This window comes from Thunnus maccoyii, chromosome 15 (assembly GCF_910596095.1).
Source record: "Thunnus maccoyii chromosome 15, fThuMac1.1, whole genome shotgun sequence".
Taxonomy (NCBI): domain Eukaryota; kingdom Metazoa; phylum Chordata; class Actinopteri; order Scombriformes; family Scombridae; genus Thunnus; species Thunnus maccoyii.
In genome coordinates, this window is record NC_056547.1 from 30,734,295 (window position 1) to 31,022,652 (window position 288,358).

Sequence of the window (288,358 nt, forward strand, 5' to 3'; positions counted from 1 at the left end):
CTCTCTGTCCACATCCCCTGTAGCCTGCACAGCCCTTGTAAAGAGAACTGCACTGAATGCAACAGGAGATTAGATACGGAGTTCTGTAGGTCCTTCTATATTCCTCTGAAAATGCATTCCAGTTCACCATGCCTGATGACGAAAGAACAGTTCATGTTCACATGAGTTCATGTGTAAAACGTAGGTTCAGATTTTACAGATTTACACTGTAAGTGCATTATGACGGGATCTTCTAATGGCCAGTATGAACAGGAGGAATAACTGTAGCAAGAAAACTTGTTTCAATGCTAATTTGGGCACCTGACAATTCTTTAAAACAGACTTGAAAAATTGCAGTGAACAGCACCAACCACATGCCGGACAGCTCCTCCAGGAGTGACAGTAAACACATCACCAGGTCCGAGTGGACGGCGCAGAGCAGTAAGTGAGCTGCCCTCAGGTCCAGCTGAAGTCCTCCCCTGCTGCTCTCACTGTCCCCCGCGTCTGTATCATTATAAACATCCGTCTAGGATGTCGATATCTCTGGTAAATATTCTTACCGTTGTTTCTACTATGGATGTATCATGGAAAGAGAAAGGTTTTTTACTTCTGCCATCTAGCCAACGATATCTCGCTTTGACATCTCGTGTGCTTCTGTGTGATTTGGACAACTACAAGTCACGCCCCCTGCTACAACTTACGCCCACTACAAGTCACGCCCGCTTGCAGTCCGCAGACAAATCCCTCTCGCTTGTTACCGTCAGTGTCTGTATAAGCGTGGCGGTTGATGTTGCTAGGGAGTGACTCACAAAGAGACACAATGGAGCGACAATGACGTTGTAAATAGCAGATGCCTGTTCTTGCAGCTCACACAGAGTATTATTTAATGTCACTCAAATTTTGCCAGTGCAATGTCAAAGTGTTGTCTTCTTCCGGTTCCTAGCAGCTAACGGTTATTTTTGTCCGAACGAATCAGCTTGAAATAGCCAGTAGCCACATTAGCAAGCAAGGCACCTGCTGGAGCTCTGCAATTGGGATTGGCTGTATTTGCATTGCTAGGTATTATAGCTACGCAGCTACTGTGGCTAAGAGATATTATGGAGTTTCCATTTGATATTAACCAGTTATTCCCAGAGAGGGTCTCCGTCTTGGACCAGGCCCTTGTTGCTGGTCGTAAATCTGCAGGAAGGTAAGTTAGAACGCAACTACTCTGATTTTGCTTTTCTCTTTGTTGTAAACTAGCACGTTACAGTGGAACTACAAACATACAATAACGTTACCTTCTCTCCTCTATAAAGAAAATGCTGCACAAAACTGGAAAATGACAATCTATGCCATATTTGCATACAAAACGTTAGAATGTTGTCCAAATGTTTTGATGAAACATTTGTTTTGTGTCTTTGTCTTTCGCTATTGTCTGTGTTGTAGAGCTTCAACGATTCATTGATTCGTTTTAAATTAATCGCCAGCTATTTCGATAATCAATTAATCATTTTGGGTCATTTTTTAAGAAAGCAAATGTCAAAATCTCTGGTTCTAGCCTCTCAAATGTGAATATTTTCTGGTTTTCTTTAGTCCTTTATGACAGTAAACTGAATATTTTTGGGTTGTTGACAAAACTTGACATTTCAAGATGTCATATTGGGCTTTGGGAAACAGTGAGCAACATTTTTCACCATTTTCTGACATTTTATAGACCAAACAATTGATCAATTGAGAGAATAATCAACAGATTAATCAATAATGAAAATACTTGTTATTTGCAGCCCTACTTGATTGTTTAAAAGTACCATGACATAATTGAATAAAAATATGGTCTGTGTCATACTAACACACTAATTAACTATTAACTTACACAGATAATCACCTTCATGCCCATGGGCCATCCTACATGTGTACTGTGTTTGTCTTCATAGGCCAGATCTTCAAGCCCACATAGCCACAGTTATCGATGAACTTGGGAGAGCCTCCGCAAAGGTGAGTTTCTGCAGGTGTTGGAGTATGTTTGATTTTTTTTTTTTTTTTTTTTTTTTTTCAAACTTTGTGTGAACATGTACATTTATGTTTAAGTTATGTGGGGACTATTGTGGACATACAGATGGGTGACAAATTAAAGGAAAAAAGGTACAGGTCTGAATGCTCGACCCCTTCAGTGGGGGGATCTGGTGGCTCTGTTATGTTGTGGGCGGCATTTTGCTGGCATGGTTTGGGTCCACTTGTTCTCTTAAAGGGAAGGGTCACTGCAAATCAATACAACATTGTTCTGAGTTATCACTTTTATTCTATGATGAAACATTTCTATCCTGATGGGAGCGGTCTCTTCATGGATGACAGTGTCCCCATCCATAGGGCACAAGGGGTCACTGAATGGTTTGATGAGTATGAAAATGATGTCAATCATATGCTATGGCGTTGGCAGTCACCAGATCTCAACCCAATTGAACACCTATGAGAGATTTTGGACCGACGTGTTAGACAGTGCTCTCCACCACCATCATCATAACACCAAATGAGGAAATATCTTTTGGAAGAATGGTGTTCATCCCTCCAGTAGAGTTCCAGAGACTAGTAGAATCAATGCCAAGGTGCCCCAAAGCTGTTCTGGTGGCATCTGATGGCCCAACACCTTAAGAAGGCACTTTATGTTGGTTTTTCCTTCAATTTGTAACCTGTCTGTACAGTACACTCAGTCAGCCATGCTGGTGATGCCATTGGAACTGGGGATTGCTCTGCATGGGTATCTGCTGTTATAACATGCAGTCAAAAATTCTCAGGCATCACATTGTGTCTCCTGACACTGCTGTTCTTTAGCAAAATTGTACTGGGATTGTGGTAACAAATTCTACAATTCATTAAAAGTCTGGTCAAATATAAAACACCAAGCACTATCAACAGACTTCAATTTGAATTACACATTGATAATGGTGATAATGTAGATCAACTGACGACCACTGAGACAGTGATGATTTCATAAGACAAATGTAAAAGTTCAAATTAGAGCTGCAACTTACTCAACATTTTCATTATCGATTATCCTGTTGATTTTTTATGATTAATGGATTAATTTTCACAGTGAGAAATGTTCATTTAATTTTACCATAGCTTCAGGTGACTTCAGTATATTCAAATCATACTGATATAAACTATAGGGAAACAGCAAATCTTTACATTTGAGAAGCTGGAAACAGCAAATATTTACATTGTATTGATTAATACCTTAAATGATTACTTAGTCATCAAAATCATTGTCAAACTACTTTGTCAAACTACATTTTTCACATGAATTAATCACGTTCAATGAGCATCCACCTCTCCTATTGCAGTGTCTCAGACAGGGTAACCTTAATAGGTTGGCAGTTGGCCACTAGAGGATAATGTTTATTTAACTTTTCTATGTTCCTTGTGAGATTGTCCTGTTCCTTGTGAGATTGCCAATTTCAGAAACGTAAATGCTATGTTGCATCAGCCGCAGGGATGAACGTAAGGGTTATGCACACAGTGAAGACACACAACACATACAAATCTTGCAAGAGTTTCAAAGGCACATTTGAGCCCATTCACAGCCCATCCTCCCCTACTCACCTGAACTTTCCTTACTTTTCCTCCATAGAGTCTATGCTTAAGCTACCTCATTAAGCAGATCATCTGATTATAAAAAATATTTCATATACTAGTCAAAGTGATGTAACTGAAGATTATACCTAGGGCTGTGCGATATGACGATATGTATTGTGTGACGAGAAAAAAATGTCTATCTTTTCATATTATGGTTCTATTGTTTATATTGTTGTGACGCAAATCACACTCTTTACGGCAATATTTATGTACCAACTATTTATTCATTGAATTAAAATGTGCTATATCAGGATAGGTACAGTTATCAGGATATGAAATGACCTATATCAGGATATGATATTTTGGTCATATTGCCCAGCTCTTATTATACCAGTGAATTTAAAAAAAAAAAAAAAGAAAATCGGCAGTCAGCCCAGTGGATGTGAGCAGATATTGATCAGTGACGGTGGCAAATTACCATGCATTATGGCGGCCACAAACCTGGTTGCTAAAAAAGATGTGTTGTGGAGAATGGCTCGATCACTCAATAAAGAGAGCATTGTTAGGTTACGAAATAAGGTAATCAAATAATACAATCAGAAGTAAAATGCATCACATTTCTGAGAGAGAGAGCGTATATCACCTAGCAATTTCCTTTTTTCTTGCTGGTGAGTTGGCACTCAGCCAGTTCTTAAATGCTCTTGTACAGGATCAAAATACCTATAGCTAATCCTAACAGTCAGTTGACAACCCTCAGATAGAAACAAGGGTCAAGAGTTCAACTGGGAGCCTAGGACGAGTATTTCTCCTCAACCATATATGCCAGAATGATAACGCACAGGTGTTGACCAAAGCGGCATTGGATAACAAAGTGACATTGTTATCACAGTGAATTGAAGAGCAAACAACACTATCCTCTCCTCTCAAATCAACAAATTAAAGAGACATAGAAATCTACATAACTATAATTTGTCCCACCACTGGCTAAGACAAAAGTACAACAACATAAACTGTTAAACAAAGCTAAATAACTTGCATACAGTCAACTATCTCATTTTACACAGCAAGGAGCTAAGTTTAAAATAGACACAACGTGAAGGTGTTTGGAACAGGTGTGGAATAACAAACTTACACTGAGCACTTAGTATAAGAACATTTGTAACATGTATAATATGAACAAGAAATACATAAATTTATAACCACTGTTTAAATCTCTCTCACAGGTGCCACTTCGCTCATTTGGCTTTTTTGGCTTTTTGTAATTCCAATGTCTGTGGCTATTGTCAATCTTGAAGAAGCTCGATGTAGTTTACAGTGTGGCATGCAGATTTTGTCCAGCCTGGCCATCCCAAATTGGTGTGTGTGGTAGTCTCAGGGTTTCCATTATTGGTGCTGGTCCATGTGTCCTACATATTATCTGTATTTATTGAGGTTAAAAACAATTGATTTGCAGGCTGTATAAAGAATGGCATCATCATGGCATGTAGATTCATAATGTCTTTTACTGAAAAGTAGGGTACTTTTGCTGATACATTATATTCCAAAGAAAACAAGTTGCGTCAATAGACTCACGTGCATAATGCTATTTTAAAATTAAATAAATAAATATTACGCTAGCCTACATTCGTAAACAACACATGAATACAAAGAATTTCCTTCAGCGTTAGGCCTATATATTCTCGGATAAAATAAAAGAGAATTAAAACTATTTGCAAACAAACAAACATCGTGAATCATGATGTTGCGTTGGTCGAGGCCTCAGTGGTCAATGACTGTCAGTCGTCGGCAATGGACGATGCCCAACTCTAGCCTGCTTGTGTTCAGACAACATTTAACATTTGACAAGTTTGGCTTTTATTAAATGAAAAAGCATTTTTAAAGGAAAACATGTCCCATATTTGAACAAAAACATCTTAAAGATGTGTTTTAAGACTTAAAAATACTCTGCTTTTTTATAACTATTTGTGCCTGATATTGTGTTTCCACAAACTTATTTCTTTCTGTAGATATTTTCAAATACATCCACATCTACATCTTTCAAATACAAATTACATCTATGACCCTATACCATCTTCCTCATTGAAAAATCCGGAATCTAGGAATATGCAAATATTGTTCATTTCAAAAGTTTAACTACTGGACACAAGCTGTCTCCAACTTCACTGTAAAGTCTATTCTCAATGTACGTGCACTGGAGGCTTCAGGTTTCCACATCACACTTGTATAAGCTGCATACTGGACCATGATTGGCTTTAAACTAGGTGTGATGTCACAAATCCTGTTCATATGTAAACATGTTTAACTGAGATTTAAGGTGAACTTGGGAGAAACTTTCCTCCTTTAGTGGATGAATGTGAAAACAAACTCTGCAGATACAGTACCTACAACAACTGAGCAACCCCCATCCACTCATGAAGACTATATTATGTGTTTAAAGACTTAGAGAAAAAAACGTGTAAGTGGACTTTGAATTGGGATTGTTTTTTTAAACTACTGTTCTAAGATCAAGGATGAATGCAAGTTATTGAAAAAAAAATATTATTTTGTGTTGATATTATATTAGCATCAGTATGAAAACATTTCAAACCACGTCATAGGACTGTTTCTATACATGTGTGACAGTGTGCATACTGGCTCTCCACAGGCCCAGCAGCTGACAGCATCCATAACAAGTGCTTCCAAGCTGCAGTCCCAGAGGCATGAGGTCTACCTGCTGAAGGACGGAGAGAGAAATGGGTACATCTCATATCCTGTCTTCAGCTTTCACTCACTATACACACATACATTTTCCACTGTTTGTCTCTGAACTGACAGAGCTGGTACTCTTCAGCTGGACCTGCTCACCTCATCACTGAGTCATACTGTGGTCACATTGCATGCACTGTGGTGTTGAGACATATGAGACACTGTCTTTTATGGTCATGGCAGCAGCTCACCTCAAATCAGCCAAATGGAAAAGTAGATTAATACTTTTGATGTGAAAAGTTACTCAGAGCACAGTCTTACTCATTGCATTTCAAACCCCCCACCCCCCCACCCCCTGCCCAACTAAACTGCTGTCTCTCCTTTCTCCTACATACAGAGGACGTGGTGTAGTTGTGGGATTTCTCAAGGTCGGTTACAAGAAGTTATTTCTGCTTGTGAGTTACCTATTTTCTTTAATTCTCTTAATTTCTTTTTCTAATGTCTGTTTTCTGAGCTCAGCGGCTATTCCAGACACCTCACTATCTGTGTATTTGAACTTCCTTTATCAGCTGTTGAGGCATGCTTTTTGGGTTTTTTCTGCAGGACAGACAAGGTGTGCACATAGAGGCAGAGCCGCTGTGTGTTTTGGATTTTTACATAGCAGAGAACTTGCAGCGACATGGCTACGGGCTGGAGCTGTTTGATTTCATGTTGCAGGTGAAGCATTCCTCTCTCTGGACCAAATTACTAGAAACCAGACTCAGTGTTGTGGAGGGTGTAATCAGTCACCTTTCCAGTCTGTGTGTGAGAAGTTTGTGGGCTTGAATGCTTTCAGAGACAAATCTTATGATGAAACAAAGTTATGAAGCATATTGCTGTGACTTCACAGACGTTTTGCCTCAGTGAGTTGCAGAGTGAATCTGGTATTTCCCTACTGTACATTCCCACATGAAAGTTTTCTTTTAACGATATCTTTATTTATGGCCTGACTAATACTGGATTTTTTGAGGCCAATACTTATATCAATATTTGAGTTTAAAAAATGTGATTACAACATATGAGCCAGTATTCTCACTTTTTTTGAACATACCATACATAATACAATACATACCATAAACTTAAATCTTTTATATCTACTTTTTAAAGAATTATGACCCAGATATGTACAGTACTGAGTGGGACACTTTACTGTTGAAAAATAAACTCAGTGCCCCTGGGTGGACAGAATATGTAATGTTTCAAAATTACTGCAAAACGTAACTTTGGCATTTCCGTACTGCTTATCAGCCAACATACTATATACACTAATTCTGATACATCTGTAGGAAGCTATTTTTAATTATTTCTACTTATTTTCTGACAAATTCAGATTTTAATTATATAGAAACTTCATCAATTTGGCATAGCAGTTGGCTCTAAATAATAATTTCCCTAAAGGGCTCAGTATACTTTACCACTGCAAAGTGTTGTTCGACCACCTCAAAACACCAAAGTGTTAGTACATGTTCTGAATGGCTATACTTGAAGGCAGGTTGAAAAGCCTGCCATCATAGAGAGGAATGAGATACTGAATTGCTCAAATGGGGATAACACCATAAATTTTACACAGTTTCTACCTGAAGATATTCATAGTGTTGCACTCGTTTGTACATATAAAAACTGACAGAAGTAGTTGTGTGAAGAAGAAAAAACCTGCCAACTTTCACACCTCAACACATCTGGCTGATCACTGCCTGAAGACAGCAGGACTGATGGAAAGTTGTTTACATCGGGGTTTGGGTGTGTAGTGGCGGTCCATTTCATGCAGTGATTGTCCAGGTGGAGGTGTGAAAGTTGGTGGGAACTTCTCGGTCAAGCTCTCTTTTTCATTTTTCATATTAGTGCTTCTGTCACTTTTGTGTATACAAAAGAAGTTTAATGAATGCCTTCTTGGAGAGACTGCCTGAAACTGTGCACTTGTATAATGCATTGCGTTGTGACTACAGATACTCAAAAGAGACAGAGGGTAGTTTATCCACCAAATAGTGTCCTCATGAATTTGTCAATGGAACAAAAGCAGTAGTGTCCATGGCACATGCTACTTTCTGCTAACAATTCCACATTGTAATGTGTGCATATGAAATAGAGACGGGTGACAAAATAAAGGAAAAACTGGTACAGGTCTGAAAGCTTGACCCCTACAGTGAGGGGATCTGGTGGATCTTTTATGCTTTGGGGAGCATTTTGCTGGCATGGTTTGGGTCCACTTGTCCCCTTAGAGGGAAGGGTCCCTGCAAATCAATACAAAGTTGTTCTGAGTCATCACCTTTATCCTTTGATGAAACATTTCTATCCTGATAAGAGTGGTCTCCAGAATGACAATGCCCTGATTCATAGGGTACGAGAGGTCACTGAATGGTTTGATGAGTATGAAGATGATGTGAATTATATGCTATTGCCTTCGCTGTCACCAGATCTCCACCCAATTGAACACCTATGGGAGTTTTTGGACTGATGTGTTAGACAGCACTCTCCACCACCATCATCAAAACACCAAATGAGGGAATATCTTTTTGAAGAATGGTGTTCCTCAGCCTTGGCATTGATTCTACTAGTCTCTGGAACTCTTCTGGAGGGATGAAGACAGTTCTTCAAAAAGATATTCCCTCATTTGGTGTTTTAATGATGGAACAGAACAAATTTGTATTGATTTGCAGTGACCCTTACCCTTAAGGGGACAAGTGGACCCAAACCACGCCAGCAAAATGTCCCCCAAAGCAGAACAGAGCCACCAGATCCCCTCACTGTGGAGGTCAAGCATTCAGGCCTGTACCAGTTTTTCCTTAAATTTGTCACCTGTATATGAAAATGACATTGTGTGACTCTACTCCTGTTAGTGAAGATGCAAAATGATAAGCATCCAAAATCTCAATTTACTGCTCAATATTGAGTAAACTGCTTATATAGAGAGTAGTGAACAGTGAATGAGAAAGTATTTTCAGACACAGATTCGGCATTGGGATGCATCTGGGGTCTGTCCTGCCTTCAAATGTGGCCATTCAGAAAAGGTAGAAACATCTTTTCTTTTAAAGGTGATTGGACATGTTGTATGAACTACTTCATCTGGAGCATGCTGAGGCCTTGAAACTTCTTAGTTGACCTTTCTCCTCAGTTCATGTCCATGCTCTTGTCTTTTTTATCAAATAACTCGATATATGTAACACTGGTGTTCATTTTTTGTTCTGATGATTTAACAGGGATAGTTTCATGTCCATCAAAGTCTTGAAAGTGCACCAAAAGCTGAAATTGTCAGAACTTATACTTGTGAAAGCCTGAGCACCCAAAATAACTATCAAAAACTGGAATGATGTAATACCAGCAAACTGCCAATCAGTGCTGATGGTGGCAGTTCATTGCTATGGTTATCAGTGACTACTTGTTTTCTCTTTCTCTTCTGTAGCACAAGAATTTAAAGCCGGTGCTGATGGCTTATGACAGGCCCTCGCCCAAATTCCTGTCTTTCCTGGCAAAGCAATACTGCCTGACACAAAGTGTTCCTCAGGTACAGTATGCACTTTACTATCACAGTATCAGTGTATTATGAAGTGTTAGTTCTCTCCTATCTACTGCACGCTGTACTAAAACAAACCGGTCAGACTTCCAGTTCAACAAATGATATCTCTAAATTATTAGCTTTCCACAGGGTACCCAAAGAAAATGACATCTACTTTAATCGGACAGTGTGAAAATATTTTCTTTCATTTGATTTTCAGTATGATTGCTCCACTTTTTATGGTTATATTTAGACACTGCCTCCTTCCACTGTCAATTTTTGAAGTTTTTTAAGGCTTTGGTTTCATTATTCGGTATTATGCATGAAGAATCACTTTTAGTGCAGGGTTGGAGAATTTCTCCATTCCTTCTCTTTGAATTCTGAGTAGTAAGACCTTCAGTTGAGCTCATGTGTCCACAATATTACTTCCATATTATACACATGTAGTTGAGAATTTTCTCTTGGCATTAAATCTGATGTCAAAGTCATTCTGAACTACTGCTTATGAACAGCATTGCACAGAGGAAATATATCCAAATCATCTAAATAAATACAATGATTGACTCTTATTTACAATTTTTAAACAAGGATGAAAGTAGCATACCACCCTGCTTAAACCAATACTGACATGAAAAGATTAAATTACTGAACTACCCTCTCTAACCTGAATGCTGTGATAGGCATACAAGTACACAAGGATCCTTAGATACTCCTTTAAAACTTATTTTATGAAAACGTTTTCATAATTGGTTTGATCAAAAGCCTTAGAGGCATCTAAGAAACACATGAACTTGATGGAATTGTGATATAACTGGCAATGGTTTGCTTTAGCAAACAATTCTAACTTGTCTATCAGAATCTCTGAATCACCTAGGAAGGGATACTATCTATGGCATTATACCTATGATTACCACTACTAATCTTTAATCATTCTATGACAGGATAACAGGACTAACGATTCAAGTAGAAGGCCATGAAGTAGAAAGCCAGTAAAACAAGTGGCGGGAAGATAGAGGTGTTGACAGGTCACATCATTTCTAGATAAGCTGAACTCCTCATACTTGCTCGTCTAGGTTGCTGTAGGCGGTTAAAGCTACAATAGACATGTTTTTTCATGAGGTGGCAAAGTCTCACCCTTCTCCTTACATGGTCAACACTGGCTGCCAGCACTTGTTGCGTTATTGTGAATACAAAGCAGTACCACTAAAACAGAAAAATTACATCACAACCTAGTGGTGAAAATGTGGGTTTTTTGTGGGCTATGGTGTCATCCCTTTGCATCACGAATAGTTGTTAAATAGAGCATCAACACAAACATAAGACCATAAGACACGACGGTATTAGCGATCCTGTGGATGAGGATCAAAGTTCATTCTTGACCTTGAAAATAGCAGTTGATTGGAGTTTTTTACCACTACTGTAGTGGTGCTAAGTACCAATGTTTTATGAGGGGCTCCTCATTTTGTTTGTATCTTGTGCTTTACAAGGAACATGTGGCGATGCGATACATATTCCTCCCCAAAGTTTCATGCTATTAAGTTGTGAAGTTGCTTATTATTTCTTGAGAACAGCATATATATCTATCTATTGACAGACATATAAATTAATAAATTAAATGGTTTAAATCCAGACAGAAACTTCACTAGTGAGACTAAACTGAAGTTGAACCCTAGAGGCAGTATACAGTCTTCCATTGGTTGATTCTGCTGCTTATCAAATGTGTCTGCACTCCTGTTGGCTAGTTTTACTACTCCCGACTCTGTTTTTCTTTCGCTGTACACCCTCGATCGTCTCTCTCGGGCAGTGTAACTGAGCAAGGTGCGTGCCTTTGTCCCATTCAGCCAGTCAGAGCCCAGAAGCCCCACCCCGCTATGATGTGAGGGTCTTTAAATCAAATAGCCCCCATTTCACTCAGACATGGAGTTGATATGCTCACTGTTCTCTTCTCTATTAAAAGTTTATTAATATTAAACGTTGCATGTCCACATTGCAACAAATTTGACACTGCACGTCCTTGGGTCCCCAGCAGTACAGCTGCCGAGTGTGAAGTTGATCAGAAGAATGGTTCTTAAGATATGCAAAGGAAACACATACAGACAAACAGACAGACAGGTTGCCTACTTTTTAGTTAGTCATATTTAGCTTCTACCCCAAAGTTTTTATGTACATAGTCTTGTACCTTGGACTTTTCATCAAAGGTCCAGATATTTTTTAACACTGTTGATCTTTTCCACTGATAGTTTAACTGGAAGAGTTTAATGTTGATCAAGCAGTAGAAGTGCTCCAACTGTGAGTCACATAATGTTGTTGATGGGGGGAAAATGAATGGGATTTTTACTTCTAGAACCAGGAGTGCCTGAAATAGCTCCTCCCACTTTGCAACTGTAATCCATTGATCGAAGGATGGCGTCACTAACATGCCAAAAAACATAGCAGGCAGAAGAAGAAGATGACTAGCTAGCCAGCATGTAGTAAACAATGGAGGTTTCAGGGGTAGGATATCCTAAATGCAGAGTTGAGCTGAGGGTAGAGCAAGAGGAAGGTTTTTTTCATCATGAGAGGAATTTTCATCATGCACTCCTTGTATCCATCTGACCAGAGTGCTAACAAGTGCTTGAAAGCTTTGACAGCTAGTAAGTGAACCTTTTGAGCTTAAACAATTTAGGTTAAATATACTGTTACCAAAGGTCAACAATGGACTTCCATCCTCGGGTGGACCAGATTGACTTGTGGGTCACATGAGAATGAGGAACACTCAAGTAAGGGAACTGGCATGTACCCAGTGTCTCTGCATGATAGAGTGTAATTTTTCTGTTGTGGTTCCTTGCACAAGGAAGCTCACTACTACCCACACCTGTATAAAAAGCCCAGTGAACTGTAAACTCTGCAAAACACCCTCACTTCACTAAAAAGCCAGGGGGAGATAGGAATGAACACAGACACAAACTGATTATCTAATCTAATAATCTAGTAGGTTTTTATGTCTATGAATATCTTTATTCAAGCTTTACATTTTGTCACATCTGTCAAGTTTTATCATACAGTAAGTATCAGTAATTGTAGTTATCTTTTTATTCTTCCAGGTCAATAACTTTGTGGTGTTTGAGGGCTTCTTCCTCAACAGATCAGGTAACATTTTCACTCTGATCCCATTGCTTTGTCTTTACTTATCTTAGTTTCGGAAAAGAATGCTGCAGAACAGAACAACCACATACTTTTGTGAATATGTTATCAAGTTCAGTTACGTAATATTTTGCATGCCACAGCTTTAAAGTGAACTTTTGCTTTTGGCATCACAACAAACTCATCTTCATCTTTGTTGAATATGTATATGTGGAAGAAAAAACACACCATCATTAGCGAGATGTAAGTTTGAAAAACAGGCACTCGACCCAAGAGTGCTGATCTGCTTTTATTCCAGTTCCAAAATCTTTTGTTTCACCAAACTCTCCCAGGCTCGCCTCCCTCCCCTCTGATGGATCAGGGGATGTACAGCTTTTTGTAAGGACTTTTCAATCTCTTTTCTTTTCTCATATGTCCCCAGCATCGTATCCCCCTTCCTTTGTCCCTTTTATTAGGTTCATATTATATTTATAATGCTCTTTGTCTCACTTCTTGTACCTTACTTTCTCACAGTTTTTTGCCAGTTTCAGTTCCTCTTTGCCATCAATTGTATTTATTTACCTATCAAAGTATAATATATGGCATGTATTGTATCATGTCATATATTGGACACTTTGTCCCAGTCAGAATATTATGATATCCACAGATAGCCACAACCTGTAGAACACCACAGACCCCTACAGACAACCTGACTGAGGAATATCTGCCTGATTCCTGACCCTCTGATGTCTCTCAATGTCTGTCAGTTGTATAAAGCCAATTAAAGGTGCCTTGTGTGACATTCTTCCTTCAATTAACCACATTAATGTATTACTGTGAACAATAAGACCATTGTTAAAAAGATTGGTGCCTCATATCCATACCAGCCTCTACACTGCATTTTTACAGAATGAAAAAGAAAGGGATGCCATTCTTCCAGCAAAGAGCAGAGAGGTATAGCACCTGCCCGACAGGTATAAGTCACACCCCTCCAGCAGTCCACACCATTAAACTTCTTTGTGTGGAAAAGAATGAAAGAACAAGTTTTATTCTTGCAGCGATTGTTTGCCCATTAGCCAGCTAGCTTGAGTTTTAGCTACATTAGCCAGTGCAAGACTGGTAATCTGGTACTTTTAGTTTTATCTTATATGTGGAAAGGACCAGTGTTGGGCAGGTTCCTTGAAAAATGTAATTAATTACTCATTAGTTAGTACTCACACTGTACTTACTTAACTATTACTATTACTTAACTATCCATCCATTCATCCATCCATCCATTTTCTTTACCGCTTATCCTCTAGAGGGTCACGGGGGAGCTGGAGCCAATCTCAGCTGACATTGGGTGAGGGTGGGGTACACCCTGGACAGGTCGCCACTCAATCATAGGACTAACATATAGTATAGAGTATTACTAAACTACTACTTACTAATTATTTGATGGAGGATTTGATGGTTTATGACTCAAGAAACTAGATCTGACATGACAAAAAACTCTCATTTACTCTTTATATTGACACTTTTCTGTCACCATAGGCTAAATGAAGATGTCTTATACCTGGTGGGCATCTTTTATACTTCTACAATGCTCCTTAGTTATGATGGATGGGTTTTGTAGTGATTCTACAAGAAAAATTCAGAAAAAAATGAGCCAAAGCATTTTGAGATCTGGCAATGAGAGGTGGTGGAGAGCATGAAAAGCTAACAAGTTTATCTTCAACATATGGATGGTAGGGACAGGGCAATTGTGGACACTGAGGCTACCAATAATCTTAACCAGGGTTTCATGTAAGTAAAGGCATATCAGTAAACTTTAAAAAAAAAAAAAATGCTTAAACACGGCGACTTTAAACTAAAAATCTACTTCAGAACTAAATCTGAAGATTTAATTATGGTTATCTTAGATTGCTCAAGTAATTGTGAACATGAACAACTTTTTCCATGGTTGAATATTAAAAGACACTTTTAGACACTTTGGTTTGGGGAGATACTTGCTCCAGCTTAGTGCAAATCTACAAGCTGTTGAAGATCTCAGGACCAATTTGTGAATTCTGTTTTACAGTGGATCCTCCCTTTTAGCTTTCATTACCAGTATTCTGGCCTTCACCACAAGATCATATATTACTGGCAGAGTAAATTTAACTTATAAAGGACATGCATGAGTATGTAGGGCTGCATTGTAGGGGAGGGAGGGAGGGATGACTTTTAGCCTTACAAGAGATCATGTTCTCTTTTTGGTCTGGCTTTGAGTGTGTTCTCCTTCACAGTGGCCCAATTGAGAAAGGTTCCCCTAAGAAAGCCGGACGGAGAGATCAAACCCTACTCTTTAATGGAGAGAGAAGGTAAACATTCCTTTTACTTTGCCATACACATAAAAAATATGTAATATCTTAAGAAGTACACGTTGAAGTCATTCTTGTAAGTTAGCTGTTCAGTTTTACCCATTTATCTGGAGTGTTTGAGTATTTGATGCAATGTTTGAATAATGAGGAAATGGTGACGAGGAATAATGAGGAAACATTGCTGAAATAGTGTTTCAACAATGTTAACTATCAAGGACAATGTGCAAGAAATGGATGGATTCACATTAGTTAATGATATATAATCGGTAAAAGCATATAGTATGAATCAATTAAAATAAAGAAATATAGCCACAAGTGGCAATGATCAGGGTCCAAGCAGATTGTTTCTTTAATTTTTTAATATTTTTCTTTAATATTTAATTGACAAGAAGCAAAACTCTTGATTTTGTGGTCATCACTATATGCTGATGCTCTGTTGAAACATTTGATTTAACTTTTGACCTTCAGTGAAGACATGTTTGTACTACATTTGTATCGAATTTTTATTTCATTCAAGATCAAGTCCAGTAATTTATACATAAATACTATGTGAGAAAAGTCAAAACTTATCCTGGAAAATGCAAAGATTCAGACCATGTGCAGGATGGCAAAAGTGTGATTTGAACTCTTAACCTTTTCATCGAAAGACAACCATCTTACCACTCAACTACTGAGCAAATCAGATCACCATTGTGTGTGTACAAGCATGAAAAATACCTCGGGAGATGCCTAGGAGTTTTTGATGGGATGAATTATGAATTTAATGAAGTTCTGTTTACTTGAGTTGAATATATACTTTTTGTAGCATTTTACACATATTGGATATTTGTCACGGGAGAATGGGAATTTGAGTTTGGAAATTGCAAAAGTAGCACAGGATGTGGCATGGCAACTTTTGAACCACAAGAGTCCACAATAGATGGACAGAAACAGGAGTATGCATACACCTTGGTGCCAGGCTGGAACAGGTGACCTTACTGTCCCAGGCATGTGTTTAGACCACTAGACCATCAGGATAACACAGCTGTCAATGACAGCAGTTGACACTAAACATCAACTTATTTCTGCATACAATCAGTAAAGTACTACATTGAAGTCAATGAGAGTGAATAACTTAATGACTCTATAACACTTAACCATAATGAAATATTTTGCTGGTGAGCAGTATGTCATAGTGATTTTGTAAAATGGTGAGTTATTATAGCGTCTTATGCCTTTAAGTGCCCAGTGTACAGCAGAGGGTCTCCCCAAGCATTGAACCTTAATCCCTGGACTATCAGTTCTGCTGGTGATTGTGCTGTCTTTTGTTTTCACAACCTCAAAGTTTAATACAATGGTGCTCTATAGGAATTGATGCAGCTGAAGTTAAAATATTCACCAAAAATTACACATTCACAGATAAATAGCTGAAAGTCTAATCACATGATTATCAAATTTCTAAAATGACATTTGTTGTGAACTCAAGAAAAAAAATATAATAATCATGTTAGTCAGCTAGGTCAGTAATGAGTACAATGTGTGGATGAATGAAGTGTGTGTGATATGTGCAAACAAAACACAAAACCCTAACCCATCTAGCTGGTGGAGGCCTTGGAGGAAGAAAAGAGAAAGAGGTTAATAAGGAGGCCACCCAAATAGGCTGAGGCCTAAATTAACCAGATCCAGGTAGTTTCCTGACGCCCTCTCCAACCTCATCCACTGGCTCCTGAACCAGGAATCTGAACCAACCTCACAAGCAGAAGAAAGAGAGGGACCTCACAAAACTTAAAAAATTCACAACAATTTAACTGTTGGGGATACAGTTCTGAAAGCTTTTCAAGAGTGTACTGTCAAATATTTTGGTGAAATTTGTTTAAAAATTAGATGAAATAGAAAAAAGATCGAAAAATGTTTCACCTATCTGAACATCATTTGAAACACTTGATATCTAGCATCCAAAGAATGCCTGTGTCAATTTTAGTAGCATATGAATGAAGACTTATATAGATGTTAATATGTAGATGTACATATAGATGTTAATTGATTTTACATAAATCTGAAAAATATAGACAGACTTCTAAATTGACCCTAGGTTCGAGTGAGGCAAATGTTTGGTCTTACGGTTTTTATTTCACAAGCACTTAATGGAGAAAAATAATGAGAGAAGAATGAGAAAAATGAGAACAAAAACATGGGGCCTCCCTAACAAATAGATATCTAAAGCCCTAAAGTATACAGTACCAGTCAAACATTTGGATACACTTTCTCATTCAAGGAATGGTAAGGTGTGTCCAAACTTTAATATATAATATGTTCTGTCATATTTGTGTTTTGATTAGGTGATTCATAAGTCTTCTACCAGGTGATAGCAACAGCACTGTGTTATATTTAGGCGTCCTCTGCTTACATAGAGACTAGAAAGGTGCTATACAAGTACAGTCCATTTACCCTTTACCATTTGCCTCTTTTACTATTGACAGTATAAATGAAAGAGGTTGTCAGTTACATTACAATAACTGCATAGAGCCTTGCATCACAAAAACATCTCTGCAGCATCTTATGAGATTTTTCAGGGTATAGAGGTCAGCCTAGATCTAACTAAACAAAGGTCTGTCTCAAAACAAAATTGCATATGTAGGAAAAAAATAAATCAGTAATTACAGACAGACGTATTACAAACCCAAACTCCTATAAATGTTCAAATTAAATACAGTGATTACTGGTGAAGGTATTAACTGGGTACAGCAATAATTTAAAAAAACAGAGTGAACTTTTTTTTTCTCCACCTGTTTGTATGACATATTCTCCATAGTAAGGCCTAGATCTTAGTGAAAGATGCAGTGCTTTACCACACATGGCTTCAGCCACAATCACAGCAACAGCAGCAGCCACTCATAACACAAGTATAGAGAACTACGTTACCTACCCTCCACAAGTCATCTTAACATTAGCTGCAATGATACAGACTTGCGGTTGAGCAGCCACAGCAAAGGGAGTATCCACTCACACCATGTTGATAATATTATATCATACATCCACAACATTGTATTTTATTTATTTATCAGGACAGTGTACAGTTTTTAACATAAATGACTGCACCAGAGTTAGCTCAAGGCTAATTTACATCTGCAGTCCCCCACAATCAAAACATACAACAGCACAACAACAAACAGTACAAAGCAAAAAAACACACAGAACACATTATACAAAACACAAAATACAAAGCTACACACAATAGCACATCACATACACCCACAATGTCAACTACAAATTAATAATGTAAACTTGTCAAATTAAAAGGAAGACTACATGCACTAATGAGAAGACCATAGATGAAATTTAGATTCACTGGTTACAGAGCTGAGTGGTTTTTAGCACATTTTTTAATTTGGTTTTGAATGTATTGATAGAACTGCAGCTCTTCATATTATCCGGTAGGGCATTCCACTGAGTTGTGGCTTTCACACAGAAAGCTGACTGCCCAAATGCAGTGCAACAAAATGGTATGGTACAATCTTGTATAGAGGATATTCTGGAGGATCTAATAGAACTTACTGAATGAGTGTACACAAAGTCATATAGTGGAGGAGGGGCCAAACCATTTAAAATTTTATAAACTAGACACAAATTTGAGAATAATCTAATATTCTCAAAGCTCAGTAAATTGTATTTCCTAAGTACCCTACAGTGATGGAAATTCATTGGCTTTTTGTCCAGATTTTTTAGAGTTAGCTTGTATAAGGACTCAAGAGGTTTTATGGCTGTTCCTCCAGCCTGCCCCCAACATGTGATGCAATAAGACATATGAGAAAGAATCATAGCATGCATAAATATCTTGGCTGCGTCCAAAGAGAGACAGTTTCTATTATGTCTAAAATTTGCTAAGTTGTACTAAATTTTAACCGTTTTTTCAACATGTTTCTTAAAGTTCAAATTTGGATCCAGTGTCACATCAAGATATTTAAAATCAGTAACTATATCAATCTTTTCACCTTGATGAGAATATCAGTGTTAGGAGGTTGTACCATGGTTTTAGAGAAAAACATACCTTTTGTCTTATTTACATTTAGACTCAGACATGATTGATCAACCCAATTTGTGATCCTTTCCAATGCAATTGTTTGCTTAGCAGCAACTAACTCAGCTGTTTTTGCATGTGTGTACACAATGGTGTCATCTGCATACATTTGTAGTTCTACATCATGACACTGTTAAGGGAGATCATTAATATATGGGCTAAACAATAGGGGACCTAACACTGACCCTTGTGGAACACCCATTGTGCACTTCATGTGACTGGACAGTGCGTCACAAACTTAAACACATTGTATCCTATCAGATGAATATGAAGACATCCATGCCAGTGCTCTAGATGAGAAGTTAAATTTAGAGAGTCATCTGTCATTTGTGCTATGTGATAATTATCCTTGATTGTGTTGCATTATGGGAAGTGTTGGATCCACTCATACTAGAACTAGTATGATTGATTTGATGGTAGTCACTGCTCAGTTCAAGTCTCAATTTAGTGAACTATTTTTCCACTACAGTGGTACGTCAGGAGCAGATGGTTCCTCCCTGGCCGTTTGCCCCTCCTCACTCCCCCCAGCGGTCGGTATTCTCCCAGTACTCCCACTCTCTCAGCGTGGGATCCTCCCCCACCAGAGCACCCCTTCAAGCCGCCCCAGCATCTGCCCCTGGGGGCAACAGGGACCAGAGCCCACAGTCCCCTCTCATCGAGCGCTGCAGGGCAAGACGCAGCAGGTAAGAAACAACACGCATGTAGGCTGTCGTACCTCATTTAAACGTGATCTGTGACTGGACAAGTCATCTTTGAAAAGAATTCTCATGGAACTGCTGGATGTAAATGCACATTTTACACAACTGTTGTCTCTCCAGTTACAAAGGATGTCACTACAGGGTGGATACCATATGCATTCACAGTTGGCTGAGGCAGTGTCACCCATAATAGACAGTGTGTGAGCTTAAATCAGTGTAATTGTCCCACAGCATTCCTACTTCCATATAATTATTGTATTGTTTTAATGACCCTGCACATCCCCACAGGTGTTTTACATTATTTTGGCTGATTAGACCTCTGCTCAGGTTGAAGTTGGATGGAGCTATGCTTGGATGTACTGTATGTGAGATCGCCAGGTTTGTTTGACTAATAAAAATGATAAAGGTGTTATTTGTCCCACCCTAACAGGTGGCACAGAGCTAGCCAGAGAGATTTAAATCAAGCACAGTTTGAACCCACCCACACAGACCTGAGAAGAGGTCTAATGACTCAGAATATGTGAAATAACTTGTGCAGGTGGACCATGAACGTGCAAAACAGCCAAAACTTTTTACTTTCAATCAAGTGTGTCAGCCACTGAGAAATCTTGTTATGAGTGCATTACATCACCATTGGTGTCAGGTGGTCTGGGAAGCATTTAAACTAACCTTGCAGGGCCAGGCTATTCTAAACTAACAGCCCTGTGAGGCTGTACATAGACATGGTGGTGCTTTAAGCTAAATCTTAGTTTCGAGTATTAGCATGCTAACACTTGCTAATAAGAACTGAACACAAAGTACAGGTAAGGCAAATGGGATTGTCAGTAATTTTGTAGGTATATCATAAACCATATTGGACCCAATTCATCCTGCTGGGAAAATGAATGATGACATTTGTAGTTGTTGAGACACTTCACTCTGAACCAAACAGTTTCAACCTACTGTTAGATGAATAGTCAGGGGCTCATCAAATTCATTAGATTTCATACTCAAAATTTCATGGCAAACCATCCTTTGGTTGTTGAGATATTTCAGTTTGGCCAAAAATGGTGATCCAACTAACCGGCAGTACCATCCAAATGTTGGCTAGGTGGCCACATGGGAGGTTAGTATTTGTCAACCATAGTTTTCCATGGGTGTAACCAGTGTTTAGTCATTAGGGTGGAACCAATGTGATTTCCATCATTTTATGGATGAATAATTTTGTTTGAGCTGCTCACTGCATGTAAAAATGACATTTAAAAAATTCATTAGCAGCATCTCCTCCCAGAAAACTGCGCCTGCTGTAGAGATTTTTTTTTGGGGACTATTTCTTTGGAAGACAGTAGATCTCAGTATAACAGCTGGTAGAGGCTGCTAGTCTTCGATGTCTTCTTCTCTATGTTTGTTTATACTGTATCTAACAATATCTCAAATGTATTTTCTTATTAGTTTTTATGTGATCTATTGATTCAAATCACATAATCTGCAACTGCTGACAGCCTCTATGTTTTTTAGAAATTGATATCAATGCCTTTCAGTTTCATTAAAGTTCCTTAATTTTCTTGAGTACGTTACATTACATTCTGACTCTTGTATAATTTCTGGCTATATTAGCCAAAATCCCATTTCATTGTGCACATGTATTTTTAATTTGTAGATGATAGATACACTCAAATAAATATTACTAGATATATTACTAGGTAAACCAAAGAATAATGTATAGTTGGTTCAGGTGTTACTGTCTATAGTGAATAACAAATCAGTAAACAGGGAAAAAATCCTACTATATTCATCATTATTTTTGCCTTAAGGTTTTAAGTGTAGATAGGTGTAGATGTAGTGCACAGACCAGTTTCTAAACCAGGAGATACTTAAAGGTCCCCACCAGACATGTTTTAAGATATATAAAAAAAACTCTGCTTTGAATAATAATTTGTGTCTGATATGGTTTTCCCACAAAGAAGTTCAGTTAACTTGTCAAAAATTATTAAAATTACATGAACACTTTCCTACTCATTAAAAAATCCAGAATCTATGAATATGCAAATATTGTTTATGTCAAATGTTTAACTGCTGGACACTAGATGTCTCCTACTTCATTGTAAAGTTCATTGGCGTATGTGCACTGGCTTCATGTTTACACATCACACTTGTGTAGGTTGCATACTGGACCACAATTGGCTCCAAACTTGTTGTGATGTCACAAATCATGCTGTAGGTACAAGCCTTAAACTCAGATTTAAGGTGAGCACAGAGAAACGTTCCACTTTCGGCAGATTATAACAGCTTTCTAATGTCAAACTCTGCACATACATCACTGCACAGTTAAGCTCAAACATCACAGTCAGGTGACTGTAAGAAAAACACATTTTAGACTTTGAGGGGGACTTTAACATTTGTGAACAAGGCACAAAATGATATATTGGCCATGGTCCCAGGCTGGATCAGAGTCTGTCTGAGCCTGCCAAGCGTATAAACAAACATATTAAACCACCAAGGAATGATATATAGGCCTCTTTGTCATCCCAAGTCAGTGTGCCTCAGTTTCTCAGTTGAGCTGTAAGCTTTGGACCCCTAGACATGCTTGCATGTCCAGTTATTAATTGATGTTTAACTGCTAAATGTCACACTTTTATTACCAGTTGTAAATGAGGTGTTGCAGTGACAAAGTGTTTTGTGTAAGCATTGTGCATAGACATCTCCATATCTGTCCGAAACCTTACAGCGTGCAGAAAGGCCTGTGTCAGTGCCAGGTTTACTCAGCTTGGCGGTGGGATGCTACATTCCTCTCATTAGTCACTTATTGTGTCCAGCACAAAGAGGCAGCCCTCACCCACTCCTCCTTATTTGTTCTGCTCCAGCACTGCTTTCTAAACACTGTCTCTTTCTCTCTCTTTTCCTCCCCTCCATTTATCTTTTCACCCATTCATCTACCTTGTTTGTCTCCTTTGGTCCCCTTTGATTAATTCTGTGTACTCTGTTTCTTCTTTTTACTGTCATCATCATCTGGTAATACATCAATAGTTCCCTTAATAGATCTCAGCTGGGCTTCCATTGACTACCCTCTGACTGGCACTGTTGCCTTTTCCTTTAAAGGAATGGCTGTGGTGTCTTTGCTTGATAGATAGCCTGTTTCTGTAGAAGAATGGGAGTGTGCTGTTGTTAGAATGATTATTTGACTCATATATGGAGAGAACAACAGGCTCCCTCAGCCCTTTTTAAAACTTAGTCGTTATACCCAGCAGAGGGGAACATGATGGCTCTGGCTTATCTGCTTGCCTTTTTTACAATCCATTAAACTATCTGCCACAAAACTGTACATGTGAGATTGCCTTTTGTCATACCACTATCACACACATGAATTTGCATTAGCCAAACCATAATAATAAGCTAAGGCTGCACCTTCTATTTCAAAGTCCTGATTTCATCCCGTAGCCTTTTATTTTTTTATGCATTTGATTTCGTTGATACACCATGTTTGTGTTTTTGTCCTTACTTCTGACATGTTATATTTTCTCTTTACTCAGTTTTGTAACTTTGTTTTCTTTGTTCCCCTTTTTTTCTTTCTGTTGTCTTTGGTAACTGTCTTTCGGCTTGCACTTTCATTCCCCCTTGTACTCCTGTCCTCTCTCTTCTTTACCCTGCTCTTTATGTTTTCGGTTTTCTTCTCATCTCCCTCGCTGGCTGTTGCCATTTCTCTGGTAGCCAACAGGGTCTAGTTGCAAGATGCAGCCTCTACAGTCACCACATGGACAGCAAAGCTGTAGGACTGCTGGACAGACACTTGCCAGGTAAAGTTTAGTGAGGATGTTAAGTATGTATTAAGATACTTTTTTTTTTTTTAGTGTCACATGGTTAAAATGTTTTTTCAAACTTCATTTCCATTGTGGAGAATCACTGAGTCAATGTGAATCAATCAATCAAGATTGTATATGTTTGTGTGAAGAAACCAAAGAATCACGCAATCCTGCTCAATCAACTGGACTCTATTAACAACATTACTGTCCTCAGACCGTCATCAGACTTGTGTAAGAAAACTTAACATGAATTTTATCTGATGAAAATCTGAGGAGCCAAACGTTGTTAATAAAGTGAATACAAGTGATTGAGAGTGTGCATGATTCTTTGGTTTCTTCAGTCAATATGTATTTTTTGGTGTGAAAGAACTATGTCGTAATTGTTACCTATCGGGATATACTGTATTGGTGTGACAAAATAACCTCAACTCAAGGTTCACCTATTAGCTTTGTAGGAGCATTCAGCTGCATCTTACAGTCTTCATCGGCAAATGGAGCTGGCTCAGATGTCATAGTGTCACTTAAGTGTGGAGTGTTGATCACATGGTAACAAGTAGTCGTATTGATCTTATGCTGATTTTTACTGTTGGCCTAGAAGCTGATTTATCAACATGAATTCAAACATTACCTTTTACCAAACTATATATCATGTATATTTTATTAATAATCTAATTTCAAATAATTAGCTTGTTACCCAATAGTAAGCTCATATCATGGGAAAATGGACTTTGCAGTGTAATACTCTGTTTAATCTAATGAGTCTCCACAGTGACTCTATGTTTTGGATTAAATATTGTATTAGCATATGTTTTGAACAGACGGCTTCTTTTATGATATCATATTATTACATAGACTTTAGAAAAACATAAATACCAACACATTCTCTGACGGTCATAACAGTAACATGTAGCGGTTGATGTTTGTCAGACTGCTGTAGAAAAAAGTATCTAATTTTCTTCTAGCTCTAGCGGTCCTTCATGATGTACGTTATGTTGTGAAACTGGTCACATACAAACAGGTGACAAATTAAAGGAAAAACTGGTACAGGTCTGAATGCTTGACCCCTACAGTGGGGGGATTTGGTGGCTCTGTTATGCTTTGGGGAGCATTTTGCTGGCATGGTTTGGGTTCACTTGTCCCCTTAGAGGGAAGGGTCACTGCAAATCAATACAAAGTTGTTCTGAGTGATCATCTTTATACTATGATGAAACATTTCTATCCTGATGGGAGTGGGCTCTTCCTGGATAACAATGCCCCAATTCATAGGGAAAGAGGGGTCACTGAATGGTTTGATGAGTATGAAAATGATGTCAATCATATGCTATGGCCTTCACAGTCACCACATCTCAACCCAATTGAACAACTATGGGAGATTTTGGACCGACCTGTCAGACAGCACTCTCCATCACCATCATCAAAACACCAAATGAGGAAATATCTTTTGGAGGAATGATGTTCATCCCTCCAGAAGAGTTCCAGAGACTAGTAGAATCAATGCCAAGGCACATTGAAACTGTTCCAGGGGAACATGGTGGCCCTTACTAAGACACTTTATGTTGGTTTTTCCTTTTATTTGTCACCCATCTGTATTTGCTGAATGCAGGTAAAGGTGATCACAAGCAGCTGACCTCCACCTACACAACGCAATATATTCCCACTTCCATTGTAGACAGGAGGTTAGAAGACAAAACAACAGAATTGGAGCACTTCCATAACTTTCCATAAGCATCAGCTGCCGGCCAAATAGCTGACTACTCATTTGAGTCCAGCCAGCTACCTTAATATCTTATTTTTTGATTCTAATAAAATAGTTTTGATTAACAAGTTGCGATTTGCTATGCGTGTACATTTATGACCACTATCCTCCTGTGAGCATGATTTCAGAGAAACATGCCTATCTGTCTGTATCACTCCCGCCCCCACATGCTCTATTTGAATGTGTGTGTGTGTGTGTGTGTGTGTGTGTGTGTGTGCACGTTCAGCTGAGAGGTTGTGTCCTGCGAATATAGATGGGAGAGTCGTCTTCAGTGTTTGACAAATATTAATGAAATGATTGATGACAAAACACATTAAGAATTGCATTGATTACATACACAGGGGACGGGAGAACACTGGTGGCAGCAACTTGACGATTGCGCAGTAATTATTATAAAGTCCACTGAAAGCACTGCATTTCCCATATAAGCCACACAGACGTTTATGGGCTTAATGAATGAATGAACGAACAAATGAATGAATTTTATTTACATTGCGCTTTTTTACAGCAGAGCCATCTCTAAGACACATTCCAAACACGTGTAAAACAGGCAATGTTGTCAAAGTAACATGCCTGTGTCATATGAGGAAAATGTAGGCTATGCCTCAGCCTCCCACTCAGGATGATGGTGAAGTTATTTTCTTCACCTCAGAGTTGTTTAAAGTTGTTTAATGCTGCAGTGTTTGTTGGTCAGCCAGTCTTGTTTGTTACTGCTGAAGTTTACTACTCCACTCCGCTAACATGAGTCTCTGAGTGACAGCTTAGAAAGTTCACAATATACTTCATTTTGTTCTTGCAAAGGTAATTATTTAGTCATTAACTCAAAACGTGCTTGCAACCGCTGCCTTTTGTGAAGATGAACTACAAGATGAAGTTCATAGCAAGATGAAGATAACTCTAGCATGTGTGCACTGTAGACTGTCTGGGTGCTGCACTGCATGCAGTTAAGCTCCACCTTTTTTGTTCCATCAACATCACATGCGGGAATTTTCAGGCCCGCCTTTGAGTTAGATGGACAGGGAAAACCCTGCCCTTAAAATAATCTTGTTTATTTTCGTTGAATAAGAGTGTATTATGCTTCTAGTTTTGTAGTAAAACAATACATTAACCATCATTGTGGCATGTCTTAATAAAGCAGTTAAAGTTCTGATCAGTCAGAAATAGGCGCGGTTTTAAATATTAATAGTTATTTACAGACTGTGTTGGCTAAAAGCCTAATTCTTCCTTACGATAATTCACTGCATGTTTACAGTTGGGTAGGTGAACTCTTTTAAATATGCAATAATCATGGCTGCCAACTTTTGACCTCAGCTTGAAGTGAGATTTCCGACACTCCCCACTTTAGTCTCTCAGGTCTATCCAAATAGAAGTAAATGCCTATGCATGGGCGCCTGGTTATTTCTCTCCATAGCTTTCTATCTCTCTATATAAGGCAAGGAATCTCTCTGTCTGTATGTATGTTTGTCCTTCGCTTATCTCAAGAACCATTCATGTGATCTACTTCATACTTGGCAAGTGGACTGCTGGGGAATCAAGGAAGTGCAATGTCGATGTGTGAGGTTGTTTGGATGTGCAGTTCTTGAGAAATATATAAAAATACCTCACAAACAACATTGATTTGCTTCTTCTGTCCGTGGAGTTGACAAGCGGAAATATGGACAGCGCCACTCTGCCATCGCAACCCACATTGTGCTCTGAGGTGTGATTACACCTGTAGTGTTATTGACTTGAAGACGTTTCAGAGACTTAAGCTCTACTATTGAACTGTGTATTTATTGTGTATTTACTGTGATTTAAGAGAGATCAGAATGTGTTGACAACTGTAAAATAAACTGTAAAATGTTAAATTATGTTATATTACTAGATTTCACCATTGAGGTACTTGCATTCATGATTTTGCATAGGCATACTAACCTAACCTATTATTGGGAATCACACTAGTGCCAGTTTAAAACTTGCTTGTTGCAAGTTTTAAATTTCCATTGGTTAATTCTACTGCCAATCAAATATGCCTGCGCTCCTATTGGCTAGTTTAACTACCTCTGTCACTGTTTTTTTTCCCCTCCTGTATGCGTTTGTTCGTCTCTCTTGGGCGGACTTTCCAGCTTGTCTCTCTGTCACTCGCTTGTGCGCTCAGTTTGCTTGCCCTCTCTCCCTCTTTTTCTCTTTGTCTTTTTTGAAATGGGGAAACCCACAACAAAGTCTAACTTTTAACATTATCAAATGAAGAGCGATGTCATCTCCTCGACTCTCATTGGCAGGGTTGTACAGCTCTGATCATGACATGCTGTCACAGAGCCCAGAAGCCCTGCACCACAGCTGCAGAGCGGAGTGGCTGATCACTTGTTTATTCAGTTTGTTTATTAATATTAATCTGTTGTTTGGACGGTTAGTCGATTGGTTCAAGAGATATGCGAAGGACATACAGAAATACAGACAGATATCCCCTCCTGTATTAGATAGAACATTTCAGAACGAAAGACATACAGAGCATCCCCGTAACCATAGTAACTCACTCTCACTACTTCCTACGTGCACATGATGCATGATGGAGCCTGATAGCTGAAGGCTTTGCCTCCTATTCTACTTTTGGAGACTGTCGGAACCACAAGTAAGCCTGCATTCTGGTAGTGCAGTGTTCTAGTGGGGTAATAGGGTACTATGAGCTCATTAAGATATGATAGTGCCTGACCATTAAGAGCTTTGTAGGTTAGGAGAAGGATTTTAAATTCTATTCTGAATTTACTGGAAGCCAATGCAGTGAGGCTAAGATGGAAGAAATATGACCTCTTCTTCTAGTTTTTGTCAGTACACATGCAGCTGCATTCTGGACCAGCTGGAGAGTCTTTAGAGAATTGTTTGGACAGCCTGATAATAAGGAATTGCAATAATCCAGCCTGGAAGTAACAAATGTGTGGACTATTTTTTCTGTATCTTTTTGAGAAAGGATGTGCCTGATTTTTGCAAAACTACGTAAGTGAAAAAAGACAGTCCTTGAAATTTGTTTTATGTGGGAGTTAAAGGACATATCCTGATCAAAGATAACTCCCAGATTCCTTACAGTGGTGCTGGAGGCCAGGGTAATGCCATCCAGAGTAGCTATATCATTAGATAATGTGTTTCTAAGGTGCTTAGGGCCAAGCACAATAACTTCAGTTTTGTTTGAGTTTAGTAGCAAAAAATTGCAGGTCATCCAGGCCTTTATGTCCTTAAGGCATGCTTGGAGTTTAGTTAACTGATTGGTGTCATTTGGCTTCATTGATAAATATAATTGGGTATCATCTGTATAGCAATGAAAATTCATGGAGTGTTTCCTAATATTACCTAAAGGAAGCATATACAAGGTGAATAGTAATGGTCCAAGTACAGAACCCTGTGGAACTCTGTGTCTAATTTTTGCGTGCATGGAGGATTCATCAATAACATGTACAAACTGAAATCGATCTGATAAATAGGATTCAAACCAGCTTAATGAGGTTCATTTAATGCCAATTAGATGTTCCAGTCTCTGTAATACGATGTGATGATCAATTGTGCTAAATGCGACACTAAGATCTAAGTAAAGTACCAAGAGAAGTCCTTTGTCCGATGCAGTCAGGAGACCATTTGTGACCTTCACCAGTGCTGTCTCTGTTCTATGATGTGCTCTAAATCCTGACTGAAAATCCTCAAATAAACTATTATGTAGAAAGTCACGTAACTGACTAGCAACTGCTCTCTCAAGGATCTTAGAGAGAAATGGAAGATTAGATATAGGTCTATAGTTGGCTAAGATGCCTAAATCAAGAGCAGGATTCTTAAGAAGAGGTTTAATTACAGCTATTTTAAAGGACTGTGGTACATAGCCTGTTACTAAAGACAGATTGATCATATCTAGTAAAGAAGTGCTAATTAAGACTTCCTTTAGCAGCCTAGTTGGGATGGGGTCTAAGAGACAGGTATATGGTTTGGATGAAGAAATCGTTGAAGTTAATTCAGAAAGGTTAAATGGAGAAAAACAGTCCAAATATGTGTCAGGTTTCACAGCTGCTTCTAAGGTTCCTGTGTTTGTGGATAAATCGGTGCCTGTTGAGGGCAGAGGGTGTTGAATTTTGTCTCTAATAGTTAGAATTTTATCATTCAAGAAGCTCATGAAGTCATTACTACCGAGAACCATTGAAATCCACGGATCAATAGAGTTATGACTCTTTGTCAGCCTGGCCAAAGTGCTGAAAAGAAACCTAGGGCTGTTTTTATTCTCCTCTGGCAGCTCTGGTATGACAGAGGGCCGTCTTATATATTTTAAGACTATCCTGCCAGACTAAGCGAGATTCTTCTAGTTTGGTGGAATGTCAAATCCTTTCCAATTTCCGCGATGTTTGCTTTAATTTGTGGGTTTGAGAGTTAAAGCATGGAGCTAACCTCTTATGTTTTATTATTTTCCTTTTGAAGGGGGCAATGGAGTCAAGTGTTATTTGCAGTGAGCCTGTGGAACTATCAACAAGATTATTTGGGAGGGACTAAAATTAGCATAGTCCTCTGTAGTATTGACACATAGCACTGAATTCAATGCTGATGGAATTGCTTCCTTAAATTTAGCTACAGCACTATCAGATAGACATCTAGTGAAGACATTTTTGTCTAATCGCGTGTAATCCAGTAATAGGAATTCAAAAGTTATCAAGTAATGGTCTGATAAGATAGGATTTTGTGGAAAAACTATCTAATGTTCAATTTCGATGCCATAAGTCAGCACAAGATTGAGGGTGTGGTTAAGACAGTGAGTGGGTTTATTTACACTCTGAGAGAAGCCAGTTGGGTCTAATAATGTGATAAATGCAGTGCTAAGACTATCATTATCGACATCCACATGAATATTGACACCGTCTACTATAATTACTTTATCTGTACTAAGGACTAAGTTTAATAAGAACTCTGAGTCTCAGATAAGAAATCAGCAAATATAAATATATAACAAATAGAATTAGCTATAAAGTTTTCCAGGTTGGGTGAGAGATATTAAGAACAAGGCTTTCGAATGAGTTATAATTAAATTTAGGTCTAGGGTTGATAATTAGGCTTGAGTTGATGATGGCTGCAACTCCACCTCCTCGGCCAGTGTCTCGAGGAATATGAGTATTAACATGACTGGGGGGAGTGGATTCATTTAGGCTAACATATTCTTCATGACACAGCCAGGTTTCACTAAGACAAAATAAATCAATACGATGATCTGAGATTAGATCGTTTACTAATATGGCTTTAGATGATAGTGATCTAATGTTTAAGAGTCCACTTTTAATTCTCCTATTTTGTTGTACAATTGCAGACATGGTGTTAATTTGTTTTAGATTTTTATGAATGACTCCTCTTTTGTTTATTTTAGATTTAATTGATTTAAGAAGTCGGGGGACAGACACAGTTTCTATGTCGTTTTGGGTGGGTAACTGCTCTAATGGAAGCACAGAGAAGCGTGTAAGACTGCAACTCTGCCTCCTGGTCTCAACTCTGGGTTGTTATGGCTTTGGTCTACTAATAAACTCAACCATATTTATAGATATGCGAGCAGCTCCATTCAAAGTGTGATGTATGCCGTCTCTCCTAATCAGACCAGGTCTTCCCAAGAAAGTCTGCCAATTACCTATGAAGCCCACATCTTTAGCTGGACACCACCTCGACAGCTAGCAGTTGAATTGTGACATGCAGCTATACATGTCATCACTGGTCAGATTTGGCAGGGGCCCAGAGAAAACTACAGAGTCTGACATCGTCTTTGCATGTCAGCTCCATGGGAAGAAATCGACAGTGTGTTTTTACAAATACATGATGATGATGCATATGATGCATCTGCATAATTTTCGCGTTCTGTGTGAAAGTACTTATGACAAAAACAACAGTTTGAAAAAATATATTGACATGTAAATTAATTGCACGAAAAAAAGCCCATGGTGTGTAAAGGCCTTTAGAGTGAATGGACCTCCCTCAAATGTACTTATATGGTTCTAATTTATAAACACACATCTATTTAAAATGGATATCTTAAAGTAATGGTGATCAAATAATCATAAATCATCTTCAGCATATAAAATAGCTGTCAGCAAATAAATCCCATTTAAAGTCTGAGTAAAGCAGTAATAAATATGTGTTCTGAAAAATGTGCTAATAACCACCCAGTCAAATTGGAGTATATAAAGTAGTATGTAAAATTAGGTTTCAAAATTGTGAAAAAAAATAAGCAGTAATCTCTGCTCTGAAGACGCTGAAAGCATGCCCCAACTGAACAGCCTCTGAGCTGCTGAATTTAACAATGCTCAAGCGGAACTCCCTGAAAAAATATATACAATTTAAAATAGGCCTTGTTTGTTAGTGTAGGACAAGCAACATGGGTGATATTTAAAAAAATAAAGCAAGGTTACGAGCCACTGTTTAATTTGGTAGCCTACATATTTTGTCAGTAAATGGGGACTTATTTCAGTAAAAATGTAATTTATATGATTAGTTAACAAACATTCCGTCACCAATCATCATTTTGTTAAATTGTTGTTTTTTTCAATGGAGTTTGGTGTTAATGTTACTTTTCTGCTGAAAAATCGTAAGTTAAGACACAGGGTAGTTTTAAAAATTTTCATTGGAGACATCTGGGATTCACGGATAATCATCTTCGGTCAACATTGGTGTTCAAGGAGCTATTCCAAACCCAACTGAAGCGTCCGTTTTCAGGTAGAGTCAGAAAGTGGTGCTGGCCGCCACCTCCGGCTTCAGCACCAGCTGTTTGGTTGGGAGGTCTCTGGGCACTTCACTAAAAAGCACAGCGTGAAAGGCTTTTGCTCCAAAGATGATGGCCACAATGAAGCTGCAAAGGACTCTTCAGCAGAGAAATGTTAACACCAAACTCCACTGAAAAAAACAACCATTTAACATAATGATGATTGTTGATGGATCACTTGTTAACTAGTCATTTGAGTTACATTTTTACTGAAATAAGTCCAAATTTACCCACAGAATAGGTGCCAGATTTAACAGTGTTGCTTGTCCTATACATACAAATAAGGCCTATTTTAAATTGTATATTTTCATAGTAAGTGGCATGAGTGTTGTTAACCACTGATGCTAATGCACTAGAGCTAGTTTTTGTAGTGTTAGGGGAGGGGTCATGCTAAGTATGGCCCCAGTGCATCATCGAGCCACCATTTTTCACCATGGTGAAAAACAGGTCTAACTCCACAGGTCTAACTTCAGTACTACATACTGTAGTTCACAGTCTTGTCACATGTTTTCAGCAATTATTTTCTAACATGTTTAATTTGTTTTAAAAAATCTCTGATTTTCCTTTACATGGACTTTAACTTCTGCCCACTTTTGGGGACGGCTATGGCTCAGGAGGTAGTCGTCCACTAATCGGAAGATTGGCAGTTCGATCCCTAGCTCCTCCAGTCTACATGTCGAAGTGTCATTGGGCAAGATACTGAACCCCAAATAGCTCCTGGTGGCTCTGCCATCGGAGTGTGAGTGTGTGTAAATGTGTTGTGTGAATGTGTATGAATGTGTGTGTGAATGGGTTAATGTTGGTATGCAGTGTAAAGTGCTTTGAGTGGTCGGAAGACTGGAAAGGTGCAATATAAGTGCAGTCCATTTACCATTTACTCTAAGACACAATGTACAACAACAGACCCACAGGATTCTCAATCCAGTGTGAGCCTCTAGTTTTGACCAATAATCACAGATCTGATCTGTAGATATATAGTCTACATATCTACAATATAATTTCATGGCATCCTAAAATATTGAAGAAAGTATTGAATAAATTTGACCTGTTTGTGTTCATAGCCAAACTGTATTGTTGGTCCACTTTACAAGTCCAATATGTCCATATTATCTCTAAGAGTTTCCTCGATGGTGACATGTTTTCACTTGCGTGTAAATTACAGGACGCATTCACTTTAGGGTGAATTATCTATTTATGTGCCATCTTGATCAGATGCAGCTTAAAGGACCAGCGCGTAGGATTTAGTGGTGTCTAGTTGTGAGGTTGCAGATTGCAACCAAATGAATACACCTCCCCTCACCCTTTCTTTCCAAGTGTGTAGGAGAACTTATGGTGGCTGCGAAACTCGCGAAAAACACAGAAGCTCATCCCTAGAGCCAGCGTTTGGTTTGTCCATACTGGGCTACTGTAGAAACATGGCAGTGCAACGTGGAAGAAGGCCTGCTCCGTATGTAGCTATAAAAGGCTCCTTATAAGGTAACAAAAACACAATGATTCTTATTTTCAGGTGATTATACACTAATTAAAACATACTTATGACTGTTATATTCCATTTCTGCCAAGTTAATTCTGCTAGATGCCACTAAATCTTACACACTGGTCCTTTAATACTAACCTGGGTCTCAGTAATCAAAATTTTATCATTTATTATTTATCATATTATCACTTTTTCATGTAAAAGTCCAAATTTAGGATGCTGGATGTTGCTCTTAGTGGCTTCTGTAGTAAGAATATAAAACCATTAGTGAACTGCACATAACTAGAGTCAGGTGCAGCACATTCAGGCAGCTCTGCTCTCTCTCCTCATGTGTTAGTACCTTGTGCCTCCTCAGGTCCGAGACCAGTGGGGGATCAGTCATACGCACTTGGATATACAGACAAACACAGGTTGGCCAGTATTCACATACCACAAAGCAGGTATTTAAACTACTCCACTAGTCGTTTGGACATTGATCTGTTCCTTATCAGGAAGGTTGACGAGCATGTAAGAATAAAAGCAGAAGGAGTGAGTGACTTACCCATCATGCAGACATTTGTGGCTAAAACACACATTTTTAATTTTAGGGAAGCTGTAACCATTTGACCTTTGACTGTTGGGTCATAAATCAAATCAATCACTCTTTAATCACAAACACCTTCAGCATCTTTCTAATGACTGGGAAGAAAAATACAGCTGATTCACTGCACAGTGACCATGAATGTTTCCTGCTTCACTTTTATTTATAAAAGCCTGATAACATATAAACATTTTTTGCACAGTGCTGTCAGGTGGAAGAGTAAAGTTGATCCCGAACACCTTACCCACTATGTACATCATGCAAGTCATAAAACTGCAAGCTATGATTGGTTGTGGTCCAAAATGTACTCTGCCATGTCTCCCGGCAAGTCCCAGCAAGAATCTATGAGTCTAAGATCAACTACTGTGACAGAATGACCATCTCCAAACATCATGTAGTTCCTTCCTGGCATTAGGGGGGGATGTTGAAGGGTGGTTGGACATATAAAGTGTCTTACTTTGACCTCTGTTCACATCCTGTCTTCTAACAAAAGTTAATGTTGGTTTCTTTTAATCAGGATCGCAATCTTTCTCTCACCATAACCAAGTAGTTTTGGTTGTGTACACTTAACCAAATGTTAATCGTAGAGATTCCAGATCAGAGAACAATCATATCACTTGTTTTTGCAATGGTCATTTTGCACAGCAACAACATGTGACCCTACAGTTTTTCATTAAAAATCCCCTAGATATGTTTTAAGATACACAAAAACACTCTGCTTTGAATAATAATTTTTTTGCTATATTTTTTCTATAAAAAAGTCACTGGTTAGAAATTCTAATAATGACATCTTGTCCTTCTCCGTCAGTGAAAAATATAAACTAAATATTTTTAATTTCAAAAGTTTTCCTGCTTGACACAGGATGTCTCCTACTTCATTGTAGTCCATTATCAGTGTGTGCACTGAAGGCTTCAAGTTTCCACATCATACTTGTGTAAGTGCTATAATGGACCATAAATCATGCATGCCTTGAGGTACAAGCCTTAAACTTAATTGAAAGTGAGAACAAAGAAACTTCCTTCCTTCAGCTGAATGTGAAAACAAACTGCACATATATCTTTCTGCATAGAGAAGAAGCTCAGATGTCTGCATTCTCTCGAATACAATGGTACTGGATGGCACTTGTCAACGCACCAAAAAAATACATTTGAAAAACTCAATAGCAATGTCTCTTTCCAGACATCATGACCTGGTTACTAAATCCACAGACCTTGTTGTGAACAGTTTCATGTAGGAACTATTTTCTTTCTTCCAAACTACACCCGCCAACCATCTCACTGCACAGAAGGAAATGTGCATCTATTCACAGTTGGCAGTTGTAGTTTGGTAGAAAGTAATATGTAAATATGTAATATGAAAAATATGTATTTTTAATTTTGGAGTGAACTGTCCCTTTAAGGCATGAGTACCGGTTGGGTTGAAGCATTTGGCTGTTCAATTTGTGTTCTGCTGTGCGTTTCACCCACAAATGTCTGCACATTTTATCTCAGTTTTTAGGCAACATGTTTGCTCTTTACCATCATCTTTATTCTTCCTGCCACTGACCTTGTCCCGTCCTACAAACCTCCTCACCCAGATGCCAGCCTGTCTCACTTCCACCACTGTCTGCATCCAAGAACAATGCCATCTGCAGCCAGACCTCCATAGGCAACAGAGAGACACAGCTGGATACAGATGCTGAAGTCTGTGATGTTGAGGAGGAGATCAGAACATTGAGCAGTCCACAGCGTCCAGCGGGAGGCCTGGTGGTCAGTCAGAGACATCTGTTGGAGAAAGAGAGCGACAGAAGCAGAAGAGGCTGGTCCTGGACTGTGGGAGAGAACTGCTACACTGCCCAGTGGGTGAAGCACAAGCAGGAATACAGGAGCACCCGTCCCTGGTGATGGCTGGTGGGGTTCTAGTTCTGTTATGATTACCAAATTAAACATTATTTCTGTGTCAGTGCAGAAAATTTAATTCAGTATTGAAACTTAGAGCCATTCAATGCTTTCTGACAAATGTTTTCTGAAATGATATGCAGTGATTCGCTCAGTGGTGTTCAGTATAATTGGGCCTCATTCACAAACTGTGTGTACACACAAATCTGTGCTTAAACCGTTTATGCAAACGTTTTAAGCACAAATCCGGGATTCATCAATATATTCTTACCTGAATTTGTTCTTAGTCTGTGAACAAATTTAGAACTGCCTTAGACCATGCATATGCACAAATCATAAACATCCCATGGTCTTAAAAAATGATATGGTCAATATTTATTAAATCCAAACAGTATATTAGAACCACAACTAAAAAATGATTGGATACAACACTTAAAAGTGTGAAATTGCGAATAATACACAATGTATTTACTTATTATAAAATAAATAAAATTAAAAGATGATGTAATCCATAAATCATCATCATAAATGTAATGGAATTACAACAGACATTCCTTATATAGAGAAATGGGGGCATAGTAGTATGCTAATTACTGATAGTGGGCATACACCTGTCAATTTAGAATGATTCCTATTCACTACATATGCACAGTGGTAAGATCATAATTCGCCAGTGCGCACGTGTCATGAATCTGATGGTAATTTTGCATGTGCACTTATTTTGTGCGAAAAGTAATAACATTTCTACGCACATATTAGTGAATGGGGCCCATTGATCCTTCTTGGACAAATGCTTTCAAACCTCACATCAGGGCCCAAACTCTTCAGTAGAAAATAAGTCCCTGCAGTCATTGTTGGAAGGCACTGCTGATCTGTCTGGTTTAAAAGGAGAAATGTAATGTCTGTCTAGGTTGGTGTCCAAGATGAGGTATTGATCAGTCCAACTTAACTGGTTGAGCAAATCACTTAGAAAGAACTCAAAAACTCAGACACCAGCCAATGTGTAAAGCCATTGTGGGAACATACTGACTAGATGGTTTTAGATCTTTGCCATGGTATCACAGCAGGATTGAAGTGGAAGAACATATTCATGGTTGCTGCTAAAGGCCTCAGTAAGCTTCAAACAAGTAAGCACTTGCGTCTGAAATCCCCTTTCCAACGGTAGAATTGGAGGTCTGTGTCTGACAGTTTTTGTCACTTTCTGAAACACCTTAAGAGCCTAAGCCACTGTTGCTATGGAGAAGAAGCCAGTCAGAGGTTTGAATCAGTGCTGTAGTGATTTCAGAAAGCTTCATCATGGCATTTGGGAAGAAAATACTGCACAATAGTTGCAGAATTCCTCCAAAATTGAATCCAAAATTGAATACATTTAGAACTCTGTCTGCTCCAAACAAAGTGCTTATTGGATCATTTAACAGCGTCTGCAACCTCATTTCCAACAGAAGATTTTCAGGAAGGGTTCTGTCCAACAATATTTGTAACTTTCTGATATAGGGCTGCAACTAACGATTATTGTCATTATTGGTTTTTGCATCAGTTAGGAGCATATGAGAATGAGTATGCTTCAGACCACTTAGTAGTTCACAAAAATGACAAAAAGACAGGTTTTCCATTTAGTGCTAGTAGTTCATAGTCATGAAACTACTTTATACCCAAAAATAGTCCTAATGAAAGCTGCTGAATATGAGGAGAAATCCCATGCATTTCCATTCTATTTGGGTGGAGACACAAGTTTCCGAGGCAGATATCCAAAACCTCATCTCCATGGCAATACACCACTTGGGATGAGTGAGAAATATTTTTCTTTGTATGCTGGGTAAATTGACCCTTTAACTTGACTTCCCAAACATGAGGAACTGCTGCTTATCATATGTCAACATCTTTGTGCTTATACCCATAATCCTATTTTGAGTCATTTCCTTGGGTTGTCTGTAATCAGTTCAAACTGCTGAGCTGTTCTGCTCAAACTGCTTCTGGTGCTGTTTTAGACACAAGTTTATCCAGGATATTTTGATTACACTAAGTGTTCACTCTGATCCTGGAATTCCTGCTTTGTTTTGGAGGTTTTCAGAGGAAAAATGAGGATCACTTCAGAGAGACCACCTTCAGAAACCAGACCGAAAAACAACATTAACAAACATTAACTCAAGTTCCGGAAGTCCTGAGGTGCATACTGTGATGTTTTATATTACATTTCTATCAGTAATAAATCCTGAGGTGCATACTGTGATGTTTTATATTACATTTCTATCAGTAATAAACTACAAAAGCTGTCTTGTCCTGGGAATGATTTAAACACAAACTAACATTTCTGCGTTTATTCAGTCAACTGTAGCAATGGCAGTGATCCAAATTACTGTTGGCAGGCAACAACTATCTGCTCTCTGCTCAAATGTCACTGAACAGATAAACATCTTCACCACGCTGTTGTATGAACACATGTAAATACTTCTCTGGGGTTCAGAATCATTCTGATCAGTGACTTTTTCCTCTAGATGGGCTGTCTTTGGATAGGGCTGAGAAGAAACTCAAGGTCCACTTACTTGCTTTTTGTGAAGCTTTCAGCTGCATTTCATTGTCTTTATCAGCAAACTTTACTCAAATAGTCAAAGTTCTCTTCTTAGTATATGTGATGACAACCGAGCAAACTTCATCCACTGATGAAGACCATGATGAACAGCAGTTAAAAGCTTCAGATAAAATTTTGAATGAACTTTCAAAGACTTTTTTTTATACCTTTCTTTGAGAAATAAAAACAAAAGAAGCCAAAGTTCATTATGGACTGCAGAGATGAGGAAGGATCTGAGTCTGAAGGCAAAGCTCTCCATTTACCAGTCGATCTACTATTCAACTCTCACATTTAGTCATGAATTTTCACTAATTAGTGAAAGAATGAGATTGTGGATATAAGCAAGCAAGCAAAATGAGTTTCCTTCAGAGTTTCTGGGCCAGGTGAGGAGTCTGGACATTCAGGAGTTAGAACTGCTTCTATTGCACATTGAAAAGAGTGAGCTGAAGTGATTGGGGACTTCAATCAAGATGCCTCCTTGGATGACCCACTGTGGAGGTGTTCCAGTCACGTCCAACCAGCAGGAGACCACAGGTTAGGGCATGCTGGAAGGATTACATCTTCGATCTGGCCTGCCTTGGGATCTTAAGGAGGAAGTAGTGAAAGGAAAGGGCACCCAGCCTGTATTTATCCACCTCCTAAAAGTAAAAGTTTGTACTTAAGTGAAAAATAAGACTTACTCCTACTCACAAATTTAAGAACTATTTAACTTCTTTTGACTTTAAAATTTCAGGGCCATTTAATTTAGAATGGAGTTGTTTTAACTGATTATTTGTCTTTGTACATTTGATAGGATGCTACATGACTATTATTTTTTTTTTATTTAAGCAGGGTGCAAATGAACAAGAATAAATTTGCATTGATTTAATTTATAATCATTTTCTGATCATCTTCATTGTCTGCACAGTCAGTGCTGAATTCCCTTTATTACATGATTTCTCTGACATACTTTGTCTACCAACAGCAGAATGTCTCACAGCACAATTTAGATTCAATTTCAGACAATTTCATCTTATTTCATCCCTTACATATATTTATTTATTATAAATACATTAGATCATTGTTTATTTCACGTTAATTATTCCCAGAGATAAATACAGGCCCTGAGCTAATTTGCTTAGCCTGCTGCCAGCGTCAGTCAGACCTGAGTAATGGGCAGAAAATGGACTGATGAATGGGAAAAATTAAACTAAAAGGGATCACTTTTAAATTAGGATGGTGCAGCCCACCTGACGATTATTTCATAATCCCTTATGTTTTAAGAATCATGAATAATACATTTCTGGTTGAGAAAACATTCTGGAGACTGAGAACAGCAAAAACCATATGAGCTGTCGATGTGGTTTAAATAAGTGGATTGGTTAAAGACTTGTGGTACAGAACATGTCTTTTCCATCTGGCTCAGTATCCCAGCAACATCTGCATGAGCAGGGGTCAGTCTGCCTCCACACACACACACACACACACACACACCAGCTGCAGCCCTGAATCCACTGCTGAGCACTGGGAACTCCAGCTCTACATGACGACTAGAGAATCAACAGACACGTCAGATACAAAAAACAGGATTTTATTTCTTTGTCTTTAAAACTCTGAAACCTGACAAACAATTAGGGAACATTCTTAGTTTCTTTTAAAATATTCCTCCCCATTATATGAGGCTATTTAAATTTGTACAGGACCAACATTTAAGGAAATGCTACTCAACATTCTCATTACAAATAACCGACTTAAATTACTAAGTGTTTTCTGAGGCATACACAGTTTGTCTTTGTTTGAACAGTGGAGCAGAGTATTTACAGGCAGACTAAACACAACTTCCCTGAAGCCATTTTACCAGTCAGAGTCAATTTGCTCTAGTTTCCCACCTTTGCCAAATAAGTAACTTGCATAGTACTTTGACCTTTTCAGAAAAGATCTCATTCTTACTGAACTTGTTTTCCCTTCTGTGAGCAGACGAAATCTCAGCCCAGGTTCATTGGACCATGGGGACATTAACTGCTTTGTGGGAGAATGTTTAATGATTAAAACAACATAGTTGCACGGGTCATGTAAAGTGAGGGGAAGAAAACTGCCTCATCTATGTTTTTCAAATACACATGGCTAACTGTAGCTACTGCTGCAACTCAAACCCCAACAAGAAACAACTTCAACATGTTGGGTAATACACTCACTTGCTTTCTTGTGAGATGTTCAGATGGATTGCAATCTCATGTCTGTTTGTCAAGTATGGAGCTGGACTCAGTTGGTTAGCCTAGCTTAGCATTAAGAGTGTATGCTTTCCAGAAAATTCCAAACTACACCTACCAACACCTCTCAAGCTCATAAATTCACATGTTGAATCACCTTTGTTTAATTTATACACAAATAAAAATGTGAAAGTGACAATAGTGGTTTAAGAGGGAGTTACATGTTAGAACTATTTCTTGACAAACAGTTAATCCATCCACCCACTACTTCTGCAAGCTGATAAGTGGTGTACTATCAAGCGACAATGCCATCACTTTTGCTAATCGCCCTCAACAATAGATAAAATTAGCTTATGTAAATGTGGAAGTTATTCAGTGTCAGATACTAGTTTTCAAATTAGTTCTGACAAGCTTTGAAAAAAACTAACATGAATGTACTGTCTGGCATTACTAGGTAGTTAATTATATGAAACAAAATTGCAATCCATGATTTTTTTTAACAAAAATCTGCAACACATGTAATTGTTAAAGTGAAATTTCAACTGGGCTCTGTGAAGGTCAGCTGCTCATATTTAAGTGAGAATGATTTCACGAAGCATTTTGCTTTCTGCTTTTTTCAAAAATGGTTCTTGTTGGAGCAGCTGATAAAAGCTATGTAAGTATGTGTGGTTTTGGTGATTTGCAGATAATTATAATAATAATGATAAGAAATAGTGTCTAACCATCTTCACACTATTAAAAATAGTAAAAATTGTTGACAGGGTTAGGTGTTTGACTGCTACCAATAGCTGGTTAAAAGCAGTGAAGGTGAGATTGCATTGCAGTGATGGTGGCTTCTTTACTTCTACAACCTGCATTAGTTTATAGCGCAGGTTGCTACACACATTTGATGAGCGCAGATTTTGGTAGGTTATACGTAGGAGCAGATTTTGGTAGGTTATATGTAGGAGCTAAAACGTATACTTGATTCAGCTTTAGAGGTGTTATTAGGAGTATTTTTGAACTAGACAGAGCCAAGTCAGCTGTTTCCATCTGCTTCCAGTCTTTATGCTAAGCTACGCTAACTACATCCTGACTCAAGCTCTATACTGAACACACAGACATGAGATTGATATCCATGTGTACATCTCACTCTCAGAGAGAAATAGAATAATTGTATTTCCCAAACTCATTTACTTGACTTTTCTCTAAATTCTTGCGTACAGTGTCCAACGTGTGCATCAACAATTGAGATTTTTTTTTTTTTTTTTTTTTTTACACACACTTTTTACACAGCAGCTGTATCTTTTTAAGACATTTTTAGCTTCATAGTCTACAATGTTTAGGAAATCCTGGAAGTCCTAGAAACCATTGAGCCACTATACCTTCTCCTGAGTCCATGTGTGTGGTCAGCATGCGGCTGCTAGTCAGCCGCTTGGAATAAGGAGAGGTAGATGTTGGACTGGAGGAAGCGGGGATAACAGTCTGTGTCCAGGAGCGAGTAGATGCGTTTCTGTGCATGGGACAGAGAGGTGTGAGAGGGAGCCTGCAGCAGCTGGATGGTCAGATCTCTGGTCTTACTGTCCAGGTTCACCTAGACCAAGACAACACATTGATTACTCTACACTCATACTTCTATACTGTTCAGGTCAAATTTGACCCATTTTGACATTTGAAAGCAGTAAAAACACCCTAAATTACATTCTATAAGCCTGAAATGTTATGATTTTTTTTTCCTTATGTGGCCCAGAATATACAAAAATGGAAGTATTTCAAAATTATTTATTTTTGTGCAGCTGGTATAAATATTTGTACATAGAGGATGTTCTGGGTCAAATTTGACCCATATTTATTCAAAGGGATTTTAAAGTCACTAATCAAGGTAAAGAGTGGTCATGTGAGGTCGTGAAACAGTGAAACTATAAATTGGCATGTGTGTGTATTTCTGTCATTGGGACAGTGGGGACAGAGTTCAACCTTGATCCTGTCACAAGAACTACCCGTGTTCCCACACTTGCCAGGGTTCACACCCAGATGGGCATCTGCACCTGCAAACAAGCCTATACAAAGTAACAAATAAAACCCATCAATTACCAGGCAACCAACGTAGTGGTTGCCCAACATATCCTCCCGGTGGAGGGCAGCTTTCATAGGACTATAAAAAGTGCCTGAGCCCCTCTTTCACCGAGTTGGTGGAGTGGAGGGAGTATGTTGAAGAAAAGTATTAAAAGAGGATGACAACATGGAGGAAAGGCCCTTGTGACTTCTGTCATGCAAAGGTGACACCACCTTCCCCAATGCCAGCCACTGCAGCACAGTAGTCCACATCTTGCCCTGATCAATCTGCAGTCCCAGTTTATTGTCACAATGGGACAAAAGAGAGGGAGATGCAACAACAACAAAAAGATTGTACAAGTAATGTTTTCTGCAGTTTTGTTTGTTTCAAATTTGCTAATCAGTTTGTTTTGTTTTATGACTAATATACTCAATGCAGAGTTGATTGCGTACTTGTTGAGCTGGTAGTTGAGCCGGTAGTTAACCGCAAAAATGACTACGAAGGGTCAGGATATGAACAGTATGTAAGAGTTATAAGACTGAACTGAGTATGGGCTGGAAGTCCCGAGGTCAGAGTGGAAGACACCTCCTGAGGTAGTTGAGAATGTCCAGATCCAGACTGACAAACTGGTGATGGCTAATCAACCGGACATTGTGTTGATCAACAAACAACAGAAGAAGGCAGTAGTGATAGATGTAGCAATCCCAAGCGACAGCAAAATCAGGAAAAAGGAACATGAGAAGCTTGAAAAATACCAAGGGCTGAAAGAGGAGCTAGAAAAGATGTGGGGAGTAAAGGTAACAGTACATAGCTGTTTGTGTTTTGTTTGGTAGGATTAGATTTTAGAATAGTTGTTTATTGAATGAAGCATTTGTTAACTTTGTTAATTTTGCTAAGTTTAATAAGCACTGTTACATCTTTAAAGAGAAGTCCTCCTGTCATTATTGTGTGTAATATTGTGAAAAGTGGCTGATTGAAGGAGTCAGAGCTCGAATTCACCCTTCTTTGTTCACCCTTGAATGTTGATATCTCTCAGATATTAACATTCAAGGTGAAGTCCCATTTATGAGACTACCTTGTTTGGTTATTGGTCCCGGTTTCCGGGTGGTGCCCCGTATTTGTTAATTCATATTAATGATTCTATTAATTGTCATAATTATTATCCTTAATAAATGATAATTATTGCAAATAATCAACTGTGTTCCTCACAGATCCAACAGTTGGTGCCCGAATTATTGATTAAGGTTAACAATATCTTATTTTCATAATTCATAATTATCGTAGATAATTATGAATTATTGCTAATAACCAAACGCACTACTGCCCGTCCCAACAGCAAGAATGTTTAACTCAAACAATGTACTGTATGTGTATTGATTTGGTTAAGGTTATACATTAAACTGTTGTTGTGATGTCCTTGTTGTTTATAGTCAGGTTACTGCATAGCCACACCGCTAGGTTAATGTTAGCATGCATGTTACATCCAGTAACTAGGCCTTGCATGCAACTAACCTCATTTTAACCTGGCACCTTTAGCATACACCAATCGGCCTTGAACAGAGAACCACACAGTTAAGAGGTTAAAACCTAGTTTGGCGAACTTTGGTTCAGGCAGCACATGTGGTTCAAGACACCACATGGTCTGGTCTTTTATCTCTGTAGTTCCCTTAATCAGCCAAATTGTCAGCATGCCAAGTGCTTAGTCACCAGGTGACTGCAGCCATCTTGCTATTGTCTTCCCCACACACACACACACACACACACACACACACACACACACACACACACACACACACACACACACACACACACACACACACACACACACACACTTGTATATAGGTACACTTAGCTAGATTAGTATTGTTTGTTGCTTTTACCCTTTTGTTAAATAAATGCTTTTGGATATACCTGTTGTCTGTTTTAATGTTGCACAAGAATGAGTTTTGCCAACCCCTGCTCTGTAAAGAACTCCAAATCCTTCAACCTTAACTAGCTATTGATATGGTGATTTTGTTTATGGTTATTAAATTAATTATTAATCAAAGTCCCAAATTCATGGATTAGTACACTTTGAGACTGAATTGGCTGAATCTTTTTCCCTGAGTCCAGGGTGGTGCCCCGTTATTATTAATTCTTATTAATAATTTTATTGATTTTAATAATTAACGATTATCGTTAATCGTTAATTATAGCTGATAGCCAAACTTGTAGCCACGGCCCAATACTATTGTACCTTGAACTTAAAGATCAGCTTGGATCTGTATTGAAGTTTTCCTTGGTTCTTTCTCGACCATTCGAGCAATCCTTCAGTTCAATCTCAGGCCAACTTTCCTCTTGCTTCCACATCCAGAGATGTTGGCTAATAATGTAAATCAAGCACTCTTCCATGAGCAAACTGTACTTGTATAGCGCCTTTGTAGTCTTCCGACCGCTCAAAGCGTTGTTTACACTACAAATCACATTCACCCATTCACACGCTGAATGGGTACAGGGGCTACCATACAAGGTCCCTGTCCATCAAAGGAAATCTAGTCATCACACACATTCTCACACTGATGGCACAGCCATCAGGAGCAATTAGGGGTTAAGTATCTTGCCCAAGGACACATCGACATGCGGACTGGAGGAGCCGGGAATCGAACCGCTGATTTTCCGATTAGTGGACGACCCACTCTACCTCCTGAGCCACAGCGGCCCGATGTGTGATGTGTTTATCTCTTGTAAATGTCACCTATTAAAAGGTGGTTCTCCTGAGAAAGATGTCACAGTCAGAAAAGCAGTAGAGAGGAAATGTAAATGACAAACAGTGAAAGAGTCTTCAAGGGAAACAACTTTGTGTACAGAAAGAGTATACACAACGACAGAGAGAGGCAAGAACAGAAAGCTGAGGGAGTGTCTTCATGACAAATTTACATCTGCTGACTGGATTGTGAAATGTTTAAAGTGAGATTATGTCACTTTTGGAAGAGGAAATTACACGATTCCTCTTACAATAAAATAATAAACAATAAAAAGTTGAATTCATGACTGACTGTTATAGTCAGTCAGCCTTTTAAAACAGAATGAAATATGTTTTATATCAGATTGGTATTATTTTATGGCCCTTAAAGAGACAGGAGCTAAAACGGCCTGATTCAGACACAGATTGAACTGAGGGGCTGCATAAGGGGTCGCTATAAGATAAATGAGGAGTTTTTTAAACTGTAAGTCATGCAAAGATATTCCAGTAAAGCCCCAGATTAAAAATATAGACCTGGAAATGTGCAGAGTATGTCCCCTTTAAATAATAAAAAAAAATCTTGTAATTGCCGTTTACACCAGAGATTTTTATTCTGGTTGGACTCTTGTTCTAATAGTGGAAAAGGCTCCACATGAATGCAGCTATTGATATAATGCTGTGACATTAAACTTGGTCCATGCACACAAGCTTCCGATAACACAAGGAGACATCCAAAACACATGCAGCACATTGTTTGGAGGAGACACATACTTCCAGACACAGCACTTGAAAGTGCATTGAGGAAAAAAATGAAGAATTCAAAAGCAGGCCCATACCTCCCGGGGGGCACCTGGTTGGATGTAGGTGGCGCAGATGTCCTTGGCCCTCCTCTGCAGGCTGAAGTTGTTGGATGAGTGTCTGTACTGCTCACAGGCCAGATAGAACTGCAGATTCTCCTCACTGAACTCAGAGCGCAGGAATGCTCCAAACACTGAAACACCAGCTGAGAGGAGGAGAAGGAGGAAGATAAGTAGGGCTTACCTCAAAATGCAACGTCACATTACGCATGTTACAAGAGGAGGACTCCCATACACAGAGCACTGACACAACAATCCCTCAGGCCCTAATAAGGACATGACAAACACAAAAGTATTGCTAGAAGCAAAGTTTCAGTTTGTTGTAAAACCCTGACCCACACCCATAGTCTCTACTTGAGCTCTCGTGCTGTTAGGCTTTGAGTCATACCTTGGTTTTAGTCTGAGGTATCAAGCATGACAGTCCACTTTGTACCGAGAGGGTGGAGAACAGCTTTAAACGGCAGCTTTAAACCATATGAACAACATGTCATAGGAAGCTTTTACACAGACTCTGTTATAGCAGGGATTTATAACAGTCCTGGTGTTTACTTTGTGTTCTATTCATAGAAGCAGCTGGGTCAGGGGAAGTGCTGCTCTTTTAGCTTTATTGCACAGCACACAGTAACCAGTGACGTCAGTTCAGATGTTGACATCACTGCAGCAACACATGAGTTCAGATAAAACGGGGGAACTTGACAGATTTGAATTTTAGCTGTCGAAATATTCTCCAAAGCAGAAGTGGTCCATCAGTTAAAGCTACAATATGTAACTATTCCACATTAAAATGTGTAAAAACAACCTACGTTATATATTTTGTTGAGTTGTGTACTTACATTTTCCCAAATATTTCCAACAATTTTCAAACCCATAGAAATCCGTAATTTTAATCAAGGTAATGGTCCATTTCATTTGGTCACCTGTCAATGGCGTCATACCTCCTCTACCAGAGTAAGTGATCCTAACCCAGAGAAACTGGTTGTTTAACAATCAAGACAACAACTCCCATGATCCCACACAACGTCATCAAACTCCGCCTTTTGTTATTGTTTTGATTGAGAGACCCCATAGCAGCAGAAATTACATATTGTGTGTTTAAATTTCAGGGTGCAGGAGCACACAACCACAGTGTTTCTGGGTAGGTCTGCTCACACTGGTCCTCAGTGAAAAGTGCAAGAGGTAGAAGAAGTAATCGTTAGAGGTATCCTGTGCAGTTTTCATTGTTAGAATGCATTATGTGCATCTTTAAAGCCTTATAAAGACATATTGACACAACCATTTAGAACAGCCATATTTTTCTGTGATACATACATTGCAAGTTGACCAATAACAAACCATCCTGACAGTGCTGAAATCTTATCACAGGGACACTGAGTGTCTAAAACTGAAGAAATGATCATATTAACTAAGTTGGACCATATACTTTTCTGAAGCCCTGCTCTGCTGGAGTATAAGCTGCCTCACAAAGGAGATGCAGCAGTTTGGCAGTCAGTCATGAGACAGGATTGGATGGTGAAAGTCATTGCTCGAATGTACAATGTGTATTTATGTAAAGTTAGCAACTATGAGTGCTAGAAGTCATTACATTACCAAGCTTTTTAGTTTTCCTAGATGTACAAATTAATTTTGTTGGGCCACTTTTCTAGCCTGATCGGGCAATAAGGACGTTCCTATACTAACTACTTAGACCTGTCAAAGCCAGGCAGACACTGTACAAATTAAGCATAATTTTAACCCCAAATTGGTCATCCCTGCCTAATTTTAGAATTGGGATGAATTTCTGCAAGATCAGTTGTTGTTTGACGCACAGTTTGAGGTCACAATGTTTAATTAATCACCTGATCGATCAACTATCTGGTTGTCTGACGATCAGTTGGATTTCCAGGAGGTCAGGAATTTTGGTCAGCTGTCTGCAGTTTGAGCAGTTCTAAGATCAGGTTTCCCACATAGCCGTTTAAAATGATGCATTATAAACTGTGGAGTATATTTGACATGTTGTGGTTAAATTGTAGTCTGACTGAGACGCTGTGATATAAAACAAATTCACATCAGATTGTCTTCAACTTTAAGGTATCTTTGGCTCCAGATTTTTCTTTGTTTGTTCTTATTTTCCATTCGCAGTAAAACTGGGCAAAGTAATGCTGACTTTCTATCTTTTTGTCAACATAGTTGAGAACACGGTCGTCTTGTCTGAATTAACTTTGTTGAAATTGTCACTTGACAAAACCAATCGGGGGTTCTGTGCTGATGTTTGATGTGACCTCCATGTTGTGGTTGGTAAGTTGATCCATACAGTGTGAGCATAGAAGTCGAACGTTCCAGCCGTGCTCAAACGAAGACTAAAAAATGTAGTGTAAGTTCACACAATGTACAAGATGGATAAAAATGCACAGTGAATGCCCAGATTAAGCCTTACTTAACGAAAAATTTAAAGGTTGTCCTTATGGTGAAGCTACTGGAAAGGTCATGGTATATCCAAAAATGCGAAGGGTTCACCCTTTGTGGGGAGCATGAATGTGCTCAGTAAATTTTATGTCAATCTTTTCGTTTGACTGCAATGTTTCTTTGCTACAAGTGTAAACATTTGGCCTGATGGTGGTGCTAGAAGACAGGTCTGAGGGTCTGGAGGAGTCATCCTCTGGGGACAATAAATGTCCAAAGAAAATTTAATGGACTGAAAGATCAACCAAACCATCAACCAAAATTGCAACCTCATGCAACACGTCTAACAGGGCAAACATACAATTGAGATAAAGTTATCTATGTTCACAAATTAGCCTGCTAACCTTTAAGGTTATCCTGGTTCCAGACCTCTGTGTTGTCACTCACATCTCTGCTTCATTCAGAGTTGTGCAAGTTGGCTAATCAAGTTAGTTAATAGGACAATTTCTGCCTTCAAGAAATGTTTCATCAAGTAAAACTCACTTTGGCTGGCCAGCAGGGTGTTGAGGGACTCGGCCCATTTTTCCAGCTCTTCTCGACTGATCTTCCTCCTCTTATTGTGGCCCACCTGACTCCACTGATGCATGAAGAGCAGACGAGACCTCCTCTCTGTAGGACTGTGGACCAAGACCACATAAGGACACATCAGCAAGAGGAGCTTGTACAAGAAGATACTGTTATCATCACATCTCAAAACAAACTTCAAGACAATGTGTTGCTTCACAGAAATATTTTAAAAAGGTGCGATGAAAAGAATACTTCTTTCCAACCATCATCAGCAAAGGACAGTAACTAAATGTGCCGGTGTGGAAGACTATTCTTTGTGACTGAGATTATATCACCCATCTATAGCAACAAGTAACAACAGAAAGTATATGTGATGCTCACCTGTCTTTGTGTTCAGTGTTGGACAGGTTCGAGTTGGAAGAATGGGGACTCTGAAATGGAAACCACAAAGTTAACTTAAGTCTCTGTACAACAGCTCTTATTGAGATTCTTTCCAGGTTTCACTGTGCGACAAAACCTCTACACTACACTTCCACAATGACAGATGAGAGTCTGTTAACATGCAGGATAAGAATAAGCAGATCAAGAAAATTTAGAAATCTATATCGATTATATTTGTCATATTGTGAACAAATTACTAGCATCTGTTGTTTTTTTGTCTTTCTTTTCAACTCTTAATGAGTAACTTAACACTAATCTGTGACATTGCCTTGTACTTCACACCCTTCAGCCAGGAAAAGTATTGCATACAGAATTTACTTTTCATCAACATTAAAACATGTCACATTGATTAAGTTAAGATAGCTGAAAAATGTCAACCTTTATGCCAACACTACTAGTCCTGAGGTACCATGGATGAGATCATAACTACTACTGAGCTTGCATTAACAAATCCCTCTACATTACAACAGAACAAACTTTATTTGGTAATGACGACCATTTGATACGGTTAAAAGCTCAGGAAAAGGCTAGTAAATACATTTCAGTTGGGATTGTTTTGTCAAACTACTGTTTCCAAAGTCAAGCACTTTGATGCTTAAATCACACATTTAAAAAGCATAGATGTGTGATTTACATTTCAGGTAAACCTGCAGAGGTCATGTTAGCTTTACTTTTATTCAATTTTTATAGCATACTGAAACAGTAAGAAACCAACAGCTGTCTGGGAAGTGGAATAAAATAATTTTCACAAACCTAAAATCCTACAGAAGATTTAAAGAAATGTCCAGCAGTAAAGTAAAGTATGATTTGTACTAAGTGGACTACAATGTGCAGACTGCTCCTGTCCTTTTTCAGTGTCTTGAATATGGATCATCTAAATTAGTTCTAGCTAGATTTCAAGAGCATGCATATATGCTGCTCTACTGTGTAGACTGAAATCTTAATTGGTATCCCACCTGCCCAAACAGACTCTTGAGGTGCAGTTTAGCGGCTGACAGCTTGGGTTTATGCTGGTGCCTATGCTGGGATTTAAAAGAGAAGGGGTTTGAGGAGGACGAAGGAGACGGAGAAGGCAGGTTGTCTCTCTCCATGCTCTCAGTGCTGCCCTGGGGGCCCGGGGACAGCTGGCTGTCACTATAGGCCCTGCAGCCTTCACTGATGGCAGACACTCCAAGGTGGCTCTTGTCCAGTTTCCCCAGCTCTCTCAGATTCTCCACACTGACGCTGTGCTCCTTAGTCAGCTCTTTCTTCCCCGCTTCACTGGGACTGGCTTTGGGCTCCTGGATGGTGGGGGGCAGGCCAGCTGACCTCCCGTCCAGTTCATCTTGATCCATATAAGGTGTGTAGGTACCAGACTCTCGATTCTTCTCATTTTGTGGGTTCTTCAGCGCCACACGCCTCCACGGGAGGAAGTCCAGATCCAGGAGGGATCCCTCGGAGCTGAATCTACGCATGGTGGCTGTATGACAAGTGATGGAGAAGAGTAGGAAAAGGAAGTACTGCAAAGAAGTGAAAAAGATGAGTAAAGGCAAGAGGTGAGTACAGAACAGAGGTGCAGTGAAGCACCGCCTGATGAATAAGGCAGAGAAGATGGGGTTGGGGAGGTGACAAAATTGGACAATTGTAAAAATGAGTCACAAAAACAGTAAATTGCTCCACGTTACTGTTTCTATTCACTGAACAGCAACCCACCGGGGGACCAAGTTATTTTAAAAAAGGTTTCATTTTATTTAATGCAATGATTCATTAACCATTCATGTATCATTAATGTAAGACTCAACTGTTTTGGATCAAATGTATTTGTCTTGCACCAGAAAGTTACTGTGCTTACGAGTTCTTCAAACATTTATCAATACATGCAACACCCAGTTTCAGTGTTTCTACTCTCAATTCAGCACAAGTAGCACCTTAACTCTTAATTTTCTCCCAATGGATCCCCATTAGTAGTAGTTCTCTCTATTTACACATAAACCGCAGCAAATGAGAAACAAGATTGCACTTTTTCCTTGTGACACCACACTACAAAATAAATATATTCCTAAGAATTGAATTATATTTTATTCGAGAATCATTTTCAGTAATTAAGCCATCTGATGTAAATTACAATCATAAACTTTCCAACCTGTTTGTATCCAGTAATTGTGGAGCCCATTTCCGCCAAATAAAGAAAAAATAGATGAGATTTTAGAAATGACAGAAATGAAATAATTAAATTAAGTCAAAATTATGAGATACTAGGTCAGATTTCTTACTTTTCAAATCAGAATTGTAACAGGGCAAAAAATTATGAAATGGCACATATATGTCTCAAATAAGTCAAAATTGTAAGATCGTAAATAAAAAGTTTGTCTTACTAATAATTGTAATTTTGGTTTAGCGAATTAGCTAAATTTTAGTTCAATCACTTATTATGGGCTTTATACCATGGTCTGGGTGAATATTCTTTTCTGATTGGTCAGCAGGTGTGCGTTAAAACCGTTAATGCACACATAGTTCAGCTCGAGTTTAATCACCATTCGAAATTCATTCCCTACCCAACATGTAACCATAGCAACATTAAAGAGTGCAGCTTACTCGTTATGAAGTTTTGAAGAATGGGACGCAGTAGAGCAAAAAGAGATGGAGAAGAAAAGAAAGAAACCAAAAAACAAGGAAATGACACCTGAAGAGCTTAAAATGATAGAGGAAGAGAAGGATGAAATTAATACAAAAAGGGGAAAAAATGGGCAGTTAATATACTGAGAGACTTTCTCTACCAAAAATAAAGGAACACTGATTTGGAGACATAATCACTTATTTTGGGCTTTAGTATCTCCTAATTTTAATGTAGGAATTAAGAATTGTGACAGAATACTCATGGTAAGTCAAAATTTTGAAACGGTAAGTCCAAATTTGCCTTAACATGAGTATTTTTATTTTCATCATTTCAACTTTTCATCAATTTTTTTTTCCTTTTTTGTGGTGGAACCGGGCTTCCATAAACAAATCAAAATGATGATATACTGAGTAAAATTAGTAAATAATTAGTAAAAAATTATGAGAACTCTGTGTATGTCTTTTTTTTGATTTAGTATCTTATCTCTTATGCATTTGAGGTACAATGAGAGTTTCAATATTTAGCAGTTTTAACTTCATTTTTTCTCCTCTTGACAGAAGTGGGCTTCCATAAATACTGACTGAAGATGAGAAAATAAACATGGTGATTGTTATCACTGTCAGCTTATAGGGAAGTGGTCCTGAATGCCACTGTACCTTTTTTTATAATGCTTGATGGTAGTTTTCAGTTTATTTTATGACACCAAGCCCTTATAGATCTTTGCTCACCATTACAATGAGAAAAACACTGGATCATATTTAGAGTGCCAATGCTCTGCTATGCTTAATTAACGCCAATATATGTTTACCTCTTCGTCTAGGAGTTATTAAGCTTTCCCCATGGTAGATCTTCGGGTTTCTTCAGATCTCATGAGCAACATGTGCATGAATTCAAGGTTTAGGATCCAGCAATGCCGATTTCTTGTCGCCAAAGAAAGCGAAATCCAACCTGTGACGCTCCTGCTGCTGCTGTCTACAGATTTGTTTTCGGCTCAGTCAACCTCCCTCCTCCTAAAACACTATCATATGCCAACGGACGTTAATTGAAAAGTCTCGCGAAATGGAGAAAGACACCAGGAAAAGTTCCACAAAGTTTCCTCCGTGACACTCATATGTGCCTATCCTTCATGACTGCCGCCACACCTTCACTTCTGTCTGAACTTGTCCGTCAGAGACTTCTTGAGAAGAGCGGCCACACAGACGCGTGCACACACACACACACACACACACACACACACACGCATGCACACACGCGCGCGCGCTCCTTCACTAGCGTAATTTGAGGTGTGTCCTGGAGGACATACAACACACTAAAGGAGACTACATTTATCTGGACACGGGAATGCTCACATGTGCGTAAAAGTAAACACAAAAGTCTGATGAATAGAAAAGAATAGAAAATACCTTGAATGCTACCAAAGTACCACAACAACCAATACTACTGCAACTTGTATCGCTATTAGACTACTACTATTACTGCTACTCCTAGTACTTCACCTAATAATAATAATAATAGGCTAATAATGATAATGATGAATAGTTCGTTTATTTGTTACCGTTTTTAGATATATCATCAGATATTGTGGTAAAATGTTCAACACTTCGAACAGCTTTTTTAACGAACAAAGTGACATCTATCAAAACACAAAAGCGCTCAGGCATGTAACAGACGCTTCTCTTACGTCATTGGGGTCCTTTGACGTTGCACTCAGTATTCGTGTTTTACAGTCAGTGGTTTCTATTTGGGAAAATGAAGCTAGTTAGCTAGCGGATCAACCTGAATGCGGTGACAATCTAAACAAGAGTTTCCTCTAAATAAAAGTGCGCGGGCGGTGACACAGTTTATCAGAGTGTACATAAAAAGCAGGACCTCTACACCGTTTTCCGTTGAACGTGGACAACGCTCTCCCCAGGGGAAATAAGCTGGTTGGCACTGTTAGCTTCCCGGTAACTGTAATTAGCTAACGTTAGCTAGCTGGCTGACAAGCTAATAACAACAACAAGAACAACACGGCTCTGGAGCTGTCTGCAACCAGGTGCTACCTAATTATTTTACTGAATGTATTCATTTGATGGCAGATAAAGGTTACTAGCTTTATGAAGTAGCTGCTGTTTAATTCCTCTTCCCCCCACTCCCGATTTCAATACTCCCTAATGAACAATAGTAAACATTAGCTATGTAACGCTTCATTTACAGCTCTGACTTCATATTTTAGACATTCATGAACATGGCGGAGTCAAGTGACATAACTGAAGTCACGGTGAAGACTCTGGACTCTCAGAGCAGGAGCTTCAAAGTCAGAGGCGAGGTAATACCCCTGATTTAAATACTGCCCCTCCCTCCTCTCTTAATATGCCAGTAGTTTGATTGGTTGTGGTCTGTGTTCTGTGTGTTGTCCTCCAGCTGACAGTGAAGCAGTTTAAGGAGCACATAGCATCATCAGTGGAGATCCCAGTGGACAAGCAGAGGCTCATCTACCAGGGCAGAGTGCTGCAGGATGACAGAACACTGACTGAGTACAGTGAGTAAAATAAACTTGCTAACCTAAAGTATTATTATGAAGTAAAGTCTTATGAACAGAAACCAACATGGAATCTTACAACAAACCACATCATCCTATGTCATTGTCCCCCACCCGATGAAATTGGAGGGGTGGGGGCGATTTTATATGCCAATAAAACAATTTGCTTTCAAAAACAAAAAATCCTGAGTGGTGAAAAGGCTGCTTCTTTAAAGATATTTATACATATTGTTTCTAAACAAAGAAGAGCTCATTTTAGCCGTGGAGTGGTTCAGAATGTGTCCTTTTACCAACAAAGTGAAATTTAAATTTATAGTATTCTATTGTGACAACAGATTTATGTTCTCATCCACAACAGACATCATATCACATGATGTACCACAAAGCTTCAGATCAGTGCTGAACACTAGAAAGACTGAACACTAAAAACACTCACAGATCTAAAAGTGTAGGTTCATATCAGAAAGTATTAATGCATGTATCAAATACATGACTTACACATAATCTATATGCATGACATACAAAATATAGTCTCCAAAGCTGACATGTTAACACTTGTTATTCTAGTTACTTTAAGCTTATTACTCAGTATATGGCTCAGCTTAAAAACAAACTGAAGAAAATGCCACAACAAGCAGCCAGACCTTCTGCACACTCATTCACTAATCACAAACATCAACAGGTGACTGAACAGCCACTCAATTAAAGACAGCTCACCGTAACTTCAACAAGCAAACTACCCACAACACACAATATGATCTCTGCTGCATTCTTGTTAAGGAGATAAATTCACACAACAGCCACAGAGACATTTAAGCATCAGAGATGAAATTAGCAGACAGAGAGAGAGAAGCTGTATCTGACTCACATTATCTGATGTCCTCTTCTTTCTATCATGGAAATGAAGCATCCATGTCATAACGTCCATTTGTGGCTGTTGGTCATCTTGTTTGTTAGTTAACAGAACTTTGTGGCTGCTGGTTAACCAGTCTGATACCATTAGCAACAATGACAAAAAGCTAACCCTCCTGGTTATTTCTCCGGTTGCTTTTCTCTCCAGCCGCTCTCCAGTGGCGTCCTGCCGCTGCTGCGCTGCCCAGTCCAGATCCATTTTCCTGTCAGCTTAACAACAGTCCTTAGCAGTCCTTCAGGGTTGCTACAACAAACCAACTGTTGCGTTGGCTAACGCAAGCAGCTGTCTACTGCTCGATAAAAGAAGTGAAACGTAATTTATCTATATTTTACTGGTCCTCTTCTCTTACCAGTTCGTCACACTCACATACATTACAGTGGTAGAGAATTGACGATGAAATCTGGAAAGTGTCATTGGACCAATGCAATGTCAATATTGCATTCAGGTTGTTGATTGGTTAGGGAGGACGTCCTCCCTTGTTGCGTCATTTTATGTGTCTTGGCCAATCATAGATTAGCATGAAAAAAATGAAGTACATTAAATTGATGTAAGAGAGCCTGCCCTGAGGAGGACAGCAGGTAGCCGTCCTCCTCTGCCCCCCCCCCCCCCCCCCCCCACTGCCCCCCACCACCACTTCACACAGGCAGCCCTTTCTCCTCCTACCCTGCAGGTGTCACTGTTGAAGCATTTTAATCAGAATTTCAATTACAATGGATTTTTTCCATTACATCTTGCTATTTTTAATATGTCCTCCAGACTGGTGTCTTTCCCGTTGCATGAAAACTGCTGCTATTAAACCCAGTCTAAAAAAGAAGAACCTGGACCCAAAAGCACTTAGCAACTATAGGACAATCTCCAACCTCACCTTCCTGAGTAAGATCATTGAGAAGGTTGTATATAAGCAATTAAACTGCTGTCTTACAGATAATGATATTTATGATAAATTCCAATCTGGCTTCTGCACGTCTCATAGTGCAGAATCTGCTCTTTTAAAAATTGTTAATGACATGAGGATCAACATTGACATAAAAAACCTCATACTAATACTCCTAATACTCCTAGACCTAAGCTCTGCACTGGAAACAGTGGATCACGGGATTCTACTGGAAAGGCTAAGAAACTGGGTGGGTCTGTCTGGTAAGGTTCTCGGGTGGTTTGAATCCTACCTGCATAATAGAAATTTCATTGTCACACTTGGGAACTTCCACTCCAACAGACACAAATAGTGTGGGGGGTCCCACAAGGCTCCATCCTGGGTCCTCCTCTGTCCAACCCTTGGTCATATTATCAGCAAACATAACATCAGCTACTATAATCACGCCGATGACACGCAGCTTCTCATATCACTATCCAGATAGTCAGCTGCTAGGAAGAAATCAACCACTGGGTGGCAGCAAACTTCCTTCAGCTGAACAGATAGAAAACAGATTTTGGTTGTAGGTGCTAAAGCTTAGAGACAGCGGATCTGCAAGTACCTGGAGTCCAGATCACTAAAGACAAGTGACCAGATTAAAAACCTAGGTTTAAGGACCATATCAATGGAATCAACAGGGTTGCCTTTTTCAAACTCAACTAAACCAAAGACTTAAGAAATCCCTCATCACTTGAGCATTTTCTTAAATGAACACACCATATCTGTACAGTATGTTTGTTTGTATGTGTCTATGTACATGTGTTTTTAAACCCATATACATGCACATGGATCTTTCTGTTTATCTGCACATTTTTTCTGTTTATTTATTGTTTGTCGTTTTTATTCAAAGCACTTTGAACTGCTTTTGTATGAGATGGTGCTATACAAATAAATTTGAATTTAATTGAGTTGAATTATGGTGATTTTATGCCTCCACGCCAGCGACAGCCGTGGCTAGAGGCATTATGTTTTCGGGGTATCCGTCTGCCTTCCGTCCCATTCTCGTGAACGTGATATCTCAGGAACACCTTGAGGGAATTTCTTCAAATTTGGCACAAACGTCTACTTGGACTCAAGGATGAACCGATTAGATTTTGGTGATCAAAGTTCAGGGTCACTCGTGAACGCAATATCTCAGGAATGCCTGGAGGGAATTTGACTACATCTGGCACAAACATCCACTTGGCTTTAAAGATGAATTGATTAGAATTTTGTGGTCAAAAGTCAAGGTCACTGTGACCTCACAAAAATGTTTTTGGCCATGACTCAAGAATTCATACCCTAATTATGACAAAGTTTCGCACAAATGTCTAATAAGATAAAATGATGAAGTGATGACATTTTATATTCAAAGGGTCAAAGATCAAAGTCCCTTTGACATCATAATGTTCTCCTACTTTTCTTGCCATTATTAAGTGCCATAACTCTGGAGGGGGAGATTGTGACCATATTTCACTTTTGGTCAGATACTGAATTGATGACACTAATCATGGGTGCCCACCTTGAAACTGTGGTGATTGTGTAGATCCTCTGTGCTGCCTGATTGAAGATGTGTGTGAAGCATCAATGTTTTAGAATTTGTAGCTTCTTTGCAGCAAGATCCATATCTGAAGCATTGTCTACTGTCATGGCAATGTTCTATCAGAATCAGCTTTATTGGCCAAACATGTGAACACATACAAGGAATTTGACTTTTTTTTTTTGTTTCTCTCAATGAACTTATACACTAATAGACATATAGCAGAACAAGAACAACAATGCTGAAGCAAGGGAACAGATGATGAATAACAAGCTAGACAACAACAAAAGGAATAGTTTTCCAAATACACTTGACTAGGAAAGGTTTGCTTATCACTGTAGCTGTGAAAACAATCTTGTAATGAATGGGTGATGAGCCAGGGCTGAATTATTCACTGGAATTATTCATGTCAATATAGTGATAACTTAATACCTTTTATTAATACCTTGTATTAAATTCTTTCAAAGTCTTCACCATAAATATTATATGGGTCTGGACAGACATGGATGTAAACTGGTTGGTGGAGGCATTCAATGGCAAGGTGGTATTTCTAGTTATTTAATAAAGTCCAACCCTTTATTTTAGATGTAGATGGGAAGGTGATCCACCTGGTGGAGCGTGCCCCCCCTCAAACCACCACATCCTGCTCTGGGGGTGCAGGAGTGTCCACTGAAGGGGCAGAGGGTGGAAGCAGCACCAGCCATGCCTCCACCTCCTCCCAGGGTGCACCACATGACCGCAATGGCAACAGTTACGTCATGCTGGGAACCTTCAACCTCCCTGTCAACATCATGGATCCTCAGCAGATACAGGTGGGGGTGACCCTGCCTCTTGCAAACCTACACTTCACTGTGTTTTTCTGTGTTATGTTTTGTGACAGCTAGGATTTGTTTTGTAGATGTCCATCCAACAGATGATGGCTGGAGTTGGTGAAGCCGGAAGGAATGCCAGGGTCAGCACCAGCTCTGGGGTAAAGGCTCATCATCATCAGTACTCATCATTTCATAGCTTCTGTGTCAGTCTTTCTGTAAAGCTGACAGATGTTTGTATGCATAGAGCAATAGCTCAGTGGATGTGCAGATTAATTTGGACCATCCGGTGCAGAGTGAGCCCAGGATGAGGCTGCAGCTGGCTGACAACCTGCTCAGAGATGCTTGCTCTCTGATCCACAGGCTGGAGGTACACTTTCTGTTTGCTTCTCACCCCCTTCAGCATTGTCACTACATATCTCAGCAAGGCAAGTCATTAATAATTTTCAGGAGAAGTAAAGCTATTCAGAAATGCCATCAGCATCAAATTAATTTTCATGGATTTTGTTACTCCTGTGTATTTTTTTTTCTTCATTTGGTATGTCCCATTTATGTATCTGTTACTATTGATACTCAAGAAAACATCTAAACTTGATGATTGAGGAAAGATCAGAAATTTTAAAAGGCACCCTTTTAACATGATTTCTAATTAGATTTTTGGATGTTTATTGTCTACTTTATGAATATGGGAGAAATATCACTGATAAACCGATATTTCATGCTGATTCTAGCAGTATCTAGCAGTTATGACTGAGAAAAAGATGAGTGGTTTTAGACGCAAACTGCATGCTAAGGGTTATATGAATACACCAAGTTTTTCCCCATAAAGAAATTACTCAGACCCCATAGCTGTGAATGTTTCCGCAGAAGTTCATAGTCCCATCAAATGGATGCGCTCAGTGTCCATGTTGAACCAACAGGTGTGCAGGTATATGTGTTTGTGAAGTCATGTGTTCTTGTGTTGTAGGATGTGTCCAGTGACAGCAGCTCCCACTCAGAGTCAGATATACCTCAGTCCTCTTCTTCCCTGCCTTCCTCCTCTGCAAGAGGGGCTACAGGATCACAGCCCATGGACACCACCCCTCCTCCTGCTCCATCATCCTCCACCTCCACACAGACTGAGAGACCACCCAACACTGGACCCAAGTAAGTCAGTCACTTCAAACAGTCAATTTACACCAGAAGGGTGACTATTCTTACTCTCAGTTTTACCTGGGAGCTCTTTGTTTATTTGTTAAATCGATTCATTACTTTCTTTTCCATACATTTCAAGGGACATGAGAAAACTGACTTTTTAAAAGCAAAGTTAACATTAACTGATTACAGCAAGTCCCAGGCTATTGCATTTAGATTTCTCTTGAGAATTCTTAAGACGATGAAGTTTTTATAATATTACAGCAAACATAAGAAGTAGCAAGGACATCCAAGCAGATCTAGAATATGTCTCAAAACAGTGGCAGCATAAACAGTGTGAACGTTTACAACACAGAATTCTCCAGCAGAGCCTCTGTAACTCTTACCCATTCTGTCCTCTGTGTTTGTCATCAGCCACCCGAGTCCAGCAGAGTTTGTGGAGGTGCTCTCTGAGGTCAGGAGGGTGGAGGAGAGGTTACGACCCTTCATAGAGAGGACCCACTCAATCCTCGGGGCAGCAACCTCAGCAGACTACAACAACAACGTAAGGAGTGTCGCTGCATGAATAACAAAAAAATCATATCACAATATGACTTCTCAAAAAAGTGAGGTAGTACATCCAAAACTGTACCTTGTTTACTGATGCTTGCAAACATTTATGCAATTCAACAGGAATAACCTTTATCGCACTTTATCTGTATACTGAAATGCATTGCCCTAAAAAAGACCTTACTTGGTTACTTGGGCTGCAACTAACAAATATTTTCATTATTGATTAATCTTTATATTATTTTCTTGATTAATCGGTTAGTTATTTTGTCTGTAAAATGTCAGAAAATGGTGTGCTGTGCTGTGTAACTACTCCTGGAGCGGAGCAGTGAACTTGCACGCTGTGCACGTGCAGATGTCCATATAAAGAAATCCGTCACAAACTGACGCCAGCTCGGGCTGAAAGTAGAAAAACCATTGGACACCGAGCGTTCAGAACAGTCTGAAGCCAGGGCTTTCTGCTCACAGGGATTACTGCTACATACGTTTACCTTGTTATTTGACACGTTAGCCACTTTTAACATGAATATCCAACATTGTGACATTATAAACATGTCTGAAAATAAGGAAAAGCATAATATGTCCCCTTTAAGCGCTGTCTCTATGGCAACAATCATAACGCCAGGTTGGCTCAACTGGGAAGAAGACAGCTGTCTGTCCCTCACTGTCTGCTTATATAAGGAGCATTTCATAGATGGCACATATATGAAAATAGGAGCATTTTTATATATGACACATATATATATAAAAATTCCTTCACAGGAGAGATTACAACTCAAGGAAATCTGACCTTTTGTACAAAGGAAGTACGTTGGTCAATGCCACAAATTTGCTTAAATTTGATTGCTGACCTAGAAATAGTGAAGAATCTTAAATATTTCTTCTTCAGTTTACATGTCATAACTTCTTGTGTTTTAAAATGTTTCTGAATCCTAAAACTTTGTGATTATTTCCAGGCTCATGTGAGAATATTAGAGATTTTCAATGTGGTCTCAGACTTTTGGACCCCACTGTAAATAAAATATTAATAGATTATCAAAATAGTTGGTGATTAATTTAATAGTTGGCAAGTAATCGATTAATCACTTAATCGTTGCAGCTCTAGACCTGACCAATCTATGGTGTTAAATCATGGTTTTCCCAGATTTAGGACATTTTAGGGGCATTGATTAGTTGATTACTCTTCACCATGAACACCTGATATTCATGAGGCTGAAAAAAGCAATTCAAGTTTGTGCAGTTAATAGAGTTTGGTGAATCTGACTTCACACTCACAGAAAAAAGTCAGAGAGATTTAGGAGAAGTTTACAAAAATGTTCTTGCATGAGACCCATTGTCATAAACATATGACTGTATTACACTAACTTTTGATATCCGTAAGTAAGGTAAGTGTAAAATCTAAACACACCCTATTTAACACCACCCTACTTTAAACATGTAGTGTATAAATGCAGTGCAAGATACGCTTTTTATTATCAATTAAAAGTAAACTATTGAACAGGCTGTATATATCATTCTTTCTACTAACATTTAATGTAAGCCATATCCCATCCGACAAAGTAATTTTTGTACCACTAGGATTGGGAGTAGGGTGGAGGTATCAGATATTTCTGCAGCTACTGGCCAGATTGCCATGGAATTTACTTTGGAAATTCATGGTCCTTAGAAGATGAGGCCTAATTATTTTGAAGAACTCTTGATCTTTTCTCTAATATTATTATTATACCAAAGCCCACTTGTACGCATGACACACTGTAATCTATTAGGCTAAATGTCTAAAATGACTCCATGACCATTCCTCTAATATCACCCTCTGGACAAACTTTACATTTTTAGAGCCAGTGATGATGAGGCTCAAAGAAAAGGTATGTTAAAAGTACGTTCTTTGTTATGTCCTCTGTTCTGTTTCATGTTGACAGGTACTAACAAAGCCATGAATTTTATTGTCACAATTGTCTAAAGCTGTTTCATAAATGAATGCGTCTTCATTCACAGACGCAGGAACGAGAAGAGGACCAGCGCGTTCTCAACCTGGTCGGAGATGCTCTGCGTCTCCTTGGCAACACCTTGGTTGTCCTCGGTGACCTGCGCTGCAACCTGGCCACCTCTCCTCCACGTCACCTTTATGTGGTCCGCCCCATGGCCCACTACACCCATCCGGTCCTGCTCCAGGCTGGTCTACCACACATGCCCATTCCAGTAAGTCCACAGCAGTGAGTTTCATGCAATAAGTGAACTACCACACATGTCCATTTCATTAAGTCCACAGCAGTGATTTTCATGCAATTATCTCATTTCTGTGAGCTGTGTGGAAATACGAAACAAGTCAGAGGTCCAGATTTACTTAGAAAACAACCTTCTCTTAAATTGCAAAGTGATTTGGCTCACAAAGCATTTACTTTGGCTTCTGTTCAGCTCTGCCTGAGAAAACTGTTACTATTAGTCAATATACACTACATATTATAATATTGTAATGATCCACGTATAAATAATATTATTATATCTACCGTGTAACTAATTATTAATACAGTTGAAGGCAATAAACACATTCATGGGAATGAAATTAGATAATATAATCACATGTGCGCAAATATACACAAGGCACTGCAACTGGTGAAGGGATGGAGATAGGGAAAGAAAGCAGGTGGAGGTGATGTGTTGATATTATTGTCAGTAGGTGCTATTATGACTATGACTCATTATTGACATGTGGATGTGTTCAGGCTTGGACTCTTATCAAGCATGAGAAATTTGGGGCAGATTGGACAATGTAAAGCTGAGTTACAACAACTTCCTGTTTAATGCCCCAAACATGTTTTGGGCAAAATTCACCAGCACGCTATGCCAAGGGCGTTCCATGGAAACTAAAAAGCTTCGCAATTTAGCATCACAAAGGCGTTTAGATGTAATCAAATTTGTACCAAATTTGAAGTCGGGTGAAATTTCTAGGAGAAGTTTGTTAAAATACAATGCCTGTCAATGGCTTCACTTTGTGAAAAAACTGCAAAGTAGATTAAAAATGGCTGACTTCCTGTTGGACTTAGGCTATGGCTCCAAGAGGCTTTTTTTTAAGTCTTGGGACAGTACATCTGCCTACCAAATTTGGTAAATATTCTTCAAATTTAAAGGTGGGGGCTTTGGCTTTTAATTTTCTAGGAGGCACCTTTGAGCCATTTTACCACTCTTATGCCCAAGACCCACATCAGATATCAAGGTACTTGATGCATGTGCAAAGTTTTGTGAGTTTTCGAGCACCCCAGCACCTCAAAAATGTTAAAAGTAAGTAGGGTCGCTATAGAGCCGATGTCCCACACCCAAGCCCTATTGTGATACTAATCGCAAGACTTATTAGTTCAAACATAGGTGCAAACTTTCATGAGTTTTCACGCATCCTAAAGGCATCAAACATGTTTGTAAAATGAAAATTGACACATGAAATCCAAAATGGCTGACTTCCTGTTGGGCTAATAAATTTGAATACATATGTATCATGTTGAGCTAGATGAGAGCAATGAACCAAATTTCATGAACATCAAAGAAACTTTGTTCCAAAATGGCCCTGCGTTTGGGGGCGCTATAGAGCTTGCCGGCCATGCCCGAGCCCAATCACTACAGAACTTTGCAATTTTTGGCAATTCTGACATGTGTGCCAATTTTCCTGAGTTTTTCAGCATCCTAAGCCCCTCAAAAATGCAATGGCATTGGGGAATAATAATAATAATAATAATGATAATTATAATGATAATAATAATAATAATAATAATAATAATAATAATAATAATAATAATTTATACAAAAACAATAGGTTCCTGGCATCAGGGAACGTTGGGCCCCTGGCACTTTTGTGCTCGGACCCTAATAACAATCCTTTCAAGAAAATAGATTCCTTGCACTTTCAGTGCCAGGGACCGTAGGGCTCCTTGTACTTTTGTGCTGGAGCCCTAATAATAATAATAATAATAATAATAACAATAATAATAATAATAATAATAATAATAATAATAATAATAATAATAATAATAATAATAATCCCTTCAAAAACAGTAGGTTCCTCGCACTTTCAGTGCTGGGGACCATTGGGCCCCTGGCACTTTCGTGCTCTAAATATCGGTGCATTGGACTACATATACGATATTGATATATCTGTGATAGTCCAATACCGGCCGATAATATCGGCTGACTGATATATTGGTCGGGCTGTAGAGCGAACCAACCTCAAGGTGAAAGGTATGGTGTTGGAAATGAGAGACTTATACCTGACATGTCAACATTCATTTGTAAAGCAGAGGGAGCTTCTCAGAAGGCCTTAAACAATTTTCTACTTCACTGATAGTTATATTTTCCAGCTTGATATCACAGTGTTGTGTTAATATGGGATCTAGTTGAAGTAAATGTGATTTTTTTCCCTCAGATAAATCTGGGGACAACAGTGACCATGACATCCAATGGGAGACCTACAGCTGAAGGACAACGCCAGCCCTCTCAGGCCACTGGACAACCAGATCAGCAGGCTCCAGGCCAGGCTCCACCTCTTCAGTCCAATGGGACCACTCATCATCAAGGACAGGGAGGACCTCGAGTTATCCGGATCACCCACCAGACCATGGAGCCTGTAGTCATGATGCAGATGAACATTGATGGTACTGTATATGTGCTGCTAGGTCATCGTAGAATTTGATTATACATGTTAGTAATGCTATGGACGCATGAGTGTAATGTGTCTGAAAACCACAATATCTAATGTATTTCAATGGGAACTCTGGGTTACATGGATTGATGGAGCACAGTGTGAAAGCACTGTATGTCAGTTAGTGAGACAGATAAAACAAAGTGAACTTCTTACTGAGCTCAGATCATCTGCAATTGCAGCGATAGATTGATGTGGAAGTTAATACAGAAATTAAAACATAGAGAAAACAATATATTGGTATTTAATATGTAGGGGTGAATAAATAGAGAAATAGATTCATGTGGAAATAAAAAATAATAAGAAAATAGGGAAGTAAAAACTAAAGAAATAAATACAGAGATAAAGAAACAAATAAAAACAGAAAAATATAATATTCTTTCCATTTTTATTGCCCACTTCATCCTTATTCATCAGTTTATTTTTTGTTTATTCTGCACTTATTTATTAAGATTCAGTTTATTTGCACAGGCAACAGAAAAATAAGTGATATGCAGGGAACCATTGTTGAAGCTTCCACTGAAGAGCTGAAAACATCAGATCTGTGTGGAGCAATGATGAGACATTCCACAAATTAACACATGAAACAAACAAATGTCATATTTCTGTCATGTTTTCAACATGGTTTTCCATTGTTTTAGCTTCGACTGCTGCTCTTTTAATGACATTATCACGTTGTGTCCTCTTCTGCAATGGTTTTATGACGCCAACTGGAAAATTGGCACATAATAGTGAATGGAAATAAGCATTCATTCACATTTTCTTTGCTGATTTTCTTTAAATTTGGTTAAAATATGAGCTACAGTTGGACTGCTTAGCTCTGGAGATTATCCACACAATTACAATCATTGTAAGAGTGAAGTGGTATTAGTGTATTCTGGTCTGTGAATTCATTGGATGCTAAAAGCCAAATGTCCCATGTAAATATGTAAATGCCACATAAGATACATATCTGGTCCAGGTCACATGTTGTTTCTCTGTCTCTGTCACTCTCACTGCTGTCAGATACAGGATTCACTAATCAAACCCACCAACATATCACTTCATCTGACAAGTTGAGATGACACAACATGATTGATGATTTATACAAGGCACACATGATTTAATGAGCTACAACTGAACTTGATCTGAACCCTGTAGGGAAAGTGGGTCACTGCATTATAAAAGGAGATATGTGATATATTATAATATATGTAATGCATCTCATGTTTGTTTTCGTTGAATAGGTGATTCAGCTGCTGGCTCTCAGGTTCCAGGACAGGCAAATGCTCCAGGTCAAGGTCAGCCTGGTGAGTGATGCTCTGTGGTTGGATAGTTTGTTGCTATGGTAATAGATGCTTCTTCCTGCATTAAGTATTTTTTTGGCCACTTGGGTGCAGAATAAGTTAGAGTGGACACAGTCAAAAATGTGTTTATCATGAGAAACCTCTCACTGTATGCAGGAGTGACACCTGTCCACTTCCCTGGACTGCCCCCTGAGTTCATGCAGGCCATCGTGCACCAGATCTCCCACCAAGCTGCTGCCATGGCTGCTGCAGCCTCAGCAGGCCACCCAGCACAGACAGTGTCCGGCCCTAGCTCCATACCTATTGCTGAGGGAACTGCTTCCCCACAACCCCCCCACCCTGCTCAGGCCAGAGTGGTCATCACCAGACCATCCTTCTCCCCCCGTATCCCTCAGCCTGTAGGAACCAGAGGAACCACCATCAACCTGAGGGCTACAGTACCAACAGCAGGCCAGCAGCCACGACAGGTGAAGTAGACTTCACACATTAATGAACTGTTCTGCCATAAATATGTAAGTGCTTGTTTAACTCACCCTCCTTTTACCTCTCCGTTAGCAGGGCACACCACTGGCTCCATCCTCCCTCACCCAGATGATCAGTGGTCTGGTCGGTCAGCTCCTGATGCCTGGGCAGACCGGTCAGTATGAACCCATTTACCCTGTATTCCTGTCACAGCAGCTAACAAAACAAATGTTCAGGTTAGTCAGTACTGCTATAAAATATGAACTAACTTGCAGACAGATGTAAAGTACTTATAGTGCATGTTTGTGAAGCAGCTCTTCTTCTTGTCTCCTTCTTTAATGATAGTGAAGTGAGTTTCAAAAATATTTGAATATGTTTTTCTACTTTTCAAGTAGCCTATGGTTTCTCTTTATTTCCATCCGGTGAAATAGTCAACTTGCAGAGATTTGAAACAAAAGCAGGGGATACACTTTAAAACTTTAAAGACATCTCAGACATAATGACTTCCATCAACATGCACTAATTTCTTTTACTCCTGACAGTTTGAAAGGAGCACATATTGAAAGACTGAGTAGATACAGATAACAGTGTGTTGCTGTGGGTATGTAGTTTGCTATTTGTGACTACACCTGGAAAACTCACAAGCAGCAAAGTGTGCTGCGTTACAATAACAACCACCCAAACCTTGAGCTGTCATGTCATTAGCTGCAGCTTAATTACAAATTTAACATTTTTAACTTGATTTGTATATTTTATTGTGTATATATTTTTTAATCATTTTGTTATGCTTCATTTTTATATGTTTTGGGTTTCTTTATTGTGTTAAAATATTATTGAAATGCACAATAAATAAATATATCTTATGGGGTCCTTAGCCCCGTCCGGTTGGTTAGCCATCACCAGTTTGTCAGTCTGGATCTGGAAGTCCCACAGGATCTTGGCTTGGTCATTCTCAACCACCTTAGGAGGTGTCTTCCATTGTGACCTTGGGACTTCCAGCCCATGCTCAGTGCAGATGTTCCTGTACACTATGCCAGCCACTTGGTTATGGCGTTCCATGTACGCTGTTCCTGCCTACATCTTACACCCTGCTATTATGTGCTGAACTGTCTCAGGAGCATCTTTGCACAGCCTGCACCTGGGGTCCTGTCTGGTGTGGTAGATCCCCGCCTCTATTGATCTTGTACTGTGTGCCTGTTCTTGTGCTGCCATGATTAGTGCTTCTGTGCTGTCCTTCAGTTCTGCCTTTTCCAGCCACTGGTAGGATTTCTTGATATCAGCCACTTCTTCTATCTGTCGGTGGTACATACCATGTAGGGACTTGTCACTCCATGATGGTACCTCCTCCTCTGCATCATCGAGTTTCTGCTGCCTGAGGTATTCACTTAGCAGTTCATCTTTGGGGGCCATCTTCCTGATGTATTCCTGGATGTTGGTTGTTTCGTCCTGGACAATTGCTCTGATGCTCACCAGTCCTCGGCCTCCCTCGTTCCCCTTAGTGTACAGTCTCACCCTCACCCTCCATGCATTGTGAGGAGCTTTCTTGTCTTGATATCAGTGGCCTCTATCTCCTCCTTTGGCCAGTTTATTATACCAGTGGGGTATCTGATGACTGGCAGGGCGTACGTGTTGATGGCCCGTATCTTGTTCTTCCCATGCAGCCGACTTTTCAGGACCTGCCTTACTCTGTGTAGGTATTTGGCTGTGGCTGACTTCCCTGCAGCCTCCTAAAGGTTCCCATTTGCCTCCGGGATCCCAAAGTATTTGTAGCTGTCCTGAACATCTGCAATGCTGCCTTCTGGCAGTTCAACCCCCTCGGTTCTGATCATCTTCCCTCTCTTCGATAGCATCCGACCACACTTATCTAGTCCGAATGACATTCCGATGTTGTTGCTGTGGATCCTGGTGAGGTCGATCAGTGAGTTGATGTCTCGCTCGTTCCTGGCATACAGCCTGATGTCATCCATGTAGAGGAGGTGACTGATGGTTGTTCCACTTCGGAACCGGTACCCGTAGCCACTCTTTGAGATGAGCTGGCTGAGGGGGTTTAGGCCTATGCAGAACAGCAGCGGGGATAGTGCATCGCCTTGGTATATGCTGTTGGTGAAATTTTCTCTCGAGAAAGAAGGCACATGGAGACATAAAGAAAGCATTAAACATTGTTACTTGTTGAAGCAGTTGTAAACACTGTACAATCCATCACATCATCAGTAACAATTATACAAATGTCCAAACACAAACAAAAATACAATCTTCTTGTATTTTTGGAGAGAAAGCATGTTGTTCAGCTGGCCCTTTCCCTAAAGCCAGCCCTTTCTCTAAAGATTGTGAACTCAAACTAGACAGCTTTATACCTCTCCAGAAGCAAAGCTAAAAACAGTCTGGTCCCTAAATGGACACTTCCACAAACCATTACACCTTCTTACAAACAAGTATGGTCTCTAAAACAGTAGGCTTAAGACAAAGATATCTCTAGCTAACCCCAGAGGTCAGCAAGCAACCCTCAGATAGAAACAGGTTCAAGAGTTCAACTAGCCTAGGAGTAGGATTTCTTCACCAACATGTGTCCCCAAAATGACGATGACATTACATCACATTCAGTTGATGACAAACATTGACTCCTTAGTTTGAAAACATTTGTAACATATATACAAAAGATTTATAAAATGATAACCTACTATTCAATTTTCTTTCACATTCCCTCCTTTTATCATTTGATAATCCTTTGTGCACATCAGAACTCAAGAGATCCCAAACTCAATACATTTTCCTTGAAACCTAAACACCTAAACACGTAATCATCATTACATTGCAACAAAAACACTACATCTGACGTAAAATTAAACCTCTTGCAACACATTCCAAAAAGGTAAACATGAGATCCCCTTTTGACAACCCACAAATCCTTGACTCTTCTTACATTAAGACATTTTCAAACATGAAACTGCATGTATTATACAACACTCAGTGTACAATAACTAGATGAAAAGTGTCCCATGATGATGAACAATGTCCCTTGCTCTGATGTTTCTCCTTGTCCCAGAGTCATATACCTGGGTTCGATAGTGACGATCTTACCAAACCTCTAAACAGTGTCCCAGAAACTTGATTTTGCTCGTCCCAGCCTTGTGAGAACAACTCTTGCAGTCAGAGTTCAAGCAGGCTCTTCTCAGAACCAGTCTTGCTCAGACCCTTGCAGCCACTAGCTTATAGCAAGTGTTGAATCGAGTCCTTTTGTCCTTGTATTACACCAGGCTTATCCACATGACCCTCCTGGTCCTTCCTGTGGCTTTCTCACAGCCCTGGTGCCCCGAAGCAGCTTCAGTTTTGCTGTCCAAACTCAGTTCAGTGTCGTTCATGACCATATGCCTTCATGTGAAGGAGTTGGGGGAACTGCTGCACAGGGTTATTTTAGACCCTGCCTGTGTGTAGGCCTCTCTGCTTACTCTGTCCCACAAAACCTTTCAAAATGACTTGACACTCGATGACATCTTCAACCGTCCCATTTCGTCCAACCAAACTGTCCAAAGCTCAAACACAGTCAATTAATAACAACATCACAGTTGAAACACGACTTAAAGACAGTTGAAACGGGTGTGGGCCGAAGCTACAGCATGTAATGTCTACCCTTTTAACACACATCATGTTTAACCGTGCAATGCAACAACAAAACAGTCATACACAAATTCTATATCAGAGTTGTAGGTCTCTTCAGTTCCTCACTGATTCCCTCCTGTGTTCCATATTCTAAGCACATCTCCATCATCAGAAAGAGCCTAATCATGTGATGCATCAATAAAACAAACCCTTGTACAACCACTTAAACACAAACAATATTCAATAACTTTGGTTTCTTACTTAAGACCTATTTTTTATCTCAGATTCCTAAGAGAAGCATGTTGTAGACTCCCATATTGAGGAAATCCTGAATTCTTATGCCACTTTGGCAACAGAGCCATCATAACTCACTTTTCTTTTCTTTTTTTCTTTTTTTTAAAATGTTTTTTCCACTTTTCCTTTACTCTCCCGAGTTTAACAAAATCTTGCTAACATTTGCTTTGGAAAGTTAAATCTTTTCTGAACTCTCCTCTCATTAACTTCTTTGCAGGTAGGAGCTGCAGACACATACCCGCACAGCAAAATGCAGTAACTCAAACAAAGAAAAACAGTACTGTACAGCACGGACTCGAACCGTACTAAGCGCTTCTTAACAATTTACGCAGGCTCACATATTGATAGAACTCTGATCTCACCTCGTATTTTAGGCCTTTTTGGGGACTCTAACCCCTTTTATTTATATGGCTTTTAGTTACGCAGGCTCACATATTGATGGAACTCTGATCTCACCTCGTATTGTACGCAGGCTCACGTTTGTTGTTCCCGATCTTACCTCGCACTTTTAGCCCAGGGGACTCTAACCCCTATTAGCTTTTATCAAGGACTCTAACCTTGAAAGGGACCCTGGCAGCGGACTCTAACCCTGCCTCTTTTCTGTGCACTTTTTAGGCAAGAGAACACTTTTCTCTCACTTTAGGCAAATTCCCTAGGAATTCCCTCTCTAAGCTTAGAGTATCTATGACGCCATTAAAACTTCAACAACCACCAATGCATGCCTTCGAACTAAACTCCCTTCCTTTCCTAAAAATTTTGGAGGCAAATAACAAATGCAATTTCCACAGAATTAATCACAATTACCAACAAACCAAAGATTGCTCACCACTGTCCCCATTTCCTGGAAGGTGACCCCAGCCTTCTCGCAAAAAGACCCTAACTTACATAGGTCCCCGAGGTTTCTGCAATCTCCTAGGATCGGTCCTGGCCACTGGACAGGTCAACTCTTCCAGGAAAAAGGCCAGTGGGTTAGCATCCCGGACGAGCCCCCAAATGTTGGTGAAATTTTCTCTCGAGAAAGAAGGCACATGGAGACATAAAGAAAGCATTAAACATTGTTACTTGTTGAAGCAGTTGTAAACACTGTACAATCCATCACATCATCAGTAACAATTATACAAATGTCCAAACACAAACAAAAATACAATCTTCTTGTATTTTTGGAGAGAAAGCATGTTGTTCAGCTGGCCCTTTCCCTAAAGCCAGCCCTTTCTCTAAAGATTGTGAACTCAAACTAGACAGCTTTATACCTCTCCAGAAGCAAAGCTAAAAACAGTCTGGTCCCTAAATGGACACTTCCACAAACCATTACACCTTCTTACAAACAAGTATGGTCTCTAAAACAGTAGGCTTAAGACAAAGATATCTCTAGCTAACCCCAGAGGTCAGCAAGCAACCCTCAGATAGAAACAGGTTCAAGAGTTCAACTAGCCTAGGAGTAGGATTTCTTCACCAACATGTGTCCCCAAAATGACGATGACATTACATCACATTCAGTTGATGACAAACATTGACTCCTTAGTTTGAAAACATTTGTAACATATATACAAAAGATTTATAAAATGATAACCTACTATTCAATTTTCTTTCACAATGCCGCATTTGATGGTAACTTGTGCAATTGGCTTTTAGTTGGCCCCCAGAGGTGTTTTCCACAGCCCCATTGAGTTCTTGATGAAGGCTCTTAGTGTCCTGTTGATGTTGTACATTTTCCAGCCAATCAGCTGATATATATATAAATATATATATATATATATATATATACAATCCTGTATATATATATATATATATATATATATATATATATATATATATATATATACAGGATTGTTGGAACTATCGGTTTGTATGGGTTAGCAGTTAGTTTTATTTCCAATTTTTATTAAAAAAAAGAAAAGAAAAGAAAACATTCTGGGATTTGATCGGTGTTTACTTGGCTTATCAATTATAAAACTGGATTTAAAAATGCCATTAACAGTGCAAACACTCTAGTTTAACTTCCTTCACTTAATTAGAAGGACATTTGCACATAATCAACAGCTCATTTGCATTTTGTCTCCATTATTTTGTTTACTCTCTATTACATTTTCTGAGCCAAATACTACTTGGGACCTACAAAAACACTGGTTTATCTTTATGAATGGTATGATAGGTATCAAGTGTTAAACAGCTTTTAAAAGTTGTGTTTTTCTTCCAGGTGATTCCATGTCCATGTCCTCTTCAACCAGTTCTCAGACCTCCTTCTCTACCTCTTATTCATCTGATTCCTCCACCACGTCTCCTCCTCCCCCCTCTGCCAACACCTCTGGACAGACATCTACCCACACCACCAGTACTACCTCTATGGGCCAGCCAGGAGAGGGCAGTCCTGAGAGAAATTTGGCCCAGCTCCTGGGCTCTCTGTTGGGAGGAGCAGCTGGGCCAGGAGGTCCTGGCTCTGGACCAGCACCCTCCATCACTGTGACTCTGCCAGGGGTGCCCGGCCTCTTCCAGGGCGTGTCTGACTTCACACCAGTAGGTTCATAGAAAATTTCTTGGTGGCTCCCCTGTCTTTAGGGCCACACATTTCTGACGCCAATTAGAATGAAATATATAATATGTGAAAAGTGCCCTGAGATGACTTTTGTTGTGATTTGGCGCTATATAAATAAAAATTGATTGATTAATTGATTAAATATGTGTTGCCACTGAAATGAATGTGAAAATGAAGAACTATCTAATAGAACTACCTTAATAGAACAGACTTGAGTTGAGGATCAAAAATACAGGGTTACAACTACTGCAATTTCTAGGCTTAAGATTTACAGTAGCTAATCAAACTGAGAAAAACTGACAAAATGATTTAGATGAAGTAGGCACATTATCCTTTTTCTCAGTGAAAAGTGTTAGCTGAACAGAACCATGAACATGTTTGAATTTGTTGATTAAATGTGTTTTTTTTTTTTTTTTTAAATGTGTGTTTTTCCTGTGCAGCCACCTCCCAGCGGCCCTGGCACCCCAGCGCCCCCTCAGCCCACTGGCCCTGCCCCGCCTCAGGCCAGCAGCGGGGCAGCTGGAGACTCTCTGAGCCCGGAGCTGTTCACCGGCATCGTGCAGGGAGTGCTGTCCACAATGATGAGCTCTCTGGGGGCACAACAGGGCAATGAAGAGAGCATTGCCCAGTTCATCCAGAGGCTTTCTCAGACTAGCAACCTGTTCACTCCCGGCTCTGGAGATGCTGTGGGTAAGTCTGAAAACCGAAGAATCAAAGTTGCTGCTTACATTAGCCTCATTGTAATGTTCCACCAAGCCAAAACAACAAAGAAAAATCACTGTCCAAACGCTTTCTTTGAATTCATTCTAGATGTTCTTTTCTAGTTTACCATCATTTTTATTGATGTACTAGTAAACTGGCTCTCATCATGGCAGGGTTCTTTGGTGACCTGCTGTCCCTGGTGTGTCAGAGCTTCTCCATGGTGGACATGGTGCTGTTGCTTCATGGGAATGCCCAGCCTCTAAATCGCATCCAGCCCCGGCTCACTGACTTCTTCACTGAACACTACCTCCAGGGAAGACAGCCCACTGATGCTAACATAGCTGTAAGTACTGTGGAGAATTTGTTCACACTGTGAGCTGCTTAATGCATTGGTTAACAGAGACCAGTATACATGTGTCTATATATTCTGTATTTACACTTTCTGTTGCTTTGGTATTTCCTTTCCTAATGTTCCATCAGCCTTGTGTACTCAATACCTGGAAAGTGAAGGGTAACGTGTTGTAGTGGTGTGGAGCACAGAGAGGATAGTGGAGCAAAAACATGCAGTAGTTTTGCTGAATTAAGATAACCACCTAACTAGGTAGCAGATTTTCCACATCAGGTGTTGGGGAACACAAAAAAAGTTTTAAAAAGTTACACATGTAAAGCCTTTTCTGTCTCCAGAGGGAGCTGCGTGAAATCTGATGCTCTGCCTCAAGGGATGTCACTCAAGTCAGCATCTATTGGGGCTGAAGATTACAAGTTTGAAAATGAAGAAAATCTGGGGTGTGGAGTTAGAAAGAAGTGAGGTTACCAGACCTCTGTAACCCGCTCTTCATCTCTGCTGGAGGCTAGCAGCTCCAGGCTACATTAGTCACTACTAGCATAACACACCTAAATCTCCCACCCAAATGTTGGCAGTCAAGTTGCTTTTGAAGGTGAAGTTCTATTTTAATTGATAATAAACAAAACTCATTTAAATTCAGTCAAATCAAGTCAATTTTATTTGTACAGCCCAATATCACAAATCACAAATTTGTCTCAGCGGACTTTACAGTCTGTACAGCAATACAACATCCTCTGTCCTTAGACCCTCGATTCGAATAAGGAAAAACTCCCTAAATAGCCCCTTTAATGGGAAAAAATGGAAGAAACCTCAGGAAAAGCAACAGAGGAGCGATCTCTCTCCCAGGATGGACAGACATGCAATAGATGTTGTGTGTACAGAATAGAACACAAATTACAGAATACGGCATTGAACAGGATAACAACATTTTAATGGATTTAAGGTAATTGGTAAATGGACTGTATTTGTATAGCGCCTTTCTAGTCTTCCGACCACTCAAAGGGCTTTTGCATTACGAGTCACATTCATCCATTCACACATATTCATACGCTGAATGGGTACAGAGGCTACCATACAAGGTCCCAACCTGCCCATCAGAGGGAACTGACCATTCACACACATTCATACATTGATGGCACAGCCATCAGGAGCAATTTGGGGTTCAGTATCTTGACCAAGGAAACTTCTACATCTGGAGGAGCCGGGAATCGAGTGGACGACCTGCTCTACCTCCTGAGCCACAGCCACCCCAATCATTAGCTAATGTAGTTAGCCAGTCCTTAGTAGCCAGTGGCCAATGTAGCATAGCTCCTACACCCCTTGTAGTTCCTGAGTGGCCAGGAAGCCAGGGTGGCTAGGTGACTGTCCGAAGGAAACATAGCCCTAAGCAGAAGCCCACGTTTCACCACCAACCAGTTCACGTGTCTAACAGGTTCTCCCCACTCAGTGACACACCCGCTGAGCAACCAACTCTGATTATTGGCAGCTCCATAGTGAGAAATGTGAAGTTAATGACACCAGTCAGCCATAGTCAAATGCATTCCTGGGGCCAGAGTAGGTGACATTGAATCAAATTTAAAACTGCTAGCTAAGGATAAGCATAAATATGGTACAATTGTTATTCATGTTGGCAGGGATGACTCCCAATTATGCCAATCAGAGGTCACAAAAATTAATGTTGAGTCGGTGTGTACATATGCAAAGACAGTGTTGGACTCTGTAGTTTTCTCTGGGCCCCTGCCAAATCTGACCAGTGATGACATGTATAGCTGCATGTCATCATTCAACCGCTGGCTGTTGAAGTGGCGTCCAGCAAACGATGTGGGCTTCATAGACAATTGGCAGACTTTCTGGGGAAGACTTGGTCTGATTAGGAGAGACGGCATACATCCCACTTTGGATGGAACTGCTCTCATATCTATAAATATGGTTGAGTTTATTAGTAGACCAAAGCCATGACAACCCAGAGTTGAGACCAGGAGGCAGAGCTGCAGTCCTACGCACTTCTCTGCGCTTCCATTAGAGCAGTTACCCACTCAAAACCACATAGAGACTGTGTCTGTCCCCCGACCACTTAAATCAATTAAATCTAAAGTAAACAGAAGAGGATTCATTCATAAAAATGTAATAAAAATTTACCTCAACACTGCAATAGTACCACATAGTAGGAGAATTAAATGTGGACTCTTAAACATTAGATCACTATCATCTAAAGCCATATTAGTAAACGATCTAATCTCAGATTATGATTTATTTTGTCTTCTGAAACCTGGCTTTGTCATGAAGAATATGTTAGCCTAAATAATGAATCCACTCCCCCCAGTCATATTAATACTCATATTCCTTGAGACACAGGCCGAGGAGGTGGAGTTGCAGCCATCTTCAACTCAAGCCTAATTATCAACCCTAGACCTAAATTTAATTATAACTCATTTGAAAACCTTGTTATTAGTCTCTCTGACCCAACCTGGAAAACTTTACAGCCAATTCTATTTGTTATAGTGTACCGTCCTCAAGAGCCAGAGTTTTTATCAAAATTAGTTCTTAGTACAGATAAAGTAATTATAGTAGGTGACTCTAATATTCATGTGGACGTTGATATTGGTGGCCTTAGCACTGCGTTTATCTCATTATTAGACTCAATTGGCTTCTGTGCGAGTGTAAATAAACCCACTCACTGTCTTAACCACACCCCCCACCTTGTTCTGACTTATGGCATCGAAATTGAACATTTAATAGTTTTTCCACAAAATCCTATTTTATCAGACAATTACTTCATAATTTTTTAATTCCTATTACTAGACTACACGCCATTAGACAAAAATGTCTTCACTAGATGTCTATCTGATAGCGCTGTAGCTAAATATAAGGAAGCAATTCCATCAGTATTGAATTCAGTGCCATGTTTCAATACTACAGAGGACTCTTATGCTAATGTTAGTCCCTCCCAAATCAATCATCTTGTTGATAGTGGCGCAGGATCATTGCGAATAACACTTGATTCATTGCCCCTTTAAAAAGGAAGATAATAAATCATAAGAGGTTAGCTCCATGGTATAACTCTAAAATCTGCAAATTAAAGCAAACCACGAAAATTTGAAAGGATATGGCATTCCACCAAACTAGAAGAATCTCTCTTAGTAATGTAATGTAATGCCAGAGCTGCCTATGGGGCGGCTGTGGCTCAGGAGGTAGAGCGGGTCGTCCACTAATCGGAAGATCGGCGGTTCGATTCCCGGCTCCTCCAGTCCACATGCCGATGTGTCCTTGGGCAAGATACTTAACCCCAAAATTGCTCCTGATGGCTGTGCCATCAGTGTATGAATGTGTGTGAATGCTTAGCTTCCTCTGATGGGCAGGTTGGGACCTTGCATGGTAGCCCCTGTACCCATTCAGCGTATGAATGTGTGTGAATGGGTGAATGTGATTCGTAGTGTAAAAAGCGCTTTGAGTGGTTGGAAGACTAGAAAGGCGCTATACAAGTACAGTCCATTTACCATTTTACCTATTACTCATCATTAATAGAGGAGCATAAAAACAGCCCTAGGTTCCTTTTCAGCACTTTAGCCAGGCTGACAAAGAGTCATAACTCTATTGATCCATGTATTCCTATAGCTCTCAGTAGTAGCTAAAATGGCTAACAACTGTGGGATTAGCGCAAAAGTCGCAAAAGAAGGAGAGAGCTAAGAGTGCTTGAACAGAACTAGAGCAAGTTTAAACATACAGTGGATATTTATCCACGGTAATGAGGAATATACCTTTAATTAACTGAGTTAAGAGGAGCAAAAATGCTATCAGTAAACACAGTCGGCAACCAATTCATTTTCAAATGTTAGGTGACTGTTAAATATAATGTACTCAGCTAAAAGACCTAACTCTGCTGTCGTCTCTTATGATGCTCAGCAAGCTTTCGACCATGTTGAATGGAATTATATGTTTACTGTTCTTAAACACTTTGGAATTGGTGAGAAATTCATAGGTCTGCTGAAAATTCTTAATGCATGTCCAAAATCTGCTCTCTGAACTAATTATGGTAAATCCACTCGCTGATCGCTGATAGCGATGCTGTCTTTCACCAATGCTCTTCAACTTAGCGCATGAGCCTTTGGCTATTTCTATTAGGGCGGATCTCTCCCCTCTCACTTACATATGATCAAAAAAGGCAAACTATCAGGTTTCTCTTTTAATTGGTGCAAAAGTCTTTTGATGCCCCTTAAAGATGACTTCAGCTCAAGCTATCTTGACACTCTGCCCTTTAAAACCTGTACTGATCAGTTTGTTTATCTGAAGCTAAAATTTCAAGGAATCCATAGAATTTATTTTGAATAGAATTTTATTTCAACTACCTTGAAATGGTTGCAAAGCTCAAAAAATACTTTTGGAGACTGTAGGAACCACAAGTAAGCCTGCATTCTGGGAGCACAGTGTTCTAGTGGGATAATAGGGTACTATGAGCTCTGTAGGTGAGGAGAAGGATTTTAAATTCTATTCTGGATTTTATAAGAAGCCAATGCAGCGAAGCTAAAATGGGAGAAAGATGATGTCTTTTTCTAGTTTTTGTCAGTACATGTGCAGCAGTATTCTGGGCCCAGAAATACTATAGTCTTTAGAAATTTGTTAGGGCAGCCTGATAATAAGGAATTGCAATAATCCAGCCTAGAAGTAACAAATGCATGGACTATTTTTTCTGCATCTTGTTGGGACAGGATGTGCCTGATTTTTGCAATATTATGTAAGTGAAAAAAGGCAGTCCTTAAAATTTTATGTTATATTATAATTTTCATGTTTTATGTGGGAGTTAAAGGACATATCTTGATCAAAGATAACTCCCAGATTCCTTACAGTGGAGCTGGAGGCTAGGGTAATGCCATCTAGAGTAGCTATATCATTAGATAATGTGTTTCTAAGGTGCTTAGGGCCAAGCACAATAACTTCAGTTTTGTCTGAGTTTAGTAGCAGAAAATTGCAGGTCATCCAGGTCTTTATGTCCTTAAGGCATGCTCTGAGTTTCTTTAACTGATTCGTTTCATCTGGCTTCATTGATAATGAGTATCATCTGCATAGCAATGAAAATTTATGGAGTGTTTGTGAATAATATTACCTAAAGGAAGCATATATAAGGTGAATAGTATTGGTCCAAGCACAGAACCTTGTGGAACTCTGTGTCTAACTTTTGCGTGCATGGAGGATTCATCATTAACATGTATAAACTGAAATCAATCTGATAAATAGGATGTAAACCAACTTAATGCAGTTCCTTTAATGCCAATTAAATGTTCCGGCCTCTATAATAAGATGTGATGGTCAATTGTGTCAAATGCGGCACTAAGGTCTAACGAGACAAGTCCTTTGACTGATGCAGTTAGGAGATCATTTGTAACTTTCACCAGTGCTGTCATTGTGCTATGATGCACTCTAAATCCTGACTAAAAATCCTCAAATAAAGTATTGTTATGTAGAAAGTCACATAACTGATTAACAACTGCTCTCTCAGGGATCTTTGAGAATTACAATGTCAATGGTAAGGACACAAGAAAGCAAAGCACAAGTATCAGTTTAGTCCTGGGCACATTTTCTTGTCTATTATCACATGGTTGTTGAGTGTTAACAAATCAGTGTCTGAGGTCTGATGCTCTTGTTCACGGTATGTGTTGATTTGATTTGATTTGATTTGTTGTGTGTGCAGACAGCAGCTGAGGACCTCATCAATGGTCTGGAGGAGTACATAGCTGAGAGCTTTGTAAGAACAGCCCCTCTCACATACAACCCTTGCCCAGAGTACTACAGTGTTTTAGATAGGCAGTGATAGACATAACTGAGTTGTGTGTTGTGTCTAGGCCACAGTGACGGTGCGAGAGGGAGTGGACATCATTCAGACCAACCTTTCTTTCCTCAGACAGCAGTTCACACAGATGGCCTCACATATCCTGCGCTGCAGTGGTAAGTTCAGTTACAGTTCATGTCCAGTGCCAAAATAAACTGCTCAATAATCATGGTGAGCCTGAAGGAAACAGTATTCATATGCAGGGCTGAATTATGTTTCAATTAAATTGTTAACAATCGGATGTGTTGTTACAGTTTATGCAACAGTTTCTCTCATGATGTGAGGAACTGTTGCACCAGTTGGTGAGTTTTGACTTAAAGGAATAGTTCAACATTTAGGGGAACACACTTACCTCATGTCTGTGTGTTAATACAGAGTTTGAGTCAGGCTACCAACACCTCTAAAGCTCACTAATGAACATGTTGTATCTAGGCTTGCCGTGGCGGTCGATGTTACCGGTGTTACACGGTGTTGGGATATACACCAATTAAATTACTTGCCCACCACCCATACCATAGTTTGCTTTTTTCTTTAGAAACAAACCTATTTATTTCATTTTCGCGTATCACGCCCACGTTCATCAAATAAAAAAACTCCAATTTGTAAAGTATCAAGTGTGTTATTAATACTTAGTTGGACGATGGACGCTACAATTATAAACTGACAGTGTCTGCTCCAGGAGCGTCTCCAGCAGCAGCAGAGTCGCAGCAAAAAGTAGCAGAGTGAGATGTCTGTTCTCCGTTCTGCTGCTATAAACAAATGTAACACTAGCTGTTTGCGAGCGACTGCTCTCATGTCTCCCCGGGTCTCGGTGCTTGCTTTCGGCAGCAACTCTCCCACCCTCTGCCTGCTCAGCCTGCTCTCGGTGTGTCTCTCTCTGGATGGCAGGCGAGTTGCTCTGGTTCTGGTTCTAAGCAGTGGTCGTCTGGCTCATCCCTGTCTGTGTGTGGTGCAGCCCAGCTGTACCCGCTGGCAGCAGCCTGAAGACCGCCGTCACTAACTCTTAAATAAGGGGAGGATCTAAACTAAATATCTAATGTTAAAGATCAAAGTAAGCGCTCTATGGATGAGTGTCATTGACGAATATCTTTTTGCGTAAAATGTCTGGTGTAACTGGTAACACCGGTGTTGTTTATTAATTGGTGGGAAAATTTCCTCACCTTTGGCATCCCTAGTTGTATCTGGTTTGTTTAATCCGTACACAAAGAGGAATATAAAATACTGCTTTTGTGTCATGCTCTGACCTTTTTGAAGTTGAGGTATGGACTGAGAGAGAAATGCACATCTTGTTCCGCCTTCTAACATTACTGTTATAAAGATTATTTTGGTCTTTATCTTTTTTCTTTTTTTTTAAATAAACTATGAAACAATGTGAAAAAAACAATTCTAAGTTGTTGAGGTCATTCTTCTTGTATCAGATCAGTCTATCAAAACCTTAGAACCACGATAATAATCTGAGTGGCACTCTCTCCCTACATTTTCATTCCTGCCAATTGCGTGTATAAATAAATAAATGTCTAGCAAAATGCTTGTAACAGCATGTTAGCTAAACTGAATTACACCGGAGTCACACATAGCATCTTGTCATTCAATGACTTTATAAAACAGACAGCAGAATTGGATCTCTAATAACCTTAAATTATGAAAGTGATATGAAAATGTATCAGTGGAATCACTGTGAGGAGTGAGGGAGAGTTCCTCACTGTTGTTGAAGTCTTTTAATTGATGACCACACTCACAATGTCATTAATTAAGACTTCAACAGCAGTTTTTCAAAATCAAGTTTTTAAAGTTAGTGAAAGAACAAAACATTTTTAACTTATCGCTGCTCTCTCTATGCCAAATATCACATACATATTTCCATGAATGTCTGAATAAAGGTGTAAGGAACATTAATGTAAAAGTCACCTGGGTCTGAATGACAGAAAGCCATCACTTTAACAAATAGATGAAGTATTCCATTTCTGAAAGGGGCTGTATTTTTCATGGTCAGAGTATTGTCTTACTCATACCCAACCACTACTGGCCTCAGAACATTTACTAAAAAAGCTGAATAACAATAATACAACTTTATAAATGGTAAATGCACTGCATTTATATTGTGCCTTTCTAGTCTTCCAACCAGTCAAAGCACTTTACACTGCATGTCAACATTCACCTATTCACACATACATTCATACACTGATGGCAAAGTCTGCCATGCAAGGTGCCAACCTGCTCATCAGGATGTCTAATCTTTCACACAGACTCACACACAGATGGCACAGCCATCTGGAGCAACTTGGGGTTCAGTATCTTGGCCAAGGACACTTCGACATGTGGACTGGAGGAGCTAGGGATTGAACTGCCAATCTTCCAATTAGTGGACAACCTGCTCTACCTCGTGAGCCACAGCTGCCCCAATAATTCTAGACTATCAGCAATTTTTGCAGTAATTACCTTTTCCTCGTCACTCCTTATCATGCCTCCAACAACATACTGATTTCTAATTAAAGTAGGTCATGAATGGAGAAGGTACCCAGTCCATCATTACCTTTAAGCAACCAACAGTACATGATGACTGTGTGAGGACACTGAGAAATACAGAGGTCTATAGTTTAAATGTAGTAATTAAACACAGACCAAATAAAGTTCAGTGTTTAGTTTCCGTGCTTGGCTGGTCTGAGACAAAATAGTCAATACAAAACAGTCCGCACTGCAAAAAGGTTAGTAACCTCTGGCGAAGAGAATTCTATAAGCATGTACACATTTGGAGCCATATTGCTGCTGTGTTTTGAGACCACACTGATAAGAAGACAAGGTGTAAGTCAGTAGTTTTGTGTCTTGTGTTTTTCTTACTGCAGATCACACATTTGGCCCCCGCTTGCTGTTGCTGTGCACTCAGGGCCTTTTTGAGTGTCTGGCTCTCAACCTGTACTGTCTCAGAGGAGAGCAGAGAGCTCTGACTTCAGTCATCAACCACCGCATTGTTAGTATACTTTACTTAGTATCTTTTATAACCATACAGTCATGTTGTACGCATGTGGTAACTGTGGTGTCATGGATAAAGGTTTTGAACCATTATAAACATTTGATCATTAGAAATATCCAGACAGTATATAATTTGTGTGTGTGTGTGTTTGTGTGTTTGTGTGTGTCTGTGTGCAGAGGAGGATGTCTGCAGAAGTCAATCCTAGTCTGGTGAACTGGTTGACCAGTATGATGTTTATGAGACTACGTGTTATACTGGAACACAACCCAGTCACTGAGGACCAAATCCAGCACTATGTCATCTATGCACAGGTAAGAACCTCTGCTGTTACTAAGCAGGCCTGGCACCTGCTGGAACTAGAGACAGAAAATAAAACTTTATTTATAAATAAGTAAGTCCAGTCTTGGTACAAAACTAGTCATTGATTCTCTATAAGATGGCAACAAGAAGGTTAGCTTGTTAATTTACAAGAGAATATATTATGCACAAATATAAAAGAGTGCACAAGTTATTGCAATATGAAGCAGAAAGAGGTATGACCATAAATATTGTTTGAAACTGAGGATCTAATTTTGATTAACATGACCAAGTTATGATAAAATGTATCAAAAGTGATGTAGATAATTCAATTGCTTATAAAAAAGTATTCAGCTGCCTTAGAAGTTTCCATGTTTCCATAGATTTAATGTGGATTTTTTTGACAGTGATCAACAGAAAAAGATCCCTTTACTGTATGTCAAAGTGAAAACAGATCAAAGCGATCAAAATTAATCACAAATATAAAAGAAAAACATGAAAACTTACAAAGAGTGGTGAATAGGCACCATAAATACAGTATCTTTTAACAACAAGCTTTGAATATTTAGGTTGTTTTTTAGTGAAGACCTCCACATTAATGTTGCAGTGATGCTATTTCAGGCTGAGTTGAACCAGAGGACGGAGGCTGACATTGAACAGCCATCAGAGAGTCAGCATGTGGAGGTGAGTTTTTTCATGTCATGCCAACATAATGGTAAAACCCGAGTACATCTTAGAATGAGCATGAATGTGTTAAAGGAAGGCTACAATTTGTAAAGTTTCATATGTGATCAATTTATGGATCATTTCAATGAACCAATTCATTATTCAGGTTGATTAGATCAGTCGAGTGTTATTGATAAATTGACTGATGTAGCACTTGTGTCTAGCTTTACATGAATACTCCTATGTGTTGTGTTTATGCTCACATTAGTAGCTGTCTGTCATACAGATTATGAGAGATAAAGCTCAGAGTTGGAACAGAAAACTGCTTTAGTATCTCAATATTCTCAACATGAGATGCATTCCTCATTTTCAGCATTAGAGATCTTTAATTTATGGTGCATATCAGTGATTGATGATTTGAGGTTTTAGAATCTGTAATCATTTAATTATTTCACTTAAAAAAACAAGTGTAGTTGGAAATTGTCAAAATTTTGGCAAGCATACTGAATCATTGTAACCATTTCAGTACCAGACCAAAAACTGTGTTTTGTCTTTAATTAGCTTCATATATGGGTCTGGTTATTATTGTTAAGAATAACAGTAACACAACTGATGACTGAAATCTGTCAAGTTTGTGGTGAAACTAACAGCAATACTGGGATTTAACATTTACTCAGAGTACATTTTACTCATGTTTTACTCAAGTCAAACCTGCCACTGAGCTGTTTGGCTTAAGAGGTCAAGAGTGGACACCTAGAATGTTAATCATTTGCTAAAGCACCAAGGGCAATTAAATAACGCTTTATAGCCTATTTCTCCAATGAAAAGAATGGGGAAACAACCAAACTTTAAAGGACATGTAGCTTGGATTGACATAACTACTTACAAGGAAGGGTTAAAAGATTAGGCTGAATATTTTTGTATATTTTTCTTACTGTCAACAAATAACTGTAACTCTCGCAACCAAGGAACATGTCACCCTGTTATAGCCATTTTTTAGTTTAAAGTAAATGTAATTGTGTAGCTGATGAATTGTCATATATATATGAGTTAGAATTGCTATATTAATTACATGTAGAATTTTGAATATAATTTGATATAATTATCTTCGATTGCCTATGGCCAAGAGACATAATTGTTTGGTCAGGTGACTGAATAACAATCATATATTCACATAGTCATGGCTGTGGAGGAGTCAGTCTAGCAGTGTAGGACAGGTTGAGGCTGTGGTTCAATGCCAATTTTGACCACTTTACAGGTACTCAGTATAACTTTTAGTTGTTTTTTTGATATCTTTTGAGTTAAATAGGTATTATGGAACAGTTTTGTCTACAACTCCTTTTTTAGTGCAATAAATTATTCAAAGTTTCAACAAGTTTCGTTTGGAGTGCATCTTGAAAAGCACTATGGACTCAGACTGCTACCCGTTCAAGGCCTCACTACCCTCAGATGCCGGGACATTAAGTCAAAATTGTTTTGATACTGGACTGGACAAGACTACAACGCAAAAGGATAATGCACTTTTGTTTTATGGAAATGGACTATGTTTGCAAGTAGTGATGTGGGTTAAAACCAGGTTGCCATGCTCGCACTCTGGCTTTTGTTTGCTGAACCTCTCATTTGAAACTGGCCCTGCTCACTGTTTTTTTGTTATAAGAACATTTGTAAAAAAAAAAAAAAAAAAAAAAGTTAAGAAGAATATTTGCATTGGAAAATGGAAATCTTTTCTGATCAAGCTATCGAGGAAGAAGGGAAATTGTTGCAAGCGATTAAAATGCACTGAGGAAAGCTCAGTGCATTGACAAGAAAAAAGAATTAATTAATTGATATGATTAAAAGAAATGAAGATAAAGAACTTGGTTAATGAATTGTTGTCTAACTTTGTGGAGCTGCAAGTGACTGTGCAATCCCTGTTAGATTCAGAGGAGAAAGAAGCCGACCATGCTTACTGGTATGAGCCAAAGTTAATTGACTTCAGAGAATTCCTGAACACTGAAGAATAATGGATGTGTGAAGATGATGAGAATGAGGAAGATGTCAAGGATGATGATGGTGAGGATGATGATGAAGAAATGGCAGAGCCAGGCCCTAGTATATCTCAAGTGTCCAAGCAGGCATCACACAGCAGTAAGAGCTTGAGATCGACCAGAGTATCAGCTGCTTGCTTAGAGGCTGAAAATGAGCGTGCTGTTGTGAGTGCAAATTTCAAACATTGGAATCAGAAGCATGCTTTGGACATGGAGGAGGCCCATTTAAGGGCCAAGCAGAAAAAGCTTGCATTAGCAGCTGAATTTGCTGCAGCAGAAGCCAAAGCAAAAGTATTGAGACAATCTGAAACACGCTCAGTAGATATGAAGTCAAACATAAATAATCAAACACAAAAAACATCAGTACTAAAGAAGGCTCAAATATCCTTAGAAGGCATCTGGCAAGAGTAAGCAGCATTCATTAAAAACAGAACCAAGCTGTGTCTGGCCACATAAAACCACTAGTAATGACTACTCCAATGTCTCTGGGTCATTTTGAGTCGATTACTGTGATTCTGTATTCACTTTCACGGCATGGAGGACACATTGAAGTTGGGCCATCTACAAGCCTTCTATGCGAACACATGGTCTATGTCTCCATGTAGTAGTTGAATCGTAGTACTGACATAGATTTACCCAAATGCACATGCACTGCTTTCATTTCTCCATCAGAGCATTTGAGCAAGGCATAGAAAGCAAAACAGATGGTATGCAACAGAGGCTTTACTATCTGGAGCAGTACACAATGGGGCAACCTAGACAACTTGTACACAGCTGTCTTCATATGGAACCAAGCAAAGGATATAACGAGGCAATGGAGCAACTTGAGTGGCATTTTGGAAACGAGATGAAAATCACTTCAGCTTTCCTGAATAAGGCATTAAACTGGTCAGCTATAAAGGCAGAAGATGGCGCTGCATTGAGATCATACTCACTTTTTCTCCAAAGCTGCCACAACACCATGTTTGAGACTGACTTTGTGGATGAACTGGAAAATGCAGCAAACTTGAGGATAGTTGTGTTACCATTTAAGCTGCGCGAAAACTGGAGAACAATCATCTGTGACATTCAGGAAACTCAGGGCAGATGAGGAAAGTTTAAAGATCTTCACTTCATTGAGAAGAAAACTCGTGCTGTACTTGATCCCATCTTTGTTTAAATTAATATTCCAGTGGCAGTCGACAATAAAGCCAAACTGAAAACACAGCAAAAGACACAAAGATTAAGCAATGCATTTAAAAAGCCCTGTATGTTTTGTGGCATGGACCACACAATGGAAATGTGTGGAGTCTAACAAAGAAAAGGTGGAATTAATGAAAGCCAATGGATTGTGCTTTTGATGCCTGGAAAAGGGGCACATGACCAAGGCCTGTAAAAAGCACATCATGTCAAATCTCCCACAAGTCATCCAGCCATGATTTTCTTTTGTCTCTAAAACAAAAGAAAATCAAAGAGAACATATAGCTAAATATAACTTACAGAAGCATTCATGCACAATGCTTTGGTCTCCTTGAATGCTGATAGCCACACTGGGGCTGGCACAAAAGAGTATACACTTCCAATGGTCCCAGTGAAGGTGAAATTGGACAAGGAAACCAAAACTGTGCAGTCATATGCATTCCTTGATGGAGGAAGCACAGCCACATTCTGCACAGAGGCATTGATGCATCAACTAAATGCTAGTGGAAAGAAGCTGAACATATTGCTGAAAACCATGGGTCAAGAGAAACCAGTGTATAGCTACAAATTTCTGGATTGGAAGTTGCTGCTTTGAGCAACTGCCTGATGTTTATATGCACAGATCCATCACAGTTACCAAAGAAAACATTCCTAAAGAGGAGGACATCAGAAAATGGCCTTATCTTGAGGATGTTGACTTGACATCCATCAATGCCAACATTGAGCTTATAGGTGTCAATGCCCTAAAGCCCATGGAACCACTGACAATGATTAACAGCAAGGTTAGCGGGCCCTATGCTGTGAAGACTACTTGGGTGGGTTATCAGCAGTCTACTCAGCATGAATGGTGATTGAAGTGCTGCTGCAGTGCAGGTTAATCGAGTATCCATATAATATCTGTTAGTCCATGTGTTTTGATACACACACAATACTTGAAAGTAGATCAGTTCATTGTTGGTTTGGCTCTGTATATGAGATTTGTTGACAATAAGAAAAATATATAAATCGCCATAGTGATAGCTCCCTTTGCTCATAAGGACATGGCCTATTTATATGTTGATTGATCTTGAGATAGTCCTGTCAGTTCATGTGCAAGCCTCACTTAAAGCCAACGTTCATCCTCTGCAGTACAAATGTAAATCAGAATGATAGTACTGAAACGCTCATGTGATCACTCATTGTCTCTGTCTATCAGATGGATGAGGGTTTGTCTCCTGCTGCAGCCACCACAGCAGAGGAGGCCATGGCATCATCAGGTGACAGTGGAGAGAGGGGAGTGTCTCCTGGAGAGACCACACCCTCATCAGGGGACACTCAGCGTCCTGCTGGGGCCCTGTCAGGACGGGAAGAGGTGGCCCTTGAGGTGGAGCCGTGGGCAGCAGCTGTTCCACCTGTAATGAATCTGTTTGTTTTTTTAGGGTTAGATTTCCCTTTCATATTCTTCACCTAAATCTCTTGATTTTTTTCTGAGGTTTGCTCATACGAGTGTTCCAAGTTTAAGTCTCAATTGCACAAAGTTTTAAATCTCTGGTTTCAGCCTGATGACTGTCACCTCACGAGGAAGTATACATATATAAGTATACGTATACAAGATGAACTGTTCCACTCCAGTTGTGGACAAGTTTCATTAATAAAAATGTTCCCAAAGACTAAAAAGAAGAATTTCACACAGAACTTCACGTGCTGCTGTCAGAAATCAGCAGATAAACGCATAACACATTTATAAGCATTAATTAAAAAATATGAATCCATCAGAGCAGCACTGTACTGTTACAGAAATAAAGAGGGAATGTTTTGACATGAAGTTAGATGCCAAAAAACGTCTTTATAAAGCAAAGCGCTCATTACTAATATGAGAAGTGGTCATGACAGACACAGAGATATTAAAGCCGAGAATATTACAGCTTACAGTAGGTGATGTTACACTGTCAGCTGCAACACAACATGACAGACAACTGGACAGAGACAAAACTCTCAGTGAACTGGCAGCCATGATGATGATATGAACAGAATATTAAGTTTTTTTTAAATTTTATTTTAGTTTGGTATTTAAACTCCAAATTCATTCAGATGATTTCAGGTCAAATGGGTGTTTTTCTTCTGAAGGAAGGCAGACTGTTGATGACTCGTACAACAGCTCTAAACTTAAGAAGTTCCTTCATACCTCATAACTTAGTGCGAGATAATTGTTGTATGCCACAATTAATCTTAAAGTCACTTGTACATCCCACTTGAGAACAAATCTGTTCATTCAGGTTGTTCTTGCATGGGGCCCAATGTGTTTTTAACCAGTTGCATAAACAATCAGAATGACCATCAGTTTGCTGGATTATGACTGGATTAATGTTTCTGTCAGGAATGGGTTCCTATCATCAGGCATGACATGTTGTCTCAGAGGAAGATCAAAGCCCAGCCACCGCTGTCTGATGCCTACCTGCACGGGATGCCTGCCAAAAGGAGAAAAGTGAGCAGTGTAATTTTAGTGTTTCATTAACACAAGAGAGGGGGAAACTACCTGCCTTACTCTGTCTAAAGTCCTGTCCTCAGAGTGGGCTTTTCAGGTTTGAGCTCTGTCCTAATCCGGAAAAAAGTTCAGTAGGATTATTTTCATTATCTGTTAATCTGCAGACTATTTCCTTGATTCATTGTACGGTCTATAAAACACCAAACAATAGTGAAAAATGTATCATAATTTCCTAGAGCCCAAGTTGATATCACCTGACCAACCATCCAAAACCCAATTATATTCTATTTGCTACAATGTAAGACAAGAAAAGGCAACAAATTCTCACATGTAAGAACCTAAAACCATCAAATTTTTGGCATTTTTGCTTGAAAAGGGACATAAACAATTGACTATTGAAATACTGACCAATTAACTTTTTTTCAATTGACTAATTGTTGCAGTTCTAAAAAAATGGATTGATTGTTGACAATAGCTTAAAAGCAAAAATGGAACCGAGTTGTTAGAAGGAGGAGCAAGGCTAGTAGTTTTTCCCTGCTTCCACTCTTTGTGCAAAACTAGGCTGAACAGATCTAGGTCTTATCTCTGTACTGGACACACAGAGATGAAACTAATACCCATCTGAAGCATGTTCTGTAAGAAGACAAATATGCATACAATCTGAAATGTTCCCTTTAAAGCCCTTGAAGACTCATATTTTTCTATGACAGGAAATAGTCATGACTAAATGAGCAAAAACATTTTTAAGTTTATAAGAGTTTATAAGGCACAAACTCAGCTAATCAGCTTCACCAGGATTATGTGGGTATAATTTAATCAGATTTGATTGGCAACATAAACCAACAACCCACAACTGTCATCAGATTTTGATTTAAATGTTGCTAAATCTCAGTTGGTGCATTGAAGTACCTGACATTACATTTTTCCTGTCTACTTCAAACAATGAGTTGAATATAGCCCAAAGAAATTGAAATTGATGAAATAACCACAACTGTTGTCATTTTGGTAGAAACTAGTGTGGTCATGTAGGAATCATTCATAGGAAGAAGATTTGAGGTTTTCAGGGCCTTTAGGGATGTTGACATTCATTCAGTGTTGTCCATGAGAAGGGTGACAGTATGTTTCTATCTTTAGATGACACAGTGTGAAGGACCACACCTTTCCCTGTCAGACGCAGTGAGTCGAGCTGCTCGCTCTGCAGGTGTCCTGCCAGTCACTGCTCCAAACAGCCTGCAGGGGGAGCTGGAGAGGCCGGAGCTGCAGGAAGCATACACTAACCAGGTAGAGCATGTTCCCCTTCTTTATACATTACTTACACATAAAGACACTGAAGACAGGTGACATTTTATTAACAATTTTCATGACACTCAAATGATTAATATAGTTTTTATCATTTCATCACAATGAAAGGAGCAGCTTTACATGTTAAATTTTATTTACTAGTCATAGGGGGTACTAAGCTTGTGAAAAGTGTCATCTGGGAAAATAACCCTGATGATGTCACCATTATGTCGCTCGGGCTTGAAGACTACAAATTAAGAACAGGAAACCTGTGTTACAAACTAGGTATGAGGAGTTTGAAAGGTGTGGGCATTTACCAGGGAGGTAGGTCTAAATAAAGATTTTATCCAGCTGCATTGTGGGAAATTATGGATTAAGCGTATTTTCTTAAGCGTATCTTTTATTTCTTGCATTCTTTTTTCAATCTGTCACCCTCAACATTATGAAAGTTCAAAACTAAATCACCAGAAAGAACCTTTAAATTGACTAAATTGAATAAATCTGTTTATGCAGTGTTTATTTATGTAATTATGTTTCATACATTTTAGTGCCTAAATGCCAAACTACCCTCAAATGTAATGATCAAATGTTATGTTTTTCTGGTTCTACTACTGCACATATTTAGTGGGCCGCACAGCGCGGAAGCAAACCCAGAAGCGAGAAAACTTTTTTGGCTTATACATCAGGCAAGCAATTTTCATTTGACTGAATAGGCACTGTCTTTAAGTCCAGTTTCCTGTTCCTATAGTACATCCATGAGCATGATGAGCTGCAACATAACTTCCAGTTAACTTAACTGCCAATCCTTTGTGAATATAGCTGTGTCTTTGTTTTATTTCTATCTGCATACCAGGAGAAATCTGTGTTTTAGAATTAGTAGTATTGGTGCAGTTTACAGTGAGAGGGAAATATCTGATTATGATAAGCCAACAATGTTATTTGGTCGTTTAGTCTAATGTTATTGGTTTAGTAATTTGAGGTTTAGTGTATTTTTTCTGTAGAGATGAGAACTCCAGCAACACTTGCCTTCATCAGGGTGTATTTTTCTGTGAAATGTAAAGTGTTAGGTCAGATATGTTGACCATATTCCATATTACCTTCTTTTATTCTTCTAAATGGCTCAGTTATTGGCACACTAAGGTTAGCTTTGTTAGGTTCATTCAGCTAGCTTACACAACAGTTCCACCTGCAGTTATTAGCTTTAAATATTTAGTAACAATTCATCTCTATGTTAGAGCTAGTCTTCTGTGGTTCAACCGGTTTTAATTTAGTTATGTGTAAATCTGAACTGATGTTATTCCTGTGCTAAGTTTGAAATAATGGAAAGTATTTTACTTAGGTCTTGTGTTTGTTCTCTCTCTCTCTCTCCTCCTGCCAGGTAAAGAGTGACATCAAAGAGCGTGTGAGAGACGATCCAGACTACAACTCCCAGCGATTCCCCAACACACACCGAGCTTTCTCCATAGAAGACTCCTAATCCTCTACAACTGCATGTCACAGAGGAGCAAGATCCAGAAGAGGATCTGCACACACTACATGTAGCATGGAACCATGGAACCATGGATCATGTAGTGTGGTAACATCCTATTCCAAACATGACCTGGAGGGAGTACAGCCAGTGGTTTCACTGAATCATTCCTCCTCTGACATCACCTGGTGTAGTTTGGTAAAAATGGAAAAACCTGCAGACTGTCGACCTTCCATGGAACATGGTTTAAAGATTGTGAGCTACTTGAGCTTCCTCATGCATACAAATTCCCTCTGCATTCTGAGAAACTAATGAAATCAGTTAGTGACGCACTGAATATAAGAGATGATCTGACACAAGCAGGTCATTACAGAAGAGGACTGGGGCCACATGGAAGAATAAGATCTGGATCAATCTCAAAATTCTGAGAATGATGTCAGAACTCTTGGAAGTAAAATCAGAATTGTAAAACTGTCAAAATTCTCCAAAAGTCCAAATTATGAGAATAACGACACACACTGTTGAGAAAAAACTCAAAATACTGGAGAAAAATGTCCAAGTCAGATATTCTTCTTTGATACAATTTTAATCCTCTTGTGTAGGTCTGCAGCACTCTGAGCATTGTAGCTTAAAATATGACATAATATAGAGTATTAAGGCCACTGTTAGGAAAAAAATTTGAGATCTTGAAAATAATGTAATGTTTTGAGAAAAAAGCAACAAATACAAAATACAAATATTGTTTGGATAGTTCTCACAGTTCGTGAGTTATTGGCCAAAACGTATAATAATTGACCACATAGTGGCGCTGTTGCTCCCGTTTTTTTTTTTTAATATGTTAAGCATTTCCACATGGGACACCTGTCCATGAAGTTCGAACACTTCAGCACTTTTAGTTTTTGAGATATGAACTTTCAAACATTGCTCCCATAGACTTTCCATTATAAATTTTAATACTTTAAAAAATTATATAAAATCACTTAAACATGTTACAATAAGAAGAGTAATAGCATACATCTCCTCATGGAGATGTACGTTTTGACGTATAAACAAAGTTTGTATGACAAATTGTACAGAAGTAGTTAGATTCCAAAAAATGGCAAAATAATAAATAGGCCTAAATAATAAAGAGCGAAGATAACATTCACAGCTCTCACACAGTAAAGAGCAAAGATAACAAAGTAATTTTCTAACAAATATTTACTATTTCAACAAAAAAGTCATAATATGAGAAAAAATATTTAGTTTCATCAAAGTGAGAGCAGCAGCATACATGGACAGTCAGGAAAAGATCAAACATGCACATGAAATGTAATCTACCCAATTTAATCACAACACATGACATCTGGTGTGTTCAGCAATATAACAACTTTTTTCTTGAAATACTGTGACTATATTCTCATGACTTTTTTGCGTAAATATGAATTTATTATTGCAACAACTTTTTTCTTAAAATACTATAACTTCATCCTCAAAATCTGATTTTTTCCCAGCAGTGGTCCTGATACTCTGACATTGAGCAGTTATATCATATGTTGCAAATTTAGTTGCATTATATATCTGTATACAGCTAAACTGTATATGTGCTAATTGTACATAGTAAATAATGTGACAGTGTCATAAGGTTTTGTCAGTGTCAGTCTGGTGACTAGTGTTGCTTGTCATGTCAGATTTTTATTTTTAGCATCATTCCTTTAGATATCACAATGAATCAAAGATGATTAGTTCATTTGTATTTTAGGGCATTATCTGTCTAAACATGATATTTCAGTGATGTGGTCTTTAACTATGTTCAACTGCAGTATAATATTCTGTCACTGTCTGGATGAGGCTGTGCTGATGGTAGAAGTGTGTTATGTTTGTCGGCGAGCACAGCTGTAGTTAGTGGAGGTTTGTCAAACTGTGAATGGTCAGTCTGTGAGCATCACTGAAATAAATGAACTTCTAAATCAACGTTTCTGAGCTCCTTTATTTACAAAACATCTTTGGTTTACACTTACACTTTACACATTGGTTCCCAACATAAAAATCATAACATATATTAGCAATAATGAAGCCAGCAAGCCAAAATATTCAAGTGTGAGAACAGATCAAGTTTCAGACTGAGCTTTGCAAAATGAACATTTTACATCAATATCAAATATAACTTCGGTCATGTAATACTTAACTGGATAGCATTTGTGAATAATCTTATGTCCCCCTTTGCTCCTCAGTCACTAATATGGGTATTAGTTTGACCCTCACCTGACTTTTGATGACTATATAAGACATCTGTGTAAAACCTCTTTCTACCATCTCAAAAACATCTGTAAACTCTCTAAACCTTTCAGATGCATAGGAACTTTCCCATGCCCTTATCCCTGGCAGGAGAATCTAGAAGTTCCAGTACATTCAGTACAGTTCTGCCAGGATCCTGATGAAAGTGCAAAAACACCAACACATAACACCAATTCTGTTTCCATTGCACTGGTTCCCTGTCTGCTTCAGGGTTGACTACTAAGTCCCACTACTCACATAAAAATCCATCAACGGACATGCACCTCCCTACCTAAAGGAAATGATGATACCCAGACCTCCACCCACACCCTCAGATCTGCCAGCAGCTTGGTCCTCCGGGCCCCCACTACTAAGCTGTACATCATGGGGCCCCCAGTACTAAGCCATGGGGGATAGAGCCTTCTCTTCTGCTGCACCATGCTTTTGGAAGAGCCTTTCTAACCATCAGAGGGCAGAATATACCCTAGACTCCTTTAAAACAGGCTTAAAAACCTTTCTATTCAGAAGACTCTTATTGCTATTTTCTTTATGTTCTGTGTTCTACATTATTAATACTGTAGAAATGCAAGGAAATGGTACAGCAGACAGAAGACACATCACGCTGACTTCCTTTTGAATCAAAAGATGTTTTTTTTTCTTCATGAGCCAAAAGGCTTCTCCTTTCTTCTTCTGTGTTTCAGTGCGTCTCAGCTCCTTCGGGAAAATATGACGCTGCACAGCTGCGTCTCCTATAAAATCATCACGTCAGATTTTCACAAACTAAATAAGCAACATTTTATTTAGACATATTCTGCAGGCTAAAGCTGTTTTTATTGTTCCTTTATGTCGGTTCTGTTCGTTCAGTAATTAACGTGTTTAAATTGTCTATTTGGGTCTTATTCTGTGACAGCCAGACGCTGCTATAGATCTATAATCAAATGATACACATTGGAGCAGTTATCAGCTGTTTTCCTTCCAGCTATCAATATGTATAAATTATTAAGTAACAGTGTAAAGTATTAATTAATTGTATGAATGAATTTTAAGTTTAAACTTTAGAATTTAAACTGTTACTTAATAAGTTCTACACATTTAGAGCTGACTTCTACATATTTGACATTTAGGGTGAAGTGCGTCATGAATAGTTGTGTCTCCTCAAAATGATGCTGGAGTGAGCAAGGACCATAGACTGTAGGGCGAGGACGTCCCGTTTGGTGAATTAAGTTCCTCCGTCCTCGTGAAGAGATGGGAGTGAGGGAAGCGAGGTGATGTTGGCGTAATGAAAAGCACCCTATGACCTCCCCAGCAACCTCCTCAACAGCAACTGTACTATGTGCCCCATCAGGTAGAACATGTGTGCCTTAGGTCACACTGGTGATGCTCAACATACTATGAAGTGATGATTATGAGGTAGAAATGTATCACTATTGTTTTTAGTACTATGGCTGATCTGCATAACAGCTACAGTTCATGTGGCTATAAGAAGTGACAGAGGTAAATAACACTGACAGCTCTGTTTGCTGTACAGTTTGATGTGTCGTCACATTCAGTTTATGAATGTTTCTGCCCTTGTTTTTGTCTTGAAATTATGTAAACTTTTTTGTGAGAGATGTACACGGATAAGTGAATGTTTAAATGTTTTAATGTTTTGTGAATGTGAATTATTGCTGTTATAATGACAGGTAATAATTTCAAATATTTTCATGTTGGAGTTACACAGTCAGGAACATTTGAGATGCTATTTGATAGTTGAGATGAGACAGTTGAGTGTGATTTTTGCGCTGCTGAATAAGACTGCTGAGACTTTAAATTGATTCTAAAATTAAGTCTGGCTTGTTTACTTAAAGAACATATTTCTGCCAACAGAACACACATGGACACAATAGAGAGAGAATCATAGTCATAATCACTGTCATTGTCCCCCACTCCCATTACATCAGGTGGGGAACAATGATATAATATGATGCGATTTGTTGTAAGATTCCATGTTATATTCTGTTTGAATAAGGGTTGCTATAATTCAACAGGTTATGCTGTAAGTGATGTCGGTGTATGGTTTTTAAAAGTCTTGCTCCATGTGCCCCTTTTTAATTTTGAGCACCTGCCCCTCTAAAGGTGTCTGCACAGCCCTGGCAAGGAGGATTTCTGTTGTTTTTGTGCCTGCCAGCAGCTCTTTCTCCTGCGGACAGTTGCAGATGGACAGATTTCCTCCAGCAGGCCAGTGCTGCTGTTAGCTGCTGTTCGCTGCTGGGGGGGGGGCACAGAGAAGCAGAACAGCAACAACAACAACAACAACAACAACAGATACAAGACTAGCAGCAACAAACAGCAACCACAGCAGGAACAACTGGTGACGGACAGAAGAAGGACGTCAACATGTCAGCATGGCCTATTGGGTTTCCTGCAGATGAGAAAGCACAAAGAACTCAGAGGAAGAAGTCAAGTTAGTGACATGCATTAATGGTAAAAGAAAACATACAGACGGAGAAGAGGAGAGGAGTTCAGTGCATCGATGGATGTCCCCCGGCAGTCTAGTCTTATAGCAGCACAACTAAGGGCTGGTCCAAGGCGAGCTTGGTCGGCCCTAACTATAAGCTTTATCAAAAAGGAAAGTTTTAAGCCTACTCTTAAACATAGAGACGGTGTCTGCCCCCCAGACCAAATCTGGAAGATGGTTCCTCAAGAGAGGAGCCTGATAGCTGAAGGCTCTGCCTCCCATTCTACTTTTGGCGACTGTAGGAACCACCAGTAACCCTGCATTCTGGGAGCACAGTGCTCTAGTGGGGAAATAGGGTACTATGAGCTCTTGTAAGATATAATAGTGCCTGACCGTTAAGGGCTTTGTATGTGAGGAGAAGGATTTTAAATTCAATTCTTGATTTTACTGGAAGCCAATGCAGCAAAGCTAAGATGGGGGAATGTGATCTCTTTTTCTAGTTTTAATCAGTACATGTGCAGCTGCATTCTGGATCAGCTGGAGAGTCTTTAGAGACTTGTTAGGGCAGCCTGATAATAAGGAATTGCAATAATCCAACCTAGAAGTAACAAATGCATGGACTATTTTTTCTGCATCTTGTTGAGACAGGATGTGCCTGATTTTTGCAATATTATGTAAGTGAAAAAAGGCAGTCCTTGAAACTTGTTTTATGTGGGAGTTAAAGGACATATCCTGATCAAAAAGAACCCCCAGATTCCTTACGGTGGTGCTGGAGGCCAGGGTAATGCCATCTAGATTAGCTAAATCATTAGATAATGTGTTTCTAAGGTGTTTAGGGCCAAACACAATAACTTCAGTTTTGTCTGAGTTTAGTAGCAGAAAATTGCAGGTCATCCAGGTCTTTATGTCCTTAAGGCATGCTTGGAGTCTAGTTAGCTGATTGGTTTCATCAGGCTTCATTGATAAATATATTTGGGTATCATCTGCATAGCAATGAAAATTTATGGAGTGTTTCCAAATAATATTAACTAAAGGAAGCATATACAAGGTGAATAGTATTGGTCCAAGAGCAGAACCTTGTGGAACTCCGTGTCTAACTTTTGCTTTCATGGAGGATTCATCATTAACATGTACAAACTGAAATCGATCTGATAAATAGGACTTAAACCAGCTTAATGCAGTTCCTTTAATGCTAATTAAATGTTCTAGTCTCTGTAATAGGATTTGATGATCAATTGTGTCAAATGCGGCACTAAGATCTAACAAGACAAGTACAGAGACAAGTCCTTTGTCTGATGCAGTCAGGGGGTCATTTGTGACCAGAGGTCGCCTTTACCGAATATTTTCCGTCATTGACTGAATTTTTTTTAACAATGACGGAAAAATCTGAATGTCGTCCGTCATTTTGACAGATTACACTGAGATAAACCATAACTTTAAGTAATTCACACCCCTGTCCAGTTGGTGGCGAGTGTGCATATTAATTAGCTATTATCTAGTCTTGTCTCGTCTTTGGCCTTACGTGCACGACCTCGTTGTCTCGCTGGCTTTAGCCATTGCTAGGAACTAATGTTAATATGTCCTCCATCCAACCTCTTGTGAACTTGACCCTAGCTAGCCAAGAGGACTTGATGAATGGGCCAGGTGAGGTGGAGACGAAATTCAATGAGGCTTTACAAGACGGAAGATTCAGTGGCATCACACTCACACAGGCAGGCGCGCAGACCCTTTCAATTTTGCGCACAGAGTACATCGCGGAAGTAACTAAATCGATCAAAAAAAGATTCCCTTCAGAGCATCTTGGCATCACCGCTGACCCCGACACCATACTCAACGCTTCTCGTTATCCGGGTGCTGACAGCGCGTTGAAGAGCCAAAGACTGGATGCTTTGGAGCGCGTCTGTGACCACTACGGGTCACAAAGAGGTGCAGCTGCACCACTGGTGCACAAAGAGCGCATGCTGCAGGATTTCCTCCCGGTGAAGCGAGTGCTAGCTGGATCGGGAAGTCCCACATTCATAGAGTCTTGCCAACTTCTGATCACTTCCCTGGGAGAAATTAAAAATTTGGTTGAAGTGGTGCTGGTAATTCCAGTCTCCAGTGTCGCAGCAAACGCAAAATCTAATGACAATCGCCGCTGCAGCGATGTCCCTTGATGTGTTTGATTACGCACGAGCGAGGACCCAGTTTAAGTCCATGTGGACCAGGAGGAAGGTTTGAGTTCAGGCTAGTCTACAGCAGGTCAATTTAGTTTAAGTCAGTTAAATTCTTGTAAGTCGTTTGTTCATATTTTAATAGCAAGGGTCTAACGTTGTAAATTTGCATTGTTCATATTTGCCTTTTAAGGCTCAATGGCCACTGTGTTTTTAGCGGCCCCGCTGTCACTGCGGGAAAAAAATGTGGTGTTAACATGAGAAGTGACCGCACTTCAGTGTCTGTTCATCTTTGCTCTCCATAAATAAATAAATGCATACTGTGTAAGCTTGTTCTATATATTAATGATTAAAAATGAAAATGAATGAGTGAAAACAAAAGCTATTAAATAGGCCTATGTGTTATTATCATAGAAAATTAAAATTAAAATGACGGGTAATAATAGATGATGACGGAATTTTTACGACCCTGTCCGTCAAAATGACGGACAATGAGAAACTCTAATGCGACCACTGTTTGTGACCTTCACCAGTGCTGTCTCTGTGCTATGATGCACTCTAAATCCTGCCTGAAAATATTCAAATCTTCATATATTTGAATATTTTCAGTCAGGATTTAGACATTTAGGGCATTAGATTTACGGCACAGTGCTGGTGGAGGTGGGTGTTATCGTTCAACCATATAAATTTAATGACGTAGAGAACTCGGTGAACTCTACATCAGCATTGGTCGTGCCTTTTCCGGGCTGATTTTAAACCCATGAAATGCTAATTTTTATAAATTTGGTGTCAATGTAACTGTTGTTAATTAACACCAGCAATGATGTTTCATCACAGTACAGTCATATAATTTAGTTTACAGCTCAAATAACACAGAATTTATCCATAAGGCTGCTTCATTAAAAACAATTCCACTGTATAAAGCTAGAATCTGTGTCTAACAACAGCCCTGTATAGATGTGTAGCAGAACACAGAACATTAATTACCATCAGAACCTGACCGATCTGGTGTTGATGAAGTTGTCACTGTTGTGCATTGTGCGTAAATGTGCACATCATTCCCAATTTATAGTTGCTCCACTCACTATAAAAATAATTTTACAGATCTTATAATACATCCACGGCCTGTATGCGTTGTTATGGGCAGCGTTACCTCCACTGCTCCACATTACGTTCTGTTACATTAAAATACCAGTTTTGAGGAACAGAAATATGCTGGGCTATGCTCAAAACATTCAGGCTGAAGCAGTGGCAGCCCACAGGACCTACAGGACGGCTGCTTTTCACTGTTGCTGAACATGAACACAAACAAGACACAACAGGTTTTCTGTGAATGATAGACATCCAGTGCCTTTTGGAGTCAGTTTAATTCTGAATATTTAGGAGAACAAATCAACTTTCTTTCAGCTTCTGGGGGAATCAGATGTCCAGTCAATTACAAATATTGGGGGGGGGGGGGGGGGGGGGGGGGGGGGGGGGGGCATTTCCATGTTTCATATGAGGTCTAAACTGTGTTCAATTCAATTCAGTTTTACTTATATAGTGTTGAGGGATGGTTGGTTTATATATCATAACACAAATGTTAATTAAAGACTGGACTCAGGCTAGTTTTGTATCAAGACAAAGGCTGCATAATGAGAAATTGCTGGCAAATCGGCAACTCCCTGTGTAGGAATGTTTTTAGAGCCTATCCCTCTGCTGACAGTCATACTCAAGATTTACTGGCTAGGGATAAATACTCATTTTACAACTAATGATTTTCGCATTAACCTCCGTAGTGCAAAACCCCTCACGCTAGAGGCCTCTATAAATCTTGCCTCTGGGATAGGGTTGCTTAGAATGTTGGAACAAAGTTATACCTGACACTAAAGTTAGAGGAGTCTCAGAAAAGTGATGAATGCATTGAGCATTTGTTTGGACAATGGAAAACAGTATGCCAGTTTGATCAATTAGCCCTAGTGGCAGAGTTCCTTGACACTGATATACCCTCCCAAGAGATATGGTTTGCTGAGATATGCTATGCTTTGATTTTCTCTTGAAATATGGCACAGTCATTAACTTTGGGGACAGAATCTGTAGAGTATTGAGGACAGTATTGCTGTTGGTAGTCCCTTGAAGATTCTGATATTGCCCCAAACTGTTGCTATGCAGTCTGACACAGTGATTCCTCCCACATAGTGAGGCCATTATTTCAGGGCTGGTTCAGAATGGGTTTTGTGAACATGCTGAGGGTTTTCTGGAGCCAGCTACATCCTAATCCAGCCACTGTGATGTTTTGGTGGCCCACGTTGTTTGCAAGGTGGAAAATGAGGCAGTATCCATACAGGTAATCAATGTTACAAAGGCCAGTTTCTTTAAAGAAAGGGATGAGGGTGGGGACCCTATTTACTGATATTGAAGTGGAAAGGGCAGGCCTGAATTGGAGGGGGATGGTGAGGGGAAACTAGTATCATCTTGGTCTGTAGATGCCCTTTTGGCACAGTTTGGGCTTAAGGAAAAAGGGATGGGGTCCTCAGAATTTTTTGCAGCGAAATCTCCCTGTTGAGTACAGGTGATACAGATTTAGGCAGGACTCACTTGACTTGCATCAGATAAATACTAGTGATGCAAGGCCAGTTAAACTGCCTCCCCGTCATATTCTTATCCATCTGCAAAAAGGTAGCAGACCACATCAAGCAAATTCAGGAAAACGACATTACCCAGCCCTCATGTAGTCCTTCGGCAGCTCCTGTAGTCCTTGTTAGAAAACAGGATGGTAGCCTTTGGTTTTGTGTGGATTACCACAAAGTTAATGATCTGACTCAGAAAGATGCATATCCTCTACCTTGAATAGATGATGCCCTTGACAGTTTGAATAATGCTTGTTGGTTCTCCACTCTTTATCAAGCCAGTGGGTTTTGGCAAGTTGAAGGTGACCCAAAAAATTGGCATAAGACTTCCTTTATCACCTGTCAAGCCCTGTTTTTATTCAGTGTTCTCAGTTTTGGATTATATAATTCCCTCAGTAGTACAGATTGATGGACCTTGTCCTTGCTAATTTACAGTCGACCACATGCCTTTTTTTATTTAGACGATATTGTGTTTGAGTGCACTTTTCAAGAGCATTTGCTTTGGTTGGATGAGGTTCTTTCCAAGGTGTGCCATGCAAATCTCAAAATTAAACCCTCTAAGTGCAACCTGTTTGCAAGCCAAGTTCAATATCTGGGCCATGTAATCTCAGCAGAAGGGGTTGGTGTAGACCCCACTAAAAAACAGTGTATTCAGGAATTGCTAGTCCCTAAAACCCAGACAGAGGTAAAAAGTTTTGTGGGGCCAGTATCCTATTATAGATGTTTTGTGGAGGGATTTGCTGAAATTGCATGGCCCTTACACCAACTAACCGAGAAAGGGAGTTGCTTTAAATGGACAGTCTTGTCAGCAGGCCTTCAACCAGCTTATTCCAGATGAAACGGCGTTTCAAGAGTATCTAATCTCCAAGTGAAACAGGATAGACAGGCAGGATGTAACGTTGGGGGTAATTTGATTTAAACGTTGAAAAGTGAGCGTGTCATAATGAATCTTAGCTCTGTGCTGCTAAAAGTTCAAGATTAATTGATAGGTGGATGTCATGATATAATTGGTTGAAATTGGTTGGTTCTATGTAAGCGCATGTCATATTTTGTTTTACAGGACGAAAACATGATTGGATTTTAATACAAAAATACAAAGAAATGGATTTTTTTGGCATATGTTGTTAATAGGCGCACAATATGAACAGGGATGTAATCTAAAATGGTTTAAAGGCATTTCTCAGTTCATCTCAACTCCAAGACTAAGTTAATGACAGCTCCAGTCTTACACCATGTCCTAACAGCAAGCGAGTGTCAGACTATTACGTCGCATGACAAAACATCAAGGTCCCTGGTGATCTTCCTCCAGCCAGCTGCTACCTTATTTAGGTTTTTGTAGTGAAATGAGGAGATATCATCCATTACGCGCTTTCAATGCAAGCGACAGAGGATTCTCTGAACATAATCAGTACATTTCAAGCCAAATCTGTGCATTAGTTTTTGATATTTCTTGTGCTCAAGTGGAACATAAGATCTGATGGTGGTATGGCAAGAAGGGTCAGGAGGTAATCAAAAACATTAGGGGTCAATGGGGAAAATGAAAGCAGCAAATATTATGTCAACATGGCTTCTAGTTGGTGATACATCTTCCTCTGGACCAAACTGGATGGACAAGTAAACATCACCACTTTAGCGCACACAATGTGACAAAACAATAGATTTAATCATCATGTGTTTATTTTATTTTATTCACATAACCAGGATTCACAGGAGTTATTGCAGTAGTACATGTGGAAGTTAAGCAACACAGAATCTGACAAGTCATGTTTCTATACAGATATGACTGATAAATACACACCAGAGGATATTCATTCTGTGATGTACCACAGCTACTGTTACAGCATGCTTTATTGGCCGGTTTGAACAAGCACTAACTATTGTCAAGCAGGCAAGCTGCTGTGTGAAATCTTACTGTGAAATTACAACAAACGCTTCAGCATCCAGACTGAGTATATACAGCTACTCATTTAGGTACATCTTCACAACCAAAGCAAATGTTCAATGGAAACTGCTTCTACACAGAGATTCTTTTGCATTCAGCGTTAAATGACTAACAGGGATGTATTTCTCTAGTCATACATTTACTTCTGGTCAGGTCTTTTCTAAGGGGCATTAGAAAAGGCCTGACCTGAAGTAAATATGTACACACCGTATAGTCTATAACCATGTATTCACACTGAGTAACTCAGTCAGCAAGACTCCATCCATTCATGTTCCAAACATCTGAGTGAGTAGCCAGTGTGTCATCTGTCTTTGCTGGCAATACAATAATCCAGAGAATAATCCAGGGAGAGAGAGAGAGAGAGAGTGTGTGTTGGGCAGTGAGGCTGCAGCTACCGTAGTAACCTGCCTACCATCAGAGTAGGCTGAGCAGGCGAGAGCAGGAGAGTTTCTGCTGAAAACAAGTACCAAGACCCAGGGAGCCATAAGAGCAGCTACTCACTAACAGCTGCAGACACTTTCAGTTTATAATTGTAGCGTCCGTCGTCCGACTAAGTATTGATAATAGGCTTAGTATTTTACAAATTAGAGTCTTTTATTTGACACCGTGTATCACCGGTAACACCTTTACATACAGCAACACCTTTCGTTTTTCTCAGAGCCCCCCCCACCCCCCACCATTTTTTTGTGTTGTTAATAAGGAACAAAACAAACACTGTGTGCATTTAGGTTGATCTCCCACAGTATCAAATTCTCCCAAACTGACCATGGTAGCCTCTATGCATAGTTTATGGTGTTTACAGTACTTGCCAGGACAATTGTTCATTTAACTACACTGGTGGGAAACAAGATGATTGATGTGAAGTGCAAGTTTTCTCAAAAGACAAGCCTGTTGGTCTATTTGTTCAGCTCTATTGGAAATGAATGGACGGCCAGTGTTTTGTTGACTGTTACTTTCAGTCTGCAGCACAGGTCTGTGGTTGGCCCCAATGTGGCCAAGGTGCTTTATCATGTCTTAAAAATGATCATTTGAAAAAATAATTTTCAACAGTCACAGCACACATCTCTAATGGTTTGCAATGGCTTTTTTTTTTTTTTTTTTTTAAGCGGGCAATTCAGTTGCTTTCACCTCTCCAAACACAGCTCACACACATATATACGCACGCACACACACACACACACACACACAAAGCTGTGTCAGACCATACAGCTGACCTCCACACAGTCACCATAGCTTCCATTCAGAACTACTACCACTGTATGCTGGGCTCAGATTAGAAGATATTCAGGCTGATTAACCCTAACTTTTCCTCTATAAAGATACGCAGGAAAGCTCTGATGTTCAGTTCAGAATTTCTGATCACATTTTAACATCCAGAAAGTCTATCAGACACAATCAGGGCCACAGCAATTAAATCTGTTTGATATTTGCAAGAATGAATATCTCTTCTTTGGATAAAAGAGACAATGAGAGGCTACAGAGAGGAGGAGAAAGGACCTTTGAGGGACAGACAGAGGTGGAAATCAAACACAATCAAACAATCACTCCCACTCCACGCAGTGATTGGTCAGTACGTGGTCGTGGTTGGTTTGTGGAGCACAGATGTATCAAGAAAAACTTCACCATGTTCCAAAATGGCAGCCCATTCATTCCTATGAAAGATGCTCATTGGACACGCACACAGAAAAACATTTTCACACTTCCACATTTTTAAGCATGCTCACTATGGTCTGTGTATGGGGAAAAAGTATCCTTGCATATAATCTATTAAATGTCCGTGTATGTGTGTAACAAAGTCTGATTTTAACATCCTTCAGGTCTTATGAACTCTTGTAATCTGAGCCCAACATTGATCCTGCTGAAACCTCTGCACCAGTTTCAGTTTCTGTCTGTGAGCATATTTAGTGAAATGAACTCAACCAGAGGTACACAGCATGCACCTCACCTGTGAAAGAAGCAGCAGTTTACACAAAAAGGCTTTGTATCACATCCCAACACCCTTTCACCACACAGTCCTCCCATATCTAACAAGATGTGTCTCAAATCGTTTCTCTAATGGTACTAAGAAGAGTTTTCACAAGTTTCAGTCTGTGTATTCTTCACCGCATTATATTCTACACGTACTGGGAGTGCTACATGGCGGACAGGCGGAATCCACTGTTAATGGCTGAAAACCTCCTGAGTAAACCTTTGGCAAGTTTCTTTCTCACTCCAGTTCAAACAGGCTGACTAAGTGTCACGAAAACACCATAATCTCTTTTTCAAACATTGCACATCAGTAATCAGGCGTTCCTATGTCTGAGAATTTAGCTTTGTGATGCATTTTTAATCTAGCAACACAGATAAATGATGTGAGTCTGTATTATGCAGGGTGTCTGCGGAGGTAACAAATACTGTGGCTTAGATAAATAACTGACATATCTAAGCCCCTAAATCATATACCCCAAATATCCTCATGAAGCCACTGTGATAATGGATGGGCTATTTAAAGGAATAGTTCAGCATTTTGGGAAACATGCATTTTCTCTTTCTTTCAGAAAATGAGACGAAAAGATGGATATCAATCTGTGGATGAGGTACGGTGCTGGAGTCAGGACATGGTTAGTAAAAGTTGTATTTCTGTGTAGTTGTAAATTAAATGCAAACAATTCAACAAATCTGGAGAACAGTCATTAAGTCGATAAGTCATTAAGATTTTAGTTCTTCTTTAAGAAGGAAATTGTTCTGGAAATCAACCGTTCAAATCAAAACTCTCTCAACTATGAAATTACTTCAGTGTAGCTTCAGAAAAGAGTTTACTATGTGTACTGTCAGTTCCTCTATAATTAGTACCGGAGTACATTGTTCTTTCAAGGAAACAAGAAATAGCAAAGAAGTGTTACTGAAAGCAAATACAAACATTTCCCAAACGTTGAAATATTCCATTATGGAGGAGGAAGTTTTTTTAATTGGCAGGTGCTTGTTTTGTATCATGCAATTTGGATTTGACATGTTACATAAGAGTATGAGAGCACCTCTAGCTTTACCCTTTGCATTGTTCCTCATGTCGAGTCTTAAGAGCTACATCATGAAGTTCATCATGTTCTGTATCAGGCAGCCTCTTTATTCTCTTTAATGTTGGATCTGTTTAATGTTGACTTCAGGTTAAAAGTTTTAGTTTCACATCCTCAAATTTCAAATTGTTGCATAAACATTTGAACAAAAAATGTTATCAAAATCTGTTAAATCTTTTATTACAGTGGCTGTGGGCTGACTGTCATAGAGAAGACACATGTGACATCTGATAACCCAGACATGCGATCAGGTTAACATCTAAAATTATTTCAAATGATAACACTAAAATTAGAAAAATAAAAACCAGTATGAAGTCTTGACTATAATTAATTCAGAGGCAACAATATGAGATTTCAGGACACAGAGCTGAATTTTCCATTTTTAAATGTTCCTATGTTGAGAATGAATGAAACCTGTAAGAGTGGCATGGACCTTAGACACACTGTTGATTCCACTGGCCGTTACTCCTCTAATCATCATCCTTTTTTCCGTTTCAGTCCTGTCGCAGCGAGGACAGGAGGAGGGGCAGCAGGTTGAGAGCAGGTCGGTGCTCCTGCACCCCTAGAGCCACCAGAGCCCCCGCCAGGATGGACGTTACCCTGGGCAGGACAGGGGGCTGAGCTGGCATCACCTGCAACAGGGACAGAGGATAATCACACCGGAAGCTCAGAAGGATGCACAACACAGCTGTCCATGAGTTGTTTTTCCGACATTTTTCTTGATTTACAAGCATACTGAACACACATGTGCAGCTGGTTTAGATGGTAATAGATGGTTTTTGGTGGTACTTGACTATGACAACCCTGTGTGCCTCTAATTTCCTCTGTACTCGTTCGTTTTAAATGTCAGTTCAGCCAATCTCACCGCACGGCTGCTGTCATCAACCTAGATTTTTGTTTGTTTTGTCAGATGATATTGTGATCATTAACCTCTTCCACTCCTGCTCCCCTACCAAAGACCCATTTCTAGAGGGAACAGGTCATGTTTAGGGGGAGATAGTAAGTCAACAGTATATGCCACATAGAAGTGGTATACATCATCTGAAAGCTGGGAGCCTGAAGATTAATTTGGGGTGTTCACAGTTCAACACTGTGTGTCAAGTTTTTCTAGTAATAAATCTGTAATGAACATGTTTTGGTTAGGCGCCCATTTAAATTTTAAAAAGTTCAGAGTGTATAAGGGCTTAGAACATTACGATGAAAGTATATGATGGCCATTCACATGCTCAATTATGTCTCATAAGTTGTTACTGCAATTTTGGGGTTTATACATTTGTTACACAGATGTGGTGCAAAATGTAACCATTTTTGACCACTTGAGAATTGATAAAAATGGTCTAAAATCCCTAGAGAATACCACATTAATACACCAAGACCTTGAAGATCACCACAGAAAAGTTCATGCTGTGACTTGTTAAACTTTTGACATTTGGAGATTTCTGTAAGAATTGCATTTTTCTGCGATTGAATGGCGAGCACTTTGGTTCTGGAAATTGCTCAGAGACCCCCTTATTGTCATATACCTAGGAAAGCCATACATCCTCTGAATGCCCTAGGTCTCTAGTTTGTGGTGCTAAAGTTTCATGAGGCTGTGATTATCCTAGAGGTCACAAAACATCATTTTATACAGTGAGGTCAAGTTTCAAAAAATCTCAATGAAGAGATTGGTCTTATTACAATGAAACGGCTACTGTGGGTACTAACATCACCACACATGAATACAGTTGGGCTCACTGAAGACACAAGAGTCTCAGCTTTCCAGTCATACCAAATTTATGCAATTCCAAGACTGTTTAGGGACTCAAGTATGCAGAAATATTCAAATGCAGCTGACAGACGGCTGCTTCTGTGGACAGAGACCCACACTGACTCCGACTCGCTTTCAGAGTCTCTGTCCACAGAACCTGCCGTCTGCAGTTCCTGGGGAGCTGAGAGGGCAGTGGCTGGCCAAACTGTCTTCACCAGGCAGAATGAGCTGTCACAAATTCTTTCCCAAATGCGTGTTCGTGAAAAATCCTCTAAAGCTATTAAATAAATGTCAATAGGTACTTAAAAGCATAAAACACGATTAGCTGCTTACTTTTTCAACTTTATGACAGTGAATGAGTCCATCCTGCCCAATGTAAAAAGTAGAGAATGCATCATATGACCTGGAACAGATGACATTTGGATTAAGTTAGTTTACAACCATGACAAAGACACTAAAAATCAAGCTTACAGTGGTAACAGCAGCAGGTCTGTCTGAATGTACTGTGTGTTACCTGTACAGGTGAGATTTGTCTTTGCGGTAGAAGCGCAGCAACAGAGAGTGGAAGGGAAGGCCCCTGACCCTCCAGCGAGCCTTAATGGTCCCATCCTCCATGTGCTTGGTCAGCTTCAGCACCTCCAGCCAGGCCTTGGTGTAGTAACACAGAAACAGGAAGCGCCACAGGGAGAGCGTGAGCTGGTACACCGCACGGCCTCTACAGCCACAACACATAGGGATGGACAAGTCACAAAGGAAGTGACACAAGCAAAGTGATAAGTGTTTGTAATAATGTATCACTATTAACACAAGGTGAGAATGTGAAGATTCACCTGGTCTTGGTATTGATAAGTCCATTGATGAATTCCATATCATTTGAGTACATGGTGTAGTCATGTTTCTTCGTAAAGAAATTTGGAAGCTGCAAAACAAACATAGTTCATCTATAAAACTACGGTCTAATGTAATCCAACACAACCACTCTCACATGGCAATCCCCTCTGCATTTCATTAGGTATAAATATATAGCAGCAGTTACTCTGTCACAGCAGGAGCCCCATCCCATTCACAATAAATGGGTTTTTATGTGACAGCAGTGGTAGACCTACAGTTAGGGGTGGGCAATTAAATGAATTTTATTTTAAATTATGATTTTGGCTTCAAACGATTATGAAAACAAGATAATTGAGATAAAACAATTATTGTGCCACTTCCCGTTTCGCAATGATGCTCTTGTTTTGTCTTGTATTATAAGAAATCCAGCACACCGCTTTCCTTTACAGTGGTGCGCTTTCAGCCTTCCCTAAAAACCCAAACTCACTCTCACTGGGAATCCACATAGTTAGTGAGATGTGAGTGGCACATAAGTGCGCTCTATCTGTTCAATCCACACCAACTCCGACCTGTGTTCAGTGTCTCTGTCCACAGAAGCAGACATCTGTCAGCAGCAGCTCCTGGTGAGCTGAGAGGACAGCGGCCGGACAAACTGCCTTCATCAGGCTGACTGACAGCAGAAATCTGCTGAACCAAAATAGTTTTCATATCGGCTCCAAAAGAAGAAATCAACAGTGTTTGTATTTATTGATTCATTGATTTCATTTCCCCGCCCACCGTAGTGAGTGAGGGGAATCTGCCTGTAGTGAAACAGGCAGCTCACGGACAGACTGGGAGCAATCAACGTAGATACCATTAATAAGCTCAAAACACATGTACAGTGGGATATTTGTGCGATTTAAACAGCTGTCTGTGCAGTTATGATTCACTAAATGCCACAGAAATAGACTGGGAGCTTTAAAAAAAAAACAACATGGTGGTGTCTGTGAGATGGATACATTTCATAAAATGGAAGCATTTCTGTTCCATGAGTCAGTGAATAATCGTGTTAAATAATCAATAATCAAGCAGCCTACAGTGTCAGTCAAATGTTTGACGTACTGTATATGTGAAGCCATGTTGAAGTGTGACGGCAAGGTTAGCCAAAGCTGTCAAAAGTTGACTGTAAACTTAATCTAAAAATAGATTCCAATAGATTTTAAGTCAGTTTGAAACATTGCAAAGATTAATTATATTTAAATATGTCTGACAAGATACAATGAAGGAGCACATGTCAGAAAATGACAAATGATGTTTTATTGTATGAACTATGAACCTTTAGAAAATGCTGCTTTTGCACAGGGAGAACCTACCCTTGTTTGACTATTTGTCTTTTGCTGAGAACTATTAAAAAGGTACACCTGCCGCCTACATTACCCACTATGCAACTTGGGCCATTGAAAGCTCAGTTGGAGATTCATGTGTTATGCTAGTAGCCGCTAATGTAGCCGGGCATCCAGAGATGAGGAGCTACAGAGGTCTGCAGACATCATTTCTAACTCCAGAGTATTTTCAGAGTTAACGTCGATGTAACAAGAATAAAATCACAATTTTGAGAAAAAAGGCATAATGTCAAAAAGAACAGAGACATAGCATAACAAAAAAGCTTGTTATATTTCAAATTGTCATACGTTATGATTAGACAATATAGATGTTTTAGCATTTCTTTCTTCCATATATTTTCACCTTGCAAAGGTTTTCAGATTGCACTGCAGTGTAACTTTCCTGTAGGCAGTAAACAACCCCGGTCTTTGTCTCCATGCTATGAAACCTCTGTATTGCTCCATGTTTGGAGATATGACTGCTTCACTGTGTCAGTCTGAATGCAGTGGGGTATTAGCAAGATGCCAGCAGATACAGTAAGTAGTGCAGTGGATTCTGGTTGCCTTCCGTATCAGTTCAAGGGAGTCATAAAGCAGCAAGTGAGCTGTTTGACTCAGCTCTATGGAGGAAACCAGCTGCTGTCTCAAACACTCATACATCATGTTTCTGGTTTCATTTCATTTCAGTGTCCTACAGTCTTTGACAATAAAGTTTGCCAGTGAAGTCTACAAACTCAAATATTAGATAGTATTTTACTTCACTGACTTCATGCTACAGGATGTTTGGTTTTAAGAGTCCACAAAAAACAACAACAAATGAACCTCCTACTACTCCTTCCTCTGGTCAGCAGTGAATGATAGTGAAAGTGCAACTTTAACTCATTTATCCAGACACAGAGTGCAGTCTTACCTCTATCCTCAGCCTTTCATACATCACGGCCAGTTTCTCTTCTCCTTCACTTTTTCCTTCAGTGTGTCCCCCCTCTGCTCTCTGTGCATGGCTACACAGAGAGGTAGGACACAGCAGAGGCAGCTCCACAGGCTTGTTCTCAAGTCCAACATCCTGTCTAGATTTCAGCCCGCACACACTAGACGCTGGCTCTGTTCCCGGGCAATGGAAACAATAAAACTGAGAGCCATACATGAAGGGTGCAGGACACCTCTCTGCTTCAAACAGGCTTCTGAAACATCCATGTTCTCTTTTTACAGCGTCACCACTATTTCTCTTGAAGCTGTCGACGTTAATGTCATCCTCTCTACTGCCATCCACCGTAGTCAGGGGGAAGGAGAACTCTGAGGACTTGTGAGCCCCTGGAAGGAGGAGCTCTGCTAATTTATTCTGACCGAACAAAGGGATCTCCAGCAGGGTGTGCAGGCCACCTGACTCACCCTGTCGCACCAGCACGCACATGCTGAGCGAAGTCTCCTCCCAGTCCTCCTCATACCAAGCACCTCTGTGTGGCTGGCTGGCATGAAGGAATGGGTGGGACAAGACAGGCTGCTTAACGTTCTGATACCTCAGGCTGTTGGGGGGCGCCAAGGCCCATGATGCACTGCTCAGGGCGCGTGTCTGATAGATCCACTGCAAGTCGACCACCTGAGGGAGCAATAAGGGCTCAGTAAGATTATCTTTATCATATTATACAGTTAGAAACACACTGACATTTTATAGCACTAGCAGTCTGATATTAGAAACATTGTTAGCGTATATAGAGTCAGAGTAGAAGATAAATATCAGTTTTATCTCCAGTACAGAGACAGATCCAGGCAGTCCTGGTGCCAGAGGAAAGTAACTGGCCGGGCATTTGGTTTTTATGGGTGCCCCCCCCCCCCCCCCTCAAGCACCATCACGACTCAACTATCACCCTGTCCAACCTGTACAAACATCAGCCATGCTTAATTTGCATACAATAATGCATCAACAATCACTCATGACTGTGTAATGGTACAGAGGGTACAGTGCTGTGCAGGGAGTAAACCTCACTCCTCGACACCTTAAGAGACGTGCTGGCCACAGATGATCACGCCCATGGGTTTTAGCCTCCTTGCTAGCAAGCCTGCCTCTCATGTCTAGGTTGTGAGTTTGAGTCCAGTGCAGGACTGTGCTTGTCTACACAATACAGGTTACAACTGCAGTTAAATTTTTCGACTGTTCCGGCGCCAAATACAAGTCATATAATCATTATAAGACCATGGTGAAGCATACACATACGATACAGAAAGTGCATCACCAAAATGCCACATATACATACACACACACACACACAGATGAAAGTGAGCCCTTTGCCTAATAAATTCAAGTGCCATAAAGTTTCAATGACCAGTGTCCAAAAACAAAACTCATATAACAGTGGCAAGTGAAGCCTGCATGCATCCTTCTGTCCACTCACAAGTGGTGCAGGCCTAAGAATATTGCACGAATCAATCAAAAACTGCAGATATCTAAGTCCATTCATACCTTTAAAACATGTTCCTCCTGGTTTGATGAGTGGCAAAGTCCTCGATTAGAGTAGAATGATCCAGGGTTCCAACAATGTCACTTTCCATGTTAAGTCAAGCATGATTACGTTTCAATTTAACCTGTTTCGATCGTTAGCCCCAGCATGCTAACTTCAGCTTTCAAACTTTCCACTCTGACGTCACACCGTTTCAGAGCAGATATTAAACAGCGGTTTTAAACAGCATTGATGCTAATTTCTCCTGGGAGGGCCAAATTCTTAGATGGGCGGGTTCTGGCCCCTCAAGGCTAATACGTCCTGGACCCCCAAGATGTCTTAGCCTAGCTTAGCACAAAGTCTGGAAAGCAAGGGGAAACTGCTAACCTAGCTCCATCAAAAGAGAAAAAAAATACAGTTACGGATAACTTCTCAGTTATCTGATTGGCATGTTGTATCTTATAACATTTAGTAATAAAAATGTGTTTAAAAAAAAACAAACAAGATATTTAGTTTTTAGTGGCAGATAACATTGGTGCTATTACTTTCTAGAAGCAGTTCCAACATTTAACTCCTCTCTTAACTCATGAATTGTTTTATATATTTCTGGCCATGTTAACGAAATGTGATACACTGTGTGAAAATAATACACCTTAAGAGATGTTGCTAAGCATTTGTTTTTGTTTTGTTTTTCACCAGGCAAGCTGTTTTACCCTGCCTCCAGTCTTTATGGTACGTTAAGCTACGTAGTAAGTAGGTCCAGGTCTACTAACAAATGTGGTTTTGGTAATCTGCTCCTTATTTTATTTAAAAGTTCAATGTGTGAAATTTGTGTTTCTGCGAATATTAAAGTCTGAGAAAAACACCAAGCTACTCTGTTTGAAAGCATTTGTTCAATGTAGTCTAAAAGAAGCAAATCTAAAGTTGGTAACACTAGAATTATAGTGTTTGTTGGAGAACATTTTTTAGGGAGATGTCATGAGACTGGTCACATTTAAAGATATTCAATACTGATGGAACACACACACACACACACACACACACACACACACAGAAGACCTGAACGAGAAATCAAAGAGATGATCTTAGATTCAAGCACATTACCTGACTGAGACTCAAGCTCTGGTTCGTGATGGGTTGCCTTCTGCCATGGCTGCGGACACAACCCACCCAGAAGGCGACACCCCCTCTGCTCACAGCCATTCACCACAGGGGCCAAGAGTTACCCCAGTCACCAGCTGACCATCACCCGCAGCACAGAGGACACCGCAAAGCCACACGGACCGGCTCCGTCAGATGGACTGAGTGTAGATAATTACCATCTACAGCAACAAGCTCTCCACCCCGACAAACCTGGCCACAGAGAAAAGAGAGCAGCATACTTACATGAGATGAGAGAGTAGAGTGTTATAACCAAGTGGTGCTACAGCAAGTCACAGTTACTGAAACTGGGATTGTGTAAAATTATATCTGCTAAAAATGTTCACTTGACAAAGATCAACTCTATGAGTTTGTTGACATACGGTAGTTGATAGAAGAATAAACAACTATTTAATAACTAGAAATGCATTTCCTGCAGAAAATACATGTGAATGCTGAAAGTTGAAATAAATCGCAAAGCACTGCTGACAATACTAAAGACTTGGTCAGCATCCCGATCTTTACAATTTTGCAGAATTTTATTACCATGGCATATTACATTTAAGAGAAACAGAAGTTGGTAATAACTGTGGTGGTGTTTTGTTAATGGCCACAAGATGGGGCTATTGGTGCCATGATTCAGTGTGTTGTGCAGATTCTCATGGGGACCTTGTCTACCAAGTTTCATTTTATTAAAGACAACAGAATTGCAGACATATAATTTTCAATTGCAATCCAATTCAGTATTGAGGAGTTATGGCCCATTAAGTGCATCAGGCCACGCCTTCAAAAGTTAAGTAACCAATTACAGACAAACCGTTAAGTGATATCCAAAAACGAATTAGTAAATTTGTTTGCGGTCCTCTAAATATGGTATGTACCAAGTTTGGTAAAGACTGGATGAAATATGTGCCAACAGAAGCAAAAAATGTTTATAAATTTAGGCGCAAATGGCCTATATCAGTCTACTTGACATCATTGAAGGAATACACTGTGCAAATATTTGGATAGGCCTCATGGTTCATAAGTTATTGGCCAAATCGTAAAATGTGTGATAACTGACCACATGGTGGCAATGTTGGGCCCATTTTTGAGTATGTTAAGCATTTCCAGATGGGACACCCATCCATGAAGTTTGAAAACTTTAGCACTTTTAGTTTTTGAGATATTAGCTGTCAAACATTCCTCCCATTGATTTTCCATTATAAATTTTAATATTAAAAAAAAAAAAATATATATATATATATATATGTATGTATGTATATATATATATATATATATATATACACATAAAAAAAATCACTGGAATATGCTAGAAAGATGAAAAGTAATAACATAAATGTCCTTAAAGAGCTGAACATTGATATTTGAATGGTTTCTATCGCTCAAAGTATGGAGGAGTAGAAAGCTTACAAAAAACATGTGGAATGATAATAATAATAATTCAAAAAGAAAATAAAAAAAGAAAAGAACGGGACAGAGTGCCAAACATTTCTCTGTTCTATATTTCTCTGTTTTGTGTCTTCAGGTTAGGCTAACCCATTGTTGCTAACTTTGGAGCTAAACCCCTTTACTTTTCCAGCATTTGGGGAAACAAGAGACGTGACTTTTTAGCATTCATTAACTCACTGTACTGACAACTTACTACTAACCTTTTCCTCTGCCCCACTCGCATCCACCCTCACTTCTCTGCCCCTCGCTCTTTCCCACTCGCTACGCAAACATACTCCTTAACAGAGCCACGCCAATAGTTTCCCAGGCAACGACAGAGGTTGACTCATGTACCGGAACAGCGCTGCTCAGAGACTCCCAAACGCTGTTGATTTCTGAATGAATGGATATTCATTTGTTCAAATATTAAAAAATATTTTTTTTGGCCTGGCGGGGGTTCTCGTTGTTATCATTATGGAGAAACACAGATTCAGTAAGTGTTCAGTACGTTCAGTAAACGTTGAGTACAGTTAGACCCAGCAGTCTCTATTAGGTTGGGTGAGTTCAAAGTTTTGAAAACAACAGGGGTGTTTTGAATACACCCCTGTTTTCACAGGTAATTTGTTAGTCTGTCCCTCCCGCTGCAGGAAATAATGGATTAATCCTAGAAAGCTATTTATGTAGCACTTTCTCATTAAGAAAATAACACAGAGATTATTTGACCAATGAGAATTTACCCTGTTTTCACAGGTAATTTGTTAGTCTGTCCCTAAAGAAAGTTTCTCTGTGCTCATTGAAAATCCAATTTTAAAGGGTCTATGAGATTGGTGACATCACAACTAGTTTGGAGCCAATCGTTGTGCAGCATGCACAAATGTGATGTGGAAACTTGAAGCCTCCAGTGCACATACACTGAGAATGGACTTTTCATTTAAGTAGGGGATATTTTGTGTCCAGCAGGACAACTTTAAAATGAATATTTGCATATTTACAGACATGAACCTGTAGTTCATGAGAAGGAGTAGTGACATTTTGAGAATATTAACATGGCAATCAGTGTTTCCTCTATATGCTTTGAACAGCGGCAGAACAACATTGCTAAATGATGAATGCCAAAGCTGAATTTTCACATTGTGTATTATAATCATGACAAACACAAACTGCACATACATCCTCCACTTCGAGCAGCTGAGTAAAACTAGCTGGATAGAGAATGGGAACTGGTATCATGTATGGCCTCTCTCTGTCCTACACACACACACACACACACACACACACACACAGTGGATAGCAGTGCAGAGGAGCTGCAGTGGAGACAGTGAACCAGGTGAAGTGAAAGAATTAACAACCTCTATGTGGTTACTGTAAGTGCAATAAAAGCTTTGTGAGTAAAAAGCCAACAAGAACTTTATTAATACACCTGTTCAACAAGGATAAAAATGTAGAAAAGGCACATTATGTTTTACACAACCACAGCGTGCTGGTAAAGCTAATAGCGAATTGTTATGAATAAGCTAAAATGAAAGCTGTCTATGTGTAGCTGCTGTAAATGTTTAACTTAGTTTGCCACGTATATTAAAAGTAGTCAAACCAGTAGGGCTGTAGTCTACTGGTCAACTGGTCGATTAGTTAATCGATATACTCTCGTCCGACTAAATTCTCATTGGTCAAATAATCTCTGTGTTATTTTCTTAATGAGAAAGTGCTACATAAATAGCTTTCTAGGATTAATCCATTATTTCCTGCAGTGGGAGGGACAGACTAACAAATTACCTGTGAAAACGGGGGTGTATTCAAAACACCCCTGTTGTTTTCAGAACTTTGAACTCGCCCAACCTAATGGAGACTGCTGGGTGTAACTGTACTCAACGTTTACTGAACGTACTGAACATTTACTGAATCTGTGTTTCTGATGCACGTTATTGTGGTATCAGTCAGAGCTCCTCCACTGTCTCCAGCTTGTGTGGAACGCTGTTGCTTGAGTTCTTACTTGCACCAAGAAATATGGTCACATTTCCCCCATGCTAGCCAATTTGCACTGGTTCCCTGTTAGATTTCAGACTGATTTTAAAATTGAACATTACTTTTAAAGCATGAATGTACTGACTTGGGTTGCAGCAGGTTTCACGGTATACCATGGTATGGAAATTGACGGTTATCATACCCTATGCATTGGCTTATTACTGGTTTTGTTTAAAAAAAAAAAAAAAAAAAAAAAGAAGGGGCAGCCTCAACTGCCTGTCAGACTTGGCAACTGGTGCCACACACGTATGAAGTGGAGAAAATGGCAGAGAGAAGTGAGACTAATGCCACTAAAAAAAAATTGAACATGGAGTTGTCCTTGAGGAAGGATATTAAATAATTAAATATTAATATTAAAAATGTGGATGCAGAGTGGCTGTGAAAGGAGGGAACACTTCCCTCCATGCAGATCCAAGTAGGTGTCCTGTTAATTAAACTTACATCCCTAACGAAAAAACGTGAACTTTTGGACGTCGATCATAAAATGCGCTATTGATATCATTTTTGACATCCTGGCTCCTGGCTTCATCTGTTTTGCCTTACAAACAGACACTCACTGACCCCAATCTGACCCCATAAAGAAACACAAACTTTCCCGGCTCAGGTGGCTGACATAAGTGTGTGTATGAGTTAATTGGCAACTATTTTGATAATTGTTTAGCGCACTTGTGAAGGCCTCTCTCACTATTTTGAAAATTTTTACAAACCAAACAATCGATTTAATGGAGAAGATTAATCCATAATAAAAATAATCATTAGTTGCAGTTGGATACAAAATGATTCCAAAGGGCTCCACCTCAACCAAATACAACAGTAAAATCCTGCTTTTACATCAATGCATGAGTAATAATAATCTAATGATATATATGTGAGTATAACAGTCACAGGGGACATTTTTCTGCATTGATTACTTTTGCTTTTAATACTGAAAGTACATTTCTGAATTAGTTAGAATTAGTTGAAGATTATGTACGATTTTAGTCGACCAAGATTGTCTTTGGTTGACCACAGCCCTACAAACCAGTCCCCCCTCTCTCTACGAGCGGTACCTGCTGAATCACATCCGCAGCAGAGGGAGGAGGACAGAGGACAGGATTATGTGGTGACTTTTAGGGCTGTAGTCCATAATCTTCAACTAATCGATTAGTCACGTAAGGGGGGGGGGGGGATAGAGTGCACAGTAAACTCGGCAGCCACACATTTCTCTGTTTTGTGTCTTCAGGTTAGGCTAACCCATTGTTCCTAACTTTGGAGCTAACCCCCTTTACCTTTCCAGCATTTGGGGAAACAACACAGACTTTTTAGAATTTATTAACTGACACACTATAGTCTGTACTGTACATTTACTGCCAGACTGACAACTTACCGCTAACCTTTTCCTCTGCCCCGCTCGCATCCACCGTCACTTCTCTGACCCTCGCTCTTTCCCCACTTGCTACGCAAACATGTTGTTGTGAAAACAGGTAATTTGTTAGTCTGTCCCTGCCACCGCAGGAAATAATGGATTACTCCTGGAAGGCTACTGATGTAGCACTTTTCTCCTTATGAAAATAACACGGAGATTATTCGACCAATGAGAATTTAGTCGGACAAGAGCATATCGACCAACTAATCGACCAGTCGACCAGCAGACTACAGCCCTAGTGACTTTGCTGTTGTAAACTGCAAATATTTATTTATAAAAAATATTTTTTAGTTATATTTAAATTTATATTTAAAATTATATAGCCGCAAGGTGCCACACACCTTCTCACAACTTGAGGCAATGACATCACGTGCAAAACGGGGGTATTGTGCATATTTAAACTTTAAAAAATTCACAACAATTTAACTGTTGGTGATACAGTTCTGAAAAAAGATAGACATTTCGGTGAAACATGTTTAAAAAAATTGGCCTGCAAAGTCCCTTATATTTCGATACATACACCATTTTGCCACAGTCATGCATATACTCCAGCATTGCTGGATAACACTTTTGCTACACAGTGTGTAAAAGGCCTTTACATAAAGGAATTCTATTTAGACAACATGTTTGCATCTTTTTCTCAGTTAAGCTTAAAGTACAGTCTACCTCACTCTAATTTTTTTCATTACATGTAACTCATCAACGCATTTTGTGAGGCAAAACATCCCTAATATTGAGACCACTTGTGAGAGACACACTCTTTTGGAATCGCTTTCTCTTTTGCCCGAGAATAAGAAGGTTCTAACTAAATTTGTGAGTTTTTTTTCTCAGGACTCTTTATCTGTCAACTGTATCCAGAGGGCTTGGGAGGGAAATCAATGCTGTGCTGCCTGATAAAATATGGAGGACTGCACTTTCCCGTATTCACAGTTGTTCAATACAGCAGACACAACTTAATTCAGTTCAAGGTGACTCACCGTTTCCATTACCCTAAGGTAACAATACATAAATTTTAACCCCTGTCTCCCAGATCTGTGATAAATGTAAATCAAATGAGGGTACATTGTTGCATTTATTTTGGGACTGTCCACTAATTCATCCATTCTGGTCAAGGATTTTTCCTTTTTTTTCCTGGGGTTTACCAGAGGACCCTCGCTCCTGACAGGGACTTGGCTCTCTTTGGATGCTCAGAGGACTCTTTGACTCTCCCTTCGCACATTCAAACAGCTTTATTGATGGGCACGGTACTAGCAAAAAAAAAACTTTTCTCAAAGACTGGACGATTCCAACTCCACTGTGCTTTAGAAACTAGTTGCATGAACTTGCTTTGGTTATCCACATGGAAAGACTGTTTTAAAAATTCAAAAGGTCTACATAAATGGGAAGAACCTTGGGTCTCTTTTTGCAATATCTGGGCTCAATTTGACCATATTTGTATGTATTTATACATTGAGCTTTTTTTTAAAAAAAATGTATTTATTTTTTTGAATATTCCTCTTTTTGTTGGGCTGCAATTAATAGTCACTTATGTATGATGTGTAGTTATGTACTTTTGTGTCTTTGACAAGTGGTTAGAATGAACTTTTCTTACTTGTATTCCTCTTCCCTGGTGTGTGTGTGTGTGTGTGTATGTAAGCGTGTGTGTACATGTTTAAGTTGGGTTATGGGTACTGATTTTTGTGTGGTTTATATGTTGCTATGAATAATTTGTCAATAAAAACAATATACAAAAAATAATTTTGATGATGTGGACACAGGCTATTTTTTAATTTATTACCATGTTTAAAGGAAGAAGGTATCATGCCTCATATTGCACTTTAACATTAGAGTATGGAATATTTTGTATCTTTTAAGACTTTATTATTTTATTTATAAACCTGGACATCTTGAATGTTGTTTTCATTTTCCCATTCCATGGGCAAAAGTTCCTTGCTTTAAGTGGTTTAAAGAATAAATGGAAAGCAAAGTTATAATTATCTCCCCCCTTTTTTTGCTGATCCGAAAAATTATCCTATCCATGACTCAAAACCGTGATACGATCCAAACCGTGAGTTTTGTGATCCATTGCACTCCTACTTGAAAGCTTTGATTTTTCTCTCACATGGGTCTTCCACTGAGGGTTTCAGAGACTCTGCCAGGAGCACATGATCTGCAGCAGACCACAAGCTTATAATCAGAGACTCCATGGTGACCGCTGAGACTGAATTAACCAGACACGAACACACTACAATCTAAACGTTTCACACGGCTGTATCCTTAAAACTTGTGATGTCCAAAATAAAGGAGCTGTGCAGTAATACTGTAACAGTCTCTTCTCAGTGAATATATTTGGATTGTTAACGTGCGTTTAAACAAACTGATTTGAAGACATCACTTTGGTAACCTGTGAAGGGCATGGTGTTGTTTTAAACATTTGACAGAATAAGCGATTCATGCAAAATAACCCACAGAGTGACTGATGATTCAAATAATAGTTGACCTAATCGCAACACTAACATCCTGTACTGCAACGTAAATGATATTGATGACAGTACGTAATCACTGACAATAAACCGGTGCTGTTAATTTCTAGGAACTCACACAATGTGATTACGGTATTTGATGAGGAAATGAGGACAGCACAAATTAAGTTACTGTAGTCTTCAATAATTTGCACAAACAAGCTAAGACTGACCATTATTTATCGCATTAACGTTAGCTTGTTCGTTTTTTAATGATCATCGCTATTTAGGTTTACGTGGAAAACTGCATTTTATTTTTTAGTATCAACTGTTCACTTTTGAGTCATAGGCAGAATATTCACCACAAATTACCATGGCTCCAGCTATCTTCACTAACGTTGACATTAAGCTATATATTGGTTAGCGAGCGATAGCTGTTAGCGTTAGGCTAACTGCTACCAGCTGGTAGTCAGCTAGCTACAAGCTTGGCAAACGTCCCTGTAATGTTACCTTTTACGGACGAAAACCCGCTGAAGTCAGTGTAGATGCAGTGGTTCTCCAAGTCAGGCTTTATACAGTCGTCACAGGCAGATTAACGATTGTAACATACTAGTAAGCATTACTTAGCTAACTTACGCGAATGTCACCCCAGCCCTATGTGTCCTTGTCCGGCCAAACGCGCCACACGCAACCGGTCGTAATGCTGCCTTCACTGCTGTGGGAGAAATGGCCACTATCCAAGTTCTCCTTGCCCGGCCAAACCATGAATGTATAAAGTGAACTGGATACAGGAACAGCGCCGGGCTCTGAGGCAAATCTGGCATAGCGGCCAAACCATGTAATGACAACGTCACGTGATGTACACTAGCCCAAAAAAGAGACTTACATTGTGAAAGAGACGTCTGTAAATCGCCGGATACATTTTTTGAGCATCATAACCCCCGCGAAATGACTCGTTTCACTATCAGAATTCGATCAATTCAGTCCAATAACGTGTCGAAAGTCTAGAGGAGCCGCACGATTAAATCATGTTATTCCCATTCAAGTTAGCCGGAGGGCTAAACCGGAAGTTAGCCGTCTCAGCCGGCGGAAGTCTCTAGTGAGCAGGCTCCATGGGCGCATGCGGCCCATATTTGCAGAGCGTGGGCGCTATGTTTTTATCATGGTTTTCATCCGTGTATTTCTTTGCAGCGGGAAGTGACTTTTTTCTTTTAATTAATTTTTATTTGCAATTTTGAACAGTAACAAATACCAGTGGGCATATATGCCAAGGGTCAAGGGGCAAATAAACTACATAATGAAAGAAGAAAAAAGGGTTCAGCAGTTCAGACAACCATACAATTTACACATATCAAGAGTTTTAACGGCTTTCAGGTTTGTAGTGCTGAATGGCTTGTATGTATTGCTGCATTTCATTTATAAAAAAAAATGTAAAAAAGTCAACTTCAACTTTGTGAATATGAAATTTGGCTAAGATAATAAAAAGATGTATAATATAATACTATTTTTGTTCTGTATTGCAAGACGTCATAAAAAAACACACATCTCTGTATAGTAATGAATTGAAAAGAGGGTAAAGTACCATGTTTGATTGAAGCATTACCATTTGAGTAAAGTGTTTTGATAGATTTACAAAAATAGTCACCAAAACGAAATTTGTAAAGTGATTGATAAATAAATTCTTGTTCCAGGAATCAAAGGCCTTATAAAAATCCCAAAAAAGAATAAATCCATTTTCATTAATAAATTAAGAATAATTGAATAAATCCAGAACCAATCTAATACTGTTTGCAATATGCCTGTTTGACATAAAGCCAGATTGTGATTTGTCAATTATAGAGGCTAAGGATTTCTTAATTCTATTTGCAAGAATAAGAGCCAGTACTTTGTAGTCATTTTTGTGTAAACAGATAGGGTGCCAGTTGTCTATCAAATGCAAATCTTTTTTTGGGTTTTAGAATGAGGGAAATAAGGCCTTGTGTTAGTGTAGGTGGTAATACTACAAGTTCAATACTTTCAGAAAAGACATTAAAAAAAAGGGAGCCAGTTAATTGGAAAATTTCCTATAAAATTCTGTAGTGAATCCATCATTGCCCGGAGATTTGTTGTTTTCAAGGCTTAGAATAGGATTCAGAACTTCATCATGATATCTTCATCATGTTATTTTGCTGTCACAAAGAGCTTTATAATCTTCAGAAATTACTTTGCAATTTTTAATGGAGTTTAGAAGTTGATGTTTTTTCTTCTGAAAAATTTTAAGTATAAAGTTTGCTGTAAAACTCTGAACAAAAGGAATCGTTTTGTGATCATTAACAAGGTTACCATTAACTTTTAAAGCATCTGTGGATGATTTTTTCAGTTTGGATTTTTCTAAACAAAAAAACCAAAATGTAATGTTTAAAGTAACTACCTTATGGTGAGAAAAGGGAGCTGCATGGATACTGATTTGTATGTTGTCCAAGTCAAATTTTTGTGAGAAAAGCTAATAATCCAGTTGGGACTGTCTGGAAAGGTTTTTGGAGTTCCGAGTGTATAATTTGGATGAAGGGAATTTTTGCTCTCCATGCATCAAAGATGTTGAATTTTTTCATGAGATCTTTAAAATTAGAGTTAGTTAAACTGGATCTCTTTGATAGAAATCGATCTAAATTATTGTTTAATACAACATGAAAGTCTCCACCAATAATCATAAAAGAATTAGGGTACTTATTCAACCAGAGCTGTGTTTTCTCTTCCAGTATATCAAACAAAATATAATTTTCAGAACAAATGTTGTAACCATAGATGTTAATTATAATCACTGTTTTTTGAAAAGTAGAGAGCACCATAATAATAAAGTGTCCATGTGGGTCGCTGCAATGATCAATAATCTCTCCAGCAAAATTGGTCTTCAAGATGGTGATACCAGCTGACCTTTCAGATCCATGAGCCCCCATAAGTTCTTGCCCCACTAAGTCTTCCAAAAAGGCAAATCCTCCTTGGCACTATGAGGCTCAAACAAAAACAAAATAAAAATCACCTTTAAACTTTAAACTTTAAACAAGGAGAGTTCAAGCTCTACTAACAGTTAACATCTTGTAACAAGGTAAGAGCCTGTTCACAGGCTGGATTGGTTTTGGTGAACAGCACAAAACCAGGATTAGGTATATCAGTATAAAAAAAAGTAACTGAAACCTGAAAATTAGAGAACTGTCTCAGTAACCAAAATGCAGTTTAGAAAGTTCCTTAATGGGACTTAATTTATCTGCATATGGTAAATTTTGGAACCAGTGGTGATATTGGACACTTTCGCCATACTGTAGATGATCAGGTAATGGCTGGTAGGACGATTTCAGTGCCATTAGCAAAAGCACGCGGTCCAATGTAATACGCCGTTTTGCCAGCAGCACAGGCCTCCTTCACCACCAGCCAGAGCTAGCGTCTTGTACACGAAGTGATTTAGCCAAGTAGGACGTGATCCTGGATCAACATCCACATTGCGGTCCTGGATCAACATTGCGATCAACCAATCACAGCCCTCTGACATCATCAGTGTGCTGCTTCTGTGCTTCTCTCAAAATTTCTTTGTGGCCCCGGAGACAATTATGTTTTCTTCAGAGGTAAGCTAAGTTTTCCTAATTGAATTTATTAATTTATTAATAGTCAGAAAACTGAATAAAATCCTTAACTGCATGTCTTTAATATTTAATATTTATCTTTGCAGTCTAGTACCTACCCAGAGGTGTAGCTGTATGAGCTACTACAGGGTTAGCTAGAATATTGTTCACTAACAATAAAGGGTAAAGATAACAAAAGAGCCCTAATTTTGCTGTGGTCAGAATAATTCATCAATAAAATGAACACGAACATTGTAGTTTTTCTGGAAACAACTTATGATGTGAACTACCCCTGTTGATGGCTAGTTAAACCATACTTATTCATAAGAGAAACTCATTTTTGCTCTTTTCATAGAGGCCTTGCTGACAATAACAAAAAAATAAACAATAAAAAATACATCAGACTTATCCTTGACTTGTTTACCATTGTGAGTCACACAAAGATCTGTGAACACATTTTTTCACACAAACATATAATAATATAATATATATCAAGTAGTGCCTGCTTATCTGCTCCCCAGTTATATCCAGTATAGCTCTCATTACATTAATTACTTTTTTATATTTTGTTTCTAGTTTTTCAACGTGTTTTCCATGTACATGTTTCATCCAGCCAAATTCCCAAATACTTATATTCCTTTACTTTTTCTACTGGTTGCCCATATAAATGAAGCCTCTGCTCATCTACTTTCCTCCTCCTAGTTAAGTACATATCTGTCCTATTGTCTCCTTCTTTCATAACTTCCATGATGCCCTTGGTTAAATCTTCATTTTTAAAGTGAATGAAAGCATCTCATGTGCTATTTTTAACCTTGGTCTCTAGGTCTTTTATCTGCCGTTGTTGTGTTCTCATCAACAACCATGTTAATGTCCACTTTGTCCGAGTTGATTGTTGATTCTGGCAGCAAAGTTAAGTAAAGATGTCAAAAATGGGCTCAGTTGTTTCTTACCAAAAGGTGAATAATGTTCAACAGTTTGCATTGAGCAAATTCCACTTTTAAAGTGAGAAAATCATTTTTTATCGGTTAGCCATGCTTTTCTCCAACTACCACGACTGCCATCTTGCCAGCTCCCCCATGCAATGCTAACTGAGAGGAGGTATGTATTATTTTCCTTGTCATGGCTAAACATTTATTTTGGTTTGTAGACAATGCAAACAAAGCAGTATGCATTTATAACAAGGCATTGATAACCTGTTTGTGTGGAAGAGACTGCATGTAACAGAGCCTTCCTATTTTTTTTTATTGACTTGTACAGATAAGTGCACTCAGTGCATTACTTACGTAAGTATTTATACTGGTTGTATTTAGCATGTTTAAAATTAATTTGTAATCAAACGTATTGAGTATTTATACATTTTATTTCATTTGTTCAAAAGCACTTTTGCTGTTAATATGAGCAATATTAGTCATGTACAATATGCAAGGTGCAAACCAACATGAGTCTGTGCAATGCTAAGTGAGAGGAGGGGATTGATGACCCATGTGTGTGAAAGAGACTGTATGTTGCAGAGCATTTCTATTTTTTTATTGACCTGTACAAAGACACACCAGCATCCAGTCTTCATTAAAAGAGCAACCAGTAGCTGTTTGTGGTCCGAGCCCTTCCTTCAGTCAGCACAGCCATAGAACATAAAGCAAATCACACAGAAGAACAAGGGGAAATATTGGAGAAGTGGGTATTCAGCAGTGCAAACTGGAAAATGTTTAAATATATAAGTGAAATAGAAATGGATAAAATAGACTTAAATGAAGATACTGAGGAGATTGATAAAAAGTTGAAAATAACATTACTAGAAGCTGCTAAACAGTCCATTTCTAAAAGTAAAGGAAGAATGAAGAGAAGGTGGTTCCCTGGTGGACAGATGAATGTGGTAAAGTAGTGAACGAGAGGAACAGAGCTCTCAGGTTACTAAGAAGAACTCATAATGTGCAGAATTTAATTAGATAGAGGCAAGTACAAGCAAAGGTTAGGAAAATTGTACGTAAAGCAAAAAGGCAAAGCTGGCAGACCTTTTGCAATAAAACTGGAAGATCAACACCTATGGGAGAGGTTTGGGGCATGATTAGGAGCATGAGAGGAATCAGAAGGGAATGGCAGTACCCAGTACTGAAGAAGGGGTAGGAAGCAGCTGTGTCTGATGAAGAGAAGGCAAATATGAAAGCAAAGGCACTTACCTGGGCGGCTGTGGCTCAGGAGGTAGAGCGGGTCGTCCGCTAATCAGAAGATCAGTGATTTGATTCCAGGCTCCTCCAGTCCGCATGTGGATGTGTCTTTGGGCAAGATACTTAACCCCAAATTGTGTGAATGATTAGATTTCCTCTGATGGGCAGGTTGGGACCTTGCATGGGAGCCCCTGTACCTGTTCAGCGTATGAATGTGTGTGAATTGGTGAATGTTATTTGTAGTGTAAAAGTGCTTTGAGTGGTCAGAAGACTAGAAAGGCGCTATACAAGTACAGTCCATTTACCATTTACTCAAATCCATAGTTCTGATAATCTGACTGACAAGGGTAAGAGAGGAAGGGTAATGACGAGATCAGCTCATCCTAGAATTTTTGAGAGAAGGGACAATAATAACAGTGCAATGGATGCTCCATTTTCATTGGAAGAAATGAAGAGAGCAATAGTAAGGTCTGGACTAACATCTCCTGAGAAGGATGAAATCTGCCATGTAATGTTAAAACATTTAGGAGTTTTAGCATCTATGAAGCTGCTAGGTTTCTATAATAAAGTCTGGGAAGTGGGAAAGTTGCCAACTGGTTCGAAAGAGGTAGTGATTTTTTCCTATCAGGAAACTAGGGAAGGACCCATCAAATCCAATGAACTATAGGCCAATAGCACTTATGTCACATGTCGGTAGGATAATGGAAAGAATGATTACAGAAAGATTAGGATTTTTTATGGAAAGCAGAGGAATTCTTTTACCTCATCAGAGTGGATTTAGGAGGGGAAGAGGAACTATGGATTCTGTTATGTGTCTGGAAACAGAGATTAAGAAAGCACAAGTTAATAAAGAATCTGTGGTGGCAGTTTGTTTTGCTGTAGAAAAGGCATATGATATGGTTTGGAAGAAGGGATTAATGATCAAATTAAATATAATGGGGATAGCGGGAAGAACATATAATTGGATTGAAGACTTTATTTGATAGATTTAGTCAAGTAAGAATTGGGACAGCCTTATCAGAAAGATATATGGTAGATAACGGTACCCAGTGCCCTCAGGGCAGTGTTATCAGCCCAATACTTTTTTCCAGTGCCGCCGCTCAGCATACACAGAGTATGCAGAGCGTGTGGGGCTTCAAGTACCAGGCGGGGGCCCCCAAAATTAAGGTTGATAAAAATGTCATGATAATTATCACATTATTACATTTTAACACAAATTGAAAAAAATATATAAATTAGTTATGGACAGGCCCACCGTTGGTTTTTTCATTGTTTGTACTATATCACTCAATTCAGGCAAATTAGATGTTTTTACCTAATATATAAAATATAATATATAAAAAGAAAAAATCTTATTTAATTCTTATAAAGAAAATCAGAATTGCCAAAAATCCAATAAAATTGCAATCAGTGCATCATTAATATTAATATGAGATCACAGCTGTGTCATTTTTGTTTAATGTAGACTTTTTTACTTGTATGTCAGCTCTTTGACCATGCCAGATTGGAGCACTGGAGCCCATCTTGGGACTGGACTCAGACTTGACTCAGGGCCCCCATGATCAATTATGCTTAGGGCCTCCAAATGGGTAGCAGCAGCCCTGCTCTTTTCCATTATGATAAATGATGTTTTTTCTCAACTTCAGGACGATATTGGACAGTCATTGTTTGCTGATGATGGAGCTTTGTTGAAAAGAGGAAGGAATATTAATCATATTATAAATAAAATACAAGAGGTTGAAAAATTGTCATATTCATGGGGATTCAAATTTTCAGTTGAAAAAAACAAAACATTAATGTTCACTAGAAAGAGAGTTATTGACACACAGATAAAGATATATGGGCAAAGGATAGAACAAGTGAAAGTCTTTAGGTTTTTGGGTTTGTGGTTTGATGAAAAGTTAACATGGAATGAACATATTCATAAGATAACCTCCAAGTGTAAGATAAAAAGATATTAAATGTGATTAGACGTTTAACAGGGTCAGAATGGGGAGCGAGCAGATATACAATTAAAAATATTTATGTAGCGCTGATTAGATCAGTGTTAGATTATGGATGTATTGCTTATGGTTCATTAAAGAAGTTGGAGGTGGTGCAAGCTCAAGCTTTGAGATTTTGTTGTGGTGCTTTCAAAACAACTCCTGTGTCCGCTCTTCAGGTTGAGATGGGTGAAATGCAGCTGTGCATTAGCCATAAACAGTTAATGATGAACTACTGGGCAAATCTTCAAGGGCATTCCGAAGATCGACATCCAGCAACAAAGGTACTTCCTCCATGTTGGGAGAGAGAAAGGACCAAAACGGAATGTTTTGTGTGGAGTAGTGAAACAGTTTCTAGAGACATGTCATTAAATCAGAAAAGATATAGGCTACCCCTACAGTGCCATTGTCAGTAACGCCAGTAACGACCCTGGTTGTTCCTCTCAGTGTCAGTTGATTTCTATATTCTGAAATAAGTGCAGGTACATAAAGATTTTGGAAATATTGAAGTTTTGGATGAAGATAGCTTATAAACATTATATAAACATTTGTCCCAATATACACAGATGGATCCAAGGATCCTAACACAGACAGCACAGGCTTTGCTTTGAGTATACCAACCTTACAAGTTTCTGTTAAAAGAAGAACATCAGATCATTTGTCAGTTTATACAGTCAAGATGATAACAATTGCAACAGCATTACAGTGGATAGAAGTTACAAATTAAAGAGGTTATTCTTTGGCAGCATAGTTGGGATACAGCAAACACAGGACGACACCTTTATGAGGTGCAGCAGGAAGTGGGCACAGTGAAGTTAGTCAAAAGAAGCACCAAAGAGGAGAACATCTTAACAAGGCTGAAGGTAGGACTCTGGTTCACACTCCAACATGGTAGTCGGCGGTAATGCGCCTTTACGCTGGTTGCCACCCGCCATAAAACGGAAAGAAGAAGAAGAAGAAGAAGACGAAGAAGAAGAAGAAGAAGAAGAAGAAGAAGAAGAAGAAGAAAAAGAAGAAGAAGAAGAAGAACAACAACAACTACGTAATTCAACAGTTGGTGGCGATAGTGCTCCGAATGGTGGCAATTCGCCATTAAACAGGAAGAAGAAGAAGACCCGGCATCTGCTTCATCACGTCGTTGGGCCGCATGACATGTGTGCGGTAGATAAACCTCTAGCTACGTTATTTCTATAAAGTCGCAGTTTAAGTAACAAAATGCCGAAGAAAGTGAAAGAAGAAGCAGAGTGGGTGGACGATGAAGTCGCCCCAGCAGCGGGTGAGAGTTATGAGTTAATGTTGCGTGAGAAACTAGCCAGAAGGCTAGATAGCGTTACAGCTAGCGTAAACGTTAATTTAGCAGTGGTCCGGAGGTGTCGGTTATACCAGACTCCATTGAAAATAATCAATTTTAACACTTATCCGCTTATTGGCAACGGTGTATATCTTGTCATAAACGAGGATAAGTTTTTCATGAATCGCTAGCATCTTTTGACTAATTCGGATGTAAGATGATCCGCCTATCGCTGTTAATATCAGTAAAATCGCAACTTTTGGAACTGAAATAAATTGCTCATGGGATAAATGGGGCCTTAAATGCTATTTATAATAGTGTTACAATGGCCATATTGGCATGAAGAGGCGAACTAACGGTTGATAAGTACTCAATCTAAACAAATGCTGTGGGATGTATGTAGAATTAACAGGCGGTTTTGCGACAATAATGTTCTACCAGGAATGTATTGTTATCTGCGACCGCTACCGAAAACAAGATCATAATATTGCCGTATTTACGAATTAAGTTTGGTGTGACAGTATAACACGTACATGGAGCTCATTTGGCCATTTAATGGGACTATGTCAATGTAAACAATATAAAAATAATGTGGCAGACAGCAGGTATGAAGGTATAGACTAATAGGGAACAATGTTATATTAAAAATACCAATATTTATTGTATAAAATATAGTTAGATATAATTAGTAAAATCCAACTTAATTGTAAGTGATAAATAAACTTTAATGGAATAGCGAACGGCGTGGTGTGTCTCAATGACTTCAGCTGAAACGTGCAGTTTCAGCTGTCCGTGACGCGTCTGTTCATTCATGAAAGTGATGCAATGCTGTTGTAAGCGTTGACGTGAAATAATGCGACAGTTTAGTCTCAATTTGACAGTAAAAACAGATACTATTTGGACTCCAGCCGTTATTTAATAGCTTTTTTTAAGTTAACGTTAGCAATACATTTAACTGTGTGAAATAATGTAGGTAATGCTAAAGTGCAAATGAAATGAAACCATGACAACGAGCTTAAAGTGCTGACTCTTAGGTGTTCAACATGCCTATTTGGTGAACAGTGTGGAACCCAAAAGCTCCTCATACAGATGACAAACGAATGGCAAAGATGAAGTGTGTTAGTATGGTGTTGTTCCACCACGAGCCTCCACAGTCAATCAATCATTTTCTTCTATATAGCGCCAAATCATAATAAAAGGCATCTCAGGGCACTTTTCACATAGAGCAGGTCTAGACCGTACTCTTTAATTCACAGAGTCCCAAAAATTCCCCATGAGCAAGCACTTGGTCACAGCGGTAAGGAAAAACTCCCCTTTTAACAGGTAGAAACCTCAGGCAGAACCTGGCTTGTGGTGGGCGGCCTGGAGAGAATTGTGCCTGTCCCCTAAACGCCTCTCATGCAAACTATTGGTAGACAGTACAATTTACTAGTCCTCCCTAAATGCCTCACCGGCAGGCTATCAGTAGATGCTACGATTTACAACAATTTTGAGTTGACTGGGAGTTGATTGGATGAACTGTAGTGCCCGTTCAAAACGTGCCTGAGACATCCTGCACTGTGTCTTTAACATGCATACAAAGTTTCCACATGTGAGGAACGGGAATAAATGGTAAATGGACTGTACTTGTATAATGCCTTTCTAGTCTTCCGCCAACTCAAAGCGCTTTTACACCATGTGTCACATTCACCTATTCACACACATTCATATGCTGAATGGGTACAGAGGCTACCATGCAAGGTCCCAACCTGCCCATTAGGGGGAACTAACCATTCACATTCATACACTGATGGCACAGCCATCAGGAGCAATTTGGGGTTCAGTATCTTGCCCAAGGACACTTTGACATGCAGACTTGAGTAGCCAGGAATCGGACTGCCGATCTTCCAATTAGTGGATGATCCGCTCTACCTCCTGAGCCAAAGCCAAATAGACTGTCTCTACTCTACTTTCTACTGTCTAAACTTTTTCCATTCATTCTCTATGGTAGTTCTCATCACTATGGGTGTAATCCCACCTCTGACCACAATATGGGTTGTAATGGCAGATTGGCGCTGTCCATATTTCCGCTCATTGAATCCACGTGCAGAAGATGCAACAGCAACGTTGTTTATGAGGTATTCTTATATATTTCTGAACGTGCCTGAGACATCTAAGTCTTGAACGTACATGCCGAGTTTCGTTCACAGTACACAGTTCTATGTTAGAGCTTAAGTCTCTTACATTTTTTCAAGTCATTATCACTACACATGTAATCCCACCTCTGATCACAGTGTGAGTTGCAATGGCAGAGTGACGCTGTCTGTGTTTCTACTTGTTAACTTCACAGGCAGAAGAAGCAAATCAATGTTGTAGAAGCAACGTCTGAACGTGCCTGAGACATCGTGCGCTAAGTCTTGCACCTAAGTTACACGTTACAAATGACAGTGTTCATTTTGTTTATCTGCCTATTCGATACCGAGGGGGTGCATTTTCTTCACCTCAGAGTTGGTTCAAGTTGTTTAATGCTGCAGTGTGTGTTGGTCAGCCAGTCTCGTTTGTTACCCCAGGAGTTTCTAGTTCTTATCGATTACCAGTTTCCATTCCAATATGATAAAAAAAAAAATCTCATGTTTAGATAACAAAAATATCTTTTATTCTTTTCAATTTTCAATTCATGGACTTGCATGCGATTCCATTCGTACTTTTTTTTGGAGGTCAGCGGACACGTCACTAGTAAACACGATTGCAGCATGATAACTTTCCAGAGTTGTAAAATCCAGTCTGTGAATATTACAAACTATTGTGCAGTGTTTTTCTGATCAGCCTTTAAAGGCAATAATCTGTTACTCCAACTGGACTTGCTGGATCATATTTCATTGTCTCACTGGCACTTTAAACAACACACCCACACAAACACAGCCCATTGTATTGCTGTTACAGTGCTGTTTTCAGTCTGAATGCAGCTGAGGAGTTCTTGTACACTGCTGAACAACAAGAAAAAGTCAAAAAAGAAAAGTGACAGCTGAATTACAACAGGAAACAGTCACATACATACATACATACATACATACACGGTGTGTCACGGCTTGGTATCACTGGCTCTACTGGACATGCTAGAGAGGTGCTAACGCTGACTGATGACACACTTGGAAACTGACACTGTGCTTAAATGTTTGGTCAGATTTGATGTGCAACCTCGCTTACAGCTAATTAACTTCCTGCATGCATTTCTTTCATAAAGTGAAGCCACACTTCAGAGCGTTTATCTTTTAAGTGTTCCATCTTTCACTCAGTACTGTTGTGATAGCTATATATGCTTGTATGTAAATAAGCCAACATGCTGTTGTGTTTCTGCATGATGGAGACATATTATGGCATATAGCCACGTCTTTGAAGATATGTAGCGCGTTTAGGAACCAATAAGCAGAATCGAAATTAAAATTTCTTGGAATCCTTTGGAATCGGAATTTCGGAACCGGTTCTAATTTGGAACCGGTCCTTGACACCCAACTCTAGTGGCCAGTAATACAAAGGGAGCCCACCTTTGAGTTAGATAGGCAGGGATAACCCTGTTTACTTTCCCAGATCACTGATGTTTATTGAAGTTTTTGTGTTAACACTCTGTTTTCTTCCAGCAGAAAAAACTGTGAAAAAGGGGAAGAAAGATAAAAAGGGGAAAAAGAGTGTGAGTGCTTACAAATACTGATTTTTTTTTTTTGTTTGTTTGTTTGTTTTCAAGTATTAAATTGCTTTATAGCTGATGATTTGTACCTGTGGCCTAATGCCTCTCATTGGATTTGCTGTGTGAATCTTTTTCTCCAGTTCTTTGAGGAACTCGCCACAGATAGCAAACCCGAAAAGGCAGTTGAGGTGGCTGTGAAAGACACGCAAGGAAAACAGGTAATCTTCACTCTGAAAGTATGTATTACACTAATGGGATGACTGATGGTGCACCGTGTTGGCTAACGGAACTCTTTAGGCTTGTGGCAAATGAAGTTCTCAATTACTCTGTTTAACATTGTCAGATAAGGCTAACCCATTGTTACTAAAAATGGGGAAAGAACAGATGAGACCTTTCTTGGTCTTGAGAAGCCGCAGCATTTATTAACTGACACACTGTAGCCTGTACTGTACATTTACTGCCAAATTGACAACTTACTGCTCACCTTTTAGTCTGCTCTGCTCGCATTCACCGTCACTTTTCTGCTGCTTGCTCTCTCACTTAACCACTCACTTGCTTAAATACTGCTCTGTTCCTTAAAAGGAGCTACGCTACCAGGAGTTTCCCAGGCAATGACACAGACGTTGACTTATGTTTTGAAACAGCGCTGCTCAGAGGCTCCCAAATGCTATTGATTACCAAATGAATGGGTAATTGGCATTGTTTTTCGCATTTAAAAAATATTTTTTGACCTGTCGGGGGTTCTTGTTAGGGTTCTCTGTACAAGTATATGGGAAACACTGAGAGGTATGATGTGGAACGAAGGTCCCTGGCTGAAATTGTACCAGGGACTTTGCAGTTATTGGTATACACCTGAACCATTTGGCTACTGGGGTGCTCCAGTGTGCTGGTAGTTTTAACATGTTGGTCTCATGTTTAAAGAGGCTCCCAAGTCACTTTTCTGTAATGCCCCATTTTCACCTGGTATTAACATGTGATCTGCATCTGGATACATTAACTGGATAATGACATCTGATTGGTCTTTGTATTTACACCTGGTATTAAAATGCATTCTACTTTTCTCAGTTGTGCCCACATTGTGATGGGATCTCAATATGAAAATTAGTCAGGTGGAGCTGGCAGACTTGTCAACAAATATGGAGCATCCCAGATCAAAGAAACTGCAGCCATGAAAGGACGTCATTCATTTCTAAATTGCGGGAAGACTTGTAGCTACAGCTACAACTTGTAATTTTTGTGGTACTTGCTTTAGTTGACAAGAAGAGGCGGAGCTAGGTGACCTTTCAACTTACAGGGCCTTTTTTTTTCCCCCTCTCACGAACTAATGCAGTGCCCATTTAAAATATGCCTGTTCAGAATGGGCTTATTGCTTGGCCACAGGTATTGCTGCTTCAACGCATAGAAAAATGAATACTGTTGATGTGAGGTGTGAATGAGTGTACCAACAACATGAAAGAAACTAACATTCTATTATACAGTGAATCTTTTCTAATTTCAAGTAAGTATTCAAGTATGGACGGTTCTGGAGATATGCAAAGGACATACAGACAGACAGAGTCCTTGTTTTATAGTTCGATGTGGTCATGCAGTACAGATTGCATTTACACCTGCTGAGATCTGATCACAATGCGAGCCTGACCACTTCCAAATGTGGTCTGGCTGATCTGATTGCATTCCAATCACTATGCGTTCTGAGTGCATTAACCTGTGTTTTTTTCTTCATCCAGATAACGTATCCAGATACAGATTGCATGTTAGTGCCAGGTGTTAAATGGGGTATAAAAAGTCATGATTGAAGAGGTTAGACCTAGCAACATTTCTTCCAAGTCTGAATTAATTGAATGAACTGTGCTGTTCTACCCTCTTAAGAGCAGCATTGAGTGCTCCGTTGGTACACAGGATGTGCACAGTGTTGAGTATAGGTCACCCACATTTTGAAAGAGCTCAACACTACAGAGGAAAATAGACTCATGCACCAGTGTAAACAGCTGTATTGATTAAAGCAGATCTGTCAGATGTGCAACTGAAAATGCTTTCTGTGTAGACACAGTGTAAGACATTCACGCAGAGCAATCACACACCTTTTCTCAATTTTTCTCATTTTTCCACATTATGAAAATCTAGCAAAAGGCTTTAGATACAGCATGCAGGCAAAAAGGAATTGAAGCACACCTAACGTCTTAACATTTTGAACCAGAAGTCATTATTTTAAACAATAGATAAAGCCAGAAATATTGTATGTCAGAAATATGACTCTTGATTTCTTCTAACATACATGCCAGCTTACTGTAAAATAGGCTGCGCTTTGGTTTACTATATGCAGTGTTTAGCCTTTTTTGTTAAAAAGCTATATGGTCTGGCCAGTGAGCAGTAAGCGAGACAGTGTGAGTTCTTCTCATTGTTTTCAAGTTGCACTTTCCTCCGATGCACCTGTCACATATTCAGGTGTGCAGGGATTTTTTTTTTTAGTAGTGTTGTAAATGTAAAATTATTATTATTAATTAATTATTTATTCATTTATTTACAATCTTTTGAAACTTAAACCTCAGTTGAAGTTAAGGTCAGTTTTGTTTGGATATTATATCCTTTTTTTTAATATATGTTTTTGTGTTGCTGTCTTGACAAATTCCGAACCAAGAATTTGCACTGAAATATTCAATAGTTTCTAGAGATACTATTGGCAGTCATACTGAATGAATACATTCAGGACATCCAGCTTTGGATGATGTAATAGTCATGATCGGGCCGACGCTATTTCAGCCATAACTCTAATGTAGCCTATCTCACCTTGTAAATGGTCACACAGTTTAATAATTAATGTTACGCAGCTTTTGCACTGCAATGTATCTCAAGAATATAGTATATCAGTGCTGCTGCATTCAGATGCTGCAGAGATTTAATGAACTGAAGGAGAGGCTTTTCATACAGTACAAAGCAGTTGTGGACAGCATACTGTAAGAATCACCCACATTCATTTACAGATCAGTAGAGATGCTTTAACCACATTAAATGTTATTTTCCGTACTGATTTTGCTTGGAGAGTGTTTAAGTAACTTATTTATATTTAAAGCACTAATCCATTATTTCAGCACTTTTACAGCAAGTATTTAGTTTGCTCTTGTTGATAAAAATCACCAAGTGGCAGCTGAGTGACTTTGCTCCCAAAACAGACATGGTTCTGAGATGTCTAAGACCCATTTTCCACAAAAACACCAACAACTCGCTTTGTGCTGCCTATTTGTGCGTCTCCTCCCAGCAGTTCACTGTGCATGCAGCACTGGGCACCATAATACCACACAGATGGACAAAGCAAATTTCAAGGTCAGGAAAATACCAAACTGTCCATGTGCTGGGCTGGTCGTTGCACTATCACGAAAAAGTAGGGCCCAATGTTGTATTTGGTGTTCAAATTATTTAAACAAGTCTGAACTGGCAGCCATAATGGGCTACTCACAGTCCTCTGTGTTGTGATTATATTTGGATTTAAAGGTCCAACATGTTAGAGTACGCTTAGACATTATCGCTGTGACCGCAATACCTGGCTTAGACGTTGCCACTTTATGACGATAACACCTGAAATGTGTTGTCTTGTTCTCCACCCCATTCTGGCGCCAGTGATAGTTGCATCTTATTTTTGACATTTATTATTTATTTATACACATTATATTGCAGATATTGGGTTGGTGCTCATTACAGATCAACAATGTCAATATCAGCTTCTAAATCCCCTTCTCAAACCTCAAGACTTGGATAGCCTTCTGTCTAATTTCAATTTAAAATTGTTCTTTTAAGCCTCAGAAAAAGAAGAAAGACCGACGGAAAGGAAAAGGTGGAGATGCAGATGAGGACGATGAGGACGTCATGCTGAAACTGAAGAATCTCTCAGTGCAAGCGAGTGATGAGGAGGATGAGCCAGGTATGATGTTTCAAGACTGCTCTGTGTGAAATGATTTCTTCTCTCATACTTGTACAGTGGTTGTTCAGTGTGTTTGTCTTTCCGCCCCACAGTCCTCGCCCCCAGTAAAGGAAACAAGAAGAATAAGGTTTGTCATTAGTCTGCATTGGCACACTGTCCTTCACCTCCACCCTCCTTATTCCTGGCAGTGTAAAACATATCTGCTGTTCTTCAGGGTGGAAACATCTTTGCTGCTCTCAGCCAGGGCCAGAGTGATGAGGATGAGGACGCTGATTTGGATGAAGAGCCAGTAAAAAAGGTACAGTTCTGGACTTCACATGGCTTCAAATGACCACGGTGTTTATTGAATTGAGAGGGGACATATTATGCTTTTCCTTATTTTCAGCCATATATAATGTCACAATGTCGAATGTTCATGTTAAAATTGGCCGATGTGTCAAATAACAAGGTAAATGTATGTAGCAGTAATCCCTTTGTGCAAAAAGCACCGGCTTCAGATTGCTCTGAATGCTGTTTCCAATGGTTTTTTTCTACTTTCAGCCCGAGCTGACGTCAGCTCATGACAGATTTATGTATTTGAACATCTGCTACATGCACAGCGTGCAAGTTCACTACCCTGCCCTGGGGGTTGTCACGCTGAGCCATGACTCCATTACACAGCACAGCAAAGTAAAATCAGTAGTTTACTTGTTGGAGGTGTGCTGGTCGTCTGCAGCTCTTCATAAAACATCTCATTGGGGCTGTTTGTACTTGTACTATTCCTCCCTGCATTATTTCTAACTGATTTGCTGCACAAATAGTTCAAAATATCTCCATGTGTTTTTTTTCATTTCCTGTAAATTCTTCACAATAAAAGTCTCCCATTATTTAGTCATTTTAAAAGCTTTTAATGTGAAGCAGTAAAGCAGGAAATGTTTGGTTTGCATTGGCGGTGAAGTTACACAACTCTGATATGTAAAGCTGGCCAATCAGAATAGAGTGGGCTCATGGAGAGGGGGTCCTTAAAGAGACAGGAGCTAAAAACGGCCTGTAAAGAGAAACTGTATATACTGAGGGGCTGCAAAAAGGACCAGTATGAGATAAATAAGGAGTTTTTTCAACTATGAATCACGCAAAGCTACTTAAGTGGAGTCCAAAAATAAAAATTTAGAGCTGAAATGAGCATAATAGGTCCTCTTGAAGTTTGACTGCATGTGTCTCCTCTTCATGTAATTTGCTATAATCAACGCAAGTCCTGCATTTGTCCCGACCGTTCACCTTCCTGCCACCAGGAAAAAATATGAAATAATGGGCCCCTGGACACAGGTTTCCAAACACCCTCATTCTAACAGGGTAGACATTGATCATGATGGAAACACTAGATCTTGACTTTTTTTTTTTTTTTTACATTTTTACTTTAAAATGATAGGAATAGGAAGCCTAATTACCATATTGGCCCGAGTATAAGGTAAACCCTGATTATAAATCGACCCCCCCTTTTTCCAACAGCTGTTTTTGGAAAAAGACTCTCTGAAGATACATCACACTTTAACAATCATCCAGTTTCTCTGAGAAACTGTTAATTCTTGAAGCCTTTTCTCTTGTAAAAGTGAAACTTTCCATTAAAACAGAATGTAAATCCCACGTTTTTGTATCTTCTCTATCAGTCACACACTTGCACACTCTTCTGTCAGGCTCTTGGAAGTGGTCAAAATTAGGGATGCATGATGTTGGATTTTTTGCCGATATCCGATATGCCGATATTTCCAACTCATTGTGGCCGATTGCCAATACCGATACATGCACATATTTTTTCCAGTTGGCTGAGGAGACTATTATGCATGCAAGCAAAGCTTGTACTAAGTATGATCAAGAAAGACAATATATGAAGGAAGAATTTAGGAAGACTGGATTCAGGGGCTCAGCATTAAAACGAATAAACTTGCCAAGTGGGTGGAGCAGTAGAGTTTTCTTTGAGTTTATTAGACAGACAGGATTAATGTGTAGTATTTCATCTCTGGTCCACATTCCGGAGCAGAAAGTGGCGGTATTGCACCTAATACGCTGGTTGCCAACTGCCTTTATAAACCAAAAAGAAGAAGATGAAGTTTTTTTATTTTTCAAACAGAATGGTACATCCTGTCAGCCAACGGATTTCTTATCTGTGCAGCTGAACACCGCAGCACCTCGATGGACTATTTCACCCTGATGGTCCCGGTGCGTCCTCCGCAGGCTCCACTTCACTCAGCTGCCCGTCAGACCCGCTGCTTCTTCCCACTTTAACCCGAATAACAAATCGGGGCTCGGTGGTCCAGTTGGATCCACATGGAGAGCCGGGGCTAATGTTAGCTGGGAGGCTAGCGGAGCGTTAGCCGCAGCATGACCGGAGGAGCCAGCTAGCCTTCGCTAGCCTCCCAGCTAACGTTAGCCCTGGCTCTCTATGTGGGGCACCGAGCCCCGGTTTGTTATTCAGGTTAAAGTGGGAAGAAGCAGCGGGTCTGATGGGCAGCTTGAGTGAAGTGGAGCCTGTGGAGGAAGCACTGGGACCGTCAGGGTGACACAGTCCATCAAGGGAAGCACAGCCAGGTGGCGGAGAGATGGCGACATATCGGCCTCTCATAATCAGCAGAATTCGCCGATGCTGATATTTCATTTTAGAGCTTTTATCGGCCAATACCGATGACGTGCTGATAATATCGTGCATCCCTAGTCAAAATGATTTTCTCTAGCAATTAGCATTTTTCAGGCTGTCTGTTTGAGCTCCTCATCATCTGTGACAGCAGTATTTCTCTGCTGTTTGACAGATGATTCAGTCCTTGCTGTGTGACGGCATTTTCGCTTGTCATGAATTTATGTCCTCTGCAGCAGAAGAACACGTTACAGGAGCCTTCAGAAACTCCTGCACGTTAAACTGGGCTAACCAAACTCTTTTAGTGCTGACTCTAACATAAACAGAATGGAAGAAACTTGCTAGCCTAGCAACATTAAGGCTACAAACAACTCATAATTCATAACTCTCTGATGGATATATGATGTTGTGAACATGTAATTGTCTAGTCCCTGAATGTATGATGACCCCTACTTTTTCAAACCTAATTTTCAGAAGAAAATATTGTTTTATATTCGGGCCAATACAGTAGATCAAATGGTTTAAAGTCAGTCTCAGTAATAATGGAGAATGAAAGAATATAAGAGCAAACTGCCACCAAAACTACACTTAAGTATGCCAACAGAGTCACTTGTTTGTTGTTTGACTTTTTGTCCAGATCTTAATTTTTGAGATCAATTTTTTGTTGTTTTTTTTTGTCCGGATCTCAATCCTATTGAGAATATGTGGCTAGATGTGGAAAAAGGCTGTTGACTCCTGATCCCATGATTTTACATAGAAGAATGAGGCAGCATTGCTGACAGAGACCTATGCAAACAAACTCATGGCTGTAACTGCTGCCAAAGATGCATCTACTAAATACTGACTTTAAGGGGATGAATACTTATGTAAAACATGTATTTACTATTTTATATTTGCAATGAATTCCTTTCCATCTAACAGTTTTCTATTGATGTGTGTCAAAGGATTACTTAGATTGACTGCATACTTTTTATAGGCAAGATTATTAGCAAAAATGATCAGTATCATCTGATGTGAAAAGAAAAGTATTGTGATAAATGTTTTAGCTGTATCGCCCAGCCCTATGTTCTTACCAGTACAGCCTCACACCCAAACTCAAAACATTATAGTGACTTTTCTGCTGCATAAGATGTTTTTCATGAACAATTGACTGAGAGCTTTGGCTTTCCAACAACAAATCTTAACAGCAGTCATAATACCCAGAAGGTCTGGCTTTGGGGCCCTTTGAACCCTTTTCAGCTCAGGTTTTTGGTGTGTCACCATACTTTTCCTGTTAATTCCCTAACATGCAGTATGTCTGCCCACTAATACTTTTGTAGGCATACATACTGTATAGTTCCTTATATGTGAACTAACAGACAGTCTTTGTTTTACCGAGTGGCCACGTTTGTGAAATACTACTACTACTAATACTACTACTCTGCTCTGCTTCTATATTTATTCATCTTAACATTTATATAAAGTGTATGTACAGATATGCCATATTCATGTCATGTTTGATTTACTGAAGGGAGAAAATGACACTAATGTTGAAAACATGCTGAAAAAATTAAATGCAAAACATGGCAATTATGTACGTATAGCCTTGATATATAGTAGTTCATTAATAGAGCAAATATTTCTAATAGGATTGGCTAATAATGCAATATTATTGACTATTACTTTCAGTAGAATCATATTGTGGTGATATGATCATATCATATGATTGTTCTTCACAATAATGTTGTTTTCTTCCATGTGTGCTGCACACAGCGCAGCACAGGAGAGACAGTTACTATACGTGCAATAAAAGCCTTGTGAGTTAAAAAGTCAATAAGAAAAAGCTTTTAAAAGATAAGGCGCTTCACACAGAAGCGAATGAAGAGTGAGTCTGTTGCATCAGCTGCGCTGATCTGAATACATGGCGGGAAATCGCCACTGGCAAGCGGTTTATGATAATTACAATGCTGCAAATGCAAGGGCTTTCATCGGCAGACCATAGGCCCAGTCACCATTATGTTACCTCATTTGGGGATAGATAGTGATTTAACAGACATTTATTTAAATGAAATCTTCGAGATTGTAACTTGAAGATGAATATATTTAGTGGAAATCATGAAAATGCAGCTGTTTTTGACTCATCCTGCAGAAGACTGGCCATGTTAAAACTGTTGATGAACTACAGTGTCATGACTGCAGTTTTGTGACAGGCATGTTTGTGCCTTTACTTTGGATTTACTGTAAATGAGCTGCTGGGGTTAAAACACAAATCTGGCTTAAACACTATCATACTGGGCTCTGGTATATGTAAAGCTCTTAATAGGAGCACAATAAGAAGGAGAAGTGGCCCTCTTGAATTCAGTTGTTCATTAAGTTAAAAATGTGAACCTTTCCTGCAGTTGTTCAAATATGAATGAATGTGGCATAAAAGCAGTTTGTGGTGGTATTTGGGACTTAACAGGCACAATAGTGAAACTTGATAATGAATACTAAAGAGGAATAATGTGTTGTCTTTTGAAATTGATGCTTGCAACCGCAACTTCTCTGCTTTGACAGATTTATGAATCTGTATTCTCTTAAAGCACTGGGTATATCTGTACTTATCTGTGCATCTTTGATACAGGAGGTTGAGAAGGGCAAGAAAAAAGATAAATCTAAGCCTAAGAAAGTGAAGGTGGGTGCTGGAAAATCTCTATTTCCCTTTTATCATCTTTCTATTTCCTCCCTTTTAACCTCTCTCCTCAGTCAACTAATTTTTCCATGGACAAATATTACTGGAACATATAGAGGCATCACACAGATCATTTTCTTTTTCTTTCATCTTTTCATGTCTGACATGTTTCCTCTGTCATCTGCCTTGCACATCACAGGTTTTTTATAACCTGTAATCTAAAATCTAAAATAACTGAATCATTCTGAGCCTCTTGACATAACTAACTTTGCTGATGGTGAATTGTGTGTTTGATCTTGTCAGGCTGTATCCGATGAGGAGGATGAGGCAGAGAAGGATGATGAAAAGAAAACTTCAAAGACCAAGGCAGAAGCCAAGCTGTCCAAGGTGGGTGCAGCTTCATAACATCTGTGACAAGAACACATTAGAAATACAAAAATCGCAAATTTAACCACTAGTAAAATAAGCATCATTATTTTCTTATATTATTACTGATAAGAATGATGGGTGAAACTATGAAAATAATACCCACGTTTTAATAAACAAGAATAATCCTTTAAATTAGCCTTAAAAGTAAGAGCAGCTGTGTAACAATGGAAGAAGTCGGACATGTTTAAGTAAATATGGCATAAAGTGGGATATGTAGCCAACCTGTGTGGATGAATGACATCACACAGTGCTGAAAAACAAGTGAGTGCCCTGCTTATTTCTTGCTTATATATTAAGCACAGACAGATACTTAAATATAACAAACCATTCAACATTTATTAAAATGACAATACATGTTTTTGAAAAATGCGCTCACTTACTTTCTTACAACACATACGTGTTAATCAGTGAGCTCTAGATGTTTGGCCAGAGTCAGGCCAGCTGTTTCTCCCTTATTCCAGTCTTTATGCTAAGCTAGGCTAACCACATTGGGGTGCCTGGAGAGCCTTTGTTGGCAGCCTATGCCCAAAGTGGGCCACAGGCTTTAATGGAATAATAGGCTGACCATATCCTGACTCCAACTTAATACACAGACAGGAGACAAATTCCACAGTCCTTGTTTTGAGTAAAAATGCATGCTTAAGTTAAGCTGAAGCTAGTATGAGCTTCAGTTGTGAGCTATCCTCATCTGAGAGATTCTACTCTTTGGCATGTTCTCTCAAAATACATATAGGCATGAGAGTATTATATGAAGACAGACTTGAAAAAAATCAGAACCTGGTCTTTAAGTTAAAGTGGCTATAATTGATATTTTTATAGTAAGAAAGAACAAAATGACAACGTATAATGTCAGAGGCTTTGCTTGTACTGATGAACCTTGAAAGAATTGTCAGCGACTCTGGAGCTCCCTTCAGCTTCATGGAGTTTTATTGGAGTTTCAGTTCACAACTTTATTGTTTTGCTTCACTCTCAGTGTGCTCATAGTGTCGTTTTGGGCCACAGAAGGCAGCTGTTTTCAGAGAAAAAGTTCTAAAAAGTCACTGTACACTACCTGCTCAACACCAAAAGACAAACAGACAGTTGGCTGTAGACTAGCTAGCTGGTGAATATAGCGGCGCATTTAGCAGTTAAAGAGCTCAGGAGTTCTGTTTTGTAGTCACCAGAGAATGATGAGGACGAGAAGCCAAAGAAGGGGAAGAAAGACCAACAGAAGGTGAGTAATAAGCCCTGATGTTGGTTCTGTTCTTTCCATTTTTCTTTCATTTTCAGCATCTTCCAGGTAACCATGTTGTGATTTCACTCTGTCCATGTAGAAAGGAAAACCATCTGAGCGCCCCCGCAGCGAGGATGAAGATGAGGGACAGGAGAATAGTGACGGAGGTGACATGATGATGGTATGTTTGTCTTGCCAGGCTGTCCCTTCTGTCTCTGCTCTGGATCAGTGTTTGAACTTTTATCTGTCTCTGGCTGTAATCAGAGTGCTGAGGATGTCATTGCGGAGCAGGCTAAGCAACAGGATGATGACCCGTTTGCTAACCTGAGCAAAAAGGAGAAGAAGAAGAAGAAGAAACAGGTAATCACATTATAGTCTGGTGCATTTACCTTGTACAATTTCATTTCAGAAAATGGTATCACATAAAAACAACCTCTTATTTAAAGGGGAATTACAGTCAGTTTAGGTCTTGGTCAGTGCTACTCAACTGTGAAAACAGTTTCCTGTGGCTCTGGAGGAGCTTTGTCAATTCTCAGAAAGTAACCCTGATGATGTGTTCAGGTTTATTTTGCGTTTTTTGATTCTTATAAGTCTGTGTTGATGTGTTTGATTACAGATGGAGTATGAACGTCAGGTGGCCAGTGTTCGTGCTCAGAATGACTTGGAGGGAGATTTCTCTATTTCCCAGGCTGAGATGTCCTCCAGACAGGCCATGCTGGAGAATGCCTCTGACATCAAGGTTACCTATCTTACAGTCTTCTCAATGATGAAAAAGTTCTTAATATGCTTTAAACCCTGAAAGAAGAGTTTTGCATGTTGCATGTACTGTAGAAACGGTCTCTATTTGTGTTCTTTAGCTGGAGAGGTTCAGCATATCTGCCCACGGCAAGGAGCTTTTTGTCAATGCTGACCTTCTGATAGTGGCAGGAAGAAGATATGGTTTGGTTGGACCAAATGGGTAAATACCTTTTTTGTTTTGTTTTTTATTAAACAATGACTGGCTGTGAATACAAACACAGACCTAACGACTTTTACTTAACTTTGAGTTATTTTATATGATCACACTCTGATTAGGATGAATCTGGTGAAGGTGCTTTCTGCCATACTGAACACGTTACTGTGGCACTGGAGCATTTTTCAGTTGTGAAACTCAGTCCACATATACTTGGATTATGCAACATGATGGGTACATTATGATGGCAAAAACAAGATGAGCGTCATACACTGATGGCAGAGGCTGCCATGCAAGGTGCCAGCTTGCTCATCAGGACCGATACAGCATACAGGAGCGATACTATCCAAAGCGCCCCATAATGTTTCTGTGCTTACCCATTCTCTCACACACACACACACACACTTTGGGGTTCAGTATCTTGCTAAAGGACACTTTGGCATGCGGAATGGAGGAGCCAGGGATTGAACCACCAACCCTCTGATTAGTGGACAGCCCGCTCTACCTCCTGAGCCACTGCCGCCCTCTAAATTGTGAATATTAAAATAGGTTACATAAACAGGTTTGAATAACTTTTATGACTTCTGTTCAGATCTTTTTAGAGTGACATTATTTATTTTGAAGCACAGGAGAGAATGCTTTACAGCTCCAGGGCTAAGCTGTAGCTAACTTCCCCCCCTCAACATTCTAAGCTGCTGGTCAACAAAACTTGCAAACTTTGCTTGGTTGTGGAATAGCTGTAGCATTTAGTTTCTTACAAACTAGATCATACTGGACATTCTCTGTTACATTTACAGTTTACTGCTAATGTTCATCACACTTGTCTTATTGGCAGTGTCTCCTTGGTTCTTTTCTTTTCTGTTCTTTTGATATGCAACAACAAGTTGCATAATTATATATACATTTTCCCCACCTGCAGTCACACCAAATAAGCATTTTGGTGTGGAGTGCACAGTTTACTGTCACATTACATAATTTCTTCCACTGTCCTCCAGACTTATAAAAATTCAAGTCATTTTCAGTGGCACAATGCACTGTCAAAGTCTGAATTGTTTTCCCTGCAGTATGACCAGAAGCCAGCTCACTATGGCTTGTTATAGTAGCCAACATCTATCTTGATGTTCACCTGTACGTTGATAAGAAATGATTCAGTCTTCTCTTTTCTCCATCTTGTCTTTCAGCAAAGGAAAGACCACATTACTGAAACACATAGCCAACAGAGCTCTCAGTATTCCACCCAACATCGATGTTCTGCTGTGTGAACAGGGTGAGTCAGAATGTGCTCTGTCATTTCTTTCTCTTCTCGTCTCTGTCCATGCCGTTCTGTCCCACTCACTCTTTTGTGTGTGTGTGTGTGTTTTCCACCAGAGGTGGTGGCTGACGACACGCCGGCAGTGCAGGCGGTGCTGAAGGCAGACACCCGCCGTCTGAAGCTGCTGGAGGAGGAGAAGCAGCTCCAGGCGCGTCTGGAGAAGGGAGAGGACAGTGTGGCTGAGAGACTGGAGAAGGTGAGTGAGTGTACCACTGTAGTGTAATATTCTAAAGCCAAATACAGCGAGGTAAACGGGCACAGTCAAATACCAGTTACTTTTTCAGTTAGTCAGGACAGCTTGCAGCATCAGTGCCTATAAGATAGTGTTTGCTTGGTTTTTCATCCCACTACCATGGGGTGTAAAGGCCAATCCACATAGAGAGCATTTTTAGAAGTATTTTGACAGATACCATTTATAAAATTTATCAACCTGCACTGATTTTGACAGATGTGAGATGTGTCATCCAACAACCCGCAATTTTTTTGCACTCTCAATTTTTTTCTCTTTGCTGCACTTATTGACAGGTAATCTGTAGCACTGAAGCAATGAATCAATAAATAAAAACAATGCTGATTTCTCTCTGTGAAGCCTACATGAAAACTATTTTTGTTTAGTAAATGTCAGCTGTCAGTCAGCCTGGTGGAGACCTTTTGGCTGGCCACAGACAGCTGGTTCTGAAGACAGTGATGGTGTGACAGTGACAGTGTGAATTGAGCAGACAGAACACCTCAATAGTGCTTATGTGTTGCTCTAGTATCTACACTGGTGTTAAAACTGCACTGATCAACATTTTTTAATTAACAGTGTGTCAAATGACTGTGTCAAGTGAGAGGTGTCACTTGTAGCGATGAACCCATAGAAAACTGTTACCAATTCTGCAGCTCATCTCAGCTCTACAGCGTATTTTAACCTCTTTTAGCTCATTGTTTTGGTTTCATGGCAATTTTACTGTTTTGGTTCTGTGTCACTGCTCTCATAATCTGGTTTCTAGCAGCAGAGGTGAACAGTGTCCACTGTAAACATTCATCACAATTTACAGACTGACTTCATTGTTAAACCTCTGTGGTCTGTACTTGCTGTTGTTGTACACCCAGTTTTCCTGTGTAGTGAGGGATTTAAAGTGACATTTCAGGTGTGCTTACTTTCAGTTTGACCTCCAAATGAAGTGGTTTAGATAGTCTGGCTGCTGACTCGCTTACAGCCTGTCAGATCATCTGACTGCTTGTGTTTCTCCTCCTCGTCCAACAGGTCTATGAAGAGCTGAGGGCCATTGGAGCTGCAGCAGCTGAGGCCAAGGCCCGAAGGATCTTGGCTGGTCTGTCATTTACCCCTGAGATGCAGAACAGACCTACCAAGAGGTTCTCCGGAGGTTGGAGAATGAGAGTCTCCCTTGCCAGGTACATATCACAAAGTTCTTGTATGGAACTGATCCAACATTAACCAGTCAGTAATAGTGCTGGGCAGCACACCAGTTCATCCGGTATACCAGTTTTAATTTCCCGTATGACATGAATTTTTCATTTATTACAATACGGGTGTATAGCTGAAACAATTGCTGTAACTGTTCAAAAGGCAGCAAAATATATAATATTTTTCTGGGCAAAGAACGCTACAGTCAGGGCAAGCTGTGTAGAGTATATTAAGAGGGGACCCCTATTAAGTGCGTTATATTCTTACTAACCGTTATAACTTTATAACAGAACAATTAATAACCCACAACTAACTCTCTTTAACAGTGCAAAACACCATTGCACACATCAATTTGTGACACATAAACAATTTGTAACACTAATAATTGCACAAAATTACAGTGTGCAGGGTAACAACATGCTTGGGTACAGGTCGCTAGCTAGTCAGGGAGCTCAGTTATTGAGATTCTAGAGATTCAGATTGAGATTTGGGCAAACGAGGCCTCATGCATAATGACGGTTACCGGGGCAACCTCCATTAGTCTCCTGTCATTGCACTTACTTACTGTACTTTTTTTAGTTTCCTTACAGTCTAACCACAGTGAAAGTCAGCCTTATACATGTAAACAAAATAGGGCTGTCATTCAATCAAATTTTCATTGGATGAATAATCTGTTACTTTCATAAGGAGAGAAGTGCTACATCAATAGCCTTCTAGGATTAATTCATTATTTCCTGCGGTGGGAGGGACAGACTAACAAATTACCTGTGAAAAAACACCCCTGTTGTTTTCACAACTTTGAACTCGCCCAACCTAATGGAGACTGCTAGGTCTCAACATTTACTAAACATACTGAATGATTACTGAATCAGTGTTTCTCCTATAATTATAACCCCCGCCAGGCCCAAAAAAATTTTTAATGACAAAATAACGCCAATATCCTTTCATTCTGAAATGAATAGCGTTTGGGAGCCTCTGTGCAGTCCTGTTCCTATATGCGAGTCATCCTCTGTGTTGTTACCTGGGAAACTAGCAAGGGGCAGAAAAGTGACGGTGAGAGTGAGTGGAGCAGCGGAAAAGGTTAGCAGTAAGTGTTCAGCCTGGCAGTAAATATACAGTACAGGCTACAGTGTAACAGTTGATAAATTCTGCAGCTTCTCAAGACAAAGAAAAGTCACATCTGTGTTGGAAAAGTGAAGGGGATTAGCTCCAAAGTTAACAACAATGGGTTAGCCTAATCTGAAAACGCTAAACAGAGAAATAGGAAACGGAAAAATGTGTGGCTGCTGAGTTCACTCTGTCCCATAACATCCAACAATTCCATAACCCCCCCCCCCCCCCCCCAAATTAAAGGACAAACTGATACTGTTTGTTTAATTTGTCATCCATCTGTAGTTCCTGTGTTTATTCTCATTAAGAGTCAGAAACAAGCCTTTGAAGTGATTCATGTAAACTCTATGTACTCCTGACAGTAGAATAAACCACTATAAACCTATAGAAAGGCCCAGTCATGCAAATAAAAAAAGGGGGAAAAAAGTGAAATACTGTGAAACTGCCTGAATCTTAAAAAATGTTGTGCTACAAATTTTTGGTCATAATGCCCCACACTGGTCAGAACAAAGCTCTTCTTAACTCACTCTCACCTTCTGTACCCCCAGAGCTCTGTTCATGGAACCCACTCTCCTGATGCTGGACGAACCCACCAACCACCTGGACCTGAACGCCGTCATCTGGCTCAACAAGTATAAAGCAGCTGTAGTGTTTCCCTGTATCATATCACTGAGTATTTATTAATGATCTTCTTTAAATGCAGTTCAGAATGGCAGGGAGATATTTAAGTCAACTGATGTCAGAATATGTCTGTATGGATGATGATAGAAGTAGAAGCCAGAAAAGGCAGATTTGGCTGGTAAACATGTCATTGGCACAACCGTTTGGAGCCCAGTTGTGAATACAGCCTGCGTACCTGTTGCACCACTACGTCTATAACAAAATAAAATCTATTGTTATCTAAAAGTGGGAACAGGACAATTTTAATATATTAATTTAATTACATTTGACATATGACTGCAGGGTGAAAAAGGCAAATTTGCTGTAGCTGTCTGATAGTTACAAGAGATTTCTGTGCTTATCCTTTAAAGAGACTCGTGTTCTGTTTTCTACCTGCAGCTACCTTCAAGGTTGGAAGAAGACTCTTCTCATAGTTTCCCACGACCAGAGTTTCCTTGATGATGTGTGTACAGATATCATCCACTTAGACAACCAGAAACTCTACTATTACAGAGGGAACTACTGTAAGTATCCATTCAGATTAATATTTTACAGATTGGATATAGACAGTGTTATACGTTAGAAACTTTTGTTTTTCAGCAGTTTTATTACTTATTTTTGTAGCTCTCTTACAATTGGAATATAATAAACTCTGAATAATTACTGCGCTGAAATCCAGAGAATTCATTGGAAATTACAGCAGCCCAGCTGTCATAGTAGAAACACAGAATTTAGTGAGAAACAAGCAACAGACAGACTACAGACAGAAGTGGATCAGCCAGAGTGGGACACACAAAGCTGAGTACTGACAGAGACCTTTCTTTTCATTACTTTGTGCTTGCTTTGGCTTTCTCTAAGTGACATTCAAGAAGATGTACGTGCAGAAACAAAAAGAACTCCAGAAACAGTACGACAAGCAGGAGAAGAAACTCAAGGATCTGAAGGCTGGTGGCAAGTCCACCAAACAGGCTGTGAGTATAACTGTTCAGCTCTCTGAATCAGCCCCCACCAAGAAACAGGCTGATTAACAGACTTTAAACTGAAAACCAATCTACAAATAAAGCTAAATGAATAAAAATACGAAACATTTAATTTTTGCATTGTTGTAATGTTCCCCTCAGGAGAAGCAGACGAAGGAGGCCCTGACCAGAAAGCAACAGAAAGGCAAGAAGAAGGGAGGTCAGGAGGAGGAGAGCCAGGAAACCACAGAGCTGCTAAAGAGGCCTAAAGAGTACACTGTCAAGTTCACCTTCCCCAACCCTCCACCTCTCTCTCCACCTGTACTTGGACTCCACAGTAAGAAGAACCTTGCTGCATGTCAAACCCCTCTTTAATGACTGACAATTCCATGTGGTGCATGTAGAAAGAGTAGACAAATTCCTTCAAGGGCTGGTTTTGTGGAAAACAAGAAGAATGATCTTTGTGATGGATCAAGAGCGAGCGGTGTTAAGGCGGAACCCGTCCATACGTCACAGCCAAGAGTCAAATATGCAGGAAGCGTTAGCACAAGGCCACCGCTGAGTGCGTACGCAACTTCTGTAGTCGGAGTTTGCATTTCATGCAGATGAGGAACAAAGCAGGACACTGGAAGTGTGCTAAAGCTTAGCTAGTGACCTCTGGCTACTTTTTCAGAAAAGTAGACATGATTTTACTGTTCTGAAACATCCTTTTGAAATCTCAACTGCACAACAGCAGGTTCTTCCCCTTCACTCAGGATCAGACTCCACTTCATAGACCACTATATGCTGTTTTAACATCTCCAGCAGCAGCCATTACTCTGTCTAAGGGAACTTGCATTATTCATTTGATTGTATGATTGGCTGTGAGTGTATATTTTTTTTTACCAGTTTATGCAGTGGTATAAAGAACAGACCTTAAATAAATGTCATCTAATAGAGGCATTACATCACACAGAGACACAATAACCTTATTCCAGCTTTGCCCTGTTTAACCCCTATGCAGGTGTTGATTTTGGCTACGAGGGTCAGAAACCTCTCTTCAAGAATGTTGACTTTGGAATTGACATGGACTCCAGGAGTAAGTATGCAGCAGCTTTTACTTTAATTTGAGGAACTTTAATAACATATAACAAACAAATAATAACATTGACTCGTGTGTGAAGAAGCAGCTACAAAAACAGTTTACATACTCAGTGTGTACCTGGAGGATTAAGCAGTTGATCCACTAGAGGGCAGATCAGGGCTGAATCATCCCTGCCAACACTACAGTATCTTCTTTAGAACTTCAGATGTAGGGATTTAAATAGAGCTAAACATGGAAGACACAAGGAGATCACTACATTGTTAACATTGAGATTTGGGCAGAAAAACCAGAAGCTGCATCATTAAAGCTTAGTTGTTGTGGTTTGTTCTCAACCTTACGTCCTGACCCCACCTTTTACCATTCCACAGTGTTTCTATTCTGACATATTTTTTTTCCCCCTGCCTACCTTCAGTTTGCATAGTTGGACCCAATGGTGTTGGGAAGAGTACCCTGCTGTTACTGCTCACTGGGAAATTAAATCCTGTAAGTATGTAGATATGCAGATATTAAATTATGCAAAAATAAGTGATTCACTCATGAGTGAACTGGATCTGTTTTTTTTTTTTTTTTTCCAGACTAAAGGTGAGATGAGGAAGAATCATCGTTTGGTAAGTAACTTACTGTTGATGTTTGAGTCTAAAATACACACTGTGCGTCACACCATAAAGTCACAGTCACTCGTCCACCTGAAATAGGTGGAGCCAGATGCTAGTTGATGCAGTGACCAGACCTGCAAAAATTAGTCGATTTAATTGATTAGTTGACAACTATAAAATTAATCGCTAACTATTTTGACGATTAATTAATCATTTTGAGTCATTTTTTTAAGAAGTACATTTCCAAATTCTCTGGTTCCAGCTCCTCAAATGTTATTATTTTCTGGCTTCTTTAGTCATCTATGACAATAAACGAAATATCTTTAAGTCGTGGACAAAACAAGACATTTGAGAATGTCATCTTTGGCTTTGGGAAACAGTGATCGACATTTTTCACCATTTTCTGACATTTTATGGACCAAACAGCTAATCCATTAATCCAGAAAAGAATCTACAGATTCAATCAATAAGGAAAATAATGAAAATAATGGTTAGTTGCAGCCCTAGTAGTGACTACTCCCAGGGCTAGTCAGTGAACTGCTACTTGCGAGCTACCCTGGCATTTTATTCACCATTGTACACCACTTCATTCAATAAAATGTTACTGAAGACAGAAAATCTCTCTCTCTCTCTCTTTCTTTGTAGAAAGTGGGCTTCTTCAACCAGCAGTATGCTGATCAGTTGAACATGGAGGAGACAGCCACAGAGTACCTGATGAGGAACTTCAACCTTCCCTACCAGGACGGCAGGAAGTGCCTGGGACGTTTTGGCTTGGAGAGCCATGCACACACCATTCAGATCTCCAAACTGTCCGGTATGAACCGGAGTTAAAAGACATTTACATTAAACTGGCATGAAGGAGGCATGTTCTAATGTGGTGTCTGGATTTGTCCTCAAACAGGTGGTCAGAAGGCCAGAGTAGTGTTTGCTGAACTTGCCTGTCGTCAGCCTGATGTACTGATCCTGGTGAGAACTAGCAAACCTTTTATCATACTGATGATGTTTTACCTGAATGAATTTTGTGAATGACTTCTTTTCTGCATTCCTCTTGTAGGATGAACCCACTAACAATCTTGACATTGAGTCCATTGATGCGTTATCAGAGGCCATCAATGAATACAAAGGAGGTATGTGGAGCACTTCAGCAAGAGTGCTCGTTTCATGTGAGGCATCCATTCGCGGCTCATGAGTTAACAATCAAAGGATCGTAACGATGTTCTTGCTACTTTACTGCATATCATGCAGAACATTGTCCAAACTCTGCTGTAATGTTTTATGTTTTTTAAATCCAATTCTCAAATTAATCATCATACTGTAGTAAAATGAATGGAAACTTACTGAATCTAAACTTAACCTATTTCAAATTTAGATTTCTTGTTCAAATTTCAAACCGTTTCATTGTGTTTAGTTTTTGTATCATTCATGTTGTCATGTAGCCAGGATGTTGGGTTATTATAAAAACAGTCTGGTTCACAGTAAGTGTGTTAAAGAAAAACACCATACTTAAACCAAAAAGGTATTTTCATTAATTTTTTAACAGAGATGAGATGACATCAATTTCAAACATTTCTCATAACTATTGGTCACTTGGATCTCCAAGACATTATTTGCTACTGTTGCTGGTTCTGATTTTATTGTAAGATGTTTGATTAAAAATGTGTGCACTTGATGTCAGTGCCTTATGGCTATGCTAAGCCTTTTAGGCCAATATTGATATTTGAGGGTTAAAACAACTCTGATAATACAGTACCAGGCAAAATTTTGGACACACTTTCCCATTCCCTTGAATGAGAAATTGTACCCAAACTTTTGACTGGTACTGTATATAGGCAGGTTATTTCTTTTTTAATGTACACATAAGGATCCTTTGAATTTGGTTCTTAAAGAATAGTGACCAAGATATAGTGAGTGGGAAATTTTATGTAATGGAAACACTGATTCTAAAGTCCCTTATAATTTTGACAGTTCTGTAGTGACATTTACTGTTAATGATCAGACAACATATTCTGGAAGCACATTTCCTCTAGAAAAACACATAAGTATAAATTAAAATTACTTGCATTAAGTTAAAATAATGACATACTAAGTGAAAATACTATATCAAAATTATGATACTACGTCACAATTTTGTAATAGTGAGTCAAAGCTGAGGTATATCAAATTGTTTTGACTCTCATAATTTTGACTTGGTATGCCATAAATGAGTTTCGCAAGTATTTTTATTTTTGTCATTCCCAACATTTAATTTATATATTTTTCTTTTTCTGGTAGAAACGAGCTTCCATAAACATATATATACCGATTTATTGGTAATAAGCTAAAATCAGATGAGATCAGGCCATTGATGCATTGATCAGGTTCTCAGTTGGATGTGAGTAAAAACTCTAGACAATGAGTGGATGGTGCAAGACTATGTTTGAATGATCAATTAATAAGATAAACCTGTCCAGCACATCTTTAAAACATCAGTGTATTGGTTGAGTAACAAACTGTCCCTTTTTCTGTCATCCAGCTGTGATCATAGTGAGTCATGATGCTCGGCTCATCACAGAGACTCAGTGCCAGATGTGGGTGGTGGAGGACTGTACTGTTAACCAGATTGACGGAGACTTCGACGACTACAAACGGGAAGTGCTGGAGGCCCTGGGAGAGACCATGGTCAACAAGGTCCACCCATGATCCCACAGAGCTGCTGTCAGGACACAAGGCTGTCCCTCTCAATCATATGCTACCCACACTCCACATGGACTGGTTAGCATGTCTCAACAACTAACATTGGATTTGTTGTTGCTTTTATTCTGGACTGTAACATCTGTAATGAGTTGGAGTTGGACAGATAATGTACTGGAGTGTTAATTCTACCATTCATTTCTATAAATAGAGAGAGATACAATGTCTTGAATAGTGGTCTGTGGTTACGATCCTAAAGCCAAACAATAAAATAAATCCATTTTTCATTTTGTTTCACTGTGCAGTCTTTATGTGCATGATTCAACATCATATAAACAGGTTTATATGATCTGATATACATGTTTAACAAATGTGTACAGTTATTCCATTAATGACATCACCATCACAGCATGATCAACAGGACTGAGTCTGTAGTCCCTTCTTCAGGTAAGCCTTGTACATCTTCTTGACTTTAGCCACTTCGTTCTGATCAGGTGATATCTCACTGTACCATTTATACCAGGTGTCACCAGAGGTTAAGGATGGGGGAGGTGGTGTGGACCCCACAGCATCATGGGAATTGGAGTAGTCTTCTACTGAGAATTCCACATATGGTATTTGAAAGGGAAGCAAGCCTGTAATGACAAGGTGTTAGTGATGCCTTGCTGGTTCTGTTTTCTAATAAAGAAAATCAATCTTCATCCCACATCTAATTAGAAGTCTTAATACGCTGAACAGAAATCATTACACTTTGGTGTTGGAAGATTTAACTGTCTGTAAAACCCACTTTGCTAACCTACGAACAAGAATATCAAGGCTGACTTTGAGTAGTGCACTCTATTGCCTAGAGCTGCAATGATTAATCGCCAACTGTAACTTATTGATTAATAGTTTTGAGTCCAACTTCTAAAATGTGAATATTTTCTGGTTTCTTTAGTCCTCTGACAGTAAACTGAATATCTTTTGGGCTGTGGACTGCTGGTTGGGACAAAATTGCTGTTTGATTCAATAGGGGTGTGCAAAACCAATGTAAAAACACTCAATGTGATAATCCTGAGATCAATCAGTAGTATCTTATTTGTAGATGTGGATTGTTAGTAACTTTAAGAAAATTGTCTGTTATTGTATGCAGCCTTAGCCCTGATATAATGTCTCAGTAACGTGGTTGGGCCGAAAGTCTAAACCCATTATGGGAATGCTTTAAAATAAATCATAGGGGGTTGTACGGGGGACATTAATTTACAGTACCTGTAAGTAAAATAATTATGTAAAAATAATAGTAATTTCTTTAGATCTTTGAAGTAATGTATATTTAAAATCAACAGGGTTCAAAAGAGAGAGACAACTACAAAATGGGGACCTCAAAGCACTTAATAAAACATTTTGTGTAACGTACCGTGGTCTCGTGCTGTGTCGATTGCCTCATTTAGTTTCTTCTGCTGTTTCATACACACACCTAGAAAAACCGTCAGAACATGACCCGCTTGGTACATATCAATACATGCACTCACTTTAATGACATGCTCAATGGCCGTGTGACATGGTGTCTTACCAGTTCTAGTGGGATCATACACCATTCCTGTGTGGGGACTGATGAACTGCTGCAACAATTTCACATTCTACAAGAGAAGACACATTTCAATTAAGAGAGAGAATGAAGCATGCAGCTAAACTGCAATCATATACATGTTACAGATCCCATCCAGACATGCTTCAAGACATTAAAATGCTTTGCTTGGAATAATTTGAGTTCACTGTGCCCTTTCCACAAAAAAAGTTCAGTTAACTAGTTCAAAATTCTCAAGGCATCTCCTCCCTCATGTCTACATCACACTTGTGTAATTTGCATATTGGACCACAGTCTGCTTCCAAACTAGCTGTGATGACACAAATCAGAGAAACTTTGCTCTTTCAGTAGATGAATGTGACAACAGACTGCACATACATCATTCTGCACAATGAAGCTCAAACATTCAAGTGAAGAAATATTAAAGCACATTTTGAGTGGAGGGGGACTTTAAGTATAACTGTGGTCTAATGCTAAATACATGTGCTAATGTAAGATATATATTGTATAATTGAGGGAATTATACAATAATGCCAGTGTTATGCAAGCAGGTAGCTCCCAGTCTGAAAAGCGAAGCCAACGCTGAAGTGCCTTAAACCTGCATTCTCTCTACTGGCCAGCAGGGGGCAACTCCACTGGCTGCAAAAAGAAGTCTGATTGTATGAAATCTGAGAAAAAGACCCTACTTCTCACTTGATTTATTACCTCAGTAAACACTTTCGTAATGAGTTTATGGTCTCGATCACTAGTTTCAAGTCTTCTTCAATGCATCATGGTGTTCATTTTAAATTATGGCCCTGTTTAAGAGTGAAATAGATGATAAAGCAGCGTATACTTTAGGGCGTGGCTATGTTGTGATTGACAAGTCGCTACCGCGGTGACAACATTGATTACGAAATGTAACCATGGTGTAACCCCACATTCACAGAGTATAGGTATAGCTGCTGCCATTTCACAGTGTGTTTTCAGTTCATTTAAGTTAATTCTAACATTTTGGTTGCCTAAAAAAGTTTTGTTCAGCATTTGGTTGTGGTAAAAGACCCTCTAAGGAGTCGGATGTTCAGTTTTTCTGGTGAGTACATTTTGTTTTAATGGTTTTAGGCCTGTTTTTCACTACCAGAAGTTATCATTAGCATGATCACTGTTAACCATAGATTGTAAATGCATCGTGCTAACCAAGCAAGCAGCTAGCGCTATGGTCAGCTCCACCCTCTCGTCCAAATATGGTCACTTCTGGCTCCAAAAATTTTAACATTGCGATGGTGAAATAAAAGATGGCGATGGTGAAATCACTAAACTCAAGGCTTCAAAACATGGATGTATTATAAGAACTGGATACCAGACTAAAAATGGCGCTCATTCAGTCCTATAAGAATTGCTCGGCTGGTACGCCAAAAACAATTTCCAAGTTTGCTTCCATGTTGTGTGGCCCACTGAAAATGCGCAGTAGTGTTTCCCCTGCTGGCCCTGCCTGAAAGTTCACGCTCTGCTCATAGACTTTACATTGTGGTGACGTCACAGATTTTTAAATCGCTTTTCTTGGCTCGAGGAGTTTCACAAATATAAAACCTCCATGGATCAAAGGTTCATAATAGAATGAGTCATAATTGACCTTGTTTGCAGTTCAAGGTGTCCTGTCAACAGTTTTACAGACGTCTCTTTTACAGCGGTGGTCTATGGGGAAAATGCTTTTTGGGCCACAGGGGGATTTTTTGCTGCAATACTGCAAGTGGCCACCAGGAAAAACTGGCTGCAAGGCTGAGCAGTGCACTATCCAGCTCTTATTATACATCCATGTTTCAAAACTGCAGCCCACAAACCAATGGGTGATGTCACAGTGACTACGTTCATATTTTTTACAGTCTATGGTATTATGTCATCATTTTGTCATCATAAACTTGCATATAGATGGTAAATGGACTGTACTTGCATAGCGATTTTCTAGTCTTCTGACCACTCAAAGCGCTTTTACACTAAGTGTCACATTCACACACACATTCATACGCTGAGTGGGTACAGTGGCTACCATGCAAGGTCCCAACCTGCCAATCAGGGGAAATCTTTTCATTCACACACATTCACACACTGATGGCACAGCCATCAGGAGCATTTTGGGGTTCAGTATCTTGCCCAAGGACACTTTGACATGCAGACTGGAGGAGCCAGGAATCGAACCGCCAATCTTCCGATTAGTGGACGACCCGCTATACCTCCTGAGCCATAGCCACCCCAATATATAGCTTTTAATTTTTACATTACTTTAAAGAACCGAGTTTGTCCATTAACCTACATAGTGAATATAGAGCATTTTTTTGCATAAATAGAAAGACTCATGGAGGGACATGTCTGTTAAATAAGCTGATACATTGCTTGCTAAGAAGTAAAAACCTCCAGTTTCCCAGATTCTTATAATAGAATATGACAATACCACTAAACTCTAATGTGTGGTAAGGCCATCACAGTGATTAAAATGATGACCCACCTGATGATGGACAATAACGTTTGGATCCCGACAAATTGGACATGGGTTTCCACATATCTTGTCTCCTCTCTAAAGAAACAGAAACAGTGTTGAGGTCAATCTAAATGACAGCTGTAATGCATGGAACTAGTGGAAGGTATCTGAAGTAACTAAAAAATAGATTATTACAATGCAGGTTTTGCGTGTCTTCTGTGGGGGAATGCCTCCTTTGTGGTTCCTCCTGTAGCCTGCCCACACTGGATTGGTTCCATACCTCTCAATGTACTCTGTCAGGGGAAAGGGATTTATTGGCAAAACCAAGTGTAGCTGCTAAAGACCAGACTTGTTTTCTTTTTACAAACCTTCACTCTCCAAGTAATCCCAGGGTCTGTCTTTGTAGCGAATGAGAGGTTCAGCAGCCCGAGCAGCATCCTCATCCTGGAGTGACACTGCCTGGCAGAGAGAGTGACGTGGAGGTGCAAATGCAGAGAGATCTGGACATGTTCTTGCAGGTAACCTGTGAAGACAGGACTGAAGATACAAAAGAAAAATCATCTCCCCACTGTCATGATGACATACCAAACACCCTCACAACAAACCATTTCACAGCAGACATTATTTGTCATAGCAGGAAAAGCACAGGTGGAACTGATAACATTAAATGTCCCCTCCACACATGTATGAGGACGTATAGAAACACTCTGCTTGGAACAATAATGTGTGTCTGATAGCACAAAATAAAACAGTATAATTACTGTGTTAAAATCTTTAAAGTCGCATTTTCTTCTTGTCCCTCATTAAAAAGTCCAGAATATATAAATATGCAAATATATTTAATTTCAAAAGTGTAACTGCTAGACACAAAATGTCTACTACTTCACTGTAAAGTCCATTCTCAGTGTGTGTGCACTGGAGGCTTCAGGTTTCCACATCACACTTGTGTAAATTACATACTGGACCACGATTGGCTCCAAAATAGTTGTGATGTCAAAAGTCATGCTTGTAGGCCTGCCCCTTAAAATTGTATTTTCAGTGAGCACAGAGAAACGTTCCATTCTCAGCAGGTGAGTGTGAAAACAGCCTTCTAGTGTCAAACTCTTCACATACACCATTCTGCACAGTGAAGCTCAAACAGCCGAAAGTAGGATTAAGACAGACGTATTTTTGAATGTAGGGGGACTTTAAAAATGTTCCATTCAAGTGTCCAAGGAAGCCACGGTGGTGCACTATAAAATCAGCCATTGTTACTGCGATTAATTACACCTGTGTTTTTGCTGTTCAGCATGTCAAAATTTGCCATCCAGTGGTGGAAAGTAAATAAATTTACTTAAGTACTGCAGTTAAGTTCACTTTTGAGGTACTTGTACTTTACTTGAGTATTTCCATGTGATGCTACTTTATACTTACACTCCACTACATTTCAGAGGGAAATATTGTACTTTTTACTCCACTACATTTATTTGACAGCTTTAGTTACTTTTCAGATGAAGATTTGACACAATGGATAATATAACAAGCTTTTAAAATACAACACATTGTTAAAAATAAAACCAGTGGTTTCTAACCTTTTTGGTGTAGCAGTGTGTAGTCGGGGTCATATTTCAGATGTATGAGTTGTTAACAGCTCCACCAAATAGTGATTTTTCCCTCTGAACTTCTCACATAGTTTCATTTCAATAAATGTTCAAATGATTCAGTATTTCCCCAAAAGACAGAGAAAAAACTGAAAACAGATTTGTGTATCAGAACTTTGTTTCTTCTTCTCTCCTCTCCCATTAATCATCTCATTAGCCCTCAGATTTATCTAGTGACCCTTTGGAGGGGCCCAACCCCTAGGTTGGGAACCACTGGACTAAATTAGCTCCACCTCCAACAGCTACAACAGTAACATGCTGCTTACACACTGATGCTCCTGTATTAAGAATCTAATGATGTTATATACTAATATATCAGTCAGAGGGACCAAACCACTACTTTTACTGCAATACTTCCTACATCAAGCTGATAATACTTATGTACTTTTACTCTTGTAGAACCCTTTATGCAGGACTTTTACTTGTAATGGTGTATTTTACATTGCTGTACTGGTACTTCTACATAAGTAAATGATATGAATATTTCTTCCACCACTCATGCTATCTGTGTGCACAATTAAAGAGGCTGCTTGGGTTAAATGTGATGGATGCATGAAGCCCAATGACTAACGTACATGTCTGCCATCCTCCATAAGAATGTGGTCGGTTTAAATTTGTCTTTCAAACATTGAAGCTAAATAACCTGTAAATTTGAAATATAGCGTTGAGTCGCATGACTTAAGACATTAAATTAGCATTAACACTGCTTAACATAGTATACGACCCTATTCTAATAGGTGATCATTAACATGAATGTTACGGGATGTAAGCCGAAACAAACAGCTCTTTGACCTAACTGAGCCATATTATATATTATGATGAAAGAGTGTTATTGCTGTTAAATTAACTGGTAACTTTACAGCAACCTGGCAGCGTCCAGCATTTCTTGACAACATGTAAAAATATTCGAACCAGGCGATCGCAAATATGTCAATCGGATGATAGGCATGTATAACAAGAAGAAAATTCAATATTATACCTGATATTGTCGTATTGGATGTAAAATTGATGGCGACAGACGGCACAGGACCCTCACGATGCCTTGCAATGAGGTAGCCATTTTTGTCTGTCGAGTGGGGTTGAAGGTGAAAGGTGAGAGATCAAGCGAGATTTATCAGGCATTCAATTTTATATTGACATGCAACCATTGATAAATCTATTATACTGACTATAAAACCACATCCTGTCATTTTTATTTTCGTTTGTTGGCTATAAAAGATTGATTGTATGTATCGTTCTCTCTAACTAGCGCATGTGACTACCACTCTGAGAGGCAAACCAGTCGCCATCTTGAAGAAATATTATTAATTAAATTTATATATCAAAGAATACCTACAGTCCTGCTAAACTAACAAAATTTGATGGTGTTCTTTAGTATCTCTCGCATAATACAAAAGCCTGGTCGTTTTAAGGTGAATTTAGGGAGCAATTCGACACAACAGTTCCCAAAATGTAGCCTACGCCATTACGCCCTTGACCGACAGTGAAGGTCGATTATCCACCATTTTGTTTAAGCGAAAAACAAGAAAAAACGCTGCCTGTGACGTAAAAATCGTCACGTAGTATAAAAGCTAAGTCCGTCCTCTTCGAGCTCATTCCTGGATTTAGTCAAAGGTAAGTGAAGTCAGAAAAATAACGGGGCTTGTTTTCAACATTTTATTTGTCTTTAAGGCGAAGTCACTACTGAATGTTTTATAAAGCAACAAAGGACTTTGAAGTAGACGGAGAACGACGAAGTTTGTGAGAGAATTGAAATTAAATGTGTGTTTTCTTATGTGTTTTTCAGGTATGAATTTGCTTTGCCGAAGACTGAACCGTCGAGGACTTTGAACAACTCTACTCAAATTCATATTTTTTTCTTCAAGTAATGGACATTTGATTACTATTTTTGCCTCCAGTTTGTTCCTGAAGGAAAGGCTAGCCTTTAGCTACCACAGCCCCACCCATAAGAAGTTTTTCAGTTGATATTAAAACCATGAAGGTTGACGATATAAAATTAATGAAATAAGAGATATAAGTGCCTGAAAAGCACACTATAAAATACCCGAGACGCTGAGGACCTATATTATCAATAGTAAGTTGATTTTGGAGTTAAATTGAACAGTGATTCATCAAATGAAAATAGCCGTAGATAATAGGCTAGCTAGCGGTAGCTGGCTAGCAGGCACCGTAAGTTAGCTTTGTTCTTGGCAAACAATTTGAATATAGACAATGCTTTAGTATGAGCTCACACAGGAAAGTGGACGGAGACAGAAGGCTCCGTTTCTTTGTGTGTGAGACTGAATTGACGAATTGTACAAATAAAACTAAATATAGCCAGTAAATTCGTAAAATAACCATAAGCAATCTATTCATAAAGATTGCCGTAGTCATAGAAAGCAAAGAGCAGCTCATGAAGTCGGACTTTTTGCCTGCCAACTTGTTTTGTAGGGGCTCCTCCACGGAACGAATAGGTTATCCAATGCAATCTATACATAAAGATTGCGTTAGTTTGAAGACTGTGGACATATTTTATGAAGCACTGTGTGTGTGTGTGTTGAAATATCGATAATGATAGCGCAGGGACTTCCCGAATGCCCGCATCATGTACTCGGCAATCTGTGGATAAAGATTGCAGGATGACTCAAGCGAAGTGGTCTTTCGAAGTACAAACAGTCGGGATTGACAAAAAATGGTGGACTGGTGTGCTTTTCGTCCTCGGACAGCTCCAGGGGCTAGCCGTTCTCTCCTCGGAGCGACATTTGGAAGTTTTTACAAACCTGAAATGCAGAACAAAGTACAGATTGAGCTCCATTGCATTGTCTGATTGCCAATTGCGAATGGGATGCTAGATATCTGGTGCTCGTCGTTTTGTTTTTCTACCAAACAGCCCGGTCTTTGCTATGAGAGCCATTGTTGTTTGTTCAGGGACTGATATGGCGTCGTCGAAGTGGTTAACAGAGGGAGGGATTAGCAGTCAGCCTCCAGCTCCCTCCCCTTTTATCAAGCAGCTTAGCCGCAGGAGCAGGCCTGTTCTCCGCTGTGACAGATGTCAGGTTAAGCACAAGCCTTTTTATAGGCTGCATGAACTGCCCTTATATAACCGAGGGCGTTTTACACTGTTATTTGATTCATTTTGATTCTCCTTGGTGTATATGCAGCGTTGACTTGCTCATAGTCATGGCTGAAGTTGCAACTGTTATAAAAACTGTAGTAAATAACGTTTTTTTTAGGATTAGTCAGTGAGTGCTGTAGATATCGTGTTTCTATAATGTACTAGTGATATAACCTATGTAATAACACAAAAGTATGACTATTCACAAATAATGTTCTTCACTCCCACCGAGCCAGGAACCAGGGCCATGTTTAAAACTGATTTTGTGTACATGTGTAACAATTGTGACATTTACAGGCATTGGGTTATTTGCAGTGTTGTGGAGGTCTGAGACTATATAAAACTTCTACTACAACAGTTTCACGGGTAAGACCTAACTGATTCCTCACATCATGACATTTTCAATGAACTGATATCAACCAGTTGCAAGTTTTGTACGTGGATTGACAAATCGGTACTAAAACAGTTAATCATAAAATGCGTAAACGCGGAGAAACAAGTGCATGCTTGTCAGGCTCAATCCAATCAGCCACTATCATGAGACATGTGGAGGTTATTCATAAGACCTTTTGACATGATAATTGATCTAATTGTAGAAAGTGAAGATGGTCATACGGGCCAACAGTCTTGGTCTTGGCTGTCTTTATTTGGATCACATTGGACATATCCAAGACTTTCTGAAATGATGCCAAAAATCCACCACCTTTCAGTACAATTTTGTGTTATAGTGTTTGTTGTGTGACAGTTGAGACCATTGTCACCTGATGTAGCACTAACAATTGTATTTATTTGTAATTCATGTCTCTATTGTGTAACTCCTCATACAGCACAGTGTGTGTGAACATAAATTAACCTGTAGGTGGCAGTAAGTGGCCTTGTACCCTCTGGCTGGAACAGATGACAGTGATGTCATTAACACCACAGTAGTCCAGTATAGATAACCTTCAGTCTGATAACCACATTTTAGAATGTAAGATAGGACACGGATGATTATTTAACAAAAGTTACAGTTTTCAAGCATTTCATTCTTCATACAGTTTCCTTCAATCACGTTTAATTTGTACATTCATATTTTCACCAGATTCCATATTGATGAGTGAAATAGGTTTTTACAAGTAGGTTTTTTTCCCCACATTCTCCTTGTTTGAATTGCATTGTTGCATAAATGTGTGTGATTGTGATAGAGATATGCTATTAAAAAGTTGATAAATCATAATCAGTAACTTTTCTTTCAAATATCAATCTTTTGCTATTTTTATTTTAACAAAACTTTGATCTTCACTTTTGTGCTTGATACATAGATATGACATACATGGAAAAGTAAGTAGTTATGGATATAAAATGCATATTAATAGTAAAAGGTAATACCCAGGTAAAGAGAGGTTTTTTATTTCTGGTATTTTGAAACAAATAGTTAAATAGGAAAAAGATAAGTTCATTAAATTAAAAAAGCTCATAAGTAAATTTTATAAGCACCAATTTTTATATTTACACTGCTGCATCCTCATTAATCATAGCTTGAACTGGAATAGAAAACGTTGCCTCACACACAGAAGTATATATCCTGTCAGGCTGAATGTCCTGCCCTGCAAGTCCCAGAGAGGAGAAACTCTGGAACTATGGAATATGTTTCTGTGTCCTGCCCTTGTCCCTACTGAACCGGTGTCGAGTTGGCCACATGAAACACTCCACTAACATCTCAAGTATGAGGCAACACACTGACGCTGTTGTGCACTTTGGATGTTTGACTGCTAGAGCGACAGAGTGTTGTGTGGATGGAAGAAAACACTGCTGTCTGTACCCTTAGGGATTTATATACCATCATCATGTCAGTCAGATTATTTATTTAGATAATTCTCTCTTGGCATAATATTCAAACCATTTACTGGACAGCCTGCCCCTGAATCTCTACTAGAAAGTTGCTGTAATGTGGTATTGTTTGGCCTCTTGACAAATATGCTTCTGCTCTAACGCTCTGAGGTGTTGATTAGACCTTGCTGGCTGGATCATGTTTTCCGTTTTCCTGATTTGGGTGTTGTGCACCAGCTTTTTGAACTTTGGTGTTGAAGGAATATCCTTTGTACATCCTTTGTACCTTTTTTGGAAGGAGGGGTTAACAAAATGGGTTATGGTTGTTTGGTCCTAAACCTGAAAGATAGTTTGGGTGGAATTCTGTACCGTGGAGCCCCCTTTTTTATTTGGCAGGCAAATGGTCCTCACTAAACAGCACATTAAAATATTTTACCAAAGGCAGAAGATAGCCATCATCACCAGAAAATGTAATACACCTGTGTCCTGTTAGCATGTGCATTAACTGTTTGAGGTGATCATTTCAGATATGGCAGGGGGACCTGTGGACCCCAGAGAGATTTTGAAGGGAGTGGAGGCTCTCTTAGGGAAGGATGGAGAGCTCCGCAGCCTGGAGGGAGTCCCAAAGGTGTTCAGGTGAGGAGCTGGAACTAGGCATGACACATTTCTGATCCTTAACTGTTTAATTATATAATCACTCTTACAGTAGGTGATATCTTTACACCTTTGCTCTTTTTCAACACAGCCTGATGAAAGCTTCTACCAAGATGGTCAGTAGATGTATGTACCTGAACATCCTATTGCAAACAAAATCCCACGACGTTCTTAACAGGTAGGCCTCACTTACTGTGTATAAGTCCTTTAGTTTCCTATAGTATAATAATACAACTTTTGTTGTTTTATTTTTTCATTTCATCCTGATAAATTGATTAATCAAAACTTACCCAGCTCCTTGTTCCAGCTCCTTATTCCTATGAAAAGATGCAAACCAACAACAAAATTGTCTGCTAACAAGTATTGTGTGTGTATCCAAAGCCTGACATATCATATTCCTCTGTGCTGTAAAACTCCACTGTTGTCCAAAAATCATTAAAAACACATCAAATGCACTATTTCCTTCTGCTTGAGTAACACTTGTTACTCAAGCAAATGACTGACCCTTTTTAAAAAGGAAACTATGTATTTGTGAGGCTTGCCCAAGACAGGGCAGGGAATTTTTATTTTGATCTTATCTAATAATACCACCAATCTTATCATAAAAGATGAATAAATCTAATAAATATTATCATGTTTTAATGTTTTGTTGATCTGTTAATATAATCAGTGAGCATCTCAATCCTTTGCAGACTTGCTTTATTCTAAATCAATTGTCCCCCTTCCTTCATCCAGGTTTATCAGAGTTGGTGGCTACAGGCTGCTCAACTCCTGGCTCACCTACTCCAAAACCACCAACAACAGCCCTCTGCTGCAGCTCATCCTGCTCACACTGCAGAAGCTGCCTCTCAAAGTGGACCACCTTAAACAGGTACTGACTCAGTTTATTCACCAGCACACATCTCCACTACACTGCACTTTACAGTAACTGTAGTATTTACCTGCTGTTTCTCTTTTCAGAACAACACAGCCAAGCTGGTAAAGCAGCTGAGCAAGAGTGCAGAGACTGAAGGTCAGTTTATAGCATAGTCTGTCATATATTGTGGTATTATTATGGCCATACAGGCTATGAACTATACTGTATATCAAAGCAGTGTGGAATTTTTCGTCTTTTATTTTTAGATTTGAGAAAGTTGGCATCAGTGCTTGTAGATGGCTGGATGGCAACAATCCGTTCCCAGAGTGTATCGAGCATTGGCAACTCTCCTGCTGGTAAAGATGGATCATTTTACTTTAAAAAATGTCCTGTTCTTGTTTCACAGCAGCTTCTTCTCGCAACAGTCTGTATGTGTTTTAAACTGTATTTATGTTGTAGATAAGAAAAAGAAAAAAGAAGAGAGCAAGGTCCCGCTGCGAGATGTGAAGGAGAAGAGTGGAGAGGAAGAGAAGAAGAAGGAGAAACCGAAAGCTCATGCACCCAGCCATGCAAAGATTCGCTCCATAGGTAAACTTAACCTGATGAGATGGACTTGGCTCTGAATGTTAGATTTTAAAAAGTTCTTTATTATAAATCAATATGTTTTGTATTGTGTAGGATTAGAGATGGACACTCCCAACCCCGCCCCTGCTAAGAAGACCCCCACCGCCCCACAGCTGGGCGACAAGTACAACATCAAGCCTCCAGTCCTCAAGAGGCCAAGGTACTGCACCAGTTTCTCTGTGAGCACAGTACCATCATGTGGTGTAGGCGTGCACCTGGCTTACTGCTGCCCTCAGCTGCTTGATGATAGTACCTACATGTTCCATTTTATGCTTATTTTCCCCCTGCAGCTCTGGTCCATTTGATGTTCCTCCTCAGGAGAAGAAGTACAAACCTCTAAATACCCCCTCCAACTCTGCCAAAGAGATCAAAGTCAAGATCATTCCAGCACAACGTAAGTGTAAACAAACATATGAAGATCAAATTGTATCTGTTAATAAGATGATGGTGATGTAGCAGCTGTGGTGTTCACTGCTCTCTTGTGTCATCACTGCAGCAATGGAGTGCACAGGCTTCCTAGATGCTCTGAACTCTGCTCCAGTGCCCGGGATCAAAATCAAGAAGAAGAAGCCCGGTACCAGTAGCCCTGCTAGCACCAAGGCTGTCTCCCCAACATCTAACAAGGTAGCAATTGTGATGCTGTGTTCAGCCTAGTATCAGCATATATTCGCTGATTATCACACCAAAACATCCTCAGAATATTTTCACATAAAGAATCATTCTCCATTGTCTGTAGTTTGACAAAAGACAGTCTTAGATAAAGTTTCACTTACTAGATAAATGTTCACTTACCAGCTTTTTCCGGGGTTTTTGTTTTCTCATTGAACATTTAAGCAAAGGATGCAAACTGAGAGTTAACTGCATATGCCGCTCACTGTGAAATGCAGTTGAAATAAGTTCTGGTCTTAGAAACTTCACTTGAGCATGATGGACTTTGTGGTCCTTGTAGTAATTTCCCTTGGTATAAATATCAGTTGCAAATATGTGAAGGAACAGCTGAATCTGAGCATTAGTCCATCTCCTCTTACAAGGCTTTGAAATATGTAGGAACAGCTTTATTTCAGAAGTCAACAGCTTTTCTCTTTTATAATAAAATATAATCAGACCTCTCACTCTGCCTTCATTTTCTGTCCTCAGGTGAGTCCATTTGACAGCAAACCATCTGCATATTCATCTTCTGCTAAACCGTCATCTCCTGAAACTGCTGCCTCCGCCACTCCTGATGAAAACCAGGAGCCAGAGCAGCCCGGAACCCCTGTTCCCTCTGAGGACCCAGAGGCCTCTGATAATGGTGAGGTCCTCCCTAAGTCACCTGAATAGCTCCTGATGATGATGATAATAGAGTTAAATGAAGGGAACTTGTATCAAGCTGAATATACTTTCTGTCTTCTTTGAAATTATACTCCCTTTTCTCAGTTGCATTGGAAATGAGACCGTTCTTCTAATATATTTTTTCCTCATTCTCTCTTGATATTTGTAGGTGAGAAGCCTAATGCTCTGGCAGAACCACGTGGAGAAGAAGAAAGCTTAACCAAAAAGGGCAAGAAGAAGAAGGCTGTTCACTGGGCTGAGGAGGAGCAGCTCAAACACTACTTCTACTTTGATTTGGATGAGACAGAGAGAGGTGAGGAATACCCCACATGCCCAAGTAGGATGTTTACTCTTCTAAGACACCAATGTTTCTGTAAAAAGTATCAGTTATTAATGACATAACTAATCTTCACTCACAGTCAACGTCAACAAGATCAAGGACTTTGGTGAGGCTGCCAAACGGGAGCTGATGATGGACAGGCAGACATTTGAGATGGCCCGTCGGCTCTCCCACGACACTATGGAAGAGAGGGTTCCTTGGACACCCCCGAGGCCCCTGACGTTAACTGGCTGCCTGGTTGCCTCCGGGTCCAACAGCACAGAGAAACTTACCCAGAGGGACCGCGAGATGGGTATCTTGCAGGAGATCTTCCTCAGTAAAGAGAGGTAGGACAAGTGAAAACAGTTCATAAGAAATCAGAATCTTTGACCTTCCTGCAGTAGGGAGGATATGGGATATGATGCGTGCTGATAGTTTCTCATCTATTCTTCTCACTAGTGTGCCTGACAGTCCACATGAACCAGATCCAGAGCCTTATGAACCGATGCCTCCCCGTCTCATCCCTCTTGATGAGGTTAGTACATGCCACACACACCACACACTCTGTTCCTCATGTCTCTCTCCCTATGCATGCGTGTGTAATACATTGCGTCATTAACGCTGTGTCTGGTCTCCCATGCAGGACTCATCCATGATGGATGACGGCTACGTTGAACCCATGGACACCACATCCCAGCAGGGCTCTGCCATGGGCCAGAACGAGGGCTCCAAGCTGCCGCCCGTCCTGGCCAACCTCATGGGCAACCTGAGCAACACCTCCCGCAGTCCCCAAGCCACAAACACTGTCAACAACCCTGTGGCCCCCACTGTCAACGTACAAGAGCTGCTCTCCTCCATCATGGTAAACACATGATTGCATACTCAGAGAGAGGACTGCATTTATATAGTGCCTTTCTAGTCTTCCGACCACTCAAAGTGCTTTACATTACATGCCACATTCACCCATTTACACACACATTCATACACTGATGGCAGGGGCTACCATGCAAGGTGCTAACCTGCTCAACAGGAGGATCTAATCATTCACACACATGCCAATGACACAGCCATCGGGAGCAATTTTGGGTTCAGTATCCTGCCCAAGGACACTTTGACATGCAGACTGGAGGAGTCAGGGATTGAACTGCCGATCTTCCGATCAGTGGACAACCCGCCCTACTTTTTGATCTACAGCCGCCCCAAGGTCAATTCTGTTTTTGGATTTTACAACAACATTCAGAAGGAGAAATGTAGTTTTTTTTTACATTCTGGACCCTGATTCACTTAATTTCAACTTGCTTATCAAAGTGCACTCAATTCATATTTCTTTCATGAGTAAAATAAGTCTTGGATTAAAAAAACTGTGCATTTGTGGTTTTACTGTATTGCTAATGACAGCTGTCTGTCTTCAGGGTGCTTCTGGTAACCAGTCTACTGAAGACCTAATCAAGCAGCCCGACTTCTCAGACAAGATCAAACAGCTGCTGGGCTCACTGCAACAGACCCAGAACCAGAACCAAGTTGGACCACCACCAGGTAAACTCAACTTATCTGTCACTGTTATAAAGCTGGATATGTTCTCCTTTCACAGCATGATGTCCACCTGCTTTGGTCCTCCCATCACTCATTAGTTCATTTGTGTCCAGTCAACCAGGGCTTGCTGGGCCACGGTCCAGGGATGAACAACATGAACAACATGAACATGCACATGCAGATGCCCATGAACGGCGGCTACCCGCCTGGCGGTCCCCGCTTCAACCATCCCCCTCCCCCTCACAATCATGGACCGCCCTTCAGTGCCGGTGGAGGCCCGCGCATGATGGGGCCGCCGCCAGGCCAGGGCCGTGGAGACAACGGCAACTACTGGGGAGAGGACTCCATGAGAGGAGGGCCCCACAGAGGAGGGCACTTCCATCGAGGAGGTCGGGGCAGAGGAGGAGGAGGAGGAGGAGACCCAGGCTTCAGGGGCCGAGGTCGAGGAGGTCCCAGAGGAGGACACAACATGAACGGTATTTAATGGTTGAGTCTCAAATAATAGCTTTGGTCAGCAAGAACAAACTAACAACAGCTTACATGATACATTCAGTATGATGATTCTTTCCACAGTAGAGTCATATTATGCTCACCCTCTGCTGACAACACTAACACAAATGCTCCAGCCTCAGAGTTCATTTCACTTTACAAACCACAACTCAAGGTCCCTTTACTCACTGCTTTTGGAGCTTTTGACCAATGATGATGAGAACTGTATGATTCGATCAAAATCTCCAGAACAAACAAGTAAGTGGACCTTGAGTTGAGATATTACTGCCAACAGAAGTACTCCCAATAACTTAAACTCCTCTGCAATGTTTTTACGTTCCCATTAGTGAAACTCAACACATCCTGCAGATGTTTCAAATTAATGGCCTACCAAGATAAATGGGTAGAAAGAGATGGGTAGATAACTCTGTACAGCAAAGTTCAGGATTGTTCCTAGAGCCACTGGAAGGCTTTTAATGTGAAACATCTGGGTAGGAAGTGTTGAGTTTCATCAACAGAAGCTTAACAGAGATTTAACTGCTAATCAGAACCAACTGGTAAAGATCAAGTGAACTATATCAATATTCTTGTTAAAAGAGAAAGTGTTGTCAGCAGAGTGGTGACCATGATGACATGACTCTGTTGTTGTACTGATGGAGTGCTGTGAAAATTATCATTATACTGATACTAATATAAAAGACAAAGACAAATGTAAAACATTAACAGCAAATTAAGTTTGAATTAAGAATGAATGGTATACAGAGTAGATCATGTACAGATGTACAGTGTGGGTCCTTATTGGAGACTGGGTGTATGTGTATGTGTGTGTGGTATGATTGTAATACTGGTATGTTTTCTGTTGTCAGACATGTCCAAGAGGCCTGTGTGTCGCCACTTCATGATGAAGGGAAGCTGCAGATATGAGAGCAACTGTGCTTTCTATCACCCCGGCGTAAACGGACCACCACTGCCCCCCAACCACCCCGCTAACAACCAACATAACCAGCACCCACAGCATGGACACTGAGTGACACCTAGGAACAACTGTGTGAACTGCTGGCTTCTGGAAGAGCCATTTCCTGTGATCAAACCACTGCAGAGTGTTGGGACTGCTGGTAAAGACATATAGGATGAGCAGGAAGTTCTATCCTCCACTGTAAAGTGTCTGCAGTCATTCTGCTTGAGACTGACCCACAGCAGTGAGCTCTGCGTCACCTGAGACACAGAACAAGAGGAAGAGAGGTGCTGTGAGATGATCACTGATGGGACTGACTGTTTTTATTGTGATCATTTTTAGTAGTGCAACTGAATCAAAGCACCACATTTTCCCACTATGTCAATAGTTGCTGCAACTATAGCTGCCTATCTGCCCCGTCACTTTCCACACTATTAACACGGCTGACCAAATGGAAGCTTCCTACTCAGCAGAAGGCTTTCCACAGAATTCCCTTCTCATCGTGGCTGTTGTACTTACATCTGTGATATTGTTTTCATATTCCCTTTAGTTTTGTTAATCCATCAGTCAGGTTTTTAGTGCCATGTCTTTCCCCTCGACATGATTCTTAAATGAGAGACAGAAATTTAGGAAGCACTTAGGCCACAGCAATGATTTATTAAAACTGAGCCTGAACAAGAACTAGATAGTATTTAAACTACTTAATTTCCTCCCAGTCGCCCCCAAAACAAAATGACCTGAGGAAGGCCTTGCTTTTTTCTTTGCATACAGCAGCAGGCACTGAATGTGAAGAGATTGTGAAGAAGCAACAACAGCAGTGTGTGTTATCACACATTGTGGCTCAGCAGCTCCCAGTCAGCTTGAAGTGTGTGTGTGTGTGTGTGTGTGTGTGTGCGTGCGTGCGTGCGTGTGTGTGTGTGCGTGTGGCATGACAATCATGAGTGTCAATGTGCTGTTGTGTCAGAAGAGCAAAGAGATCTACCTGATCTCAGAGCTGCTGTCTGTGTATCCAGAAGGGTCGTCAGTGTTTAAGAGTCAGGTGAATGCTGAAGCGCTCTGTGGGTTAGATATATCCAGTGTTTTCTGTGAAAACAATGACCTTTGTGTCTCTTGTGGGACTGTAAGAATGTAATGTTTTTTGTTGCTCCCTCCATGTTTTTTTTAATTTGATACAATGTTGAGAACGGTGTTTCTTTTTAAGACAGGTTCAGTTTTTTGTCCGTATGAAATGTTTTTTCAGTTGAGTTCTTTTGTACACAGTGTATTGAATAAATGTCAGAATATGAATGTTTTATGAGTGTTTTATTTGAAAGTGGGACAACAAGCAGCTTGGATGAAATGGAAACATTCTGCAAGAATAATTACAAGGAATTGGACACAATACAAACACCTGCACATGTTCAATTCAATGCATACATTAGAAGACGGGTAAAGTCTGTCTCTATACAATTAAACAATTATTTATGTTGTTCACTGGGGTAAAGCAACATAATAAAATTAACTAGAAAATTCTGCAATTTCTAAAAAAAACTGTGAGAGCTGCAAGCTGCTGCCACTGCTGCTGGAAGCTGCTGCCAGTTGCTGCTACTGACTCTGCCACCACCAGTTTCTGCTTGAGCAGCAATTTTTTCAAATTTTGTTGCACCACCTACAGGTGAAATTGTATTAAATACTACAGACTTGTTCAGCATCCCCATTTGAACAACTTTGCTGAATTTGTTACCATGGAATATTACATTTAAGAGCTATCACATTTATGAAGTAGTATGGTTGTTTTTTCCTTAATGACCACAAGGTGGGGCTATTGGTGTCATGGTTCACTATGTTAGAGATTCTCACGGAGAACCTATGCACTAAGTTATTTCATTAAAGACAACAGAATTGCAGAAATACCAATTTATAATGCTACTTTAGCACCCCCTGTGGGCAGAATTGTATGAGATGTTACACACTTGTGCAATGTGGCGTTATGTGCAGCATTCCCAAATTTTGTCACAATCCAATTCAGTATTTAAGAGTTATGGCCCGTTAAGTGCATCAGGCCACGCCTTCAAATGTTTGGTAATCAATTACAGACAAACGGTAAGTGACAGAAAATGATCACATTGTCATGCCATTCATTTTCTAATAAAAGCTGAGTACTGGGGTATTTTCCAATCAAAGATTTTTAGTGTAGAAATATTAAGTTGTATGAAATTAAATCAGATGTGAAAAATAGGCTGTTCAAAAATTTGGGCACCACCCTTGTCATTGTGTTGATTTGAACACCTGTAACTACTTAGAACTGATTAATTGGAACACAAAATTGGTTTGGTGAGATCATTAAGCCTTGAACTTCATAGCCAGGTGCATCAAATCATGAGAAAATGTATTTAAGGTGGCCAATTGCAAGTTGTTCTTCTCTTTGACTCTCCTCTGAAGAGTGGCAACATGGGGGCCTCAAAACAACTCTCAAATGACCTGAAAACAAAGATTGTCAACATCATGGTTTAGGGGAAGACTACAAAAGGCTATCTCAGAGATTTCAGCTGTCAGTTTCCACTGTGAGGAACATAGTGAGGAAATGGAAGACCACAGGCATGGTTCTTGTTAAGGCCAGAAGTGGCAGGCCAAGAAAAATATCAGAGAAGCAAGGGAGAAGGATGGTGAGAATGGTCAAAGACAACCCACAGACCACCTCCAAAGACCTACAACATCATCTTGCTGCAGATGGTGTCAATGTGCATCGTTCAACAATTCAGTGCACATACACAGGGAGAAGCTGTATGGGAGAGTGATGCGGAAGAAGCCTTTTCTGCATACACGCCACAAACAGAGTTGCTTGAGGTATGCAAAAGCGCATTTGGACAAGCCAGCTTCATTTTGGAATAAGGTCCTGTGGATTGATAAAACAAAGCTTAAGCTATTCGGTCATAACAAGGATCGTTATGCATAGTGGCGAAAGAACACAGCATTCCAAGAAAAACACTTGCTACCGACAGTAAAATTTAGTGGTGGTTCCATCATGCTGTGGGGCTATGTGGCCAGTGTCGGGAATCTTGTTTAAGTTGAGGGTTGCATAGATTCCACTCAATATCAGCAGATTCTTGAGAATAATGTTCAAGAGTCAGTCACAAAGTTGAAGTTACGCCGGGGCTGGATATTTCAACAAGACAACGACCCAAAACACTACTCAAAATCTACTCAGGCATTCATGCAGAGGAACAAGTACAATGTTCTGGAATCGCCATCCCAGTCCCCAGACCTGAATATCATTGAAAATCTGTGGGATGATTTGAAGTGCGCTGTCCATGCTCGGCAACCATCAAACCTAAGTGAACTAGAGATGTTTTGTAAGGAGGAATGGTCCAAAATACCTTCATCCAGAATCCATACACTCATCAGAGGCTATAGGAAGCGTCTAGAGGCTGTTATTTTTGCAAAAGGAGCCTTGACTAAATATTGATGTGATTTTCACTACTGAACTAATGCTGTGTCCATCAGTTGTTTGATTGATCAAAATGAAATTGCTGATCCAAACACCCAATGATTTATAAATGAAAATAATGAAAATTGTCCGGGGTGCCTAAACTTTTTCATACCACTGTATGTGCCGAAAGAAGAAAAAAATTAGTTTATGAAAAAAATTCAAAATGGCGGACATTTTTTTAGGCGCAAATGGGCATGGCCTATATCAGTCTACATGGCATCATCCAAGTTGACTGATGACTGTTGGTCCCATTTTAAAAATTTGTTAAGCATTTCAACATGGGCCACCTGTCAACCAAGTTTGAACACTTAAGCACTGCTGGTTTTTGAGATATGAGCTTTCAAACATTGCTCCCATTGACTTTCCATTATAGTGGAAAGTCATTATAGTTGTGTGAGAGCTGCGAAGCAATTTCAATTGCTCTCAGTAATCACACAATAAAGATTTGGATAAATCGTGAATGCTGAAAGCATTAACTGACCCTATCCCACTAATAAAGAGTGAGAAGAACAATCTCCATTGTGTCAAATCTTAATCTGAAAAGTAACTAAAGCTATTAAATAACTGTAGTGGAGTAGAAAGTACAATATTTCCCTCTGAAATGGAGTGGAAGTATAAAGAAGCATGAAATGGAAATACTCAAGAAAAGTATAAGTACCTCAAAACTACAGAGTACAAAAAGTACAGTACTTAAGTAAATGTACTTAGCTACTTTCCATCACTTGAAAAGGTGACGTGATATTTCCTTTTCTTTGTTCCAAATAAATGCTAATGTTGCTTTGCATCTGCTAGATGTATAAAAAGGCAACAGTTTGCTGATCAAACAGTCATAACAACTTAATTTGCTGGATAACAATTCCTCTTAAACGCAAATCATAGATTTAAAAATTCTTAATTGCAAAGTAAGCAGTAATGTAGTTAAGTATGCCAAAATTGTTCTTAAGTGCAGTATATGAGTAAATGTGCTGATTTATGGTTTTATGAATAATATTTTATTTAATTTTCTTAAATAAAGACAACAAAACATGGTGGTTATACTAATACATTTTTTAATGTTAAAAATAAAGTTAATAAATATGCAAGAAAATAATATAAAAATATAAACAAAATTATATAAAAGACGCACTTATTGAAAGCTATTTGTGTTTGCACATACCACAAAATTATAATAAATATTATTAATATACTGATTTCCATACTTTAACTGTGCCATTTTTAATAAACTGATTTTATACCTTATATGTGAATAATACAACTTAATATGTACTTGTCCACACTTAAGTGCACCCAACTTTGCTTTTTTGAGATACCATTAAGTTATCATTAATGCTATTTATATACACTTTAATGCTAAAAATATCCACTATTTATACAATAATGTGTATAAATACACTTAATTACAACAATATGGTGTCTTAAAATAGCACAGTTAAGTGCACTGAAGTGTATTCAAGTACTCTGTTAATACTTGAATACCTCCTGACATCAACTACAATGGCAGCAGGTCAAAAATATCCCACTTTAAGTACATTTATTATGAGTGCACATGAAAGTAACATAATAGATTTGAGTAATATTTTCTATTCTTTTTTCTGACATTCTACTTTTTATTTTCCATCACTGTTTTAAATTCTCATTGCAAAAAATCCCTCTGTGGACGTGTTTCCCACTGATTGACCTTGATCCAGAGAAGTCTCAATGTTCTCCTTTTTTCTTTTCTTCAGTAAGGAATGTATTGTGTTGGTCAGGCAGGCAGAAACAAAATGTTCAAGAGAATAAAGTTTCTTTAAATGACAAAAGTGACCCAAGGTAAAGCAGTGAGAACATACTTTCAAGTCTGTTAAAACAATGTGTGTAAGTATTTACCAGCTTTATCTGAGCTGAATTCAGGTGTTTGTGAGTTGCTGCATTGTGCTTCACTTAAAACCAGGTAGTTGCATCCTATTCGAGAAGGCTGATTAATGGCAGTGTGTGTGTGGAAGGAGTCAGTGTCAGATCCGTGTTATCAGGGCAGGGCTGAGTGCAGCTGGTAAATGTGGACTGTTAATGGGAGCGGCCATTAACCCTGCCCTTTATCAAATATTGACCGTGGTGCTGTGACAACACACAGTGACGGAGAGAATGACATGGAATGAAAGCCAGTACTAAAGGAGCAGGAAGTTAAGGACACCTCAGCACTAAATTGCTCCCACATCCTGGTTTCAAGCCAACATCCCCACACACGGATGAGAGGAAGCTTCAAGAGATCAACCATCCATCTATCCATCCATCTATCCATCCATCCATCTATTCATCCATTTATCCATTCATCCATCCATCCAAATTTATAAGAATTAGATTATCTAAATGCAGAATATAAATGGGACCAAAGTTTTTGAGCAATGAAATCTATAACATATGAATTATTTTTTTATATACAAAAAAATAGTTATAGAAATGAGAATAGAATATAACAGTTAGAATAACTGCTGAGTGGACACACTGTTGTCCATAGAGAAATGAAAGCTGATATTTAAAGCCTGCTTCATTTGTATTGGTTGGAAGCAGATGGCAGTTACAATGCTTCTATTAGATGTTACTAACAGATGTAAATGGCTACTAGAACATGGATTATAATTAGAACACCTCTTATCCACATGTGTATATACAGTAAATCTACAACTATATCATACACAAAACATAATGAGTAACATTCTCAGGATCTACACTGGTGCTGTCAGAATGGTTTAAACAGTCAGAGTGACTGGCAGACTGAGCCAGAGCTCCTGTTAGACATCCTATAGTTCAGTGGTTCTCAAACTTTTTTACATCAAGGACCCCTAAACTGACATATATTAGATCACAGACCCCTCTTTGATAAGATATTGTCCCAGGGTCCCCCATCTGATAAAATTTTTGCTTTTAGATGTTTTATTACAGTGTATGAAACCCATGACCGTAATAGTCATACATAATGTCATTGTGTTACTTATGGATGGAATCATAGTGAAATAAATTATTCCCCCTTTTGCTGAGGACCCGCTGGAAGCCCCTCAAGTACCCCTGGGGGTCCCCGGACCCGACTTTGAGAACCACTGCTGTAGTTCACTTACTTCACTTTCACTTCCTGTAAGCTGCTTAAGTAACAGTCTCTCTTGATGAGCAGTGTCTGTCAGGACAGGACAGTCCACAACGAAGATGGTGGCCATATTTGGCAGAAAATTCTTTTAATTTTAATTTTTGTTCACAAGCTGAGATTTCCATCTTGTTTTCAAAAATGTTTGCAAGAATTGGTTTCTGTTACACACATGGAAAAACTTTCCATTAACCAGAAATCTTAAACCAAATAGAACAATTCTCATCTATGAGCAGAATACATGAATTTTACCTTCTCAATTTGTAATGAATAAATTTGCTGCTGGATGCTGAGGTTATGTAGTCCTCAGCACAATCTCAACTAGTTTATTCATACAATTTTTTTTTTTTTTACACACACTCCACCCGGTGACTGTGTGTGGAGTTTAGGGTGAGTGTGTGTGGAATTCAGGGTGAGAGTGTGTGGAGTTCAGGGTCAGTGTGTGGAATTCAGGGTCAGTGTGTGTGGAGTTCAAGGCCAGTGTGTGTGGAGTTCAGGGTCAGTGTGTGTGGAGTTCAGGGTGAGTGTGTGTGGAGTTTAGGGTGAGTGTGTGTGGAGTGTGTGGAGTTCAGGGTGAGTGTGTGAGTGTGCAGGGAGCACTGCTGTCAAAGGCCTGATTCAGTCACTGAGAGGCAGATTGGTTGTCAGGAGGCCCGGTCCGGGTTGAGACTGAACAAAGCTGCCATTGATAAGTCACACTGAGACTGTTGAGATGCATCAAGATAAAGCTGAGGCAGAGTACACATTCACTCACCTCCGTTAACGTTCAGAGCTGAGGGCGATAAACTTTAGATGCTTTTTTAATTAAAGGCTGCAAAAGTTTGTGGAAAATGTCTTAAAATGTGAAAAATAATTTTAACAGGAATGACATGACTTCACAAGGTTCTGTATCTGCTGTGGTTATGAAATCAAGATGTCAAACATCATTCGTTGTTCTTATTCATTGCTGAATCAACATGTTGACTTTGTAGGAAAGTTACAGTATGTGTCTTGAGCCAATCACATAAAGACCAATCATCATTCCAACCTCTGATGGCCTTCCTCAGGTTAATGCTGACCTGTCCTTGGATCTCAGCCAAGCATCCCATCTTGATGATATCACACATGTACTCGTGTACTCAAAATATGAATAAAACTGAACATGAAGAGTGCCCAAACAGCATAAAAATGATTAATATCATATAATTCAAACCCAGTCATGGTATCCAAATGAATGAATGTGAAACTATGCCTACCCTAGTCTAGATATGGTCTTTCTGATGTGCAGAGAACTGAATGCCAAATCCCAATCAAAATTCCCATAATTTAAAAGTGTGCTGCTTACAGGCTAACATACATGAATAGTAGACACACTAAGGTGTTCTTATACATTTGGCACATAGAAAACATATTATAGCAGCATTTCAGAATAATGAAAATCTTTATTATCAGTTAGAATAAGTGCTGCTTGATGATTATGATATATGCTGACTTTAAGAGTTGATTCTATTATAAGGTAAAGTGTTTATCATCCTAAATGTTTAGTGATAAACGTGGAAACGTCAAATTACCTGATTTTCCAAGGGAGTTTGGTTTGCAAACAAGGACGTTTACAGAGATTGAGTCACAGTGGCATTCCAGCACAGAAAAGGCGTGTGGGGGGATGGGAAGAGGGCGGGACAACAGGGGAACAGGTGCTTAAATATGGGGCAGGTAGAGGTACCTCCTGTATAGGTAGCCTACAGGAGATCCTGGAGCGCGGTCCACCTACATTCTCACCTGACCACTCGGGAGCAGGTAAGAGAACATGCCTGTCCTCACAGGCCACCATACTCATTCATCTTAACTTTAGGGAAATTAGTCACTTTCACTTCAGTTCATGCTGCATAGCTACAGTGAAGTAATTCAATGTCAGGGCTGGAAAAAATACTAAATATCCTACTCAGTTAATTATCTTAAACCTCAGTATGGAAGAAGTAAACTTCCTGGATTAAAATATAGTCAGATAAAAAAGGAAAGATAAAAGGTAACTCGAATTTTATCTTAAAAATAAGCATCTTGAAAATAAGTATTAAAATAGTTTTTGGGTTATAGTGGTTAACAGAGATAAGAATATGGATAATTTTAGTTACTTGATGATCATGCAACACAGTTACATGTCTTAATCCAGCTGTACTGTAATGGATATGTTTTGAATAGTCTACTCCTCTGGTGGAAGAATTTGTACCTAAAATAGCTTGAATTCTCCTCATATAATTTGATTTTGAGTCAGATTTGAGTCAACCTTTATTGATCCTGATAATCTTTGTTCTGTTAAAGACCAAAACTAAAAAAAATCAACAGAAATAAATAATGCCTCATGATTTTTGAAACAGTTGATATGATTGCTGTATACACCCATACATCTGTATATCTTTTTAAGATTAGTCAAAAGAGACATGATTGCTGATCCTTCTGTGGTAGAAACACAGAAATGACCTGGAAAAGTGACCTGGAAAAGTTCTGAGTTGAAGTTTCTTCCATTCTTGATAAATTAGATGTATTTTTAAAAACCTGTTCCCTCAATTGTAACATTTAAAAAAAAAGTTCAGTTTTGTGCTTTCCTCTATCTTCTAGTAAGCCTGTAAAGATGATCAAAGTAATGTTGCCGGTACTCTTGGTCCTGGTGGCCGTGTCTTCCACATTTGGGAAATACAGCCCGAAGACAGGCAAGAGGATCCCTCAGACTCTGTCCAGAGGTCAGTGAGAATGATCTGTGTCTTTAACGCTGAATAAATTAGCTTAGAGTAGACAGAGAGTATAGCTTCTCATTGATTTTTATTGCTGTTCATTTCCCTCCAGGTTGGGGTGATCAGCTGATCTGGGCTCAGACTTACGAGGAGGCTCTCTATTGGTCCAGGTCAAGGTAAGAAATATTTCTTGCAATGATTCTGACATCAAAATATTGCTGTAACTCTGACACTGGCATTGAAATCTGGACATTGAGGTTGATGATTATTGTAACTGAAGTGGATTTGTGGTTTTAGGAACAAGCCTCTGATGGTCATCTTCCACCTTGAGGACTGCCCACACAGCAAGGGTAAGTCTAACTTGGAGAAAAAAAACCCTTACTGAAATAAGAGTTATTAAGTTACTCATGAGAGGAAAAAGGTTCTGTTGAATTAAGAGCCAAACCTGTTTGAAGAGCAAGCAGTCATTTGTTTGCTCACGTGTGACGTCACTGCATACATCCTGGTACTGCTGTGAAGCAGTCCCATGTGCTAATAAAACGGACTGAGCTGTAGAGTTAAAAACCTGTTTCTCCCGCAGCATTTAAGAAGGTTTTCTCTGAGGACAATGAGATTCAGAAAGTTCTAGATGAGGACTTCATCGTCCTCAACCTGGTGGTAAGTCACAGGCCTTTTAAGATCAGACTATTGACTATTCTAATTTGAGCTATTTTCTAAAATCCGGAAACCCTCAAAAATCCTAGTGTCAAACAAATGTTTAATAGTTTATTGATTAATCTGTACAAGGTTAAAGCCCAAGCAGTCCTGTTTTTTTAAATTTCTCTATAACATTAAATATTTTAGCCTAAATAAGCAACAATCAAAGTTAAAGCTGAAAAAAAACATTATTAGGAATAATTTATTAAGAGTTTAACAGTCAAACACAGTTAATTTGCTTCATCAGGGTGTGTGGGTGTGGTTTGACTACATTTTATTGATAGTGCTGGTAACATAAGCAAACAACCCCTCAACTGCTTTCACATTGTAATTCAAATGTTGCTAAACTCTGATTGGTACAGAAATACGTGGCATCATCTTTTTGCCCCACCCACTTTAAACCAGTGAGAGAAGTACACACAAAAGCTTCAGAAATCTCTCAGGTGAAATACCCAAAACTGGTTGAACTGGCAGAAAAGTGTTCATGCAGGACCCTGGCACTTATAGTAAGAAGCTGATTTAGATAAAAAGGTTTGCAGGGCCTTTAAAACCAAAACCTTCATAGTTTTTATGTTTTATGTGATTTTATCTGCAGGTCCCAGCTGTACTCTAGTGACATAACCTTGTCAACACAGTACTTGATAAAGTGTTTATCTCTGTATTTTTTCTCTCACCAACAGTATGAAACTACAGACAAACATCTCTCTCCTGATGGACAGTACGTTCCCAGAATCATTTTTGTCGGTAAGAGCTAGAGCTTGTTACAGCAGTCTTCTTGTAAGCCTGTTAACATCTCCCTTCCATAGATTAATTTACCTACCTTTAAAGTAACACTTATTCCCTCTACATCATTGGTACATTTATGTCAAGACAATCAGTTCACTTAGCAGTGTTACTATTTACTTTTCCTCCTGGGGATCAATAAAGTGTTATCTCAACTGTAAATTATTTTATGGTATGTTAAACGATCTGTGTGTAGGATTTAGTGGCATCTAACTAGCAGATTGCAACCAACCAAATACCCCCTCCCATCAACCTCTGCTCTCAAGCATGTAGGAGAACCTACTAACCTACCCTCTCTAGAGCCAGTGTTTGGTTTGTCTGGGCTACTGTAGAAACATGGCGGTGAAACATGCAGGGGCTATGTGGAAGGGAAACCGCTCTATGTGGATAGAAAGAGCTCATTCTAAAGTAATGAAAACACTACAATTCTTATTTTCAGGTGATTATACACTAATTAAAACATACTTATGAATATTGTATTCCATTTCTGCCAAGTCTGTTCCGCTAGATGCCACTAAATTCAACACACCACACCTTTAATGGTGTATGACATGACCTATGATAAGATCTATGTTTATTTGTTTATTTACATTATTATTAGCTGTTGTCAAAGCAAATATTTAGTCAGTCATACATACTGTATGTACTGCATGTTATTACACATGTGTAATAACTTTTCAAGTATCTAAAGCAAGGATCTAAATCATAGACTGTAAAAAATTATGGACGTAGTCACAGTGACGTCACCAATTGGTTTGAGGACTGCAATTTTGAAGCCTTGAGTTTAGTGATTTGACCATTGCCATTTTGGATTTGACCGTCGCCATGTTTGATTTTTGGAGCCAGACCATAGTGCTAGCCGCTAGCTTGGTTAGCATGGTACATTTACAATCTATGGTAAACAGTGATAATGCTAATTTCTGCTCGCAAAAACAGGCCTAAAACCATTAAAACAAATTGTACTCACCAAAGAAACTGAACATCTGACTCTTTAGAGGGTCTTTAATGACAACCAAACGCTGAACAAGACTTTTTAGGTGATCAAAATGTTACAATTAACTTCAATGAACTGAAAACACACTGTGAATAACAGCAACTAAACCTATACTCTGTGAATCTGGGGTCACGCTGAGGGCCATGGTTACATCATGTGATCAACGTTGTTGCCGTGGTAGTGACTTGTTAATCACAAGATAGCCATAGGCTATCGGGACCATAATTTACAAAATTAACATCCTGTTGTATTGAAGAAGACTTTAAACTAGTGTTTGAGACCATTAACTCATTAGGAAAGTGTTTACTGAGGTAATAAATCAAGTGAGAAGTAGGGTAATTTTCTCATAGACAATTGGACTTCATTTTGCAGCCAGTGGAATTGCCCCCTGCTAGCCATTAGAAAGAGTGCAGGTTTAAGGCTTCACTTTTCAGGCCAGGAGCTACCTGCTTGATCTAAATATAAAATCTGTGTAACTTTTGCTGAACAGCGGACACTGTGGTCATAAGTGGCTATTACAGGATAATGGTAAATGTTAAAACATGGTTGAGCTAACAGCAGCACAAATTAGCAGCACAAGCTATGTAAAGCTAACATAAGCTATCAGTCCAAACCAGACAAAGTGAGGCTGTAGCGTATGGAATTGAACATGGTGGTGTTTTATTACTTATAAATTCAGGTGAGTGGAAGCACTGATGTCCTGCTGTGGCTGGGTGGTGGCTGCGTTTTGTTTTTTTTATCCCACATCTTCCCATTGCCGGTATAATATGCTTTTGGAGGTGGGGTGTGCCCTCATGCTCCTCTTTATATGTAGCATGACAGGCTCTTTGCCCTGAAGTGAAGTTGGTGAAGGCACTGAGGGTTGCAACATCCAGCATATTGTACCAGAGCACCATGGGACACTTATGATCAAGAACATGATCAGGACATGGTGTGAGTGTGGGAAAAAGCACAAATGTAACCAGTTTTGAGGTTGCAGAGAGAGGGGGTGAGAAGAAGGGGTATGTAAGGAGAAGGATTTGAGAAGGTTTACCCTGATAACTAATAATATTAACCAATAAAAATATAATACAAATAATAATGTTTTGAGAAGAAATAAGTTAACATTTTGCTGTGATGGTTGTTTATTACAGTAGGTTATTGTTGGGGTGCCCAGGGACCCCACTCGGTACTCCTTGTATGTTTAATATGTTGAGTGAAGGTTAACCTAAGGTTGAGGGTTAACCTGATGTTCAAATATTATGTACAGTTATCTTTCACAAGATATCAAATATTTTCTAAAACAATTGTAAAATAAGACTTCATGCATCAGGTGTGCAAAAGCAGCTGTGTTGAGTTGTGAAATGTGTGGCGGGTGAATAGTTGTCTGCGGTAAATATGTTCCCAAGTGCAAACATTTCCAAATATCAAGAGTTCCTATTGAATTCCACATTGAATACATATGGGTCATTTTTGACCCATGTGGGTAAAATTAATGTAGAAATACAAAACTTATGTTTGTTCATAAAGTAAGAAAGGAAAAATAAAAATAATGATTTGTTGTTGTCAAAAACAAGATATTTAATGAATACCTGGAATATTAAATGATAAAATACATTTATTTAAAAGATATAGTAAAGACACACTCAGCCATGCATGAAATAACACGGGTAATTTTTGACCCATGCTGTGCATCAAATAAGGAAGCTGACTTGGTGCCACAATATCAAGTCCAGTCAGACATAGGGTACATACATACATATACAGTAACAGTACTCAGCTCCTGCCTGCTCCAAGATGGTACCTGAATTAAAATAGAGTCTTTTACTCATCCTCTATCAATAATCTCTCCACAGACCCCACAATGACGGTGAGGGCTGACATCACCGGTCGCTACGCCAACCGCATGTATGCCTACGAACCAAATGACCTCAAACTCTGTAAGTGACACTTCACTTCTCTTCAGCTGATGCTGAACACACTGTGAGCTTTACACAAATCTGTACTCAGCCAGTTTGTTTTCATGAGCCACAGACTGATTAAATGTAAATGTTTCCTGCCTCTCTCTTAGTGATGAGCAACATGCAGAAGGCTAAGAAGCTTCTGAAGTCTGAGCTGTGAGCAAGAAGACAAGACTCATGCTCCACTTGTGATCCTGATCCAGAGTTTATTGTTGCCACAGATGCCAATAACATGCTGTCACCACAGTTTACATATGGAAAACCAAGCACTGGAAAGTTTCCTCTCCTCACCCCCGATTCTTACCTTTGTTATTATTGCTGTACATCCAGACTGTCTTTTGAATAAATATAAAATTGTTCATTTTCACAAGATGGATACTTTGTCTTTTTTTAATTAGCCTACAGGTTGCAAAAAAGTGTGTAAACTCAAAGGAGACATGATTAATACACTTGGCATATCAATTAAAACACTAGCTACTTATAGCCACTTATATATTAAAGAACTGGATGAAATAAATTTGAAGGTTTAGTGTCTGTATAAAGCATGCTGTTTAAACAGAAGTGTTAAAGCGTTTGAGGGTCCATATTCCCTCAGTGAGGCCTGCAAGGCTTATATGGTTGAACATGATGTTTGTGTTAGGTGGTTAGCCTTTTAACCAAGCATAGGTTTTGGAAGGTTGCTGATAATAGACATACTTTTCAAACAGTTGCGGTACCAATAAATGTGAACATTCTGTATTGAGCTGCCAGACTGCATTCTACAACTGGTTTGTCAAGGATAGCAAAATGCTAGCAAACTATTAACAGCAGAGTAGATAATTACTTAAAATGACTATTTTCTAACTTTCCACATGGTAATTTCAGGGAATTTTATATGTGGTAAATAATATGTATGGAAAGGCAAACACTGGTTTTGTAAGATGTATGTTATTTAATTGAATGAATAGAAAAATACACAAACAGAGGATGTAGTGATGGGTTTGACTACCATGTGGTGTTCTGTCATTTCTTTGCATAAAGCTTGGGACTCTGGTTGGGATCAGGTTTGTTTATTTTCAAATGTGATTTATTAGGAAATTTCTCTCTTTTTCTTTCTTTGATTGTGCCAGTCATGAGTGTCGTGTTACATGTGGATACAGAGGGATAAGGTAAAGAGACAGAGAATATTTAGCGTAATAAGCTAAAAGTCAGTTAAGGAGGAAATAAAACAGGTACAGTCAGATTTAAATGCGTGGTTACCAGGCATCCTGCTGGCTGCTACATTCTCTCTTTGATTCTGTTATGTTGCTAGTCGAACCCTTCTCTCTATCTCTCTATCTCTCATGTTTGCTGGCTGTAACTGTTTACAGAAGTTTACAAAATCTCACATTCTCTTGAAATTGGAATTTTTTTGTCCACTCTGGGGCAGTGGAACATGCTGTTAACACATCAGACAGTATCACCTCATAAAGTAGCTACGGTGAATGTGTCAGAAAATAGCTGGCCATTCACACATCCAGCAAACACAGAGTAACAGTTGCATTTGGAGTTTGTCACTCTCCTCTTAGCTCTGGTTTGATCTCTGAAGTACTGCTTTACAGGCAAAAATAGAAACTTACATCTCTAATTAGTACTGTTATGTTTCTGTTTGCAGTCTGACTCTGTGTCCCTAGCTGCCATTCTCCACTGGTCCTCCAGAGGCCCTCAGACTTGTCTTCCTTTTTCTTTGGACTGGACTTAGTGTGAGAAAGCTGATTTGAGTTGTGTCTTTAAAAGACTATCTTGCATGATGATTATTTGGGTTGTCTATATTGGTTGGTCTGTCTTTGTTTTCACTCAGGTCTGCACTCGCACAGCATATGCCTCACTGATATAGAGGATTTTGTGTGTTTTGAATGTGCCCTGGGTTACGAATTGTTTGTGATAACTGCATTTGCCATTTGTGTTTCTTTGTGTAATGCTTGAACTTGGTATTGTTTTTTCCTCTGAGTCCAGGATTTTCTTTAGTTTTATCACTGCCTTGCTTTGGTTTTATTCTTGTCTGCTGTCAACCTCATGTTCCTCATGTATTCCTGTTGCCCTGCTCAGCCTGCTTTCTCCTGCTCACCTGTCCTGTGTTTGCCTTGTCAGCCTTGCCCTGTGTTTTGCCCGCCACACCCTCCTAATCACCTTATTACCCAGTCATCATGTTATCTCCTTATTCTGGTCCCTGCTCACCCCAGCTGTGCTTTGTTTTGTTATTAGTCCCCGGTGTGTATATGTCTGTCTGTTCTCTTAGTTATTTGTCAGTCGTTGTCAATGTTTCCGAAGTTCCAGCTTGTTCCTTGTTTCTTTCTAGCCTGATACCTGAGCCTTCTGTTAATTATCATAGATAATTATGAATTATGAAATTAAGATATTATTAATATAAATCAATAATTTGGGCACCAACTGTTGGATCTGTGAGGAGCACAGTTGGTTATTAACAATAACTAATTTAATTAATTATAAAATTAATAGAATTATTAATATGAATTAACAAATACGGGGCACCACTCAGAAACCAGGACCAATAACCAAACAAGGTAGTCTCAAAAAAGGAGTTCACCTAGAATGTTAATATCTGAGAGATATCAACATTCAAGGATGAACAAAGAAGGGTTGAATTCGAGCTCTGACTCGAGTGTGTGTGTGTGAGTGTGTGTGTGTGTGAGTGGGTATGTGTGTGTGTGTGTGTGTGTGTGTGCCAAGATGGCAACTTGGCCTGACGTGATGATGTTGTGGGTCTGGGACGCGGACATGACTATGGGAGGAAGTCACGTCATGCGAGAACCGAATGGCAGAAGAGAGGGAATAAGGAGAGAAAGCGATCGTGAGAGGGAGAGAGGCGGTTCCTGTGTCCACAGAAAGCGCACATATGGACAGCAGTCTGTAACACACATTGTCTGGTTTCTGATCAACAAAGCAACTCACTTTCTCACTCACGGCGGCACAAACACAGCAGTAGTCCCGAGCGGGACAAACACAAAACAGTCTAGCGTTGTGAACACAACTAAACAGGCAGCAAACTTAAAATACTCCTCAGAGTAAAGCAGGAAAAATGGACTTGGCGGTCTGTCAACTCACACAACAAACAATAGCAATGAAGCTAAAAATCTAAATGCTAAACAACAGCACTGATGCTGAAAAGAACACACAACTAAGTCTGCCTCTGCCCAGACTTAAGCCTCTTACTTGGTCACTTCAGAAAGCAAGCAGGATGTGTGTAACATCCGTCTCTCTGTCCGGTTCGGTTCCTCAGCTCAGATGCTGACGGTGGCCGTCCTCGCGCTGTCGGTGAATCTCACGGCAAGCTGGCTCTCGGCAGCGTGGCAGAGAAAACAGCAGAGTCGACTCGGTGAGTGAGTTGGCTAGCCTCCTGCCTCTCTATCTCCTCCAAGCCCAGCCCAGTCCCCACGGACACTGTCATCTGGATGAACTGGCCAGACATGGACCCAGCACACATGCTGAAGGAGGTAGAAGACAATTTGTATGCTTTGGAGTGAATTTCTGCCTACCACCAATAGACCTCCAGCATTAAGCAGAAGAATGCAGCTTTTTCTCTGGCATTCAGTGCTTGTCCATCCATCATGAAAAATATTCTGAAGACTTAGGCTGCTGGCACTGTTTTGGCTCTGGCTGGCACCCTGCCCTGTATATTCTGCACTTGACCTGCCATGGTTCTTGCCTGGATCCCCTGTGGTCCCGCGTTCAGATTCTCTGCTCCGCAGTACCACAGAGGTTCCGCTGCCCAGCGCCACAGAGTCTCCGCTGCCCAGCACCACAAAGACTCCAGTTTCCAGGCCAAGCACCAGCCCCAGCAGCCTAGCTACCAGCCTTCTGAGCCCATGTTGCACCAGTCCCAGCCTCTTGTCCCTGCTGATCTGCAGCAACCTCCTGTTCCTGCTGGGCTGCAACAATCTCCTGTTCCTGCTGGGCAGCAGTAATATCCTGTTACTGCTAGTCCACAGCAATCTCCTTTTGAGCTGCAACAGCCTCCTGTTCCTGAACTGCAACAGTAGTCTCCTGTGGCTGTACTTCAGCAGCCTCCTGCCTCCTTGGCTCCTCCTGCTCACCTGCCAGACTCCCAGTCATCAGCTGTGTCGGCTGGTCTCCTCCCAGACCTTCAGGAGTTGGCCATCTCCACTGACCTCCTCCCAGAGCTTCAGCAGTCGGCTGCCTCTGCTGGTGTACTACCAGACCTCCAGTCAACAGTCCCTGCTGTCGCCCAGCTGTTGGCCTCCAGTCTGTCATCTCCGCCAATTCACAGCCGGGCCTCCCAGATCATCAGTCAGCCATCTTCGCTGATGCCAAGCCAGATCTCCAGCTGCCAGCCTCCTGCTCTGCACTCCAGTGGTCTGCTTCTTCTGCACCCTGCCCCAACCTGCAGCTGGATCTTCTGGTGATCTTCCTGGCCTCCGGCTTTATTGCTGTCCTCCAGAGCGGCCCAGGCTTCGTTTCTGACCTCCAGAGCAGCCCAGGCTTCGTTGTCAATCTCCAGAACGGCCCGCACATCTGGTCACCATCCTGAGCAACACTGGCCATCTGTCCTGCCTTTCAGTCACCCTTCTTAGCAATATTGACTATCTGTCCTGCCTTCTGGTCACCCTCTGGAGCGACTTTGCCTGTCTGCCCTGCCCACTGGTCGCCCTGCTGAGCGATACTGGCCTTTGGTCCTGCATCCTGCTCACTCTCCTAATCTGTTAAGTCCTTCGGCCCAGCCCGCAGGCTGCCTGTCTGAGGTCTCATGCTCTGCCCTTGTTCTGCCCCCAGGACACTTGCCCTTGAATTATCGCGTTGCCTCCTTATTCTGGTCCTTGGTCACCCCAGATGTGCCTTGTTTTGTTATTAATCCCACGTCCCCTTTCTGTTCTCTTAGTCGTTTGTCAGATCGTCATCAATGTTTCTGGTGTTCCAGCTTGTCTATGTCATTTCCTGCTAACCTGTTACCAGTGCCTTTTGTTACCTGACTGCTGAACTCAAAGTAAAGATCTTGAATCATTAATTCTGCCTCAGTCTCAGCATTTGGGTCCAATTGCTCTGCTACCTGTGACATAGTACTATGACATAAGCAAAGTATGATTTTTTTTTCACTGGCCCAGGGTTTCTTCATGCTGCAGTGTGCTCACCACTTACTGCAGACCAATGTTGGAAAGTGACAAAGTACATTTACTTAAGTAATGTACTTAAGTACATTTTCGAGGTACTTGTACTTTACTTGAGTAATTCCATGTGATGCTACTTTATACTTCCACCCCACTACATTTCAGAGGAAAATATTGTACTTCCTACTCTGCTACATTTATTTGACAGCTTTAATTACTTTTCAGATGAAGATGATTTGATTGTATAACAAGCTTTTAAAATACAACACATTGTTAAAGATGAAACCAGTGGTTTCCAATATTTAGACAGGGTCACATTTCAGATGTCTATGAGTTGTTAATAGCTCCACCAAATAGTGATATTTCCACCTAAACTTCTCACATGGTTTCATGTCATTAAATGTTCAAATGATCCAATATTTCAATAAAAAAATCAAAGATTAGAGAAAAGTCCAAAAACTGAAAACAGATTTGTGTATCAGAACCATTTTTTCTTCTTTTTCAATGGGCGGCTGTGGCTCAGGAGGTAGAGCGGGTCGTCCACTAATCAGAAGAACGGCGGTTTGGTTCCCGGCTCCTCCAGTCCACATGCCGATGTGTCCTTGGGCAAGACACTTAACCCCAAATTGCTCCTGATGGCTGTGTCATCAGTGTGTGAATATGTGTGAATGATCAGTTTTCCTCTGATGGGCAGTTTGGGACCTTGCATGGTAGCCCCTGTACCCATTCAGTGTATGAATGTGTGTGAATGGGTGAATGTGATTTGTAGTGCAAAGGCGCTTTGAGTGGTTGGAAAACTAGAGAGGCGCTATACAAGTACAGTCCATTTACCATTCTTTTCTCTCCCATTTATCATCTCACGACCCCTCAGATTTGTCTGGTGACCCTTTGGAGGGCCTGACCCCTAGGTTGGGAACCACTGGACTAAACTAATAGTTAAAGTTACCTCCAGCAGCTACAACAGTAACATGTTGCTTACACACCGATGCTTCAGTGTTTATAATCTAATGATGTCATATATCAGGTGCCTGATTGGCACCTGATTGGCAGCACCCGTGAGCATGGGCCCTGCTACAGTGGTCAGTAGGTGTCCGCTCCAAGAATCCGCATGCCACGTTTGACTCTGGATAGGGTCCGTGCGATAGAGCAACTTCAAGCTGGTGTTCCGCAAAACCAAGTTGCAGTATTATTTGGAGTGAGCCGTAGTACCATCTCCAAAGTGAAGGCCAAGTTCCATGTAAGTTCCTTAATTTTTGTGCTATGTTTATAATATCAGTTGGAGGGACCAAACCACTACTTTTACTGCAATAGTTTAACTACATTAAGTTGATAATACTTATGTACTTTTATTGTAGTAGGATTTTTCATGAAGGACTTTTACTTGTAATGGAGTATTTTTACATTACTGTATTGGTACTTTTACTTATGGATCTGAATAATATGTCTATATTATTGATAAGTCTTCCACTACTTACTGCAGGCACAAGTGTGCAAGTGAAAAGCATCAACCTGACAGACTTTAGTAAGGGCACAAAAGTTCCCAGAGCACAATTTGCAGAAATGCAATGCATTCTGGGAAGTATGCCAAAAGGCTCACAATCAGGTTCTTGTTCATCTGTTATATGATCAGTTTAGTAAATGCCTGACTGGAATGAATTGTGAGTTTCATTAACCCATGACAATTCAAAGCTGTGGTGGTTATAAATTAAAGCTGATAATGATCAGGTTTCTATGGATCAACATACATTCATCTGTTTTAAGTACTGAAAATGAGTTTCATTCAAATGAGTTGATGAGGAACCTATTCATGGAGCAGGCTGTGTGATCAGCAGTGTGTTGTGTGTGTGTGCGTGTTTATGTGTTTAACATCCTGGATGGGTGGGTCCACACTGCCAGTGCTGAAAGCTTTTTCCTGTTGCTGGGTTACTGAGGCTCAACTAAGATTATTGTCCTGTGTAATGAGCTTCTCAAAGCAGGGAGAGCGTGGCATAAGTTGGTTGGTCAGGACTTCAACCGACATCCTCTTTCTCCTGGGAATCAAATGAGAGTGCAGAGAGAAAGAAATGGTGCTTTGGTTATGACAGAGTGAAACCAGTGTCTTGTAGAATACAGCTGATAAGTAAAGAATAGGTAACACAGGTAACTTTTCAGGCCACACAACTTTCACAAATGTCCATTTATCAACGGCAACATTGACGTAATAGTCTCAAACGCTTCTTTTCACCTGTTGTCCAGATGTTAAAAATACGTTAGAATATAAATTTGTGCAAGTTATTTAAGTACCATTGGGTCAGACAGTAAAAGTCACAGTGCTCAAAGCCACAAAACTTTATATAAATTCTACTCCAGATCCCAAAGTTTCCAAAGATACCAAATCTGTTGTGCTGAATTTGGGGCAAATGTGTCTAAATGATGCACAAGACATCCAGAATATTTCCATTTGGTAGAATAATGCAGCCCTTTGTCTCTGCGGGTTAACTCTGAGTGCTCATCCCACAGTCCAAGGTGTACCCTGCATCTCTCGCCCAGTTTTATCTGGGATGGGGTCTTACTCCCAGTGTCGCTGTTATTTTCTAAAATATCATTGTACTGGAGCATTAATGTCGAACAGAAATTTAAATTCATTTTTGCAGAGAAATTGGTACAAATATTATTGGTGTTTGTTCTGACGTGTTAACATATTTGTTCAGGACTGTAATTACTGATTAGAGGACATTGCAGTTTTATTTTTCAGCAGTGATAGCGCCCCCTACATTAGTGGGATAGGAATTTTTGGCACTCACTGACAATGTCAGAACTAGTAATCTGATTTTCTAGAATTAAGGGATTTTTTTCTTTATTCTAGTGCTATCTTAATCTGATTTCTGTCAGAATGCTGCTGCTCATTTCTAGAAACGTATTGAAACAGGTTAATGTGTAATGGAAACAGGATGAAATCATCTTACTGCACTTTTTTACTTATTTTAAGAAAATAAGACTTTCAAGACTCAACAATTGACAAAAATAATTCTAAATTTTTTTGCAAATCCTTAATAAAAAAAAACCCCAAAACAAAAAACAAAACAAAACAATAAGACAAAGGATTTCTCCTCTTCCTTCAGTGTTTTATTGTAGTTTACAGTACAAAGGCTCAGACAGGTTTACAGAATCATCATTGCAGTTCTCATACACTAGCTTATATTTGCAGAGGAGTCATGCAAAAGGCCAAATACACAGCACACAGCCAGGAGCAAGACAAACTGGTAAACCAGTAAGTAACACACACACACACACACACACACACACACACACACACACTCCCACATAAGCAAAAGCACTTTCTCCTCAAACACAATCATACTTTCAAACATGGTCAGAATAATTTAGTCTGTCAGATCATAATGTAGAGTAGTGGTTGACATTATTGCGTTCAGTGGGACTGACTGTTTTTTGGAACAAACAACAAAGAAAAAAGTCAACATTAGTCAGAGTCAGCATTAGGCAGGCTGCATAAATACTTCAGGAATATACAGCAGACAGCTGCAAACAATAATCCTGCTTTTTACACTCATTAGTGCCCAGTGTAGTATAGCTTCAGTGTGAGACACTTTTCTTTTGTAGTAGATTATCCCGATAAGATGCTTCCAGCTCCAGCAGGAGAGCTGTCACAGTAGCAACATGTTTTCCTTCACATACAACTGAACTGAATTTTCAGAACACACTACACTCTCAAAAACCAAGCACATCACATTATAAGAGCATGACTGCAGCAATCAGTGGAAACACACAGGTCAGTCTTGTATTTACAGTTAAAGGGGACCTATTATGTTTTTCCTTAGTTTCAGTCATATATGTAATGTTACAATGTTGGATGTTCATATTAAACATGGCAAAAGTGTCAAAATAATGAGGTAAACGTATGCAGAAGTAATCTCTGTGAGCAAAAAGCACTGGCTTCAGACTGCTCTGAAAACTTGGTTTCTGACGTCTGCTCATGATGGATTTCTTTGTATGGACATCTGCTACACGCACAGTGCACAAGTTCACTGCTCCCCTCTGTTAACATTATGGTGTTTTTCTATTGTTTTGGGGGTAGTCACACTGAGCCATGACTCAAGTCGAGCTGTCACACTGTGAGTGTTTTTCAACTACACAGCAGGGCAAAGTAAAATAAGTAGTTCACCTGTTGGAGGTATGCTGGTCGTCTGAAGCTCTTCATCAAACATCATCATCAGTGTGGCTTTCTGCTTGTACTATTCCTCTCTGCATTATTTCTAACTAATCCACTCAACAAAGAGCTCCATATATGTCCATATGTTGTTCTGTCAAGTGGTTTTTAGCGCCACTAACGAAACTCCGCTAATTCGGTGAGGAACATGTTTAATTTCCTGGAAACTTCATCACAATAAAAGTCTCCCGTTATTTAGTCATTTAAAAGCTTTTAATATGAAGCAGTAAGGCAGGAAATATTGGGTTTTCATCAGCAGTAACTTAACATGACTCTGAGGCTGCCCCTTGGCAGGCTTCCTGAAACTGGCCAATCAGAACAGAGAGAGGAGGGATGCCTTAAAGAGACAGGAGCTAAGACTACCTGTTAGTGCAGAGGCTGAACTGAGGGGCTGCATAAAGGACTGGTATAAGATCAATAAGTTGTTTTTTTTTAACTGTGAATCATGCACAGCTACACTAGTGGAGTCCCAGAATAAAAATATAGAGCTGGAAATGAGCATAACAGGTCCCCTTTAAAGCCCAGAGAAGATCTGTAGAGGTGATGAGGTGCAGGGGGCTGAGAGAGGGCCGAAGCTGGTGTTGTCTCACAGGAAAGCACTGGGGTTCGCTCGGGGATCCTTCTGGTTCCTGTAGTGATACGTGAGCCACACTCCAAGAATCTGACACAAGGACAGAGTGACAATGAACTGATCTATTAACAAGTATTGTGTGCGTATCAAAGACTGATATATGTTATTCCTCTTTGCCGTAGACCTCCATTGTTGTCCAAAAACTATTCAAAACATGTCAATGAGCCACACTGCTGCACTTGATGACATGTTCGTTTATTACCATGAACATACACATTGTAGTTTATTTTGACTATTCACTATTTAGTAGACTATTACTACTAAAACTGTTGCTACTACTGCAACAGATGCTACTGTTGCTGCAACCACTATTTAATTCTACTATTACTACTACTATTACTACTACAACTATTACTATTACTATTACTACTGCTACTGCTACTACTGCTACTACTGCTATACTACTTCCTCTTATACTGCTACTGCTACTGATACTACTATTTTATAGTATTACTAATACTGCTACAAATAATACTTCTACTTCTGCTACTGATACTGAACTCTTAAAAGGGCAGATTTACCTTCACAGATATGGTTATAAAACATCAAATACAGATAAATGACAAAGTCTACAGAAATGTACGACAGAGATTTATCTTGCTGACTCCCTGCTGCAGGCTGAACAGTCATCTGCAGTCCTGCTGGTGAAACCACTCAGTTTGATTAAAACTGCAGTTAAGTGTAGTTTTGATGGCTCACCTCTGTGAAGCTGAAAAAGAGTCCGATTCCTCCTACAAAGCGGAGAACCTCTCCAGCATGTTCCTGGATCTTACCTGCACATGGCAAACAGGAATGGTTGGGAAAACAGGCCTGCAGGAGAACAGAGACAGAACACTTAGGCAAAACAGGTAAAGGCAGAAGATGACAGGGTTACAGGTTTTTATCATTTCAAACTGCATTTTATTTGTGGTAATATCCCATCAACTTAGAAAGCATCAACCTGTTTTGACATGCTAACATGTAACAGGCAAGAAAACAAACTCACAGCATCACAGGTGGTGTTGGGGTCAACCTGTTTGAAGCCGCAGCAGTTGAGGCTCTTCTCCACATCTCTCTGGGTGCTCTGGGAGTTATTCCAGCCGACCTCCAGCAGGTGATCCTGCAGGTCACGGACAAGGAGGAATGCAGCATGCTTTACAAATCAGTATTCAGCATTCTCACTTTTAGGGTTTTTTAAAGAAATTATTAATGGTGCAAGGCCATAATTTCCACGGTAAATTGCTTTCCAGAATTATATTTTTGCCCCTCTTTGTCTTTTATCCCTGGCTTTTGCCCCTCTGACTACATACAATCTGCCTTGCCTTATTGGTGGAGGTTGGTGGGGCTGTATGCATCCTGAGAAAGGAAGACTGCAATCGCGAGTCAGGGCTGAAAATAGCACCTCCATTTTTTTGCTTGGCTTTCGGGTAAAAAAAAAATCTATGTTTGATCTATATTGTATTGCATTTAAAATCCTCCTAAAACAAGCTATGACTGAACATTAATCAAAGATGAGGCAGTTAACACAGCAGTCTTTGTTGTGACAATGCAACTCTTTTCTCATCATTAACCAAACAATTAACCACCTCATGCCCTCAACAGGCACCGTTCTCTCCCCAAACACAGGCACCTTAGAAACAGCAGTAAATCCTGACATATATTTGGACTGTTTTTCTCCAGTAGACTTGTCTGAACTAACTTCAATGATTTGTTCAGCTAAACCATCAACCTGTCTCTTAGATCCCATCCCAACTAGGCTGCTTAAGGAAGCCTTACCCTTAGTGAGCACTTCTTTACTAGACATGATCAATCTGTCTTTAGTAACAGGCTATGTACCACAGTCCTTTAAAGTAGCTGTAATTAAACCTCTTCTTAAGAAGCCTACTCTTGATTCAGGTGTTCTAGCCAATTATAGACCTATATCTAACCTTCCATTTCTATCTAAGATCCTTGAGAAAGCAGTCTCTAATCAGTTATGTGACTTTCTACATAACAATAGTTTATTTGAGGATTTTCAGTCAGGATTTAGAGCACATCATAGCACAGAGACAGCACTAGTGAAAGTCACAAATGACCTCCTAACTGCATCAGACAAATGATTTCTCTCTATACTTGTCCTGTTAGATCTTAGTGCTGCATTCGACACAATTGACCATCAAATCCTTTTGCAGAGACTGGAACATTTAATTGGCATTAAAGGAACTGCATTAAGCTGGTTTAAGTCCTATTTATCAGACCGATTTCAGTTTGTACATGTTAATGATGAATCCTCCGTGAAGGCAAAAGTTAGACATGGAGTTCCACAAGGTTCTGTACTTGGACCAATTCTATTCACCTTATATATGCTTCCTTTAGGTAATATTATTAGGAAACACTCCATAAATTTTCATTGTTACGCAGATGACACCCAATTATATTTATCAATGAAGCCAGATGAACCCAATCAGTTAAACAAACTCCAAGCATGCCTTAATGACATAAAGACCTGGATGACCTGCAATTTTCTACTACTTAATTCAGATAAAACTGAAGTTATTGTGCTTGGCCCTAAACACCTTAGAAACACATTATCTAATGATATAGCTACTCTGGATGGCATTACCCTGGCCTCCAGCACCACCGTAAGGAATCTGAGAGTTATCTTTGATCAGGATATGTCCTTTAACTCCCACATAAATCAAATCTCAAGGACTGCCTTTTTTCACTTATGTAATATCGCAAAAATCAGGCACATCCTGTCCCTAAAAGATGCAGAAAAACTAGTTCACGCATTTGTTACTTCTAGGCTGGATTATTGCAATTCCTTACTATCGGGCTGCCCTAACAAGTCTCTAAAGACTCTCCAGCTGGTCCAGAATGCAGCTGCACGTGTTCTGACTAAAACTAGAAAAAGAGACCACATTTCTCCCATTTTAGCTTCGCTACATTGGCTTCCTGTAAAATCTAGAATAGAATTTAAAATCCTTCTCCTAACTTACAAAGCCCTTAATAGTCAGGCACCATCATATCTTGAAGAGCTCATAATACCGTATTTCCCCACTAGAACACTGTGCTCCCAGAATGCAGGCTTACTGGTGGTTCCTACAGTCTTTAAAAGTAGAATGGGAGGCAGAGCCTTCAGCTATCAGGCTCCTCTTCTATGGAACCATCTACCAAATTCAGTCCGGGGTGCAGACACCCTCTCTATGTTTAAGAGTAGGCTTAAAACTTTCCTTTTTGATAAAGCTTATAGTTAGGGCCGACCAGGCTTGCCTTGGATCAGCCCTTAGTTATGCTGCTATAGGCCTAGACTGCTGGGGGACTTCCCATGATGCACTGAGCTCCTCTCTCCTCCTCCTCCACCTCTCCATCTGTATGCATTCATGTAACATCAATGCATGTCACTAACTTTGCTTCTTCCCCGGAGTTTTTTGTGCTTTCTCATCTCACAGGAAAACCTGGGTCCCGGGCTGAGCCTTCGCGGTCCTTCACAGTCCTGATGGCATCCTTCCCTGTCTATTGATGCTTGTGCTTGTTGTTGTGATTGTTGCTCTCCTGTACCCCCTCCCCCTTTCCCTCTCTCTTTCTCTCTCTCAACCCAACCGGTCAAAGCAGATTGCCGCCCACCAAGAGCCGGGGTCTGCTTGAGGTTTCTACCCCTTAAAGGGGAGTTTTTCCTTACCGCTGTCGCCAAGTGCTTGCTCATGGGGGAATTGTTGGGTCTCTGTTAATTAAAGAGTACAGTCTTGACCTGCTCTATGTGAAAAGTGCCTTGAGATGACTTCTGTTGTGATATGGCGCTATATAAATAAAAATTGATTGATTGATTGATCATTACTGTTTGTTTACACAAACAGTTGCTGTATGCATTTAATTGCACAACTAAAGATCTTCAGTAGGAACTTTATTGCATGACAGATTTAGTTACTTTTTACTCCACAGTTTTTTATTCCAACTGTACTGCAATTATCTGACTGTGTCCTTGCAGAGCTTCACAGCTGTCTTACATATACCTTTAAATATGGGTCACTTTCGATTATAGTCAGTAGCTCTAGAAAGGTGAAGGGTCTGTCTGTTTTCTGGTAGCAGGAGCAGCAGTGTGCTCTTGGCTCATCAAAGCTTTCAACAGCAACCACAAATCACTTCCATTTCATTACTGACGCTACAAATGCAAACAAAGTCTCTTCCTGAAAAGGGAAGATGATACTCGTCATTGCTAATCAGCTGTGCTGGATTAGTGGTAATGGACGGTGTTCCCTGAGGGTGCTGAGGTTTTTGTCTGTGTTTATCTATTCAGATTAACGTCTTTGAATGGTGACTGCTGGCTGATTCTACAAAAGGAGAAGGACAAAGCTCCATTGAATGCTCTTACCACATTAAATATCATATGTCAAGGATATGTAATCATTCCACAAATTAAGCATTATACTTCCTTTTGCTGCAGCCACTCCTCACCCTGCCTTCTACTTCAGTTAGTGATTTCCTACACGACCAAGAATGCCTGTCAACTCCAAGAAAACAACAACAACATATCCAAGCTAAAAATTAGTTAACAGTGAAGCCAATGTCTAACTTCATTTATTTATATCCTGCAGTAGCCTCAGTGACTAATGACCACCAAAACAAAAATATCTGGTAAACATGACACAGTCACATGATATTTCTGTAACTGTAGGCAAATGAAAGACACATTTCTCTGAGTCGTTACAGGCCTTGTTCAGATGTTCTGAGACATTTGGTCTGGAAATTTGGTCTTCACAGCAGGGACATCCTTAATTAGGTGATAGCTACATCATCTAACGCTGAATAGCCACTGGAGCATATAAAACATGTGATAATGCCCCCACCACTTCTCGCTCATTGCTGTGATTGTGTCAGTGCTCGCAAACTAACAATGTGTAAGTTAGCAACCTATGACATTCTCCGACATTCATGTCTATGTAGTGATGTTGGAGGCAAGGAACTACAATAATGAATTTCTCCTCCACAGATATTTATCCACAGCTGGTAAAGACTTGTTAATTTAAATTAAGCTTTTTTTTTAAAGAAGGGGGTTGAAAGTTGAAAGTCCCCTCAATTCAAATATGTGTCTTTCTTCTTGTTCCTACAGTTGGATGTTTGAGCGTCACTGTAAAGAATGATGTCTGTGCAGAGTTTTACAATAGAAAGCTGTTTTCACATTTATCTGGTTAAGGGGGAAAGTTTCTCTCTGCTCCCTGGAAATCTAAGTTAAAGGGGCAGACTTACGAGCATGATTTGTGACATCACAACTATTTTGGAAGCTGATCCTGGTCCAGCATGCAACGTACACAAATGTAATTTGGAAACTTGAAGCCTCTAGTGCATACACTGAGAATGGACTTTACAGTGAAAAAGGATATATCTTGTATCCAACCATTGACTGTACATAAATATGGATGACACATCTCCACCTCCTACTGCTATGCAAAAGTGAAGCCAAAATATCTTCTTTTTGGGAGCTGCCATCCTGCTTGTGTGACATCATTTGGAGCCATAGTCTGTGCAGTAGAATTGGGAGGCAGGATAGCGGCCCACAGGACATGCACCCTCAGCCGTCTGATGGAGGTTTGAGAGCATCATACCCCTTTTTATATCGTCAAACAACTAATTTAAAAAAACTTGAAAAAATGAGCACGTGAACATACATCAGTGTGATAAGAACTACCAAAAAACCTGACAGAAACCATCTTTAGAAAAAATTTATTTGACATTTTGTGACAAAGTGGGTGAGAATACACCATTTGTCCCTACTTTCACCATCAATGCCACATAGCTTGCAAATTTAACCATGCTTGGTAATTGTTTGTTTAGCCATATGTTTATGATCAATCTGTAACTTGCAGACACATACTATCCCGGGTTTGTTTGTGGTTTGCATTATGTTTGGTTACAGTTCACATACCAGTAACATTTTTGGTTTAAGTAAAACACCGGACAAGTATTGTTAAGTTTAGTTATTGTTTACTGGGTTAAGTCAGCATTTCATAATTTAATCCTATTCTTTCTGTGCTACTTACCATACCCACCATGTGCTCCACAGACAAAAGGAGGAGGCACTCAACAATGGCCTGTATTTATACACTGGGTGACATCATTGGTGATGTCACTGGGTTGGATAATGTGGCGGGGGTGGTAGTTAATTAGGTTAAGTGAGGTATTTACTGTGACTTTGATCAGTTAATGTATGGTTGCAAATGTGTTATATGGTAAGCTATGGTAAAGTGTTTCACCATGGAGGTTGGTAAGATGGAATAACTTTATCTCTGACCTGTTTTAGCAGAGACATGGGATGCACCTGCAGCAATGGTACAGCCCAGATTGACTCTGATGGACTGCTGATGGAAGGGTCTATTTAAGCAGTTGCTTTTTGGCTGTCGGGGGGTTAGAACATCAGTGTGTAGCTATGTGCACATGATGATAAGTTAATATTAGTTCAGTTGATATGAGTTGAGTTTTGATCAGTTAGGCCAAGTTAACTATTTAGTTGTTTTTTTGTTTTGTACATAATTTTTTTTGTTGTTGTTGTTGTTTTGTTACATGTGTAGCATGGTGCCACTTTTTCTTGTAAATAAACCACCTTGTGATACCTGGATAAGGTTTCCTGTGTCTGCCTCCTACCAAGTGACCAGCCACTCCGGTCAGGCTACACCACACATTTACTTTGATTTTTTAGTTTAGCTGTCATGACGTCCATATTTATATACAGTCAATGTGTCCAACAGTTCAACTTTTGAAAATGAAATATATTTGCATATGCATAGATTCTGGAATTTTTAATTAGGAAGAAGGAGTAGATGTCATTTTAAGAATTTCTAACTAGGTTTTGAACTTATTCGTGATAAAAACATATCAGACACAAATATTATTCAAAGCAGTACATTTTTACATGAAAATGAGGGAGAAATTTTCCTCTAAGCTCCGTAGTAATTTTCTCACAAAGGAAAAGTTATCAATAATGTAGTTTCTGGAATCCATGCCATCAAAATTGTAGATACAAACAAAATGAAGTGCTGCAGTCAACATTTTAAACTGTTGGAGACCCACTGCAAGGAAACACGACGTGATAATGCCTCCACCACCTCTCGGTCATTGCTGTAACTGTGCCAGTGATTGCAAGCTAACAATGTATAAGTTAGCAAGTCTATGTAGTGATGTTCTGATTTACACAATGTTTGCTAACAAGCAAGCTACTCGCAGTGTGACAGCAATGGATAGATAAAAAGTCAATGTAAAAATTCAAGTGGATGCACATTTGTTGCAAATGTATGTGTGGAAAAATCCATACTAAGAAACCTAAAAGACTGACAGTGATTCTGCTTCTGTTTTGTTTGATGTAATGTGTATTTTTATATATGCATGGATAACTGGTCAACTTAAACAACAGACAATAGACCAATGCCACTATAAAAAAGTTGCCAGACTATTAACAGGAGGCAAATTTTCTTGTGTTATTTCCATGAATTTGTTCTGCTGGACCGTTTGTGTAGTTTGTGTTAATTTGCCACAAACAGCATTTACACATACATAATGTTAGCCGAACATCTCGGCCTCTGACTGATCTCACAATTTACCAGGAACTCAAGTTCTTTATCATTTTCCTCCAGACCCATCTCCTTTTGAAACTGCACATTTTCATCTTACCTGTTGCTCTCTGTTGATGGCCAAACAGGCACTGGAGACAGAGAACTGCACGATAAACACCATGAACAGGATGATCATATACTGAGCTTCAATGTCAAGGAACAACAACAAATATACACATCACAAATAGGACAAATAGTCCTGTTGAAAGCAAGTGTTTCTTAAAACACTGTGCATGTGCAGAATAAACTCTGGAGTTAGTAGCTGGACATAGAGCAGTGAGTACTGTCAGTGCTCAGCTTATTACAGTGTGAAATACGATGCTAGTCTGGATCTTATTGCACATGCACACATAAATGGAAAATGGATTTTCCAAAACACTGAGGTGGAAAGAGCATACTGCATTAGATTAAAAACAGCTTGTGGGCCAATAACATTACATGCAAAGTCATCAAAGAACCCCTTTCTCCTAGAAAAGATCATTCCCACATACACATCTATTCATGTAAATATTCTAAATTATTTGTTTAGTAGAAATTACTTACTTATGATAAAACTATTCTCTTGATCATCATCCAGCTAATTTTGAATGCAGTTAGCAAGAGGACTGACTTGTTAATAAAATTAACTGACTTGTTCGATAAAGTTATTTTAGATTAAACTGCGGTCTTATAATTATAATATTATAATATGGGTTATATAGTTATATATAATTATAATATTTTGAAACAAGGCAACATCTATGAGGGTAAATATGTTGCAAAATGCGAGAGCTTGTAGACTCCATGCGAGAACTTGCAGAACAAAAATCTGAATTTGTTGAATTTTCACTTGTATAAAATATTCACACGTGAATGAATTTGAAGTCACAGAAACAAACAAAACATATGAGAGCTTGTAGAAAGAGTGTGAACGTGTATGTTATAATTTTCACTCAGAAAATATTCATACACCCATGTTCTGAATGTGAAGTCACAGGAAAAATATTCACAAATGTGTAGATTGATATTTACATAATACAATAACAGCTGCAAACTTTTAATCCAACATTTACTCATTTACTTTTTTTACTTGAGTCCATTTTCCGGTACAACCACCAATCAGCCAATCAGACGTAAGTTGCTGGCTGTCCAATCAGTGACCAATTCAAGAGCTTGTAATCACCAAGTTGTTGTACTGGAAAAAGGACTCAAGTAAAAAAAAAAAAATGGAGTAAATGTTGGATTACAGGCTTGTAGCTGTCATTGTATTTATGTAAATATCAATCTACACATTTCTGAATGTTTTCTATGTGACTTCACATTCAGAACATGGGTGTGTGAAAATATACAAGTTCACATTTTTTCTACAAGCTCTCATGTGTTTTGTTTTTCTCTGACTTCAAATTCTGCTCACATGTGTAAATATTTTATACAAGTGAAAATGTAAACATATGAGTTCAGATTTTTGTTCTACAAGTTCTCGCGTCTCTAATCAGTTATGTGACTTTCTACATAACAATAGTTTATTTGAGGATTTTCAGTCAGGATTTAGAGCGCATCATAGCACAGAGACAGCACTGGTGAAAGTCACAAATGACCTCCTAACTGCCTCGGACAAAGGATTTGTCTCTATACTTGTCCAGTTAGATCTTAGTGCTGCATTCGACACAATCGACCATCAAATCCTTTTGCAGGCTGGTTTAAGTCCTATTTATCAGACCGATTTCAGTTTGTACATGTTAATGATGAATCTTCCGTGAAGGCAAGGGTAGACACGGAGTTCCACAAGGTTCTGTACTTGGACCAATTCTATTCACCTTGTATATGCTTCCTTTAGGTAATATTATTAGGAAACACTCCATAAATTTTGATTGTTATGCAGATGACACCCAATTATATTTATCAATGAAGCCAGATGAAACCAATCAGTTAAACAAACTCCAAGCATGCCTTAAGGACATAAAGACCTGGATGACCTGCAATATTCTACTACTTAATTCAGATAAAACTGAAGTTATTGTGATTGGCCCTAAACACCTTAGAAACACATTATCTAATGATATAGCTACTCTGGATGGCATTACCCTGGCCTCCAGCACCACCGTAAGGAATCTGAGAGTTATCTTTGATCAGGATATGTCCTTTAACTCCCACATAAATCAAATCTCAAGGACTGCCTTTTTTCACTTATGTAATATCGCAAAAATCAGGCACATCCTGTCCCTAAAAGATGCAGAAAAACTAGTTCACGCATTTGTTACTTCTAGGCTGGATTATTGCAATTCCTTACTATCGGGCTGCCCTAACAAGTCTCTAAAGACTCTCCAGCTGGTCCAGAATGCAGCTGCACGTGTATTGACTAAACTAGAAAAAGAGATCACATTTCTCCCATTTTAGCTTCGCTACATTGGCTTCCTGTAGAATCTAGAATAGAATTTAAAATCCTTCTCCTAACTTACAAAGCCCTTAATGGTCAGGCACCATCATATCTTGAAGAGCTCATAATACCGTATTATCCCACTAGAACACTGCGCTCCCAGCATGCAGGCTTACTGGTGGTTCCTACAGTCTTTAAAAGTAGAATGGGAGGCAGAGCCTTCAGCTATCAGGCTCCTCTTCTATGGAACCACTTACCAGATTCGGTCCGGGGTGCAGACACCCTCTCTATGTTTAAGAGTAGGCTTAAAACTTTCCTTTTTGATAAAGCTTATAGTTAGGGCCGACCAGGCTCACCTTGGATCAGCCCTTAGTTATGCTGCTATAGGCCTAGACTGCTGGGGGACTTCCCATGATGCACTGAGCTCCTCTCTCCTCCTCCTCCTCTCCATCTGTATGCATTTATGTAACATCAATGCATGTCACTAACTTTGCTTCTTCCCCGGAGTTTTTTGTGCTTTCCCATCTCACAGGAAATCCTGGGTTCTGGGCCGAGCCTTCGCGGTCCTTCACAGTCCTGATGGCATCCTTCCCTGGCTATTGATGCTTATACTTATTGTTATTGTTATGATTGTTGTTCTTCTGTCCCCCCCTCCCCCTTTCCCTCTCTCTTTCTCTCTCTCAACCCAACTGGTCAAAGCAGATGGCCGCCCACCAAGAGCCAGGTTCTGCTTGAGGTTTCTACCCGTTAAAGGGGAGTTTTTCCTTACCGCTGTCGCCAAGTGCTTGCTCATGGGGGAATTGCTGGGTCTCTGTAAATTAAGGAGTATGGTCTTGACCTGCTCTATGTGAAAAGTGCCTTGAGATGACTTTTGTTGTGATATGGCGCTATATAAATAAAAATTGATTGATTGATTGATATTCTACAATTTCTCACAAGAAGTCTACATGCTTTCCCATTTTGCAACATATTTACCTTCATAAATACCATCTTATATATGCTCTAACAAGCAGCAGTGAAGCCGAGTGAAGGATACGAAGAAGAGCAGGACCTGGTGGTGCTTCATGGCCCCGATGAGGCCTGCCAGGGCCACGAAGAAGAGGAAAACTCCAACACCAATGACGCCTCCCACCACCTGGAAACTGGACACCAGACCGAACCACTTCCCCCATGCTGCGATGCCTATCATCAGCAGACTCACCATCTACAGGACAGACATACAGTCTGAGTCTGAATGCTATCAGAAGATTCAGGCATGATTTGTAATAAATATAAACCTTAATTTTAAAGGGACACTCCACCAAACTGAAACTTCAAAGTTTACTAAGTTTACTAAGCTTATAACAATTAATGTCTAAGATGTAGACATACTAACATAATGATGTTATAATGATGTTATCAGTTCATTCAGATTTGGCTTGTAGAATTGAAATCTTTAACAGAAAACCTGCATTACAAACTGGGGCTTTCAGTTTGGGCATTCACCAGGCAGAGAGGATCTGATGAAAAGGTTCAACTGAGCTGCATTATGGGAATTGTAGGATCCAGCATATTTGGAGCAATTGGTGACCAATTTAAGGGACTAGTCAGGATATCTTGGCTTTTGCTGCTTTGAATTTGACCATTTCTTTTTAAATCCATCACTTGCAACTTAATGGAAGTACAGTACTTAACTGTTGAAATAAAATGGTACATGGTACTCATTTTGGGAAATATGCTTCCTCGGTGAGCATTAGATGAGAAGATTGATATTAATCAATCTCATGTCAGTGTGTTGTGAATGGAGCTAGAGCCAGGAGTTCAAAAACACACCTCCAAAGCTCAATTATTAACAAGTTGTGTCTCTTTTGTTTAAAGAGGGCCTATTATGCTCATTTCAGCTCTAAATTTTTATTTTTGGACTCCAATAGAGTAGCTCTGCATGATTCAAAGTTCAAAAAACTCCTTATTTATCTTATACTGGCCCTTTATGCAGCCCCTCAATATACACAGTTTCTCTTACACTCCATTTTAGCTCCTGTCTCTCCGTCGAAACAAGGACATATTGAGCTATTTGGAGCTATTTGTTCAGCGGATCAGTTAGAAATAACGCAGGGAGGACTAGTACAAGCAGAAACAGCCACATTGAGATGTTTTATGAGAGATGCAAACAACCAGCCCACCTCCAACAGGTAAACTACTTATTTTACTTTGCTGTGCTGTGTACTGGCGTCGTGGCTTGGCATAACTACTCCCGGAGCAGAGCAGCAAACTCCCGTGCTGTGCATGTAGCAGATCTCCATATAAAGAAATCCATCACAAACTGACGTTATTCCAGGCTGAAAGTAGAAAAAACCATTGGAAACCGAGTGTTCAGAGCAGTCTGAAGCTGCTGCTTTTTGCTCACAGGGATTACTGCTACATATGTTTACCTCGTTATTTGACACGTCAGCCATTTTTAACATGAACATCCAACATTGTGACATTATATACATGTCTGAAAATTAGGAAAAGCATGATACATCCCCTTTAATCTGTATGCAAACAGAAAAGTAAAAATTACAATTTGTGTTTTTTTCAAAAACGTGCTGCACAGCCATGCTGTTTCCTTGTTTCCAGTCTTTGCTAAGCTAAGCTAATCACCTCCCTGCTCTAGCTCTTTACTAAACATACAGACATGAGATCCAAGTACAAATGTAAAGCCTTAGTCAGTGACTTCTATTTTTTTTATGCTGGATTTTTACTTGTAAAAGAATGTTTTTGCAGTTGTGCTGCTAAATACATTTTCCATCACTAACTATATTTAGTTAATTGACAGAAAATATATGGGCATTCCCAAGTTACAGCTTCTAAACTGTGAGGATTTTTGATGATTTCCATTGTTTTGTGTAAGAGGTAACTTTCAATTTTTGGTTGGACAAAACAAGCCACTTCAGGTTTTTCTTGAAGGACCTTTCTGAGGAGGTTGAGGTCCTTCAGCATCTGCCAGACAATGCTGAGGATGTTTTTTTGAGCCCGTGGTGACCAGTGCTTTCCTGTTTACTGTTGCGTGCCGGGAGAGTAGGTTGAGGGTAGTGGACGCCAACAGACTCAAACTGGTGAGCTGGAATCTCACTGGACTCTCGGGTGGTGGTGTCAGAGAGGAGGATGCTGTCCAAGTTATGTGTCAGACACTCTTAGTCAATAGACTGGCCCTCGGATAGTTTATTTATAATTTAGATTTTCAACTGTGTAATACTGACTTAACAGTACAATACATTTTTAATATATTATAATATTAATTTAATAAAAACAGTACAACTGTGCAATACTCTGGTGTATATTTATACTGCATTAATACTACATTTATACTGTATATTTCAACTAATATGTCTTATTTACACTATTATTGCATTTTAACACATTTATAGATCCCATTTCTCAGCATTATTATTTATACTGTTGTTATACGTAACATACTACAACATATTGTAGTATGATGCACACACACACACACACACACACACACACACATTTAAATTTCTTACTTTTCACTTTTCTTTTCCAATTACATATTATAGCATAATGCATAACTGTAACATGACCCAATTTTCTCCCAGGGATCAATAAAGTATTTCTGATTCTTATTAGGAAGTTCTTTTTTTTAAGATAATGTTCTTTAAATTAAAATCAAGAACATAATCAGGCAGATTCATTGATAATGAAAATAATGGTTAGTTGCAGTATCAACAGTTAGTGTTGTCAAACTAAATGTTGACTGATGGGTTTTTGAACTTAAATGGTTTTAAATGACAGATCTCTTTTCCACAAATGCATGCATTGCTCTAAAGAGAGTGTCAGTGCTCCAGGTGAAAGTTCCTTACCTGCATGCTTCTGACTCACTCAGGAGTCTGTGTGTCAATGTCCACATAGACAGCTGTATGACATAATAATAAAGCTCCTTTTGAACCCTGGACACAATCATACAGCAGATAAAAACTAATTCAGCTGTTTGTCTTCCTGCTGATGTTTCATGCTTACAGGTTTTGGAAGGGTTGAAACTGATAAAGTGAAGCTAACTATAGATAATATACAACTAAGGTTTCTATGAACAGGCATTATGAAGTGTTGGAACCTGTAGGGGTCATAAACATGCCTTTAGTAGAAGTTTAGAAACCAGTCATGATAAGAGCTATCAGAGATTGCAGGCTAAGCTTTAACAGACAGGACGTCCTCTGCAATGTCAGAAAAAGGGTGGTGGGAGGAAACGACACTTAAATGTCTTAACAGCTGGACTCCACCTGAAAAAGAAACCAGGCAGACTTTTAAACGCTTTACTTCTCATTTGTTTTATCTGATGATGATGGGCACACTGAGCATCTGATCCCAGATCAGGTACCACAGTGAATAATTGATTAAAGCAGCGTCTGAGCAGTGTTGCATACTGCAGGACGTTTCCCTCACTGTATTTCCACTCTGACAGGACAGAAAAAGCACTGCGTCTATAGGTAAAAACGGTATAGTATAATAGTATAATAATCCATATGGAACATTTCGCTGCGCATACTCACCACATAGAGGATGTTGAGTGCGCACAGGGAGTGTTTAGAGCAGGTGAATCCAGCGCAGCCCATCTTGGTCAATAAATAAATACAATAAACCCTTGAATACAGGGGTTAACTAAATATATCTGCTCCAAAATTAGATCCACAGCAACAAAAAGCCCGCCCAAGCAATAATTCCGCTTCCCCAATGGAATAGATGGTCACCCAGCAGCAGGTCCAACCTAAAAAGAACGGAGCTCGATGCATCAATTGAAAACAGTAAGGGAGGAGCACAGAGGAAGTCAGACATCAGGTCTTCAACATAAAAGCGGGCACTTTTTTTTTTTTTTTTTTTTTTTTTTTTAATTCAAAAAGTGAATCTGACTGCTTGAAAATATGGCAGAGCATTACTGCCACCATGATGTAATAAAAACATAATGAACGTTTTTAATTTTTTTTTCTTTTTCAAAATGTAATCCTTTATTTAAACAAGTAGTCTCATTGGGATTTGGATCTTTTTCAAGAGAGACTTGTGTACTAGAATAGACATATACAGTTTAAGTATGGGCACACACACACACACACACGTTTGACATTATCTTCCCATTAAGAAAAGCAATTAGCAAATACTTGTAATACAAATAAATAACATACAATGCTGCTCTTTCTGTTTGTTAATGAGGGCCACCCAACCTTTTTATTAAGAAGCAGTGATGAGTGGGGAATTTATCACCTGTGATGAAGTGCAGTTCAGTGTGAGTCAAGAGGCTTCGAGGTGTAGGGAGAAGCTTCATATCATATAATGTCACTCTAATCAAGTGCAGACATAACTGTGTATTGTAAAATGGCCTTCTAACTAGCAGAAAAGAAATATGATTTATTTATATCCCAAAATCCAGAAAAAAGTTACTGTACTCTCGTATCATTATATGAAATATAGTCATTATGACACACCAATTAAACTTGTTAGAACAATATTTTTCTCATTTGAATGACATATCTTATCAGCTTGTCTTATTACAACAAAAATGTTCATTATAACAAAAAACTTTCATATGATGTTACAATAACAAAAAGATGCAGTCATCACCTACAGTAAAGATACTGTAGCTTATTTAAATATATATATATATACATTAGCTAGAAAGCTACCATCATTGTCATTTCTTACTAATGAGCTGGAAGGACACAGGCCGAAGGGATAAAAGTCTTAATCAATGGATTCAATGACTGTCAGTGTGTGTGTCCTAGACTATAGGCTGCCATCAAAGAAACAAACTGAACAGTAATTTTATTTAGAAATTTTTAGTTAGTTAATTTCACGAAACAACTGTGCAAAAGTGCATTAGTTTATTTTCAGATAATTATATGACAAAATGCTGAGCAGTCATCATAAATTGCATTGTAATGTGCCTCTCCTATAAAAAATAACAATACACCGTAGCAAAGCACATCCCACACACACCTAGCCTCTTTCCCTTACTTTAACCGTCACAAGTAAATGCCTTACACTAAAAATAATATGAATGTCATTCTAACCTCAACCCTAAAACCAAGTCTGAATCCTTAAACAGCCATTTGAAGAGGTGAGAACCAGCAAATCTGTCATCACTTCAAATATCTCAAAGTTTAAAACTATAAAAATTCCTCACAGAAATAGACATACAAGAAGGTGCGTGCGCACAAACACACAGACACACACACACACACACACACGCACACACAGATTCAATAGACTCTTTTTCTCCTCATGAAAATATAATATTGCTGTTATAATGACACTCAAACTCATGGTGTCACAAGAAAGTTTTTGTTGTTTTTGTGAGGAAATAAGTTTGAATATAGTTTTAATGAAAAGATCATTATAATGAATGTTAGTATGCTAAAATAATGAGAAAACATATCATTGCAACACAAAAATGAAATAAAGGTCATAAAATAAAATGTTCTTGATATAATGAGACAGTTAAGGGGAAAATTGTAATGACAGAAACATTCATAGTGATTGTCAGAAAAAAAACAGGGGCCACTGTACTTTAGTCGGACTGAATATTTTATTGACATTGACTATTTACTGCAAACACATATGATGAATGTCACGTGAAACCCATGCATTTATTTTGAAGAAAAATTAAATAATATCCGGTCTAGGCGTGGTCACACATTTGAACTTGATGCCCACTGGGCATATGACTAAGTGAGGGAGGGGCACCAAAGCATCCAGCCTGCTGATTGGCTGTAGGGAAGTCCTGTTATTTCCTCTGAATATCCATGAAACGTTTCCAGAAAGAATCAGTCGATGAGCAGCTTCAGATTTTTAAGGTTTCTTTTGGTGATTCATCCTTTTGTTTCCTTCTCTCTCATTTTTCTCTCTTGGTTTATTTATAATAAACGACAACTAAGCAGTCTGCAGGGCAATAATCAGGAAATACTGAACATCAAGAACATATTTAGCTGTGAGACAGAAGCTGCTCTAAAGTTATCATCTTTGATTCACCATCAAATGAAATCTACAGTACATCACAATACTGTAACAAAGCAACATATTTGTTTGAAAATCATCCACAGCTAGAAAGCAATTATAAGCCTCACATGTGGGTAAAATGCTTGGACATTAGTGTGTACATACTATAAATTTATTCATATTCTGAGCTGCATTTCCCTGTCAACACCAATGCTGGCTTACTACCATTACTGTGCTTCATTTTATGCTGTGGAACCCACCAGCAGCAACAACCACACCTGAAGCTGAAGCTCTTCTTCCAGGTCAATTATGTTTAAATTATGTTTTTTCAGACTGCCTTAACTTCCACACAGAGACAAAATGTTGTTTTGCATTGACACAGTGAGATTTTCAACCATTTCAGACTGAATCTTGGTGGTGCAGAGGGTTGCCACCTCATTCTTGGGTTTCTTTGTTTGTTGCATATGCCTGCATATGGAAATATACAGTATTTGCCAACAATGGTCACGTGCATGTCCCTACCAATACAGAGGTCCAACATAATATATTCATATTTCTTGAGCTCTAAGCACAAGGTGATTTCATGGAAAATGAGGCAGTATTTTACAAAGATCAGAACTCTGCCTCCCTTACTTCTTAGATCACGTTCCATCTATAGTAATGTTGTTATTTGTGATCTTAGGGGAAAGTCATGTTTCAGTCACAACAAGGATGTCCAGGGAGGTTTTATTTATCAAAACGTGGATATAGTCAATTTTTGGGGGCAGGCTTCTGATGTTTAAATGCAACAGTCTGAGCCTGTGGCATATTTTAAAGTCTTGAGATGATTCAAGTGTAACATGCTCTTTAGATGTAACAATGGGCAGACGAGAGGGCACAATAGGCACAGGAAAATAACAGACACGTTTGGTCGACTTCTATGTGGTGTACTGGGAGAATTTACATCATTGTTAGAGGTTCCTGGCTCCTCATGAAAAACATAATTGAGTGACTGCTCAGATGTTGTGGAAGTATTTTGGCTACCTGTTAGTGGAGCATGGGGTGGGTAACAGAAAACAAAATGTTTGCTGAAAGAAGTTTTTCCCCCAGCCAGTTTGGATGTATACCATTGCCTCTGAATGTCTATGTTCCCAGAGGAGGTTGAAGTTGTCGATATAGGAGACTGTCTGCAGCGCAGGCTGATGAGAGCCAGATGTGTACAGACAGTAGCCTACTGAAATGCCTAACACCACGGCCACAGGAGGGGATTGGGCCAGACATGTAAATGTGGATCTCTTCAGAGAGCAGAACAAGTGCACAAAGTGACTTTTCAGAAGTTCAGACTGCTCCTTACAGATGTTATTCATGCCTATGTGTACAATGACCTTGTTAATATCCTGTTCATTTGTAAGGATGTCAATGGCTTTATCCTCTATATTGCAGACAGTGGCACCCGGGGCAGAGTTTGTTCTGACATTCCTAATGATGGAATCACCTATGACCAGTGTTGTGACCTGATGTGGGCGTTATGGAGCGGATATGGAGCTGGTCACTCTAGAGGCAGAGCGTTGGTGCAGTCCATGGGGACCTGAAGCTGCTGGTCAAGGGCCTCCACTCCCTAGACCAAGCAGATCAAGCAGCAACCAACACAGCATCACACAGCAATGACATATATGATGTTGTGTTCTAAAACATTTGGCGTATTTTTGTACCATTCCAGCTGTCATATGTTTCCATTAATTTCTGTAATGAAAATAGCTTGGTTGTCTTGAAGCTTGAGTTGTGTAATCAAGTGACCATCAAGTCTGCATTCATTTTCGTCAAAGTTCCTTTATCTTTACACTGGTGTAACGGTGCAGTGCAGATTTTTCAAATCAGTCTCCACTTAAACTGAACTATCGAGAGACAGTAATGGAACATTGACCAAAAGTATCGCAGGGTTGATGTTTGAACAAAAGTATCACAGAGTTGATGTTTATACAACGCAAGTGAGTTTCAAAAATATTTTGTTTAAAGTCCCCTCCATTCAAAAATGTTTTTTCATTCTTGTTCCTTCAGTTAAATCTTTGAGCTTCACGGTGCAGAATGATCATTTAAAATACAACTTTAAGTGGTTGTTGATGGGCCTACGAGCAGGACTTGTGACATCACAAATAGTTTAGAGACAGATGTTTAAAGATGTTTTTATTGAAGCAAAATTGTCATTTTTTCATAAATAGATGAAAAACAGAAGACAAGTCAGGAGTAGATGCCATTTTAAAGATTTTAACATGGTGATTATGCTAAATCAAAAACTTTTTGTTTTTATTACGCTTTTAATTTTAGAAAATTGAAGTGTTACAATAAATGTTCATGAATAAACTACCTTACGCAGGAGGTCCCCACAGCAGGTCTTAAACTGGAGTCTCCCAGATCATAGACAACTGCGCTGACTACTGAGCTAAAACTTTACTCATCGGCTCATTGCAGACAGACCTCTACCTATTTATACACCCACAACACAGAGACAGAACACCATGTAATGTGTATGGAGGAACTTCAAAGGTTCTTACTTTGCACTTTTCATTTATTGCCTAATTTTTACAACCTAACTTTGTGGAAAGGAGAAGGGGAACGACAGGTTATGGAGAGTTCCTTGAGAGCACTTTGCTTGTGTCAGTAGCTCAGCTTTACCTCTGGGGAACACCCTCAACTCTGGGAGTGATATCCAAATTAGGAAAGGTGCATCATGAAGCAGGTGGATGTGACTCCCCTCGTTGAGACCTGCTGATAGACGTAGCAGTGGAGCAGAGAAGAGAGACTGAGATAGCGATGTAACCGACCTGCATGCTGGTATTTGACATGGGTTTTTTCTTCTTCCCGAAAACAAATAATTTTTAAAATATTTGTATGACACAAATATTAAACCCCCACTATTTGTGATTTGCAGAATAACATATTTGTATTTGGGAACACCCCTTGTAGGAACATCACTGAATTTCACCTTCTACACATGATTCATATGATGTTGTATCACTTCATTTTGGAAACTGTGAAAATTGAATTTATTCTCATGGGCAGAAATTGGCTCCACAGTGTACAGACTGGAAAACATTAGAAATAGGGCTCAACAGTGCCTGAGATTTAGCCTGCTTCTACATATCAGTGAAGACAAAACAGATCCCCTCCCCCCAAAATAACTTGTTTACCACATGATCGACATGTATTTTTAACAAAATCCAAAGGGTTTTGATAACCCCAGAATTTGTAGCATTTCTCAACCCATAGCAGAGCTCTGAAGTAAAATGTGAAAATCACCACTTAGGAGTTACTGTATGCAATATGTTACTGTTGTAAACACAATGGTTACACAATGGATTTTTATTGATTGTGCTGAAGAAAAAAAGCAGTGTACACACATACATATAAAACCACTTTATTCATAAAAGGATGAAAGCATTGCCAATTTACACATATAAGCATACTTTGTAAAACTCACTTGTGTGCTAAAACATGTAAATCTACTGCAGAGGTCATTCATGGACAGTGTCATAGATGGAGTCTGTGCTGATCTCTGCAGGCAGTGCTGAGGTGGTTGGATGTCAGTAGGGTTGTCTACATGTGTGGAACTGAATCCTGTGACTCTCGTGTCTCAGAGACTGGCTGCCTCAGGAAGGGAGGGGTCTGTAATGCTGTGGTTTGGACACTACACAACATGGAAACTAGCTGCTGTGCTGACTCTCAGGCTGTTGAATACAGGAAGACCGACTCCTGCTGCTCCTCCTCTAGCCCTCCTCCCCCTCTGACTCTGACTCTGTAGACAAAAAAAAGACATGAAGAAGTAGCTCCATCTGCTGGTTACACTGACAATTACTGCTCACTGGGTACATCACTGACTACATTTACATGCACAAAATATTCAGTTTTTTCCCCTTATTCCAAAAATTATAATATCCCTACTTCGCTGTTTACATGGCTAATGAGAAGGAATATCCCATTAATATTCCTGTTTACATGCAGAGGGTTGTCAGGTTTTCCCTCTGCTCCAGTGGGGATGGGAATCACAAGATCTCTGCACACAGTGAAGTAAACCAGCAAGGTGAAAACAGTAGTGAGCTGCTGCCTGATATTTATGAGTGATATTGATATGAATGATATTATAAATTAATAGTTACAGGCACATGCAGTACCTAGGTTGTCCCATGATGTAAACTGCTTGGTCCCCGTTGTGGAAAGGGCGCACTCTACTTTTACAGCCCGCCCTGAACAGCTCTCCACTCTCCTTTCATTCCTCTCCACTGTCTACCTTCCTGCTCCTGTGTCGCAAACTGCAGTGAATAGCATGTCCAAAGAATGCTCCTAAACCCCGAATAATACCGACATATCTCACATGTCTTAATGCTACATTCGGAATAAGACCTAATTCACAATATCCAAACAGAATATACTATTTACATGACCCATTGTCATATTCGCAAAAATGGAAAGGAATATTAGTGTGCATGTAAACGTACCCAATGACTCCTAAATGTATGGATACCGATTCCTGCCAGGAAAATACATGCTTGTCCTACTGTTTTCTTAACAAGCTCAGTGTGAAATCTGACTTTTGTGTGAAAATGAAGATGTTTTTGCTAATCTGACAGGAGAAAACATATTAACACCAACATATATATTGCCTTTTTGGAAACCGATATAACAGCAGGGAAAAAAAACAATCAGGAGAGCAAAATGCCATAAAAGCTCATCAAATGGGCTGTTGTAATGTCAGTTACAAGTAGGTGCTGGTTTTCTCTTTTTAGCCAATATTTGTTTACATTTTGGAAAATAGTCTGCTGAATTAGCTATTAGCAGCTCCTATTTGCAGTGTAGCCATGGATGTACAGACAACTATCACTGGATTACTTTGATACTGAGGAAAACTTGATGATGAAGAAATGAAATGTGATGATTCTCAAGTTCTTCAGCCTATTTTTTTCTCATTTCTAAGTGGATTTATGGAGATTTATTTGAGATGGACATTGGAGATAATGGAAGTGTAAACTGAATGATATCAATGTGTGTTTCATGTCTGTGTATTCAGATTTGACTGAGTTATGACTCAGTCAAAGGAGGATGAGTTTTGACTCTTCTTCACATCAAACAGTGTCTTTGCCTCACCTTCAACTCTCCAGCGTCCCCCTGGAGAGGCTTTGTCCTACTGAATGTCCATAGCTATAACAGACCACATGCTGTCTTTTCCCCATGATTAAAATGCCATCCACAACCATGAGTTCAATTCCAGAAGAGCACAGAGAATATTTCATTCCCCACCTCCCCTTGTAATGCTGTTAATGCTGTCTGGGGCTTAAGTTATTATAACTATAAGATGTTACCATAATTGTGATAATAATTAGAGATACCGAGACAGATATTTGATAATAAGTCTTAATCATGAGATAAGTCATACTTTTGACTTACTAGATGTTTCTTATGAGATACAATCTCATTATATCTTTTAAGTCATAGGGAAGTTATGAGATACCTATAACAATTCATATTTGTTTAAATTCATACATGAGGATAGCACAGCCAGCTGCTGTGAGTACTTGATACACAATTTCACAGCAGAAAATATCCACATGGATAAGCTTTTTCAAATCCCATTACTCCAATTTAGAAATATTTTTGCTGTTACTAATTTACTGTAAAAAACTCTGCAAATTACATCCCATTTCTAAATATGTTCCATGATCATGCACTGTTATTTGAAATTAATACTAACAGAATCTAGAAAGTATGAAATAAAGGAAGTAATATTGTTATTGCCTTCTTCTGCATTCTGGAGCCACTCTACAAATTTCTTCATCTGTTCCAAGAAGATACTCTTCCCTTTGGCAGCATGGGTATCTTTGTACCACTTCAGTATGGCCTCCTCACTCAGGACATCAGCTGGGTTGAGAGACAAAAACATTCAGTGATGGGAGCTTACATTTCTATTCATGAACACCAAAGACAACACATCTGGAACCAAACACCTGGAAGATAAACAGAGACAACAGCTGCTGTATGTTTGTAATAATATAGTCAGTGCAGTAAAAATGTGTTAAGTGGTTGGACAGACTCTGAATGTGTGAGATGCTGACCTTTGTAGAAGAGCATCACTATCTTAGAGAAGGACTTCATGAAGTGGATGTTGTCGTAGCAGTACTCTTGGATCTTCAGCAGCAGCACCAGCTGTGACTGACCCTGAGTGCTGAACACTGTCAGCAGAGGAGCATAGTACTGGGCGAGAGGGAGAAAACACACACACACACACACACATACACACACACACACACACACACACACACACACGCACATACACACACACTTAATGCTGAATATCAATACTTCCAATAATAGCCAGTGTTGGAAGTGGTGTCGCTAAATACAGCAAATAGAAGCAAATAGTAGCAACACTGCTATCAAAATGTAACAAGACCACTTGTTTAACTACATTTCCCTGTAGCATGTAGTGTAGCTTTCTACTTTCAACAAAAGTGTGTAGTGTTGCTGTAGCTACACTACTTGCAATGAAAAGCATCTTGTCTACAATGTGAAAGTAGCTTCCCCAACACTGAAGGTAGCAGTGCTAATACTAAAACTAACTAATACCTTTTGTCATAGCAACATGCTAATACCAATACTGAAACTACTATCAAGTTCTACTACTACTACTAGCTGCTTATTCCCATACCAATACTGAAACTAGTAGTTCATGGTAGAGTCATATAGAGAAAGAGTCACGTCAATGGAAGTTCAAAATGATTGATCGTCACGTGATTCACGTAGACTTAAGATAGTTCCAGGAAGTTCTTGGCGGGCAATTTGAATGCGTAAATACAGAGAGATAGAATTGCGATTTTTGGTATATCTTTGGTGTGTATATATATATATATCTGTGTGTGTGTGTGTGTGTGTATGTATGTATGTATGTATATATGTATATAGCACACCGACATGTATGTCTCAACATGTATGTATCAGTATGCTTTTTTAAAAAGTAAAATGTGCTAATAATTTAGGACTAGTGTGAACTAGTGTTACCTGCTTTATTGACATATTTTAGGCTAATGTTACCTTGGTTAAGCATGTTGTTCTTGATTATTACTTTGATTTTTTTTTATTATGTTCTTAAACTTGTACGGTAGTCAAGAGCAATCACATCCTACTGGTTATTATGTAAAAGGGAAAGGGAAGGAATATTTCAAAATTCAGATTAGATTAATTTTCTACCATCTCTTTAATTCATGGTGGTTTCAGTAATCCCATGGTAACGTAGGGCCTAAGTAATCTAATGATTTATGTAATCTTTATGACTTTCAGATAGGACAGAAGGAGACCAACAGGTGACTTATCAACGATTGTCAACTGACAGCACAATGGGTCAATGGACTAGCAGCAGCAGCATGGTGATGTTTAGTGTGTTGTCTTAGGTAATCCACTGCAAATAAGTGGAACTAATCTTTCCTTTTACAATTCACCCCTGCACTTATAAATATATACATTGACAAATAATGTATTCAAATTCAAAACAACTTTAGTATCCATTTTTTGCATGCAAAAGGCAGCAAGGCAGGCATGCATATGCAGAGATCTGCTAGACAGACCACATTGTGTGTGTGTTTATATACATATAAACATATATATTTTATGTATTATATATTGTTGTTATTCTGTCCCCTCCTCCTCCCCCCTCTTTCTTTCTCTCTCTCAACCCAACCGGTCAAAGCAGATGGCCGCCCACCAAGAGCCGGGTTCCGCTTTAGGTTTCTACCCGTTAAAGGGAAGTTTTTCCTTACCGCTGTCGCCAAGTGCTTGCTCATGGGGGAATTATTGGGTCTCTGTAAATTAAAGAGTACGGTCTAGACCTGCTCTATGTGAAAAGTGCCCTGAGATGACTTTTGTTGTGATTTGGCGCTTGTAAATAAAAACTGATTGAAAAAAAATTGTCTTTTTGCTATGCACTTATTTACTGCAATGAATTCATTAAATAAATCTCTTATAAACTCAGAAACATGAATAGCATGTCAAACAGTTTGTCTGTGCCCTTTCCTCCATGTTGTCCTTGCACATAGTCTCCACCATGGTTTGCTGTGCTGCATGGGGATGCTCCAATCACTCCTCATGGAGAGGAGAAAAAATGGCTGGCTTAAGTCAGCAAGAGCAATCTTACTATCACTACAGATATGTGATGTAATCATATTCAAACATTTGCTATGTTTCCATGTGCACAGTATTACGATTATGCCCAATACTGCGATTAAGACATTAGTGCAATTACTGTTTACATGATTGCAAATGTGACAACTTCCTATAATAATCCTGTTGACATGTGTTATATAGTTAGTTTGATTATCTAGAGAGAGTTGTGATGTTGAGTAGCTTTGTTTACTTCCTGTTATTATGTTCTATTACTTCTAAGTCAATAACGAGTACACAAGAGCTCTAGTTAACCCGACTGGCTTATTTGTCCATGCATGCCATACAGGTCAGCACTATAAATATATCACACAACATCATTAGACCAAAACAACTATGCTGTTCTATCAGATAATGATCTTCATCGCTGCCATGGGCCTAATCCTATTGCAATTACGATTACTTCAGATGCTACTTTTGGGAAACCTGGTTGAGAGCAGAAAGGTATCCAACTGATTGTGACCTTGGCACTCCCTATGGAGGTAGGCTTACCAATTCTACCACCCCCTGCTACTCAGCCTTTTTGGGTGAGGATTTGCAGCAAGGTTTGGTGGGAACAGGTAGTCCTGAAGAAGTTCAGTGACCTAGAGTGAAGAGAAAACTTCAGAATGTCCAGAAGATCATTCATGGAGCTGTGTGAACTGGTGTGTGAAAATGTGTCCCCAGGATATCACTGTTCGCGCTCCTGTGCCCCTGCACATGAGAGTGGCAATAGCACCATACAAACTTGGAAGCTGTGTGGAGTACTGGGTGATTGCAAATCAGTTTGGAGTGCACAAAAGTACCATGAAGAAGTTTGTGTATCTGTTCTGCAAGAACATGGTTCTTGTAGCACATGATTTAATACAGGCACCTGCATTGGATGAGGCACGTGCCATTGCACAGTGATTCGACAATGCGCATCACATCCCTCAAATCATAGAATTCCCTGTACTACTGCCTTTGTTAATACAAAGGGGAGGCCTTCTCACATCGTTAGGACAGAGGTTAAAAGTGCCATTGGAATTATTTATTTTTCTTTTTAAAACTAAGTTGCTTTATCAATATCAGTGGTAGTCAATCACCTATTGCTTTGTGTTAAATTGACTCACACTTCCAGATCATCCAGTTGGAAGAAGGAGCCCCGACTAGTGGCTGGGAGGAAGGGTTTGAACGGAGACAAGAACTGTTTGGTCGGAGAGACAGTTGGTTGCAACCAAACAGTATTGTGAGTGTAGTAATGGGTGATAGTTCAGATGGTGAGGGGTGGCCTCCAGGGATGGAGTTTAGCCAAAAAAAATTTGCAAGGAAACAGTCATGGTCTGAAGCAAGTACTGGAGGAGAGCATAATCCAAGACCTACCACAGAATGGAAAGTTATTATTATGCTCAATAATGATAGAGGCCACTCATCCAGTTCAGGGGACTAAAGCAATAGAGAGAGAAACTGGAAAACTAAAGTATGCTAAACTGCTGAGTAATAAGAAGCAGTGGGAAAGGATACTGAAACTGGGTAGCCTTGATGACAGAAAGATTACAGTGCACATACCAGGAATGGCAGCAAAGTTGAGAGGAGTGATTTCAAATGTACCACTGGATATGTCCGTGGAAGAGGTGAAGAAAGAGACACAGGATGGAAAGGTGATAGAGGCCAAAAGACTCCAAACTAATAAAAGTAGTGTCAAATCTGATCGCTTGTCAGTATTGCTTGTGTTTGAGAAGATAATGCCTGAGGTAAAAATGGGCTGGATTACACCTATACGATTATAAGGTGAGAGAGTACATTCCGCAAGCTTTAAGGTGCTTTAAATGTCAAAGAATGGGACACACAGCACAACAATGTAAATGGAGGCAAAGGTGTACAAAATGTGGAGGTGGCATGATTATGGCAAATGTAATAAGGATGCTAAGCTGAAAAGCTGCAGTTGTAGAGTTGAGCATAGCGCTGCATATGCTGGATATGTGATCCAGCATTCAAGTTAGCCGGAGGGCTAAACTGTAAGTAGCCGGCTCGGCTGGCGAAAGCCACTAGTGTGCTCACTCTATGGGCCCAGTGATCCTGGAAGATCCGGGTAATTTTATATGCGGAAGTGGAACTTTTTTGGCTTCATGCGCCATTGAGCAACTTTCATAGGAATGAATAGGGCCCTGCCTCCGACGCTGTATCCAGTTCTCCTTATACATCCATGCATATCACTGGCTGACTGGGCCGGCGGGGTGTGGAGGTGAGTAAAAAAACATAATATGGGCGATCACATTACATAACATACCGTAATCCAGAATATGAATGTCTGATTTTGAGAGGATACATAAAACCAATCATATAGTCATGTAAATAACACAAATGACAAAGAAATACAAAACTTTCAAATCATCATTCAACCATTGTTTACAAATACCATGTTTTACGTAATATGTTAATTAATATAACCATCAATAGGTATAATTTGGGTGATCACCACAACGTGGATGCAATTTAAGAGACTTGGGATGCACCCCGTGATCCACGTTCCTTGGCAACATACCGTCCATGACTTGATCCAGCTGTACCAACGAGATAACTCCTTCACCACATCCACACGGAAGCCTACTCCTCCTCAGTGTCCCTTCTTACTACTTGGCAAATGCGCCATCATAATAGCAATCCGCCAAGGTGCAAGCGCACCTGGCTTTTAAAGGGAATGGGAGATGACACTCTGATTGGTTTATTGCATATGCCAAAAACACACCCATGATTAATTAAGAGACTAAGGACAACCTCTTTTAACCATGCGCCTGGCACATCGACAATTTTTTCCGCCATTAAAATAGCAAAAGCGGATTTGGACACACCTTAAATGCACTTGCACATCATTAAAATAGGGCCCTAAGATTTTCTATTCAATTAAGAATTCCATTGGGGGAAAATTGAAAAACAAATGGGTAGGACTAGTTTTAATCCACATCCAAACAAGAGGGCCAGTTCATTGTAACTTTCTAAGCTATATATAAGCCATCAGTTGCCTGTGGGCTCCAAGCATGAGCTCAATTGGTGCCACTGTCCCCATTATGTATTGTATTTGTAAACTGAACGTTTGTCATTTAATTTTCAGAGTGTGAGTGTAGGGACAGCAGTTGACTTTTCCTGCTTGGAGATCCGGCATATCCCCTTCTTGACTGGCTACTGAAGGGCCACACGCAGTCTCCCGCATTAACCCCAGAACAAGGGTCCTTTAATATTTAATATACTTGAGTGTAGCACGGACAGTGGTGGATATGAAGCTTAGCGAAAGTTCAGTCAGGAAGACTATCTTTTGCATGCTCAGGTCATTAGTATTATTTCTCAAACCATCTGTCATTTCCCATCCCTAACACATGCTCACTTATAATTTCTTTGCTGACATTCCACTGGGTGTCAATTAAGACATCAGCTGTTCACATCAGCTGATCATATCTAACCAATAGCACAGTGACACACCTTCATTTGTCAGCCTATCATAATGTGGCTGTCTTTTTAAATATGTTTTCTCCTTCCCTGCCTTAGTGCTTTCATATAGCCGTTTTGCGCACCCCACCACTTCCCAATCACCGCCCAGCCTTCGCGATTCATCAGTACATCACCTCATCAACCTCATCAGCCTCATCAGCCTCAGCAGAAGTCATCAGCCATCACCACGAGTGTCTGGACTCCATGCGGGATCTATCTTGCGCCTGCTCAGGACTGATGTCCTTCGATTCAAAATCTCCCTGAAGAGTCTAAGCGCCAAAGACTTTTGTTAACACTCAATTTTCAATATCATTTGTATAAGAAACAGTTCTTTTTGCTGCATTCACTTGTCTCTCCTGATTGAAATGGCATTTGGAAGGTTGAAATCAAGGTGGAGGGTCCTCTTGAAGAGGAGTGACTTCCACTTCCACTAATCATGACCACAGTTTGGTAATGTGCAACTTTATTCTGATGTTTTACTTAAAATAAACTTAACAGAACTTTTTGCATTGAAGCGTGCTTCATTTAACAAATGCGATTAGCTGTGCATAAATAATCCACACTACAGTTGTTGGTATCTGTATTCCTCCTCAAGTGCAAGATGGTTCCTGTTGCTGGGCTAGATAGTGTGGGAATGTGTGGGTTGCAGGGGGCAGGGAAACTGGGGCTGAAGAGCTTGGAGACCCTGCATCAGAACCAACACCACACACTCAGTAGTACAACCATTACTTCTAAGATGCCGTTTATCATCCCCTGCTCTCTGTCAATACTCAGAGCCAGCTGGGCCTCCATCCATTGGTTTTGGTTCTGCTGTATTCTTTCTCTGAATGCTTGATGCTGAGAAGACCAGGTATTCATGGCTGAGGTCGGCCATCTCCTCCTTTTGATCTGCAATGCCTCTGTATGAGATCACAAAAGTATTTAAATACAAGATCCACATGGAACATATATTGTTTCTTTTATTTTATATAGAAACATAAATTGATTCTTTTATAGGACTTCCTAATAATATTACAGATCTTTTGACCTACAGTACAGTTTTCTGCTGATTCTGGATGTGTGGATCCTGTAGCAGAGTACAATTCTGCTGTTTGAGCACTTGTGCCAGGTTCCTCTGCTAGTTGAGTGGATGCTATCCTAGGTGGTTCCCCCGTGTCCGCATTTTCCTTGATAGCTCTCTCTGTTAAAACACAAAGCAGTTGCTTCTTACAGATAACAGTGTTCTTTGCTGGCTGGAGGTAACAAATTTATTAAAATTGATTCGTAATTACTTAAATATGGGTGCAGCCATGATGTTCATGCAATCTATGATATTATCATGTGTCTTATTGTGCCACCTCCTGGTCACAGGCTTGTACAACAGTAACACAACCACTTTGCAGACTGTGTAAACAAGCTCTTAAACCACTGGACAAAAAAACAAACTCATACCACTATTGCAATATCATCGGAAAATCCAACTTATTGAGCCTTGAAAATTCTCGGTTTATGACCAATGTTTGTTTACTTTATAAGATACTGCATGTTTTAGCTCCCCCACCCCTTAAACAATTTATTTTAATAGCTCATGGTGAAATAAGACAAACAAGACAAGCAACGAGAAGAGACTGTTAAACAAGATATTGCTTGAAAAATTTGCTTGAACCACTTTTTCAATTGCAGCAGCAAAACAGTGGAATGCTCAATCAATCAATCAATCAATCAATTTTTATTTATATAGCGCCATATCACAACAGAAGTCATCTCAAGGCACTTTTCACATAGAGCAGGTCAAGACCGTACTCTTTAATATACAGAGACCCAACAATTCCCCCATGAGCAAGCACTTGGCGACAGCGGTAAGGAAAAACTCCCCTTTAACGGGTAGAAACCTCAAGCAGACCCCGGCTCTTGGTGGGCGGCCATCTGCTTTGACCGGTTGGGTTGAGAGAGAGAAAGAGAGAGGGAAAGGGGGAGGGGGGACAGAAGAAAAAAATCACAACAACAACAACAACAACAACAAGCACAAGCAGCAACAGCCAGGGAAGGATGCCATCAGGACTGTGAAGGACCGCGAAGGTTCGGCCCGGGACTCAGGTTTTCCTGTGAGATGAGAAAGCACAAAAAACTCCGGGGAAGAAGCAAAGTTAGTGACATGCATTGATGTTACATGAATGCATACAGATGGAGAGGAGGAGGAGGAGAGAGGAGCTCAGTGCATCATGGGAAGTCCCCCAGCAGTCTAGGGTTATAGCAGCATAACTAAGGGCTGATCCAAGGCGAGCCTGGTCGGCCCTAACTATAAGCTTTATCAAAAAGGAAAGTTTTAAGCCTACTCTTAAACATAGAGAGGGTGTCTGCACCCCGGACTGAATCCGGTAGATGGTTCCATAGAAGAGGAGCCTGATAGCTGAAGGCTCTGCCTCCCATTCTACTTTTAGAGACTGTAGGGACCACCAGTAAGCCTGCATACTGGGAGCGCAGTGTTCTAGTGGGATAATACGGTATTATGAGCTCTTCAAGATATGATGGTGCCTGACCATTAAGGGCTTTGTAAGTTAGGAGAAGGATTTTAAATTCTATTCTAAATTTTACAGGAAGCCAATGTAGTGAAGCTAAAATGGGAGAAATGTGGTCTCTTTTTCTAGTTTTAGTCAGAACACGTGCAGCTGCATTCTGGACCAGCTGGAGAGTCTTTAGAGACTTGTTAGGGCAGCCTGATAATAAGGAATTGCAATAATCCAGCCTATTGGATTATTGCAATGCTATCCCTACAAATATTAATGTGCATTAGTTTTAATCAATCTGGCAAAACCCAGGGAGTTGAGAGTGCAGAGTGAGGGTGCTGTCTCATTGCAGGGAGTCCTCAGACTCCATTGAATCCCCAGTAGTTCTTGTGCTGAAAGAGAGTGGGAGATGGTGAAAGAGACAGAGGAGAAAGGGTTAGACACACCTATATAGGCTTGGGCGGGAAATTGTCTTAGGGGATCAGATGTGGTGTTTGTTCCCTGACTTAAGTTATGGAACTTCATTAGTTGTGATTATCAACAGCTTGTGCCGCTGAAGTACAGTAGGACAAGTGGCATCAGTTACTGATGTGATATGAATTCATATAAAGTTGTCTCATGCTCTTGGCTGCCATTCAGATATGTAATCAGTGCATACATATCAACTAAGTATAAAGTGTTTCCTAACACTGTGCATTTAACCACTATGGGATGTGAATGTGGGTTGGTTGAAAAAACTGAGTTGTGTGTGGGAAGTAAACTCACATCACTCTGCAGGCACATTTTGAGGCAGACCAGTTTGTCAAGACTAAAATGGGCAAGACTAGGCTGAGAGCAGATGCACCATCTTTGAACATTGCCATTGAAAGAGTTCAAGGCAGGTACTCTTTGTCGGCCCTCCCTAGAAACCTATGATTGATTCACCTGATTGAGGAACTATTTATGGAGAACAAGAAAAAAACAAAGATTCATTTGGCAGAGGTTGAGAATTGAAGCAAAAAATTACGAAATGACAGAAAAAAACAACACTTGGAAGAAAGAGCCAATCCAAAAAGGTGAAAAGGAACAACAGTGGCCAAGCAACCCCCAAATAGCTTCAAAGGTGCCATTAGTCACTGCAATGGAAATATTTGGACTAAGCAATGCTCCTAGTGCAAGTGCTCCTGCACCCAGCCAACATCACTGCTCCTCCACCTACCAGCACCCAGCTAACATCCAGCCAACATCACAGCTCCTCGATCTACCAGCACCCAGCCATCATTGCTCCTCAACCTAACAGCACCCAGCTAACATCACTGCTCCTCCACCTATCAGGACACCCAGCAAACATCCAGCCAACACCACTGCTCCTCCATCTGCCAGCACCCAGCCAACATCACTGCTTCTCCACCTAACAGCACCCAGCCAACATCCAGCACACAGCCAACATCACTGCTTCTCCACCTGTCCTCACCACTCCTGACCTGTAACATCATCGGTCACCATCATGCCCTGAGCAGCACTCCTGGTCCTCATCCTACAGCACTCCTGTCATGCAGCATGCAGCATCACTGCAGTATGATTCCTTGAGAAGACCAGGTATTCATGGCTGAGGTCGGCCATCTTCTCCTTTTGATTGCATATCACATATTCAGTATGATCATTTATATAATTAATATAAAATGTTTAGTATGATTCCTTGTATAATATGTCAGTATAATACACATGTAGTATGATTGCTGGCTTATTTGAAACATAACTTGTTTATTTTCAATTTCACCATGGTCCACTCAGCACTCCTGACCTGCAGCATCACTGATGCTCCATCATACAGCAGTCCTACGGCATCACTGCTCCTCACCATGCAGCACCCACTGCTCCTACAGTACGTTACTAATATACACTAACAAGATTACTTATATAATACAGTAATAGAATACATGTTTAGTATGATTACTTATATAATACAGTAGTATAATACTTTTGGTATTTAGCATGATTCCCCTTTTAGCCTAGCAGGATTTGTAGGACAACCGCTTGTTCTTTAATTGTGTTAACTAATGTTTGAGTCCTAAGAAGAAGAAGAGATAATAATTAAGTCAATTCATTAAAGAGGATCTAATATGTTCATTTCCAACTCTAAATTTGTATTTATTTATTTTTTTGGCTTTGCATGATTCACAGTTCAAAAAACTCCTTATTTATCTTATACTTGCCCTTTATGCAGCCCCTCAGCCTTTGTCTCTTTACAGTCCATTTTAGCTCCTGTCTCTATAGCTCCAATATGGCGACCACGTAGACACATGAAATCGCAAACATGGTATCTACGTTTATTTTAGGGATGTGCAGAGAGCTCAGTATTTGTTTTTTATATTTGTATTCAAATAAAAGTGGAAATAGGCATAACAATCCTGTTGTTGTTTTTATTACACTTCTGATTTCTTCTATCTGTGCTGTTATTGATAGGTTTTTTTTTCTTCCAGAAAACAAATAATTTAAATTAGTTGTACGAAATATTTGTTAAAACCCACTATTTGTGCTTTTCCAAAGATCGTATTCGGATTCAGCTTCCCCCCCTAGTTTTTTATATCTAAGCCCACCAGCAGGGTAGGCCTGCAAGTTGAGGGCCAAAAACGTGATCAGTCAGTCAATGGGTGTGGTTTTTGATTGACGTTTTTCTGCCTCAACAAATATAGATACAAATACAAATACTGGGCTCTCTGCACATCCCTAATTCACAGTGACCTTTGGATTCTCGGTTACCTGTCTGACCAAGGCCCCTCATCCCCGATTACTCAGTTTGGCAGGGCAGCCAAATCTACAAAGAGTGTTGATGGTTCCGACTCATTTCAATTTCAGAATGGTGGAAGCTACCATGCTCTTGGGCACTTTCAATGCTGTGGGATTTTTCTTTTTCCTTCCCCAGGTCTGTGCTTTGACACAATCCTGTCTCCCAGGTCTATGGATAATTCTCTCAACCTCATGTCTTGGTTTTTACTCTGACATACACCATTAACTGTGACACCTTATTTAGACAGGTGTGTGCCTTTCTTTATAATGTCCAAGGCAGCAGTTGACTCTAATCAAGTTGTAGAAGCATCTCAAGGACCACTGATAGAGAATCAGAGCACATTTGCATGTGTCATAACAAAGGGTCTGAATATATATGTAAATGGAATATTTAAGCTTTTTATTCCAAAACATTCAAAAACCTGTTTTTGCTTTGTCATTGTGGAGTAATGTGTGAAGATCGATGAAAAAAATGATAAATTGAATCAATTTTAAGATGAGTCTGAAATATCAAAATATGGGATACTTGATAGGGTGTGAAAACTGTATGTACTGTAAAGACATCCACCTCCAAGAGTATAGTTATTAGTCTCTAGCCTTATCTAGTGGATTAGACTTCACCACCAGCTTCCACCCAGCAACGGAAAACCAGTACAGATGGGTATATCTTTTGGAGGTCAGTCATCCAATCCTTGTGCAGAGCTTCTATGTATGGCAATGTCTGTCTGTCACTTTGGTCCAAACTGAAATGTCTTGGCAACTCTTTGGTTAATACATTCTTGTTCTGCTCAGGATGAATTAAAATTACTTTTGTGATCTCCTGACTTTTCATCTAGCACCATCATCAGGTCAACATTTGACAATGACATTCCCATCAGCCTCCACTGTTCTTTGTGTTTTGTGCTAATAAACAAATGTTAGAATGCTAACACACTAAACTAAAATGGTGAAAATGATAAACATTATACCTGCTAAACATCTGCATGTTATCAAGCTGACAACAGAATTTAGGTCAAAGTAAAGTTGTTGTATGTTTGTTTGGCATACTTTCTTTTTATGCTGGGCTGTCACGCAGCAAAAAGAATAATTATGATGAACTGGAAGAAACACAAACTATATTGTTTTTCAATAAAGAGATGGTTGGAGGACTGTTTGGATTTGTTAAACATGAAGAGCAGCAGGTTTTCTCAAAGATTTTAATAGAGGCTTGGAACATGGTCAACAGCTACATGTAACTATTGTAGAGCTGACCCATTCATGTTCTATCACCTCCCCTGTGTCCTCAGGTTTTTAGGCTCACAGGAATTCAGAGCTTTAATGGTAAATGGACTGTACTTGTATAGCGCCTTTCTAGTCTTTCAACCACTCGAAGCACTTTTACACTACGTGTCACATTCACCCATTCATGCACATTCATACGCTAGATGGGTACAGAGGCTACCATGCGAGGTCCGAACCTGCCCATCAGAGGAAACTAACCATTCACAACCATTCATACACTGATGGCACAGCCATCAGGAGCACTTTGGGGTTCAGTATCTTGCCCAAGGCACTTCGACATGCAGACTGGAGGAGCTGGGAATTGAACCACCTACCTCCTGAGCTACAGCCGTTCGTTCTTTATTGGAACAAAACTACAGAGATTAACAGGGAGAAGTATGAGGGGCACCCTCATATTCTTAACTGCATCGTGTTGAGGAGCCTGGTGCATATTTAGAAACATCAAGTACAGGGGTTGACAGGTGAACATAGTCACCATGAAAATCTCTTGATACTAATGCTCTCCATTCATCCCTTTACTGTCCCCCTCCATGGTTACTTTAGAGAAAAGTGGAAGTGTGTCATGTGGAGCATTTGGTACACTTCCTGTTGAGCCTTGGTTTTTTCTTACCAGAAGTCTTTTATCCAGGTTTGCCTTCCTCAAAGATGAGGTTACTGAATTAGCATCTTTCTCTGTGATCCACGCCTTGAACATCTTCACAGCAAATGATGCAGCGATCCCTGAAAAATCATGATGTCCAAAACAAACAACTATTTTACTTCTTCACGTAACAACCATATGTATTTCATTTTGTTACAGAAAAATAGTGAGTGATGGAAGTCAGATGAGGAATGTGAGAGAAGATATTTCTCTAGTTGCACTTGGCCTTATTACTTCTGCACAATTCTGCACATATCAAAGTGATTAGATCAGTGCATTTTACTGAGTAAAATACAGTATATAAGTATATAAGTGAACAGTCCTGTATGTTTCACCTTTACCTGCCAGCTATATAGTTTTCTGGTCAGATGGGCCTCTATTTCCTCTACACTTTTAGTAATTTATTAAGAAATAATGTGTTCATATGGAAACACATTTATGGGAAAATATTGGAAACATTGGTGGTGCTAATGTTTTATACCTTCATGTGCTCTATTTTTGTTTACCATAAATTCTCAAGCCGGTATTCAAATAATGGCCAAGTGTGAAGTCAAAGATCGTTGGCATGGACAAATTAAGGCTGCATGCTAATAAAAAGTGGGTAAAAAAAATTGAGGGGGATGGAGTCACCTGTACTATAATGGTTCACATGGTAAATTCAGTGTACCTTTACACAGCATTTATTCCATCAGTACAACAACAGTAAGCAGCATTGGTCGGGACCTCGCACTCTGGCCCGTCAGGATCAGATCATTTCGCTTTTTAAAAATGAGGGATATTTCTTACAAGTGTGGAGTGCTTTTATTTTGAAAGTTTGATTGACATGTGTACTATCAGGTGTGTAGAGACAATAAGTAACTGCAGCTGGACACAGAAAAATACTCATATATTTGAATAGAGAGTGTGAGCAAACCCACACCTTTTTGAACATTTACTGCTTCCACATAGTTTTAGATATAGACTACATTTGAACTTTAAATGAGTCACGAGACTTTGACCTACAAATCTTGAATTTACATGTTTTTAGGGCCTGAGCCCCAAAGGGGCAAATACCATATTGTATCTGTTCTGTTTCTTTCTTTATTATCTTGCCACTTCAGATTTGACCCCCTAAACATGTTCAAAAACTCACCAAATTTGGCACGCAAATCAGGTCTGGTGAAAAATTGGATAAAATGTAAAAAATTATCCCCCAAAGTGCCAAAATGTGCTCTATAGTGCCATCTATGTATCTAATATGGCCGCCATGGAATGTCGTAGAGAGATCGAACTAAAACTCAATTATTCGTCTCATCAAGACCTACAAATCATACACTGACACCCCTGACCTAAATCCAACAGGAAGTCCGCAATACACCCATCAAAGTATGACTTTTCCCCAATTTTGGACCCCAATTAAATGCTATCTCCTCCTAGGGCATTAATGGTATCGGCTTCAAACTTGGTTACATGACTTATGACACTGTGCTGAACTTCCTGTGTCCACTGTTATGCCCGCTGCTGGGGCTGCTTCACTGCAATTTCGTAGGGGGCGCTATTCAGCCAGTTTGCATCACTGATGGAATATTGTCATGTAGACGTGTTCAGGCCGGGACTCTTATCAAACATGTAAAGTTTGGTGCAGACTGGAGCATGTACAATAAAGTTATAGCAACTTCCTCCATCATGGCGAAACATCAAATCTCAATGGTGTGAGGATGAGAATTTTCTGCAGGGTGAGACATGTCTGCCTTGCTCACACCTGTGTCATCAAAATTATGCAAGTTTTGGGCCCTTTCACTGTAATTTCAATTAATAATTTGAAAACTTTTAATGAGTTTGTGTGAAAGAAATTAATGTCCTAATTTTCATCAAGTTTATTTTTAGAAAAGTAAAGACTTTCAACCCACATGACCTGGTCAAAGTTTGATCGACATGGGTACTGTCAGGTGTGTGGAGACAATAAGTAACTGCAGCTGGACACAGAAAAATACTCATATATTTGAATGGAGAGTGTGAGTGAACCGCTAGGTGCTTGGGCCCTAAGTACAGAGCCACAAATTTTAGTTTTGATTTTATTTTTCTGCAGCACTTTATCACTAAACTGTCACTCTCACTCAATGAGCTCCATTCAACCCCCACACCCATGGCCCCCCCAAAATCACATTTTTTTGTAGGAAATTTCGTCAGGAATCCATTGATACAGGTTTCAAAGTGGTCAGACTTATAGTTTAGACATCAGAACCATTTGTTTGACACAAAGTCCTTGCCTGGAGATTGCCTCCCCATTGGTTTACATTGTAAGGTGTGATGTGGCACTCCAACTTTCAGGGCTTACAATATCTAAACCATTCGAGTTATTACAAAGTTTTTAACAACTTTTGTTCAGCACAGTGTCATAAGTCATGTATTCAAGTTTGAAGCCGATACCATTAACGCCCTAGGAGGAGATAGTGTTTCTTGGGGGTCCAAAATTGGCGCAAAGTCATACTTTGATGGGCATATCGCGGACTTCCTGTTGGATTTAGGTCAGGGATGGCAGCATATGATTTGTAGGTCTTGATGAGACGAATAATTGAGTTTTGGTTCGATCTCTCTACGACATTCCTACGGGTCATGGCGGCCATATTAGGTGCATAGGTGGCGCTATAGAGCACATTTTGTCACTTTGGGGGATAACTTTTACATTTTATCAAATTTTTCACCAAATCTGATGTGCCTGCCAAATTTGGTGAGTTTTTGAGCATGTTTAGGGGGTCAAATTTAGAGTTGAAGTGGCGGATTAATAAAGAAAGAAACAAACACATGAAATACGGGCTGCGGCGCAGTCGAAGGGCTTCTGTCACGGGCATGTAGATGTCTTCAGACCCGGGCTGTTTTCAGACAGTGCAAGAAGGAGATAAACATTACTTCCTTTGTCCACTATCTTGCCTGCTGCTGGGGCTGCTTTGCTGCAATTTCATAGGGGGCGCTATTCAGTCAGTTTGATTGCACTTCTATGTGGTGTACGTTTAAATGTACATTGTTACGAGTACTTGCTGGACAAAGACGTGTAACTTTAGTTTTTCACTGTTATTTAACATTGCATGAAGGAGTTAAATACCATTTCCTGAGTCCACTATATGGTGCTAGAAAACACCCATTAAGTGAACATCATGTCGCTGTATATCAACTGTAGAGCACACAAAACACCCATTAAGTGAACATCATGTCGCTGTATATCAACTGTAGAGCACACCTTGAAAATTTCATGTGTATCAGATGATGTTTGTCATATAAGGCTGAGTTGCTCACACCTGTGGACCAATGATTAAATCCTACACATTAATCCTGTCTGTCTAATTAACTAAAAAAAAACCTGCTGCTCCACCCTCTTGGCAGGTCCATTAAAGTTTTAATGTTGAGCTCGGGAACTCCAGTCTTCCTGAGTTCTTCCCTCATATAGGCTATAGTCTTTCTTGATCATTAGTACAATATATGATTGCATGTGTAATAGTCTCCTCAGCCAAGTGGGAAAAAATATGTGCATATATCAACATTGGTAATTGGCAAAAATGACAGTCAAAAGGTAATCGTGTTAAATAATCGTGATATCACTATTGAACAAAAATAATCGGGATTATGATTTTTGCCATAATCGAGCACCCCTAAAAACAAAATAAATTTTGATTTACATACACACACACAAAAAGTTTAAATATGTATGTGATAAATTGTAAGTATGTATGTAATTAATTGTTTTCTTTAATAAACTGTTACTTGAACATTTTTCAGTGTGCTCCTAAAGTTATGTGTGCTCCTGATAACTGATAACTAAGACAATGAAATCTGGAAATACCCTGAAAAATGGGGGTTTTCAGTATACAGTGTGAACAACTGCAAATTAATTATACTTCATGTACGGACCATCAAGACATCTTTAACACTGTTACCAGAGACAACCATATCTTGCCATTAAGAACATATTACCTTCATTCTGGTTGATTATTCATTTATCTGTTTGCATTGATACCTCATTTGTTCACTTCTTTACCATTTTAGTTAAATAAATATGCATTTATCAGCATATCATTGTCTGTGACTTTAATTTAAAGCAGAGAATTAAGATCCCTGTATCGTAACACACTACTTCAGATGTGAGATTTTATATATATATATATATATATATATATATATATATATATATATATATATATACATATATATATATATATATATATATATATATATATATATATATATACACACACACACACACACACATATATATATATATATATTTATGTGTGTGTGTGTGTGTGTGTGTGTGTGTGTGTGTGTATGTATATATATAATATAATATATATAGTGTGTGTGTATGTATATATATAATATGGATAAAGTAAATTTAAGGAACAGATCTGAAACAGTATGTACATGGATCTTCAGTATCCATGTACGTACTGTAGTAACTCCTGCCTCAGCCATGAGCTGTGCTGTGTGTGGCCTAAAAATAACCTTTCCCTCATTAAGTTCAGGGAAGTAAATCTTGTCAATCAGTCAGAGCAAATGTCAAAGCAGTGCGGTAATATCACAGTGTGTGTGGAAGGTGTCACTGACAGGATCATGAACCTCTAAGATGCTGTCAGGAACCTTTGATTTTTATCTGTAGTAAATTCTATAGCTGGCTGAGATGGTCACTGGGGCTGGAGCCAATCCCAGCATGTACTGTGACACCAGGCTATCGGGATCCAGAGTCTGCCAGTCAGTGTGACAGGAAACCCAGAAGAACAACATGAACCACAAGGCAATGACACAGCTCAGTTTATGGTCAAGGTCATCATGATTTGGTGCTGCTACTTAGCAGGACTACAATACCATGACTCAGCCACTGCTGAAGAATGCTTTATCAAGTCAGTGGAAAAGGGGCATTTATGCAGCAAGAGCATGCAAATTCCACAAAAATAGCTTGGAATCACACCAGTGTCTGAGAAAACAGACAGAAAATTAATTGGCAACTATTTTGATATTTTGATATTTTAATATTCTGATATTGATTCATCATTTGAGTAATTTTTTTGCTTGGCTTCTCAAATGTGAGAATTTGAAGCCTTTATATGTCACACTTGATGTAAACTGAATGTCTTTTTTTGAACTGTTGATTGGACAAAACTAGACATTTGAATAATAATAATAATAATGATACATTTTATTTTTATGTGCTATACAAAAAGGACTTTGAATGTCACCATGAGCTCAAAAAAATTATAACTATATATTTCTTGTTTCCCTGTTATCTGACATTTAATAGAGAAAATGATTAATTTATTTATTGAGAAAATAACTGGCAGATTAATTGGAAATGAAAATAATTGTTAGTTGCAGACTTAATTGATTACAAAGACAATTTTCTGTTCCTGTCTTTTTTCATTCTCACATATGTTACCGTATTATAACAAAAAATACTCAAGTAAAAGTCCTGCAAAGTATTATCTGCAAATATAAAGAATCCAAAGTAACAGTATTCATTATGTAGCAGAGTGGTCCCTGCCACTGTTATATTATTATATACAATATTATTGGATTCTTTTTATTGTAATTGTAAGCGTTATTTTACTGTTGAAGCTGGTCAAGTTTTGAATGTACAATCTTAATATGCAAAATAACTAATAATTATACCTGTGATATAAATACAAAAGTAAAGTACATGTACCTCAAAATTGTACTAAAGCAGAGAACTTGAGTTTGTCACTTCAAACATTTGCCTTTATGTTCCTCCATTGACCTAGTGCCATGGTGTATGTGATTAATTATTGCTGACTGAATCAATTTAATTACATTTCCAATTAAAGAGTCATACTTTTAACCTCAAGTATTAAAATTGAATAAATGGAATCAATCTGATGACATTTGAGTAACAATGTTAAAATGCAAAATTAAAACTGACACCATGTGTTTAATTGCATTGTATCTCAACAATTACTGTCCATAACAGCCTAAATATGACAGTGACACTGAAAATAAATGAAGCAAAAAGAATCTCACCAGCAGTCTGTACTGAACACTGAGTTTAGATGTGTATCAAGTTCAGTGCTGACTTGGTTCACTCAAAAACCTTGAGAACATTAATGTAGCTGTAGGTTAAATTAATACAGGTGTCTAGTGACAGTACACTCTGACACAGGCTGTCTTACCTGTAGTTTTTCGTGGTTCATGTAGTTGGTGGAACTAGCTTCATTGTCTGTGAACAGAGTTTATGAGTCTGCAGGCAGCATGAGCCATAACACTTAGCTGGGGGATTCTGGACTTTAACAAAGTATTTAACATTTAACACCGCAGCCAAAGTAAGCTGGCAGAGCTGGACATCCAAAATGTATGTAAAAATGATATAAAGTAAAACAAGGGACAGTTAGAAGTTTACAACTTGAGCAGTCTACTCGGTAGTGTCTCCCCCTTTCTTTGCTGCAGTGGTATGTCCCAAGGATGGCTCATCCTTCAGCAGTGCGCTTGTGTCCTCTGTATTTATCAATCCACCTGTAGACTGTGACCGTCAGCACAAACAGCAGAGTTTGTTTACACTGACAGCAGAACAGAGATCACATCAGACCAGAGCAGAGCTGATCAGCAGAGGATGGCTACACCTCAGAAGGGAGATTTGTCAGCATCTGAGAGGAAAATCCTGCAAGTTATTGCTGCTGGTAAGTAGTACTGAAAACTTGAATTAACTCAAACTTAAAACTTAAATTAAATCAAACATGGTGCATACCTGTACATTTAATTACATATGCTGGACCATTTTAAGATTTAGATAATTTTATAGACATTGCTTAAAACCAGTAATATAACTGTTAAGCTGTCTGCAATAAGGCTTTGGTTGTCTGGTAACTGTCAAACATCAGCGGTAGATTAAAAAAGAAAAGGGAGTATTGGGAGGCCACAGCAACATGTTGTACAACAAAATCATTGTAATCGTATTTTATGTGTATGTCATTTCTAAATAACTTTTAAATAACTTTGATGTTTTCTGAAAGACGATGTAATTCGGCAGTGATTATAGGAAAAATAGACACTGTTCAATTGATATACTGTACATGTGGTTAATCAATTGTCTATATAACCAAGGGAGTCTGTTAGTAAATGCTGAGCAGGTCAGCTGAACATGCAACATTTGTCTACAGACAAGCATGCAATGAAACATATATGACTAAAGTTTCTAATATTAAAATAATAATGAGTCAATATTCATCTAAGTTTAAATGGAGTTATTTCCCCATAATTAGTACCAGATTGTATAGTTCTTTCTTGGAAACCTCTCAGGAAATTACTAGAGAATTATTCAGAAATTACAGACCTGGAAGATAAAACATTACCAAATTCACATGAACTGTACTGATGTTTGATCTGATTTTTGCTGTAATAATTTTGTTCTGCAGGAGATGTACATGAAGCTACCCAGCTGCTCAGTAGCAACAAAGTACGAGTCAACTGTCTGGATGAGGTATGAAAATAGATGACATATTCCTTTTAAATGACAGTTGTTGTGGAAGTTTATAAAAGTTTATAAAGTATTTTAAACTCAAGATCTACTACATTACCTTTTTCTGGAGCTTTCAATTTTTTAAAAAAGAAGAAAGTAAGTTTAAGAGGTTTCTTTTCAAAATACTGGTTCCAAGCTAGAAAATGAACTTTCATGGCAAAATAATTTATGTATTTAGGTTTAAAATCAATATATCAATATAATTACACTGACATCAATATTTAAAGAAACTCTCGGTTTTTCAACTATTTCTTTATTGTATCCTTATTTTTACATCCCCAAATCTTCATGATCTTAGCAATTAGAGTGTTGTCCTGTAAACTGAGTATCATTTACATTTCTAAATTATTTTCAAGACCAGGATTTCCTAAATGGAAATAATGAAAAGCCATTTTTATCTAAAAACATCTACACTGTGGATATATATCCTCCTGGACCCTATGTGCTTATGAAGTGACCCTGTATGTGGCCCTGATCCCAAGACTGAGAAACTGCCACAAAAAAGTCTTTTCTTTGAATTTAATTTGCTGATACAGTGGAGCTCAGTGGCAATTGGTTTGTGGTGCTCAAAGTGATATTGAATTACCTGAAGCTCCTGTTACAAAATGTGTTACCCCCCACTCATAATGCAACAGTTATGGCACTGTAACATATGTTATCCATTGTGATGGAGACATATGGATACGACTCATGAGAGGCAGATTCAGCCCTCGAAGGTGTTTGATAATAGCAACACACCACTACATGTAGCTCACAGGCTTCTTCAGGCAGCCTCTCTGTCAGAATCAGGTGCTTCACATAACATCCCTCACAGTCATCATATAACAACAGTTTGTGATGTAAGGCAAGATTCAAGAAATTTAGGAAAATTTATGATGCAAATGACTTTCATCTTCATTTTTAAAAAGTCTAAATAATAAGTAAATAACTAAGGTAGATGGTAATGGACTGTACTTGTCTTCCGACCACTAAAAGCACATATACACCATGAATCATATTCACCCATTTACACACATTCATATGCTGAATGGTACAGGGGCTACCATGCAAGGTCCCAAACTGCCCATCAGAGGAAATCTAATCATTCATACACATTTACACACTGATGGTTCAGCCATCAGGAGCAATTCAGGGTTAAGTATCTTGCCCATGGACACATTGATATGCGGACTGGAGGAGCCGGGAATTGAACCACCGATCTTCTGATTAGTGGATGACCCACTCTACCACCTGAGCCACAGCCGCCCCAAGGGTCTGTACAAAAATTATTAGGATGTGGAGGGGGGACCTTCCCAAGGGTTATTACTATTAATTGAAAATTTAAGATGGTGTACTTCATTTCTTAATAAGTTAATGGAACAACAGTTTTCAAATAGCCAACAAATATAGAGGGGAAATTAAAAATCACCAAGTTTATGGCAAACATGAGAAAATGGTGTTTCCTATTTACCAACTATTCCAGCCACTCTTTGTTTTTAAACCAAGAACTACTAAATGCACAGTCATTACCACGGTCTCTGCATGAATAAACCAGGCACAGGCAGGCATTTGTGTTGTTGCTGAGAGGCTGAAGGTGCACAATTTTTGTCACCCCATCCTGGATTCCAAATAATAAATCTGATTTTTCTTCTTTTTTTTACCATTAATTTCACAAGGGAAGAATGAAAATACAAAACAAAACACAAATCCATGTTGACAAAAAATTAAAATATCCACCAAAAAAAAAAATTCTGATTACACTACCTTTAGCAAAACACCTAAATGCATAACCCTCCCCAAGTCCCTAACTATGCATCAAAACTGAACTCTTGATTGGCTCCTCTAAGAGAGCAGTTTGCTTCATTTACTGAAAGGTCCACTCAGCAAATGAGTGTCCACTCAGCAGGTTTATCTTGTTTGGTGTTTGCCAATCAGGGTCTACTATTCTGAAAGGCTTGCCTGCAAATACAGTCATATAAAGAAATTTAAAGGAATAGTTCAACATTTTGGGAAAAACATTTACTTTTTTTCTGAACAACTGTTTATCCATCTCCCCAGTACAGTACACGTGTCTCTAAACAAACAAGATACATTGTATTAATTAGTGAGCTTTGGAGGTGTTGGAAGTTGTATTTTTGAACACTGGACAATGCCTAGCTCTGCCCTGTGATTCTGTCCTTTATGCTAAAGTGAGACTACCTTGTCCTGACATAGACATGACTTTGATATCAATCTTCTCATCTCTAACTCAGAAAGAGAGAGAATGGACATACTTTACAAAACATTGAACTATTCCTGTGAACTAACCCTGACTTGGGGGGAAAATATGTCTCTCTTGATTTTCAATTCACCCAGGACACATTATTGCATATTAAGACATTATTATTTGCCACATTTTGGATGCTCAAGCTGGCAGTTTATTGAAACTGACATTTACTGCAAGTTAATTTGTGACCTGATTTTTCCAGGTTCATCAGCATACATATTAACTCACTCCTAATTGAATATTTTCTCTCCCTCTCCCTTTTGTCTCTTTAGTATGGCATGACTCCACTGATGCATGCAGCCTATAAGGGCAAGGCAGATATGTGTCGTCTGCTGCTTCAGCATGGGGCGGATGTCAACTGCAACCAGCATGAATATGGATACACCGCTCTCATGTTTGCCGGCCTATCAGGTACCACAGTGTGTGTTACTCGAGTTTGTTGCAGCTACTGTAAGGTTGCTTTTTCATGAATTTGATCCTGGTTTAACAAAACTAAGATTAACCCTCATTTTAGTTTAATATTTGTTGATGCACCCTGTGCTGTTTTTCTTACTATTAAACCACTGATTCCATTTCCTCCAGGGAAGACGGACATCACCTCTATGATGCTGGACGCAGGAGCAGAGACAGACTTGGTGAACTCTGTGGGTCGCACTGCTGCTCAGATGGCAGCTTTTGTAGGTGAGACAGGCAAAGACTGTACTGCTAGTTACTGGTGACTGTAAGGCCGATTACATCTCCACCTGTACATTCTTCCAGGCCAGCATGACTGTGTAACAGTAATCAACAACTTCTTTTCGCGGGTGAGGCTGGACTACTACACCAGACCACAGGGGCTGGAGAGGGAGCCCAAACTGCCCCCTGGGTTGGCAGGACCACTGCACAAGATCATCATGACAACCAACCTCAACCCAGTCAAGGTGAGGCCTGCTAATGAGCATGCCCACTCCCAGTTGCACTGGCCTGTTGCTTCATAGGAACATCCCTATTTTATTTTCTCCTGACTGTGGTTGTGTGTCCCACTATGTGAGTGTGTGTGCATGTGTCAGTGTGAAGCAGGGTTTTGCTAGCAATCCCTAGAGGCTGCAATGTTCATTATGAGATTACAAACCATCCAACAAACATCTTAACTTATGTGCTAGAAGGTTATTCGTTGTCAGCAGTAAGGTTTCATAAACAAGTGATGAGAACAGTGGAGGTAGTTTTAATTTCAACTTTTATGGAGTTTACTTAGGGAGATCATTTCTAGAGCTGCAATGATTAATCAAGTAGTTGATTGACAAAAAAATATTTGGCAACTATTTTCATAATCAAATGATGGATTTAGTTATTTTATTACCAAAAAAAACAAACAAACATTTGCTGACAAATGCAACTAATAATCATTAGTTGCAGCCCTAGTCACTTCCTACAGTTCCTGGCAAGATGTGACTGGTAGTTTATTGGACTAACATGAGAGCAGAAGAGCCACACCACATAGAATCCCCACTGCTATAACATTTGTCAAGTTACCGTAAAGACTGTTGGGACTCAGTTAGGAGCAAGTATGGTTATTAATCATTAATAATTATCAAAGATAATTATATATATTAATAATTATCAAAGATAATTATTGATGATGATGATGATGATGGTCACCACTCTGAGGTCATTCATCCAAGAATGTCAACATCTGAGGGATATTAACATTATAGGATGAACAGTGAGGGTTTGAATTTGAGCTCTTACCTGGTGGTATTAAACAGCAAAATAACATACAGCACTAGTAGAGATGTGTGTGTATGTGTGTGTGTGTATGTGTGTATGTGTGAGTATGTGTGCAGGGGGGATGTCAGAGAGGAAGGAGGAGGAACAAGATGGTTGATGTGAACCAGGTGTGGTCAAGTCACATGAGAGTTCCGGACAAGGTGGCGGGCTGAACCATGTGGGTTACATCACACGAGAGTTCCAGTAAACAGGGTTGACTGCGAGATTTAAACAGGGACTGTGATAAAATTGCACATGCCAGTCAGCCAGGCACCTCTGATCACCAAAATGGTGTCAAACAATGCTGAGCGTCTCTGTTGCTTAGCAACACATGTCTGACTGCAGAGAAGCATGTGTGTGTGACCATCAAAACATGCGTGTGTGTGTACATGCAGGTGAGGTTAGTAGAGAAAAGAGGGTGAAAGCACCAAAGAAGAAAGATCTCAGCAATCATGAGGAGAAAGTGGCGCTTGCTTATTTCCACAGAGACATAGCGTGCTATTGTCCTTATTCATGGGCCATGGTCTGACTTCAACTAATGGCAACCAACAGTCTCACACATGATGGTAAGCTAACACAAAACAGTCCAAGCAGTTGGACATGCACCAAAATCAGTTTTGCGTGATACACACAACCAAAACCAACAGCAGCAGCAATAATACTTCAAAAGCATTCACAGTAGCACAACTGGACGCACAGTCCATGGTATCACAAACAATTAGTAATTAAGCTTAAAATAACACTCTATTAATGACCTTTTACTGCCCAAACATAACCCTCTTACTGGGTTGCACAGCGGTCTTTCTTCGGATCTGGGAATTATGTTCGAGATGAACACAAGCTTGACCAGTAAGGAGAGACTGTAGGCCTTGACACAAGCCACACAAAAAGCATTGACTTCTGCTCAGCTGTCAACTTTATATCCTCAGTGACATCACAGAAACCCTTGTGGGTTATTGGTGGGTCTCATCCAATGGGAAATGAGAGTTTGAGCAGGCTGGATGTCACACGTAAGTGCAAATTTGCTTTCACTGGTCTTAGGCAATGAGAGCCCCATGAAGGTCTGAGGTCAGGCTGCTGTGTGGACACGCACACCTGGTCACGTGCATGGCTCAACATTCCCCCTTTTGGTCCGAAGAGTGGAGTGCTGGCCACAGTCTTTAGAGCAACCCAAGGGCCAAACAGTTCTGTGAATTGGGTAATTTGAGGGTTTCACACAGTCCTGAGAAAAACAGGGGCAAAAGATTTCACACAGGTTATAGAATGCAGGGCTTTGGTGTCTGGGCAGTGACATCTGGGCAGGTGACTTCCAAATAGGGAAAATCCTCAAAGACACTACTGTTATGTCGAGTGGAGGAAGATGTTGAACTTGGCTGGGGATTTTGTGCATCCAAATAGACAATGGTTCCAGGTGTACTGGCGGTTGCCGAAAGAGAAGGTGAGTTTTTACTGGTCATCTGGGTCAACTCTCATTGTCCACAAACTGTTGGCTATGTCCACAGTTGAAAAGAAGTGGGCCCCTTTCACCTTAGCCAGTTTCCTGATCCAAGTGGATCATGGGCCAGTGGGAAAGTGGGACCTGCTTATTCAGTGGGTGGTAGCCGATGGTGAGGCGCCATTTGCTGTTCAGCTTTAACACCAGCCAGATCGGCAAGTTGTATGTCGAGTTGCAATCCCTGATGATCTGCTTCTGCAGCAACTGGTCAAGAATCCTTTGGATCAATTTGTATGCAGCCAGTGGGATAATTTACTGGAATACAAATGTTGATAGCACGTTTGGGTCAGTAGAAATGTGAACGATGTGGAGGTCAGTGACTCCGCAATCATGTGAGTCTCTAGAGAAGAGCAGCCGGAAATCGCGGAACCATTTCTGAAGCATGTCTCTCTCATCTTCCATCCTCAGTGCTACTTTTGTGAGCTGCTGATTCGATCTCAGTCTCAAAGCCACGGTAGAGTCCCTCTGGTGGTGACTGGGTCCCGTCAGCACCTGAGGCCTTCTGGCTGAGTCACAAAAGCATACAAAACCATGTCACCTTTGGGACCCAGAACAGCGCTCCAGATTGCTTTACTCTGCAGCATTTTGTGGTGGGTGATGGTGATCATTTTGGTCAGTAAGATGATAAGGACATTGTAAAGACTGTCATCTCTGGCTAGGGATGGAGGCAGTTCTCCTATGACAGGCACGGTCAGCTTGAAGTCATGAACTGAGCTGTCAGTCAACATCCCTAGCACTGTCACTGCACTGTCACCTGAATTGGGATGTGAATCAGAATTCGAAACAACAGCTGAACGATTATTCAATTCAAGCAGGGGCATGCCGCAAACTGTCAGGTTGAGTTCCTAGAAGCAGGGCAAAGGTTGGAAAAATGTCTGTGAACCAGGCATCTTCTGTCCCCTAAGGAACATGAGGCAGATGGGGATGTCTGCTGTTTATGCAGGAATAACCACATCAACTTCGCTGGCTACTAGACATGCCTGGGGAATGGTCTGACCTGACGACGTGTTCAGGTTCTACGGTCAGGGAATCATTTTTGGTGCCAGCCTGGGACCACAGAACCTGGTTGACTGTTTCCAGCTGGGCACTGAGCCTGACAAGAAGGTCCACCCCCAGAAAGAGGGGTGGACTTAAGGGACAACGCTCATAAAGTGGATGACTTGTTACCTTCCAATCCAGAGAGGATGCATACCCAAATCGCTCTGATAAAGGTTTGCGGTGACCCCGTGGAAAGAAGGCAGTGAATTTGCTGCGTGAAGAATGGAGGAGAACTGCACTGACACAGGTCATTGTACAGGTCTTGACTGATAGTGGATTTCTCAGACTAGAGAGCTAGGAGTGCATCTGGGACTGAGATATCATTAAGGTTTATGCCTCCGACCACACAGGGGCTGTGCACTGCTGAATTCACATTTTTCAGCAAGCAAAGGAAATACCTGTGGTCACAAAAGGAAGTTTGGCTGCCAGCCGGCAGCATGAGATCACGAGCAGCATGGAAGGATCAGAGCCAAGATCAGGCTCTTGAAGAGGCATGAGCTGTGACAAGGGGTCTCTGGACTCCTGAATGATGGCAACTTGTCTGTCTGAGACTAGCGGGGTGCTCTCCGGACCAAGTGGCTTTGGGGTGTCAACCTGAGCCCAAATATGTCCACAGTGGCAGTCAATGAGTGGGGCCAGTTGGTCCAGTAGGTTCTGGCCAATGAGTAATGGCTCTGTATCAAGGATACAGATGTTGATGGGATGCACAAGAGACATCTCTTGAAAGGTTATGTCAACACACACACATTGTGTGATGGGCGACTTATTCTGCATCTAGCTGGTGATGCTTACATTGCAGGTTTTGATTTGTAGCGGCTTGCTGAGGGTGAGCATCGCTCTAGCAATATCTGCAAAGCTATTAGAACAGAGTTCTATTGTAACGCAGAGTGTTATGACTAAGGATGGATTGGGGTGCACTGCGGGCCCCTGTGTCCGCTACGTGAGCCAATGGAGGTTCTTGGTAGCTATCAAGGAGGATGAGGTCAAATACTACACTACTGGGGACTGCTGGGCTCCTAGTGCATGTTTCTTGGTTAGCTGGAGTGGCCAGCTCATTTAATTGGGTGACTTCATACCTCCGACGCATGGTCGCTCCCCTTACCCGTGTAGCCCAAAGTTCCAGGCGCAACTGAGTGGCCTCGTCCAACTCGGCTGGCTCTTTGTGGCAGAGGGAGTCTAGAGGGTGAATTTCTTTGAGGCCCGGGGCTGTGCTGTGAGTCCCTTGTGTGGCTGTGTTGGCAGTTGTACTTACCTGACAGGCCTGGACCGTTTTGCGGCAGCCCTCTGTGCTTGGTTGGGTTTCCTGGACCCGTGCATGCAGGATTTCGATATCCTGTTGCATACGTCCACCTCAGTGTGGGAGTCCTGTGCTTCTTGGTGCTGGCTCATTTTGTTGCTCTGCACAGCATGGTAGCTGCACTGCAGCTGGGCATACTGCTCTTGTTCCTCCACGGCTTGAAGCTGAGTTCTGCAGTGTTGCAGAAGGAACATTTGGCCCAGCATTTCTGTGAGGGGGCACTCTTTCTTCCCATTCAGCTGGTTGAGTCATGTCAACCAGCCTTTCTGTCAAGGTTGTCCTTCTCTGTGGAGAAGTGGAGGAGGATGGAGACCACATCTTGCAGGGCTAGGTCGTCTGTTCCCTGAGGAGCTTCAGCTCCGGTCATGTGGGTGTTCAGGCGACTCATTGTCCTTGAGGTAAATGTGCAATATCCAGTGGGTCTGATAAGTTGTGATTGGCCACACTGCTGACAAAAATGCACAGGTGAAAGGCCTCAGCCTGTGGCTTGTGAGTGTTACGCTAATTACACTACCCTGCAACTTGTCCTATTTGCATGTCAATAAGATGGCTTCACCACTTCTGGTGAGTAACAGCTATGTGAATGTTAGGGATCTAAAAACTATTAACTCTGGGGCAAAACCACAACAACCTTACTAGCCCACACTGGAGCTTTGAATGTGAATTGCCTTCACAAATGACACTGCACATATGCGTGGCGAGTGCTAGAGAAATCAAATATGAAAAAAAATATTTTCCAAAAAATATTATTAATAATAAAAAAATATTAATTTTGATTAATGTGTGTGTGTGTATGTGTGTGTGTGAGAGAGAGTGCATGTGCAGGGGGGCATGTGAAATACAAAGGAGGAGGAACAAGATGGCAGACGTGAACCACATGGGGTCAAGGCATGCGAGAGTTCCAGACAAGATGGTGGGCGTGAACCACGTGGGGTTACGTAATACTAGAGTTCTGGTCAATGGGGTTGACCTTGAGATTTAAGCAGGGGCTGTGATTAAATGGCGAAAACCATCAGCCACATGCCTCTGATCACCAAAATGGTGTCAAACAATGCTGAGCATCTTGGTTGCTCTGCAACACATTTCTGACTGCAGAGTAGTGTGTGTGTGTGTGTGTGCATGTGTGTGTGTGTGTGTAAATGCAGGTGGGGTTAGTAGAGAAAAGAGGGTGACAGCACCAAAGAACAAAAGATCTCAGTGATTGTGAGGAGAAAGTGGCACTTGCTTTTTTTCCACAGAGAAGTGACACACACAATGGCAAGCTAACACAAAACAGTCCAAGCAGTTGGACAAGCACTACAATGAGTTTAGTGTGATAAACACAACCAAAACCAACAGCAGCAGCAATAATACTATAGCAGCAATAATATGCAGTCCGTGGTATCACAAACTATTAGCAATCAACCCACTATTAATAACCTATTACTGCCCAAATATAACCCTCTTAATGGGTTGCACAGCAGTCTTTCTTCAGATCCAGGAATTACGTTTGGGATGAACACAAAGAAATCTAAAGCTCGACCAGCGAGGAGAGATTGCAGGCCTTCACACGAGCCACACAAAAAGCATTGATTTCTGCTCAGCTGTCAACTTTATATCCTCAGTGATGTCACAGGACCCCTTGAGGGTTATCGGTTGGTCTTGTCCAATGGGAGACAAGAGATTGAGCAAGCCAGATGTCACACGTAGGTTCGAGTTTGCTTTCACTGGTTTTAGGCAGTGAGAGACCCAGGAAGGTCTGGGGTCAGGCTGCTGTGTGGACACGCAGACCTGGCCCTTTATTCTGGCCACGTGCATTGCTCAACATTCCTCCTTTTGGTCTGAAGAATGGAATGCTGGCTACAGTCTTTAGAGCAACCCAAGGGCCAAACAGTTCTGTGAATTGGGAGTAATTCGAGGGTTTCGCACAGTCCATATATTCCTGAGAAAAAAAAGGGGTGAAACAGTTCACACAGGTCATAGAATGAAGGGCTTTGGTATCTGGGCAGTCAACTGAGGTAACATTTGGGCAGGGGACTTCTGAGTAGTCTAGCTACACTTCGGAACTTTACATATCAAACATCATACTTCAAGGCATTAACCTTAGCACAATCATTTACTGCTCTTTGGTCATTTCTGATAACACAATGTAAGAAAGAAAATTAAAAACGGAAAAGAGAAAAAGGGGAAGGAAAGGTGATTAGGCTTAATGAATTACTCCTAGAGGGGTGTGATGCTCCAACCACTAAGGGGGAATCCAAGCACCACCATTTGTGGGTTATTAGTGGGTCTCATCCAATGGGAGACAAGAGTTTGAGCAAGCCAGACATTACACATAATTGCGAGTTTGCTAAGCCTGCTGGGAACTGAAGTCCATTTCGGATTCTCGTTGACTAAGTTGGCACTCTTTTCACTGGTCTTCAGTGACAGTGACAGCAGTGGCGGCTTCATGAAGGCCTGGGGTCAGGCATCTGTGTGGACATACAGACCTGGCCCTTTGTTCTGGCCACATGCGCAGCCCAACTAGATCAAGCTCAGTAAAACTGAGTATCCCAAAGAAAAAGAATCACAAACTGAAAGACAGGCAATACAGTCATGTTAAAGCTGTGATTTTGGATGGAAATCAGATTTCTCTGCAAGTAACCATCAAGGAGCTTGAGACTTGGCTCACCACATTAGTAGTGGTGCCAGGTAAGTCTCATTTACCTGGCAGGTTCAAGGCTTGTATTTACAAACATGGAATCTTACCTCGAGTCCTCTGGCCTCTTGTGGTGTAAGAGGTAACCCTGTCAACAGTGGAGACCCTGGAGAGGAAGAGTAGCTACCTCCACAGGTGCCTGGGTCTGCCGCGCAGCCTAAGCGGTGCAGCACTGTATGGGAGGAGCAACTCACTGTCAGCAGTCTCAACAAGTAGTTCAGGGTTTCTCGCACAAGAGTAGGAATGCTCGACTGGGACTCCAGGGACTTTAGAGTGGCGTCAGCATGCGGACAGAATCTCTGTTGAGACACAGGGCTTTGGTGGGCCCAGTGGCAACAGGATGGGCAGTGTTGGGAGCCATCTTACAACCTCGCTATGATAGGGCCCATGGCAAGAACAGACACCATCTAGTCCTGGAGGAAGTGCAGGCAGGTGTCAAGGAGGAACGGACCAGCAGCATGGTGGGCATGTGGCAGCAGGGAGCATGGAAAAGGTGGGAGGTGCACTGGAGGAAAATATCCTGGACTGATATCTGGCTGGCAGAACCCCATCAGATCAAGTTCATGGTCCAAGCTGTGTATGATGTCCTACCTAGCACAGCAAATCTCCATGTCTGGGGCAAGAGTGATTTTCCAGCATGTCCTCTGTACCCAGGAAAAGGTTCACTCAAACACATCCTCAGCAGTTGCCCAACAGCCCTGGAGGAGGGCCGCTACTACTGGCGACATGACCAGGTGCTGAAGACAGTTGCAGAGGCCATCTCCAAAGCCGCAACCAACAATAAGCACATCTGCGGCTGTGTCTACAGTCACAGCCCAGATCAGCAGCTGGTCTGCTCACCCCTACATTGGACTGGGAGCTGTGAGTTGACTTGGAGAGGCAGCTCAATTTCCTGGACCACACTACAACAACTCTGTTGAGGCCAGATGTGGTGCTATCATCAGCCTCTTCAATGCAGGTGCTCTTTATAGAGCTGACAGTTCCCTGGGTGGACCATATGGAAGAGGCAAATGAGTGGAAGTGGTCCAAGTACCAGGAGCTGATGGATCAGTGCAGGAGGAGAGGCTGGAGGGCTTGCTGTGAGCCTATTGAAGTTGGGTGTGGAGGCTTTGGACTCACCGTGCAAGGTCTACTCTCTACTTGGCATCACTGGGACTGCAAAAAGGGAAGCCACCAAGTCCACAATGGAGGCTGCAGAGTGGGCCTCCAGATGGTTTTGGATAAGGAGGAGTGATCCGTTGGCCAATGTTCCTGGGTCAAGCCAGGGTCTGATTAACCTTGGCTGAGTTGCCTGAGCGAGGGTGTATGATGTCCCATTTTCTTAATGATAACATATAGTTATACACCCCATGACCACCTTCTTGGACATATTCAGCATCCTGGACAAATATTAGTCAAGTTTTAGGTTGCATCATAGCACACAGAGTCCACTCTCCTGAGGGTGATTAATGATTTGTTCTTGTACACTATTTTATTATTTAGATCCCTCTGCTGCTTTCATTCTCTCCATCGTCTTGACCGTCTTCATCTTTTTTAGAAAACACAATATCTCCTACCATTGTTATGCAGATGATATGCAGCTATACCTGGGTTATGAGCTGCACTGAAGATGTAAAATCTTAGATGGCACAGAGATTCTTACAGCTAAACCAGAACAAAACTGAATCTTTGGTGCCTTTGATCCCTGTAGCTTTTCAGTCTGTGTCATCATCAGGTCATAATTTCCTAGTTTGCCCAATACTTTGGTTTATGACCAAATACCTACAAAACTAACATCATTCCTTTCACCCTCAGCTGTACTTAGGTGTTAATAAGCAAATTTTATCATGCTAACATGCTAAGATGGTGGACATGATTAACACTACCCACTAACATAGTCAGTGCCCGCTAGCTTGAGTACAGCATCACAGAGTTGTGAGCATGGCTTTAGACTCTTGTTTTAGGTTAGGTTGCCAGGTCCTCCATATTTTGTCACGTTATTGATTGCCTATATGTTAAATATATTTATGGTACCCTTGCTCATGCTATATATTAAACTAAACTTAGTAGCACCAACTGAGGGAACTGATAAAACTCTTTGCCCATTATTTGACATTCTATTTGACATTAAATGGGCTCCTTTCCAGAGGATAAGGGATTAGTGTCTGGTTTCTTTTACTATTAGCATCAGTGTGCCACGTGTAAGCAATGTGGTGTTAACAGCACACTATGCATAAACTATGAAAAACAATGTACGATGGAATTACTTATGTCCTGTACATATTCCCTGTCTCAATAAACAAGAGATTATTTCTGTCCCTAGAACAGCTCTGCTCAGAAATGTTTGTCCAACTTACTGTCCAATCTGTCAGATAGTCATGCTGGTGAAGGAGAACCCTGTGCTGGTGGACGTGGCAGCTCTGGAGAAGTGTTATCAGGTGATGGACCTGCTTTGTGAGCAGTGTGTGAAACAGCAAGACATGAATGAGGTCCTGGCCATGAAGATGCACTACATAAGCTGCGTGCTACAGAAATGTCTGGCCTTCCTACAGAAACGGGATGACAAGCTGGACGCACTTGTCAAGAGGTGAGGCCTTTAGGCATGGGCACTGCTTTCATGTAGCTCTGGGGGAGCATTGTTGAGAAGTGAGAAAACACGTCTGATGATGTCATGTGATGTGAGTGATGTCATTGGGGTAATGTCAGTTTAGGTTTCGAGACGCATTTTTTAAAGTAAAGCTTGTGTTGTGTGTGTTAGGGGGCATTAAGTTTGAAAGATGTGTGTTTGCCAAGCAGGGAGGGTCTAATGAATAATGTTATGAAGTGGCAATTATGGAAATGACCCTGTGTTTTGAAAACTCACACCCATACTAGGGAGTAAAACTATATTCCTGCCTCTGCTGCTCAATTTTAACCATTTGTTTTATCTGTCTTGTGTAAGTCCCCTAGTATTATGGATGTGCAACACTGAAGTACCACTTTAACAGCATTAATAACTCAGATTTAATTGGTGTCTAGTGTTATTGCATTGATTAAAAGTAAAGCTGGATTTATGCTTCTCTGGGCTGCATGCAGGGGAACATGTGGCTGTTTCTTTTAAGCTTGTGTGTAGTGCATTCACATTTGTTTTTGTCTCTCTTTTGGACGCACATCTTGAGAGGGATTGTATCAACCAATCAACTTGGTTGATAAGCAGGTGTGCATGATGCATTGTTGGAAGGTCAATGTGTTGGCTCATATGCAAGCCTCTGCAACCTAAAGTTACTCATAACGTCCTTCTGTGAATAACTATCACAGAGACGTTTACATGTATCTTAGGAGATGCCTAATTCCAGTGTTATTCAGTCAGTCAATTTGAGTGTGACAGCAGATTCCAGTGCTGTTTTGACCTTTTGTTTACATTTGGATCACAGATTGGGCCTTTAAATTAAACTTTCAGACATATTAAGAAAGGTAACTGTCAAATCCAAAGTCAGATGAGAGGCATAACATCAGTTTAATTTACATGCATTGTCATGCTAAACTAAGCTGAAATTGACTGATATCTTTGCATCTGACTCTGAGAATAATCCAGGGACTGGATTTTGTTGAAAAATCAATTTTCACAACAATTTGTAAAATGTCATATTTGTTCCTTTTAGTTGATTAAATGCCTGAAAGCAGCAGCATAAATGATTCAGCCTCTCTTCTACATTGCACTTCACTGTGCCTGGATGACACTACTGCCAATGGTCATGAAAATTACAAAAATTAGTTGATCACACTCATGTGCACTTGCACCAAGAGATTGTGCTTGTGTCAAGTTTTAAAAAATTCAAGATTCAAGGTTCAATAAGCTTTATTGTCTGTCACATAGCAACAGAAGTTCCTCTTTGCAGCTCAATTAAAGACAAGGTAGACAAATGTAACAATAACAAATTAGGGCCCTAAAAATCAAAAGTCGAACATGAAAGTATTGGATTTTTCACTTTCCTCTAGTGGTATCTCTCCATGAAGATAGTTTGGTTTTATTTGGCCAGGTTTTAAGATATCTGTTTCTGAGAGTTTACCACCCCACCTCATTCCACTACGATGCAATGCATGTGAATGGAAATTAGTTTGTGGTGCTCACAGTAATGAAAAATTACATTTCTACAGCAACTTGTCTTTCCAAAAACAATGTCCTTGTTATTCTGGGTAACCTGCAGAAAACACTGCCAAAGATCTTCATTGGAACTGCTTTCTACCAAAGAAATAGCTCCTTTGAAAACTTTTCTGAGGATTATTCAGAGTAATGGGGGCACAGAAGAAAAATGAAAAAATGGATCCTACAGTATGTAGCGCATAAATGTGCTCAGTAAATATGATTAACTTTGAGTTTGGTCATGCTAAGGGAAAACTCCTGGAGCATCAAAATCTGTACTGTAATCAAAGTCAAAATTAATGACATTTTTTAATGCCTTGCTTTTTTGCTGCTGGGCCCAAGCCTGTTGAGGGGGAGAGACTGTGACGGCTTCCCACAGTACCAGGAGAAGTTCATTCGGGACTGCATCAGGAAGTTTCCGTACTGCGAAGCCACACTGCTTCAGCAGCTGGTGAGGAGCATTGCACCGGTAGAGATTGTAAGTGAAGAATATATCATTTTTAGCAAAAGGCCTTTGATTTTAAAGAGCAATGGGTGAAAAGTGTTATAACAGTGGATAATAGTTGATGATAGAGGATGTTGTATGTTAGAGTGTTAGAGATAGTATCTCGGGGGTGTTGGCTTGATAGCTCCTTAAGACAGGGACTCCGATCAGAGAGTAGGGCATGGAGAGTTCAATCCAAATAAATCCAAATCCAAATAAATTTTAATGATCACTCATTGGGTAAATACTGGGAATGGATGAGCAGGCATTAGTTTTGGATTGGATGTGGATTAGAATGTATATGTGTGAGTTTATTTGTGCATGAACGCACACAACAGAAATCCACTACTGCTCACCCAGGGAAAAATGTGCAGAATAACAACAAATTTTGTCTTAAGAAAGTATGACATTATCAACTACAGCAAGTGCGCTAGGAACAAACTCAGAAAACTCACAATTGGAAAGGGGGCCCTGAAAACAGGTACAATAATAGATACAGAAACCAGACTTTCCTACACACCCAACCCAAATTTAAGCATTAAATTTGTACTTCAGGAAGGGAAGACTACACAATACTTTGTTAAGTCTCATCATCTTCCAATGCTGGCAGTCTTACAAGTCGAGCAACAGGCAGAAGTTACGTCTGTCCTTTGATCTTCGCCTCATCCACACCTGGACAGGTCTTCACTACCCTGCCAATAAGCCACTGGCCCCGGGGTAGTTGAGAATCAACCACAATCACAACTTGCCCAGTGGTTAAGTTGTCAGTGTCCCTCTGCCATTTCTATCGCTTCTGGAGGTCAGGCAGATAGTGATGAACAAAGTTGGACCAGAAGTGGTCTGCAAGAATCTGGCTATGTCGTCATTGCCGTCTTCTGAGTAGATCACTGGATGTGTAGTTTGCTTGGGGGATTGATGCATCACGACATCTCAGAAGCAGCAGGTTTGGTGTGACTGGGTTGGGGTCTGCAACATCAGAAGAGATGTATCCGAGGGGCTTTGCATTGAATTCCCTCCACTTCTAGTGGCACAGTCTGCAAAACTATCTCAGTGACTGTTTGGTTACCCAGCACCACCTGGAGAGCTGTCTTCATGGATTTTATTTCTCACTCCCAGGTACCCCCAAAATGTGGTGAACCTAGAGGGTTAAACCGGAACTCAATACTTTGTCCTGCCAGCTACTCCTCCTCGAAAGTTTGTTCCTCCGTCAGAGAGAATCTCGAATGGCTTGCCACGGCATGCAATTAAACGGCGTAGAGCCATTAGAAAGGTGTCACTGTCTATATTGTCCAACAGGTCGAGATGCACGCAGCTCATCTTCATGCATTTAAAGATTATTCCCCACTGCTTCTCTGTACGCCGGCCCACTTTGATTTTGTAAGGGCCAAAGCAGTCTACTCCAGTAGACCAAAACGGTGGCTTGTACAGGCGAAGCTGTGCAGTCGGTAAATCTGCCATCTGAGGAATCACAGGATTAGCTTGCCACCTCTGGCACTCTCCACAGCTGTACTGGTGTCGCTTGACTGACTCTGTTCCTCTCAGAATCCGATATGTCCTTCTTATCTTACTGAACACTCGTTCAGGGCCAGAATGTAGCAGCTTGTTGTTGTGTTCTTTGATTAGGATAATGGTCACATGGTGTTTCGGATCTAGGATTATAGGGTGCATAGCATCTGGATCCAGACCTTCTGCTCTCCAGAGTCGTCCTCCAACTCTTATCAGTCCAACGGCAGAATCATATTCAGGAGCAAGGGTGTATAAGCAACTTTGCTTGGAGATGGGCTTACCAGCAGCTAGAACCTGCACTTTTTCTGAGAAACTGTCATCTTGAGCTTGTTTGAGGAGATGCAGCTTTGCAGCTAAAGCATCTGCAGCAGTCATGGCAGGTTTCTCGTGGCTATTGGCCACCCTCTGGAGGAACTGGTGGGTGGCCTTAATGAGATCATCCCAGCTGTCAATGTTGGACATGGACATTGTGTTCGGACTGCTGCAGGTGGAGCTCCCTTCAGAACACAGCTTTCCTTAACTCATCCTGCTCTTCTTCTTTGGCTGCTTCTATCTATCCAAGTAAGGTCGTCAGCTTGGTTATCTGTGGTGTTGACATATCTTTGGTTTGCCTCTTCAGTAAGATCTTGTATTTCAGCAGCCCGAGTACCAACAAAGACCTTACAGCGGCACGAATTGGATCTGAGCCATGTCAAAACTGTTGTTGAGTCGGTCCATAGTGTTTATATCACTGGGAGGAAGAGAAAGCTCTGTACACAGCACTTTGGCTAACTGTGCTCCTGCAAGAGCTGCACATAGTTAGGCTAACCCTTGACCTTGCCATCACGAAGGCCACATGGATGTTGCCATGGCAATCCTGCGTCCGTAGGTAGCCAACTGCACCGTAGGCCCTTTCAGAGGCATCACAAAAGATATGAGCCTCCCTTTTGACCCTGCCTTTGTCTGCACTTGGCGGGATGTAGCACCTTGGCATCTCCACGTGGGGTAGGTCCACCAATGCATCCTCCCACTGTCTCCATCTATCCAGTAATGACTTGGGTTGGATCTGCTCATCCCAGCCAACTCCTGCTTTCTGTCTTGGACAAGGATTTTAGCTCATGTTGAGTATGGTATAAGATACCCCAGTGGGTCATATAAGGCAGTTCCAGTGGAGACCTAAAGCTGGTTCTTCTGGGTCCTGGCTATGTTGGGAAAGCCACAGTTCTGTGCTGGCGGCTCTGGCTTCCACAGGGAGGTGCTCTACAGTTGATGGAATATTGATAGCCCACTGCCTTATCTCAAAACCTCCTGTGGATAGCAACTCCCGCGTTCGGTTAATGAGGTTCCTAGCTTTGTCGGCATTTGTGATGCTGTGCAAACAATTATTGACATAAAAGGCTCTCTTGACAGTGTCTAGGATGTCTTCATTGCCCTGGCTGTTGTCCTTTACGTGCCTCTGGAACACATATGTGGCGCAACAAGGACTGCATGTTGTTCCAAATGGCAGGACCTGCCACTCATACACACTCAGCTCCTCCTCCTTCTTCATTGCCTGCAAAAGGAAGCGAAGTAGGGGTTTGTCCTCTGGAAGTAGGTGAATTTGGTGAAACATCACCTTGATATCACCACTTATGGCCACTGTGTGTTCTCGGAAGTGGAGGAGGACACCAAGCAGTGAAGGCCCCAGGATTGGACCAGACAGTAGTTGGCCATTGAGGGTCTGCCCATCATATTGGTATGAGCAGTTGAATACAAGCCTAGCCTTGTCATTGTGATGTACTACATGATGTGGTAGATACCACAACTCACTGAAAGAATCGACAGTCTCAGGGGACAGTTGTTTGACATACCCTGCCAGCTCCAGTTTCTGTGCTTCTTAGCAGTAGGTCTCCACCTGCTCCATATCTTTGGCTGTCCTACACTCTGTGCTCCGTAGCTGAGGGAGCAGCGCCGAGAGTGCCTGGAGGATGGGGCTATTTTTGCAATGGAGGAGAGGTGTTGCATATCTTTTCACACCATCCACATCCATCTTAGTAGTGCACTGTTCTAGTAGTTCAAGAGCTTGCTGGTCTTCCTTAGAATGTATAGCAGTTTTCACGTTGGCATAGGGCAGTATGTCGATTTTCCACAGCCTTTCCACATGCTGGATAAGGTCAGAAGCTGGAGATATGGTGAAGAGACACTGTTGCTCCTCAGCAGGAAGATGAGCTGGCTCCTGCAGTGCCCATCCAAGGGGAGTACAGACCGCTAGTGGACCCCCAGGAGGACCAAACTCACTGGTTGTGTAGGGACAAACAGATGGGGGAAATTAGAGCCAATGAGCACCAATGGACATACTCTGTCTACCGGTGAGAGTGGTAGTCCCTGCAGGTGCGTGTATTTCTGCGTGAGTGCTTTGACTGGATAGCTGTGTTCTGAAAGGCCCAGTTCTTCCACTGTGAATGCATGATGGATTTTATATCTGGCCTCAGGATCATGTGCTGGAGAGATTTCAAAAGAGACTGAGGCTCCCATTAGGTGGATCACATCATGACAGACAGTTCTCAATGGAAGTATCTCTGGCTCCATAGTTAGCTGAAGAGCTCAGCATTGTGCAGATGGACCTTCACCACCTTTAACATGACTCTCTGAGGACGGTTTGGGCGGTCAATGTAAATGGTGTCTGGAGTGGCACTGACCATCAAGACCTTTTTGGGCTCCTGTTGACAAACTGCATGCAGCAGGGTGAGGTGTTGCTGCTTGCAGACTTTACAGGGCTTCTTCAGAGTGCATGCTTCAGGTGCATGATTCCTGCCACAGTGCCAGCAGCCTTTGTCCTTAATCCACTCTGTAATCTGACTTGTAGACAATATCTTGAATTTGGGGCACAGACTGAGGTAATGCTCACGGGTGTTGCAGTATGGGCAGTAAGGCTTCATCCTGGCTTTAGAATTGGGGGAACTGGTACTCTGACCTGGAGCTGGAGGACACACTTTACTGGCTCAGCTATCTGCATTGTAGTACACAGTAGAGGGGTGTCCTTGCATCCTCTTGCCTTTCTTATCTTGCTTGGTCTGGTCCTGAAACATGTCAGCTACTCTACTGGATATACGCTTGGCTTGTGATTTCACTTGCAGCCATGAGGAGAAGTCTGGCAGTGTGTATGTTTTGTCAGTTCCAGTTCTCAGTATGCCATAACTTAGACCGTACTCAACAAACCCATCACGATAGCTGGCCGGTAGTTTTCTCAGCAGCCTATCAACATGAGAGCCACATCACAATTTGTAGCCATTTTCACCCTCTAAAGACCGGAGCATGCCTACTAAAGCATGTACTGACAGGGCAAAGTTGTCAAAGGCTTCTGGGTCGCCTACTCTTATTGGTGGAGAGTTCAAGATGGCACCAAGCTCACTCTGGACGAGTTGGCGTGGTTGGCCATATTTGTCCTGGAGGGCCTGAAGTGCTGTGGTATATGGCCTGAGGTCGTGCATATATGCTTGTGCTAGCTTGTAAGTGCTCAGTAGCTTTAAGTGCTCCAGGAGCACTTGGTATTTGAACTGCTCTGTGAGATGTGTATGGCCACTAAGCAGACTGTCCAGACCCATTTTGAGTAGTGTAAAGCAGACTCCTTTCCACTTGTGAAATAAGGTAGGGCAGGCTTTGGGATTCCATATGACGTAGCAATTAGCAGCTCCATCATGTTAGTGACTGTTCTAGGATCAGAAGGAGGCAGCGTCATTTCTGGCATTAAATGTGGCAGGGTGGGACTACGGCTAGTCTGTCTGATTGTATCCTGCAGCCTGAACCATGTGTGCGTGTAAGGCAAAGTTTGACTGGGTGACACATATGGTCTAGTTGGGAGTGCTTGCTGAGGTAGGGCCTGTTTGACAGCATCAGATGGATGGTAGACAGCAGCAGGGTGACCCACACTTGGTTGAGTAACATTGCAAGAATCAGTTGGAGGGGGACCCATTACAGGAGGAATCTGCTGTACTTGAGATACAAGTAAAGTGCTGGGACCTGGGTCTAATTCAGCAGACAGGGCTTGTGTTGATGAGTGGGGGGCAGCTGTCTTTAGTGTATCAGCTGGTAGGTTTAAAGGTGGCTGCCTGGTGTTCGTAAAGCTTGTGGTGTTATACTGCAGTCTCTGAGGTGTGGAATGCTGTGGGTATCCCACTGCTCTCTGGGTATTGTGCTGCACTGTCAAATCACTTTGTTTGTCATACTCAGGTTTGGAAGGAGCGGGTCTCACGTCTTGGTCCTTCAGGAAGGCAGTAATAAGGGAAGCTCTCTCCACTTCCATTTCTTTCTGTTTCAGATGATATTGCATCAATAACTGTTTAGTAATTGATTCTCTAGTCTGATGTGCTGCACGAGCCTCCTCATCTAACTGACATCTTTGTCTTGTTCCCTGAGAATATCTATCTTCCCATGTTTTTGCATCCAACAGTTGACACCATTCCTCTGCCAGACTTTCCTCTATAATCTGACGTTGCATTTATGCCAGCTCCATGCACTTTAATCTCTCCTCCAACATCGCTGTTTAAAGGTCGATTAGTCCTGCCATAGTAGAGCATCCTGATACAGAGTGTGCACTAATCTGGGTCCTTGGTTTACTGTGTTGGGAAGCTGAGACATATGACCGTTGAGAAGGTTAGCGTTTCCCTGTGATTGCACAGTCCCCAGGCACGTCGGCTTCTGCTACTGCTGTTGGGTGATAGGTCTGAGTCGCCGGTTTAGGTCGATATCCAACTTCATAAACATTAAAGTAGGCTGGTGGATGTCTCTCCTGCTGAGTTCTTGGGTGCACTGACATGTCAGCAATATCATTATGCTCCAATTCCATGTTGTCCTCAAGGTGACTATTGATCCGGTTCGAAGGACCATTTGTTAGAGATGGTATCTCTGGGATGCTGGCTTGATAGCTCCTTAAGGACAGGGCTTCGATCAGAGACTAGGGCACGGAGAGTTCAATCCAAATAAATTTTAATGATCAGTCATTACGTAAATACAGGGAATGGATGAGCAGGCATTAGTTTGGGTTTGGATGTGGATTAGAGTTTATATGTGTGTGTTTATTTGTGCATGAACGCACACAACAGAAATCCACTACTGCTCACCCTTGTCTTAAGGAAGAATGACAACTACAGCAAGTACGCTAGGAACAAACTCAGAAAACTCACTATTGGAAAGGGGGCCTGAAAACAGTTATAATAATAGAAACAGAAACCAGTAGACTCTCTACATAGAGAGTAATCACTTTGTTTTTAATCACTGTTGTTGATATAACTAGTACATCATTGCATCTTGTTGCCAGGGCAATGACCCAACAGCGTTCTCAGTGTTGACCCAGGCCCTGACAGGCCAGATGGCATTTGTGGACGCTGACTACTGTGCTACATGTGGGGAGAGGGGAGCAGACAAGAGATGCTCTCTTTGTAAAGCAGTAAGTCTTTTTGTAATTTAATCATGTCATCAAAAATCTCCATGTTGAATTGCCTCCAGGTAATGCTACTTTGTTTTGCTTTGAAGGTGATTTACTGCAGCTTGACCTGCCAAAAGCTTCACTGGTTCACCCATAAAAGGATGTGCAGGTCCCTGCAGGGGCAGGATGCCAATCAGGAGAGGGACACTCCAAGGCTGAAAGAGCTGAAAGGTCCTCATCTTTTATCTGTGCTCTACAGTTGTTTTATGTACCATACACCTGTGGGTAAAAAGTGTGTTCTGGAGATATACAGTATGGTATATGGATGCCCAAGGTTACTCCCTTTTAACTCTCAAGTACCCATCAAGTACATGGCAGACTGCCAGAGCCAACTTCATTATATTTAGCTTAAATCCCCAGAAACAGTTTCAATTATTTGATTGAACACAAAGATATTTCAAAATATGTACCAAATGAGGATAATATCAACTGAAATAATAATAAAGGTATTAAAATTGGATTTTGTCACAGGGCCCCTCTACAAAAAGACCCTTAAGATAAGGTAAAAATTCTGAAGCTGCTATATGATTATGGTGCTTCCTAATGTTAGTTATGCATTTAAATGGAGACCTTACTTCAATATAGCCAATCAAATCTTTGCATAAAGCAGTAATGTCAGTGTTCTATCACAAGCAGAGCAGACGATTACACCGAGCATGATAGCATCCTGCTACATGATACAAGAGCCACAGACTCTGAACAACAACCCACATTAGCTTTCCTACTAAAGTCTCCCTCCTATCAAACACACATCTTGTCCTGCACCTTAGCTTGTTGACACAACTACACACAACTACAGAAGTTTGTGTATTTTGTCTCTCATATCTTATATATTAGAACAGTCCAGGCTTGTTCCCCTTACATGACATGTTTCTTTCCCTCTCATCCTCCTCATTCTTATCTTCCATGTGAATAGGTTTTGAACAATGTTGATCATTTCTTCACTTTTCATTTAGGTCAGACCCACCAAATAGAAAAATAAGTGGGGGTTTGTGGACCACACAGAATCATTTGTCATTTAATGGCTACAAACAACTTAGAGTATAATGTTAATAGATATATTTATACATAGATTAATTTCTTTCACTTTAATGGTCTCATTATAATCACTTCCAGACAGCAGACAGTCCATATAAAAAACTAGGAAAATTATTAGGGGTGCGCAAAAAATCGATTCACATAAGAATCGCGATTCTATCTCTGCCGATTCAGAATCGATTCAGAAATTCCAAGAATCGATTCACATTTTTCAGTCTTGCCACAACGCTGTTTTCCATTTATTCCTGACATGAATTAGCTCGCTAAATCCCATAGATGGCGCAATGATGCCGCCCCGGACCCAAATCCGGGGGCTAGAAGGCGATCATTTGGATATATTTTGGATTTTCTTATCTCGAAGGGAAGAAGGAGCTTAATGCCATTATCAGGCACTGCAACGCTTTTCCGCAGGTTTGTGCCATTGTGGGCTTATTTTTTTTTGTAACCGCTGTGAAACAGTCAGAAAATAACGTTTTATTGATCTGATTCACCAGCTTCCTCACTAACGTTACCAGCGCTCCCTCTCCTCATTCACTCTGTAGCTCGCTCGACCACTGCGTAGTCTCCTTGAAGCTTATGACAAACTGCCAAAAACGAGCCAACAAGATGCAGCAGCGAAACAAGCGTTTAAACAGCTGTTTTGTATTTTGAAACAGTCAATAAAATCCAGTAAATAGCGAAGCTGCCCGCTTCATTACTTTGTATTCATGTAGTAAATATACAAATGTCAATTAGATGGTAATCTGAGAAATTAAGAAAAAGAAACAAAATTGGTTAGCCTATAATAATCACTCACTAATAGTGATCAATTTTCTTGTATGCACTTTGCAGCTAAATGTAGCAGGCAGCTATTGTTTGATTTTGTGAATTGAAGGAGGAATTTAAGTTATTTGAGGTTTTACACTTAGCAGTTTATCTTTGCATTCATTTTTATTTTTGTATTAAGTATTCATTTTACCCTTTGTCTCATGGCCGCTTTGGTTTCCTATTGACGAAGTGGACTAAAGGAACATAAATCTTACTCAGGTTGAGATTGAGTAGCAAATGTTTACATTTGATTCAGTGTGATCTTTTTTATTTGAGACCTATAAAAGTATCTACTGCAGTCAAATGGAGAGAGTAACTCAAAACATCAATCTAGAATCAAATCTATGAATATATTGAATTGAGTGCTGATTTTGAATTGCAAAACGATTGTGAATCGAATCATGACCCCAAGAAATCGAATCGAATCAAATCGTGAGATTTCCTGAATCCTGCTCCCCTAAAAATTATGGTTACAAGGCTCAATATGGATCTGAAAAAAGTTACATCTAAACCATCTAAACCAAGGAGACATGGGGTGTTTTTCTGACAGGTCCATATCCACAAATGTAGAAAACAAGATGAATATAGTTAAACAGTATCCATCAGACTAACAGTAAGTAGGCCTGTTTATAGTATCCTCAACAACATGTCCAAGCATACATAATGAGCTTTTAAAACAGGTCCATATCCATAAATGCTAAATGCAAAATGAACATGGCAGAACAGTACTTATCAGACCAACAGTAAATTGACCTGTTCATGATACAATCTAAAACAATTCCAAGCAGACACAAGGTGCTTATAGCGGGTCCATTTACATATTTCAATTAAATGAGAAAAGATAATGTTTATTATACAGATAGAAATCTTAGTCATAGAGTCTTTGGTGCTTGGACTCGACAAGGACATCATCCCTGGGCAGCCATGAGATAGATCCCCCATGGAGTCCAGACACTGGTGGTAATGGTAGATAACTTTGGATGAGGCTGATAGCTGATCCTGTGGATACTGGGTGGAGATGGGGAGATGGAGGGGCACGCATAACAGCAGCATGCCAGACTAAAGTAGAGAAAGAGAGACATATTTAAAAAGACAGCAACAAATGATGTACTAACAATAAACATGAGTCGCCGTGGTATTGGGTAGAAGTGATCCGCTGGTGACGGCTGAAACTCAAACTATATGCCTGTGCATTGACAGCTAGGAAATGATAGAGGATGCGTGAGAAATGAGAATGACAGGGAGGTATGAGAAATAAAATTACGCCTGGCATGCAGAAGATAGTCTTCCTGACTGAACTTTTGCTAAGCTTCATTTGTTAAAGGAGAAAACAGTAAAACAGTATCCGAACTAACAATAAGTAGGCGTGTTTGAATCATAAAACAGATCTGTAGTCTTTACATTTTCACATTACATTACTGACATTACATGCCTCAATCAGGTGATTTACTAATATAGAGCTAACATAAATATCAGACTTCTGTCATTTTGAGCCTGTTTGAGTCAGAGAGAGAAATTACACTGCCTTGATTTTGCTATTTTAACATAGTTAAGTTCATAAGTAGTGCAATCCTGAGAAACTCATGCAACACTCATGCAACTAGTCATGGATCAACGTGCCCTTGTTTTGATGGCATTCATATTTGAATTTATGATTATTAGGATAGCCCCTTGAGATGTAGCATCTCATTTTCAAGGGGGTCCTAAAAACAAAAAATACGAAATATAACACATACATACAAAAACATCATTACATATCATACACTACAAATATATAGATATAGACAGCTCGCTTTCTCGCTGTAAATTCAAATATGAGAAAAGCTAGACTCACAAGCATAAGTATATCCAAACACTGTCAGTATTAGCAAGGCCACTTTCCTTATTGTGGGGTACTGATATTGGCTAACATGGTTAGACCACAAGTCCACTGCACCCTCAGACTGCAAGTGCTGTATTAAAGCAAAGGAAGACTGCACATCAACCAAATCCATCTGACAGATGCTCTCATCAATACAAGACATTACCTCTTTTGTTTTTATATGGAAATCTGCCTCAGATTTGATGGAAAATGGGTCACGAGCAAACTGCAATACCTCAATGGGAATGCTGAAACCTTGGAATCTTTCAGTAAAGTTCTCAGTCAATTTTCTCATAATGTCTGTCATGATGAGAGTTATGTGTGCCCCAGGTGCTGTGCTCATGAATGCATGGAGTTGAGGGAAGTGCAGCAATTTTGTTGCCATGAGGTCTTTTGTGAAAATCGTTAGCTTTGTCTTGTAGGCACAAAGCCTCTCAACCAAATCAGTGATAGACTTTTCATTCAAAACGTTCAAGTGTCCAAAATGTCACACAGAAACTAGACTTCTTCCATAAACTGTTCATCCAACATGCACTCCAAGAGGTTTGTTGCCCATTTGTGTTTACACATGCGAAGGAAAGACACAATCTTATGGTGGAGTTCACAGAAAGAGTCCAGAGCCTTTCCTTTGCTGAGCCATCTGACCTTATTATGGACGAGTAAGTCAGTGTGTTTGGCAATGTATCTGCAAGCAGCAGATGGAAAAGGCGATGTTGTAAGCTGGAGGTTGACCGAATGAAATTCACAATGTTCATGACAGTGTCCATGGTGTTTTTCAGATCACCTCTGAGCTTTGCACACAACACAGACTGATGAATGATACAGTGTAAAAACTGCATATGTGGGGCTATGGCTGATAGCCTCACCACCAGCCCTTGCCTTCTATCAATCATAGCTGGAGCACCATCAGTAACCAACAGGCAAACTTTTTGTAAATCCATTTCACGCTTGTTAAAAAACAAGACAGTCTTTTCTCCCTTGTTCTGTGCAAAAGAGACCAAGGGCCACTTGACTCCACTGAGAAGATGCTAGCAGTCCCTGTACTTTCCTTCTCCATTCCTCTGAGCCCTCAGAAAAACTGGCAGAAAACCAGCTATGATTTGACTTGAAGTGCCTCTTCACATTGTATTCTTTCATCACAGCAATGCATTTGTTGCACAATAAACACATTTACTTCATATTACTTGTTGCAGCTGGCATAGTAAATAAATAATTGTCAGTCGATTCGCTCTAGAATTGGCAATTTTCACAATCAACTTTATGTCACTTTAGCTTTGAGAGAGACATTTTGAAGCTTCTTGTTAGCTTAGCTAACATGAGTTTCTCGGTGGCCTGCCTGCCCAGAATGCAATGTGAGGGTTGACTGAGCAAATGGCAGGTGCTCTGCAGGTGTAATCCTGTTGCAGCCAATCACAGCACTTAGGTGCTTTAAAAAGACATAACCAATACCATACAGGCAGCCTCTTGCGGGCCATAGAAAAAATCAAAAGGGCTATATCCGGCCCAAGGGCCGCTTGTTGAGCGGGCTTGATGTAGGTGTTGCCCCATGCAGCAAAATGTAATCCACCTCAGCAGTAGGATAGTAGTCCTAACACAGTACTGCATGTCAGACCACTGTGTTATTTACAGTATAGTGTGCCCTCTTGTGTCAAATACAAGTAATTAACCTGTGTATCTAACCTCCCTATTAGATGATGAGAGTGACCTGGTGATGGAGACAGCCAACTTCCTGCAGGAGCTGTGTCTGCGGGCAGAGGAGAAGGTGGCTGCTGCTGGAGGCTGCCCTGCAGAGCTGCTGGCCTGTCCATCCACCTCTGTTGAGGGACCGTCCTACACCCAGGACTGAGGCAGGACAACCAACTGGGGTCCAGAATGACAGTGAGTCATCTCTTTTTGTGAATTATCACAGAAGTTATGTTTGAAGAGATATGATTGAACAGAAACCATGACTGAATTGTACTTCCTGTTTGTACATTCCATACCAAGCCATGTAGTAGATAATCAGTGATAAGCCTGATAAGTGTATAAGAGGCATAAAATGAAGTCTAATGTGGGTGTTACAGTTTTTTCTGGCTGGAGTAATCACTCACTGCTGCTGTCCAAACTCGTCCCTACAACTTTATCACAAAAATATTCAGTGTGGCATCTCATATATTAAGGACATAAACTTCCTCTGTCTCCTTTGTCTCCTTGTATAACTTTATGTGTAAAATTATATTTTCACCATATTCCATCAGTTTTTTTTAGTAGGATACCTCATAAAGTTAGCAGTAAATTTGCATGTAGACCCAAGGAAAGATTGGACATAGGTCAAAAGAAGTGGTTCATATGATTAAGTACAGATTAACAACTCTGTGTGCCTTTTAGCTGACAGAATAAGAGAAAAACCCTTGCATGTTTGGCACAGTGTGGGTGCTGGAGAGCTGGCTATGTGGCGCTATGATGTAGAATTATTAAAAAGAGGTGAGAACCCCCCCCTTCTTTGGACCCAGGAGTTAATGTGCCAATTATGAAATGCAACATCCCCAGTTTGCATCTGGCCTGGGACCTATGTTGTATGTCGTTTTCTATCTCTGTCCCCCCTGATTTCCTGTCATATATTTACTGTTGCAATATAGTAAATACATAAAATGCCAATAATTAAAAGAGAGGCTAGAATTTTGTTCAAACATACTACTGTCTTATTTCAGGTCTTCTTATCAGACCAACTTTATTGATAGATACTGGATGATTCAGCAAAACCCCAGATTTTGTTCAGCAACAATTTTTTTTTTACATCTTAAGTTCGACAATAACTGCACATGGCAACTACAGTATGGTTAAGGTTAGGGAAAGATTGTGATTACTGCTAATAAAAAGGTAAATGTTAAATGCCGCCCATCCACCATCCCAACCTCCACTCCCTTAAAGACAGAGTTCACATATTTTGCAAATCTGTCTTAAAACAGTCAGTTGCCCAATCAAACACTGAAAAATGTTTTGCTTGCTGTAATCATCCCTTTTCATTATACTGCCAATTAAGAGATCTCTTCCAAATGTGCTTCCAATTTAAGTGATGGGGGACATTATCCACAGTCCTCATAAAGTCCAACATGCATTACAAAGTTGATTTGAAGTTAATTATGAGGCTTCAGCAGTCTTAGTTTATCAAATAAAGTTCCAGTCTTTTAGTACAAAAGTTCCTCTTACTGGACTTTCTTCCCAGCAGCTCAACATGGAAACACTGGGTACATCTCAAGTCTCTTAATTTATGTTTCCTCGCTCCTCGCTCCTCGCCTGAACCGGAAGTTGTTCCTGATGCGCCATTTTGACAGGCGTCCCAAGTCTCTTATTCTGCTCCGTGGAGCGAGGAGCAAGGAACGAGGAGGGATCTCTGAGGACCAAGGAGCGAGGAAACACGAGGGCAGCCTTCACGGAAGTCTTTCACCGGCGGACACGCCCCCTTATTGGATATCAGTTATTGATTGGACACTGCAGTTGATCAGACTGATCTGATACATCACTGCAGTTTCATACTGAAGTGGAGACAGATTACAATTGTTATTTCCTCCATTAAACTGTTTCTTGCTGACAGACAGACTCTTCCTGACTTTAATTTTATCCATAATAACAGTTAAACACATCTATATTTTACATCATTTGTCATCATTTCCATTCAGTCACATGTGAGGCTGAAAATTCCGGAGCATCAGTTTGATATGAGTGACATCATCTCCATTTGCCCTGAAACATTTAGCCAAATACATATTTTCCAGTGTTCAGAAGACACCCGGGTCATATTCTGGGTCATTGAATGATGAATTCACTATCAGGATTATCAAAAGATACAGATGCAAATAATCAATAAATAGTATAAACACATTCTGTGAGTAGAAATGGTTCCTGTGCGTCTGAGCAGGACACAGTATAAATGCAGAATGCAGGTTTTGGTGTTTGTTAAACAGGTAACAGGCTGCAGAGAGGAAACAGCTGCTCTAGCGGTGATAACTGTGAACCTTTATTAGTATTAGCACAGTGCACATGTGTGCAGACACAAACTCCATCAGAAGTTTCTACAGTTATTAAAGCCGACTTACAGCTAATCCAGCTGTGATCAGCTGTCGCCGTCATCAGAAACGGACGTCACTTCACATGACGCTTCAGAGGAGAGGAGGTCTCATGTCTCTTAAAACAAATTTCCTTGTTTCCTCTCTCCTCGCTTGATTTCCTTGCAGACATAACGTACTACACAATATCAAAGACAATGAAGAGCTGTATGTAACACAATACAAGATGCAGGAATTAGAGATTACTTTAGGGGTTACATATAGTCTTACCCAGATACATTTTGCCCTATTGATTAACTCAGAAAGGGTAAAAACTTAAGCAACAGTATGAAGAACAACTTCATTATGAGTCCCATAATAAAGTTGTTCTTCATACTACAAGTTCAATTCAATCAATTCAGTTTTATTTATATAACACCAAATCACAACAAAAGTCATCTCAGGGCACTTTTCACATAGAGCAGGTCTAGGTCATACTCTTTAGTTTACAGAGACCCAACAATTCCCCCATGAGCAAGCACTTGGCAACAGCTGTAAGGAAAAACTCCCCTTTAATGGAGAAAAACTTCTGCTTTGACAAGTGTTGCTGGAATTTTGACCCCTTCAAACTTTCCTTCTCCATGCACCTTAGAAGTAGGTAAAGTTGTGCCAGAAATCCCTACTCTCCTAATGATTAACTCATATTAGTTACTGATAAACTGGAATATATTTTAACACAGAGAGAGGACTGTGGATCTTGTCCCCCAACACTTACATTGAAAGCGCATTAGGAAGGGATCTTTTAATGGTCAGTATGAACAGGAGGAATTATTACAGCAAGCAAAACCTGTTTCTTTTTGGGCACCTGACTGTACTGAAAAATTGTGAACCTATCTTTTAACTCTGTGCATCGTTAAATAAAGGGCACACTCCTTCCTGCATTGGCACTGAACATTGGTGTGAGGTGCAGAATCATCCAGTATGGACACAATTCCTTGAATACTAGGATGATTCAGACATAAATGTGTGCATCTCCTGCAGTGAATCAAGTTAGTAATGGGTCATGGAAGTAATTATCAACTTACAATCATATGGAGGGGGCATTTTCACCACTGAATTGCCATAGTGATAGCATTCTCTCTACTAGTCAGAATGAATGATTTTGGTAATGTTGTTATAGAGTGAGCTGCACCACACAGCTGCCCAAGGCCAATCACAAATCTACAGTTTTATGTGAACTGTGCCCATGTGACCTCAGGGCCAATAACAGGGGGAGGTTTCTGATTTGTAGGTTAGGACCAAGGACAATAAAGGTCAAGCAAGATTTATCATGATCTTAATGTTTACAATTTGTGAGTGCCATTTGCAGTCCAGTACATATCCAGTGATGTAGCAGTAAATAACATGGTCGATTCGATACACCATGACCTCCAGTCAAACCAAACTGTGTGGGTTATACCTACTGCACACTACATCCCTGCAGGAAGTATAAATAACTTTGCTTTCTTGTGCTTGGAATACAAAGCCATATATATCAAAGAAACCAAACATTTCAGTTCTGTATTTAGGATCAGACACAGCTTTGTACAAATACAGTCATGAACTACAAACTGAGAATGATTGTATTTATGAAAAATACTTGACTGTTTTCTGAACTAAACTACAAAAATGCAGCTGCATCGTGATGGCAGTATTTCATCATCTGAACTTAGCTGTGTTCTTTGTGTGGTCTTGGTAAGGCTGTATTTTATAAAGTGATGTGCATTTTATCTTTTTAGATGTTTTGTTGTTGTTGTTGTATTGTTGTTAAACTACCCATGTCTATCAGTCTAACTAAATGAAGAATTGAAGAATGTAATGTTACTCCTGTAGTTGTTTAACCTGGCAAACACTGATGCCTGGTTACTGGGCCCACCATCTGCCTTATCTTTGGACATTAATAAAGTTTGCTTACATAAGAGGCACTGAGTGAAGTCATTTTTACAATTGTTTTGACAAATATACAACGTACGTTTTACTGTGATGCATACAGATACACAAAACAAACACAATATTCAAACTGCTTTGGCATTTGCTCCCTTTTACCAATAATAGTATTGCAGTCATAAACTACCAAAACTATAAAAGTCATAAACCCAGCAGGCTGCCCCTTGAAGCTAGTGTCCTCATTTGGAATAGATCATGAAGGAGTGTTTTTATTCCTCATCAGTTATCAAAAAGCTTTGAGGGAAAGTATTTTGGAATGGTAGAAATTTTATGCTTTTTGACAACTGATCCAAATCATTAACCTGAAATGTGCTAGAACCCATCTGCTTTAAACTTAGACTGATACTTTACTTTATTTCTATTTTATTACTTTACTTACCATCTTACTTTAATTGAAAATATATATGCATATAGAGAACAAGTTGCAAATACACTGAAAGGCTAAGACTAGAAAAATATCAGTAACAGAAGTGTTAAACTTCACTTGCTAAAAATCTAGTGTTTATGTTTCTTAACTCACCTTTTTTTACTTTAATCTATCAGTATATTGTCATATGCCGTGATCACTGCAAGTAACATTAAATTATGAAGTTACATATTTAAAGTTTTCCTCCTTAAAGGACACGTTCACAATTTTCCAGGTCTGTCTTAAAACAACAGTCAGGTTGAACTCTGTTTCTTGCCCGTTTTTCTTGTCATAATCATTCCACCTGTTCATTCCGGTCATTAAAAGATTCCTTCATAATGCACTTACAATGTAAGTGAAGGAGCCAAAATCCACAGTCCTCCTTCTGTGCAAAAATGTATTTAAATGTATTTTTAGTATTTATGAAGGTTTCTCCTAATGGTCAGTATGAACAGGAGGAATGATTATGGCATGGAAATCATGTTTCAATGTTCATCTGGGCTCCTGACTGTTGTTTTAAGACAGACTTGAAAAATTGTGAGCCCATCCATTAACCTTCTAGACTCTTACATTAATCCACTTACAACACTAGATGGCAGCTTTTCCCTTCACTCATATTTAGACTGAATTTCAGGTTTAGGTTTAGTGTACTTCATTAGCAACATCAAGATTGATGCTAATTGGTAAAATTGAAAACCTTGTCCACCAAAACCTTTTTCACAGGATGAAAAAAATATTATGTACCTTAAGTCCTATTTAGTTTTCTAATTGTTAATCATTGTTAATTGAGATACACTGGCCACCTCATTAGGTACAGTTGTGCAATCTAATGCAATCCAATGCAACAGCTTTGCCATAAATTCTACATTTATGAGGAAGCTTGTACATTTTCAGTTTTTGTTGATGTTGTCAGAAAGGTTATAATTCTAATTTGTTTATTATTGAGGTTTTTATTGGGTGGTTGTGGTGTACTGGAGTGCATTATATTGAAAAGTGTTTCTAATATTTTGCCCCCTTTAATATATGTTAATGGAGACTAAATATTAGGGACACTTTTCAATATAAGGCACTCCAGTACACCACCACCACCTACTACAACTTCAATAATAAACATTATCACCTTTCTGACAATGTCAACGAACACTGAAAATGTATAAGCTTTGTAAATGCAGAATTTATGGCAGAGCTGTTGTATTGGATTACATCAGATTGCACAGCTGTAACTAATGAAGTGGCCGGTGAGTGTAAGTTTTAAAACATTCCATCAAGAAGGTGTCTCTCAACTTTTGCTTGTCTTTACTTAACGTTTAGTGCATCAAATAAACAGTTTAGAGATAAACACAGCTTTAATACAGATTTTGAAAGTGATAACAAAAGCATGAAGACAAATATTGAAAGTGATAACAAAAGCATTACCAGGGTAAAAAAGAGACTTCCCCTCAGCCTCTGTTTCTCACACATGATGAACATCCTTCAGTTATGCATTGGATTTGTATAGAGTTCTGTCTTCCTGAGTGCATTGTTCTCCCATTTTCCACAGCCCTGCTCTCATGGGAGCACACTGACCCCTGTCACTATGGGTGCTTCATAATGTTCATAGGCACAAGCAGCAAGCATGGCTGCTGTGCTGTCATGCTGCTTGTCAATAGTCATAACTCAAACCCTGTCCTCCCATTTCCACTCCATTATCCTCTCTCCCCTCATCTGTATGTCACACTTACTCTGGACTGCAGTGAAGCATAAAAGCTTGATCTCAAATTTCCGGTTTCTGAGATGTAAAAATTAGCAAATGCTGTGTCGGATCAAATAACTTTTATAGTCTTCTTTCAAGCCCCCCAGCCTCCCCTCATCCATACCTCCACTTTGATGATGTGATGTGACAAGCACAGCTTTTTGGAGTAATTGGAGATCATTTTGAGAGCAAAGGGGGAAAAAAACACTCTTTGCCTTTGTGTAACAATAATGGCATGAGCTAGACAGTTTTGGAGTGGATTTATTTTCAGTGATATCAAAGGGGAGACAAGGAGAGTTGGAGTATAGTTATTGTCAGAGAGCCCTGGGAAAGGCTTGTAAGAGGACACCTTGGGTCTTAGGGGCAAAGTTTCGGCAGGATGAAGGTGGAGAGAAGGCTTTGTCTGGCTACTGTGTGATCTGGATAATGAACATACACATACATCATGATGATGAGCTCATCCACGCAGCTTACTTCAGATGGGGCTCAATGAGGAAAAACTTCATTTTCATTCCAAAACCCTGATCCAAAACAGCAAACAGTATTAAGACTTGCCCCTCAATCCTACTATCAGCTGGCTCCTGCACTCCAAACATCACATGTAATACATAAACTGTAGAAACATGTGGGGGAATGTCTTGATTCTCCAATTAGAAAACAGGTGAAGATGAGGTGTAGTGTTATCGAGTGTGTGTGTGAGGAATGGCATACCTGCATTACTTTTCATGACAGAGATTTAATGTGCAAATATTTTAATACAAGGAGACAAGGTGCCTTGTGCTATATTCTTGCCTTAAAGGGGACATATTATGCTTCCTCTGGTTGTCTGTTATTTATATACTGTTATGACGTTGGATATTTATGGAAAACATGGTTAAAGTTCCAAAATTTTGGGTGAATGTACTATGTATATAGAATTGCTCCCTGCAAGTCAAAAGCCAGGCCTTCAACCTGCTTGAAATGCTTCATTTGTGACTGTTTAATCTACCTTGCAGACGAACTGATGTCGGCCTGTTGCACATGCCCATCTGTCCGTTCCGTGGCCTTGGTTGCTAAGGTTTTTCTATGTGTTCACGTTGTCCACTCTTAGATTTTGCATTGGATTTATGCTCAAACATGCACTGATGTATTTGAGAAGTTGACATTTTGAATAAAGAATGAAAAAATAAGTGGAATCCTACTACTACTATAGTTTGTTTCATGGTTTGCCGATGCAGCCTGGCAAAAGTCTGCTGAGGGGCAGCTTCCGAGAGCTGGCCAATCAGAACCAAGTGGGCTCATTGGGAGGGGGCCTTATAACACTGCATTATATAATAACTATGCAAAATGTTATACATTTTCACATAATTTTGTAATAATCTGCCACATTTTGTAATAAACAGCCTGAATGCAATATGTAATAGATTTTCCCACATTTTGTAATAAATTATTTCATATTGCTGTTATACAATGTTACAATGTTACAATTCATTTAGCAGACTCTTTTATCCAAAGTGACATACATCCGAGATTTGATACAACACAAGCAAGGATCTAGCCAGGAGAGAACAACACAAGTAAGTGCCATAAAGCTAAGTTTGAGTTCAATAGGATGTAGAGTACAAAGGCAATGCATAGAGTGCATAGAATACATAGGAGGTTTTTTTTTCCTCCAGTCCATCAAATGCGGAGGTGTTTGTGAAAGAGCTGGGTCTTTAGTCTTTTCTTAAAGATTGAGAGGGACTCTGCAGATCGAACACAGTTTGGTACCTCACTCCACCACCGGGGAACTACAGAAGAGAAGGGTCTGGCTTGTGACTGAGGGCCCTGTTGTAGTGGTGGTACCAGGCGCCTTTCAGTGGCAGAGGGTAGTGAGTGGGAGGGAGCGTAGACCTGAATGAGGGAGTTCAGGTAGGTGGGAGGTGTTTTAGTTTGAATTTGATGTGGCCACCAACTAGGAGGCAGTCGAGGGATATGAACATTGGATTGATGTGCTGTTTTCGACTGGCTGAAGACCAACCATACCGCTGCATTCTGGATCATCTGCAGAGGTTTGAATGTACATGAAGGGAGGCCAGCAGGAAGGAGTTGCAGTAATGCCTGACATTAGAAGAGCCTGTACTGGGAGTTGTGCTTCATGCTCAGACAGATAGGGTCTGATCTTCCTGTTGTACAGGGCAAATCGACAAAACCAAGCAATTGAGGCCATGTGAACCTTTGAGGTTAGTTGGTCATCAATCATGACACCCAAGTTTTGGGCAGACTTTGTGTGCATGAGTTGGGTTGATTCGAGTTGGATACTGATCTGTTGTTGTATAGAGGGACTAGCTGGAATGACAAGGAGCTCGGTCTTAGAGAGGTTAAGTTAAAGGTGGTGGTCTTTTATCCACGCCGAGATACTGGTAAGGCATGATGAGATCCGAGCCGAGACTATGTGGTCTTCTGGTGGGAACAATAGAAAGAGCTGGGTATTGTTAGCATAGCAATGATATGAGAAACCATGGGAGTGGATGATTGCACCAAGTGAGATGGTGTATATTGAGAATAGAAGGGGACCAAGCAGGGGGGACCCTTGAGGAAGCCCTGTGGATAAGCCATGCAGTTTGGATATTTCTCCCCTCCAAGATACTCTAAAAGATCTGCCTGAGAGGTAGGACATGAACCAGCAGAGGTCGGATCCTGAGATACCAAGCTTAGTGAGTGTGGAGAGGAGGATTTAGTGGTTAACCATGTCAAAGGCAGCTGACAAATCTAGCAGCAATAGAGCTGAGGACTGACAGCTTGTGTGGTTAAGTACTAGGAAGTATCACAGCTGAACCTACCCCTTTCAGATTTTCACAGCAAGGCAACAATAGAGGGTGTGACCCGCATCAGCTGACCCACCTATCAAAACTCAGTGAGTGAAACCAGTGTTCTGCTCCAACAAAGCCTGACAACAGCTTAAATCTGAATCAAACCAAAAAACAAAGTTTCAGATACACTTACCAACCAACCGCTATATCCTATGTTCTAGATCCGAGTCTGTTCTTTTTGGAGCTTAGTTCAATCTCTCTTTAAAGGCTTTTAGTGAAAAATCCTGCCCCTTTCAGATTTTCGCAGCAAGGCAACAATAGAGGGAGTGACCTGCGTCAGCTGACCCACCTATTGAAACCCAGAGAGTGAAACCAGGAAGTGCTCTGGTCCACAAAGCCTGACAACAGCTTGAATCCGAATCAAAGTCAAAAACAAAGTTTCAAAAACACTTACCAACCAACAGCTATTTCATATGTTCTAGATCAGAGCTTGTTCAGTTTGGAGCTTAGTTCAATCTCTCTTGACAGGCTTTAGTGAAAAAAATTGTGGTGGTTAGTACAAAATACAGGAATTGTACTTTTTTATGATGAAAATGTAATAAGAAGGTGCATTATGTAATAACAAACCAAAATAGATACCTACATCTGTACACATTATATTTTTAACAATTAAACTTTCTGCCTACAGATAACCGATACCCCCTACCGGCGTGGATAAGGCACCGACAGACAGCTGTCCTCTACCTCTGACCGAGGTATCGACCTTAGTTCAAAAATCTACAGACGCACGACCATCCTAGCCTTGCTTAGGGAACCAAATTCAGCCTGGCTTCTATAATCACCAGCTGTCGTTGAACCACTACCAATGGGCCTATTTAGTCAAGTATGTCCTGACAGCCTGGGTCACAACAAAGTTTATTGGTGCAAATAGGTGTTGGAGGTTTGAATGTACTCCAAGATGGCCTACTAACAGGTCATCTCTGGAGGAGGCCCTCTCTGTCAGTCAAGGGCACTCACCCGGTTTTATAGGGCAGCTTCAGAGCCCTAGCCCTAACAATTTAGCCAATTAGACCCCTAATTATAAAACACTCAACCTAAATTTAGACTGAAATCATACCTTTATCATATGTACAGCAATATATTTAACCTCAGTCACTGAACCTGAACCATTACCACTCTGTTATTCTATAAACGGCACTAATTTTTACCTTTACGAAATTCAATAATTTATTATCTAGACAATTTCAAAACTAATGTCAGTCTATCCCAAGGGGGCGTCTTTTCTTACCTTAAAGGATCACCAGAGGACCTCAGAGACGAGCATGAGTCAGGAACTTTGGTTGGAGTGTATAAAAATACAAACCAGTGTTATTTGGTTTTAGAAAGAAAGCAATCTAGGAATACAAAAAGTAAAACACAAAAACATAAACAAATATTTAAAAAGCAAAAATTGAAAGATTAAAGAGAGTCTCAAAGAGATCCCTCAAAAGGCCCTAAGGAAAAAAGGTGTCCTGCAAAAAGAAAAAGGAACCGGACTGGACACCACGCCTCTCTTGGCTTTACTTTTTATATCTCTACAACTTCCTCTTATTTGTATCACCACATATCATCTATCTTCAAGACATCTATCAATTTCATGCTGATGTTACATGACTTTACACAAAAAAGTGAGCTTCTCTTTATCTGTCACTTACATCAGAGTACATAGAACTTTTGAACTTCTTCTTATTCACATTTAGAGATTGTAATCAAGGGATGTCTGCAAGGTGCAGAAACACAGCTTCTCCATTGCCTCAGAATATCTGGCAGTTGCCTAAGTTTTTGTGATGTGTGTTTGTGTTTGTTATAGTCATCCTTGAAGGTTCAGCTCTAATTCAGTACATGTTGCACAAATTGTGTAAATTCCTCAGAAATGGTACAAGATATTAAGCTATGTTAATTTATCACCAATTAAAATTAAATAAAATAGTTTAAGTTGGCTTGAATAGAGTTTGTCTCAGCCACATATAGTGGAACTTTCAACAAGCTCAATTAAACTTCCCAAATATTAAATTAGACCAGTGTTATAGTTGACTCTGAGTCTAAATAGTATTGGCATCATGCACCATTTATGTAGGGCATTTAGATTAAATTTGGCTATCAGAAATAATTAATAATTATATTAAGTAATAGGACTTAAATTACATCAAGACCAACCTCAGAGCACCACCCTGGAAGACAGGGAAAAGATAGCCAATTGATTGATTTGGTCTCATTAAATATACTAAGCTACTACTAATAATTAACTTAAGAACTATAACCAAAATTATCATATTAATAGCTAGTAAAGGTTGAAGGCTTGGGAGCTCTTTGGATCACAAGTGGACAGCTCTAAGTATAGGTGTGAACGCACCTAAGATGCATTGAGGACGCACTGAGATCCGATCACCTAGACCACATTTGGAGGTGGTCTGGACCACATGTGGCCACATTCATTTAGCAGTGTAAATGCAATGTGTCCTGGGCCACACTGAAGGACCACCTACTCAACCAACGTTTTGCAGCAGACTAAGCACAGGAATTGAGTTGCTGCCTCTTGGTTCAAAGCTGTGTTCAACTTGTTTGATAACGGGATAAAGAAATGCATCATTTTTTTCCCCTGTTTTTCATGTGAATTAAAAGAACATTGCTCCTTTAATTAACTTGTCTTTTAAACCCAGCTCCTTTCCTGATTGTCATGTTTATTTTTAAATCTGGAGACCGCCTTGAAGCCTGTAACTACAGACCAATAAGTATACTGCTTGTACTCTCAAAGGTTGCTGAGAAAGTTGTCATTGAACAACTGACAACATTTCTTAATACAAGCAGTTTTGGTCTACATTGTATGCAATTTGGCTTTGGAGTAAATCCTTCCACCGAAACTGCTACCTTGCGTTTAATAGAGCAAATTAAATCAAGACTTGATAAAGGAGGAGTAGTTGGTGCAGTATTTTTAGATCTGTGTAAAGCATTCAACACAGTCAACCATGATGTTTTAATATCGAAACTCTCTAAATTTATCTTCTCATCTAGAGCACTCGCATGGACATCTTCATATTTATCTAATAGGAAACAATGTGTTAAAGTTTGTGATGCACTGTCCAGTAACATGAAGTGCACAATGGGTATTCCACAAGGGTCAGTGTTAGGTCCCCTATTATTTAGCCTATATACTAATGATCTCCCTCAACACTCCCTCCCACTCATTTTTCTTCCTTCAGTGGCCCCACATAGGCCCCAAAGGGGCATGTTTGCTGGGCCCTGTGTGGGCAGCCCACTGTGGGCCTCGTTACCAGTGTGAAATGCGGAGCACATGCGGACCCCACACTATGGGACCCAGGTGGTGCCCCAGTGGGATAGCCCACACTCACAGCCCACAGTCCAAAATGTGGGCTGAGTACCTGAGTTCCTGTCACTATTTGTTAAAAGTTTGGATCTTCTGAATGCCTTTGGATTGTTTTTCTCACCCTAATGGTGGAACATGATTATCTAATCACCATCAGCTGTGCGACTAGGGTGTGGCCTATATAACATACCAGTGCCAGTGTCCTACTATGATTGCTGATCTTGAAGAGGGCCTGAGGGCTGGAATGTCATCCATATAAAAGGGAACTGCATATGGAGCCAGAGTGTGCAACACTTTTTTCCTGCTCTTGCGTCTGCTTCCAGTGATCAGCACCTCACTACAACCCTTGGTGTTTGCTACTTTTCCGTTATATACGAAAGCCTCGGAAACAACCATTTGGACCTTGTGTTTAGATTTTTTGTTTGGTCTTATTCTTTCTGTCAAGTATTTAACATTGTGGTTCTCCATGAACAGAAGGACCAGAAGATAAATGGCGAGATGAATGAATGATGAGATCCACTGATGCCCCTGAGGAGATTGATTTAATATGTACTTATTGTGTTCTAATGTGGTTCTATGTGGTCATTGTTCTGTTTTATAAAAATAAAGTTGTTTTAGCATTTTATTCAGTGTTCAATCCACATGCTCAGTTGTATATTAAATTTTCAAGATATTTTCTTCATTTTTTCTTTTTTCTTCATTTTTTCCTCTAACCTGGCTGAAAATAAATGTAGGTGTTCGAAACATAAACTTAAACAGGGGCAGCCCACTGTGGGCCCTGCTACTGGCGTGAAATGTGGGGCACATGTGGGCTCTATACTTTGGGGCCCAGTGGGGCACATTGCGGGCCCACACACTCAGCCCACACTTTGGGCTGGGTGTGGGCTGTCCCACCGTGGCCAGTGGGGCCCACACTCAGAAGTTGTTATGATGAATTCTGTAGGAGGAGTTCGTTAAAATACAAGACATGGAAATCACAAAAACTGAAAAGTAAATTCAAAATGGCTGACATCTTATTGGGTTTAAGCTATGGGTCTAAGAGACTTTTTTGTTTGCCCTGGCATGAAACGTGTGTGCCGATTTTCATACATGTGGGATTAACGTGCAGCAGGGGCTGCCTCGTTGAAATTTCGTAAGGGGGCGCTATTGAGCCAGTTTGCATCACTGATGGAGTATTGTCACGTAGATGTGTTCATGCATATTGGAGCATTTACATAAAGTTATAGCACTATATCTTTTAATAACTTTTGATCACAAATAGTCTAAATGACACACACTGATTTTGAAGTAGCAGGTACAGCTCATAAAAGTACAGAACATGTAACTTCATGACGCCAGTAGGTGGCTCTATGAGTATGTCTCAATATTGACATATAAATGTATTCAGGGTGGGACCCTCATGACACATGAGAAATTTGGGGCAGATTGGACAATGTATATTAGAGTTATAAGGACTTCCTGTTTTATGGTGAAACATTGAAATTCTCCACATCGTAAGGGCATTAAGTCAAAACTCATGATTTTAATAACTAGTCTAGATGACACACAAATTTTGAAGTTAATCTGATGAAATCTGTAGGAGGGGTTAAAAATTAAAATACAACGCGTGCAAATCGCCAAAAATGGTCACTTAATTCAAAATGGCTGACTTTCTGTTGGGTTTACAGTTTTGCTCCAAGAGACGTTTTGTGCATCTGGGCATGATACATGTGAATACTGATTTCTATGCATGTTGGTGAATCATGCCGCAGGGGATACAGTTTAGGGGGCGCTGTTGAGCCATTTTGGGGCTTATTTTTATTATTGGAATTCCTTGAATTCCAATAGGGCCTTCCCACTGTCAGTGCTCGGGCCCTAATTAAAGCTGCAAGCAGCGATGATCAGGCCCTCGCACCTTTGTGCATTTCGGGGTGCACCGCAGATGGAGGTCTTTTATTGCAGGCATACAGGCTCCTATCAGACATTGCACGAACGACTTACATAACACTTCCTGTGTGCACTATGTGGCACTACAGAACAACCACTAATTATACAACATGTTGCTGTATATCATGTGTAGACCGTACCATACCATACCATATACATTCTATGTAAATCGGATGATGTTTGTCCAATGAGGTTGACTTCCTGTTGTCAGTAGGTGGCACTATGACTATCACCCAATATTGACATGTAGAGGTGTTCAGGCCGGGAATCTTATCAAGCATGTGAAATTTGGGGCAGATTGGACAATGTACATTAGAGTTATAAGGACTTCCTGTTTTATGGCGAAACATCGAAATTCACCACATCACAATGGCAAGGGCATTTAGTCAAAACTCATGATTTTAATAACTTTTGATAACAAACTACTGCTAGGTGCTCAGCCCCTACTAATAATAATTCCTTCAGATACAAGAGGGCATTCGCACCGCTAGGTGCTCGGGCCCTAATAATTCCTTAAGATACAATGGGGCCTTCGCATTGCTTGGTGCCCGTTGGGTCCCTGGCACTTTTGTGCTTGGGCCCTAATAATAATCTTTACAAAAACAATAAGTTCCTCGCACTTTCAGTGCAATTTTCCCCACTTCTGACATGTGTGACCGTTGGGCCCACTTTCATGCTCGGGCCGTAATGACAGTAATATAATTCTCAGTTGAGCGAATGATGCACTGCGGGCTCTGAACGTCATGTTTCGTTGCTGCACTGTACCAAACAGAGATGGATGATTTGAGGATGGACTGGACGATGGCAGTGTAGAACTGAATCAACACTGCTTCAGGCAGGTTGAGCCTCCTCAGCTTCCTCAGGAAGAACATCATCTGTTTGGCCTTTTTGGTTATGCAGCTTATGTTGATGTCCCATTTAAGATCCTTGAAGATGGTGGTGTTGAAAAACTTAAATGACTCCACGGCTGCAGTTGTGGTGCTGTTGATGATGACTGGAGGGAAGGGTTGGGGGGCTCTCCTGAAATCTACTGTCATCTCTACTGTCTTGAGGGCATTTAGCCCCAGGCTGAAATAGCTGCACCTAGATGTTATCTGCACCACTTCCTGTCTGTACACAGACTCATCCCTGCCCTGGATCAGACCAATGACAGTTGTGTCATCTGTTAAATTGAGGAGCTTTACAGAGGAGTTTGTTGAGGCGCAGTCATTCCTATACAGTCAGTAGAGGAGAGGGGACAGCACACAACCCCTTGGTGCTACGGTGCAGATGGTCAAGAGGGATGGAGGTGTGCTTTCCCAGCCTCACACACTGTTTACTGTATGTCAGGAAGTTAGTGAATCACAGACAGAGAGGATCAGGCACAGTAGCTGGGAGAGCTTGGTGTAGAGCAGCTCTGGCACAATTGTATTAAATGCCAAGCTGAAGTCAACGAACAGGATCCTGGCATATGATTCCTGGCTGTACCTCAGAAAAGAAACCATGCATGCTAGGGCTGCTCGATTAATCAGATTTTATTTTCAATTACAATTTTGGCTTCCAACGATTATGAAAACAAGATAATTGAGATAAAACAATTATTGTGCCACAGTGATGCTCTGGTTTTGTCTTGTGTTATAAATCCAGTGCATTGTGTGTCAGAGCAGATGGACAGCGCAGTGAGAGAGACAAACAGGGTAGCCCTTCTCCTCAGAGCATGAATGTGTCTGAATTTAACAGTCAAGTGTTCAGTGGTGGAAACCGACTTATTGAGACAGGATACTTTGTTTTAGTTTCAGTCAGACTTTGGATGCTATTATTTAGATGCTATTATTTAGATACGAGAATTATTTAGATATGAGAATGTTTCGTTCCTTTCATCCAGCTGCTCAGAGCTGCATGTTTTCTGTCTGCAGAAGAGTTTAGGTTACATTACAGTTGCTGGCTTTTTGCCGATATGACCTGTAGCAAAATGTCTAATGGGAAATATTCCAATTGCTAAATAAATAAATAAATTCATTAATAGCATATTAAACTCAAATATGAACTTATACAAAAGTTTGGTTTTGTCTCCGCTGTTGAGACATTGAGAGTGTTTAGTCAGATATAAGCGTGGCACGGGAGTGAAAAGGCGGCTCACACTCTTGCAACAGCCCTGCGCTTTGGCTCGAAAGCAGTTAACACGACTCTGAAAAGTCTTACCGTTTCCCTACACACCTTACGTCCAGCATTGGCACAGTGAGAGTGAAACAAACGAATCAGCCTGGAGCTCCATGGTTAAATAACATGTAATTGATCAGTAGGAGGTTTTACTTTTCCCTGGTTCCAGTGAGAGGTAGGCTTGGGGAGACTGTGGCAGGTGGAGGTGGTGGCAGAGCTACAGCTTCAGGCTATAGCATAACGCAAGGCTATTTGTTTTATTTTATTGTTGTAGCCTGTATGCTCAGCTTGCAAAGTTTGTGAAGAGTTCATTCTGCTGACCAAAATACATTTGTTGGATCAAAGCGTTTGCGTTTATTGTGTTTTACTGCTGTAGGCTATTATACGGCTATTTCAACATATGTCCGATAGTTGTTCTGTATGGCCGGAATTCTGGAATATTAACAGACATTGGCCGTCAGGTGGAAGATACATCCTACAGATGCATTTATTTTTTATTTGTTTTGCAGTTTATTTATATTTAAAATTCAAAGAAAACCACTGTTAAAAAGACAAGTTTTTTTTTGAAGTTCAATAAATGCATGATGTTTCCAAAGTTAATGAGTAATCGTGTTAAATAACTGTCATCTCAATATTGACCAAAATAATCATGATTATGATTTTTGTCATAATCGAGCAGCCCTAATGCACACTCGAAAATTTTACCAATATATGCCCTTAACAAGACCTGTGTGTGTGTGTGATGATGCACTCAGGTCCTAAACAAGCCCATCATTAGTGCTTTTAACTGTAATTCAAGAGCTTGTTGGTGCTAATGTAGGTTTCCAGAGGCATGAGATCATCAACAAAGCAACAGGCTATCAAATGCATCGTGAGCATTCTTTGTTGCCATCTAATACGTGATGACGAACAAACAGCACAGTTTTTGTCTCTTGTCTGTAGGGGTTGTGTATTACAAAAAAAGACAGCTTCGTGGATAGGAAACCCTATATTCTTCATGTGTGCTGCAATAGACCACCTTAGTTATCATCACTAGTTATTACTGCTGAGCTTCCTTGTAATGATTAGTGATGTAATGGTAGATAAAAAGGTGTAAAATGTATATCTTCTCACAACATTTTCAGAGAACCTAACCTTGGCTCTCTAGATCGCCATAGTATAATTGTCCTAAATAAGTGCATTGTTTGTCCCAGGTGTTCATAAACAAGGAACTACAGTATTCCTATACATGTGTGTCAGTGGCAAAACCTCTGAGATTTTCTGCAAACTGTTTTGGGGGCATTTTAGTAACCAGAAACACCATGGCTGATGGCTGGCAGCCTTACTGCAGACATTTAAAAAATTGACTGGAAGTCCACTTACCAGTTTTTTGTCAAGCTTTGCATCTCACATTCAAGAACCTGGAGAGAAACACACTCTGACTGTGCTAGCTGCTTGTAGTTAATGAGTAGTTAGTTTTGTGTCTCTCAGCAGCTGATTCAGAGTCAAGGTAGGGTCACTTTACGTTTCTATTTAACTAAATTTCTCTGCACTCAGACCTGAAAAAGGACATAATATCACATTTCTAATGCAGGTAATAGAAACTATAAATACTGATCAGGGTGATCACAAATAGTGTGTGACAAGGCTGTCACAGTTTGTAGTGTGGTGGTGTGATAATTTACTAAAAGTGGTGATGAAACACACTAGAATAATAACTTCTCCATGGAGGGTGACCATACCAGTGGTGGTTCTAGAACAATTTGTTGAGCCAGTTGTTTTGTCAGAGGGGCACATTCGACACGGCACAAAAGAGACAAAGACAATGTTCAAGCTTTTCAATTTTTAGTTCAGTATATAAAGTAATAGTGCACAAATATAAACAACATAAAATACCATGATTGGTATTTGTTTCAGTAGCAACATTTGTTTCAGTAACTTACAGTTACAGTTACAATTTTATTAAGTTACAATATTGAAAACAAAATAAAAACACATTCCTGTTAGCTTCAGCTCAAGTCACAGCACATTCTTTGCTTCTTTACTTCTTTATAAGGCTCAATTAACAGTATAAGCTCTACTGTACTAGAGGGTCTCTGCATTCCAGTCTGTATTTTTCTTTTTAGAATTTCACATTACAGTAACTTTATTCTGCGGTTTTTATGATTTTTGCCCAACTCATCAACAAATCCAAAGCCTTTGCCTTCCTAGACTCAATAATTAGCACACCGATTGCTCAATCTCTCATCAGTTATGGTGGACCTGAGGTAAGTTTTCACCGGCTTCAGCACAGAAATAATGCTGCTTACAAACAGCAGTAGTCACTGGGATTGCAACTACTATTTTGCAGACTCTGCAGAACTCAAAAAACTCTTCTTTATACAGCTCAATGAACAGTACCAGTTCTATTGTACAAGAGGGTTTCTCTGTATTTTCCTTTCTAAAATTTAGCCGAACTGATGTAGTTCATGCCTCAAGTCATCAATATTTGAATTATACAATCAGGCAAATGAAAACAGAGCTGTCTCTTTCAGAAATGCATCACTTTTGGGGTTTAGAGATTGGATGCTATTCATTATGTCACAGTATGTTTCTGAAAACTGTCTGTTAAGCTCATTGAGCCACATGGCGGTGTACTCCTGTGAGGAATCCCATCAGAATGTTGAGCCACATTTGTTCGACCTTTTGTGTCAGCACCATATCATTGCAAGAAATAGATCCTTTTATTATTATTTTAGACTCTTCATTCAGAGGGGGGCCACAGGGGGTCCAAGCTCAGTGTTACAGGGGCACTGGCCGCTACCATGCTACAGAAGTTCTACTGGCTAAACAAACAAATGACAAATATGGCAAGAAATACATTAAAATGTAACAGGGACAACTGGAGTAGTCTCACCCACTTTGTCACAATATTACTTATCTGAGATTATAAAACCCTCGTCTTTGCCTTATGAACCTTTTTTTGATCCTTTCTTACCAAATCTAGTATTACAACTTCCAGCCGCTTTGCCAGAATTTTTTTATTTTTATTGAACCTTTGTATCAAAGTTAATTAAATTTACAGGACAAACATGTTTTATTTCAATTTTAAGTACTGTCTAACATAAAATTCAGGATCACAACTTCGTTTAGGCAAAATAGTTTTTGAGGGAGCAATGGTAATTTTACAGTGTAAACTGAGTCCAAAATGAAGCCTCTACAATTTTCATAAAAAACAGATGAGCACCTCACTGCTCAAGATAGCTGAGCCTTTCAGCCAGTTCTATTCAGTACAGATGTCTTCCTCATCTGGCCCACCCAGGTAGAGCTTCAGTAATGTCTGATGCTGATGAGAGATGATTTCATCAGATCACAAGCTATCTGGACAGAGAGAGGGGCTTACTACTCTTCGAGATAGCAAAATGACACAGTCTTTCTTCAGCGGAAGATGCAGCAGGTACCCAGACCCTTCAACACACCTGCAATAATACAAACTGGAAATATAATACTGCTGAGCACCAAAGACGTATAAAGCTGAATGATTAATTTTCCCTTCAAACACATCAGGTCAGGAGTGACATGCTGGCGATGTGACTCAATGATAGAACACTGTGTCTTTTATTGCACCTACAGGAGCAGTGGTGTGCCTCTCAAATATGTTAAATAACAATTCTCAACCACAGCTGCCTGT

At 39.9% G+C, this 288,358-nt stretch overlaps 11 protein-coding genes and 3 long non-coding RNA genes across 34 annotated transcripts; 7 read left to right on the forward strand and 7 right to left on the reverse strand.

The window, feature by feature from the left end:
• The first annotated feature begins 727 nt into the window (after positions 1–727).
• atat1 (alpha tubulin acetyltransferase 1) lies at positions 728–38,436 on the forward strand. 16 transcript variants are annotated; one of them, XM_042434687.1, is made up of 13 exons: positions 728–1,168; positions 1,896–1,956; positions 6,179–6,270; positions 6,617–6,674; positions 6,823–6,936; positions 9,659–9,760; positions 12,835–12,880; positions 13,207–13,252; positions 15,118–15,192; positions 19,719–19,932; positions 23,635–23,720; positions 34,060–34,144; positions 35,862–36,053. In XM_042434687.1, exons 1-13 carry the CDS (start codon positions 1,077–1,079, stop codon positions 35,964–35,966), a joined length of 1,176 nt encoding a protein of 391 aa, XP_042290621.1. In that variant the 5' UTR covers positions 728–1,076; the 3' UTR covers positions 35,967–36,053. The 16 variants fall into 16 exon arrangements, 15 of the variants coding, with proteins under 15 accessions (XP_042290621.1, XP_042290632.1, XP_042290623.1 ...); XM_042434689.1 differs by having other exon boundaries at positions 729–1,168; positions 34,060–34,114; XM_042434684.1 differs by lacking the exon at positions 13,207–13,252 and adding an exon at positions 38,226–38,436 and having other exon boundaries at positions 731–1,168; positions 35,862–36,174.
• Positions 38,437–40,285: 1,849 nt separating this feature from the next.
• On the reverse strand, positions 40,286–53,697 carry si:ch211-152p11.4 (regulator of G-protein signaling 8). The gene is made up of 6 exons (XM_042434778.1): positions 53,326–53,697; positions 50,878–51,490; positions 49,862–49,911; positions 49,457–49,590; positions 46,514–46,680; positions 40,286–42,493 (listed from the first exon to the last, which is right to left on the reverse strand). The coding sequence occupies exons 2-6, from the start codon at positions 51,373–51,375 to the stop codon at positions 42,323–42,325; spliced, it is 1,020 nt and encodes a 339-aa protein (XP_042290712.1). The 5' UTR covers positions 51,376–51,490; positions 53,326–53,697; the 3' UTR covers positions 40,286–42,322.
• Positions 53,698–54,238: 541 nt separating this feature from the next.
• bag6l (BCL2 associated athanogene 6, like) lies at positions 54,239–94,912 on the forward strand. Its single transcript, XM_042434777.1, has 25 exons — positions 54,239–54,552; positions 54,733–54,825; positions 54,921–55,038; positions 58,969–59,195; positions 59,282–59,353; positions 59,440–59,562; positions 60,160–60,338; positions 60,741–60,870; positions 62,871–63,074; positions 65,287–65,515; positions 66,789–66,851; positions 67,005–67,315; positions 67,407–67,485; positions 73,399–73,715; positions 74,175–74,424; positions 74,610–74,779; positions 80,469–80,522; positions 80,620–80,722; positions 83,450–83,574; positions 83,754–83,888; positions 84,496–84,558; positions 88,942–89,139; positions 90,103–90,210; positions 91,345–91,491; positions 92,870–94,912. Exons 2-25 carry the CDS (start codon positions 54,739–54,741, stop codon positions 92,966–92,968), a joined length of 3,591 nt encoding a protein of 1,196 aa, XP_042290711.1. The 5' UTR covers positions 54,239–54,552; positions 54,733–54,738; the 3' UTR covers positions 92,969–94,912.
• Positions 94,913–97,025: 2,113 nt separating this feature from the next.
• On the reverse strand, positions 97,026–97,734 carry LOC121913333. Its single transcript, XR_006100301.1, has 2 exons — positions 97,695–97,734; positions 97,026–97,616 (listed from the first exon to the last, which is right to left on the reverse strand). It is a non-coding gene; the product is annotated as an uncharacterized LOC121913333 (long non-coding RNA).
• Positions 97,735–104,073: 6,339 nt separating this feature from the next.
• Positions 104,074–123,022, reverse strand: c15h6orf136 (chromosome 15 C6orf136 homolog). 2 transcript variants are annotated; one of them, XM_042435649.1, is made up of 7 exons: positions 122,859–123,022; positions 114,888–115,136; positions 112,259–112,945; positions 109,987–110,075; positions 109,671–109,871; positions 109,490–109,559; positions 104,074–108,041 (listed from the first exon to the last, which is right to left on the reverse strand). In XM_042435649.1, exons 2-7 carry the CDS (start codon positions 114,984–114,986, stop codon positions 107,904–107,906), a joined length of 1,284 nt encoding a protein of 427 aa, XP_042291583.1. In that variant the 5' UTR covers positions 114,987–115,136; positions 122,859–123,022; the 3' UTR covers positions 104,074–107,903. The 2 variants fall into 2 exon arrangements, with proteins under 2 accessions (XP_042291583.1, XP_042291582.1); XM_042435648.1 differs by having other exon boundaries at positions 122,733–123,022.
• Positions 123,023–130,983: 7,961 nt separating this feature from the next.
• On the forward strand, positions 130,984–156,777 carry abcf1 (ATP-binding cassette, sub-family F (GCN20), member 1). Of its 3 annotated transcripts, none has more exons than XM_042434511.1 (27): positions 130,984–131,241; positions 134,874–134,923; positions 135,061–135,138; positions 138,713–138,836; positions 138,929–138,963; positions 139,051–139,134; positions 144,047–144,097; positions 144,398–144,481; positions 145,680–145,736; positions 145,837–145,917; positions 146,001–146,096; positions 146,353–146,475; positions 146,594–146,694; positions 147,870–147,955; positions 148,057–148,196; positions 149,250–149,398; positions 151,070–151,153; positions 151,581–151,705; positions 152,040–152,152; positions 152,303–152,477; positions 153,144–153,218; positions 153,637–153,707; positions 153,800–153,832; positions 154,466–154,634; positions 154,722–154,786; positions 154,875–154,947; positions 156,333–156,777. In XM_042434511.1, the coding sequence occupies exons 1-27, from the start codon at positions 131,181–131,183 to the stop codon at positions 156,497–156,499; spliced, it is 2,550 nt and encodes an 849-aa protein (XP_042290445.1). In that variant the 5' UTR covers positions 130,984–131,180; the 3' UTR covers positions 156,500–156,777. The 3 variants fall into 3 exon arrangements, with proteins under 3 accessions (XP_042290445.1, XP_042290446.1, XP_042290447.1); XM_042434512.1 differs by having other exon boundaries at positions 134,877–134,923; XM_042434513.1 differs by lacking the exon at positions 144,047–144,097.
• Positions 156,771–163,629, reverse strand: mrps18b (mitochondrial ribosomal protein S18B). 2 transcript variants are annotated; one of them, XM_042434518.1, is made up of 8 exons: positions 163,485–163,629; positions 163,132–163,218; positions 160,881–161,049; positions 160,708–160,805; positions 160,540–160,608; positions 158,043–158,109; positions 157,887–157,946; positions 156,771–157,125 (listed from the first exon to the last, which is right to left on the reverse strand). In XM_042434518.1, exons 2-8 carry the CDS (start codon positions 163,210–163,212, stop codon positions 156,905–156,907), a joined length of 765 nt encoding a protein of 254 aa, XP_042290452.1. In that variant the 5' UTR covers positions 163,213–163,218; positions 163,485–163,629; the 3' UTR covers positions 156,771–156,904. The 2 variants fall into 2 exon arrangements, with proteins under 2 accessions (XP_042290452.1, XP_042290451.1); XM_042434517.1 differs by having other exon boundaries at positions 163,489–163,628.
• Positions 163,630–163,679: 50 nt separating this feature from the next.
• On the forward strand, positions 163,680–175,088 carry ppp1r10 (protein phosphatase 1, regulatory subunit 10). 2 transcript variants are annotated; one of them, XM_042434515.1, is made up of 19 exons: positions 163,680–163,766; positions 163,939–164,226; positions 167,583–167,691; positions 167,801–167,887; positions 168,445–168,580; positions 168,670–168,721; positions 168,832–168,921; positions 169,025–169,153; positions 169,244–169,349; positions 169,480–169,583; positions 169,686–169,813; positions 170,327–170,480; positions 170,670–170,813; positions 170,920–171,166; positions 171,279–171,354; positions 171,463–171,681; positions 172,232–172,355; positions 172,466–172,828; positions 173,708–175,088. In XM_042434515.1, exons 3-19 carry the CDS (start codon positions 167,585–167,587, stop codon positions 173,866–173,868), a joined length of 2,427 nt encoding a protein of 808 aa, XP_042290449.1. In that variant the 5' UTR covers positions 163,680–163,766; positions 163,939–164,226; positions 167,583–167,584; the 3' UTR covers positions 173,869–175,088. The 2 variants fall into 2 exon arrangements, with proteins under 2 accessions (XP_042290449.1, XP_042290450.1); XM_042434516.1 differs by having other exon boundaries at positions 170,423–170,480.
• Positions 175,089–182,102: 7,014 nt separating this feature from the next.
• Positions 182,103–187,851, forward strand: agr2 (anterior gradient 2). Its single transcript, XM_042436051.1, has 8 exons — positions 182,103–182,156; positions 182,976–183,097; positions 183,201–183,264; positions 183,386–183,438; positions 183,669–183,745; positions 184,465–184,528; positions 187,397–187,480; positions 187,612–187,851. Exons 2-8 carry the CDS (start codon positions 182,989–182,991, stop codon positions 187,659–187,661), a joined length of 501 nt encoding a protein of 166 aa, XP_042291985.1. The 5' UTR covers positions 182,103–182,156; positions 182,976–182,988; the 3' UTR covers positions 187,662–187,851.
• Positions 187,852–197,239: 9,388 nt separating this feature from the next.
• tspan13b (tetraspanin 13b) lies at positions 197,240–212,116 on the reverse strand. The gene is made up of 6 exons (XM_042434633.1): positions 211,889–212,116; positions 208,396–208,563; positions 205,062–205,142; positions 198,427–198,540; positions 198,141–198,251; positions 197,240–197,471 (listed from the first exon to the last, which is right to left on the reverse strand). The coding sequence occupies exons 1-6, from the start codon at positions 211,949–211,951 to the stop codon at positions 197,397–197,399; spliced, it is 612 nt and encodes a 203-aa protein (XP_042290567.1). The 5' UTR covers positions 211,952–212,116; the 3' UTR covers positions 197,240–197,396.
• Positions 212,117–214,164: 2,048 nt separating this feature from the next.
• On the forward strand, positions 214,165–216,331 carry LOC121913742. Its single transcript, XR_006100369.1, has 3 exons — positions 214,165–214,455; positions 214,589–214,627; positions 215,748–216,331. It is a non-coding gene; the product is annotated as an uncharacterized LOC121913742 (long non-coding RNA).
• Positions 216,332–218,068: 1,737 nt separating this feature from the next.
• Positions 218,069–235,723, reverse strand: LOC121912574 (basic leucine zipper and W2 domain-containing protein 2-like). The gene is made up of 7 exons (XM_042434785.1): positions 235,717–235,723; positions 233,097–233,206; positions 225,840–225,871; positions 224,279–224,297; positions 220,409–220,547; positions 220,092–220,214; positions 218,069–218,097 (listed from the first exon to the last, which is right to left on the reverse strand). Exons 1-7 carry the CDS (start codon positions 235,721–235,723, stop codon positions 218,069–218,071), a joined length of 459 nt encoding a protein of 152 aa, XP_042290719.1.
• Positions 226,430–230,110, reverse strand: LOC121913570. Its single transcript, XR_006100326.1, has 3 exons — positions 229,900–230,110; positions 226,982–227,130; positions 226,430–226,849 (listed from the first exon to the last, which is right to left on the reverse strand). It is a non-coding gene; the product is annotated as an uncharacterized LOC121913570 (long non-coding RNA).
• A 3,992-nt stretch (positions 235,724–239,715) lies between the features above and the next one.
• LOC121912575 (ankyrin repeat and MYND domain-containing protein 2-like) lies at positions 239,716–268,206 on the forward strand. Its single transcript, XM_042434786.1, has 10 exons — positions 239,716–239,782; positions 240,518–240,582; positions 243,139–243,277; positions 243,449–243,547; positions 243,626–243,786; positions 253,471–253,685; positions 255,564–255,699; positions 262,487–262,615; positions 262,702–262,825; positions 268,052–268,206. The coding sequence occupies exons 1-10, from the start codon at positions 239,716–239,718 to the stop codon at positions 268,204–268,206; spliced, it is 1,290 nt and encodes a 429-aa protein (XP_042290720.1).
• The last annotated feature ends 20,152 nt before the right edge of the window (positions 268,207–288,358 follow it).

Bases quoted from the DNA above. Each gene is read 5' to 3' on its own strand.
- si:ch211-152p11.4 (XM_042434778.1), bottom strand. From the start codon at position 51,375: ATGCGTAGATTCAGCTCCGAGGGATCCCTCCTGGATCTGGACTTCCTC. The intron at 49,912-50,877 runs GTGGGATACCAA...TTTCCATTTCAG, and splicing joins TCAAGAGTCTGTTTGGGCAG to AGTCCCCATTCTTCCAACTC. The intron at 46,681-49,456 runs GTGAGTTTTACT...TCCTCCTCTCAG, and splicing joins CACCCTGCTGGCCAGCCAAA to CTGGTGTTTCAGTGTTTGGA.
- LOC121912575 (XM_042434786.1), top strand. From the start codon at position 239,716: ATGGCTACACCTCAGAAGGGAGATTTGTCAGCATCTGAGAGGAAAATC. The intron at 243,787-253,470 runs GTGAGGCCTGCT...CCAATCTGTCAG, and splicing joins CCAACCTCAACCCAGTCAAG to ATAGTCATGCTGGTGAAGGA. The intron at 255,700-262,486 runs GTAAGTGAAGAA...TCTTGTTGCCAG, and splicing joins GCATTGCACCGGTAGAGATT to GGCAATGACCCAACAGCGTT.
- bag6l (XM_042434777.1), top strand. From the start codon at position 54,739: ATGAACATGGCGGAGTCAAGTGACATAACTGAAGTCACGGTGAAGACT. The intron at 54,826-54,920 runs GTAATACCCCTG...GTTGTCCTCCAG, and splicing joins GCTTCAAAGTCAGAGGCGAG to CTGACAGTGAAGCAGTTTAA. The intron at 91,492-92,869 runs GTAGAGCATGTT...TCCTCCTGCCAG, and splicing joins AGGAAGCATACACTAACCAG to GTAAAGAGTGACATCAAAGA.
- agr2 (XM_042436051.1), top strand. From the start codon at position 182,989: ATGATCAAAGTAATGTTGCCGGTACTCTTGGTCCTGGTGGCCGTGTCT. The intron at 183,439-183,668 runs GTAAGTCTAACT...TTTCTCCCGCAG, and splicing joins GGACTGCCCACACAGCAAGG to CATTTAAGAAGGTTTTCTCT. The intron at 187,481-187,611 runs GTAAGTGACACT...CCTCTCTCTTAG, and splicing joins ACCAAATGACCTCAAACTCT to TGATGAGCAACATGCAGAAG.
- abcf1 (XM_042434511.1), top strand. From the start codon at position 131,181: ATGCCGAAGAAAGTGAAAGAAGAAGCAGAGTGGGTGGACGATGAAGTC. The intron at 151,154-151,580 runs GTATAAAGCAGC...TTCTACCTGCAG, and splicing joins GCCGTCATCTGGCTCAACAA to CTACCTTCAAGGTTGGAAGA. The intron at 152,478-153,143 runs GTAAGAAGAACC...ACCCCTATGCAG, and splicing joins ACCTGTACTTGGACTCCACA to GTGTTGATTTTGGCTACGAG.
- ppp1r10 (XM_042434515.1), top strand. From the start codon at position 167,585: ATGGCAGGGGGACCTGTGGACCCCAGAGAGATTTTGAAGGGAGTGGAG. The intron at 168,722-168,831 runs GTCAGTTTATAG...TTTTATTTTTAG, and splicing joins CAAGAGTGCAGAGACTGAAG to ATTTGAGAAAGTTGGCATCA. The intron at 172,829-173,707 runs GTATTTAATGGT...TTCTGTTGTCAG, and splicing joins AGGAGGACACAACATGAACG to ACATGTCCAAGAGGCCTGTG.
- mrps18b (XM_042434518.1), bottom strand. From the start codon at position 163,212: ATGGCTACCTCATTGCAAGGCATCGTGAGGGTCCTGTGCCGTCTGTCG. The intron at 160,609-160,707 runs GTAATAATCTAT...CTGTTTCTTTAG, and splicing joins AGACACGCAAAACCTGCATT to AGAGGAGACAAGATATGTGG. The intron at 157,126-157,886 runs GTACGTTACACA...TTGTCATTACAG, and splicing joins CGACACAGCACGAGACCACG to GCTTGCTTCCCTTTCAAATA.
- atat1 (XM_042434684.1), top strand. From the start codon at position 1,077: ATGGAGTTTCCATTTGATATTAACCAGTTATTCCCAGAGAGGGTCTCC. The intron at 1,169-1,895 runs GTAAGTTAGAAC...TTGTCTTCATAG, and splicing joins GGTCGTAAATCTGCAGGAAG to GCCAGATCTTCAAGCCCACA. The intron at 6,937-9,658 runs GTGAAGCATTCC...TCTCTTCTGTAG, and splicing joins TGTTTGATTTCATGTTGCAG to CACAAGAATTTAAAGCCGGT.
- c15h6orf136 (XM_042435649.1), bottom strand. From the start codon at position 114,986: ATGGCTGTGAGCAGAGGGGGTGTCGCCTTCTGGGTGGGTTGTGTCCGC. The intron at 109,872-109,986 runs GTGAATCTTCAC...TTGTGGCTGTAG, and splicing joins CTTATCAATACCAAGACCAG to AGGCCGTGCGGTGTACCAGC. The intron at 109,560-109,670 runs GTAACACACAGT...CATCTGTTCCAG, and splicing joins GACAAATCTCACCTGTACAG to GTCATATGATGCATTCTCTA.
- LOC121912574 (XM_042434785.1), bottom strand. The intron at 225,872-233,096 runs GTAAGAAAAAAC...ATTGACACCCAG, and splicing joins ACCTGGATAAAAGACTTCTG to TGGAATGTCAGCAAAGAAAT. The intron at 220,215-220,408 runs GTCAGCATCTCA...CTCTCAACCCAG, and splicing joins AGTGATGCTCTTCTACAAAG to CTGATGTCCTGAGTGAGGAG.
- tspan13b (XM_042434633.1), bottom strand. From the start codon at position 211,951: ATGGGCTGCGCTGGATTCACCTGCTCTAAACACTCCCTGTGCGCACTC. The intron at 208,564-211,888 runs GTGAGTATGCGC...TCTGTCCTGTAG, and splicing joins CACTCAACATCCTCTATGTG to ATGGTGAGTCTGCTGATGAT. The intron at 205,143-208,395 runs GTATCCTTCACT...ATTGAAGCTCAG, and splicing joins ACCAGGTCCTGCTCTTCTTC to TATATGATCATCCTGTTCAT.